Genomic DNA, 288358 nt, shown 5'->3' on the forward strand with positions numbered 1-288358 from the left:
AGAAATTTCATGAAAATTACATTCAAACGAATAAAATTCATGAAGTAAGACACTTCGATATTGTTTTTAAATACAGAAAATATTAAGCACCAAACAAGGTTTGAATTCAGAACCTTTCGCTTAGCAGCCATACACGTTAACCATTACACTAACGCAGCTTGTCATTTAATATGCTTCGCGGAAGACTTTAAAATATCATGCAAAACACCGACAAACACTGTTGGTATGACTATGAATTATTCACGTTTCGTTGAAATACAATAGGAAATAAACAATTACCACTGTTCTTTATTGCGAGAAAGCGGTTAGTGAAAATGATACAAACACCTTTCTTTGCTATCGCCTGAATTAGGAGGCTTGTTGCTTGTTTGGTTTAATTAATTAATAGAATATGAAGCAGTTGGTATAAAGAATGCTTTTTCCAAACTTTCTATAAAAGAACGTCTGCTATCAAGACACTGCTTTTATTCAATTACTTTATTTATGACTGAACGTTTCTAAAACTGAAGACACTCGTCCGTGCTCTGCACTGCAGTCGAGCTATGGCAACGTCGTTCTCTGTTCATTGGCTGACTGTGTTTTCTGACGTCAGAACCTAAACTCGGCCGCCGTCATAAATGACGCGCACTTTAGTGAAGAGCAACGAAGCGTAGTTCGTTATTTGTACACCAAAGGGCATAAAACTAATGAAATTCACAGAGACATGTGTGGCGTGTATGGGGCGACTAGATGGGCCTTATCAGTGTCTCCAGGTGGTGTGCACTCTTCCAAGACGGTCGTGTGAACGTTAGTGATTCGCCACGCTCCGGGCGGCGGGTAACAGCTGCAACCACGCAGAATGGCGGAGGGATTTTAAACGACCTGCGTATGCAACTGCGAACCTCATTGCAGCAGTTCGACATTTCCTATGGTGCAATGTACGATATTGTTCACAGCAAGTTAAATTTTCGTTAAGTTAGTGCTCGCTGGGTGCCTAAGAACCTAACAAACAACCTCAAGGGCCAGCGAATGGCGACAATCTTGGATCGCTTAACGGGTTTCGCCGCAGAAGGACATGACTGTCTACGAGGAATCGTCACTGCTGATTCGTCGGTGTACCGCTACATGCCCGAAACCAAGCAAGCCCCTATGGAGTCGAAACATGCTGTTTCCCCTGTACGAAAAAAATTGGGAAAGTGACTCAATCTGTTTAGGAAAGTGCCTGTGACAGTGTTCTGGTGGACTTCGCTGAACACGGGACTACTGTGAATGCTACTGCCTACATTAAAACTCTGGTTAAGTTGCGCCGTGCCCTTCGTGACAAGCGCCACAGCATTAATGCTGACAGTGTCAACCTTCTTCATGGCAATGCATGCCCCCATGTTGCTGCTCCTGTTCGTGTGAAAATTGCCAAATTTGGGTGAGAGGAGTTCCAGCTTCCACCATGCAGTCCCGACATTGCACCATCGGACTTTCTCCTGTTTGGTACCACGAAGAAATTCCTGGCTGGTCAACGCTTTGTGCCAAAATAGGAAGTGAAATCAGTATACTGCAGACGGCTATACTCCTATCAAACGGATTTCTATGAACAGAGCATGCTGGAACTGGTACCATGATGGGAGAAATGTATTGACAACGTTGGTGATCATGTAGAAATGGTTCAAATGGCTCTGAGCACTATGCGACTTAACATCTGAGGTCATCAGTCGCCTAGAACTTAGAACTAATTAAACCTAACTAACCTAAGGACATCACACACATCCATGCCCGAGGCAGGATTCGAACCTGCGACTGTAGCGGTCACGCGGTTTCAGACTGAAGCGCCTTTAACCGCACGGCCCCACCGGCCGGCGATTATGTAGAAAAGTAGGTAAAATATGTAAGTTCATTTGTGATTTTTTTGTTTTATTACCTATTAAACTTTTTGGTAAAAAAATTATAATGCGCTACTTTAAGATCTTCCCTCGTAAATAACTTTCCAGCCAATTTACCATCCATATGAACAATCAGCATAACTGTATACGAACGTGTTAAAACACTGATGTTGGCTGATCGTGATACAGTTCTCTTGGTACCTCTCATTTCCAGGATTCCTTTCATATGCATTTCCTCTTCAAATCCTGACTGGACGGAGTTGAAGACAAATTCCTTACTAAACGACTCGATAAGTTTGTTTGTCCCATCCTACAGGAGTAGGAACAGTTACGAAAGACCAAGGTTTGAATATGGTAGGAAGATCCAAGTGGATGCAGGCTGCAGTAATAGTGAAGCGATAAAGCAAATGTTTAGGGTACAAAACTGCATCAAACCACTTTGTGGTTTCTTTTTCTTTTTTGTTCTTTTTTCTTTCCATTCTTCTGAATGATTTAATGCAACTCGTCAAGAATTCCTCTCCATTTGCACTAAACGTCATAATGTGTGTATTTCAATATCTATCTTCACCTATAGCTTTTGGCATCTGCTGCTCTCTCTAGTATCATGGACGTTTTTTGCTACTGTCTTAACACTTGTTCTGTCACCCGGTATTAATTAATGTTTTCCACGTATTACTTTCGTCGTGGTTTGTGCACCGAATCTCCACATTTCTTATCTAATCATACACTTAATTTTCACCAGTCTTCTGTAAAACCACATCTCAAACGAATTGACTGCCTTCTTCTCCGGTTTGCAAATGAAAATACAGAGTGTTTGAAAAAGAACATATGTATTTCGAATTCATATGGTTACTGTACTGTAAGACATACAACTATGAAACTTGGGACACATATTTGCGAAACTCTCAGGTTTAGATTACAGATGGTCAACATGTCCTCCACCAGCGACACGAGCAATATTCTATCGATACTCGAATTCCTGCCATACTCGATTAAGTATGTCCATCGTCACTGATGTTATGGCAGTAGGGATCCAGTTCTTCAAATCTTCTAGGGTCTGCAGTAGTGTCGGTGCATAAACGTTGTCCTTATGAAACCCCACAGAAAGAAGTCACAGGATGTCAAGTCCGGTGACCGTGGAGTTCAGCTGAGAAGTGCTAAGGCCGGCTGTTTGACGACCAATCCTACAGTTTCACTTAGATATTCACGTACTTGACGACTACACGACGGGGTGCCCCGCCTCATTGAAAAATGAAGTTGTCCTTGTGAACCGTAAGAACGTTATTCATCATAGCCCGTTGGTCTTTCCGAATGTGGCGAGTAATTAACGTTTAACCAATTCTGCTTGAAATGAGGAAACAATTTTTTGGCGTGATTTCTGCTACACACTTGTCCCATACACGGCACAAATTTTTCCAGCTGCCTCCACTACCTGAAACCATCTGTTAAATCCAAATAGAACAAAATGTCACAAATATTAAACTTTTTTCCCCATCTCATCCTCCATTTTCTAACGCTTAAACTACAGTCCTCATAATATTTAAATATGCAACATTCCGTAAGTCACGGCAAGAACAATTTAGAACCTCAAGCAAATAACGACGCTTGATAAATGTAGTTGCCTTTGTGGTTTATATACATCAATATTCTTCATATAAGATGCTGCATGAGAAAATATTACTACCCACTTGCCTGAGCAATTACATGAGACGAAATGCAGTTTAAAAACCTAAGTGTGAATTTCAGAGTAACCATGTAGATGTAGAAGATGAGAGTGTGCTCGAGAACTGACCTTCGTGTTTACATTTTGCCATATTTGTGAGCCGACAACAAAGACATACATCAGGACAGAATAAACACTTCCTGCAGAAATCTCCGAATTCTGCCATGTAACTACACTCCTGGAAATGGAAAAAAGAACACATTGACACCGGTGTGTCAGACCCACCATACTTGCTCCGGACACTGCGAGAGGGCTGTACAAGCAATGATCACACGCACGGCACAGCGGACACACCAGGAACCGCGGTGTTGGCCGTCGAATGGCGCTAGCTGCGCAGCATTTGTGCACCGCCGCCGTCAGTGTCAGCCAGTTTGCCGTGGCATACGGAGCTCCATCGCAGTCTTTAACACTGGTAGCATGCCGCGACAGCGTGGACGTGAACCGTATGTGCAGTTGACGGACTTTGAGCGAGGGCGTATAGTGGGCATGCGGGAGGCCGGGTGGACGTACCGCCGAATTGCTCAACACGTGGGGCGTGAGGTCTCCACAGTACATCGATGTTGTCGCCAGTGGTCGGCGGAAGGTGCACGTGCCCGTCGACCTGGGACCGGACCGCAGCGACGCACGGATGCACGCCAAGACCGTAGGATCCTACGCAGTGCCGTAGGGGACCGCACCGCCACTTCCCAGCAAATTAGGGACACTGTTGCTCCTGGGGTATCGGCGAGGACCATTCGCAACCGTCTCCATGAAGCTGGGCTACGGTCCCGCACACCGTTAGGCCGTCTTCCGCTCACGCCCCAACATCGTGCAGCCCGCCTCCACTGGTGTCGCGACAGGCGTGAATGGAGGGACGAATGGAGACGTGTCGTCTTCAGCGATGGGAGTCACTTCTGCTTTGGTGCCAATGATGGTCGTATGCGTGTTTGGCGCCGTGCAGGTGAGCGCCACAATCAGGACTGCATACGACCGAGGCACACAGGGCCAACACCCGGCATCATGGTGTGGGGAGCGATCTCCTACACTGGCCGTACACCACTGGTGATCGTCGAGGGGACACTGAATAGTGCACGGTACATCCAAACCGTCATCGAACCCATCGTTCTACCATTCCTAGACCGGCAAGGGAACTTGCTGTTCCAATAGGACAATGCACGTCCGCATGTATCCCGTGCCACCCAACGTGCTCTAGAAGGTGTAAGTCAACTACCCTGGCCAGCAAGATCTCCGGATCTGTCCCCCATTGAGCATGTTTGGGACTGGATGAAGCGTCGTCTCACGCGGTCTGTACGTCCAGCACGAACGCTGATCCAACTGAGGCGCCAGGTGGAAATGGCATGGCAAACCGTTCCACAGGACTACATCCAGCATCTCTACGATCGTCTCCATGGGAGAATAGCAGCCTGCATTGCTGCGAAAGGTGGATATACACTGTACTAGTGCCGACATTGTGCATGCTCTGTTGCCTGTGTCTATGTGCCTGTGGTTCTGTCAGTGTGATCATGTGATGTATCTGACCCCAGGAATGTGTCAATAAAGTTTCCCCTTCCTGGGACAATGAATTCACGGTGTTCTTATTTCAATTTCCAGGAGTGTAGTTCGTGCAGCTGGCTGTTACGTGATTTTAATTCACTGTTTACAAAATCAGATCAAAAGCACACACTGGTTAGTCAAGGCAGCTAGGGAATATCAGTGTGGACGAACAAGAAATGAATGTTTCGAGCAGGTTGTAATCAACCTCTAGGGAACCAGAATTCTCTTTCGGTATGGAGCATCCTTCTTTAATACACGATACTGAACCAATGCTCTCAGTAAGTTGGTGGTTTGCTGGACTGATTTTAGTTATGTGTACTTCAGGTCTGGGTTCGATTAGCACATCAGGCAAGCATTTTCAATGAGTACAAATAGACCTACTTCACCTCTGGAGAGGAGTCGGTATAGGTTGGGCCATGGCAGAGGTGTTGAGCTTGTAATAAATTAATAAAGGATGTCTTCTACTTTCAAGTGGCTTCTGACTGAACCTGATACACCATCCTCCACCACTGCACACTCATACCCTCTACAAGAGGTGTCACAAATACTGCTGGAGACGGCAGTGGTCGTTCGATGTTTGTACGAGGCAGCCGCGGTGGTCTAGCGGTTCTGGCGCTGCAGTCCGGACCCGCGGGACTGCTACGGTCGCAGGTTCGAATCCTGCCTCGGGCATGGGTGTGTGTGATGTCCTTAGGTTAGTTAGGTTTAAGTAGTTCTAAGTTCTAGGGGACTTATGACCTAAGATGTTGAGTCCCATAGTGCTCAGAGCCATTTTTGATAGTCCCGAAAGTAAGGTCTCCTAATTTTTATAAGTACATAGACCTGTTTATTTCTACAATGGTTTACATCATTTTATAGCTTGAACATTTAGCTATTTTTCGACATAATCACCATTTCTATCGATTCACTTCTGTAGACGCTGTGGCAGTTTTTGTATGCCCATGTCATACCAGCTCGCCGCCATGCTGTTCAGAAAGTTATGAACCTCTTCTTTCACCTCGTCGTCGGAGCTGAATCGTTGGGACCACAATTAACGCTGACAGTTACTGTGAGACCCTGAAAAAACTGAACCGGAGAAGAGGAATGTTGAGCAAGGGCGTACACATTCTCCATGACAACGCTCGCTCACAAATCGCTCGGCAAACCGTTGCTCTCCTGTAACAGTTTCAGTGGAACATAATCACCCACCCACCCTATAGTCCTGACGTGGCTCCGAGTGACTATCACCTGTTCCTTAGCTTAAAAGAACATTTGGCCGGAAAGCGATTCATCTCCGACGATGAGGTGAAAGAAGAGGTTCATAACTTTCTGAACAGCGTGGCGGCGAGCTGGTATGACATGGGCATACAAAAACTGCCACAGCGTCTACAAAAATGCATCGACAGAAATGGTGATTATATCGAAAAAATAGCCAAATGTTCAAGCTGTAAACTGATGTAAACCATTGTAGAAATAAACAGGTCTATGTACTTATAATAAAATAGGAGACCTTACTTTTGGAATTACCCTCGTAGCAGCAAAGAGAAACGCAACTAAGTAGCAGCATATCCTTTTCATAACTGCTGTGAGATCCTTGTATCTGTTGTTACTGGGTTTGTCCTCCTCCTGATGCCCTATTTTTCATTAAGTCAGGTATAGATTCCGTTGTGATACCTGGGAAGGGGCCAGAAGGGATGAGACCCGTGACACCAATTGTGTGTACACAGCATAATCTACCAGGTCATGTGGACCCGTGTACTGAATCACATAATGTGGTGTGCTGGGTATGCAGGTAAAACGGAACGTTATGGAAGGCAGTGTAGGATGAGTGACTAGTTGGAACGAGGAAAGCCGTGGTTACCAGACAAGTTTAGGCCAATGTATATAGTAGGCAATTTTAGGAATAGTTTGTTGTAAACTGTGTTTGCATGTGAATTTCGAATTTAATAGCTGTCCAAGTATCTACGCTTATAGATGTGTGGTTTGACATCTACAGAGTACCTGAGCTGTGTGTGAAGCCTTTCGCTTCCTTTCTGGTTTTCTACCCCACTCATTCTGCTTGTTCTATTTTCTATTGAGCTAGTTGCAAACCGTGGTGTAGCACTGACAAAGTAAAACATAGGGCTCCAACAGTGTGTAATGATTTGGTTAATGTTGTGTACATAGATCCGCGTAGTCAGCGCGTACCCAACTTTCCCACTAGAGTGCGCCTCGCTAAGCACAACTGCGCAGGCGCAGTGCTCGTCCGTCTCAGCACTACGAGATGGCGCTGCCACAGAAACGGACCAAATTCTGCTTCCGCCGATCCGCGTGTTAATATGTAACGCAGCCAATGAGATTGCTGCTAACATAGAACCTTTTCTCCTCGCGGATCACACTCGCGCAGTGATACATGAACGCGCGAGGTATTATAACGAGTGTACATACCTCTGATTATCCAGTCTGCATTTGTCTGCACCAGTCTGTACCAGTCTGTATGAGTTCTACATTTGTCTTTACCAGTCTACAGTCAAGTTTCAGTCTGCGCCTAATAAGATTACCATATTCCTGTACATAGCCATGAAGATAAATGTATAGACACATTTGTCAAGTATTAGAGATATATGTGAGAATAAGATTAACGTACCAATACCAAAGGAACTTCAGATTTTCATTTGTAAGTAGCATCCAGAACCAAGTTAAGTAATTTTTATGCTTGTTAGTATTTTAATAAATGTGTGTGAAAATTAATCAAGTTCTGTTTAAAGTTGGTCACCGTCAATTTGCTACTCTAAGTGTGCAAGTGGCAATTCTATCGTCTGACCTAATGGCAGAAGATAAACACGCCACGATAAGACCACGAGACATATTGCTGACACTCGCCTACTTCGATAGAGCGACAAGTCAAATAATCTGTTGGTGTGTGTACTGAAGGTCTTACAGTACGCTCACCACAGTGTTTTTTTTTTTTTTCATCGTGGAATACTGAATCAAAGCAGTATAAGAAGGTTGTTAGATACCACGGATGCGAGATGGGTCATTGGTCATGACATCATCATTATACTGCTCCAGGTCTCTAAAATTCAATGGGCATGATAGCAGAAAATCTACCTAAGATAACTGTCGGAACTACTGTATAGCGTAATGGGAAAATGTGTCAGGTGTCATTGGGATTATGAGGAAGAGAGAATTGTGGAGTATTATAGCACTGAGGGTTTAAGTCATAGGTCTCCGATTATCATGATCATAAATGCAGCGCCGCACGGAGTGGACGCGTGGTTTAAGGCACCATGTCACGGATTGCGCGGCCCCTCTCGCCGGAGGTTCGAGTCCTCCCTCGAGCACGGGTGTGTGTGTGTTGTTCTTAGCAGAAGTCAGTTTAAGTAGTGCGTATGTCTAAGGACCGATGATCTCAGCAGTTTGGTCCCTTAGGAATTCACACACACACATAAATGCGGCTGCAGTGACTTTATCGCACATTTCTTTTTTGTAAATAGTTCATACTAAGCTCTTCTGTCCAAACTTGTGCAGTTACGTTCTATGATGTAGTGATATGATGTAATCGGCGATTTGGATAGTTGGTCACATAAAAGAAGGGATAACAAGGTCAAAGAAAATGTGTGGTACGTTGTTAAGATTAAGTATGGAGACAATGACGATAATACGTGGAAAAAGATTAGCACGAAAGTTCGTAATATTAGCAGGAGTACCGCTGTAGGATGCGCCCCAGATTCTCACACCGTTTTCCTACGAAACAGTTGACAAAGCTGGTGATGTATTCCGCCTGTCCAAAAGGTTCTGAGACTGATTTTATTCCTAGCTTAAAAGCTACATCAGCACAATATGGTGGCAACTTGAACTAACAACTGTAAACAACAACAGATATGCGTTCGACCAGTCAGTTGTGAACAGTTAGCGTTAAGTAGTGGATGTGGAGCCGTAGTGTATCAACGTTGTTGTATCACAGATTGCAATGAGGCAGCATCTCTTAATCAAGAATTCAAGGCATTATCCACAAAGTTTTGAAGAAGAGAAAAGTATGTGCAAAGTCTGTCCTGCACACTTAGAACCACGTAAAAAACAACGGTAAGTGGACACCTGCGCCGGCCGCTGTGGCCGAGCGGTTCTAAGCGCTTCCGTCCGGAACCGAGCTGCTGCTACGGTCGTAGGTTCGAATCCTGCCTCGCGCATGGATGTGTGTGCTGTACTTAGGTTAGTTAGGTTTAAGTAGTTCTAAGACTAGGGGACTGATGACCTCAGCTGTTAAGTCCCATCGTGCTTAGAGCCATTTCAACTATTTTGGACGCATGCCATAACTTGAAACTTCCTGACAGATTAAAACTGTGTGCAGGACCGAGACTCGAACTCGGGACCTTCGCCTTTCACGGGCAAGTGCTCTACCAACTGACAGGGCGTGAGTCGTGTTTGGGTAGCACAGTTGGTAGAGCACTTCTCGGCTAGAGGCAAATGTCCCGAGTTAGAGTTTCGGTCCGGCACACAGTTTGAATCTGCCAGCAAGTTTCATATCAGCGCACATTCCGCTGCAGAGTGAAAATCTCGTTCTGCCATAACCTGATTGAAATGCAAAACTTGGAAAATTGTTTTCTGGGAAAAATCATCGTGCTTGGTGTTATCAATACAAACATACCACATATCAACGATCAATGCTTTGACGACATAACCGATATTGAAGCCAGCGTGGTATGTGAGTTGAACAACATCGCACAGAACATCATTTTTGACAGTTTCATATTGTTGTATGGACGCTTTGTGCATTGTAATCAGGTGCGCGGGGGGGGGGGGATTATATAGAACACCTGAATCATTTAAACCACCATCTTAACTTTTATGCATTTTTAATTAATCCAGTTTCCAAACTTTTTGCAATGATGGGGTAGACTGAAAGATACTTATGGGCTCCTCGGTGAGACAGTTTCGAGAACACTGCAGGAAACAGTTACTGAACCACGAAAGGAAACCTTAGCATGTGTTTGTAAGTGTGAAAAAACATTTCTTGTATTTGTTCTCAGGCCTAGTGTTGGTCTTCAGGGGCAGAAAGTGACTGTAACTGTATAAACTGTGGCGAGATTTCAAATGTGTCTTGGTATCTGTCTTAGCTGTTGAAGTGACACAGACGATCTCATATAGATGTTGTGAGCCAAAGATTTACCAGATGTGTTCGCAACGAACTGTAAAGAATTAACTAGTTCCAGGTGCAACAACAGGGAGGATTTGGTGAGTTGAATTCTTCAAAGAAGGGAAGAGCGTAGGCAGATGGCCTCGATGCCGTTAAGCAGACTGCTTATGGCAAAATGTTGACCCATCCTTGCACCACAGCGCTCACTGGGCATCATCGTCTGCCATCCAGTCAATGCAGGGGTGATTACTATAACCAGAGGTAGTCTCGCACGTGGGATATATGCAGCCGCAGTACCAAAACATACCACTTTTGGCGCGAAGAAATACTTGCCACCTGGCCATGCTAGGCATGTGTTGAAGCAGTGAGTCATCTGTCAAGCGTCGTAGTGGCAACTTCTGTCATGTCACCACTGCTCGGCTGTTATCCTGACAGAGCCGGCTACCAATAGGGTCCAGCAACTATCTGGGGGGGGGGGGGGGGGGGCTAAGGATCACACTGAGCCCCCCCCCCCCCAGCCACTGAGCCACTGGGGCACTCCCCTACGCCAGCTGCCAGGCAGCCACCAATCCTAGGTTCACTCCCTGAACGTCTGCACCTGTTACCGTTCCTCGGTCGAGTGGGATTCAGCGTCCTGCACTCAGCGAGGAGTAGCAGCGTGCCACATCAGCCCTGGCACAGCACGGACACTGGCCGGGATTATCTACAATCTACATCTACATGTACACTGATACTCTGCAAATCACATTTAAGTGCCTGGCTGAGAGTTCATCGAACCACCTTCACAATTCTCTATTATTCAAATCTCGTATAGCGCGCGGGAAGAATGAACACCTGTATCTTTCCGTACGAGCTCTGATTTCCCGTATTTTATCTTTGTGATCGTTCCTCCCTATGTAAGTCGGTGTCAACAAAATATTTTCGCGTTCGGAGGAGAAAGTTGGCGATTGGAATTTCGTGAGAAGATTCCGTCGCAACGAAACACGCCTTTCTTTTAATGATGTCCATCCTAAATCCTGTATCATTTCTGTGACACTCTCTCCCATACTTCGCGATAATACAAAACGTGCTGCCTTTCTTTAAACTTTTTCGATGTACTCAGTCAGTCCTATCTGGTAAGGACCCCACACTGCGCAACAGTATTCTAAAAGAGGACGGACAAGCGTAGCGTAGGCAGTCTCCTTAGTAGGTCTGTTACATTTTCTAAGTGTCCTGCCAATGAAACGGCCGACCAGCGTGCAGCGTGGCCGAGCGATTCTAGGCGCTTCAGTCTGGATCCGCGCGACCGCTACGGTCGCAGGTTCGAATCATGCCTCGGGCATGGATGTGTATGATGTCCTTAGGTTAGTTAGGTTTAAGTAGTTCTAAGTTCTAGCGGACTGATGACCTCAGATGTTAAGTCCTATAGTGCTCAGAGCCATTTGAACCAATGAAACGCAGTCTTTGGTTAGCCTTCCCCAAAACATATTCTATGTGTTTCTTCCAATTTAAATTGTTCGTAATTTTAATTCCTAGGTACTTAGTTGAATTTACAGCTTTTAGATTAGAGTGATTTATCGTGTAACCGAAGTTTAACGCGTCCTTTGTAGCACACTTTTCGTTACTTAAGGTCAACTGCCAATTTTCGCACCATTTCGATATTTCTTCTAAATCGTTTTGCAGTTTGTTTTGATCTTATGATGACTTTATTAGTCGATAAACGACAGCGTCATCTGCAAACAACCGAAGAAGGCTGCTCAGATTGTCTCCCAAATCGCTTATATAGATAAGGAACAGCAAAGGGCCTATAACACTACCTTGGGGAACGCCTGAAATGACTTCTGTTTTACTCCATGACTTTCCATCAATTACAACGAACTGTGACCTCTCTGACAGGAAATCACAGATCCAGTCACATAACTGAGACGATATTCCATAAGCACGCAATTTCACTACGAGCCGCTTGTGTGGTACATAGTCAAAAGCCTTCCGGAAATCCAGCAATACGGAATCGATCTGAAATCCCTTGTCAATAGCACTCAGCACTTCATGTGAATAAAGAGCTAGTTTCGTTTTACAAGAACGATGTTTTCTAAACCCATGTTGACTGTGTGTCAATAGACCGTTTTCTTCGAGGTAATTCTTTACGTTCGAACACAATATATGTACTAAAATCCTGCTGCATATCGACGTTAACGATATGGGCCTGTAATTTAGTGGATTACTCCTACTACCTTTCTTGAATATTGATGTGACCTGTGCAACTTTCCAGTCTTTGGGCACGGATCTTTCGCCGAGCGAACGGTTGTATATGATTGCAAGGCCATTCAACATTTGGACCACAATGAGCACAACAGTGGCCAGTGTTCTACAACAACGTTTCACTGCCATGGGGTCCATGGGTCGAGACCCACCTTCTAGCCGTCTTCAGATGAGAGCTTGAGCTGGCAGTAAATTAATAAACGGATTCTGCTACCTTCGAACAGCTTCAGTATCACCCTGATCCACCGTCCTCCACCCATGCCGTCTACACCTTACTACACTCCTCAGAGATTCTGTTTGTTTGTACACAGTACGGGGGTGTATATGCCCCAGCAAACGTTATAGCATGTAGAAAACAATGGTAGGCGAAATAGCAAAGCCATAGTAAAATTTTATGTTGAAAATTTGTGTGCAACATTTCACGTTTTCAACTGTTGCCCGAATAATTGTGTTTTGGTACTGATTTGTAACACACATTTCCATGTTTCCCATTCTGATAAAATCACTCTACAAAAAAATTTAACTCTGAAAACCCAAGGTTGCAAGCAAAATAAGGACTAGTTGTGTTCGTGTGACACATGTGATCCATCTCACCTTTTTAAAAATTGGCCACCTTAAAACTTTTTGGTAGTGAAAGTGTATTACTGATCATAACATAAGATTGTTTTTGACCTTTTTATTTTTCGAATAAACAGACAGGAAAAAACCGCAGCACCAAAAAAATAATTAATGTAGAGTAATGAAATTTCACGAACACATTTGTCTAGGTAATGTACTAAAGAGATAAACATTGGAAGATCACAGGTTAATGTAAGTGGTAGATAAGTCTTTGCAAATGTGAAATGCTGGTACAGCCGCCAGAATGCTGAATGCAAGCATGCAAACGTGCATGCATTGTGTTGTACAGGTGCCGGATAGCAGTTTGTGGGATAGAGTTCCATGCCTGTTGCATTTGGTCAGTCAATACATGGCCAGTTAATGCTGTTCGTGAATGATGCTGGAATTGTCCGATGGCGGCTCATTTGTGCTCGATTGGAGACAGATTTGGTGATTGAGCACGACAAGGCAGCATGTCGACACTCTGTAGAGCATGTTGGGTTACAACGGCAGTATGTGAGTGAGCTCTGGTACCGAGGGCCGCGGGTTTCGAATCTGCGCCAGACGGCATGGACCTCGATTACCACTAGAAGTCTCTGGCAGCCGTCGCGCCGTAAGCCGTGGCTGCGCGCGTTTCCTGGCCTGCGTATAACGTGAGGGCGCCACGTGGTCCCAGCAACTAATAGTAACGTACCGTATCCTGTATACACTACTGGGCATTAAAAACTGCTACACCAAGAAGAAATGCAGATGATAAACGGATATTCATTGCACAAATATATTATACTAGAACTGATATGTGATTACATTTTCACGCAATTTGGGTGCATAGATCCTGAGAAATCAGTACCCAGAACAACCACCTTTGGCCGTAATAACGGCCTTGATACGCCTGGGCATTGAGTCAAACAAGAGCTTGGATAGCGTGTACAGGTACAGCTGCCCATGCAGCTTTTACACGATTCCACAGTTCATCAAGAATAGTGACTGGCGTATTGTGACGAGCTAGTTGCCCGGCCACCATTGATCAGACGTTTTCAGTTGGTGAGAGATCTGGAGAATGTGCTGGCCAGGGCAGCAGTCGAACATTTTCTGTATCCAGAAAGGCCCGTGCAGGACCTGCAACATGCGGTCGTGCATTATCCTGCTGAAATGTAGGGTTTCGCAGGGATCGAATGAAGGGTAGAGCCACGGGTCGTAACACATCTGAAATGTAGCGTCCACTGTTCAGAGTGCCGTCAATGCGAACAAGAAGTGACCGAGACGTGTAACCAATGGCACCCCATACCATCACGCCGGGTGATACGCCAGTATGGCGATGACGAATACACGCTTCCAATGTGCGTTTACCGCGATGTCGCCAAACACGGATGCGACCATCATGTTGCTGTAAACAGAACCTGGATTCATCCGAAAAAATGACGTTTTGCCATTCGTGCACCCAGGTTCGTCGTTGAGTACACCATCGCAGGCGCTCCTGTCTGTGATGCAGCGTCAAGGGTAACCGCAGCCATGGTCTCCGACCTGATAGTCCATGCTGCTGCAAACGTCGTCGAACTGTTGGTGCAGATGGTTATTGTCTTGCAAACGCCCCCATCTGTTGACTCAGGGATCGAGACGTGGCTGCACGATCCGTTACAGCCATGCGGATAAGATGCCTGTCACCGCGACTGCTAGTGATACGAGGCCGTTGGGATCCAGCACGGCGTTCCGTATTACCCTTCTGAACCCACCGATTCGATATCCTGCTAACAGTCATTGGATCGCGACCAACGCAAGCAGCAATGTCGCGATACGATAAACAGCAATCGCGATAGGCTACAATCCGACCTTTATCAAAGTCGGAAACGTGATGGTATGCAATTCTCTTCCTTACACGAGGCATCACAACAACGTTTCACCAGGCAACGCCGGTTAACTGCTGTTTGTGTATGAGAAATCGGTTGGAAACTTTCCTCATGTCAGCACGTTGTAGGTGTCGCCACCGGCGCCAGGCATGTATGAATGCTCTGAAAAGCTAATCATTTGCATATCACAGCATCTTCTTCCTGTCGGTTAAATTTCGCGTCTGTAGCACGTCATCTTCGTGGTGTAGCAATTTTAATGGTCAGTAGTGTATAAGCGCCTGCCTCTCGCTCAGCTAAGCAGTCTGATATTCATGTGAGTCTCTCGACATCTCGGCTACAAACAGCGCGTTTACCGTACTTTGTTTCCATTTAGGGGTGGACGTTGTGGATTCGTTTGATTGTCGCTTGTGACCCCGTTGCTTCTTACGTTTTGCCGTCGTAGGGTCTTGCTCGGTCGTCCGTCGTTGTTTGTGTCCACCCTTTCCCGTTCGTTTGTTTGGTCGTTGGCCGCTCCCGTTTGGTCCCGCCGCGCTTCATTCTCGGCAACCCCCACGACCGTTCCGGTCGCGGTTGCAATATGTGCTTTATCCTATTGGGAAACACCCCCTGAAATGCTGTTCATAAATGGTATCTCAACAGGTAGAATCACGAGATTTACGTATGAATTTGCAGTCAGGGTGCGTGGGATAAGCACGTGAGTGCTCCTGAGCATAACTCCAGGTGTACGTCCAATGTGTCTTGCAGGCCCTCAGCTCGCCTCCTTCCAACCAACACATGGCCATCACTGGCACCGAGTCAGAACCAGCTTTCATCAGTAAACGCAAAAGACCTTTACCCTTCCCTCGAATGAGCTTTCGCTTAACAACATGAAGTCGAAATTGGCAGTGGTTTGGGGTCGATGGAATGCACGCTACAGGGCGTCTGGCTCGGAACTGTCATTGAAGTATCCGATTTTTAACAGTTTGTTGCCTCACTCTGGTGCCAACAACCACTCAGATTGCTGCTGCAAATGCAGTACGATGCACCAGAGCCATCTGACGACCACAGTGGGCTTCCCTCTCTGTAGTGCCACGTGATCATCCAGAGCCCGGTCTTCTTGGGACAGTACATTCTCGTGACCACCGCTGCCAGCTGTCATGTACAGTGGCTAAATTCCTGCCACGTCTTTCTGCAGTATCGCAGAAGGAACAATTAGCTTCTCGTAGCCCTATTACATTTCTTCTTCTTAGTTCCTGTCGTTCCCTCTGGAACATAGGGCCGTGACGAAATTCCTCCACCTGATACGATTTCTAGCAAGTCTCTTCACTTCATTCCAGGTTTTCCCATCCTCTGCAGCTTCTCTCTCGATCGTCCTTTTCCACGTCTGTTTGGGACGACCACGTTTTCTAACTCCTTGAGGGTTCCAATCCAATACCATCCTTTCAACAGCTCCATCTGGTTTCCTCAATTTATGCCCGATTAGGTTCCATTTTCTTTCTTTGATTTGTATATTGATTGGTTGCTGATTTGTTTCCTTCCAAAGCTCTTCATTTGTCATTAAATCTGGCCATCTCACATTTAAAATATGCCAGAGACAGCGGCTGAAAAAAACTTGGAACTGGTTTTTGATGTGGTTAGTCACCTTCCAAGTTTCGCAACCATACAACAGAACAGCCTTCACATTGCTATTGAAAAGCCGGAGTTTGGTCTTCTTTGAGATGTTCCGATTCCTCCAGACAGGGTACCGTTGTACAAATGCACCTATTACATGGTCTCGTTCAAGCTCAGTGAGTTTTAGATAACAGCGTCTTTGTCGCCTTAAAGGAATTCTTGACTAATATCAACTCGCCACGTTCAATCTCAAAGGTAAACTAATACTCATTACCGTTATAGCATAAAGTTAAAGCAACCGTGATTTGTATCCTCATATTGGTGCTAATAGAGCCACTCTTACGCTACTAGCGCGAAACTTTAACAAACGTCATCTTTCAGATGTAGAAACGTGCCTACTAACTTTCTTCTATGTCGCACAACTCCTTCATAGTGCTGAGATTTTTTTCCGTCAGTGGATACCTAAAATAAAGTTTTAACCACGAAAGGGTTAAGACTGGAAGTTATAAGTGGTTTGTCGGCGCTTGGCTGACACTAAGTGAAATATGGTAGCAGAAATGTTTGATTAGCGTAGTGTCTGGAAAGTCTGAAAAGTTAAGATATCTACTGAAGTACATCACCATGCTCTTCAATCAGGTGTAATAGATAGGATTACAGCGCCGTGACATGGACACTTGTTCACTTGGGAAATGCAGTTCCTAAGGGATAAGACATCAATCATAACATGATGCAATGGTCAGCAATAATACATACAATGGTCAAAATAAATGTTGCATATTGATGGAACTATAATATTGAACGTTGTGATCCACAAATATGATATTAACACACTGGTTTGTTTGTAACGTAATCATAGCTGAAACAGTCCACATTTCTACCGTGAGGGGGCAGTAGGTGCAATGTATGGCAAACTTGTCGCCTACAAACATCGCAGTACGAAGTGCATTCAAGTTCTAAGGCCTCCGATTTTTTTTCTCCGGACTATAAAGAGAGAGAAACATGCGCATTGTTTTAAAATGAGGCCTCGTTCATTGTCAATACGTCCCAGAGATGGCAGCACCATACGTCAGATGGAATTTTACCACCAGCGGCGAGAATGAGAACTGTTTTAAATACTTAAAATGGCGACGTTTTCCTTACTTGAACAGCGTGCAATCATTCGTTTTCTGAATTTGCGTGTTGTGAAACCAACTGAAATTCATCGACAGTTGAAGGAGACATGTGGTGATGGAGTTATGGATGTGTCGAAATTGCGTTCGTGGGTGCGACAGTTTAATGAAGGCAGAACATTGTGTGACAACAAACCAAAACAACCTCGGGCTCGCACAAGCCGGTCTGACGACATGATGGAGAAAGTGGAGAGAATTGTTTTGAGGGATAGCCGAATGACTGTTGAACAAATCGCCTCCAGGGTGGGCATTTCTGTGGGTTCTGTGTACACAATCCTGCATGACGACCTGAAAATGCGAAAAGTGTCATCCAGGTGGGTGCCACGAATGCTGACGGACGACCACATGGCTGCCCGTGTGGCATGTTGCCAAGCAATGTTGACGCGCAATGACAGCATGAATGGGACTTTCTTTTCGTCGGTTGTGACAATGGATGAGACGTGGATGCCATTTTTCAATCCAGAAACAAAGCGCCAGTCAGCTCAATGGAAGCACACAGATTCACTGCCACCAAAAAAATTTCGGGTAACCGCCAGTGCTGAAAAAATGATGGTGTCCATGTTCTGGGACAGCGAGGGCGTAATCCTTACCCATTGCATTCCAAAGGGCACTACGGTAACAGGTGCATCCTACGAAAATGTTTTGAAGAACAAATTCCTTCCTGCACTGCAACAAAAACGTCCGGGAAAGGCTGCGCGTGTGCAGTTTCACCAAGACAACGCACCCGCACATCGAGCTAACGTTACGCAACAGTTTCTTCGTGATAACAACTTTGAAGTGATACCTCATGCTCCCTACTCACCTGAACTGGCTCCTAGTGACTTTTGGCTTTTTCCAACAATGAAAGACACTGTCCGTGGCCGCACATTCACCAGCCATGCTGCTATTGCCTCAGCGATTTTCCAGTGGTCAAAACAGACTCCTAAAAAAGCCTTCGCCGCTGCCATGGAATCATGGCGTCAGCGTTGTGAAAAATGTGTACGTCTGCAGGGCGATTACGTCGAGAAGTAACGCCACTTTCATCGATTTCGGGTGAGTAGTAAATTAGAAAAAAAATCGGAGGCCTTAGAACTTGAATGCACCTCGTACTTATACTGTGTGTCATTATGAGACTGGTGTTACTTCAGAATGGTTTGGACAACAATAATGTACGACCAGAGGCTCCATATTGTCACGGTAATGGAGCAGTGAGTGAGTGACAGGTGTACGTCACCGTGACTGTCATGTGACTGGAACTGCTGTCTCTAGCATCATAGCGAGTAGAAAAATAGTGTGCTGACGCTTTAGTTTGCTGGGTCTGCTGCAAGATGTCGTCAGCTGCTCCGCCTGTTACCCAACGAAGTACATGTTACCACGGCAATCGCAGATCTATGGAGGGGGGGAGTGCAAACCAAAGTATCTGCCCCGGGCGGCAATTTCAGGGGGCGCCAAATACATATCCTTGAAGAAAGAAAACCTTGTCTCACAAAGAGCCTAGTATCCAGCGCATGTAGTTCTGTTGATTATTCATATCATTTTGAAACGCATCCCTGTCGGTTTTTGAACATTTTTCAACAAATTTCAAGTTTATTTTTGAATACCTGCATGATGTACGTCAAGTCTCTGTCAGGGAAATCCCTGTCGCATCTATAAGTAAAAAAACTTTCCCGCAGACAAAAGGGGACGGGGCTGAGCCAAAGCTGAGCCAAATAAACCTGAACGAGTGAATGCCAATCGCTGTTTGTTTATGTGGTTGATTGGTTGTGCGAATGATAAGCGTTGGTATAATTGGTATAATTATTAGCGAATTCCGTAGCTTCAGACTACCAGAGTGGAAATAATCGACTAACAGGAGTAACAGGTAAGAAAGATTACACATTATCTTCTCGGTGTATCCAAGAAAATGATATCTTGACAGAAAATTTTTGCCAAATCGCTACACTACTAAGGGCCACCTCCCCCCATGAACCATGGACCTTGTCGTTGGTGGGAGGCTTGCGTGCCTCAATGATACAGATAGTACCGTAGGTGCAACCACAACGGAGGGGTATCTGTTGAGAGACCAGACAAACGTGTGGTTCCTGAAGATGGGCAGCAGCCTTTTCAGTAGTTGCAGGGGCAACAGTCTGGATTATTGACTGATCTGACCCTGTAACACTAACCAAAACGGCCTTGCTGTTGTGGTACTGCGAACGGCTGAAAGCAAGGGGAAACTACAGCCATAATTTTTCCCGAGGGCATGCAGCTTTACTGTATGATTAAATGATGATGGCGTCCTCTTGGGTAAAATATTCCGGAGGTAAAATAGTCCCCCATTCGGATCTCCAGGCGGGGACTACATAAGACGACGTCGTTATCAAGAGAAAGAAAACTGGCGTTCTACGGATCGGAGCGTGGAATGTCAGATCTCTTAATCGGGCAGGTAGGTTAGAAAATTTAAAAAGGGAAATGGATACGTTAAAGTTAGATATAGTGGGAATTAGTGAAGTTCGGTGGCAGGAGGAACAAGACTTTTGGTCAGGTGAATACAGGGTTATAAATACAAAATCAAATAGGGGTAATGCAGGTGTATGTTTAATAATGAATAAAAAATAGGAGTGTGGGTAAGCTACTACAAACAGTATAGTGAACGCATTATTGTGGCCAAGATAGACGCCTACTACAGTGGTACAAGTTTATATGCCAACTAGCTCTCCAGATGATGAAGAAATTGATGAAATGTATGATGAGATACAAAAAAATTATTCAGGTAGTGAAGGGAGGTGAAAATTTATTAGTGATGGGTGACTGGAATTCGACAGTAGGAAAAGGAAGAGAAGGAAACGTAGTAGGTAAATATGGATTGGGGCTAAGAAATGAAAGAGGAAGCCGCCTGGTAGAATTTTGACGGAGCATAACTTAATCATACATGGTTTAAGAATCATGAAAGAAGGTTGTATACATGGAAGAATCCTGGAGATACTAAAAGGTTTCAGATAGATTATACACTCCTGGAAATTGAAATAAGAACACCGTGAATTCATTGTCCCAGGAAGGGGAAACTTTATTGACACATTCCTGGGGTCAGATACATCACATGATCACACTGACAGAACCACAGGCACATAGACACAGGCAACAGAGCATGCACAATGTCGGCACTAGTACAGTGTATATCCACCTTTCGCAGCAATGCAGGCTGCTATTCTCCCATGGAGACGATCGTAGAGATGCTGGATGTAGTCCTGTGGAACGGCTTGCCATGCCATTTCCACCTGGCGCCTCAGTTGGACCAGCGTTTGTGCTGGACGTGCAGACCGCGTGAGACGACGCTTCATCCAGTCCCAAACATGCTCAATGGGGGACAGATCCGGAGATCTTGCTGGCCAGGGTAGTTGACTTACACCTTCTAGAGCACGTTGGGTGGCACGGGACACATGCGGACGTGCATTGTCCTGTTGGAACAGCAAGTTCCCTTGCCGGTCTAGGAATGGTAGAACGATGGGTTCGATGACGGTTTGGATGTACCGTGCACTATTCAGTGTCCCCTCGACGATCACCAGTGGTGTACGGCCAGTGTAGGAGATCGCTCCCCACACCATGATGCCGGGTGTTGGCCCTGTGTGCCTCGGTCGTATGCAGTCCTGATTGTGGCGCTCACCTGCACGGCGCCAAACACGCATACGACCATCATTGGCACCAAGGCAGAAGCGACTCTCATCGCTGAAGACGACACGTCTCCATTCGTCCCTCCATTCACGCCTGTCGCGACACCACTGGAGGCGGGCTGCACGATGTTGTGGCGTGAGCGCAAGACGGCCTAACGTTGTGAGGGACCATAGCCCAGCTTCATGGAGACGGTTGCGAATGGTCCTCGCCGATACCCCAGGAGCAACAGTGTCCCTAATTTGCTGGGAAGTGGCGGTGCGGTCCCCTACGGCACTGCGTAGGATCCTACGGTCTTGGCGTGCATCCGTGCGTCGCTGCGGTCCGGTCCCAGGTCGACGGGCACGTGCACCTTCCGCCGACCACTGGCGACAACATCGATGTACTGTGGAGACCTCACGCCCCACGTGTTGAGCAATTCGGCGGTACGTCCACCCGGCCTCCCGCATACCCACTATACGCCCTCGCTCCAAGTCCGTCAACTGCACATACGGTTCACGTCCACGCTGTCGCGGCATGCTACCAGTGTTAAAGACTGCGATGGAGCTCCGTATGCCACGGCAAACTGGCTGACACTGACGGCGGCGGTGCACAAATGCTGCGCAGCTAGCGCCATTCGACGGCCAACACCGCGGTTCCTGGTGTGTCCGCTGTGCCGTTCGTGTGATCATTGCTTGTACAGCCCTCTCGCAGTGTCCGGAGCAAGTATGGTGGGTCTGACACACCGGTGTCAATGTGTTCTTTTTTCCATTTCCAGGAGTGTATAATGGTAAGACAGAGATTTAGGAACCAGATTTTAAATTGTAAGACATTTCCAGGGGCAGATGTGGACTCTGACCACAATCTATTGGTTATGAACTGTAGATTAAAACTGAAGAAACTGCAAAAACGTGGGAATTTAAGAAGATGGGACCTGGATAAACTGAAAGAACCAGAGGTTGTACAGAGTTTCAGGGAGAGCATGAGGGAACAATTGACAGGAATGGGGGAAAGAAATACAGTAGAAGAAGAATGGGTAGCTTTGAGGAATGAAACAGTGAAGGCAGCAGAGGATCAAGTAGGTAGAAAGACGAGGGCTAGTAGAAATCCTTGGGTAACAGAAGGGATACTGAATTTAATTGATGAAAGGAGAAAATTCAAAAATGCAGTAAGTGAAGCAGGCAAAAAGGAATACAAACGTCTCAAAAATGAGATCCACAGGAAGTGCAAAATGGCTAAGCAGCGATGGCTAGAGGACAAATGGAAGGATGTAGAGGCTTCTCTCGCTAGGGGTAAGATAGTTACTGCCTAGGGGAAAATTAAAGAGACCTTTGGAGAAAAGAGAACCACTTCCATGAATATCAAGAGCTCAGATGGAAGCCCAGTTCTAAGCAAAGAAGGGAAATCAGAAAAGTGGAAGGAGTATATAGAGGGTCTATACAAGGGCGATGTACTTGAGGACAATATTATGGAAATGGAAGAGGAGGTAGATGCACTGAAAGACGTGAGTCAAAACGAGGCCCCGGAAGTAGACAACATTCCATTAGAACTACTGACGACCTTGTGAGAGCCAGTCCTGACAAAACTCTACTATCTGGTGAGCAAGATGTATGAGACAGGTGAAGTATCCTCAGACTTCAAGAAGAATATAGTAATTCCAATCCCAAAGAAAGCAGGTGTTGACAGATGTGAAATTTACGCACTATCAGTTTAATAAGTCACAGCTGCAAAATACTAACGCGAATTCTTTACAGACGAATGGAAAAACAGGTAGAAGCCGACCTCGGGGAAGATCAATTTGGATTCCGTAGAAATGTTGGAACACGTGAGGCAATACTGACCCTACGACTTATCTTAGACGAAACATTAAGGAAAGGCAAACCTACGTTTCTAGCATTTGTAGACTTAGAGAAAGCTTTTGACAATGTTGACTGGAATACTCTCTTTCAAATTCTCGAGGTGGAAGGGGTAAAATACAGGGAGCGAAAGCCTATTTACAATTTGTACAGAAACGAGATGGCAGTTATAAGAGTTGAGGGGCATGAAAAGGAAGCAGTGGTTGAGAAGGGAGTGAGACAGGGTTGTAGCCTCTCTCTGATGTAATTCAATCTGTATATTGAGCAAGCAGTAAAGGAAACAAAAGAAAAATTCGGAGTAGGTATTAAAATCCATGGAGAAGAAATAAAAACTTTGAGGTTCGTCGATGACATTGTAATGCTGTTAGAGACAGCAAAGGACTTGGAAGAGCAGTTGAACGGAATGGACAGTGTCTTGAAAGGAGGGTACAAGATGTACATCAACAAAAGAAAAACGAGGATAATGGAATGTAGTCGAATTAAGTCGGGTGATGCTGAGGGAATTAGATTAGGAAATGAGACACTTAAAGTAGTAAAGGAGTTTTGTTATTTGGGGAGCAAAATAACTGATGATGTTCGAAGTAGAGAGGATATAAAATGTAGACTGGCAATGACAAGGAAAGCGTTTCTGAAGAAGAGAAATTTGTTAACATCGAGTATAGATTTAAGTGTGAGGAAGTCGTTTCTGAAAGTATTTGTATGGAGTGTAGCCATGTATGTAAGTGAAACATGGACGATAAATAGTTTGGACAAGAAGAGAATAGAAGCTTTCGAAATGTGGTGCTACAGAAGAATGCTGAAGATTGGATGGGTAGATCACGTAACGAATGAGGAGGTATTGAATAGAATTGGGGAGAAGAGGAGTTGCACAGGACAGAGTAGCATGGAGAGCTGCATCAAACCAGTCTCAGGACTGAAGACCATAACAACAACAACAACAACAACAACAACTGAGGGCCAGTCACACAGTCTTCGGTTAGTAGCCGCTTAAGTTCTACTCACAGAATAGTGAGGAAAACGCGTTGTACGAACACGTAATGACGCCTAACCACTGAATGAAGGTAGGATAACTAAACTGGTGATTCTGGTAGGTTTAGTGAAGTTCACAGAAAATAAGTTTTGACAACGGCAGGAAGAGTTACAGAATTAGTAATATTAAGATTGTTTGTTAAAACGAGAAATCAGAAGAAACAGGGACATTACACAAATATGGAAGAATATAACGATTCCAAATTTATATAAAAATTTCGTGCTGTTATTACTACTACTACTACTACTAGTAGTACTACTACTACTACTACTTTTCGATTTCATGATAATGGTAGTTCGTGAATTATATTCTGCCGAGTTATTAATGTAAATGAGATGGATGAAAATGATCATTTGTACCAAAACAGTCTCGTATTTGCCGTGTGTTACAGTTGCTGCAATATTAGAAAAGCCTATTTCGTTTTGTCTAGCAGACAGGTACAAAATAGACGTAATGAAATCGAGAAACTACACCGGTCTTGGGTACTATTCGTATTAACAGCTTTTTCGATATTAGACAACAACCATTTTGATTTTTCATGTAGCAAAACATTTGACGAATTTTGATGAGGTAATAGATTCTTTCGCATAAAGAAAGGCACGCCGTGTAAAGCTGTAGCAAGATTAGAAAGAAAAAATGCTGGGACCTAAGATTGAAGAAATGTGTACTGTCTTGCTTGTGTCTTTGCAAGCTAGCCTATGGTGGCGGCAGTTCTCCGTCTGCCAAACGACTAAAAGGGCGTAACCACTACAGCCGGCCGGAGTGGCCGAGCGGTTCTAGGCGCTTCAGTCTGGAACCGCGCGACCGCTGCGGTCGCAGGTTCGAATCCTGCCTCGAGCATGGATGTGTGTGATGTCCTTAGGTTAGTTAGGTTTAAGCAGTTCTGAGTTCTAGGGGACTGATGACCTCAGATGTTAAGTCCCATTAGCGCTCAGAGCCATGTTTCTCGTAACCACTACAGCCAAGAAGTTCCACATTTATCGATAGCGCAAGGAAATCTGACAGTAAACAGTCACCCCTGTGTGTACACCCTGAGTTGGCTAATTAGACATAAAATTAATTTAATTACTTCAAACCCACAACAAAATAAATGACATCGTAGGGAATGAGAATGGGTGTCGTTGAAAAATTAATAACGAGTACCTACGCTATCACAAAGAGATTTATTAAATAATATCAAGGTCAAGAGGGAACAAACATATAAACAGAAACTTGAACTGTGTAACGGTTCATTAATACGAACACAGGTTGGTTGGCAATTGACCTGGGGAACCTAACTGGAATTTACATTTAAATGAGACTGGCTACTGTGAGTGGACGGATTGCCAATCTGGGCAACTACACGCAACTGTATCGTTCCACTGACTGGTCTCTCGCGTCAAGATATAATTAAGCATGCAATGGACACTGGGAGTGACTACAGCAAGTACAAGGCTGCTATGAAAAAAGATGGTCATGAAAACGATTGATAGGCTTCTGAATTTGTCGAAGCTGCGGACCGTTACGGATATAGCCGATGAAAGACGAGACATTGTCGGGGTGCGGACACTGCTAAAGTGTCGTACTGTGGGAGATGACCCCACGTCCGCCGGCGATTGAAAAAAAAAAAGCTTTCCTCCCCCTCCACCCCCCCCCCCGATGTTCTCGAATAAACCTATCATGGCGATCTTCCTCAACCAATCACTGCAGTGCAGTACACATTCTGTTCTCCGAAAAAACAGCACACAATGACTGGAGGTCCTGCAGCCAAATCCCCGGCGCATTTCACAAGATGAAGGAAGTTTCCTAGTGAAAACAAGCTCCGTCTCATCCATAAAACGATTTAGTGGGCGCCGTTTTGGCGGGGCGCGGCGGCAACTAAGAAACGCGACATCCGGAGAAATTCGTCGACCCGTCTCATCGGGTACGTCGTTTTTTTGTAATAAACACATCAGCCGGGCGCCAGAACGACGCCGCTTTACCTGGACCTGCACATGGAATAAGGAGACCAGACTCCCACGCCAATAAAGCTACACTACTGGCCATTAAAACTGCTACACCACGAAGATGACGTGCTACAGACGCGAAATTTAACCGACAGGAAGAAGATGCTGTGATATGCAATGATTAGCTTTTCAGAGCATTTACACAAGCTTGGCGCCGGTGGCGACACCTACAACGTGCTGACATGAGGAAAGTTTCCAACCAATTTCTCATACACAAACATCAGTTGACCGGCGTTGCCTGGTGAAACGATGTTGTGATGCCTCGTGTCAGGAGGTGAAATGCGTACCATCACGTTTCCGACTTTGATAAAGGTCGGATTGTAGCCTATCGCGATTGAGGTTTATCGTATCGCGACATTGCTGCTCGCGTTGGTCGAGATCCAATGACTGTTAGCAGGATATAGAATGGGTGGTTTCAGAAGGGTAATACGGAACGCCGTGCCGGAACCCAACGGCCTCGTATCACTAGCAGTCGAGATGACAGGCATCTTATCCGCATGGCTGTAACGGATCGTGCAGCCATTCTAGCGGTTCTGGCGCTGCAGTCCGGAACCGCGGGACTGCTACGGTCGCAGGTTCGAATCCTGCCTCGGGCATGAGTGTGTGTGATGTCCTTAGGTTAGTTAGGTTTAAGTAGTTCTAAGTTCTAGGGGACTTATGACCTAAGATGTTGAGTCCCATAGTGCTCAGAGCCGTGCAGCCACGTCTCGATCCCTGAGTCTACAAATGAGGACGTTTGCAAGACAACAACCATCTGCACGAACAGTTCGACGACGTTTGCAGCAGCATGGACTATCAGCTCGGAGACCATGGCTGCGGTTACCCTTGACGCTGCATCACAGACAGGAGCGCCTGCGATGGTGTACTCGACGACGAACCTGTGTGCAAGAGTGGCAAAACGTTCTGTTTACAGCATCATGATGGTCGCATCCGTGTTTGGCGACATCGCGGTGAACGCACATTGGAAGCGTGTATTCGTCATCACTATACTGGCAAATCACCTGGCGTGATGGTATGGGGTGCCATTAGTTACACGTCTCGGTCACCTCTTGTTCCCATTCACCCCACTTTGAACAGTGGACATTACATTTCAGATGTGTTACGACCCGTCTCTCTACCCTTCATTCGATCCCTGCGATACCCTACTTTTCAGCAGGATAATGCACGACTGCATGTTGCAGGTCCTGTACGGGCCTTTCTGGATACAGAAAATGTTCGACTGCTGCCCTGGCCAGCACATTCTCCAGATCTCTCACCAACTGAAAACGTCTGATCAATGGTGGCTGAGCACCTGGCTCGTAACAATACGCCAGTCACTACTCTTGATGAACTTTGGTATCGTGTTGAAGCTGCATGGGCGGCTGTACCTGTACACGCCATCCAAGCTCTGTTTGACTGAATGCCCAGGCGTATCAAGGCCGTTATTACGGCCAGAGGTGTTTGTTCTGGGTACTTATTTCTCAGGATCTATGCACCCAAATTGTGTGAAAATGTAATCACGTGCCAGTTCTAGTATAATATATTTGTCCAATGAATACCCATTTATCATCTGCATTTCTTCTTGGTGTAGCAATTTTTATGGCCAGGAGTGTATTAGGCCGGCGTCAGGATGCCCGGCGCTGCCAGTTTCTTAAGAAGTGTCATTTCGCATTCAGCCACGGGATTCCCATCCTCTTGCTTGTCCGCTAGCGGAACAAGGCCGACTGCCAGAATGGCGGCCCATATACCACTGCCCTGCCAGGCCCACGGCCCGTTTCGATGACTTCAAACAAATCCGCGAACTGGCTTGCTGCTCGGACAAAGTTCTAAGGCCGCCCCCAATACAATGGTCACTTCCAGCGTCCAATAATCTGTCTCTATAGCCGAGATTAATTCTACTACTGCTAATCAAGTCATGCTAGTACTGAGAGATCAATCAGTGGTTTACACTGACCCTAATAGTCCATCATATTAATATCAATCAGGGAAAATTTCGATACACGAAAGGCGAATGAAACTGTATGATGGTCACCAAAACAAAATGAAAGGGGAGGTGACTGACAGGTATTACCACGGCAGTGGCCTGCCCAGAAGGCACCGCCATCTTTCATCTTGTCTTTACCGGTTTTTTTGTTTCCTGTACTTCATTTATTGTCACACAAAAGTGGAAGTTATTAGGTAACCGGCAATAAAGAGTGTAAATTTTCTGAAGAGATCTTATACCCCCGGTCACAAATAATCACACTCAGTGTTAACTGAGAGTTTTTTAAAGGGAGATAGAATATCAAACCGGCCAACTGGGAGCAGGAGAGACACCAAAGGACAGTTTAATTTCCACTCTCCTGAATATAAGTTTAATGTCTTCCATTGCAAAATATACACGTTTGAATGCCACAGAGGGAAATTCCGTGACGTGCTATACAAGAATTCTGTGTGAAGAGGTGTGTCACTGCACTTTGGTACACTTAGAGTAGACAAATGACATGTCCGACATTTCCGCAAACATATATGTTTTATATATGAAACTGTTCAGAGAGATGTGCGCTGCAAAATGATCATATTTTTGAAAAATCTATTTTTTAAAATTTTTGTCGTCCTATCTCCAGTATGAAGATACTAAAAGGGTAATACAGTATGTAAAGGGAGAAGAAACTCTAATAGTCGTGGGAGACTGGAATGCAGTTGTAGGAGAAGCAGCAGAATAAATGGTTACAGGACAATATGGGCTTGGGACAAGGAATGAGAGAGGAGAAAGACTAATTGAATTCGGTAATAAATTTCAGCTAATAATAGCGAATACTCTGTTCAAGAACCACAAGAGGAGGTGGTATACTTGGAAAGGGCTGGGAGATATGGGAAGATTTCCATTAGATCACATCATGGTCAGACAGAGATTCCGAAATCACATACTGGATTGTAAGATGTACCCAGGGCCAGATATAGACTCAGTTCACAATGGAGTAGTGATGAAGAGTAGGCTGAAGTTTAAGAGGTTAGTCAGAAAGAATCAATACACAAAGATGTGGGTCATGGAAGTACTAAGGAATGACAAGACACGCTTGAAGTTCTCTAAGGCTATGGATACAGCAATAAAGAATAGCTCAGTACGCAACACAGTTGAGGAGGAATGGACATCCCTACCCCCATGAACCATGGACCTTGCCGTTGGTGGGGAGGCTTGCGTATCTCAGCGATACAGATGGCTGTACCGTAGGTGCAATCACAACGGAGGAGTATCTGTTGAGAGGCCAGACAAACGTGCGGTTCCTGAAGAGGGGCAGCAGCCTTTTCAGTAGTTGCAGGGGCAACAGTCTGGATGATTGACTGATCTGGTCTTGTAACATTAACCAAAATGGCCTTGCTGTGCTGGTACTGCGAACGGCTGAAAGCAAGGGAAACTACAGCCGTAATTTTTCCCGAGGGCATGCACCTTTACTGTATGGTTAAATGATGATGGCGTCCTCTTAGGTAAAATGTTCCGGAGGTAGAATAGTCCCCCATTCGCATCACCGGGCGGGGACTACTCAGGAGGTCGTCGTTATCAGGAGAAAGAAAACTGGCGTTCTACGGATCGGAGCGTGGAATGTCAGATCCCTTAATCGGGCAGGTAGGTTAGAAAATTTAAAAAGGGAAATGGATAGTTTAAAATTAGATATGGTGGGAATTATTGAAGTTCGGTACAGGAGGAACAAGACTTTTGGTCAGGTGAATACAGGTTTATAAATACAAAATCAAATAGGGGTAATGCAGGAGTAGGTTTAATAATGAATAAAAAAAATTGGAGTGCGGGTAAGCTACTACAAACAGCATAGTGAACGCATTATTGTGGCCAAGATAGACACGAAGTCCATGCCTACTACAGTAGTACAAGTTTATTTGCCAACTAGCTCTGCAGATGATGAAGAAATTGATGAAACGTATGATGAGATAAAAGAAATTATTCAGGTAGTGAAGGGAGACGAAAATTTAATAGTCATGAGTGACTGGAATACGAGAGTAGAAAAAGCGAGAGAAGGAAACATAGTAGGTGAATGTGGATTGGGGGGTAAGAAATGAAAGAGGAGGCCATCTGGTAGAATTTTGCACAGAACATAACTTAATCATAGCTAACACTTGGTTTAAGAATCATAAAAGAAGGTTGTATACATGGAAGAAGCCTGGAGATAACAGAAGGTGTCAGATAGATATATAATAGTAAGACAGAGATTTAGGAACCAGGTTTTAAATTGTAAGACATTTCCAGGGGCAGACGTGGACTCTGACCACAATCTATTGGTTATGAACTGTAGATTAAAAATGAAGAAACTGCAAAAACGTGGGAATTTAAGAAGATGGGACCTGGATAAACTGAAAGAACCAGAGGATGTACAGAGTTTCAGGGAGAGCATGAGGGAACAATTGACATGAATGGAGGAAAGAAATACTGTAGAAAAAGAATGGGTAGCTTTGAGGGATGAAGTAGTGAAGGCAGCAGAGGATCAAGTAGGTAGAAAGACGAGGGCTAGTAGAAATCCTTGGGTAACAGAAGAAATATTGAATTTAATTGATGAAAGGAGAAAATATAAAATTGCAGTGAATGAAGCAGGCAAAAAGGAATACAAACGTCTCAAAAATGCCATCGACAGGAAGTGCAAAATGGCTAAGCAGGGATGGCTAGAGGACAAATGGAAGAATGTAGAGCCTTATCTCGCTAGGGGTAAGATAGTTACTGCCTAGGGGAAAATTAAAGAGACCTTTGGAGAAAAGAGAACCACTTCCATGAATATCAAGAGCTCAGATGGAAGCCCAGTTCTAAGCAAAGAAGGGAAATCAGAAAAGTGGAAGGAGTATATAGAGGGTCTATACAAGGGCGATGTACTTGAGGACAATATTATGGAAATGGAAGAGGAGGTAGATGAAGATGAAATTGGAGATACAATACTGCGTGAAGAGTTTGACAGAGCACTGAAAGACGTGAGTCAAAACGAGGCCCCGGGAGTAGACAACATTCCATTAGAACTACTGACGGCCTTGGGAGAGCCAGTCCTGACAAAACTCTACCATCTAGTGAGCAAGATATATGAGACAGGCGAAGTATCCTCAGACTTCAAGAAGAATATAGTAATTCCAATCCCAAAGAAAGCAGGTGTTGGCAGATGTGAAAATTACCGAACTATCAGTTTAATAAGTCACAGCTGCAAAATACTAACGCGAATTCTTTACAGACGAATGGAAAAACTGGTAGAAGCCGACCTCAGGGAAGATCAATTTGGATTCCGTAGAAATGTTGGAACACGTGAGGCAATACTGATCTTACGACTTATCTTAGAAGAAAGAGTAAGGAAAGGCAAACCTACGTTTCTAGCATTTGTAGACTTAGAGAAAGTTTTGACAATGTTGACTGGAATACTCTCTTTCAAATTCTCAAGGTGGAAGGGGTAAAATACAGGGAGCGAAAGGCTATTTACAATTTGTACAGAAACCAGATGGCAGTTATAAGAGTTGAGGGACATGAAAAGGAAGCAGTGGTTGAGAAGGGAGTGAGACAGGGTTGTAGCCTCTCTCTGATGTAATTCAATCTGTATATTGAGCAAGCAGTAAAGGAAACAAAAGAAAAATTCGGAGTAGGTATTAAAATTCATGGAGACGAAATAAAAACTTTGAGGTTCGTCGATGACATTGTAATTCTGTCAGGTTCAGCAAAGGACTTGGAAGAGCAGTTGTACGGAATGGACAGTGTCTTGAAAGGAGGATACAAGATGTACATCAACAAAAGCAAAACGAGGATAATGGAATGTACTCGAATTAAGTCGGGTGATGCTGAGGGAATTAGATTAGGAAATGAGGCACCTAACGTAGTAAAGGAGTTTTGCTATTTGGGGAGCAAAATAACTGATGATATTCGAAGTAGAGAGGATATAAAATGTAGACTGGCAATGACAAGGAAAGCGTTTCTGAAGAAGAGAAATTTGTTTACATCGAATATAGATTTAAGTGTGAGGAAGTCGTTTCTGAAAGTGTTTGTATGGAGTGTAGCCATGTATGTAAGTGAAACATGGACGATAAATAGTTTGGACAAGAAGAGAACAGAAGCTTTCGAAATGTGTTGCTACAGAAGAATGCTGAAGATTAGATGGGTAGATCACATAACGAATGAGGAGGTATTGAATAGAATTGGGGAGAAGGGGAGTTTGTGGCACAACTTGACTAGAAGAAGGGATCGGTTGGTAGGACATGTTCTAAGACGTCAAGGGATCACCAATTTGGTACTGGAGAGCAGCGTGGAGGGTAAAAATAGTAGAGGTAGACCAAGAGATGAATACACTAAGCAGATTCAGAAGGATGTAGGTTGCAGTAAGTACTGGGAGATGAAGAAGCTTCCACAGGATAGAGTAGCATGGAGAGCTGCATCAAACCAGTCTCAGAACCGAAGACCAAAACAACGACAACAACAAGAAGGACAATCACAGAAGGTGGAAAGAAAAACAGCTACAAAGAAGGTAACTACGAAGAAACCGTGAGTAACAGAAGAAATACTTCAGTTGATCGATGAAAGGAGGAAGTTAAAAAACGTTTAGGGAAATGCAGGAATATGGAAATATAAGTCCCTGAGGAATGAAATAAATAGGAAGTGCAGGGAAGCTAAGACGGAATGGCTGCATGAAAAATGAGAGGACATCGAAAAAGAAGTGAGACTGTCGGAAGGACTGACTTAGCGTATAGGAAAGTGAAAACAATCTTCGGTGAATTTAAAATGCAAAGATAGGTGAAAAGAGTACATTGAAGGTCTCTATATGGAGGAAGATTTGTCTGATGTGATAGAAGAAGAAACAGGAGTCGATCTAGAAGACATGGGAGATTCAGTATTACAATCAGAATTTAATAGAGCCTTGGAGGACTTAAGATAAAATAAGACAGAAGGGATAGATGACATTCCATCAGAACGACTATTCACGTTGGTGTGTAGAATGTATGAGTCTGGTGACATACTATCTGACTTTCGGAAAAATATCATCCACACAATTTCGAAGCCTGCAACAGCTGACAAGTGCGAGAATTATTGCACAATCAACTTAACAACTCATGCATCCAGTTTGCTGACAAAAGTAATATACAGAAGAATGGAAAAGAAACGTGAGGATTCGTTAGATTACGATCAGCTTGGCTTTAGTAAAGGTGAATGCGCCAGAGAGGCAATTCTGACGTTGCGGTTGATAATGGAAGCAAAACTAAGGAAAAATGAAGATATGTTCACAGGATTTGTCGACCAAGAAAAAGCGTTCTACAATGTAAAATGGTGCAAGATGTTCGGAATTCTGAGAAAAAATAAGGGTAAGCTAGAGGAAGAGACGGATAATGTAAAACATGTACAAGATCCAAGAGGGAATAATGAGAGTGGCTGACCAAGAACGAAGTGCTCGGATTGATGGTCACGAAGTAGATGAAGTTAAAGAATTCTGCAGCCTAAGCAGCAAAATAGCCAATAACGGACGGAGCAAGGTTGACATCAAAAGCAAGCTAGCACTGGCAAGAAGGGCATTCCTGGCCAAGAGAAATCTACTAGTATCAAACATAGGCCTTAATTTGAGGAAGAAATTTCTGAGAATGTACCTTTGGAGCACAGCATTGCGTGAAGTGAAACATGGACTGTGGTGAAACTGGAACAGAAGAATTCGAGGCGAGACGAAACAATACGAATGTTGAAATTTAGGTGGACTGATAAGGTACGGAATGGGGAGGTTCTGCACAGAATCGGAGAGGAAAGGAATGTGTGGAAAACACTGTCAAGAAGGAGGGACAGGATGATAGGACATCAGGGAATGACTTCCATGGTACTAGAGGGAACTGTAGAGGGCAGAAACTGAGTGTGTATTGTGTGTATTGAACCGGGGGGCCTAGAAACGTCGGAGCGGCTTCGTCCCGCCGTAGCCCTCAGTGGTCCACTACCCCACAACAGGCCACAGCAGTCCACCCACCCTGCCGCCGTCCCACGCCGAACCAGGGTTATGCATCTCCAGCAAACCGAGAACACACTCCTTTGTCGCTCTATGGAGTACGTTTATACTATTCTCAGTGCCGATATTGGCTAAAAACAGCCATAACCCAGTCTTATTATATGTTTGCAAATGGTCCTTAAATCTCACATTAAAAGAGCAGCTGTTTTGGCCGATATAATGCCAAGTACAACCGATTCTTTATACCCTGGAGCCATCTAATTTATCAGATGAACTTCAACTAATGTTTTACCTGAAATTTTAGTGTATTGTTAACTTTCAGACCACATAAAACTTAAGATTTTCTAAAACATTTCTCGGTTTGCTGGCACATACACTCCTGGAAATTGAAATAAGAACACCGTGAATTCATTGTCCCAGGAAGGGGAAACTTTATTGACACATTCCTGGGGTCAGATACATCACATGATCACACTGACAGAACCACAGGCACATAGACACAGGCAACAGAGCATGCACAATGTCGGCACTAGTACAGTGTATATCCACCTTTCGCAGCAATGCAGGCTGCTATTCTCCCATGGAGACGATCGTAGAGATGCTGGATGTAGTCCTGTGGAACGGCTTGCCATGCCATTTCCACCTGGCGCCTCAGTTGGACCAGCGTTCGTGCTGGACGTGCAGACCGCGTGAGACGACGCTTCATCCAGTCCCAAACATGCTCAATGGGGGACAGATCCGGAGATCTTGCTGGCCAGGGTAGTTGACTTACACCTTCTAGAGCACGTTGGGTGGCACGGGATACATGCGGACGTGCATTGTCCTGTTGGAACAGCAAGTTCCCTTGCCGGTCTAGGAATGGTAGAACGATGGGTTCGATGACGATTTGGATGTACCGTGCACTAGTCAGTGTCCCCTCGACGATCACCAGTGGTGTACAGCCAGTGTAGGAGATCGCTCCCCACACCATGATGCCGGGTGTTGGCCCTGTGTGCCTCGGTCGTATGCAGTCCTGATTGTGGCGCTCACCTGCACGGCGCCAAACATGCATACGACCATCATTGGCACCAAGGCAGAAGCGACTCTCATCGCTGAAGACGACACGTCTCCATTCGTCCCTCCATTCACGCCTGTCGCGACACCACTGGAGGCGGGCTGCACGATGTTGGGGCGTGAGCGCAAGACGGCTTAACGGTGTGCGGGATCGTAGCCCAGCTTCATGGAGACGGTTGCGAATGGTCCTCGCCGATACCCCAGGAGCAACAGTGTCCCTAATTTGCTGGGAAGTGGCGGTGCGGTCCCCTACGGCACTGCGTAGGATCCTACGGTCTTGGCGTGCATCCGTGCGTCGCTGTGGTCCGGTCCCAGGTCGACGGGCACGTGCACCTTCCGCCGACCACTGGCGACAACATCGATGTACTGTGGAGACCTCACGCCCCACGTGTTGAGCAATTCGGCGGTACGTCCACCCGGCCTCCCGCATGCCCACTATACGCCCTCGATCAAAGTCCGTCAATTGCACATACGGTTCACGTCCACGCTGTCGCGGCATGCTACCAGTGTTAAAGACTGCGATGGAGCTCCGTATGCCACGGCAAACTGGCTGACACTGACGGCGGCGGTGCACAAATGCTGCGCAGCTAGCGCCATTCGACGGCCAACACCGCGGTTCCTGGTGTGTCCACTGTGCCGTGCGTGTGATCATTGCTTGTACAGCCCTCTCGCAGTGTCCGGAGCAAGTATGGTGGGTCTGACACACTGGTGTCAATGTGTTCTTTTTTCCATTTCCAGGAGTGTATTAGCACGAAATACTTTAGAAACAGTCTTCATTTGTTCCTCAAATACCTCTGTTTTCTGGGTGAGTGTGTGTTTGCCTAATATGTAAGATTTTATTTTCTTAGCCATTTGTATGGGCACATAATGTGATTTGCAGAAATACTGTTGGCTATTGCAAGTTACTTCACAATACTAAATATAGAATATTTCAATTTTGGCTTAGGATAAACAGTGGAGATAGTCAATCATTGGTTTAAAAAAAAGGGCTCTTTCATATCATGGGGGATGGCAGGAACTGGTATTGGAGATAAGGTCTGTACACGTAGGTTTTCTGAAAATGGTTAATAAGTCTGTTATTAACTTGCATAATGGTAACAATGTGTTGACCTCATTACTGTCACCCTCTTACAGCAATAAAATATCTTCAACATATCGTTTATAGTAAATAGCTCTCGCCCCCTCTCTCTCTCTCTCTCTTTCTATTTTTTTTAACCATGGAAGGCCATGCTGTCTGCAATTTGTTGGTAATTTGAACTTTCTTCGTTCTTTCCCTTTTTATGGATCACTTTGACTATACCTATTTTTAAGCACCTTGGATACATGTTCTCTCTAATGCTGCGATTGATGAGGTAGATGAGAGGTTACTATTTCTCATACACATTCCTAACTACAACACTTGATTTAACATCCCATCTCACGAAGAATTTCTTCGTTAAAAGGTTAACTATTTTGTATACTTGATCTTCATACACCTCTTCAGACACAAAGAACGCTGCTTGTTAACATAACTAAATATCTGCTCATGCAGATTTGTAGCCTGTGCTACATTGCTTCTTGAAAATATCGGTATTTTGTCTGTATCCCAGCTCTCTTCAGCTAATTTATTTTTAAAGATTTTCATATTAGAGCCATACATAGCTAGTTTTCTTTCTACAACTTTCGTGTATTTTTGAGGGGCAGAGTATAATTAACGTCACTTTCGACGAAAATGGTCGGCTTAGTAAAAGTGTAAACTACTATAATTAATTGTCTTTATCATTTTAGTTTCATAGTACATGGTTTATCCCAGTAGTACTGTGGTGAACTGTGGTATCAAAGAATACTTCACCACTTAAAATTTCAGCTAATATTCCATTGACTGTGTAGTAAAATACAGCAATATTTTACATAGTGGGACTTTTTAGCGATCTGTCTATCTTTCATTGTACAAACCACAAGATACATTTGAAGAAGTGCAAAGTTTAAGGATTTTGAAATAAAATGAGTAAGTGAATCACTTCATGTTAAACTGATATGATATAGTCATAAAGTCTCATGACAAATATTGTTTTGAGTGGGGACAATTTGCCATTGGCGTCCCATAGGGTTCAGTTCTAGAAGCACTTCCAGTCTTGCAATACACTCTGTCAGTCAAAACGTTTCGAGACTGTATTATTAAAAAACAAAGAAAAGTTAAGAGGTGGTTTTAACGCTCCACATGTTCTACACATACACATCAAAAAAAGTTTTGGATCACCTTGGTTCCGAGAGTTCCGGAACCCGCACAAAAATTTGGAATAGAGATCAACATAAACATCATTTCCGCCCTTTTTGTTGCTCATGAAAACCACACATTGCATGTTGTCGACATCTACATCTACGTGATTACTCTGTTATTAACAATAAAGTGCCTCGTAGAGGGTTCAATGAATCACCTTCAAGTTCTCTCTACCGTTCTACTCTCGATTGGTGTGCGGGAAAAACGAGCACTTAGATTTTTCTGTGCGAGCCCTGATTTCTCTTATTTTATCGTGATAATCATTTCTCCCTATGTAGGTGGGTGCCAACGGAATGTTTTCGCAATCGGAGGAGAAAACTGGTGATTGAAATTTCATGAGAAGATCCCGTCGCACCAAAAAACGCCTTTGTTTTAATGATTGCCACTCCAATTCACATATAATGTCTGTGGCACTACTCCTCTATTTCACGATAGTACAAAACGAGCAATCCTTTGAACTTTTTCGATGTCATCCGTCAGTCCCACCTGATGCGGATCCCACACTGCACAGTAGTACTCCAGAATAGGGTGGACAAGCGTGGTGTAAGCAGTCTCTTTAGTAGACCTGCTCCACCTTCTAAGTCTTCTGCCAATGAATCTTCAAGAAGGGTCGTCGAGCAGATGCGCAAAACTATAGACCTATATCTCTGACGTCGATCTGTTGTAGAATTTTAGAACATGTTTTTTGCTCGAATATCATGTCGTTTTTGGAAACTCAGAATCTACTATGTAGGAATCAACATGGATTCCGGAAACAGCGATCGTGTGAGACCCAACTCGCTTTATTTGTTCATGAGACCCAGAAAATATTAGATACAGGCTACCAGGTAGATGCTATTTTTCTTGACTTCCGGAAGGCGTTCGATACAGTTCTGCACTGTCGCCTGATAAACAAAGTAAGAGCCTACGGAATATCAGACCAGCTGTGTGGCTGGATTGAAGAGTTTTTAGCAAACAGAACACAGCATGTTGTTATCAACGGAGAGACGTCTACAGACGTTAAAGTAACCTCTGGTGTGCCACAGGGGAGTGTTATGGGACCATTGCTTTTCACAATATATATAAATGACCTAGTAGATAGTGTCGGAAGTTCCATGCGGCTTTTCGCGGATGATGCTGTAGTATACAGAGAAGTTGCAGCATTAGAAAATTGTAGCGAAATGCAGGAAGATCTGCAGCAGATAGGCACTTGGTGCAGGGAGTGGCAACTGACCCTTAACATAGACAAATGTAATGTATTGCGAATACATAGAAAGAAGGATCCTTTATTGTATGATTATATGATAGCGGAACAAACACTGGTAGCAGTTACTTCTGTAAAATATCTGGGAGTATGCGTGCGGAACGATTTGAAGTGGAATGATCATATAAAATTAATTGTTGGTAAGGCGGGTACCAGGTTGAGATTCATTGGGAGAGTCCTTAGAAAATGTAGTCCATCAACAAAGGAGGTGGCTTACAAAACACTCGTTCGACCTATATTTGAGTATTGCTCATCAGTGTGGGATCCGTACCAGATCGGGTTGACGGAGGAGATAGAGAAGATTCAAAGAAGAGCGGCGCGTTTCGTCACAGGGTTATTTGGTAACCGTGATAGCGTTACGGAGATGTTTAACAAACTCAAGTGGCGGACTCTGCAAGAGAGGCGCTCTGCATCGCGGTGCAGCTTGCTCGCCAGGTTTCGAGAGGGTGCGTTTCTGGATGAGGTATCGAATATATTGCTTCCCCCTACTTATACCTCCCGAGGAGATCACGAATGTAAAATTAGAGAGATTAGAGCGCGCACAGAGGCTTTCAGACAGTCGTTCTTCCCGCGAACCATACGCGACTGGAACAGGAAAGGGAGGTAATGACAGTGGCACGTAAAGTGCCCTCCGCCACACACCGTTGGGTGGCTTGCGGAGTATAAATCACAGTCTAACATAACAGTCGCGACACTTCGCCTCGATTTTGTTGCCTACAGCGCCAGCAGCGCCCCAAGCGGCTGGTAGGTTGAACTGTGAGTTCGGCGCGATCGTGAAAGCGAATAGTGATTGATTATTTTGATTTATACAATGGTTTATACCATCGGGAAGCGTTTGTAGCGCAATAAATTGTAGCAACAACAGGAAGAAGACACCACAGCTGTCTCTTTTTAGGTTTCCTAAGGATCGTGAGAGGTATATACCATCATGTTACTAAACTGAATCGCCAGGATTCACTTGCAAACTATATGTGTATAAATGATGAATGTATCGTTTTAGGAGCAGAAAATGGCTTGTTAATAGCAGACAAGACCTTATGAAGAAAGACCCAGTTTACCTGTATAATAATATTAGGTTTTGTCCGCTACATTTCGAAGAAAACCAGTTCATGAACGCAGACAATAACAAACTCGTGTGGAATGCAGTACCCACACTGTTTGACATCCTAAATAAGCCACCTCAACTGACGATGAAGAGGAAACTGCCACAAAGATTCGACAGCCAATCTAAAGCTGTAAAACAGTCGTATGACACAGAAGCAGCCAGTTCAGCTCTCCATGTATCAGTGCCAGATTCGTGCGAATCGTCACCACAGACGTGCTTTGACGATAAAGTGGTTAGATTAAGTGCAGCTGTTCATGTCTTACAAAAGCGTGTGAAGGGTCAGAATGTGCAGATCGAGCGAAACTATTACGGGACAAGGAAAGTGCCTACAGACAGATTGTTTGAAAATCATTCAAATATTTGGTTTTTCGTGAAATGTAATGTAATCAGCTCATTATAATGTTTTCAGCATATTTCTGCCACTATTTGGCAGTTGCTTTACCCACTTTGAATAATATAAAAATTAAGGTTGTACTTGTGGCAACATGCAACAATGACACACACAGTAGGCCTACAGAACGATAAACGAGCTGTCGATCGCTTTTGCATGTAGAGGTACATGTCTGTGCTTCTTACATGTGAATCTGTGTGTTTATATTCTTTTGATATCAACGTGGTAAGCTGCAATTCTGTCCAATGTCACAAGTGTTTCTTCACGAATGTGTTGTAGCTTGCCACTCTATTCATGGTTTTTGTCCATACTTGCGTTTATTTTAGAATCATTAATAGAAACATATATGCCGTCCGATACTAAACAAACTCTTGGAGGCAAGAAAATAACTCGAATAATTTGGAAATTACGTAGGAAATGGATGTAAACAAACACTATGCTTACAACGCGTCTGACGTTCACCTTACCTGCCGCCATGAGCGCTAGTGTCGCTCCATCTGTCAAACGGCAACAACTTTTACAGCAGTGAGTGTCGCGACTGTTATGTTAGACTGTGGTATAAATGTAGATGTAGATGTAGATGTAGTCTTTGGTTTGCTCTACCCACAACATTATCTTTGTGATCGTTCCAGGTTAGGTTATTTTTAGTTGTAATCCCTGATTATTTAGTTGAATTTACAGCCTTAAGATTTGTGTGATTTATTGCGTAATCGAAATTTAACGGATTTCTTTTAGTACTCATTTGAAAAAATTCGCACTTTTCTTTATTCAGGGTCAATTGCCACTTTTCGCACCATACAGATATCTTATCTAAATCATTTTGCAATTCGTTTTGGTCATCTGATGACTTTACAAGACGGTAAATGACAGCATTACCTGCAAACAATCTAAGATGTCGTTATCCTGAAGGATGTCATTCACAAGATGTGTATGATGGAGGCTCGAATTGTCGTCCATGAACACGAATGCCTCGCCAATATGCTGCCGATACGGTTGCACTATCGGTCTGAGTATGGCATTCATGTATCGTCCAGCCATTATGGCGCCTTCCATGACCACCAGCGGCGTACGTTGGCCCCACATAATGCCCCCCAAAACAGCAGGGAAACTGCTCCTTGCTGCACTCGCTGGACAATGTGCGTAAGACGTTCAACCTGACCGGGTTTTCTCCAAACACGTCTCTGACGACTGTCTGGTTCAAAAATGGTTCAGATGGTCCTGAGCACTATGGGACTTAACATCTGAGGTCATCAGTCCCCTAGAACTTAGAACTACTTAAACCTAACTAACCTAAGGACATCACGCACATCCATGCCCGAGGCAGGATTCGAGCCTGCGACCGAAGCGGTCGCGCGCTTCCAGACTGAAGCGCCAATCCTTAGTGATCCATTCGACATGTTGTTGGGCCCATCTGTACTGTGCTGCGAAGTGTTGTGGTTGCAAAGATGGACCTCGCCATGGACGTTGGTAGTGAAGTTGCGCATCATGCAGCCTATTGCGCACAGTTTGAGTCGTAACACGAAGTCCTGTGGCTGCATGAAAAGCATTATCCCACATGGTGGTGTTGCTGTCAGGGTTCCTTCGAGCTATAATCCGTAGGTAGCGGTCATCCACTGCAGTATTAGTAGTGGTAGCCCTTGGGCGGCCTGAGCGAGCCATGTCACAGACGGTTCCTGTCTGTGTACCTCCTTTCTGGTGGAATGACTGGAAATGATCGGCTGTCGTAAACTCTCTGTCTAATAGGCGCTACTCATGCATGGTTGTTTACATGTTTGCTCTGAACAGTCAAAGGGACTGTGTCTGTGATACAATATCCACAGTCAACATCTATCTTCATGAGTTCTGGGAATCAGGGTGATGCACAACTTTTTTTGATGTGTGAAACTCACCCAACCCAACCCTTCCCCCCCACCCCCCACACCACCTCAGTTGAGTTCAACGCACAGAACGTTCATGCAACCATATGAAACTGTCATAAAAATCCGTCTTGGGTATATTGTTCAGCTTGCACGTCACATTGGCTTGACTGTCGGTTATATCATCAAGGTGTCGTCCCTTCATGTGAATTTCTACACTTTGTAGTTTTGTGGCTGGTTCGTGTCAACAATGTGATGTCTCATCACCAGTGATGATTTTGTTTCCAGAAAAGGATTGTGGGCATTTTGCATTTCATCAAAGCAGTGGCAGGTACTGTTGTTTTCCTTTGAGAGTCAAAGTGTGCGGGACAAACTTTGCACACACTTTTCTCTTCTTTCAAACATTTTGGAAAACGCTTGAACACTTGAGATTTAGAGATATTGCTCCACTGCGATTGGTGACACAACAACAATGCCACACAACAGCTGCACGTCCACTATCTAACGCTGTCTGCTCACAACTAATTAGTCTAATGCAGTTCTGTTGTTTACATTTGATAGTGCAAGAGGGCACCATAATTATTAAGCTGGATTCGCTTATACCCCATGAATGAAAACACTCTCTGAACTTTTTGGAGGAACAGTATATAAAGGACATTCCGTCTTGAACAAATAAAGCAGAAATGACGTTCTTTTTTGATGATGCAACCTTCATAATCAAAGCCAACAGAGCTGCAACAACAGTAGGAGCAATATAGAAAATATTAGAATGTGTTATTAACTGGCTCTCGGTAAATTGTCTATCAGTTAATTTAGAAAACTCGCGGTTCATTACATCATGTATAAATCAATATATATCACAACAATACAGTGTGGAAGAAAGTAAATATATAAACGTAACTGTTCCATATTCCAAGGTGTGTATATTCATGATAACTTGAACTGGAAATCACATATTATATAATAAATAAGTTCAAGAACATTTGCTCTACACGTAATTGCTGCTTTTGGCGATGACAGCATTATATTGTTCTGTTTGTTGATATCATATGGAATAATTTTGTAGCGCAATTGCACACAGAGAGACAGAAAATTTATTGCCCAAAAGCGTGTTGTGTGGATAACATCTGGTGTACATCCTCTGACTTCATATACGCAGCTGTTTAAAAGAAGTAGGCATATTGAAAACTGACATTCGGCACATTTACGCCCTTATGAAGATTTTTAGTGAAAAATCAGGCACAGTTTGCAAATAATATAGCATTCATAAGTACATATAACACTAGGAACAAATATAGCCTCTATCATGCTAAATTTAATCTTTCTCTTGCACAAAACAGAGCAAAATGTGGAGCCTTAAAAGTATCTGATCACCTCCCTTCATAATTAAAGGTGCTGGGAGATAATGAAAGTTTTAAAACCCAATTAAAATAATTTCTAATTGACATCTTCTACTGCATAGATGATTTTTTTGAATAGATAGTACAAATGTTGTTGGGTTACATTTGTCAAATTTCATTTTAGATAACATTAAAACAGAAAATCTATTTGTATAAATGATCAGCCTGTAGCTATTTTTCCACAGACAAAAATGTATCTTGTTTGTAAAGTTAAACTAAACTATTGCTAATGTATTCGACATTTCGTATGATCTTCTTCTATCTATGAGATTAATGTTCACTCACTTCCAAGACAGGGTATCTGTATTAATGTATTCGAATACAGTAGTGTAAAGTGACCATATTTTTAGAAGCTGAAGTTGGGACTAACATGGATGCCCCTACAGGCGGGGGAGGACAAGGAAGGCCGTGCCCCCACCCCCCAGACTTCAGGGAAAAGAAAAAATGCAGCAGTCTGCAGTCACATGAACTTGGTTCAAGAAATTTATTAAAAAGTTGGTATATATATGACAAAGAAGCCCCCCCCCCCTGTGAACTATGATATGGGCGTCCTTGAGGAAGAGTTGTATACAGTAACTACTCACTAATCAGAATACAACAGTGCTCTATAACTGTTATACTTTATTAAAGTTTACACTGAAATAAGTAACAGGCATCAAATGACAATATAGCACATGTAATATAAAACATAAGGCACAATCACAGTTACTGTATAATAACAATGCACCAAAATATTAAAAGTTAATAAAACATTTGCTTAGATAACTATATACAACTTTTAAAAATTCAGCTGCTCATGCATTTTTGTGATGAATGAAATTAATTTAACAAATGTTTGCTTTCTTTTAAGTTTAGAAAATCATAGAATTCCGAACAACTGTATTTCAGATTAAGTTTAACTGTCAGAATTGATTTCAAAGTCTCTATTTTCATTTGGGTTTTCTCAGATGTCCATATTTTAGTCATCAAAGGAAAGACACACTCGACTGCTACATTTGTACGTGGAAGACACATCGCAAATTGCACAATCCTTGAAATATTCTCATAAGCAATTTTTTTCGATGTGAAGTGCTAAAACATCTGTACCTAACGCATATCAGTGTTAGTTTTTTCTACATTCCATTGGTCTATCTTCTGAGGGGTGACACACTGCTGCACATTAAGACCCTCTTGAAATAATTCATTGTCATTGATGTTACAGTTTGGCAATACGTTTATGAGAGATTCATGGCATTTTTGGACCTCAGCGCATGTAGGTACATGGTTTAAATGAACCCATTTGAAGTCTGAAAAGGCATGAAATGATCTGTCTACAACTCAATGTATTGTGTACTGCTATCATAGAATTCACAAATGGTTTCAGAGCACTTAATAAAGTTTATGCCCCCCCCCCCCTCCCCCTCAGATTCAAGTTTGCTTAAAGCAATTCTTATAATGTGTGCTAAGAATTTGGTTTTTCGTTTTTCTGTCATATTCACTTTTAAATCATGAAATGCTTCTACAACCTCTGCATATGTAACATACTGGCCTTCTATCTTGAATACTGCTGCATGAAAGGTTGACGCTTGATTATGTAAAAACACAAGGAGGACTTCGGAGCATGGGCTTTCAAAAAATGTCCTTAGTACTGTTGGGCATTTTTGTTCGCTAAAAAAAAACCATGGTTTTAGTTGTCCATAGAGCTGTAAAACTCTCTCAATGGCTGGCATCAAGGCCAACCATCTGGTACTAGTTTCTAAATGTCTATGTCTATGTCTAAAAATATACAAAATTCTTTTAGGCTTTCTACACGCACACAATATATGTTGAAGTAATAATAAATCTTCTGAATGACACACTCTAGATCGATTGGTAAACAATCTGCAGCTGTCTTTATAGCATTATGCATGATGTGCACTGCACATCCTACACCAATGATGTCACGACCAATTAATTTGTGGAAAATATTGTTTGTCCATCTTCAAGACCGTCCACTAAAGTTTATGTTGGTATTATCCCCACAGAATGCTACAACCTTAGCATTCAAATTATATTCTGTGATACATACTTTCCAACAATATCTGCAGTTTCACCAGGCTGCTCTTTAAACTGGAGAATTTTCACACATATGCATTCAAGACGCAAGAAATATTGGACAAGTACAGGGAAAAGCTTTGTGTTTCCATGATTAGATGCATCAGAAGTAATAATAATCCACTTCACCTTGCACATTTCTCGCTGCAGTTCATCACGTCTATGTGGAGCAAGCACATTAACAACAATGGCTTCGCATTTTGTATGGCCACAAGCGTACTTAGACTCCAAGCACTTCTGGATGAGTTTAGACATACAGTCACTTGAACGAAAGCTATGGTTCTCTTGTGGCAATTGGTGCCTGCTGGTGCAGTTCGTTTAAGTTCATGGTCACTTGGAACAACTTGCCAAAAGAAGTCAAATATGCGGCACTGGTATCTGATAACTTGTGTTTGGCCGTTTTCAAGTGACACTCTATGTAGTACTTCCCTCCACGAGAAACAGAAAACTCTCCTCCAAATTTCGTGCAATGGACACCGTGGTCTGTTCTCCCTCTTTTTATTATGAATGGATACCTGTGTTAAAAGTAAATAAATGACAGTTTTTGAAGGTTTGTTCGCTTAAATTCGATTTAACCCGTCTACTATCTATGGGTGTCTACAGGAACACAATTGCTACGTAGGCGTCTATCAGACCGCCTTTTTATTAATTTATTTTTTATGTAAAACAGTTGTTCTGGAGAATATACATGTTTATGATTTCCTTTTTTTTCTGCTTTGTAAGTGCAGAAACGAGCAACTTCAAAAGACAGAAATTATCATTGTTGGTCCGTCGTATAAGATAAACATACATTCTTGAAGACTTTAATTTAGATCTTTTTAACACGTTGACAGCCATGGCCAAAATCCATGAACTACTCCCAGAATCCAGTTTAAACGGTTCATACAGTTTGATTCATCTTTTCGGTTGTAGTCCATCTGTCTCCGAAATTTCTAAAAAAACAGTTACTGACGAGAAAATGAAGTGCGAATTACATCGTAATTGGCGTAAAGAGTGGAAAGTTCAGCTCAGATGCGCAATAATATCGTCTTACAACTTAAAGAAATGGAGCAGAAGGGGAAAGTACATTTTCCAGATCGAGTTGTGTATGTCTGTGTACTTATTAAATGACCCTACTGTTAATCGCCTTTCACCAGTTATCTCGTGGTCTTTTGTCCAATTTGTGAAGAATTGTTTAAGACAGCGTTCCCCAACTGAAGGGTCGCGACCCGGCACCAGGACACGAAAATAAAATACCGGGTCGCACAAATATCTCCTTGTCGTAATCAACAGTTTATAATTATGTACGTTATTTAATAATCACATTATAGTAATAGTAGGTTAGTTAAAAAACTTAGTTCCTAAAGGCAATCATATGACAGTTGTATGTTACATAGAAGTTGTACTCATTCTGGTAAACAATGAAATTGCGCGTCGTTACGATATTACTTTAGTGACGATCGTCCTGTGTTTGGCCTAACACTGAAGCTCACGAAGCAAAGAGAATTTCAAAGAGAGTACAACATAGGTTCATTCCGGCACAACACAGCAACTCTTATCAGGGAGCATTTGCTGGGACTGGACAGTGGACACTAATCTGAAATAATATTTTCCTTCAGTCAACAGCAACCGAACATGGATAAGGAACCTATTTTTAGTCAACTTAGAATTCTTTAATTTGTCAGATTCCAATGTTGGTTCGTTAACCGTGCTGTTATGTGACAGATTTTCGGATATCTTGCCGTGAAGAGATCCTGCTTTAGCAGCACAAGCGATGAAATTTCTAATGCCTTAAGATTGGATATATAAGTGTGAATCAGGGTTTTCAACACTGGTGTTCCTGAAGAAATAAATAGGCCTGTATAAGCCGATTGGAAGTTGAACCAGTTGTAAGGATAAAGATAACGTCTTTTGAACCAAATTTGGAGTTCATAGTTAAAAGTAAACAACTACATACTTCCCACTAATAGGGGACAGCTGAGGTAATATAACTGTGAAACTGTAATTATCATTTTATTGTTGAAAGTTGACGCTTGAAAGACATTGTATACTGTTTAGACTTTAGAAAGTGTTTTAATTTGCTTCACTATCAGCCATACGAAAATTTGAGCTTTTTGCCTTCCATAAATGCTGTTTGGGTCTTGGCGGCATCGTGCCAGCTGTGCTCATTTTCTCATTGTTGCCAACATGATTAATCTAACAATTTTTCCACTATAGTTGCACGGCGAAGAGATGTTAAAATAACAAGTTGTATTTAATTTCATATTCTTTGCTACTTACCAGTGATGTATATGAAACTAACAGTCCCTGCACTGCCAAATCACTTTTTAAAAGTTCACCTGCGCGGGCTGTGAGGGAGAAGGGGCAATGCAGTACGGTTTCAGTAATATATCTCCTTTGTGCCAAAGATTGTATCCTCGCAACTGTTGGCATCAATGTACAAAGCCAGGAGAAGAACTAGCCGTGGTGGCGGTAGCTCTTCCAAATGTTCTAGTGTATAGTAAAAAAAATTGTCAGTGGTTCAGGAAGGGAGGGGAAAAAAACAAAAAGACTGGGCTGGGACAAGAAATTTGGGAACCTCTGCTTTCAGGCAACTTAACAATTAAAAAACTTTGATTCCATAACCATTAGCGACGCACAGTGTACATTTTTCGCCTGACACTAAAATATTTGTATGAAATTTTGTGTGAACTTTTCTCTTACTTTGATCCAAGTGAGAAAATAAAAATGTTGTTTCACCACGTCCAGATGACTTACTATACCTGTTCCTGATGCCCAAAACCTGCAAATCACACGTATTTTCTACGAATATTTTCATATCTGACTTTATGCAGAAATTCGTTTCCTGAGAGTTAATTCGCATTTGGCGCCAGTGGCCAGATTGTTCGTACAAGATAAATCGTAGTTGGCAGGCACTTTAAGCTCTACAATCTGGCACTACGTAACGTGATGTTGCTCTTATGAATCGTATTATATAACATATTATCAGGGAAGCTACCGCATAACTTTTTTACTTAAAATTTAGCTTATGAAAACTGAATTGCTGTACAAACTTTCATGGAAGATAGTTAAGAACCATTCCGATTAAACCAACTATCAAACAAAAAAATCTGCATTAAAATCGGACCTTTCGTTTGGAACTTAATGATGCCACTGACACACACACAAACGCACTTTAAGCTTGTAACATCCCTCTGTTTGCGTCGTTCCGGTTAAAAAGAAAAAAAAGTGCAGTAATAGTCAAGAGTTCTGGCATCCACGCATCATGTCCAGTAGGAAGAGCCTACAACAGAAAATATTTGTTGCGCTCTGAGAGACGATCCATAGTAGTTGAGGGTTAATTAAAAACAGAGTTACCACACTGTTTATGACACTGAATTATGAATACGGTACGTTATTACCTCCCTTGAAGTTCGGAACTGAAAACGCCCTGACGTTTGTGCATTGCGAAGCTGGTTATACAATACTCACGCCAACAAAACAATCACGAACGGGCTACAGGTAGGGAAATCTACCTGGATACCAACTTCAGCGCAAATATTATTGAGGGTCTCGGACTTGAACGCGTCAGCAGACAAGTCGTGTAAACGCATTCTATAATGTGTGTTGTATATTAAGTTTGGGATATGATAAGGAAATAAAGTGTAAAACACCTTTACAATGCAAAAAAAGTGAGAAGTTACATGTTGAAACATCCCATGACCTAGAGTTGGATTTGATTTGTTAAAACCGGAACATTTAGGCATCCCGGCTAAACCCGGTCGGGACAGGGGGACAGGACTCCAAAAACCAGAACTGTCCCGGTCAAATCGGGACGTCTGGTCACTAAGTTCGTTGGGCCGCGTAGCTACGATAGTGAAACTATCCAGAAAGTTTAATGCCTCTTCATTTGGTACCAAATATATTCATATAACACTATGTATTTCTAAATTTAAAGACACATTTCCCTATATTGAAAATCTGAGACGAAATTGTGGTATGATTCTTGCATGTACCTAAACGTCAGTCTAAAACTAATACCTGCACCCGTGCAAAGTTTTAATACCGTGCTTCAGTGATCATTATATTTTGAATTACGTCCTGATACGATCAAACTATATTTATACGCTAACACAGTTCTCAAAACTGACAAAGTATCACAGAGTGATAATATTTGTTTGTTAAATAAGTTATGCTGTAGTTACAATGAGTATCTGGTACCACTAGTAACGCTTACTGTGACTTACTTCGAACGCAGTCGATTATCGTCCATTGAATATATCGATATGCAATTAAGAAATTATATCGATTGTTAGTCGATAGTATGTCATCACTGATAGTTGCCAGTTGTTTTGATCAAGATGTCTAATACACCATTAGAAAATAGAATATTAGATTTACAGGCTAGGTTGAAAGCAGAAAACGAAGCGAGAAATAGAGACAAAATGCCTGCTGACTTGGGGAACGTGACGGAGAGTCCGAGGCAAGGATCAGGACGTAGACCTCGAGCATGTAAGTCAGGCCTCCCGAAAGAAAATTTGCATTCTTATGCCAAAAATCATTGTTGTTTAGTGAATAAGAGTCAGGCGTCGTCACTATTTTCATGAAGGGTACCATTTGTTACAAAATCCTCACGTGTCGTTTTACGTTACATGAGTTACACCCAGTATTATTGTGAGATGGAATTACCACGGTGATCGGTGACCGCTGTTTATTTACTGTGTGCCAGTGCTACGTATGTGTGTGTTTTGTGTTTAATTCTGTCGTGTTTATATAGTGGGCGAGGTGACAGCACCTGCAAGACCAAGAGGAAAACTTGACCTCCCTGTTGGATATATGGCACAGCAGAGGAATCAGAATCAGGAAATAGACAATAAATTAAAGGAAATTATGAAAATGAACGGCATTCTAAACATCAACGGCAAGGTAAGTTTCTTCTGTGAATGACTGCTCTTAGCGAGTTTATAATGTTGTTTTATTCTATTTATGCTATTTACGTCGTGACAACAGATTATGAACTGTTTTTGTTTTCATGTTGTGCTTCATGAGTATTTGATTTGGTATTTATGGCACGTTTTAATGTACAGTTTTGTATACTGTCACATTTAAAAAAGGTTTGCAGCATTGTTACTCACTAAACTGAAGCTTTAACTAAAGGATTCTGTTGTGAACTCGTACAGTTTTGTGTGCACTGTACCGTTATTGATGAGTAGGTAAACCTCTGTTGTCATTGACAGGTACTCTGCAGCAACAGTCATTTGTGTGCTGTTGTGTTACACTACGGTAATTTGACAAATTACGTTCCCTGTTGTGTGTTTTGAGAATAAATATGACAGACCAATTCATGGGTGTGTAAAATTTTGTTTTCTGTTCAATTCAGACTCTGCATTGAGCAACACAAGTGTTGTCATGTAATTGTTTACGTTTAAATTATCTCGGTGGGAAAATATTAATACTTACGACCAAGCATTATGGTGAATGGAGATGTTGTCAATCTACAAAGAACAAGTTTTATTGGAACATATGAAATAGTCTTCTGAATTAGTATGGTCTGTTTGTTTCTACTGTGTTGTGTAGTCAAAGTCTAACAAAAGGAAAGTTGATAGTCAGGGCAATTTTAGAGGACTCATCACATTGTGGTGTTACATAGAAGTGAAACCAACTAGCCTATTGTGTCACTTATCGGTAAACAATGAACTGAAAGTGTTTGTGTTGTACTGTCATTAGTTTAGATTTTCACTGCAGATTGACCTTTATGTGTAAACCTTTTGGAACCAGGAAACATTTGTAATTTCCCCATCAGAGTTATTAAAATTGTTTTGAAAGAATATTTCACACTTATGGAAACAATCGTTTCTGCTACTTTGTGTGAAGATTCTACTGTGCTTCCATACTGCGTTTAAAATTCTTGCAAATTTATATGGTGAGTCATTGTTGTTAATTTCGTTTGTTTATTTATTTTGTGGTTTTAGAGTGCTCAATGACTGGGTTATTGACATACTTCCTCGGCTGTAGTTACTATTTCAAGAGGTTATGTCATAGCAAGAACAATGACAGTGTTCAACTGAGCCAGTATATATTAGCCGAGTAGCATTTTCTGTTGTTGGACCAAACAGCACAAGGGATAAAAAATGTTATTGAGATAATGAAACTATGGTTTTCAATTGATTGAAGTGCCTTTTTACTTGTATTGAGTACTGCCAGTTTCAAATGGTAAAAAGTAGTTTTAAAGTTTACTGACCAAGAATGTAGGTCTGTGGCATATTTTTGAAAGAGAAATTGACTCTTGAGAATAGCTCTATTACAACATTTTCTATTTTTTAGGTATAGCAGAGTATGTCTTCATTTGATTCCAGTTGTAAAAACTCTGCTGTCTTACTTGTCATAGAAACAGTGTTAGGGCCAGTAATGAACTGGAGGATGAAAATTGTAAATTTCTCTTCTACAGGGGTATGTAAATGCCTGCTGTACCCATTAGCACTGAAATTAACATTACTATCTCATAATTCTTATTGTACGTGACAAGACATTTCTCATTTGAGAGGAACCAAGTCTCTCACACAGTAAGCTGTTGATGTATCATTGATTCAAACTGCTGTGGCCACATTCCACATGTCATGTGACAAAGTGATGTGGTTGAGTGGTTATGCCACTGGACTCACATTCGGCCTGAGCCAGTTTCAAGTCCTTGTCCTGCCATCTGTATTATAGTTGCTGTGGTTTTCCTACATTGTTTAAAGTTAATTGCTAAATGGTTTCATTGAAAAGGGCCCGATCAGCTTCCTACCGCCCTCCACATTTTTGTTGTGTCTGCTTGTGCTATGTCTCTTTTGACCTTGTCATCAATGAAATATTATTCTGTTAAGATTCTTTCTCTGCACACTTGGACTATTTATTTTTGTGCGTACTCCACAAATTATTGCATGCCTTTTGTAGAAAGAAGTACAGGGTAGTAATTCTTGTTCTTGTTTACATTCTGTTAACGGATGCTACATTCAAAGAACATTTGCTTGTATGCTTCTTTAAATGTAATAATCAGTGGGAAAGTCAGATTATGTATTCTTTCCATAGGTCATTATGTACAGTGAAGTAGCAGTTGTTAAAAACCTCTGAACATAAGGCCCTCGAAATGTCTGAGGCAACCTTTATGTGTTACATTGCACATTTATTGTGCAATATTCCACTGTAGGTTGTAAGTAACTCCATAACCATCTTATACAAATCAAATATAAATTGTACTGGTATTCTTTGAATTTATTCCGTGAAGTACATGTGGTGATGGGTGTGTGAAGTAAGCAAGAGGCACACAGACTAGTGAATAATGCGAGCTGTTGGTGTAGTCTTTTAAATGTGGGTCTATATATTAAGGAGATGCCTCTGATAGTTTTGTTCGTATGTTTCAGTTGCAGTATTTGTCATTTGTGTGTGTTGTATATAATATGTTGTTTAGTTATTGTGGGTGGTGGCTTAGGCTGTGTGGTGTAGGGGAGAGAGGCAATGAACTGGATGATGCTGTTTACAAGATCTATATAGGTCTAACAAGAAAATCCCCACTCGTAACCTGTAATTCCAAGGAGGTCTCATTAATTTCTCAGTTTTTGTTTTGCTCTTGTTTGAGTGTTGATGACAACCATCATCTGTTGGTTGCTTCTCGAAGCTAGTATCTGTACCTTCTAGTAAGTGTTGACATCAGATCCCCCTACAGATAAATCTGTTACAGTGTTCTTTAACCCACTTTAAAATATGAGATGATTATAGAGAAGGGTGGGGGGATACTATCATACAATAACCTCCCCCCCCCCCCCCAAAAAAAAAAAAAAAAAAAAAAAAAAAAAAAGTAAAAAGATGTGTGTCTGAAATAGTAGTTCGGTGTACCCTGCTATATCTGTCTCCAAACAACTGGAAACTTACAGTGAAGCTGCAATGATGGAAATTTCAATTGTACCTCCATTGACAGGCAATTGGTTGTCATTCCTTAATGATAAAATTTTCTGTTTTATTGAGCAAATGTTCAATTGTATGTTACCTGAGAAATATCTGAGAGAAAACAAGCAACAACTATTGTTAAAATGTCTACGTTCCTGTGTTGATGAAAGACCTCGAAACATCCTTCAGCCCAAAGAGATGCCCGCTTTTAGGAAACAAACAGTTTATTTTGTTCAGCGGCCTGAATAAAATATAATAATGAAACATGCTTTCCATCATAGTTTTCTTCTGGGTGGCTGAAATGTTTTCTTCTATCGATGCAGGTTTTAGTTGCTTGAAGATATAACACATGTACATCGTGTAGATATATTTGTATAATATGTAGAGACTTTTAAACATCCATACATTCACTCACTGTAGCCTAATTCCATTATGTTAGTGTGATTTTCAAGTTCTTCGTACCACAGCTTGTTGTTACTACTAGTATGTTTAAGTTGAAAATTAACTACAAATAACACATGTTAGCAAACCAAGAGGCTGGACTAATTAAATTGAATTGAATTTTGCTTGATCCTGTAGGATTACATTGTGTATAGTGAATGTGCATGTAATATAGGACATGTCAAAAATACAAAAATCTTCATTATGACATATTCCTAACTATTCTAACATAATTGATTGTAATTAACAATCTTTACAAATTTAACGTGAGCAGCCTTCATCAACACTGTCAAATTCCTTTTCCACCATATAGTCTTTTAGGTTCTTTGAAAACTTAGTATCATGTACGTCGTCACCCAGTTTTTCATACAGTCTTCTTAGTAAATTGATATGTGAGTGCTGTGGGGTCATTTTTCATCATTGCCAGTTGGTGGGGTATGCTTTGTATGTCATTCTTTCTCCGTGTGTTGTAGGTGTGTACACTAGCATTTGCGGTCCACTCTGCACTATGTTTTTGTGACATATGGTATAGTTTTATGTATGTACAAGGAGGAAAAAGTTAACATGCCTAGTCTTTTGAAAGCATGATGGAGGAACAACAAAAACATACTGGTAGACTGAATTGTCAAACAGACTTTGAAGTTTACAAGGTGATGACAGGCTGTTGACAAATCATTTCTCATTAGCACCTCTGCAGAAAATTTTACTCAAAATGCCAACTATAAGGTAATATACATCTCTTATTATCCTGTCATTTATATCTTTTTAAAAAAAAAAAAAAAGCGCGCACACACACACACACACACACACACACACACACACACACACACACACACACACACTCTACAAATGAAATGAGTGTTGAAACTGTATAAAATCATTAATATGACCTATCTGGCAGACTTTATCTTTTTAATGTTTTTGACAATTAACTACTTTGACAACAGTAATGGATAGAATTCAGTGTTGCTGATAGATGAAATTCGACCACTGTAATACTACTGACAAAACACTGAGAAACAGTAGACCAGTTATATTGAGCGTAGACATCTGCTACTCATAATAGTAGTCTATGACATGTACCTTTGAAATTTATCCTCCAACTACTGTGGAAATATTGAATCTTTGTTGGGGGTTTCTTTTCTGTTCTACTGTGTCATGACAAAGTTAACTATTGAAATGAAAAAATAAACTTTTAATTACATTTTTGTTACAGTTGAAGTACAGCTATTTCATTTTTAAGTAATCATATTAGTACCTGTGAAGGGATTATCAGTATAAACTACTGAAAAAGTTTTTCATTAGCTTTACGACTTGCATAATTTGTGGTTTTTGATGAGAAACCTCTTTCTCAATATGACAGTGAGTTTCTGTGTACAGTCACCTTTCTAATGAAGATGAAAGTAAACCAGCAAGATTAGATTAGATTAATACTAGTTCCATGGATCATGAATACGATATTTCGTAATGATGTGGAACGAGTCAAATTTTCCAATACAAGACATAATTAAGTTAATTTAACAACATACTTAAGTTAATATAACAACTTTTTCATTTTTTGTTTTTTATTTTTATTTTTTATTTTTTTATTAATATTTTTTTTTTTTTTTTCTTAATTTATATTTAAAAATTCCTCTATGGAGTAGAAGGAGTTGTCATTCAGAAATTCTTTTAATTTCTTCTTAAATACTTGTTGGTTATCTGTCAGACTTTTGATACTATTTGGTAAGTGACCAAAGACTTTTGTGCCAGTATAATTCACCCCTTTCTGTGCCAAAGTTAGATTTAATCTTGAATAGTGAAGATCATCCTTTCTCCTAGTATTGTAGTCATGCACACTGCTATTACTTTTGAATTCTGTTTGGTTGTTAATAACAAATTTCATAAGAGAGTATATATACTGAGAAGCTACTGTGAATATCCCTAGATCCTTAAATAAATGTCTGCAGGATGATCTTGGGTGGACTCCAGCTATTATACTGATTATACACTTTTGTGCAATAAATACTTTATTCCTGAGTGATGAATTACCCCAAAATATGATGCCATATGAAAGCAACGAGTGAAAATAGGCGTAGTAAGCTAATTTACTAAGATGTTTATCACCAAAATTTGCAATGACCCTTATTGCATAAGTAGCTGAACTCAAACGTTTCAGCAGATCATCAATGTGTTTCTTCCAATTTAATCTCTCATCAATGGACACACCTAAAAATTTGGAATATTCTGCCTTAGCTATATGCTTCTGATTAAGGTCTATATTTATTAATGGTGTCATACCATTCACTGTACGGAACTGTATGTACTGTGTCTTATCAAAATTCAGTGAGAGTCCGTTTACAAGGAACCACTTAGTAATTTTCTGAAAGACAGTATTGACAATTTCATCAGTTAAGTCTTGTTTGTCAGTTGTGATTACTATACTTGTATCATCAGCAAAGAGAACTAACTTTGCCTCTTCATAGAATGGCAAGTCATTAATATATATTAAGAACAGCAAAGGACCCAAGACTGACGCTCGTGGAACCCCATTCTTGATAGTTCCCCAGTTTGAGGAATGTGCTGATCTTTGCATATTATGAGAACTACTTATTTCAACTTTCTGCACTCTTCCAGTTAGGTACGAATTAAACCATTTGTGCACTGTCCCACTCATGCCACAGTACTTGAGCTTGTCTAGCAGAATTTCATGATTTACACAATCAAAAGCCTTTGAGAGATCACAAAAAACCCCAATGGGTGGTGTTCGGTTATTCAGATCATTCAAAATTTGATTGGTGAAAGCATATATGGCATTTTCTGTTGAAAAACCTTTCTGGAAACCAAACTGACATTTTGTTAGTACTTGTTTGTTACAGATATGTGAAGCTACTCTTGAATACATTACTTTCTCAAAAATTTTGGATAAAGCTGTTAGAAGGGAGATTGGACGGTAATTGTTGACATCAGATCTATCCCCCTTTTTATGCAAAGGTATAACAATAGCATATTTCAGTCTATCAGGGAAAATGCCCTGTTCCAGAGAGCTATTACACAGGTGGCTGAGAATCTTACTTATCTGTTGAGAACAAGCTTTTAGTATTTTGCTGGAAATGCCGTCAATTCCATGTGAGTTTTTGCTTTTAAGCAAGTTTATTATTTTTCTAATTTCAGAGGGAGAAGTGGGTGAGATTTCAATTGTATCAAATTGCATAGGTATGGCCTCTTCCATTAACAGCCTAGCATCTTCTAATGAACACCTGGATCCTACTATATCCACAACATTTAGAAAATGATTATTAAAAATATTTTCAACTTCTGACTTTTTGTTCGTAAAGTTTTCATTCAATTTGATGGTAATACTGTCTTCCTGTGCTCTTGGTTGACCTGTTTCTCTTTTAATAATATTCCAAATTGTTTTAATTTTATTATCAGAGTTGCTGATTTCAGACATGATACACATACTTCTGGATTTTTTAATAACTTTTCTTAATATAACACAGTAGTTTTTATAATGTTTGATAGTTTCTGGGTCACTACTCTTTCTTGCTGACAGATACATTTCCCTTTTCCGGTTACAAGATATTTTATACTCTTAGTAAGCCATGGTTTGTTACAAGGTTTCTTACGAGTATATTTAACTATTTTCTTGGGGAAGCAGTTTTCAAATGCATTTACAAAAATGTCATGAAATATATTATATTTTAAATTGGCATCAGGTTCACGGTACACCTCATCCCAGTCTAACTGCTGTAGGCTTTCCCTGAAATTTTCAATTGTTAAATTGTTGACTGAACGTACTACTTTGGAGGACTGTTTAGTATTGCTGAATGGAGCTATGTCATATATTGTAACTAGCTGTGCACCATGATCAGAAAGACCATTCTCAACAGGCTGAGCATTTATCTGGTTAAACTTATCTTGGTCTATAAAGAAGTTATCTATCAGTGAGCTGCTATCCTTTACCACCCGGGTAGGAAAATCAATAACGGATGTCAAATTGAAAGAACCGAGTAATACTTCAAGGTCATTTTTTCTATTACCCTCTTTCAGAGAATCTACATTGAAGTCCCCACAAATAATAATTTGCTTCCCCCTGTGTGACAGATAGCACAACAAGGAGTCCAAATTTTTCAGAAATAGATGAAAATTTCCTGATGGGGACCTATATACAGTTACAGTGCAGTTCAGTAGAGCATGCTACTTCTCTAATCACAGATGGGACAGTGTAGCCTGTGTGCACTGTTGAGTCTGTCTTTATCTTGAAGGGTCATTTCAAGCTTAGACCACAGACCCACATTATTGCAAGAGGTGTTGTCAGTGTGTGAAGTTCCCTGTGAAATTGCTGTACATTATGACGGCACGATTTAAACATTCAGTTGCCATCATGAGACATCAAATATCTGGGATCTTTCTCATAGTGGTCACTCCAGGCAACTCCTCTGACGCAAGTTACCAACAGATTGTAGCTCATAGGTACCCTAAGGACTGTGTGTTGCTTTTTGGAGGCTACTGGGAGTGTTTTATTGACCTAGCCTTCTCCCCTCAAGCAGTATGGCATCTAGATGCTCATTATGAATGACCATTCGAACTCTCTATCACTTTGTGTGTGGTGATGGTGGTCAAAGCAACCTGTGGAATGTAACATGGATCAGTGGCACTGGGTTCCATTCATCAATCTGTGTGGGATCTGTATTGTGCCTGACAATCACCTTAGAAGAATGTATAGGTGACCAGGCATCAATGCACATCTTAGACATGCAGGCCCTTTAGTTTAGCAGGACTGTACACTATTAGGCCAGGATCCTCCAAACTATTCTCCCCCAGTCAGCATTTTGACAGTGATTTTGACTTTCAAGATGATAATGCACAAGCACTCCATGTGCACCTCACGAGTACCTTTCTCCAGGAAGCAGGAATCAACCAAATGGAATGGCCTATGCTATCTGCTAACATGAACCTGACTGAGCATATTGGGTACCAGTCAAAATTTGCAGTGCATGGTCACGGAAACCTGTCTTAGATGCTGGATGACCTCAAAAGGGTTGCCGACAAAGTGTAAGTCAGGCTCTAGCAGCAATGTCTTAGTTAACAATGTAGGAAAAGACAAGTTGCTACTTTACCGTAAAGAAAACATTTCAAGTTGCAGATAGGCACAATTAAAAGACACTCACATATAGCTTTTGGCCACAGACTTTGTCAGTAAAACACACACACACACACACACACACACACACACACACACACACACACACACACACACACACACACACAAGCAAGCAAGCACACTTCATGCACCTACGACTGCCAACTCCAGCATCTCGGGCCGGGATGCAGCATTATGTGAGATGCAACCAGCAATATGGACGGGGGTGGGGAAGGGATAGGAGTGTACGGCTGGGGGGAGAGATGATTGCTGTCTGTTGGAGTGTGCAGGCACTAGACTCCCAACAGGCACAGCGTCAAGAGGTTGTGGGGCAGGGAGGTGTGAAAAAGGAGCAAGAAAAGGAGAGGAGGGGGGAAAGATGGGCAGATGCATTGGCAGAGGGGCTGCAAATAAACAGGATGTTAGATGAGAATGGGGAGTAAATGACAGGACGGAGGGGGACGGTATGTTACCGTAGGTTGAGGCCAGGATAATTATGGAAGCAGAGAATGTGTTGTAAGGATAACTCCCATCTGCTTAGCTCAGAAAAGCTGGTGGTGGAGAGAAGGATCCAGATGGTACAGATGGTGAAGCAGCCATTGAAATCAAGTGTGTTATGCTCAGCTGCATGCTGTGCCACTAGGTGGTCTACTTTGCTCCCGGCCACAGTTGGCCGTGGCCGTTCATCTTAGTGGACAGCCGATTAGTAGTCATACCAATATAAAAAGCTGTGCAATGATTGCACCAGAGCTGGTAAATGACATGGCTGCTTTCGCAGGTGGCCGGGCCCCTGATGGGATAGGATAAACCTGTGACAGGACTGGAATAGGAATGCTATGTGGGTTGATTGGGCAGGTTGTGCACCTGGGTCTTCCAAGACAAAGGGTTGGGATTGGGAGTGTCATAGGGATGGACTAGTATGACGATTAGGTTAGGTGGGCGATGGAATACCACTTTAGGAGGGGTGGGAAGTGTCTCAGGTAGGATGTCCCTCGTTTCAGAGCACGTTGATAGGTAATCAAAGCCCTGGTGACGGATATGATTCAGTTTTTCCAGTTCAGGTTGGTACTTGGTGATGAAGGGGACACTTCTTTGTGGCTGGGTCTTTGGGGTTTTGGGGTGGTGGGAAGATTGGGGGTGTGACGGGAAATGGCACAGGAGATCTTTTTGCGGACTGGGTCTGGGTGATAGTGCATGTCTATGAAGGCCTTGGTGAGACTCTCAGCATACTGAGCAAGGGAGTTTTTATCACTGCAGATACACCATCCCTGGGTAGCCACACTATATGGGAGGGATTTTTTGGTGTGAAAAGGATGACAGCTGTCAAAATGCAGGTACTGTTGGTGGTTGGTGGGTTTAATGTGGGCAGAGATGTGGATGGAGCCATCAGAGAGGAAGAGGTCAACATCTAGGAAGGTGGCATGTTGGGTTGAGGAGGACCACATGAAGTGGATAGGAGATAAGGTGTTGAGGTTGTGAAGGTACAAAGATAGTGTGTCTTGGACCTGAGTCCAGATCATGGAGCTACCATCAATTGGCCAAAATCGCAGTGCAACATAAGGTGAAATGTATGTAACCTGTTGTTGTCTTCTGAGTAACAACTTGAACTGTTCAATTAATGCAGCGGAGTTGCTTGTCATATGTTCATTGGCTTTGCCAACTCTCAACCAGGCTATCAGCTTTCCACTTAACCTAGACCTTAGGCAGATCAGTTTGCCACCTTCATTCCAGTAAATAACTTTTTGTCAAATCCTATTCACTAGATTAGCTAACAACCAAACTATCACATTTCAACATAACCTAGACCTTATGTCTACACTACAAATCAGTCTGACACCCAAACCTTCATTCCAAACAAACAATAAGATATTCCTTAGGCCGGTATTACACTATCAAATTTCTTTGTCAAAAATCTTTGTCAAAGATATTTGATGGTGTAATAGGAACTTTGTCAAATGTTGTCCAATATTTGATCAAATCTAGGGCCTCGCTGTAGATTTGATCAAAGAAATCGCTTGTCTTCTGTTCGCTGCAATGTGCCATGTTACCACATGGGGCGCTAGCGTCGCTGCAGTGTTCTGTTGTCTGTAGTGTTTTTATAAACATTGCCGGTAAATACAATTGGTGTGTGCCGACAACTACAAAATTAATAGAGATGTATGAAGCTAATGAGGCGCTTTACAAAGTTAGGCACCCTGAATACAAAAATAGATTAAGAAGATTGGAGACCTGACCTGATCTAACCTAACATAACCCTCTCCTGTAGCAAGGAATCGGAGTGTTACAGTGAGCCTGTCTTCTGAAGATGTAGCAGTTCTTAAGTGAATATTGTGCTTTGTGATATGAGGATACGCTTCACTGAGCACATACAGAAATGTATGCTCATCCATTCTTAAGTAATTGATGTACGACTTGACGTCTTCCACTGTAAGCTCACATAACAAGTTTTGTTGAATGCTTTTATTGTGTCGTCGTAAAACCCACGGCTTCACCCAGATTAGATTAGTTTTTCGTTCCATAGATCCGTGCCGAGGAGATCCTCGTGGATGTGGAACGTGTCAATTTTTTTAAGCTGAAATAACAATACTAATAGTATGAATTAATACAATACATCATTTGTTTCTATTAAAAATTTTGTCAGTGGAGTAGGAGTTGGCCACTAGTAAGTCTTTCAGGCTCCTTTTAAACTGATCTTTATTTGTAACTAAATTTTTTATGTTTGCTGGCAAACTATTGAAGATGAGTGTTCCTGAGTAGTGGACCCCTTTTTGAACTGAAGTAAGTGCTTTTAAGTCCTTGTGCAGATCATTTTTGTTCCTGGTATTGTATGTATGAAATGAGTTGTTTGTTGGAAAAAGAGATATATTATTTAGGACAAATTTCATTAAGGAGTAAATATACTGAGAGGCAGTAGTTAGTATGCCCAGTTCTTTGAAGAGGTTTCTGCAGGACGTCTGTGTATTTACTCCACAAATAATAAGTATTACACACTTTTGGACTCTGAAAACTTTTGTTTGACTTGAAGAGTTGCCCCAAAATATTATACCACATGACATTATGGAACGAAAGTAGGCAAAGTATGCAAGTTTTTTCATTTTTATGTTGCCTATGTCTGCTAATACTCTAATTGCAAATACAGATTTGTTAAGGCATTTCTGCACTTCTGTGGTGTGCTCCTCCCAACTGAATTTATCATCAAGTTGTAATCCCAGGAATTTAAGACTGTCAAACTCGTATGTATGGTTCCTTTTTTTCCCCCACTTCTTTTCCGCATGTGCACACAATGCTTCTGCGGTACATGCAACTGCTGCGGTTAATAACATGTTGTTGTCAGCCATCTTGAACTTTGACGAAAAATTTGATGACAGTGTAATACCCCTTCTAGTGCCACGTCAAAGATCTTTGTCAAACATATTTGATGGAATATTTGATCACATCTTTTATCAAATCTTTGACAAAGAAATTTGATAGTGTAATACCGGCCTTAAGCAGTGGCAGTGGAAATTCAAGAAAACCATGAATAACCTGTGAAGAACATGTAATGTTTTCAGTTTTGTTACTTGAAATATGAGGTCCATCCAGAAAGTAAAGATCACTTGCATGCACACCTGTCTTGTGGCAGCCGCTTTTTGGTTTCTGGTGTTCAGTGTTACGTGGACAGTTATCACATGTAGTTTTAAGTCGGATCTCATCACGTGGTAAATGCAGAGATAGCTGTGACCATGTCTGTGCTGATTGTGAATCATGCCGAATGTGAGGTATAAGGTGTTATTGGTTTTCTGCAGGAAAAAATGTTAGAACTTGTGATGTTCACAACACTCTTGTTACCATTTATGGCAGAGGTGTAATGAATGCAGCCACTGTCCAAAAGTGATGCATAATTTTTAAGAACGGGAGGACATGTTTATGATGAACAGAGATCGGGGCGACCTTCCGTCAACACATGAAAAGTTGTCATTGAAGAGAATCGATGATTCACAAGTAGTACTATGCATGGACAATGTCAGGAAGTGTCTTGTTCAATTGTGCATGAAATTGTCCCTCAGCACATAAGATACCACAAAAGCTGTGCACGATGGGTCCCATGCGTACTCTCGGATGGCCAGAAGGGTGCGAGAATGAGTGCTGCATTAGCATTCTTGGAGTGTTACGAAAGAGGTGGAACACGTTCAATGACCAAAATGAAGTGACAGCCTATCAAGTGGTGTCATCCTCAGTTGCCACAGATGCCAAACAAGTTCAAAAAAACTGCATCAACCCAAAAACTGACAGCTTCTGTATTCTGGGACAGTGAAGGAGCTACTCGTCTATTTCATGCCCCGCAACACAATAGTCAATAATGATGCACACTGTGCTACTCCTGGACATCTTCATTGGGCTATCCATAACAGCTGAAGAGGCCAGCACTCAATAAGAATTGTTCTGTTGCATGACAATACACATCTGCATACTGCCCAGCAGACACAAGCCTTTCTGCGTGAGAAATTCTGGTGGGGTATCTTCGAATAAAGTCCTCCAATTTCCGGACCTGGCACTTTTGGACTTTTTCCTATTACCTATTATTATTATTAATCTTATAATAATAATAATAATAATAATATCATGGTATGGTGAAATGTTCTTTACATTCTGGATGGGACATGGCTTCTTTTTCCCATCTCTCATAAGGTACCTGAAACTATCTTCCCACTGGTCAAGCTTTTGTTCTATGTTTAAGAGAATAAAAAACCACCACCATATATAGCATCAGAGCTTCATTATTATAGTGTTACCATCCATTAAACAGATTAATTTACTATCATTAGTTTATTAGAGACCTGTTTTGGCACAAATTGTAAGGAAGTGTGAATTATAGGATATATGGATTGTAAACTGTAAGAAAATTGAAAGAGAAATATGTGTTTCAAGTTATTTGTGTTGTTGAGCTGAGTAACATAGCTTTAGAGAAAAGAAAGAAAGAGAGAGAGAGAGAGAGAGAGAGAGAGAGAGATATCACATCTCTGGTGGCTTGTTCATTAGGGAGCAAAGTCCAAGCAAGGGATTCAAAGGGAGGTGCAAGGGATTGTGGCCTCGTTGAAAGAATTCGCTTGGTCTCACATACATAACACACTGTGCGCATTTGGAATTACAGTAGCTTCATTAGGATTTGAAACTTGACTCTTCGTGCATGTTTTTCTCCTTTTGGATTTTCTGACCATATACCTTGTCATTTATAAGTAAATCCATGCAGTGCTCCACATGACAACAGTCACATAGCTCATGTCTACACGAAACCTGAGTGAGGGATGATTACTAAATTTTTTGATCTCTCACAGCAGTTGTTTTCTTGGGGGAGGGGGGCTGATAGATCTATTATTCCAACCCAGGTAAAGAATCATTGGTTTTAATGAACTGTGGGACCTCATACATTGGTTGTAGGTATTAGGCACACCCCATTACTTCTACACCCACACTTCATTAGCTCCGCATGAAGTTTGGCTTAATAGACAACATTAACCTTAAAAGTATTGTTTCCACTATTTTTTTATGGGCAGTAAATTGCAGAATAGGGTAGTGAGGTTGGAAGAGGAGTAAAATAAGATAAAATGGGATCTAGTAGGGTTATCAGTAGTAGGGTGGAAAAACAAATATCATACTGAATTAAAAGCAGTTCATGTGTTTAATTACAGAGGACTAGAGAGAGATGGAAATTCAGGTACAGGCTTTATTGTAAATATGAGAATTTAAGAGAGTATTACAGATATAGATGGTATCTCAGGCGGAATAGCTATACTTGTTTTAGAGATCAACAAAAGATATTCTATAATAGTCTTTGGAGTCCCTACACCATCATACTGTCTGATAAGAAGTGGAAGACCTCTATAAAGTGTTAGAGAACCTTATAAATGACAACAAATCCCACTACAAGGTGGTAATGGTAGTTGTCAATGTGAAAGTATCACAAAAACTAAAAAAAGGTTCTCCACTGCCAACTTTGGTATGATGTCAGAATGTAAAATATGTTGAATAGAATAATATATTTTCCTTACCACTTTCTTCCAGAAGAAAGTATATGAAAAAATGTCACAAGAACCAAATGAGTATAAAATTAAGTCTACTAAAATTTTCAAATAACGAAGAAATTGTACAAGATTGATGGTCTTAAACCACTTTTGAATTAAGAGTGATCATATAGACTCCTATGGTGCAGAGTAAAAATAAATAAAATGGAAGAGTAAACAGAATTATAGGATCTCATGACAGGGTAAGAAGACAGAAATCTAGATTATAAATGAAATGAATATCCAGCAACTATCAAACCTAATTTTACTGTACAGCGGGATACTGGATAGCAGGTCAGTATTCGGCAGATGCACACACACATGGGGGGAGAGAGAGAGAGAGAGAGAGAGAGAGAGAGAGAGAGAGAGAATATTTGTCTTGAAACTGGGGTATAGAAAGGTTGCAGTCAAGTAAATTGAACCTTAATTCAGGGTGCTGAAACAAATGTCTAATTCAACTTTCAACAAGGATGTCGTGTGGTGAGTCAGGGGCTCTTGGTGCTGTCATATCTAAAGTAGGTAGAAACCAAATCGTCCCCATGGGGTGCCAAAATATAGCAGGCCTGGTGTAGCTGTAGGAAAACTGGAATTTAACATGAGCAGTTCTAAGTTGTCCAGATGGCCATGGTATGGCGTATAGATGGTTCGGGAGGGGGGGGGGGGGGTGGCACACAGACTGGTGGTAGACATATACACAGTCCTTATCATAATTCAGCTTGACTCCTTAGTGAATTGATTATTACATCCAATTAGTACAGTGATTGTGGTGTGTTTCCTTCTTCATGTAATAGTCCGCCATTGTAGCTGCAGGCGATGATGTATGGCGAGCAGAGTGCACGCGTTGACTGGCAGAGCATTACGCTGACGTCTCCAGTATGGAGGTGAGCTGAGATGCAAGGTCATGGCCATACTGTGGTCATGGGTGGGCACCACGACTTCTCTGACATCGTGATGCCATTGCCCGGAGTCGAGGTCTGTACCAATGCTGAAGGGAGAGAATGGGCAGCTGCCATGATGTTGTGGTGTTGGCTGGACAGGGAGGCAGAGGTCATTGGTTCATGACCCAGTGGAGGCAGAGTTACAGTGACGCTCCAATTGACACAGACTAGGCATCACATACTGCCCAGCTAACCAAACAATGACAAGCTGGTTCGGCCGTGGTTAGATACTGCTTCTCCCTGCTGAGTTCTACTGTTTACATTGCTTAATGTGTCCTGCCGAATGATCTAGACTGTTTCTGTGAGCTCCAGCTGTCATAAATGCCTTCAATAGTGCTGCAGGCTGTGTCCAGCGTTGGCAGAAAGTATAGTCTGTCATCAGAGAAGTGTTGTGAAATCACTGATTGCACAATCCTCTTGCTAGCTGCAGCTGACTTGACAGTGGCTTGGTTTCGACTTGCTCTGTGCTGCTGGTTCCAAATCTCATTCATATCTTTATCCCTACACATTCCTCTCCTTCACGAATAAAATTTGGCCTTGAACTTTACTGATGTAAGAACAGTGGTTCATTTACATTTCACATTTCCACTCACACTACAACATTTTCCTTTGTGCTATTTATATTTGTCTCTCAACCACTGAGTCCGTATGACCTCATCTGCACATTTTTTTACTTCAGGTCACTTTTAGTTCTGGTAGCAGCTACATCATTTCATCTTGTGGTAGGATAATGGGGAATCAGGAAAGCATTGTAACCTATTTATTTTTTTGCATGCTAAATTTGTTTTTCCCACATTTGCCTATTACTTAAATCACATTCCTCTAACAACTCAAATATAAGTCTCAAATATAATGTTAAGTCATACCTCACACGTACACAAAGAATATGACATGCTATTCGGCACCTACATTTAAAATAAGCAGGCTCTTCTTGACCTGTACACTTTCCGTTTCATTAATCTACACTGTTACTTTATCACTATGACCTAGTTAGTACTGAAAGCTATCTACAAGTTTACGCTAATATCTTACAACATGTAATTATCAACTAACAAAGAGAATACATGTACTGTGAGCTACATTCTATCTTAACCTTGGAGGAACAGGAATAACCTATGCAAACAGACTGGAGCATGCTCAGGCCTATTGCTTAGCAATGCTGGCCTGCATGAACTCTGCAGTTTATGCATTATCCTTGTGCTCCATATTCTTATACCTTAGCAATTCAGAAAAGTACATGTACAACAGTAGGAGATGCATGATAATCTTGCTCTAGTTGCAGTTTCAAGATATCATGACTTGGGAATCTATCAGAACTTTCTTCCTCTCCACCCTGTACTAAAATCTTAATTAATTCCTCTCATTCCGAGAGATTTATGTAGTGAGCAGTTTCAGCCGTGCTGTCCTCAACTTTCCCTGACCAAGGGCTCTATAACAGCCCCACCTGTGTCATACAATTAAAAATCCCTTTTAATTTCTATATTTTCATATCCCTTCCTACATCTGATAAATTCTCCCACTGTGTCACTTCTTTCACTTGGTCGGCTATTGATGATGGATTTACTGCTATCATGACTATTGCTTCTCGAGGGACCTGAAGCTGTTTAAGTAATGACATCACAGCCAGTGACACATCTCGCATGTGTTATATCTCAGCACTTTGGCTGCTTTGAGACAATTACACTTGATATGAAGACAGTAAATCCTAACCAAACAATGCAACTGCAGCCCTATATTCTAGTTTTAAACCATTGGCACTGTACCAGGGCTTAAACCTGCCTTGACAAACTAAGTAGTTGTAATTTTTCCTCCTCTCTACGTAATTCTGTAGGTCTCAATTTGTTCGAGCAATCAATCATTCATGATAGGAAACACAGTCATAGCTCAGTCACTCCAAAATGATTCTGAAATTTTACTTGTTAGAATGAAATCAGGCGATGATTCTTCTTCTCTGCAGGCTCGTGCTTTGCGGCAGTCTGCTAATCTGTACAAATAAAATGCCTCGTAATTTTGGGAGCGTTGTATAATCAGTCGGGAAACCTCAGATCAAGCGGATATTTGGCTTTGATGAAGTTTAACCTTCCGAAGAAGTAATGGAGCTCTTGGATTATTAAATGCAGGTTCGTATCCAGTCTTTCGGAAGTCCCTTCTGATTAACAACTACGCAATATATCGATAAATATAATTAATTCCCAAATGTCACATACACACCTTTTTTTTGAAGGAGCAATATATATATATATATATATATATATATATATATATATATATATATATATATATATATTTCCTTTTTAATCGTACAGTTCGTATCAGTTATCTTCTGTGATAAATCTCAATAATCAAATTACAGTTCTTCCAAACCAAGCTCATGCTAATCGGCACGAAGACAATCTCGGAAGCTACCTTTCTTTTTTTTCTAACAACCACCAGAGAGAGTACTACAAAGAATACTTATGCACTCATGGCATAGCTATTGTATGAAACTATTTTGCGCATGGATTCTGCGAGTATGAAGATAGAAAATTCGTAAATGTCATTCAAGGGTAGAATTGTATCAGAATAATTCATCGAATATAAAGAGATATTACAATTGCCCCTCGCAGCGAGCAAAGTTAATGATAATACACTTTGTGAGCTAACAGGAAAAATTTGTTGGGTTGTTTATTCAAAAGAGGAATATTTTGAATTAATAGAATTTTACTATAGAGAGTATGGGTATTATGTTAGGAGAGTAAGTTCCGAGAATACCTAAGCTGTAGCTTTTACATGTATTGGGATATACCCGCATCCCAAGTACATAACCAGGGAAGATGTAGATTGGTGTAATTACGAAAAAGGTCTACCCATTTGGGAACTGGCCTTCACAGGGAAACCCTGGAAAACCCGGAAGAATAGACCCCAGCTCAGGTATTAAAGAAGATAGGAAAGCCTAAATCCAGTAATTTTGAAATATGTAGAAGCTCCATAGATTAGATTGAAGGAAAAGTGCCTCATAGCCAAAAAAAATTTTACAATATTGCTCAAAAAAATTTTTCAAAATTCTTCTTTCAACAATGTAGCCGGCGATCTCGTTGTGAAGTCGATGGAACAGGAACACTGGGTACGGACACCGGGTAGGCGACGTACAGCGTTTGGTGGAGGCGGCACGGAGGACAGGCGATGGCTTATGGTACAGGATAGAAGCTGGTAATGTGCTGTAGAAACAAGAAGATGATCTCAGGAACAGATGGTCAGGGACGTGAACATGAAACAGGTTTAAAGTGAAATAAGAAAAGGTTCTGACTGAATAAATCCCTGGAAGAGAGTGGATTAAGGCAACAAAGTCCATATTTCATCGTTGAACTCAAAATCGGAGTGGATTCTTATATTCTTCCATCTGTACTAGAGTGGAACATCCATCAGTCCTGACAATCGCAAATTTTTTTGTAGTCCTCAATACCAAAGTTGTTTTGCATTACAACTGCTGATTGTCCAAAACATTGCCAAATAGACTGTGGGCATTTAAATTTTGTTGTAGCTCATATCGAATGTATTCCTCTCAAAAAAATTTTTAAATCTAATCTTCGTTTTGTTGTAGTGCAGGTGGAAGTAGAGCATTGAATCTGTCCGAGGTTTGCTTTCAATTACGAAATTATGGATAAAATTTAAGTTTACACCTGATGAAAAATTTTAAACATAGGCATATGACACTGACTCCACAAAAGGAATAATTTGAAAAATTTTCATTATTCTTATAATTAATTGATTTATAGATCCACTTGCAAATAAATATTATTAATGATGACGTATGTTCATTTAACAAATCTTCCACTCGCAGAATCTTCTTCATCCTCTCATGAACATTTATGGAAATATATTTCAACAATTATGTCCATAATATGAAACACACAAACTGCTATTCTTAAAATGTTAATTAAAATTTATAAATTAATTCTCCTGGTAAAGAAGGCATAATGAAAAAATCTAAAAATTATAATAATTTTCTCTCGCACAACCAGAGAGTTTCTTCCAGTGACATTATCGACTGTTGCTTCATTTCACAGTTCATTTGGTATCTTGCGCGAACAGTGCACATCATACACACAGCGTATTTACCTACATATCCCACACTGTTCAAGTTACACACGCAATTCTCACGTAAGTGCCGTGTCTTGAGGAAATGTAGATGCACTTTCATTGTATATCACTGTGGCTTCTGCTCATAGTCCACACTTACTAACACTAGTAATTAACAAATTCTTCTACCTATCTTAAAAATTTTGTGCTAAACTATCACAGGAGTAATCTCACTGTCTCTTAACCTATCACAGGAGCAATCTCACTGTCTCTTAACCTCTAGACAACATAAACTTCTTGATATTTATATACACATTCGACTCATAGTCAAATTCCACTCTAAATTCTTCTCCATATTTGGTATCACAGATCTACGATCCTTCAAAAAATTTCTTAATATCATTATGCGGGAATAATACCTTTATTCTTTCCGATTTGGGATATGCCAACAAGTATGATCCAGGATTTGGTATATTTACAATAACATATGGTCCGGTATAAATAAGATTCCATTTCTTTATGTTCTTCATCAGTTTCGAGGAATGGATGTGTCGCCTCAATAAAACCTTTTCTCCAAGATGAAACGTCTGAATCCGTTGAATCCGTTTATCATATGTCAATTTCCGTTGTATTGCCTTTTTAGTTAAATTGACAAGTGCGAGTCGAATCTTTTCCTCCCATTTTAAATTCTGGTCTTCATACTTTTCTTCCGTTGCCTCCAGGTTTTGGAACAACTAAGAGCAGAGAACAATATGGACTAGTTGATGGCTCAATCAAGTTCCATTCTAACATTCTATTTATCTCCCTTTGAACGGATTGTTTTAAACGCCAGGGGATTTGGTAGTGCGTGTAACAGTAAGTCTGATGTGGCTTCACTTGTAGGTGACAAATATACCCTTTAATAATTCCTGGTTTCTCATCAAAAATCTCTTCATATGCTTCTAACAAATAATGAAGCTGCTGCCTTTGTTCTCCGGTAAGCTGATTTGATTCACTAACTTTCATCATTGTTGTTTGGTTAAAGTCCTCCTGTTGTATCAAATCCTTTGAAAGCTCCTTCCAACAACCGTTTGTAGTGTAAATTAATTGAATTATGGCACCGCGAGAATATTTCTCATGCACCGTTTCCTTTCTATTTAAATCCAGTGCTATCTCTTCTCCATTTAATCTAAGTTTAACTATTCCTTCCAAAAAATCAATCTGACAATCGTACTCCTACATACTCCCAATACCAAGAATACAGTCCACTAATAACTTCTCCACTACAAGGAACGTGCATTTTATTGCTACATTTCCCATTTTCATCTCTAATTGTGTTTGTATTTTGACATTGGGAGAGCATGCTCCAACAGCTCCGATGATTTTGCAGTTCTGTACTGGCAAAATTGGTACCTTCTTCTTCCTAATAATTCTCCTAAAAAGAGCGCCTGAGATGACATTGGCGGAAGCGGCGGTGTCTAATATCACATTCGGTGGAACTTCCTCTATTTCAACAAATACTTCCGATACCGGAACACTCGATCTGTCATTATGACACGTTATTAAATCCTTTGTTAACTCTTCAGCCAACAGCTCACCATCATTATATCTTAACAATTGTAATTTTACTGTTTCGCCCCTAACAGATCCCCTGACCGCTCCTCCGGGGCACGATGCGGTCATGTTTAGTTTGACTGACTGTTGGTCCGATTGGTATTTGTCTCTTCAGCTACTTCAGTGATTGTCGGTTGTTGTGGTGAATTCTGTCTATGTTGTCTTGCTTGATTCGTGTAATTATTGTTGTTGTTCTGCTGGTGTTGGTAGAACTGTCCTGTGTTGCCATACATTGGATTATATCGATTAAAATTCCTACTGTTCCTAAAATAGCCCCTCGCTGCACCATTACTAAAGTTTCCATTATGGTAATAATTATTGTTTGCATTTTGTCCATTGCTAAGTCTCCTCGGAGAGTGTAGTTGTTTATGATTATTGTTACTGCTACCATTACTGCCACTCCCATTCGAGTTGCAGCTCAGATTCGCTTCTATTGCTCTTCTTTGATATGACATTTCTCTTGCCCTTTTATTGTCCTCCTCAATTATATCAATATGATCAAGCGTAGTCATAAATGAGTCTATATCCTTATCATTTATATATAACAGTTGATTCCTTATACTGGTGGGTAGTCTGGACTTGAGTATCCTAAGTATATCCGGCAAAGGAATCGGTACATCCCAATACAAAGATTTATTAATGTATTTCTCAAAATATCTCTTTAGAGATCCTCTAGAAAATGAGAAAGGTTCAGGATATAATACATCCTGCCTAAGTCTTTCTTGTATTCCAGCAGACAAATATTTTGCTAGAAAACCCTGTTCAAATTCTTTGTAACATTTACAAGAAGATGTTTGTTCGGATGCCCACAATGCTCCTGATCCTTGTATATATCCAGATACAAAACTAATCTTTTGCCATTCTGTCCAAGATCATGGAAATAGACCTCTGAAACTTCGAATAAAGACTACAGGATGAACATTCTTTTTGTCAGGGTTAAAGATTTGAAATTGTCTCTGTTTAATCATCTTTTCCTCAACGGTACTACGATTCCAAAAATCATCCTGTTCGTACTTTTCCCTGTGGCTCTTCGTTATATCGAATCTAACTTGTGACGTTCCAGTTGTGTCTACATCGGATCTTGACGTGGACGGAATGTCACGCGCAGATTGAGAGTTTTGTTTCCTACTTCTCGCTGTTTCTAAATCCTCCTGCGTGACATTTAGTGATCTTTCGATATTTTCTTTCCAACGCGAGAATTCTTCGCCAAGTTGTTCTCAAACTTCCTTTAACCCTTTGTTGAAAAAATGCTCCTCGGAACTCTCTGAAATTGACTGTAAAGCTACTTTCACAGTTTCTTCTGTGGTTTCCGAAGGAAAATTTTGCCGCTCTAATGTCATTTCTGAAAACTTTCCCGCAAGTACATTCATTCTATGTTCCACTGTCTCCTGTTTTTCCTTCACTTCGTCAAATTGCTTCTTTAGATTATCTTGGGGTTCTATAATTTCTGGTATCATAGCTACGGAACACTGTATGTCCTCTTGAGCTTGTATTACTTGAGGAAACAGTTCTACTTGTTTTTGTATCGTGTCAATTTTGACGGATACATATTCGGTTAGTTCCGCTTTTAATTTACTATTGTTTTCTTGGCATTGTTGGCGGACTTGCTCAATTTGAGCAATCAGATTCTGTTCGGTCTTTTCTGCCTGTTCTTTTATTTCCTGTGTCTGGGTATTTAATCTCTGATCTAATTCGGTAAAGGTTGCTCTTAATTGATTTTGTAATTCTGTTTGATTTACGGCTAATTGAATTTGGAGTTCATTTTGTATAACGGATAAGTCTCGTTTTACCTCCGCTTGGCTTTCGGCTAATAAAGACAACTGTTGCATAACAACAACTAATGTGTCAACAACACTTTGATCAGCTGTTGTACGAATGTTTTCTGAACCAGCGGGATTATTTATATTGCTACCGCTAGCCACAACAGTCTCAGAATTGCTATCCGTGGCCTCTGCTTCTGCGCAAACAGCTGAAGGCTGTTGCACGTCTCGTTGCTGATTCAATGACATTTTAAATGCCGCTCTAGTCAATACCATTAAATAACTGTCAATATCAGGTTCTAATCACTAAATACAGTTTCAAATTTACTGTCGTAGACACATTTAACTTTCAAATTACTTCACAGATGGTATAAAGTTCAATGTCCAGATACGAAAATCGCACAATATACAGTTCTACAATCTAACTACTATCTGGAAAAAAGTCCTTTCTAAATTGATTTCAAACTATTTTAACTACAGGATAAAAAAAATTAGATTTCTCTGGCCTTGTTCTGTAGTCTCGGTGTTGTCCAATAGTTGAAATTGTTTCTTGGTATCAGCAATCTTTTACTATGGGCACCGAATCTCTCTTCAGATTAGTTACCTCTCTTTCTCGTTGGATTTCATGAAACAAAAAAATACATATATTATATAACAATCCAAGAGAGTCCTGTCACACTGGCGCCACTGTAATTTTTCCTCCTCTCTACGTAATTCTGTAGGTCTCAATTCGTTCGAGCAATCAATCATTCATGATAGGAAACACAGTCATAGCTCAGTCACTCCAAAATGATTCTGAAATTTTAATTGTTAGAATGAAATCAGGCGATGATTCTTCTTCTCTGCAGGCTCGTGCTTTGCGGCAGTCTGCTAATCTGTACAAATAAAATGCCTCGTAATTTTGGGAGCGTTGTATAATCAGTCGGGAAACCTCAGATCAAGCGGATATTTGGCTTTGATGAAGTTTAACCTTCCGAAGAAGTAATGGAGCTCTTGGATTATTAAATGCAGGTTCGTATCCAGTCTTTCGGAAGTCCCTTCTGATTAACAACTACGCAATATATCGATAAATATAATTAATTCCCAAATGTCACATACACACCTTTTTTTTGAAGGAGCTATATATATATATATATATATATTCAAGGGTAGAATTGTATCAGAATAATTCATCGAATATAAAGAGATATTACATAGTACACGTTAACTATTTTCCCTGGACTTCACATTATCCAGATTACATCTCCTAATATTCCTGGTATAGCCATGACCTAAATCCTATATTATCTATAATTATTGATATCCGTGTTACTCTTGTCATCCTTTACCTTCCTAAAACATTTACTCTATACAATTCCTTATTTACAGCAAAACCCCCATCTTATGGTTTATCTTTATGAAATTACTGAAGTTCTCAGGGTATCCAAGTTTTTCCACATCTCGGTCAGGCACGCTTACTGCACAGGCTGGCATAATGTCATCTGTTATGGCAAACCTGACATACTATGGGGTGTGTCTCAGCGCATGGGGTCGAGTGCCCTGGTGAATTGCAATGGGTACATATTACTGGAATTAGCAGTTCAGTCCATAGTTCCTTATCGAGTACTGCAATGGTATCAAGCCCCGATGTCATCATAAAAAGTAGGAACAGGCCCAACTAAGGATGTAGGAAAACCTAAGAGTGAACATAAAAAGGTTTGTGCTGCTACTTACATAACTTGCCGTCCCTGTTGTATCACTGCTAGCAGTCTACTGCCATCAGCATGCCATGTATCTTCTTAGTCATCAATGATCTATCAGCCTCCCACCACCTCAATTATGACACCAAATATAGCAGGTGAACGTAGAATCATCTCCATTTGACACCAAAATGTAGCAGATCTGGTGTAGCTGTGGGAAAACCAGATTAAACATGAGTAGTCCTAGTTTGTTAGGATGGGTTCAAGTCTTCTTGTGGCCGTGGTATGGTCTGCAGGTGATTTGCAGGACAAGAGATACATTTGAGGAAGTGGTAGACAGACCAGTGGTGGACATGTAGTCAGTCCTTTATCCAATAATTCAACTGGATTCCTCCCCAAACATGAGCAAGTGTTTGATGATTCTATCCAGCTAGTACAGTGATAGCGGTGATTTCCTTGTTCGCGTAATACTCTGGCATTGTAGCAGCAGGTGATGACGTACAATGAGCAGAGTGCACGCACTGACTGGGAGACAGAGTGCTGCGCTTGTGTTTCCAGCATGAGATGAGCTGAGGTGGCAGGATGCAGACACATTGTAGCCATGGGTGACCACCATATCTTGTCTGACATAGTGATGGTGTTTTCCAGAGTCGAAGTCTGGATGATTGCTGAAGAGCAGGGGTGGGTGGCCAGTGCAGTGTTGGCTGCTTGGGCTAGGCATACAGGCTGAGGTTACTACTTCATGATCCAGTGATGGCAAAGTTGTAGTAGTGACATTCCGATTGACACAGACTGTGCGTCACATACTGCCCAGCTGGCCAAACGGTGACAAGCTGTTTACATTGGTTTAGTGTGTTGTGTTGAATTGTCTGCAATATGCCTGCGACCCTCAGCTGTTGTAATTGAGCTACAATACTGCTGCAGGATGTGTCACATGTTGGTGGCTAGTATGGTCTGTCATCACAGAAGCATTGCGAAGCCACTGACCTTGCAATTCCCTCACTGGCTGTGACCAACTTGGCAGTGACCTGGTTTCAACATTGCTCTCCTCTGCTGGTTCCAAGTCTCATTCATAACTTCATCCTTTTACGCATTCTTATGTCCACACTTATTTAATGCTGCAACATGTTGTATTACTTCAAATATGCAAGAGATATCAGAACTTATTTTTGTTATTTCTTTGTGGATCACTTCGGATGCTTAACCCACTGCTCCATCAAACTCCATTGATGAGATGTCAAATTAGTAAGTGTGACATGATCAGTCATTTACAGCAAAATAGCTTGTTTTCATTTCAATAGACACTTTACAATATAAAAGGTGGAATTCCAACTCCTGCTGATGCTCAGGTGATGCTCAGGTAAATTCAGCTCCATTTCAATTACCAATAGTTTTTCTTGAGCTGAGCTCAATGATTGAAGTGCATTACAAGATGTCTACCAGTGGCTATCATTCCTGCCACTTAAAGCTATACCTTCAAGCTCCTTTTCCATATTTTCTCCAGTGTGAAAACCAAGAAGAGGCATCATATCAAGGTCGCTGTGTTCCAGCTAGAATTCATGAGACAACCTGTGAAACTTTGGAAGTTGGCATTGTTGTGCAAACATGTTAATACATAATAAGTTACAGAAATTGTGAAAGCATCTGATATATTTTATTTGATTTTTTCACAATTTCTGTCATGGGTGTCAGGAACAACTGGTTGGTAAACCTTTGTAATGCTTAGTATTTTAAACTGGAGTAAAGCTTGCTCTAGGAGTCTCATGAATGTGGTCCATTTCTGCTATTAAATAATGATATTTTTTGGCTTTTACATTGTTTGCATCCCAAAGCAATTGTTTTTCAAACTGCCCCGACATAATCAATTGCTTTTCTCTAGATTTTGAAGATGAACGTACAGCAATGGCTATAGCTTTGTTAATAACTTGGAATTTTATTAATAACTTGGAAGTTATCTGGATGTTTAATTTTCAAGTGATTTTTCACAGCTGAGATACCCATTAGACAAAAAAATTATATTATTTCATTGGGTATAAGGTAGTTTAGGAATTTTCTAGTAGTTTAAATGCTTTTTATAACTATGTTTCACAAAAACTAAAAATCAAATAAAGCCTGTCTCGATCGTGTTTTTTAGCATTTTGTACCAATCACTGATTTGCTCCAATTACAGAATGCTTTCTAAAATTTCACAAAAACATCTGTGCATCCCAAAGAAGTTTAATTGAACAGAGTATGCAGTAAACAGGCGCCTGTTTAACAATATTAATCATCTATCGTCAAACACCTTGTTGATCAGTGTAATAAAGCAGTTCACATACCTGCTTTTTCCTCTTCTCCACAGCACAACAAACAAACATAAAACTTGCTATTGTCACTGTTTATACCAAAATATTCCCAAAGAGGCCTTTTTTCTTTACCAATGGCACTTCTCATAGTTTATCTTGCAATTTACAAATTATTTTTGGCAGTGATGTCAAATGACAACAGGTAAAAGTGGTTGCAATGTGCAGCAAGTCAAAGAGCCAGTCATTCACTCAGTTCACTTATAAATGACAATACTCAATTGTCGGCATCTGAGCTCTGTGTGGTTGCTAAGACCGACACGTTACAACATGCTCCGTGGCAATCTTCGGACGAATATCCGCGTTATACGATGGCCAGACATCTGGCCCAACAGCTCTAATCTAGATTATGAGAATTTATTTAAGAATTATGTGGTATACCAGTAAAAAAACTAGTTTAGATTCTTAGAAAAAAGAAACAGATGAAAGGAGCATTTTTAAAAAATGTACTTATGCAAGCAGCAGGTTGCAAGTGTAGAGAAAGCAAAAGAACAGGTAATCTTGAATGGAACAGCTGTTACCAATAAGGAAAGAGATTCTAGCAGACAATAATTAAAGCTTGGCAGAAGTTGTTTTCAGTATTCATCACTGGTTGCCATACATTGTTGCATCTGCAGTGTCATCTAAACCTGTTCTTTGTAAATCACAGCAAGGGCATATCAGAAGACTGTTTTTGTTGCCTCATTTGTTAAAGTTTATTTCCGTTCTGGTCACAGATGGACCATGAGAAGAATGACTTCTTATGTGCCTCTGTACAAGCCAAGTTTAATGTATCATCGTCTCTGTTATCCCTCGGGGAGTAGTATGCATTTCTGTTACACATTCTTACTAGTCTCATGAATTTTTAACAATTCATGCGGCATTTCTGTGTGTACATAGCGAGCAATGTGGCTCAGTAGCTAATGAGCAGGTCTCATATTTGAGACGAGGAGGGCTCAAATTTTTATCTGGACAGGCAGATTTAGGTTCAAAGTGTTTTGATTTTAATGCAGTGTTGATTTATTAAACATGGTCATGGCCCACTCATGTCTCTGTCCTTGGCTTATCCTAGTTAGTGCTTTAGCTCTAATGATCATCATTTCAGTTATGAACAAATCACAGTTTCCGGTGTCCCATCAATGAATCAATGACTGCTGTTTTCTTTACCCACTACTAAATGTGTGTCATTACTGAGATTTGTCTGTACACACATGGTTACTCTCAGATACCAGTATAACAGATTTAGTGCAGTTGTAAGTCATTAGTCCTGGTCAAACTGTGGTTTTAACTTTTAACAACTAAATCTCTGTATTTTGTGAAATTAATTACTCTAAATTGCTCTGTATAATCGTATCGTCTGTAAAAAGATTGGAACTAATGTTATCAAGAAATTCGTTAATATGGATTGTTAACAAGAGTGATCCCATCATATTTCCATGAGCCACCCCCTAGGAAACATACTTTATTTTGCATGTCATGTAGGCCTCAGTTCTGTCACAAATCTGGTCAGAAATTTATTACAAATGTATTTCCTGTAGCAGGCATTCATGCAGTATTGAGTCGAAAGCATTTTGAAATTCAAATAACAACAATGATCAACCAGATTACCTCTATATACAATTTTTAGGAAAATATTTCATTTGGGAGTAATGCAAATTGGGTCTTGCGTGATCATTGTTTCTGGTTTACGTGATGTGTTCAGGGGAAGAGGCAATCATCAAGCTCGATCATTATATTAGAACTACGTATTCAAGATTTCTTTTACAGGTGCGTGTAAATTATGTAGGGTAGTTAGCTCTGTGTATCATTTCTGTTGTCCATCTTGTATTGTATTTGATTTGTTTTCTTGTTGTAATGACAACAGTTCCTTGCATGAAGGATTTTGGTATTTATGTTCACACAAGCCACCTTACAGTGTTTAGCAGAGGGTACTTAAGAATACCATTGTCATCGTCTTACATTTCCTGTTCCATTTCCATTCGCAAATGGTGCATGGGAAGAACAAATGCCAGAATGCCTCCATACGAGATCAAATATCTATTTTAGCATCATATTCATACTCCTAGAATTTTTTTATTATTGTGAATGTTTCAGGAGGTTGATTATCAATCATGTGACTAAACAGTAATGATTCTTTCATTATGCAATGAGATATCTGTGTTAATGTTGCGGTCGGTTAGCAATGTCTGCATCAGAGTCTGAACTGTGAAGGTCTTCTAACAGTCACTGTAATTTCCTAACATTATGACTTTCCTATGTACAATAGCATCATTGAACATGCTCTTGGACCTTCTGATATAATCAGTTTTTATCTGCACCTACAAATGTACTCTGCAAGTCATTGTATGCTGCGTGGTGGAGGGTACCTTGTACCACTACTAATTATTTCCTTTCCTATTCGACTTGCAAAGAGAATGATGGAAAAATGACTGTCTGTAACCCTCTGTTTGAGTCCCAATTTCTCTTATCTTTGTGCTCCTTATGCAAAATGTGCATTAATGGCAATAGAACTGCTGTGTTTTCAGATTCTTTCTGAATTTTCTTAGCAGTGTTTCATGAAAAGAATGCTGTCTTCCCTCCAGGAATTTCCATTTGAGTTCATGAAGCATCTTTGTAATATTCGCATGTTGAAGGAACCTGCCAGGAACAAACCAGCGGTTTGCTTCTGAATTGCTTCAGTGTCTTTGTTTAATCTGACCTGGTGGCAATCCCAAACACTTGAGCAGTACTCAAGTATGTGTAGCACTATTGTTCTATATGTGGTCTCCTTTATAAATGAGCTACACTTTCCCAAAATTTTCCCAGTAAACCAGAGTCGACTAATTGCTTTCCCTGCTACTGCCCTTACATGATCGTTCCATCATTTCATAACACTATGCAACATTAAGCCTAGACATTTTATGGACATGACTGAGTCAAACAGCTCATTTACCAATGCTGTATTTGAAAATTCTAGTATTGTTTTTTCTACCCCACTACATTAACTAACATTTTTCTAAATTTAGAGGAAGCTGTCATTCATCACACCAACTAGAAATTTTGTATAAGTCATCTTGCATCCTCCTACAGTCACTCAATGATGACACCTTCCCATACATCATCAGCAAACAGTCACAGATTGCTGTTCACCCTGCCTGTTAGATCATTTATCTATAGAGAGAATAAGAGCAGTCCTATCACAGATCCCTGGGACACTCTTGACGATACCCTTGTCTATGATGAACAATTGCCATTGAGGACACTGGAGTGGATTCTATTACATAAAGTCTTCAAGCCACTCACATATCTCTGAACCTAATCTGTATTCTTAGACCTTTGTTTACATTCTGCTATGGGGTCACTGTGTCAAATGCTTTCTGAAAATCCAGCAATATTGAATCTACCTGTTGCACTTCACCCATGCTGATTATTGGGCAGAAGCTTTTCTGACTTAAGGAAATTTATTGTATTCAAATTCAGAATATGTTCAAGGATTCTGCAACAAACCAATATTAAGGATATTGGTCTGTAATTTTGTGGGTCCATTCTTTCACCCTTCTTGCATTTTTTTTACAGTTGCTTAAGACTTTTCACTGGGCAAGAGATTCACAATAAATGCTAGCTATGCAAGGGGCCAGGGGCCAATACCATAGAGTACTCTCTGTTACTTGCAGACTTCTTCTTGGTTTTTCTCTATTTCTTCATCTACATCAATACTCTGCAAACTGCTGTGAAGTGCATGACAAAGGGTACGTCCCATTGTACCAGTTATTAGGACTTTCTCCCATCCCATTCATGTATTGAGTGCCAGAAGAATGATTGCTTAAATGCCTCTGTGCATGCTGTAATTAACCTAATCTTATCTTTGCATTCCCTGTGAGAGCGATATGTAGCGGGTTGTAATATATTCATAGATGCATCACTTAAAGTTGGTTCTAGAATCTTTCTAAGTAGGCTTCCACAGGATAGTTTGCGTCTATCTTGAAACATCTGCTAGCTCTGTTTCTGCAGGATCTCTGTGACACTCTCTTAAGAGTGAAACAAACCGATGATCATTTTATTGCCCTTCTCTATGTATATTCAATATCTCCTGTTAGCCCTATTTGGTATGGGTCCCACACACATGAGTAACATTGTAGGATGAGTGGCATAAGTGTCTTGCATGCAGTCGTCATTGTAGACTGACTGCATTTCCCTAATATTCTTCCAACGAACTGCAATGTGCCACATACTTTACCTACAACTGAAACTATGTGATCATTCCATTTCATGTCCTTACAAACTGTTATACCCAGGTATGTGTCTGTGTATTCCAACTGTGACATATTAATATTATAGTCATTGGACACTATGTTTTCATTTTGTGAAGTGCTCAGTTTTAAATTCCTGGTCGTTTAAAGCAAGTTGTCAGTCTTTGCACCACTCTGAAATCTTATCAAGGTCTGACTGAATATTTTTGCAGCTTCCTTCAGACAGTGCTTCTTTGTAGGTAACTGTATTGTCTGCGAAAAGCTGGGTGTTAATATTGTCCACAAGATCATAAATATACAGAATGAACAGTAAAGGTCCCAACACATTTCCCTTGGGACAATTAAAATTACTTGTACATCTGTTGATGACTGTCCATCTGAGGTAACTTGCTGCACCCTCCCTACTAAAAAGTCTTCATTCCAGTCACAAATTTCACTTGATATAACCTAAAATATAACATGCCCAGTTAATAGTAGGGATCTAGGACCACAGTAATAATTAACAATTAAAAAATGTACAACCACAAAAAACCAAGATCTATCTTTCCATAGTTTTCCATAGTGTATGGGTATACATGTGGGTTTGTGGGTTTCTTCTGTCTGTTGTTTGTGTAGTTCTTGCACCTACTATTATTCTTTGCATGTTGTATTGTAGATTGTGTCCATTGAGTGCCACATATATGTGTGCATATCACACAGTTTTTGTTGAAAAGGAGTACATGGCTGCTCAATAAAGTAATCATTTAAATTGACAGCTTGGTGGAAATGATGTTTTTCTGTGAATTTTTTAAGAGTGTGGTCTACACCCAGAAAAAAATCCAGAGTAATAATTTTATTTATATGTTGTTGTTGTTGTCTTCAGTCCTGAGACTGGTTTGATGCAGCTCTCCATGCTAATCTATCCTGTGCAAGCTCCTTCATCTCCCAGTACCTACTGCAACCTACATCCTTCTAAATCTGCTACGTGTATTCATCTCTTGGTCTCCCTCTATGATTTTTACCCTCCACGCTGCCCTCCAATGCTAAATTTGTGATCCCTTGATGAGTCGGGACGTGTCCTACCAACCGATCCCTTCTTCTAGTCAAGTTGTGCCACAAACTTCTCTTCTCCCCAATCCTAGTCAATACCTTCTCATTAGTTACGTGATCTACCCACCTAATCTTCAACATTCTTCTGTAGCACCACATTTCGAAAGCTTCTATTCTCTTCTTGTCCAAACTATTTATTGTCCATGTTTTACTTCCATACATGGCTACACTCCATACAAATACTTTCAGAAACGACTTCCTGACACTTAAATCTATACTCGATGTTAACAAATTTCTCTTCTTCAGAAACGCTTTCCTTGCCATTGCCAGTCTACATTTTGTATCCTCTCTACTTCGACCATCATCAGTTATTTTGCTCCCCAAATAACAAAACTCCTTTACTACTTTAAGTGTCTCATTTCCTAATCTAATTCCCTCAGCATCACCCGTCTTAATTCGATTACATTCCATTATCCTTGTTTTGCTTTTGTTGGTGTTCATATTATATCCTCCTTTCAAGACACTGGTTACATAAAATACTGATATATTTAACATGTTTTACTGCAAAACTACTATGCATTACACACTTTTTGTGAGTGTGTAATTCTGGTGGAAGGCCAAGGTTTATTTGGTCCTGGTTTCCTTAGCAGTCATCTGCAAGACAATAAAAATCTCACAATGAGTTTTCGCTGCAGAGATCACTTCTGCTGTGCTCTCCTTGAACTGTGGTACATTGTTTGGGAATGGTACTGTACACACCACTTCTTGTGTGTGTGTGTGTGTGTGTGTGTGTGTGTGTGTGTGTGTGTGTGTGTTTGCGCCTTTCCTGGGCAAATGTTCTACTGGCAGAGTTTTCAAAGCATCACACCTGAACACTTCTCTTGGCTGTGAAACTAATGTGAAGTTACAAAGTTTATTGTGTCCTTGTTTTCTGTCACCAGTTTTAGTAATATTACACTTGTATCAAGGTTTTCAGACAATTGTCTAATCAAAATTCAGTTTTCATAGGTATCAAAAACTTGTATTTACTGTCTTATGCTGAAAAATAAATAAATAAATAAATTCCTCTCTCTCAATTTCTTTTGATTTGTTCAGTTATGTTAGGGCTGCATCTTCACGTTTGGCACAACATTAAATGTGGTGGACTGATTAGTATTTCATGTTATATTTTCTAGTGTCACCTACTAATACTAATTCACTGTAAAGCTCATACACTGCTGGTATTGAAGTGAACCTGTTATTGTAGGTAGAATGCAGTGCTGATGTTAATGTGTTTCTTCATTGCTCACGTTGTCATTATTTGAAGTACATTGAACACAATTATAACACTATAGCTGTGCTTGTGAGCCCGTGCTAGGTGATAAATTTGTTTAAGCCAATTTCCTGCTGGGACTGTGATGGAATTTTGAATTTTTCAGTTTCCAGTTATGAGGCAGACCATAGCATGGCAGATCACAGTTGTGATGAAAATGTAGTGTTCACTTTAAAGAGCAATTTCTGACATCTTATTTAAGAGTTGCACATCTTCTAAACTTGTATTTATTAACTTCTAGTAAACCTGGCAATGTTCGCAGTTGCTAAATATGTGTGAGAGTTGAATATATGTCGTAATCGCCTTCTCCCCCTCTCTGTCCATCTCTTTCTGTCCCCCCCCCCCCCTCTCTCTCTCTCTCTCTCTCTCTCTCTCTCTCTCTCTCTCTCTCTGTCCATTCCCCCTACCACCCTTCCTCTTTGTCTATATCTTCTTCCCCCTCTCTCTGACCTTGTGCTTTGTTTTCTTTGTTATTATTATAGCAAATGAAAATTTGATTGGGAATTGAAGTCCCTTAAAATGAATTGGTAATCTGGTTGGGATATTTGGTGTACCAAGTATGAGAGAGACCTCTACATCTACTGGATCTGTGAGGAAAGTAGCTTCAATGATAGTATTTCACATAGTTTTAATTTGTGAACTGATGTGCTTACAAAGTTTTTGATGAGATTCCATAGTAGTATTCCAACCACAAGCCAATGAACCATAAGTACAACTTTTCAGATTTCTGTTATAACCAAATGTGAGAAAGAAAACAAAATAGCACATTGTGTGTGTACAATTAGTTATTTATAAGGAAAAAGAATATGGGACACAGCCCGCATCTCGTGGTCTTGCGGTAGCGTTCTCGCTTCCCACGCCCTGGTTCCCGGGTTCGATTCCCGGCGGGGTCAGGGATTTTCTCTGCCTCGTGATGGCTGGGTGTTGTGTGCTGTCCTTAGGTTAGTTCGGTTTAAGTAGTTCTAAGTTCTAGGGGACTTATGACCTAAGATGTTGAGTCCCATAGTGCTCAGAGCCAATATGGGACACACAATTTGTCTAATGGTTTAAATGCCCTGCTATCGTAGTTAAAACTTAACTGCAAAAAAGAAAATGAAACCGCACATTTTCACAACACAACATTTCCTTTCTCACAGTCAGATTTGACAGAAAACCTATACTTTGTTGTTTTAAAAAATGTATATAGCCTATGCCATCCTGACTGCTTATTAGAGCAGTGTGTAAAAATTTGAAGTAAATTGATCAAGAACTTTTCGAGATTTTCGAAAACAACATTAAACAATTTCTTCTCTTTATACAGTAGTATAGAGTCACAGTATTTTTCTTCTGTATTGTGAGGATGTATATGTTCCACTGTGTGTTTCCAATTCTTTCCAGCACTTGGGTTTTCGAACATTTCTAGGTGTTTTCTGGCACTTTTAGACTGTTTAGCTATTTTCATGTATATGCATCCTCAGACATGCCATACTTGTCACTCTACAGTTTGGTGCACAGTGGGAAGGGTACTTCGTATCAATATGATCCATCATCATTATGCCATTGGATAAAATGTATTAGGTTTCCAGTTAAACTTTTTGACTGACTTCTTATAATTTGTCAGATACAGATAGGCTACTCAGTCTTTCACTATATATACATTATGTCTTCCAGGTTTTTTAATTTAAGATCATTGAGCATCTGCAGCCCCTACATGTTGGATGAACAGGCTGGTTATGAATGGAGCAGCTTGATTTTTTTCTGTCAGTCTAATTAGAAAGAGATACCACTCATTTGAACATTACTCACAAGTGGTTCACTCTAGTTCTGTAAGTTGCCTCATTTGCTGGTAAGCTACCAATTTCCAAATATTTCCCATCTTACTGTACTCTTGTTGTTCATTTTTCGTGCAGTTGGAGGTATGTGGTAATTTAAGTTTTTGTGTTCCTATTTGCAGTCCCAGAGTGTTGTATACAACAGATTCTACAACAGTTACGTTGAAGGTATCATAGTTTCATATAAGATTTTCACTCTTGTTTCCACATTTAATATATACTGACACCCCTCTCCCTTTTTCTTTAAACTCACTTTGGGCCACCTAAGGACGACGCAAATGACTACCTCTGATTGAACTTTCAGTTTCCCTAATAATTTTCCATTCGATTGAGTGCTGCTGTTACAAAACTTCTGACCATTTTGCTCCAGTTGTCTTGGTTGGTTTTCTCTGGAGATGGGAATACAAAACCATTTTTTGAAATGTACAGGGTTATTACAAATGATTGAAGCGATTTCACAGCTCTACAATAACTTTATTATTTGAGATATTTTCACAATGCTTTGCACACACATACAAAAACTCAAAAAGTTTTTTTAGGCATTCACAAATGTTCGATATGTGCCCCTTTAGTGATTCGGCAGACATCAAGCCGACAATCAAGTTCCTCCCACACTCGGCGCAGCATGTCCCCATCAATGAGTTCGAAAGCATCGTTGATGCGAGCTCGCAGTTCTGGCACGTTTCTTGGTAGAGGAGGTTTAAACACTGAATCTTTCACATAACCACACAGAAAGAAATCGCATGGGGTTAAGTCGGGAGAGTGTGGAGGCCATGACATGAATTGCTGATCATGATCTCCACCACGACCGATCCATCGGTTTTCCAATCTCCTGTTTAAGAAATGCCGAAGATCATGATGCAAGTGCGGTGGAGCACCATCCTGTTGAAAGATGAAATTGGCGCTGTCGGTCTCCAGTTGTGGCATGAGCCAATTTTCCAGCATGTCCAGATACACGTGTCCTGTAACGTTTTTTTCGCAGAAGAAAAAGCGGCCGTAAACTTTAAACCGTGAGATTGCACAAAACACGTTAACTTTTGGTGAATTACGAATTTGCTGCATGAATGCGTGAGGATTCTCTGCCACCCAGATTCGCACATTGTGTCTGTTCACTTCACCATTAAGAAAAAATGTTGCTTCATCACTGAAAACAAGTTTCGCACTGAACGCATCCTCTTCCATGAGCTGTTGCAACCGCGCCGAAAATTCAAACGGTTTGACTTTGTCATCGGGTGTCAGGGCTTGTAGCAATTGTAATCGGTAAGGCTTCTGCTTTAGCCTTTTCCGTAAGATTTTCCAAACCGTCGGCTGTGGTACGTTTAGCTCCCTGCTTGCTTTATTCATCGACTTCCGCGGGCTACGCGTGAAACTTGCCCGCACGCGTTCAACCGTTTCTTCGCTCACTGCAGGCCGACCCGTTCATTTCCCCTTACAGAGGCATCCAGAAGCTTTAAACTGCGCATACCATCGCCGAATGGAGTTAGCAGTTGGTGGATCTTTGTTGAACTTCGTCCTGAAGTGTCGTTGCACTGTTATGACTGACTGATGTGAGTGCATTTCAAGCACGACATACGCTTTCTCGGCTCCTGTCGCCATTTTGTCTCACTGCGCCCTCGAGCGCTCTGGCGGCAGAAACCTGAAGTGCGGCTTCAGCTGAACAAAACTTTATGAGTTTTTCTACGTATCTGTAGTGTGTTGTGACCATATGTCAATGAATGGAGCTACAGTGAATTTATGAAATCGCTTCAATCATTTGTAATAGCCCTGTATCTTTGCTCAGAATTTCATGTTTTTCAAGCTTAATCTCTTTCATGTCACTTCTGATTTCTTAGAGCCACTTGCACCAGGGATATTTTTTCCAGTTGATATGTTAAAAAATTCACTTTTATATCCTTTTTTCATTCATCTGAACGAGATGGCCTTAAAATGTCAATCTAATTTAGTTGATCAGTTTTCTTTGACAGATTTTCCTTGTTTTTTTTCTGTATGTATTATTATGGTTTATTGGCACCAATGTTTTTATTAAGATTTTCCCCTCATTATTTTTCCAGGTTTTTCGATTTTCTCTGTCTGAGTCAAATCTGGGCCTTTGGCTATGCATAAATATTCTGGTTTTAATGCTGACTTTTCTCGCGAAGAGATCTTTTTCCTTTATTGACTACATCTTTAGTCAGGTGAAAGGCCATTTCCATCTTCCATGCCCTGAGTCTATTAGCCTCCCCATCACAGCCATTCTATATTACATGATGAAGACATTTGAATTTATTGGCTCCTTTAATTTTGAAATTGGGAGTGTCCTTTACATTTGTCCTATATTCTGTTTTTGCTTTTGATATATGAAGGCCTTTTTTTCTCCAATTCTTTTCAAGATGTTAATTTTTCCTGTAGCCATTGCTATGTCTCCAGACAGTACTGCAAGATAATTGGCAAAAGCTAAACACTGAATTACAAGATTCTTGTGTTTATAGCCCAATATGCACCTGGTCATTTACTGCACACTTTAAAATTACTTCAATAAATAGTTCTCACTGTGTCATGGTTACTAACCCCTGCTTTTGTATTCCAGATTTGTAATAAGTTGTGCGTCCTTAATTAGCAACATAGATTTATTTGGTTTTTCTGTGGTTTTTAAAAACCGTTCCATGCAAATTGCAGGATGGTTCTCACAACAATATCTGTTGATTCTTTTCCACATCAGAATGAATTTGTTTTTCGATCAGAGCGAGAGTGTGCACTGTTTTGAAAGTAGGAGAGATGTACCAGTAGAACTGGTGGGGTAAAACCATTACCCATGAAAGGCAAGGATCCAGATCCGAGTCCAGATCTGTTACACAGTTGTAATCGTCCCCGCATGTCCTGACTTTGCCCCGCACCCTTTGAGGCTGTTGCCCTTTCTGTACTTACCCGAGGCCATCTAACCTAAAAAACCACCCAGTCCACGCCACACAACCCCTGCTACCTGTGTAGCCGCGTGCTAAGGGGAGTAGAATTTAATTCCCTGTCCAGAATTAGAACAGTCAGTCCATCTAGGAGAGGGCATGTGATGAAACTTCCACAAAGGCCGTACCAAAGCTCTGGGCTAGACAGCTCGCAGCCAGCCAGGGGTAATGGGAGGGCAGTGAAGCCAGGGCACCACAGGGTAGGAACCTAAAGAAGGCACACTGTACACAGAATGTGAGGTGCAGCATGAAAACCAGGGAACGCATGGTAAATAGTGAAAACCCCAGTGGCTCGTGCTCAGGAAGATATGACAGAATGCATGGAGTTGCAGGCCAGTGCGCAGGAGCGCACTTTGGTGCGTGATGGGGCGTGAATACTGACCACAGGGCCAGCTTCTGTGGCAGCGGAAACTGCAGTGGCATGAATGAGCGGGTCAGTTGCAACTGGGCTGGCGGTGAGAGGTGCTGCATCAGTGTTTACTGGGCAGGTGTTGGCACTGACAGTGGCAGTGCTGGCTGGACCAATGGCAACAGCAGTGCTGTCTGCAGCAGGGGCAGTCCCAGTGAGCCAGCAGTGGCGGGTGTGGTGGTGGAGGCAGGTGCAGTTTGCGAAGGCAGGTGCAGTTCGCGAAATGTGTGAAGGAGCACGGAAGAGCAGAGATGAGAGCTGGAAGAGAAACAGGTCAGCAGGCAGCGAGGGAAGGGGTGTGGAACAGTGGGTGCTTGTAAGAGCACTACAATCAGGTCATAAGGAAGGCATCACAGAAAGGTGTGGAAGGCTGTTGGCAAATTTGGACACAACGGAGCCCAGTGACCTGTCGAGGCATGTGGAAGCACACTTGGGGGTGCAGACACACTCGGAACCAAAGGGCTCAGAGGGGAGAAAGAAGTGAGAAGCTGCAAACAAGGACAGAAGGAGAACTGGAAGCCAGAATAAGATAAACAGGCACGGAAGGGCTGGCATTGTTAGGGATGGAGGCCACACAGGTGTCGATTTTAGAGAGGACCTTGCCAGCAGTGCCGAACTCATTGAAACATGCCGGGGGCAGAGGAGAGAACAGTATATCTGCAGGAGCCCCACATGACACCGGGTGTCAGTAGATCCAGCCACAAAAGAGCCTGTGACAGCAGGCAATGGAACCTGTAACAAAGGCATTTGGTAGTCTTGAGACAACAGAGATGATGTCCCCAGAAGAGGAAAGGGATCCCGAAGCCCAAGAGATGGTGGGGGGCTGCGTTATGAGCAGTGAGCTGGTCCTGCTAGTGGATGTAAGAGAGGGGAGAAAGTTCTACTCCAGGATAAAGGGACAGAAGAAGGCGGTAGGCCGAAGTACCAGACCAGACAATGAGAAGAGCATGTCGCTGTCGATCTTTGTCGATGATAAATGCCACAAGAGATCCTATATTCTGACTTGATTGTCATAAGAAGTGTGACTGAAATATAATTTAAAAGTTTATTTGATACTACAATAGTGAAGCCATAGTCACAGTATAAAATTTTTTCTTTAAAAAGAGTGGGTTACATTACCGGTTTCAACAAACTACGTCATCATTTTTGAAAATGATGATGTGGTTTGTTGAAACTGGTAATGTAACCCTTTATTTTTAAAGAAAAAATTTATGTGCTGTGACTATGGCTTCACCACTGTAGTGTCAAATAAACTTTTAGACCACAAGAGATCATTTGGTTTGATCGAGAAAGGCAGACCATAGTACACATAAAGCTCAAAGTGCCTGAAGTGGTCCACATGGAAGCTGGGTCTGCAGTTACCAATTGTGAGGGACACTGTCTGAAATTGGAGAAAGAGGGGTGACCTCAAAAAGCACTAATTCAGCATTGTAGAAAACACGTAAAAACAAAAATCCTCATCAGCAACTGAATTGTAGCACACAATACAAAAGAATACCGAACCATTACTTGTTTATGGAGCCACAAATAAGTCTGCATAGATTACGATAACTGGGAAGCAACAGCTGAAGCCGATACCAACTCTGTAGCTGTGTTCTGATGTATCATAGCCTATCCATAGTGTAAAAAAGAGTGATGTTCAGTGTAGCATATCCAGATTTCAAGTGCGACCTGGTAGGATGACAGTGGACAGCAAGATGAAGAATGAAGAGTCCACATATAGTCTTACAAAGCGCATTTATTGTAGCATCGCTGAAGATAGTAAAGTCTCTCAGGAGACAGTAATAACAGAAATGATTGTCCATAATGAAAGTTACGTACAGAGCAAAATCCAAGTAAACATTGGTTCGATAACCTGCCATAACACCATATACAGTTGCACTGAGTTGTCCTTATGATTTATGGCAGCTGCTGGGTGGTGTATTGGAATGATGCTGTGTGATGCAGACTTGATAGGAGCTCCAGCAGATGAGATGCCATAGGCAGCCGGCGTAAGTGGCCTGGAATGGAGCTGCAGTTGCAACTGTCTGCTGGAGGTTGCACCATGACTTAAGTACACTGCAGTGGAGGGATACCTTTGGGCTCTCAGTGACCGTGAGACCTGCAGACATGAGCTAATTCGTGATAACAGTGCTGTCGTCATTGCTGTAGAAGCAGGATTCTCTGGTGTGCACTGGGCTCCCTATAGGGAACCTTCTTCTCTGGAATACGGGCAGTGGTAATGGTCCCTGGTGGCACCTGATAGCATTAGGCCTGTAAACATAATATTTGTGATAGGCACAGAATCCACATACATGCTATACTGGCGAGGCATACAAACGGACTGAGAAAGGCCTGCGGACGAAGCAAAGTAAAGTGAGCTGCAGAAACTACCAGGGTCGAGAAAAACTTGGGTATTTTCTTAAAAAGCAATCCAGAGGGTTGAATTGGCTTTTTATGTTTTTATTGGTTTTTTCTTATTAACAATTATGATTAATTTATTCAAAATGCTAACCTATTCTTAAACTCATTTATTCCAAATATGTAGAAATTGTAACAGAGCACTCTGAAGAAGTTCCTGGTAACATTAGCAAAATCTTGGATAATGTTATAATTCGTAAAAATGCCACTCGTCTTTTCCCGTAACTGTCAGAGATTTGTAGAGTTGTGAATCGTCTTCAAGCAGATAGCACAAGTATTGCACGAGCTGTGAAACTATGGAGCCCAATAAGAACATATGACCAAACAAAAGGAGTGTCAATATGTTAGAACCAATATTTTAGGGAGAAGATGAACTGCTGAACAAGAAGAAAGTACAGAAAACCGATTCATACAGATGTATTCAGAGTGGAGTGCAAGTGTTACGTCTTGTAGGATTACTGATTCTGAATATTTTTCCAACAATATGTTTTCTGGTGCAGTTGTAATACAGTTCCATCCAAACAAATAGCAGAAGATAATGGAGCTGAAAACAGCAGAATAAAGAAACTTACCAACAGGACTTATTACTTTTGTGAAAAGCCTCATTTATTGCCATGCCAGTACTGTATCCATTGAGAGAATCTTCTCCACATATGGGCTTGTTGGAATTTGGGAAAGAAACGAGCTGAGAAATTAGTGAACATTCATACATTTCTGTATGTTTGCAAAAAGTACTAAATTATTCTTTAAGGTTTTTTTTTATGGAAATGCGAACGTTGTCTAATATGTTTCTTAAACTGAGAGAAAAGTTAAAACTCAATGTTAATAACTTCGTGTTGTACGGTTCTGACATGGGCGCATATGACCCTCGTTGGTTTTGCACCCTAAAACAAAACAAAACAAACAATGTTAATAAATTAAGTTTTTGTGACAGTAAACAGTTGCCCTGAATAAATATGATGGCTCTTTTTAATTTGTGTAAGGCTAACGATGTAACTTTAGCATGTTAGTGGGTGAGGAGTTACACGGAAAATTATAGAAGTGAGTGTTTCATTTCATACATCATTTACTGACAAAAGAGCATTCATCCTTGCTTTTGAAGGCAATTCACTTCCTGAAATAATTAAAATAATGGTCTACGATTGTGTTGTAAAGCTGTAGTTCTCATTCACCATGTGGTGCTGTAAATGTCATTGTTTCGGTCATATGTCTCCATGTTCTGTGAACAACTCAGTTTGTGGAGACTGTGATGGGCCACTTCAGGAAAACTCGCTATATGAGCAACCACTGCTCTGTGTTAATTGCAGAGACAGCCATCCTCCCTGATCCTCGAAGTGTGCTATCCTAATTATAGAACATAAAATCCAGGAAATTAAGGTCTCATATCACCTCTCAAGTTTTGAAGTTTAGAAAAAGTACAATTGCTTGTATCTCATCCCAGTTATGTTGAATTTTGCCATTTCTATGGCCAGGTCATTGGCAATACCTCGAGTATTTTACCCCCTCCATTACCTCAACACTGAACACTAGTAATCACGCAAGTAAATTAGCCTCTGTGGGAGGTAGGTTGTCCCCTCTTGTAGTTCCTGCAGCACCATTTTTGGGAACCTCAACTCCCTGCATCTGGCTGTAGAAGCAGGATACTCTGGTATGCACTGGTGACTGGGTTCCCTTTAGGGAACCTTCTTCTCTGGAAATCTACATACCAACGACCTGACACCAGCCACTTGCTGAAGAAACTGTGGACTACAGATCCCACATTTGTCCTGCTCCTCTACAAGTCCTAACCCTACATTGGATAAGCCCACACAAGAGTCCTGATGCTCTAAAATAGGTAAGGAGAAAGAGAAGACATCTTGAGAGAAAGCAATTCCAGGGGCGTCAGATCATCCCATGCATCTTGGAATTTGTGTTCATCAATGTTGTTCTGCCGCCACAAGTGATCCTGGCGTATGTGGCCCCTCACACCTAATCAGGATGCCCTTGAAGTGATAGTGATAATTCAGTCGAACTGCAATGGATTTCAGTTTCACCTGCCAGAACTACAAAAACTAATGTCCTCTCCTCCTGTGATCTGTGTTGCTCTCCAAGAAACCCATTTCACTAATGACTATTCTCCAACCACTCCAGGTTACTGTGCCTTCTGTTGGGTCTGTACTAGCTTCTGGAGGGGTGTGTATGTGGGTTCCTAGAGGTGTTACCCGTGAGTGGATTCCACTCCATTGGAAGCAATAGCAGTGCGAATGTGTGTGGTCCCAGCGATCACCATTTCAGCATTTATTTATTGCCTGGCAGGGCACTTACATAACTTGAGATGGCCACCCAAATCTGACAACTCCTCAGCACCCAGCTGCCCCCCCCCCCCCTCCCCCTCCGTTTCCTTCCTTGGGATTTCAGTAGGTGCCTTCTGATTGACTAGCTCCTTTGTGATCTTGATCCTCAATGATGGTACCATTACTTACTTTAGTGCTACCCATGGCACCTTTTCTGCTACTAACTTTATGACCTTATCTCTCAGTCTCATAGCTTTGCTGCAGTTGTACTAAATGATGATCTTTGTGACAGTGATTGCTTTCCTTATTACTGCCAAACAGACCAGTTGCCATGCTGGCCTCTCTGAGGGTCCAACTGCCAGTGGTATACCTGTGTTGTTACCTTCATACCCTCTCCGCCATATTGTGTTGATGAGGTTATCAGAGATGTCTCGGACATGTTCACTCATGTCACTGGAATTGCTAACACCCCTTTCCACAGGCCCCCTCCACCAGCTGTTGATACCATGGCAGACCAAAGACATTGCAACAGCTGTTTAGGACTGTCAGATCGCTTGCGACCTGCTTCACAGCCCATCATCATCACTTTTAAGCAGCCCTATACAATGCCTCACTACCCAGTTAAATGCATTAAGAATGGATGCTGGGATCCTGACATCTCTCCTTGGGAATGTATGTCTCTTCGGCCCAGGTATGGGCCAAGCTCTGTAGCCTACTGGGCCTCAGAGGATTAGCAACTGTTCCTGATCTCCTCCTTCATGGTGGTATTCCTACTGATGTGTCAGGTCTTGTTGATCACATTTTGAGACCTTTCCAGTGTTCTCTTCTTAAACACACATTTTTGGAACACATAAAAGACAAGCCGAAGATATCACCTTATATTTTACTCCCCCCCCCCCCCCCCCCCCCCCAAAATAACCCTGCTTTATATTATGAAACTTTCACTGACTGGAAACTCCTTCAGGCTCTTGATTCGTCTCATGATATGGCCCCAGGCCATGATTTGAATCATAATCATATAATCCAACATCTGAATGTGATTCACAGACTCTGTCTACTAAAAGACTTCAAACTTATTTGGCTAGAATGTGTTTTCACTGTGTGACGGAGGGATAATGTCGTCATCCCACTCCTTAAACCGGGCAAAGAGCCAATATCCAGTGGAAGCTACTGACCCATTAGCCTCACCCAGTGCACTTTGCAAACTGCTTGAAAGGATAGTAGCTGGATGATTATGCTGGTGTCTCAAATCACTGTCTTTTGTTCCCCTGTCAGTGTGGTTTCCTGGAAGGACAACCACAATGGACTCTCTGGTTGTGTAGCAAATTGCAGTTGGTACACTTTTTGTAGGTGACACCATTTCATTGATATCTTTTTTACCTGCATAATGGATATTACACCACTTGAACCCATCACATTTTACTTACCCTCCATGACAGGGGCTTTTGAAGCTCCTTGCCAATTCTTTTTCATCAATTTTTATCCAGAGATTGCTTTGGGTAAGAGCCGGTATGTTGTTCAGGTCCCCATGGCCCAAGAGAATGGCATTTCTCAGAACTTCATACTGAGTGTTGAACTCTTCCTTATCACCCTCAACAGGCTAGTGACAACTGTTTTACCTGTGGTTAACCCCATGCTGTATTTCAATGACTTTTGCGTTCAGTATAGTTCCCAATGTTTAGCACCAACTTCAAGGACCAATCTGAAGGGCTAATTTTCTCCTGAAAAATTGCAAGTCATACATTTCTTTCATCATACCACAGTTTGTCTTGAGACAGAACACTACGTGGATATCCAGCATTTGGACATTGTTGCACAGCCACAATTTTTGGGCTTCCTGTTTGATAAAAAGCTGAAATGGCTACCCCATATTCATTAACTGGAGATTTGTGGAATATGAAAGCTTGAGACCCTCTGCTTCCTTCCTGCTTAGACTGTGGATTGTGTGACTCAACTTTGTATTTACTTGGCCACGGTCTTGTCTCAATTGTACAATAGTTAATGGTTTATGGCACAGCAGCATCTTTGGCTTTGGAATTATTGTACCCAGTACATCATCACGGAGTAAGACTGACCACTGGCACATTCTGGATTATTACCATGAGTCTCCTCACTGAAGTGGGCATCTTACCACTCCAGTTGCAATGGTACCTACTGTTCTCACTTTTTCTATCACCATAAGACATTTTCCTAATCACTTGATTTATCAAATTCTATTTTCCTCTGTGGGTGAGGGGGAGGAGAGGCGTGACCCTTCTTACTTGCACTGTGGGTGCGTTTTTGTAATTGCTGGGACCTCTGTCTACTGCAACCCCTTAGAATGTGCTATCTGCGTAATCCCGTGCACCCTGCTTTGTTAATACCAAAACCATAAATTAGGACCAATCTTTTTCAAGGGCCTAAAGTTTCAGTCATCCTCATGATCTGTTGACATCTGTCTCTCTCACTTCTTCAGGAGTGTCGGGGTGCTACCATCATTTACACTGTTGGCTCTGAAACCACACATATCACGGTATATATTTTTACATCTCTCGCAAACCGGGAACATCATTTGTTGCTTGAAACATAGTATTTTTATGGTGGAGGTGATATCCATTAATAGAGCCCATATTGTATTAAACAGATGTCCCTGAACTGGGTGTTGATCTGTAGTGACTCATTAAGCTGCCTTCAGGCTGTCTTGTACCAGTGGTTAACCCCTTGCTCTATACTAATGACTTATGCATTTGATATAGCTTCCAATTTGTAGCTTTAATGGAATGCCGGTGCCAAGGAACCATCCGTATATGGTATGTCTACCTGTTCCTGAGAAAAGAGGTTGTACAGACGTACAGACAGACAGACAGACGAGCAACAAAGTGATGCTATAAATGGTAACAGAGAATATCACGAATTGCAAGTTGAAATTTATGTCACGTACTAAGGTCTATGGTCCCTTTGGAGTGTAAAAAACAAGCTTCTAAGTAAATGCAATCAAAACATATGGTCAGGGCACTTCCCACTGAAATCATGAAATTTAGCGAGAAGCAAGGTTTTACAGTACAAGTAAAAGAATAATCTGAAAATTGTTAATTTGTAATTATATCACATGGAATTTTTTGTCATTTGTTATCTGTCTGCTTGTCAGTCTGTTAAGACTCCATTTTCTCAGGAATTACAATAGCCAATGTGCAGTTACACAAAGAATTTAAACCTAAAATTAAAATGTTCTTGAAATTCGTGGAATTCCCAGGTCCAATATCCTGCCAGTATCAATAGCAGTAACAGGCAAAATTTGTCAAGGTTCTCAACTTCTGATATAGATGAACTATCTGTAGATAAAATTAACCCTCAAAGCAAAAGTTCTAGTAGAACTTGGCCAATTTTTGAAATTGTGACTGATAGCTTAATATTGATAGTAGTAATACGGGCTTGGAACGAAGGTGGCTGTAAATGTCCCCTATGCTCAGCTCCTGTCCTGTGTTCCTTATTTGAGAACAGTTTGTCTATTTCTTTCTCTTCTTGCATGCAGCGTCATCTCAGTTACAATTGGTGAATATGAAATGGAGGAGTGGACAGAGGAAACTAATTTTAAGCTGTTGACTGATAAATTTGTGTGTGTTCTTTTTAACTGATCACATTTTGTTTTCCACTCTCTGGCACTTTGAGATGTGATATTGTTATGATTTTTAAGTTTCTGTGAGGTTTCTGAACCTGATTTTTTATTTCAAACTTCTTACTTTTCATATCTGAGGTACTGGAAGGTATGGTTCCTTAAAGCACTCAACATTTTAAAATTCATAAACCATAAAATATATACAGCAGATTCCAGTTGTATATACACAGTGTGTGATCATATCTGAAAGTATGGATGTTAGGTTATCTACTGAGGTATCTTGACACATTCAGTCATACTTGGAGATATCTGCAGTTCACCATGAGTGAATTAGGCTCATCATTAGTACCTTTAGAACTGACTTTCCTTCCAGTCTCTATTATCACTTAAAACTAGGTAGCAACTGTAACAAGCACACAAAATGTGCCGGCCAGGGTGACCGAGTGGTTCTAGGCGCCACAGTCTGGAACCACGCGACCGCTACGGTCGCAGGTTCAAATCCTGCCTCGGGCATGGATGCGTGTGATGTCCTTAGGTTAGTTAGGTTTAAGTAGTTCTAAGTTCTAGGGGCCTGATGACCTCAGAAGTTAAGTCCCATAGTGCTCAGAGCCATTTGAAAAAAAAAAAAAAAAAAAAAAAAAAGTGCTCTGTGCCCCCAGATACTTGCATATTATAGCACTGCTATTCCTCCTATGCAAAGAATTTTCAGTGATCAACTCCAAACAGTGTCATTCTTTTGGATTCATGTAGAAAGCTGCATTTCATAAATAAATGGCAATTATTAATGTTTTACACTAGGGTAGGAGAAAACACCATTTTATCGTCTTAGGCAGCACACAATAGTTTTAGCTACAACAAATTTTAGAAATGAAAATACTCCAGTTTTGATACTTGAGCAGCTTGACAGTTTCAACATTGCTTACACTGATCAGTAAAAGCAGGGAGCTCCCCACCAGGTGATTAACTTTACCTCAGTCTATACACAGTATATACAGCCAAAATTCAATTAAAATCTATAGAAATTAGCTCTACGAAGTATTTATGGCTGTGAGACATAGCTAATGATCAGCATGGCTATTTAAGTTCTCTGAGCACGTTCCACCCAGTTACAAACAAGTGGGGAGGACATGCATTGGCTACCAAGACGAATCAGAATTTTGTGAAACAAGTAAAGTGAGGTAGTAAATTAGGAAACCTATAATGGATACAATTGAATAAGGAAGTACACTGGTCACCAAAAGCAAGAATGTCATCAAGACAGAAAGGGAAGGTTGTGTGTGTTTGGTCGAACTGATAGACAATCATTATGAACTGAGAATATTTAGTTCAGATCTGATAAACACAGAACAGATGTGCTTGAAGCTGAAGGATGTTATAAACTACAGAAACTACTACATTCTTGCTACAAAATATACTGCATTGAAAGTGACAGAGAAAAAATGATAGCAACTCTACATCTGGAAAAAGGACCATGTGGGGAAGCCTATAATAATTTTTAGTCAGATCCTACAAAAAAATTTGTGATAAAATTCTAAGATTTTCTCATCATCAATAAAGTAATATGGATTATCCTTGCAAATGTGTGTTGAATCAATGAATATTTAATTAATAGAATCTAGTATGTTATACAGGATGACAAATATTCTACAGAAGCGAAAGTAACATCAGATGTTCTACATAGAAGTGTAGTGAGACCTCTAATGTTCTCAATATACTAAGAAGCATGGACGACATGCATAAGCAAAAATGTTTCAGTAACAAGATGAGGAAGAGGAACACAAAGATGAAGAAGAAGAAGAAGAAGAAGAAGAAGAAGAAGAATTGACACGGGATGGGAGATCATATAAACTTGGTATTATGGAAGACAAATGGAAGTTTTAGATTTGTTGGAAGGATTGAGGAAAATCATATAAGATGCTAGTGCAGCCAGTTTGAGTATTGTTCCTGCGTTTAGAGTCCCTCTCAAGCAAGTATGTCAATATAAAGTTGGGGGGGGGGGGGGGGGAGGGGGGAGATCAGAGTTGCTAAATTTGTAGCAGGCTGGTGTAGCCCATGCGAATGTGGAACAGATATGCTCAGTAAACAGAAATGGGAATCCTTGGAAGAAAGATGAAACACTTCTCATGAAACCTTGCTGGGTGGATTTAGAGAACCTGTGGCAATTGTTTTTTTGCCATTGTATTTAATTGAATTTAATTTTATTTGATCCTGTAAGATTACTTTGTGTACAGTAAATGTACGTGTAATATAGGACATGTCAAAGTATTAACATTCTTTATCACTTATTTTTCTACACCTTTAGCTTACATTTTTACATCACTGATAATGAGTAACAATATATACAAATTTAATGGCATAAGTATTCTGCAACACTGTAAAACTCTTTTTCAATGAGATAGTCTTTAAGTTTCTTTGGAAAGTCATTGTGAAGTACACTATCTTGCAGGTTTTTGGGCAGACTTCTTAGTAGTCTGATACCAGAGTACTGGGGTTCTTTTTCTAGCATTGCCAGTCGATGGGGTATGCTTCGTACTTCATTCTTCTTTCTTGTATTGTGTGTGTATACACTAGCATTTGTAATCCAGTCCTCACTATCTTTTGTGATGTACATTATTGTTTTGTATATATACAATGATGAAAAAGTTAAGATACCTAAATTCTTGAAACAGTTTCTGCATGTTTCAGAGGTCTTTATTCTTAAAATGGATCCTAATTGCTTTTGTTTTGTTTGTAATGTGAACACTCGTTTTGTCTTTTGTTTGTTTGAGTTTCCCCACACAGTCACTCCATACTGTAAGTATGGTTCGAAAAGTCCATGATACACTGTACACAGAAGGTTCTTGTCTGAATACTGTGATAGCTGCATCATTAAGAATATGACAGAGCTCAGTTTTTTACAGACATTATTAATATGTTTTTTCCATTTCAGTTCATTATCCACAAGAATACCTAAGAATCTAGCAGATTCTACTTCTTCCAGCCTTGTTCCATCAACCTCTAAATCCATGTCTACAGCCTTTTCCTTGTTTTTAAACACTGCATACATAGTCTTTTTTAGATTTATAACCAGTTCATTTTCCAACAGCCATTGAGCTGTGACATTTGTAGATATGTATGCTCTTCTCTCGAGCTGTTCCATATTTTGGTCACTATTTAGTACTGTCATGTCATCAGCATACAATATTTTCGTTTCTTCCTCCTCAACACCCATATCATTAACAAATACATTAAATAACAATGGCCCCATTACCGAACCCTGCGGCACTCCATATTTGATGGATTTGGTTTCTGATTGGTACGAGTTTCCTAATGATACATACTGCTTGCGGTTGCACAAGTATGATTTTATCCATTCACCTGGTTGCCCCCGAATGCCATAGTTGCTTAATTTTTGTATCAGCATTTCATGGTATGGTGTCAAATGCCTTTGAAAGATCCAGAAACATTGCAGAGACAACCTTTTTCTCATCTAAGGACTGTAAAATGTATTCTGTTAGACTGACAATTGCTGATTCGGTAGATTTACCCTTTCTGAAACCATGTTGTGAGGGCATGAGAATGTTAAGTTTGTCCAAATAGTTAACTAATCTGGTATACATAAGCATTTCTAGGATTTTTGAGAAACCTGATATCAGTGAAACTGGTCTGTAGTTGTTGGGATCATCCTTACACCCTTTCTTGTACACTGGCACTACCTTCGTTATCTTCAGTTTTTCTGGAAAAGTTGCATCTCTGAAAGAACAGTTTGCTATGTTCAGCAGTGGTGTTATTATCTCCTCACATACCAGCTTTATTACATGATTTGATATTTCATCACCACCAGCTGATTTCTTGGACTTCAGTTTCTGTATAGTTTTTCGCAATTCATCTTCCGTGACTGGTCTTAAGAACATAGTACCGCATGATCTTTTTGGTACCTTAATACCTTTCTGTTTTTGACTATTTCTTTCCAATTTTAGGTTTTCTACTACACTGATATAGTTATTATTCAGTATGTTTGCTATTTCCATACCATCTGTGACCACTGTGTTGTCTATTTTAATTGACCTAATACCTTCTTCTTTGTTTGACCCATCTTTTTCCTTTCTTTCAGCATTGATTGCATTCCAAGCTGCCTTTGCCTTGTTATTTGAGTTCGCTATAGTGGTGTCAATTGCTCTTGCTTTCGCTTCTCTTATTGTTTTTCTATACTTCTTTTTTAACATTTTATATTTTTCAGCTTCGCCCATCCGTCTCACATCCTGAAGCTTCCTTCGCTGTTCTAGTATTTCACTGGTAATCCACTGTGTTTGATCTTGCTGCCTTTCTTGTCTCTTTACTTTGTTGAAATAAATGCATCATATTTTTCATTTACACTCTGGGCCTGTAGGGTTTCATTCCAGGTTTCCTTACTTAACATTGTTCTAAAGATGTTGATATTTTGTTCACTGATGATCCTAATTTCTTTAGTTGTTTGTTTTGGTTCTGATACTGTGTCATTACTTCTGCAAAAGCTGATTAGTTGTCCATGATGATCAGATATTTCTGCCTGAACTACATGTGACTCATAGTTACACATATTAGTAATTATGTTGTCAATAATTGTCTCACTTTGTGAAGTTACTCTTGTTGGTGCAGTTATTGTCACTTTCATGTTATGCTGTATTAACAATTCTTCAAAATCCTGTCTTATTTTTGTGTCTTTTCCCATGTCAATGTTGAAGTCTCCACATATAATAAAATTTCTCTTCATATTCATTCTCAATAAGCTAGCAATTTTTTTTAGAAAGATGCTAATATTGCCACATGGTGACCTGTACACACAAAACACTCTAAAATCCTCTGCCACTATACCAGTAACTTCAAAGTCTTTTTCTCTAGCTATGGGAAATGTAGCAGCTTCACTGTTTACATTCTTTGATAGAGTACCTGTTTTAATATATATGCAAACGCCACCACCCTTATATTTAGATCTGCAGAAGTAACTAGCTAGTTTGTAGTCCTTTATTGCCACATTATGTATTTTACTTTCAGTGAGTCCATGTTCACTTATGCATAATATGTCTGGTCTTACTTCACTCAGGAGTACTTCTGCTTCTAATTTTTTGTTACCAAAGTATTGAATATTTTGATGAAGTACTTTTATGTAATTTTTCTTTTGTTGGTTTACATGTTGTGAGCTGTATTCTGGGGCAAATTCTTTAGTATCGTCTTTTTTTTGTATGGTGCTTATATTTTTCTTTTCCAGCTGGAGTGTATGATTTTTCACCCCCTTCAGGCCATATTAGTTTCCCTTGCATCTAATGATTTTGCAGACATCTGCAAACATTCTGCTGAACGTTACAGACCCCAGTCTATTTAAATACAAGCCATCCTTCGCTAGTGAGTTTTCACATAGGAATTTGTTTGGGTCTATAAAAATTGCCCCAAGACGATCACATTGTTCTTTAAGAGCACAGTTTATTTTGCCGATATATTTTTCACTCACCAACCTTCTGTTTATGATTCCGCTAAGTATCAGACGAGATCCTGCATACATATTTCTTGCAGAACGAATCATGTTTCTTGTTTCGCTTGCCATTTCTTCCTCACTACTGCTCCTTAACGAATTCGTTCCAACATGTATAAACACCCCATTATAGTTATGTCTGATTTCAGAATCTGGTTCTGTAGTATCTAGTCTTGCATTTACCATATTTTTAAAATGTTTACCAAGTTGATGCGTTCTAATACCAGGTCGTACATCGATCTTGCAATTGGGGACAGCGATATTCTTCAGCAGCGAATCGCCAATTATTAAAAAGTCATTTTCCTTTTGTTGCATATCTGTCACCTTGTTTTTCCTTTTGCTGTATGTCACCACCTTCCATTTATATTTATCTTCCGGTTTTTGGGTTACTGAGTTTACCGAGAAATCAACGGGAACACTTGAAATGTTGTTTTTAAAGTACGATCGGTCACTCAGATTTTTGCGATCTTCTTGCTTTTCCATTTGATGGCTTTTACACACACAGGACTTCTTTTCTTGTATTAATGTATCGTTTTCTTTCTTGATGGTCGAAAGTTCGGTTTTTAATGCCTCAATGTCACTTCGTAGTAATTTTATAATTTCGTTTTTTGTATCAACTGCACTTACAAGATCGGCCGTTTCGTCACGTAAACAACCGTGACATGTCCACGGAAAATCATCGCTGACGAACTTTAGATTTACTTTCGCGCACTTTTCGTGTAACCAGAAGTTTTTTTTTGTGTATCTTGCCTAGAGAGATCATAAGAATAAGATAAAAAATTAAGGTTTGGATACAGGCATGTAGACATTCATTTTTTCCTTGCTCACAGTGTGACTGGAATGAGAGAGAAGATGGATAATATTGGTACAGAGTACCTTCTGCCATTCACTATACACTGACTTGCAGAACATATATGTAAATGTAAATGTAGGTGTGAATAATAATGTCAAGGAAAGGAAGATTAAGGTTTGACAACCCATCAATGATATAATTAGAAATGAAGCACAAGCTTGGATTGTGGAAGGATATAGTCCATGTCCTTTCAAAGGAACAATCCAACCATTCACAAAAAGCGATTTAGAGAGATTGTGGTAAACCTAAATCTGGATGACTGTGCAGGGACTTTAACTTCCATCCACCCAAATATAAGTCCATAATATTACTGCTGAATCAACTTACTCTGTAATAATTAAGTAACTATTGCTGGCTGTCATGTCACAGTTAATTCAGGAGATCATGTGTAAAAGGTAGGAAGAGTTTGCAGTGGTTACCAGGATGGAGTTTGTGAAATCCTTTGGTCTTCGCAGTCCCCTTTCTGGTTGGTACCCATGATCTATCTGAGCATTTCCTATAATGAAAAGTGTTTTACTTTGGTGCTCTCATTTGTTTTTGATGCTCTGGTGATCATATGTCAGTAATCCATTTTTAGGGAGTGTTTTTATTTTAATGTTCCAACAACAATGTAAAATGAGGATAGTGTCCTGTTTAAACTGGTGATGAAAAGGCTGGTGCACATTCAGAATTTTTTTAATGTAGTGTCTAATAAAATAACAGGTGCATCCATTTCGTTTGTTGTTGTTGTTGTTATTATTATTATTATTATTATTATTATTATTATTGTTGTTATTGTTATTATTATTATTATTAGTAGTAGTAGTAATAATAATAATAATAATAATAATAATAATAATAATAATAATAATAATAATGTAAAAGGCTGCAGTGGTCTGTCATAAATTGGGAACAGCTCATGATTTAAATGAACTGTTTGATTATTTTTACTTACTTATGTTACATAAAACACAATACTGTAATAATGACAGTTTGTTGATTTCATTTGTGTTTTCACAGAGGTATGAAACTGATCTGAAAGACCTTGAACACCTGGGTGAACTTGGTAATGGAACATATGGACATGTTGTGAAAATGCTTCATAAACCAAGCCAAACAGTCATAGCAGTAAAGGTATGTTTACAAGCGATCTGTTTAACATCGCTATACCTAAGAATATATTTGTGTTTATTTAACTGGTTAGTCAAGATGTCTTGGTGGTCAATAGGTATAAGCGAGGCTACTTTGAGGAATATTGTTGTTTAAGATTATATACAGTGGATACCATGATTTTTATTTGCTGAGGAGCTGCTTTTGGAAATTAAGTTAATCTATAAAATAGCTGTGCCTGTCTCTGTAGCTATCAGATCTGCGTCACTGATTTCTATACAGAGGACCCAAGTTCGATTCTTACTGCCAGGGATTTTTCCTTAGTAGGGCGACTGAAATGGGGTGCACTCAGCCTCATGATGTCACTTGATGAGCTACTTGAATGAGAAGTAGCAGCTCCAAGGTGCAGAAAGCCAACAACAACTAGGAGAGTGGTGTGCTAACTCTATCCCCCCTCCCTTCATACTGCAATCAAATGATGCCATTGGTATTGGATGACATGGTTCTCTGTCACTTCCAGTTGGCCTGTCTGGGCCACATGTGGAGCTTTGCTTTTTTGTGTGTGTTCAATCCAAAGTCACATACCCTGTAACACACGGATAGAGGAAATGAAACTAAAGTTAAATGTGGATAGGCCAGTAGTGCCTCTAAATATAATGTTATTGTTGCATTTAAGAGATTTTTCACAGTAACAACAAAGGGAGGAAAAATTAGAAACTTTCATTTCTTGGCCCATAGTGAATTAATTTGAATGTAAGTGCTCATAGCAACATGGTTTGGTAAAATGTCAAGGTTGAAACACAGCAAGACTGCAAGGTTATAGTAAGGTATTTGAGAAGGAGTTATATTTCATTTGATTTTTCCTGTTTACCATAGCACGTACCGTATTTACTCGAATCTAAGCCACACTTTTTTTCCGGTTTTTGTAATCCAAAAAACCGCCTGCAGCTTAGAATCGAGTGCAAAGTAAGTGGAAGTCCTGAAAAATGTTGGTAGGTGTCGCTACAACTAACTTCTGCCGTCGAATGTATGTAGTGCTACACAGGAATGCTTTGCAGACACAAAGATAAATACTGGCACCAAAACCTCTGCGTGAGTAAAAAAAAAAAGGGTGGAAGACGAGCTTTTTTCTCTGCCCCGAGTTTCGACCACTTCACTTTCATACATTATCCAACGAAGTAAATACAAATTCCGTATTGTTCATCTTCGAATGTAGCAGCATTTCAATGTACTACGAAAATCCGACTGGCAAGACTGGAATGTTTGTCAATATGGCCAACTCTACGTTCTGAATTTTTTCCTACCTGTGAGAAGAGATGGTTACTAATAGGAACTTTTATGAATTGTGAATCACACGCAGTATTCTCTTCACCATAAGAATAATACGAATATAAACATTTTGCCGTGTATTCTTTCGTGTTTGCTGCTATCTCATTTAAATCCTGTGTGCCCAATAAATTACGAAACTAGAGTGAGACAACAGCAATCACGGAAGAATATACATATCATGTCATGTTTATATTCATATTATTATTATGCCTAATAGTGATACAGTCAGAATTGAAGCACGGCAATTGACTAGATTTTTAAATCTAAGATGACTCTAATTTCTGTGCAGAATATAAGGTACTAAAGAGGCGTCTGCAAAGATTTTCAAACGGAGAAAAGTTTTCGTTAAACTCTCGTTCAGAACATCTTCCATCATACGGAGCCTATTATTTGGTTCTTGTTGATCATTATCAAAGAAAGCAGCAGTGTAAGTAACAACAAATAGCAGTCTCTTGCCATTGTTTCGCTAATGAGACGATTCCTCTCTCTTCTTTTTTTAAAATTGTAAGCGGCAGTAGCGCACACAAAAGCAACCCATGCCGCGAGGGGCGACAGGCCGTAAACACTCATTATCAGAATGCGACGAACAATGTGTGACACAGTACAGTAATGCATTTTCAGCTTAGAGTGACGTAAACACCTATAACAAAGAGAACGGCACTTATCAGATCAAAGAAAAATAAGCAATCAATTCAAACCAGATGAAGCACATGAAAAAGGAAGGGTACCCGTATAAATACGGACGGAGCGCCTGATGCATAGCAATGACTACATGGTAAAGCTTAACTGCTCAGCTTACGACTCAAACCAAACTACTGTAGCTGTATCGTCATTTATTTGACCTAAATTGTGTCTCATATTACAATGGACCAACTTTGTTTCGATTTGGAGGTGTGGCCTAAAACTTTTCTCTCTGCTTGAATTTTGAGTCTCAAACTTCAGGTGCGGCTTAGATTCGGAAATTTTTTTTTCCTCGATTTCGAGTCTCATTTTTCAGGTGCGGCTTAGGTTCGAGTAAATACGGTATATACTGTGAAATACAAGTAAGATAATGCAGTAGCAACTCAGTCTCTTTCATATATTCTCGTAAAGTGGCATTTGCATTCCAGAAGTAAGGCATCAGTATCTGTATTCATGTAGCTGTTGGTAGCTTCTACAGCAAATTGAAGGATGAAATATAGGGTCAGTTAGTAGTATGCTTCAGTTAAATGTTATGCAGTCAACAATCCTCCAGTAAAACTGATTGCTACGATACTTCTTTCTAAAGGTATAGCCCCAGTTTCATGTTTAATTTATTGAAACACACTTGAATGAATTACTGATTTCCTGGTGGTATTCTGTCATCATTCAAGTCTCTTTTGTAATGGAGAGCTATGATGCCTAGGTAGTGTGGTTTGAATTATGATTTAAGTACACAATTGAAAATGATATTATTTGCTGTATGTGACAAGCAAACTCTTGTGCCAGCCTAGCACTTGAAACGAGTCACCTGCATTGCAAAACAGATTTTAACTTAGCAAGTACAACATGCATTGGCTTTTTTTTTTTTCCTCCCTTCATCATTTCAAGAAAATAACATTATACTGTATGAACTGATCAGTCCATTTATATTTTCTAAACAAAAACACCATCTAAAACTCTGTTGATGTGACTTGACTGCAGTGGTGGGAAAAACCCTTTTGTTCAGAGAAGTTTTGCCATAGATCCGTAAAATTCACTGCATTGACAGAGTAATTTTGAATCATTTCTAAGTTATTCTTCAAGTATGGATGAGATGCACTGTAAAGTGTAACAAGCCCCATTTTAAACATTTTTCTCCAATATCTTACTTTCATTTGTGTATCAAGTATTAGTTCATTGTTTTTATATCCTACTATTTCTTCTGTTTGTAAGTCAGTATGTAAGTGACTTTCGTTGGTACACTGTTTACTTGAGTTGATCATCATTGTCTCTTGGCTTTAGATATATACTACAAATTTTCAAAGTATTTTTATTTTAATATGGTTACAAATACATGCTTATGAAACCTGTAAGTTAATTTGGAAGGCTGACAATATCCCAGAATCATGAAGTTACTTCTTGTTGCTAATTCAAAAAATTGATTTTCAGTAACTTTTGCAGTGTAATTATGATTAATCCATGACAAAATATTTCATTGTGCAGAAATCAGTTATTTTCTCTATTCTGTTTAGTAGTTCCTCTTATACTGCCAAATGAGTGAGAAGATATTATTGCATGTTATACTTTTCTTTGTCTGGCACCAAGCAAGGTGGTGCAGTGGTTAATGCATGGATTGGAATTCAGGTGAAGTGTTGCTTGAATCCTCGTCTGTCCATCCAGATTTTGGGTTTCTATGACTTCCCTAAGTCACTTAAAGTGAATGTGTAGATGGTTTGTTTGAAGAAGATACCACCAGTTACCTTCCCTATCCTTCAATATGAACTTGTGTACACTCTTAAATGACTTAGTTGTCAAAGGGACATCAAACATTAGTCTTCCTTTCTTCCCTCTTTAACTGGCCGTTGTTCACATTGCACACACAGACAACATATGCTTTTTTTTGTTGGTATCTTTGTAGTCAGCAGTTTGCTTGTATCAGCAAAGAAACTCGTGCAAAGTTCAGACGTCAGGTCCTTTATAAAATGGAGATGATTCAAAGAACTGAATTTCCTCTATAGTGCTTGAAATAGTAGTCTGTGTATGTATTACTAAAGTCATGTTGACATTTTCTTTTCCATGCGTGAAAACAATAAAATCAGAAATATTCTTTTTTTGAAAGACAGGAATGGGCATGTAAATAAGGTTAAAATTTACACTTTGTGTTGTGTGTTAGTACTTCTTATCACATATACACTGATCAGCCAGAACATTATGACATTATGACTATCTGCCTAAAAGTCGGTATGTCCCTTTGGCACAACTGCGATGTGTCGTGGCATGGAAGCAATGAGGCCTTGGTAGGTCACTATTGGGAGTTGGCACCACATCTGCATACACAAGTCATCGAATTCTCATAAATTCTTCGGAGGGGGCCGACGAGCTCTGACACCACATTCAATCTTATCCTAGGTGTATTGGACTGGATTAAGATCTTGTGAGTTGGGGGGACCAGCAAATCAATTGGAACTCACAACTGTGTTCCTGGAACAACTCCATCACACCCAAGGCCTTGTGACATTGTGCGTTATTGTTGAAAAAAATGCCACTGCCATCAGGAAACAAGATGTGTATATGGCCTGCAACCAGTGTATGATACTCCTTGATCGTCATGGTGCCTTGCTGTATGAGCTCCGCTAGACCCATGGATGCCCCCATGAATGTTCCCCAGAACATAAAAGAGCTGCTGCCAGCTTGTCTCCATCCCAAACTACAGGTTTGAAGAAGCTGTTCCTGTGGAAGATGACAGATTCTTGCCCTCCCATTGGCATGATGAAAAAGGTATCAGGATGCATCAGATTGTGCACTGCTCTGCCACTGTCCCAATGTCCAGTACCAGTGGTCACGTGCCCATTTCAGTCGTCATTGCCAATGTTGTGGTGTTAACATTGGCACATGCATGGATCATCTGCTGTGGAGGCCCATCATTAGGAGTGTTCGGTGCACTGTGTGCTCACACACACTTCTACTCTGCCCAGCATTAAAGTCTGATGTTAGTTCCACCACAGTTTGCTGCCTGTGCTGTTATACCAGTCTACCCAGCCTACAACATCCGACATCTGTGATGAGGAGTGGCCGCCCAACCCCACGACATCGATGTGGTTTCACCTTGGTTTTACCACGTGTTGGAGACACTCACTGCAGCATTCCTTGAACACCCAAAAAAAATCATGCAGTTTCCAAAATGCTCACACCAAGCCTCCAGGCCATCACAATCTGCCTTCTGTCAAACTCAGATAGATCGCTTGCCTTCCTCATTCTACACACTTACTTATACTGCATGCACCGTGCATATGTCTGACTAGCAGTCATTCTGTGCCAGGTGATGCTGTAATTGCCTGGACAGGTTTATATTGACAGTGTGATCAATGTAAATGGCTACAGACAAATAACTCAAACATAGATGGGTATAAATGCACAAGAGGTGCATACATTAGTGTACACCATCTTCTCATCCCGTATATGTCAAATTAGTTGCTGGTTGTTGTTGTGGTGGTGGTGGTGGTGGTGGTGGTCTTCAGTCCTGAGACTGGTTTGATGCAGCTCTCCATTCTACTCTATCCTGTGCAAGCTTCTTCATCTCCCAGTAACTACTGCAACCTACATCCTTCTGAATCTGCTACGTGTATTCATCTCTTGGTCTCCCTCTATGATTTTTACCCTCCTTGCTGCCCTCCAATACTAAATTGGTGATCCCTTGATGCCTCAGAACATGTCCTACCAACCGATCCCTTCTTCTAGTCAAGTTGTGCCACAAATTTCTCTTCTCCCCAATCCTATTCAATACCTCCTCATTAGTTATGTGATCTACCCATCTAATCTTTTATAAATACAAAACTGATAGATAAAATGGGCATTTTTCAAATATCCAAGCTTCAGGAGTCATTAGTGTTCACTTCAGTAAGAGAAAAGGTGAGGCAATATCTCAGCAGTGTGATTTTAAAATCTGTGTTGTGGTAAACCATTGCTAGGACAGAATCTGATCAGACATAATATGAGATAAAAAAAGTCGGCATACTGTTCCAGATTGTACTTGATGACTGGATTTGCTTTCAACCAATGGAAGATATTCAGAATCGCAGGGATAGAACATCAAAGAGTAACTGCAGCCATAAACAATTGTTACCTTTCACGCATTGTGTGTTAGCCAACAGGATGTAGCTCAGGTATCAATAGATGTAGCACAGAGATTAAGGCACTGGACTCACATTTGGGAGGAACTGGGGTCAAACCATTGCCTGTCCATCAGATTTAATTTTTCCTAGGCTTCCTTAAACCAGTTAAGATAAATTCTGGGATTATTCCTTTGAAAATAATGCTGTTGGTTTCCCTTCAGATCCTTGCTCAGTTTGAGCTTTTCCTTCGTCAGTCCTCCTAGATCTTTTCAACTGCATGTGATCACAGGGATTGTTCTCAGGCTTATGGTGAGAATCCATACTAATACCCCTCCAGAACAAAGGAAGTCAGACAGTATGTCCACAAGCAGTTACTGTAGTGTTGCCATCACCAATTGCATAGGAAAGACCCTTGAGTGGATGATAAACTGCTGTCTAGTTTGGGTTTTAGAGAGGAAGAAACTTGGTAACTACTACCATTGTGAATTCAAAAAGTATCATTCTACCCTAGACAACCTGACCCTCCTGGAGCAGCTCTACAGGAATGTTTCCTGTGCAGACAGCTGTATAGAGATATTGTTTGATAGAAAAAGCTTACGACGCTATGTGGAGGTATAACATACTTAGCTAGCTTCACAACTGGGCTTCCGTGGAAGGTTGCTACTTTTATTAAAGCACTCCCTTGCAGAGTGGTCAGTCCATTACTTTGTAGGAGACTTGCAGTCAGAGAGTTTTATACAATACAATGATGTCCCCCAAGGAAGCATTTTAAGTGTCACCCTCTTTGCTATTGCTATAAACAACGTAACTGACATAGTGAAGACTCCAGTGAAGATTTCTTTATTTGTTGATGATTTTGTTATTGACCGACGCTTCTCTCTTGCAACAATAGCTTTTCAATTGGTCACAAAAGCAGGTGTTTTAAAATTTCAACAGATGAAACACTGTGTGAAATTTTAAACTTTTCTGACATACAGATTGTTGTATAAAATTTCGGGTGAGCTGCCGGACATTTGTAACATGCTAGTAAAACATTTCGGCACAGAGTGTTGTGCCCATCTTCAGGAGAATACTGATGAGCAGTACACTGAGCTCCCCTATTTAAGATCCCCCAGCACACATGTGGTGTCCTAGTTGGCATTATGCACGTGTTGCTTGAGCGCATGCGTTTCCACTGTATGTATGTGTGTAGTTCTGCGTGCCCACTTTCATGAAACCTCACTTCTTTGATATCAAAACAATTGTCATCACATGGTAAGACCGCAGGACAATACTGATTATATACAGAACGAAGTTTTTCTATAGTCCTATCTTGGAATTTAATGGAAAACTGCTGTCTTGATTCATAAAGGACCCAGACAGTCTTGTTTCCACTGATGATTGAACTCCAAAAGTGTGAAGCGTGGGCCACAATTTCTGTTTCATTATATTTCATCAAATGACCAGTGGAAATAGAGTGTTCAGCAATAGTGGACTTATTTGCTTGGAGGAGGTGAGTATGCCACTATAATGAAATCTTGCACAATGTGCATCGCTTGTCCTACATAAGATTTGCCACATTCACACGAAATCCTGCAAACACCTGCTTTGCGCAACTCGTAAGTCATCTTGAGTGGATCCTAGAAGCACTAATATTTTGAAAGGAGGTCGAAAGATTACTTTAACTGTATCTCTTGTTAATATTCTGCCCATTTTAGATGAAACATTCCCAATACATGGTAGACAGGCAGTCGATTTGAAGGCCTCATCCTCTTCCTTGTTCTGTTGTTTGTACGTCTGTAGTATTCTTTGTACTGGACGAGATTAATATCTGTTGTTCAAGAACACAATTTATATGTGTTCCAGTTCTGTTTACAGGCTATCAGTTTCTGAGATGGTATGGGCTTGGTGGATCAAGATCTTTAAAATCGAAACACTGAATGCCGAATTGCGCCATCACTCTTATGTCGCACCAAGATGTCAAAAAACAGCAAGCAACCATCTTTCTCCATCACCATAGTAAATTTTATTTTTTCATGTATGGTTTTGTTAGACTGTGGCTGTACTATTTACATTTGGGCTTGCTGTTCCTACTTAAAGACGTTGGATGCAGTACACTGTGTGGGTATCAGACTGGCAACTGGGGCTTGTATCCGTATCCTCTGTGCCACTACCAGTGAACCACCATGTACTATTTGATGGCAGCTTCTGATTGTACAACATGTCTTTAGAACTAAGTCAGTCAGTCTCCAGCATCCATCATCGTTCTTAATTCCCCAGCCATGACCTGCAAAGCCATTAGGATCCGGATGAAATAGCTTATAATAGATTTTCCCACAGTGTTGGAGCAAATAGCCATCTTGTCTGATGGTGAGATTCAAGGTAAGTTTTAATTTACTTGTGTGCAACAAGTTCAATACAACAAACTTTGTTTATCAGCATGCATTCCTTCGTATTTTAATCGAGCACCGTAATAACAGTGGTTTACACAGACAGTTCTGAGCAATGGGACTTAGCTGTTCCATTGTTTCCCCAGACAATGTCCTAAGGATTTGCTTGCCAACAGAATTCAGTATCGTCATTGTCAAGTTACATGTAATCCAGATGATTCTCAAGCAGGTAAGATCTGCTTGCTCAAAGGCTTTCCTCATTTGTTCTGAATCCTAACATGCTCGGCAGAGCATCCAGAAAAAGTATCCAGCAGAGAAGCTAGTTCAGAACATCTAGGATTACTCACTGTATGTTCCCTTCAGATTCAAGATAAAAGGCTGTCATTCTGTTGGGAACTGGGGCACATCAGAATTTGTGATAACAAGACTGCACACACAGCATCTTAGCAGACTTGAAATGAGAATTCAGTGATGTCTTGCAGGGTCACCCTGGAATCAGTTATGTCAGTAGTTAGGCCATAGTCATAGTCATGTGGGAAAGTGAGTGTCTGGACCCAAGTGTCTTTTTGTCATGGTGAGACTCCAACAGGTGATGTATATTTTAGTTGAATGTTGGTGGTGCAATTTTTGAAATCGATCTGTTCCATGATTCTCTCTCTCTCTCTCTCTCTCTCTCTCTCTCTCTCTCTCCCCCCTCCCCCCTCCCCCTCCCCCTCTCTCCCCCTCCCTCTCCCCCTCCCTCCCTCCTTCTCCCCCTCTCTTCCTCCTTCTCCCCCTCTCTTCCTCCTTCTCCCCCTCCCTCCCTCCTCCTCCCCCTCCCTCCCTCCCTCCCTCCATCTCCCTGTCTGTCTGTTTCATTGTTCTTGAGTAGGTTATTTCTTAACAGATATTGTTTCATCAGCCGATACTCCACCCACCCTCCCCTACTCAGCATCATTGTTGCATGAACCATATAAAAAACTTTGTTTAAATACCTGTACTATTTTTACACGGAATTTTTGTGCCAGTTACCTCATCGTCAATAAAGTTTAGAAAATCTCGTTGGAGGTTCTAGGCATTATTAAGTTCATTGTTTGAGCCCTCAGTTCCATTATCTCCCTGATTGTTGTTGCTAATTTCATCATGCCTATGTCCACACTTACACAGCACATTGTGAGTTCATATGTTTCTGCACTGTGTTTTAATAGAGTGGAGCATTAGAGCATCATCTGGTACTGCTCTCTCTTCAACAAAGATTAGGATGACTGCTGATTTATGAAACACTAGTCACCTAGTTACCTGAACAACCAAATCAGTAACCACCCCTGATTTAGATTTTCCAATTTTGCATCTCAAAAGATAGAAATGGGAAAATGATAAACCACACGCATAAGCACATCATGTATTATGAATGAACCTGGATGGGTTCAGAACACCCATGGAAAAGCAGAGTGTTGTCCACAGAGAAGATTCCCATACTTGTGTCTGCGGGAGATACACATCATCAACTGAAAGAATGACCTACATGGAAATGAGGCCACAGCCATGACTGGATCATGCACTCTATGATTGCACCTCTAATGACTGATATTGAAGCATTTGCTGTAAAATTGCACATTCTATGTGGTGTAACGCTACATGACCTTCATTTGTCACACGAAGATGCCCTTGACAGAGAGGCCCTCTCCAAAGAGCCTCGTGTGAGAGGATCTATTTCTTCTCAATATGGGTGTAACATACACTGAAGTACTGCAACAGACCCATCCTCTGCCACTGATCTCTCTTTCTGCATCTCTGCCACCATGCTCAGTAAGAAGAGCGGATGGTGCCTTTTAGTGTGTTGACCATATTCATATTTGGATCCATCCTTTCATAGAACATTCACTCCAAAAATTGTGCCTAGAAGGATACTGAACATAACAAACTGGATGTTGTTCAATCAACAGACTGTTTCTTAACTCTAAGATGATGGTGAGAACTGTGTGAATCACTTGATAAGAATGACTCTCAATGCTATGGAAGCAGCAGTTTAAAAGTCATTGAACTAGAATAATAGGTGACCTGTCCCTTAGTACAATGATAAGTGTCATTCTGTAATTAGGCTCAGGCATGTGGAACTGCACCACACATACTGTCCACCTGCAGAGAATCTTGCAGCCTATGGGGCCACAAGGGCAAAAGACCAAAGTAAAATCCAAGGGAGTAAGAGATCATGACATCAGGCATACATGGTAGATCGTCTGAAACTATTGTACTCATATACACTGATGGGGAAAAACACAAAAAAAACACCATTAATGTAGAGTAATGAAATTTTGTGAATACATTTGTCTAGGTAACATTTTTAAGAGATTATCATTGCAAGATCACAAGTTAATGTAAGCATGAGATAAGCCATTGCAAATGTGAAATGCTGGTACATTAATAACCTGTGTAAGAGCCAGACTGTCGAATGCAACATGCACACATTGTGTTGTACAGGTGCTGGATGTCAGTTTGTGGGATAGAGTTTCATGCCTATTGCACTTGGCTGGTCAATACAGGGATGGTAAATGCTGTTTGTGAACAACATTGGAGTTGTCGTCTGATATTTGGTGGATGGAGACAGATCTGGTGATTGAGCAGGCTAAAGCAACACATTGACAATCTGTGGAGCACGTTGGGTTACAACATCAGTATGTGAGCGAACATTAGCCAGTTTAAAGACACTTCCTGGAATGCTGTTAATGAATGGCAGTGTAACAGGTAGAATCAACAGATTGACCCACAAATTTGCAGTCTGGATGCGTGGGGGTAACAGTGAGAGTGCTCCTGCTGTCACGCGAAATTGTATCCCAGACCATAACTCCAGGTGTAGGTGACACCAGTGAAGTCGCAAATGGCAGTGGTTTGAGGTCGGTGGAATGCACGCTACAGGGCATCTGGCACAGAGCTGTCCTTGAAGTAACCAATTTGTGACAATTTGTTGTGTCGCTGTGGTGCCAACTGCTGCTTAGATTCCTACTGCAGATGCAGTATGATGCACCAGAGGCATTTTGTTCTGTGGCTACATTCCCACCAAGTTTTTCTGCAGCTTCTCATAGACCTATTACACGATTGCCTCCAAATTAAGTGAGGTGTCGATAATGGCGTATTTGTCACCTAAAAGGAATTCTTGACTAACATCAACTCAGTGCATCCAGTCTCAAAGATAACTAATGATCAAGATGGTTACAGCATGTATTTAAAGCAAACCTGATTTGCATCCTCATAGTGGCGCTACTAGTGCCACTCTGATACGACTGGCGTGAAATTTGAATAGACATCTCCTTTCAGATAAACAAACATGCCTACCAACTTTTGTTTATGTGTCACAACTCCTTGTTGGTACATGTTGACTGAAGGTACTTGTATGGACTGCTGTTTCAACCGTGCTGAGGAGTGCATTTGCCTTTTCTTTATTTTCTAACAGAATACAATTTTCCTTTCTGTATGTGGAGCTGTGTTACATACTACCTTATGCTTGAGACACTGCACCTGGACATTAGCAAATCTTATACTGCATGCTGCAGTACATGGAATGTACAATGAAATAATTTATGTCTGTTTTTAATTAAATCTGGCTCATGAGAACTTAAGTCCACCTCCGTAGATGAGTGAGCAGCGTGGATGACTGCCATGCGGAGGACCCAGTTTCAATTCCTGGAGCTGCCAAGGATTTTTTCCTTGGTGGAAAGACTGGTACAGCGTGCACTCAGCCTTGTGATGCCAATTAAGGAGCTACGTGATAGAGTAGTACCAGCTTCACAGTCCGGAAAGTCAGCAAAACGGCTGGATGAGTGGTGTGCTTACTACATGTCCCACTCTCATCCTCATCATACAGCAAGGCAGAGGATGGCACAATGGCTGGTCAGTGTCGCTTGAGCCTTCACGGAGCTTGTGAGTGGGTTGTTTTGGTTGGTTGTTTTTTTTTAAAAAGGGTTTCCCTCTCAAGGAGGGGGCAGTGTTGCCCTTCCTCCCTCTCGAAACAGAGAAGGACCATAAATTTCACAGCAATAACAGTAATATTTCTATTACTAGCTGCATAGGAAAGATCTTGTAGTGCATGATTGCATTCGAGAGGAATGTGGTTCAAATCCCCATCTGGGTATTCAAATTTAGATTTTCTGTGGTTCCCTTCAAATGTTTCAGGTGTCATTTTAAGTTATTAGTATTTCTGACTCATCTTTTATTTTGACAAAAAGTTGCTCGTGTAATTAATCGACGATTCCTTACCAAATCTGAAAGATGCACAAATACCAGGAAACATAAAAGTACTCACAATTAATCCAATTTGTCAGGAAGAAAAACAAGGTGCAGACGTAGGGCCTTTTCCAAAAAGCAGCATCTACCACATGCACGACACAGTTGACACTGAAAGTGAGAAAAGTACTGGCTACTGCTCATTGTTGCCTCATCACAGAACGCTGTCCGATTTAGCCAGGGGACTTCACGACGTGTGCAGTCACATTGCATTTTGCCCACGAGTCTCTGACCAATTCGTGGAATGGCTGGACAAAGTTGGGTATATGAGATTCTTTCAAGTAGTTGGACTTTGGTCAATCCTTTCGGTCAAAGTGTGATATGATTGGCCAATTCCCGATCTGGCTGGTTTTTGGGCTTTGGCCATAACGTATGCGCCAATTGGATCAGCTAAGAAATTTGTTGCTAGAGTTGCAGGGAAATTCTTCTAAGGGAATCCTTCAGGCTGCTCTTTGTTACTGAAGCTTTCAAATTCCAATGAAAAGTGCCCATAATGACAGAATGAATACTTGGTTCCACATTGTTTTCAACATATGTTGGACATTTCAGTTCTTTTTGTGCAAATGCTCGAGAGTGTAATGTGATTTGTTGTGTACTTAATTTGTCAAAGATAAAGGTATAATTTGATAACGTAACTCAGTTATTGCTAAGTGGAATATGGCAGACATCCAAAGTCATGTTCCCCTAATTCTTTTGAGCAGTATGTTTTATCTTGATCTACAACTTGTACTTTTGATTTATGTGAACCATTTCTTCACCGGTTAGATTGAAGTATTTTCTATGCCTCTGTTCAGCTACAAAAAACTGCTTTAGGTAATTGTGCAGGAACTGGGGATACAATGCCCAAACAAGTGAAGAACTGAAATTCTTCATCTTTGTTTCCTATCAGTGGATCGAAACCATTTCCATTATTTTCTTGGATTTGGATGCAGGAAGGAAGATTAGTTTTTAATGTTCTGTTGATGACGAAGTCACTAGAGATGGCTCACAAGCTTGGGTTGAGGAAGGATGGCTAAGGAAATTGGGAGTATCCTTTTCAAGGATACTTTGCCCTAAGGGATTTTGGGAAACCACAGAAAAACCTAAATGTGTTGGCTGCACAGGAATTTGAACTGCCTTCTTCCAAAGTATTTTTGTAAATATGTAACACATATGACAGCTATCTGTTTAATGATAGAATTCACGCTTTTTTTCAGATCTCTCATCATCTGATTAAACCTATTGTCTTAAAAAGGAATTTTTTCCCATTTTGCTCTGTTGGTGGAATTAATTTTGGAAGCTTTTATTCAAATGCAACACTTTCTGCACTGTAAAAGTAACTTCCAAAGGGAAAGTTTTGATGTCGAGCATTGGTATTTTAGAGAAACTGTATGTTAGCTGAACAGGATCAGCAGATAATTTTGGGTTTGATAATTATGTGCTTATATCAATTACATGTTGTTAGGTCAGTTACATATTTTTCGTAGATCAAACAGCGAAGAAAACTGTAAGAATTCCTCAGTTTCTAATTGCTTTAGAGCAATTTCCTTTTCTGTCACTTACATAATCTGAAGTGAGTGGAGTATTTGAATCTCATAAACCCAGCCATTTGATTGTTGATGGTGTAACTTGTTTTATATAATTAAACATGTGTGAAAACGAGGATTTTGGTATTTCTGAATGTGTGCTATGCTCTTTTCTTTCGAATTGCAGCAAATGAGAAGATCAGGCAATAGCGAAGAAAATAAACGAATAATAATGGATTTGGATGTTGTATTAAAATCTCATGATTGTCCATTTATTGTCCAATGCTTGGGATGCTACATTACTGAATCTGATGTGTGGATATATATGGAACTTATGGCAACATGTTTTGATAAACTTTTGAAAAGGCTTCACGAAGCTATACCAGAAGACATTTTGGGAAAAGTTACATGTGCAGTGAGTATAATTTTAAACTTTACTTCTTATTTGTCATTATCTCTAAGTAAATTTTCTGTTTGGGCATTTTGCAGTTTTGGATACTTGCTGTAATTTGCTTTTAGTTGCCTTTATTTATATTAGTGCACACTTAACATAGTGATTTACATGAAAATAATGGAGGGGAGGCAGCCAGTTACTTCAATTTCTCAGAACTTCCTCTGATATCACTGCCAAGCCTACTATATGGGTTCTGTTTCCTTGCCAATATCTGGAAGGAATGAGAACATAAACTTTGTGTAGTTGAAAATGTTTGAAAATTACTTGCCTGTGTTGAAAATAGAAACTATTGGCAGTTTACCTGTTTTTATTTATTATTATTATTTCAAAATGTGATATTGTGCAGCATTTATGATCTCCAAATGAAAAGGCACTTTCTTGCAGTGGTAGTCCAAGCCTGTTGGAAGCCTATTAATTAATAAATGTCAGTTGTGATTTTGGAGGAGTGAGTGATCAGTAATTTACACTACCCAAGCACATTGTTGTACAGTGATTTAATTTTGTTTTGAAAGGATTTTGTAATGTGATATTACATGCCAGAAAAGATTCTAGCATCTCTAATAGGTAACTACACCTTCACAACAAAGTTTGTTGCTCTTGCTGCTAACTGTTTTTGGTCATATTTTCAGGGGAACTTATAATCATGTTGTAGCAGATGTTCCTTTATTTCTTAAATTAATAGAAGACTGTGTCCGAGTGTAGTATCAGTGACTGGCCAAACATAATGTCTTAGCTGTTCTCAGTTTTATTACAGTGAAATGAAGTATTGAATATGAATTAACGTCTAGCCTGTGGTTCATAGAGATTGTTAAAGCTATTATCTCGATTTCAGCAAAATGTGTACCACCAGCCTTTTAGAAACGTAGAATTGCTTCTGCTTACATCAGTGCTTTGTATATGTGAATTGTGCAGATCCCATTAGACTCATCAAAATAGCAAGAAATTCATAATTGAAAAGGGAGATGGAAAAGAAAATATCATACACAGAAGTTATTCTCAGCAGTTCTGGAGGAAGTTTTTGTTTCCTCTAGAAGGAAAACTTAGAGAGAATACATAGTAATGGAACAAATCACAATTTCCATTGTTTTGCTGATGAAATTGTTCTGTTTACTTGTAGTATGATTATTAGAACAAATTAATACAGCTTGTTTATGGCTTGTGGAGTCTAAATATAAATGTAATACTCAGATAATGTACAGTTAAAAGCTGAAAAGGAAACTGTACAAAAATGACAGTGAAGTCATAGAAACTGTTTATGAGAATTTGTATTTAGGGCAGCTGAAGACATCTTATTGGGTTGACAGGAAATGAAGTAAACAGGAAGGTAAAAGTGGCTTGGTTTTGTTTTGGTAAAGTAAACTGGTGTTGAAAAACTAAAATTCTTATGATTCATGTGTGAAGTTAGAATTTTGTCTCCAACTGGGATTCAAACCTTGCCTTTCTCAGCCAAGTGCACTGTGAATTACTCCAGCCCAGCATGTTTCATGGACAGATTAAAGGCTTTAGGTTGTTATTGGCTCATACCTGTACTCCTCCAGGTTCATATTTTGGTGCGACACACACTTTCAACTTGGTGCATACAACTATCGTAACAAAGGCTGTATTCTGCATAAAAGAATGAATTCAAAACTTCCAATTTTTCTGAAATAAAAAGTTTACAGTCAGTATATATTACCGGTTTTGACATATGGGAGTGAAATATAGACTTTTAATTAAGAAATGAGGGTTGTACAGTGTGCATTGGAGACAAGCATATTTGGAATTACAAGGAGATAGGAAAACAAACAAACAGATCAAGAAGCAGACTGATCTGGCAGACATAATTATGACAAGTGAAAATTAAATGGAGGTGAACAGGAAATGTAGCCATGTGACTGGATGGTAGGCAGACCACAGAAGTTCACTGCTGGATTCAAAGAGATAAGAAAACTGCTGGTTTCAGAAACATAAGAAAGGACAGGGCAACAGCTTAATGGAAATTGTGTAGTTAACATTAGAAACATGGAGGAACAACACAGAGATCTGTAACTGAAGACTTCTGTGCAGAGAAAAGTAAAGAGAAGGCCATTATCCATAGGTGAATGTCAGTTTGCTGCTGCTGCTGCTGATACTCAGTTTAGTTGAATAAACATTAGAAAATTGTGGTTATGGAATGTTCAAGCAGCAGCAAAGTTTCAAAGCTCCCTGTCGGTTATAATTCATTAAACATTGACAAGTCTAAAATTGTTGCAATTCAGCATTGAAAGACTTGCTGTGTCATAGGTTTGCAGTCTTTTGTTGCCAAGTACGGTATCATTTTATCTAACAGAATGAGGTCTTTTTGACCAACCCTCATGGCTTCACCTGTTAACTTGTGAAAAGTGACTGGGTTTATTACGAGCAGATGACCAGAGGAAATGAGTATGGAGAGGTCCTGAGTAGTTTTAGAAACACTGCCAGAACAGCTAGTCCCATGACTGGGGTTACCATTGTGCATGGTTTCTTATCCATTGATCACACAGAAATATGTGCGAGAAGTTCTGTAACTGTGTACTCTTCCTGCATTAGTGCAGCTCCAGAACCTCACATTCTAACACAGTATCATCAACCCTGACATAACATAAATGTGTCTTGTACTCCTTTGAGATTTTAAAACTTTATCTGTAGTCACTTTCAAAATTCCAGACCCTACACCAAACAAACGTGTCTGGAATCGGATATAAAAGCAGCTCCACCTTTTCTGCAGCACTAATGTTAGCAGCTGGCACAGTCTTCCTCTGTAACAATGCAGATCTACATCTACATCTACATCTACATTTATACTCCGCAAGCCACCCAACGGTGTGTGGCGGAGGGCACTTTACGTGCCACTGTCATTATCTCCCTTTCCTGTTCCAGTCGCGTATGGTTCGCGGGAAGAACGACTGTCTGAAAGCCTCTGTGCGCGCTCTAATCTCTCTAATTTTACATTCGTGATCTCCTCGGGAGGTATAAGTAGGGGGAAGCAATATATTCGATACCTCATCCAGAAACGCACCCTCTCGAAACCTGGCGAGCAAGCTACACCGCGATGCAGAGCGCCTCTCTTGCAGAGTCTGCCACTTGAGTTTGTTAAACATCTCCGTAACGCTATCACGGTTACCAAATAACCCTGTGACGAAACGCGCCGCTCTCCTTTGGATCTTCTCTATCTCCTCCGTCAACCCGATCTGGTACGGATCCCACACTGATGAGCAATACTCAAGTATAGGTCGAACGAGTGTTTTGTAAGCCACCTCCTTTGTTGATGGACTACATTTTCTAAGGACTCTCCCAATGAATCTCAACCTGGTACCCGCCTTACCAACAATTAATTTTATATGATCATTCCACTTCAAATCGTTCCGCACGCATACTCCCAGATATTTTACAGAAGTAACTGCTACCAGTGTTTGTTCCGCTATCATATAATCATACAATAAAGGATCCTTCTTTCTATGTATTCGCAATACATTACATTTGTCTATGTTAAGGGTCAGTTGCCACTCCCTGCACCAAGTGCCTATCCGCTGCAGATCTTCCTGCATTTCGCTACAATTTTCTAATGCTGCAACTTCTCTGTATACTACAGCATCATCCGCAAAAAGCCGCATGGAACTTCCGACACTATATACTAGGTCATTTATATATATTGTGAAAAGCAATGGTCCCATAACACTCCCCTGTGGCACGCCAGAGGTTACTTTAATGTCTGTAGACGTCTCTCCGTTGATAACAACATGCTGTGTTCTGTTTGCTAAAAACTCTTCAATCCAGCCACACAGCTGGTCTGATATTCCGTAGGCTCTTACTTTGTTTATCAGGCGACAGTGCGGAACTGTATCGAACGCCTTCCGGGAGTCAAGAAAAATAGCATCTACCTGGGAGCCTGTATCTAATATTTTCTGAGTCTCATGAACAAATAAAGCAAGTTGGGTTTCACACGATCGCTGTTTCCGGAATCCATGTTGATTCCTACATAGTAGATTCTGAGTTTCCAAAAACGACATGATACTCGAGCAAAACACATGTTCTAAAATTCTACAACAGATCGACGTCAGAGATATAGGTCTATAGTTTTGCGCATCTGCTCGACGACCCTTCTTGAAGACCGGGACTACCTGTGCTCTTTTCCAATCATTTGGAACCTTCTGTTCCTCTAGATACTTGCGGTACACGGCTGTTAGAAGGGGGGCAAGTTCTTTCGCGTACTCTGTGTAGACTCGAATTGGTATCCCATCAGGTCCAGTGGACTTTCCTCTGTTGAGTGATTCCAGTTGCTTTTCTATTCCTTGGACACTTATTTCGATGTCAGTGCTCATTCACTGTAATTTACCTGCTTTGCCACATATTTACCTACTATTACATGGTTTCTTTATTTAGCCCATGGCTGTTTGTAATAGTGAAGCTAAAACTGTATTCTAAGTAGTGTCGGTCATTGAGATTGTGTGATGATTACAGTTCAAGAATGTGAATGTTCCACCGCATTTTGGATGTACATCTGGGATAGTATTCTGTTGTTGTTGTTATCGTCGTCAGCCTGAAGACTCATTTGATTGAGCTCTCCATGCTACTCTATCCTGTGCAAGCCTCTTCATACCCAAGTATCTACTACAACCTACATCCTTTTGAACCTGCTGATTGTATTCATCTTTTGGTCTCACTCTACAATTTTTACCACCCCCGCCCCCACTTCCCTTCAGTACTAAATTGAAGACTCCTTGATGTCTCAGACTGTGTCCTATCAACCAATCCCTTCTTTTAGTGAAGTTATGCCATAAATTTCTTTTCTTCCCAATTCTGTTCAGTACTTCTTCAATAGTTACACAGTGTACCAAAATAATCTTCAGCATTCTTCAGTAGCATCACACTTCAGAAGCTTCTATCATCCTCATGTGTGAACTGCTGATAGTCCACATTTCACTTCCATACAAGGCTACACTCAAGACAAATGTCTTCAGAAAAGATTTCTGTATATTTAAATTATTCAGTTCAACTGCTCTTTCAAGTCACTTGCTGTTTCTGGCATAATTACAATGTCATCAGCAAACCTCAGAATTTTTATTTCTTCCCTCTGAACTTTAATTCCTTCCCTCTGAACTTTAATTCCTTCTCCAAATTTTTATTTCGATTGTTTTACTGCTTGCTCAATGTACAGAATTAATAACATTGGGGATAGGCTACACCCCTGTCTCACTCCCTTTTCAACCACTGCTTCCCTATCATACCCTTTGACTCTTAAAACTGCCATCTTGTTTCTGTACAAGTTAGTAACTGGGGGTAAAAGTACACATTTTTTATTGTACTAAATATATTTTTTTTAAACTTGCAGTAATATTATATCAGTTACACATCCAACACCAAGTTCGACATCTTGGTAACATTTTGTAGAAGTTTCATTGTCGTCTGATTATTGTTAAAGGATTAACTCTGATTATTGTTAAAGGAGTAATAAAATTTTTCCTAAAAAATAGTTATGTGTAATTTACCCCGTACTGTGTGGTGCAGAAGATGCAGGCCTGGGCCAAAAGTAAGAATTGCTTATTTGTATCCCCTACTGAAAAAAAAGATTGCAAATAAATACATGGAAAAACAAATTAGGAACACAGTGTTTTTTGACGAATTCAAAAACTAAATCTCGTATTGATCTGACACTAAGTCTGAAAAAAATGTTTATTGACTGTTGCACTATTGCTTGTCTTTCCTCCAATAAAAATAAAAAAATAAAAAAAGGTGAATCAGCTGAAATGCTCACTACCTTTTCTAGTTTTAAGATGTGTGTATAAGGCAATCTCTGAAAACCTGGTAGCTTTGAATGCTTGCCATCCTGAGCTCTTGTTTTCAATAAGGCCAGAAGGTTGGTGGTAGAGCAAGACTGTTAATGACTGTCGAGTTGATGTTCATGTTTGGTTTCTAGCAAACAAATGCTACTGTGGAAGACATGATTATATTCAAATGGTGTTTTAGAAGAAGGTATGTTTGAAAAAACCACTATGCAATGAAAGAAAAGCTACAGAAAAGAACAATTAATTTAAGTTCTCTAAGGTGAATAATGAGGTATCTAAGGTAATAAACACCAACAAAAATTGTTTGAATACACTATATAAGTCAAAGCACAGATTATGCGGTAAAAGTATGCCCTGTGAACTTCTGCCCCATTAGACCTACATATGTTTACCCCATTTTGCTATTTTCTTTTTCAGCAATCTACAGGTTACATACACATCTAAAGTCGTGGTGTTGTAAGAGAGGATATTGAAAGCTTATAGCTGCCAGTAAGGGTACAGAGTTTAGAGTTTATCTAATTTTTAAATACATTTAGATTCACATAACATTCAGTCAAACCTATATAAATTTTACATCAAAAACATACAAAAGTGACTTACTGAATTTTCTCCAGCTGTAAGCATCCAGAATAGAACTGAGGACATGATGATATATACGCTGCCTCGTGGACGAATGGTGAACTTCTGCTTTAGGGACCTGAAGGCATGATGCATACTTTTGATCCATGCATAATTTTACCCCCCTCCCAAATACCCTATAACCTTTCGCCTGCTATATTTTACACCTACTAGCTTCAGAATTTTGAAAGGTGTATTCCAGTCAACATTGTGAAAAGATTTCTCTATGTGTACAAAAGCTATAAATGTAGGTTTAAAATTGATAAATATAGGTTTGTCTTTCTTTAACCTATCTTCTAAGGTAAGTCGTAGGTTTTCCAACATTTCTCTGGAACCCAAACTGATCTTACCGAAGGCTAGCTTCTATCAGTTTTTGCAGTCTTCTGTAAATAATTTGTTCCAGTATTTTGCAACCATGACTTATTAAAATTATAGTTTGGTAATATTCACATTTTTCAGTACCTGATTTTTTTTTTTGGGACTGGAATTATTACTTTCTCCTTGAAGTCTGGGGGTTTTTTTCCTGTCTCATGTATCTTGTGCACTAGGTGGAATAGTATTGTCTTGACTGGCTTTCCCAAGTGTATCAGTAGTTTTGAGGGAACATTAGCTACTCCATGGGCCTTGTTTCTGCTTAGGCTTTCCAGTGCTCTGGCATATTCTTCCATTAATGTCATATCTCCTGTTTCATCTACTTCCTCTTCCTTGTCTGTAATATTTCCTTCAGTTTCATTTCCCATTTCTCTATACATTCCTTCGACCTCTCAGCTTTCCATTCTTTGCTTAGTACTAGTTTTACACGTAGGCTCTTGATGTTCATATAGCTGCTTCTTTTTTCTCAAAAGGCCTCTTTAATTTTCCTGTCATTGGTATCTATCTTTTTCTTTGTTATACATGCTTCTATTGACTTACATTTGTCCTCTAGCCATTCCTGCATAGCCATTTTGTACTTCCTATCAGTCTCATTTTGTAGATGTTTGTATTCCTTTTCGCCTGCTTCATTTGATGCATTTTAATATTTTCTCCTTTCATAAATTACATTTAGTATCTCCTATGATACTCAAGGATTTCTACTAGGCCTTGTCTTTGTATCTATTTGATCCTCTGCTGCCTTCACTATTTCATCTCCCAAAGCTACCCATTTGTATTTGCTGTATTCCTTTCCCATGTTTCAGTCAATCGCTGCCCAATGCTCTCTTTGGAACTCTCAACAATCCCTGGTTCTTTCAGCTTATCCAGGCCCTTAATGTCCTACCATTTTCAAAATTCTTCAGTTTTAGTCTACAGTTCATTAATCAATAAATTGTGGTCAGAGTCCACATCTGCTCTTGGAAATGTCTTACAGTTTAAAAACTGGTTCGGAATTCTCTGATTTACCATTATATGATTGATCTGAAAGTGTCCAGTGTCTTCAGGTCTTTTCCATGTATACAACCTACTTTCATGATTTTTAAATCAAGTGTTGTGGTCATTAAATTATGCTCTGTGCAAAACTCTATCAGGTGGCTTCCTCTTTCATTCATTTCCCCCCAGTCCATATTCTCCTATTATTTTTCCTTCTCTTCCTTTTTCTAGTATTAAACTGCAGTCCCCCATTACAGTTTAATTTTCCTTTCCCTTAACAACTGGAACAATTTCTTTTATCTCATCATACTATATTTCAATCTTTTCATCATCTGCTGAGCTAGGTGGAATGTAAAAATGTACTGCTGTGGTGGATGTTGTCTTCGCTACAATAATATGTTCACTATGCCGCTCATAGTAGATAACCTGCATTCCTATTTTTTTTAATCATTATTAGACCTACTCCTGCATTACGTCTATTTGATTTTGTATATATCACCCTGTACTCACCTTACCAGAAGTCTTGTTCAACCTGCCACCAAACTTCACTAATTCCCACTATATCAGACCTTCAACCTATCTGTTTCCTTTTTTGAATTTTGTAACCTACCTTCCCAAATAAGGGATCTAACATTCCACACTCCAATCTGTAGACTGTTTTGTTTTTCATGATAACGTCCTCCTGAGTAATCCAAATCGAGGACTGTTTTCTTCTGGAATATGTTACCCAGGAGGATGCATCATCATGTAACTGATCCTCCTGAGTAATCCCTGCCTGGAAATCCAAATGGAGGACTGTTTTCTTCTGGAATATTTTACCGAAGAGGATACCATCATTATTTAACTGTACAGTACATCTGTATGCCCTCAGAAAGAGTAATGACTCTTGCTTTCGATTTTTCGTAGTACAAGCACAGCAAGGTCACGTTGGCAATACTTCAAGAAACAACTGTGAATGCTCATCAGTTTATGATGTGGTCTTAATGGTCCCACACATGAATGCGGTGGTGAATTTTGGTACTGGAAAGCCGTGGGTGGAATACAAATCATGGAAGGAGTAAAGGAATTGCTTATCATATAGTTGAGGAGTCAACACCCACATAAACATGATTGAAATAATTAAACATTTGGACAATGCCCATTTTCAGAATCAACTTATAAAAACACAAAGATATATGTACACATGCTTGGTCACATTATGTCATCTACCAAATCTGCTTTAAATTCTGCACAGCCTTCTATGGCGGTATGACTACCAAACAGTTGTCCAGCTGAATGAATGGTCACTTGCAAACTGTGGCCAAGAGCAAAATTGACCATCCAGTAGCAGAACATGTTGTTGAGCTCATTGTGCAAGGAACTTAGAATAGGATGTTAGAGTATGCCAGGCTTTTGCACCACCGTTGGTCAGTGATATGTTTACGTCACCAGACAACCAGAATTGTCCAAGCCATTCTGGCACCGAGCACTAACAGAAAGTATAGTTTTCCATGTGTTTTTCTCTTATGTGGTTTAGAGTTCACACTGTCAAATCTAGCATTATTTTAAAGAACTAATGTGTGACATAGCTGAAAGTAAAACATTAAGTAATTACAGCAATGACGACAATGTATGCACTGTGCAAACGAAGCTGTTTGTCATTCGTGTTTATGGTACAAGCACATGTTTTACAATTTGCATGTTTCTTTGTCTAGGCCAAGTAGGGACTATGTCAATTCAACTGTATCTTTTTCTGACTTTTCACTGCTGCCCAATGCTGCTGCATTTATTTTGGTTGTTGTTCTTTTCTCTCTTGGGTCCACACCTTCCCTCTCTTCGGATTCAGTGTTTTGTGGAAACTTTTGTGTGTTCATAGTTTTTCCTTAAGCAAATCACACTCCTGGATATCTTTCGGAGAAATTGACAGTTGTAGATCTTTTCCAACTTACGTGAACCATGCCCCTTTGGTTTTCTTGCCTTAAAAGTATGTTAATATCCTTGGGCTCATTAATGTCACATGGCCATAAAAGACAATCCTTTTCCAAATGGTGTAACTTATCATCTCCATGTGGTTATATAGTTTGGGGTTCTTTTTCCTTGTTAGGACACAGTATTTTTTCCAGAATCTTTCTTTCTTTGGCCTTTGATTTCTCCATTAGAACTTTCATGTGCATTGTAAGAGCCACTGGACAAATAACATTGCAGTAGTGTCTGATTTTGGCACTTAAGGATATCAATCCCTTATTATAGGTTCCTTTAGTTAACTGGTAGCCTATTTCCACTTTCTTAATGTGTGACATGAACCTTACTTTCTCTGATAGTTTAGTTACTATCCATTCACCTATGTATTTAAACTTTCCTGATTGCTTAATGTTCCCTTGTCTGATCTCCAATTCTCTTGGTGCTGATTTTATGTTTGCCATGTAGTGCGTCTTCTCAAAGGAGATTTGAAGCTGCCTGTTTCTTCAGTTGGTTGTTTTGTTGCCATATCTATGGAGTCTAAAAAAAAATCACTAGATCATCAGCATAGACTAGACTGTTGATTGTAAAATTCATATACCTGTAGCCTAGGCTCACCCCAATTTCTACTCCTGAATTGCTCATATCTGTCAACCAGTATTGGATGCCTCTTTCTAAAACACAGTTGAAGAGTGTAGGTGACAATCCATCTCCATACCTCATTCCTGTCCTGATTTCAAAGACATTAGAAATTTCTTCATGTAGCTACACTTTGGAAGTGTTGTTGGTCAAGGTTTGCTGTAGATAGGCTTTTGTTGTGTTATCTAAGTTAAACTCTTCGAGGATTTGAATAGGGTGGTTCAATCAATTGAGGCATACATCACCACAAATTCAGTGTTCCTAAGATATGAAAGGATGGACGTTACATTCATAATCTGCTCAGCGTGAGTGCCCCTTCCTGAAACCCCCATTGTATTCCACAAATTGTGGATCAATTTGTTGTACCACCATATTCTGTAGAGCTTTTGAGAGGATCGTGTAAGTACTTAGTAGGAGATAGATGCCTCAGTTGTTGTTCACATATGTTCTGTCTACTTTCTTACTGATTACAGTAGAGGTCCAGCCACTTAGAAGCTTATCACTTTCCCAAATCTCTTGAATAGTTGCTACAAGTTTATTGATTGCCTTATCCCCTGCAGGCCACTGCAGTTCAGCAGTTATCAGATCATCACCCAGTGCCCTGTTGTCCTTCAGTGCATGGATGATCTTCCTCATTTCTTTCTTTATTGGTGGAGGAATCTGGATGGATGTTTAGATTGTTTTCATAAATGAATGCAATCTATGGAGCCTTTCAGTTGAGCAGACATACAAAATAACTTCCTAGAATCTGGCAATTATTTTTGTCACTGTGTGCTAGTTTTCCTTTGGATTCTTTGAAATGTGATTTGGAGTGTTTTGTTTGTTCAGATTGTGTTTAGGTTTTATAGATGTTACAAGGTGTGATTGGAAAGTTTTAAGAATGGATCCAGTACTGCTTACTGGTTTGGTGGGCAGGTACATGGAGGGTGGGAAGTGAGTCATTGCCTTGTCCTTGAACACCCTTTGACAGGAAACTGCATTTCTTTTATCCAGTTCGTTGTGGCAGCTGGTTGAGTGTGGGTCTGTTAGGGCTTGTTGCTGGATTCTGTCTGCATGAAAATTGACGTAAAAATGGAGCAACAAGTTTGTCTGAAATTTTGTTTTAAAACTGGGAAATCAGCTTCTAAGACTTACGAACTATTAAAAACAGCTTTTGGAGATAATTGTATGAGCCAGTCAAATGTTTTTGTCTGGTTCAACAGATTTAAAAGTGGGCGCAAATCATTTGAAGATGAACCACAGTCCGGCCGTCCTTCCACCTCAAAAACAAATGAAAATGTGAAAGCTTATGACTTAGTGTGCTCTGATCATAGAATTACAATTAGGGAGATGGCTGGTGAACTTAATTTAAGTTTCTATGCAGTTCAGTCAATTTTAACTGAAGATCTGAACATGCGTTGAGTGTCCGCAAAATTCATTCCAAAAGTGTTGTCAAGTGACCAGAGACAATACCGACTTGAAGTGTGCCAAGAACTGATGAATCAGACTAAAAATGACCCAGATTTGTTAAATAGGGTAATTACAGGTGACGAATAATGGGTATATCCTGAAACCAAAATGCAGTCTTTGCAGCGGAAGACTCCAGCTTCCCCATGACCAAAAAAAGCATGGCAAAGTCAGTCGAAGGTGAAGACAATGTTGATGATTTTTTTCGATTCTACCGGTATTGTGCATCATGAATTTACCCCTGGAGGACAGACAATTAACCAGGAATACTACAAATGTGTCCTTGAGCATTTGTGCGAAAAGATGCAGAAGAAAGTGTCTGCATTGCGGAAAGGCAAATTCAAAATTCCTGTGCTTCCACAACCACCATATTCCCCTGATTTGGCCTCTGCAGACTTCTACCTGTTTTGTAAACTGAAATTTTCACTGAAAGGGAAGCGATTTGACTCGATTGAAGAGATCCAGGAAAATACGGGAGTGTCCTTAACACACTTCAGGGAAAAAATTTCCAGGAATGTTTCCAAAAGTGGAAACACCGTTGGAGTTGGTGTGTTCAGTCAGAAGGGGACTATTTTGACGGAGATGCACCACAGTAGCATGTAAGTACCACCATTGTACAATTTCAAGCCCATTCTTAAAACTTTCCAGTCACACCTCGTACGTGTGTTATTTTTCTGGAGGTCTTGCTCAGCCTGTACCTGATGTATGCTTCACAAGCCAGATGGTTTTAGGAAATTAGCTCTGTTACCTTAATTTTTCTGTCAATTCCATTTCTGACAAATAGTCTGTGTTAGTGTATTACTGTATCACATTCATTATCCCACCAATCAAACTTTCTTGATTTCATGAGTGAGACAGTCTCCGTTGCATTAGGCATATACAGTGAATAAAATGAGTATGATCTCCAAACTTCTATATAAAGGTGATGCAGAAATTTTAACTCAACATTGTTAAAATTAACATAAGAGGAAATTTCTTTTTGGGAAAGCTCTCTTCATTGTATCTCTCTTAGTTCATTTATCTAAATACATTATGTTGATAAAAGTTCTTTTTCTGAAATATAGCTCAATGATTTTCTTGTCCAGAAAATTTTAAATGTGTAAGAGCTGCTAAGATTTCCATTACAATAGGAAGTATTTGACGAAACAAAAAAATGGAAATAATATGTAGCTCTGATATTGTAGAAAAAAACTAAATGATGAATCAGTGTAATTTATTCACCTTTGAAACTTGAGAAAAGTACTTTATATTTACCTGCTGTTTGCCAAACAAATGTCAAAGATTCTGAACTTGAATGAGAGGTTTTTTTAAGTCCCTGTTTGCTGAAGCACATCAGAGGTATGTTGTCTGTATCTAAAAGCAATTCTTCTTCACCTACAGTATCACAGAATGATTTACCAGTCACTATGCTTCATAACTAAGTTTCTCCTGGAAGTGTTATGTAGTTTTCAGCTGCAAAATATCACTTGCTGTTTTAACTGAAAAACACAGAAATAAAAATACATATTTTTCTCACATTCCTAGTGAACATTAGTTGGTGATTTATGATATACAGTAAGTGAATGTATGTGATGAAAAAATTTTCTGGCATTGAAGATGATCTTCTGTTATATTCTTTGTGACCAGGGTACGTTAAGCGAGGTCAAGAAGAAAATTATTCCCTGACAATTTAAGCAAATGTGAAAAAATAATACAAGAGTTTTGTGCTGTTTTTCACAGGTTTTGAAAAATATGTTAGTGTTACGGATACCCTGTCTCATTTCTCCGCTTCCAAAGCTTTTCTTCCATGTCACATGTAATACTTGTAACATGAAGCCAGCTTCTTCAATTTATGTTATGTTTTTCTGCAACAAATTGCTTGTCATTATGTCTTCAGGATGGTAGTACACTGGTGACTCAACTTCAGAAATCACTGTGAACCATGACTATGTGCTCATTGTTTTCTACTCTCAGTATATTACATAGCTGGATGAATCTTAGCTTATAATGTTCATTCTATCCAAACATATGACCGCCATTGCCTCAAACTGGAAAAAAAATATGACTTGGCTTTCATTTAATACAGTACTCAAAGTTCCTGATTGCCTAATCTTCATTTCTAGAACATTAAACAGCAGATAAAAACTAAAAATATTCTCCTGACCAGCATATGCTTTGAGAGACACCAGTCTTAGAGTAAAAGTATTTGCTATGACCTTTGAGTTACACTGTACACTTTATTTTTTATCAGAGATTAAAGTAGGGTTTGATTCTCGGAGACAGTGTAGCCTTCACAGCTGTACTTACATGAGGGCTGGAACTTAAATAGTGGCAACTATTTATTCACAACTGATACAAAAGAGTTACATGTTTGCACCTGTTACTGTCCTGCAAAGTAGTCACCAGCACTGTAGAACACGTTGCTAGTGATGTGGAAGGCGTAGTATACCATTAGCAGAGCCTGTTCTGTTGATGGTGCAAATGGAGCGGTCTACTACCTGTCAAATCTCTGGAACAGTTCTGAAGCGAATGGTTCCTTCATCTTCAGAATCAAATCAAAGTCACAAGGACTTAAGTCGTATTACTGTTTGTTTTTGGAGCATCACCTGCGACCAGCTTTGCGAAAGAAGCGGTGACACTTCCTGCGTAACCCACCCATCATTTTGCATGACAATGCACAGGCGCATACAGCACAAGCTGTGGCTGCTCTGTTCTCTCGATGGGACTGGGAAGTACTGTACCACCCACTATACTCCCCGGACTTAAAGTCCTTGTGACTTTGATTTGATTCCGAAGATGAAGGAACGACATTTGCTTCAGAACTGTTTCAGAGATTCGACAGGTAGTAGACCACTCCATTCACACCATCAACAGAACAGGCTCTGCTAATGGTATACTACACCTTCCACATCACTGGCAATGGATTGTACACAACACTGGTGACTACTTTGAAGGACAGTAACAGGTGCAAACATGTAACTCTTTTGTATCAGTTGTGAATAAATAGTTGCCACTATTGAAGTTCCAACCCTTGTACATTATTTTTTCTTGACAAAAGTTATTGACTTTTTGAAAGCTAACATGTATGTTTCGACTTTTATCATAGAAGCAATTATGTCTTCCACTAAAGTATTTATAGTCTTCCCAGACCACTTCTTCAGATTCTTAATTTCATGAGCTTTGGTTGAAAGGGTAGGCTCACAAGACTATCTTGTGTGCAACTAGAGCCTGCAGCTTCAGATCTATTTCCATTCCAGTGTTTTGTCACGTGGCCATACCATTTTACTAGTCAAGCAGATCCAACAATTCGGTTTTAAGTCCCATTTGCAGTAAGTGTACATATGTTCAAAACCGATTCTTGCATTATTGATATTGATTTTGTTTCCTTGTTTACAACAAGATAGTTACTTACAGTGAACCTTTGTCTTTCCGAAAGTTCTACATCCATTGTTACTGTAAAAGCGTAATATTATGTTTTTATTCATTTCCTTACTGATTCTACACCTATACTCCACAAATTATAGAACATACAATGTAATCAAAAAATTATTTACTATTGGAATACACAGTACGTTATGAGTTACAGATAAAAAAACAAATGAAAAATATCACTATCGAGGGTGTCCCTTTTATATCAGTATTTCTGTAGTTGCTTAGTGATTTCACACTTCACAAGTCTTGGTAACGTACAGAAGCACGGGAAGCAGAGATACATCCTTCTGCATGACATGCCAGACTACAATGGCTGCTTTATCTGGACACAACACCGCTCCCTCCTCAAATATCAGCATCTGTGAATTACATAGATGGGAACTGTCCTTGTCCTTACAACATATCAGCTGATCCTGCAATCCTCTTTGCTTCAATCTTAGTTAGCCCCTGTCCCACATCATCCCTAGTAATATTGTTTGTTAATGGTTATGTTAAAATTTAATCTTCCTTCCTTCCTTCCTAGTTCCACACCCTCCTCCATCCCTCTCCCCATGTTTCCCACTTCAATCCATTACTCTACACTCACATTTTTCTCTCTGTGCCCTCCTCCTTACTCCCCACCCCTCTGTCCCCTCTCATCACCTCCCTACCCCTTCAACTCAAACTAACTTCCCTTGCCTGCATCATGGCTAGCTCACTGGTACCACATTCCTATCCCATTCTCTTGCTACTTCTCACTGCCATCAGCCTCCCTTCCCTCTGTACCTCCCTTCACCTTGCCCCTTCACCCACTCCACTGACTCAGCTCTTCATCCTAGTCAGTCTGCTATGTCAGGACAATGTAGCCAGCTAGGAAAATGTAACTATGCATGTATGTGTGTGTGTTTTGTTCAGTCTGAAGACAGACATTGCCCAAAAGCTTAGTTACAATTTCAGTGTCATTTATGTTCTTGTCAACTGCTCCAAGCCTTAACTATACAGTGAGTGGATACTTTATTCCTCCTCTTCTGAATTGTCTATATTTTGTAACCATTTTCCATAGAATTTTTAGTTTTAAAAATAAAGCAATTTGTAATATTGAAAGTAGGTTCACATTAATAGGTGTTAGTTAAGGAAAAATATATCCTGTTACATTAAAGATCTTGCTTTATTAAATAAGAAATTCTTTTGTTATGTTAATGTAATAATTTCTTTTTTTACAGACAGTCAAGGCACTACACTACCTGAAAGAGACACATGGTGTTATTCACCGTGATGTCAAACCTTCCAACATATTGCTGGATGAGAAAGGAAATGTTAAACTCTGTGATTTTGGAATATCTGGACGCTTAGTTGACTCTAAGGCTAAAACAAGAAGTGCGGGCTGTGCTGCATATATGGCAGTATGTGTCTTGCTTATTTTGTATAGTATGGCAGTATATTTCATTTATTACTGACTCTTTTTGTTGAGGATGGTATAAGAACTATTAACAAATATATTATTGTGTAATACTTCACTTGTTTATTAATAAGTGACTAAATGACATTATTAATGACTTGCCTCTGTTCTATCATCAGATTTTTGAACAATGATACCCTCTTAATTCATAACATTGAGGTTTTTTGTCATATTATAGAAAAGATCCTTTTATCTTAAATAGTGTTACTTACTACTATATTATTTAATCTGCTTAGTGGAGTTGTTTTATGTTACTCCCATGATATAATTTCAAACCATACCTTACAGAAATAAACATTGTATCAAGTTGCATGGGTACTAAGTAGATGTGTTTTAATCACTTGTAACGTCCTTTCAGCCTGAACGGATAGATCCACCAGATCCCACAAAGCCAGATTATGATATTCGAGCAGATGTGTGGAGTTTAGGAATAACACTCGTGGAATTAGCGACTGGAACATTTCCTTACAGAGACTGTAAAAATGATTTTGAAGTACTTTCAAAAGTATTACAGGATGAACCACCATCTCTTCCTGTAGACAAAGCCTTCAGTGAAGAATTTCGTGAGTTTGTTAAAAGCTGGTAAGTCTATTATCAACTTTTATTTACTTTTCTGTCAAAAACTAGAGAATTTATGATAAGTGGCTTGTTTTCTATAATGTCAGACAAAAAATTGATGCTTCTTGGAAAGTCATTAGAGAGTGTGTTGTAATGTAAACAAATTTTGCAGGACATTGGTGTACTCACAGCACATTTCAATTTTTTCAGCTTAACGAAAAATTATAAAAACAGACCGAAGTATAAGAAATTGTTGGAACATCCTTTCCTGAAAAAATACGAGGTTGCTCAAGTAAATGTAGCTGCTTGGTTTGCATTAGCAATGCAACAGTGCAGTTCTAATTCTCCAGTTAGAAGGTAATTTTTCTTAGAATATTATCTTTGTATAGTAACTTAAAATATTCAGAGTGAGCACAAAGTCTTGCCCTGATTATAACAATTTATTACAGAATAACCGTTTGACATAATAATTTACATTTGATGCCATTACATAGGTTAGTGTTACAATGTTTTTTTAAGACCACTTACATTAGTAAACCTCAACGTGTGCTCCCTTGGTAGCTCGGAGAATGTCGAGGCGGTATTCCAGTTCCTGCCAGGTGTTTCATAACGTGTTCTGTCACAGTATCCACAGCAGCTTGTATCCTAGCCTTCAGTTCGTCGACGTCAGAAACTGGTGTGATGAAGACTCTGTCCTTGATATAGCCCCAGGAAAAAAAGTCAAGGGGCATAATGCCTGGAGAGGGGAGTAATGTCCGGATTGGTGGATTGGAAGGAATGGTCCAACACCCTGGCCACCCCGCTCTCCAGACATTACGCCATTTGACTTTTTTTTCTGGGGCTATATCAAGGACAGAGTCTTCATCACACCAGTTGCTGATGACATCTGGCGGAAACTGGACTACCGCCTCGACATTCTCTGAGCTACCAAGGGAGCACACATTGAGGTTTATTAATGTAAGTGGTCTTTAAAAAAAAACTAGTAACACTAACTTATGTAACGGCATCAAATGTAACTTATTATGTCAAATGGTTATTCTGTTATAAATTGTTATAATCAGGGCAAGACTTTGTGCTCATCCTGTAGTTTTCAGCTCTTTTTCATGTTAAAGTTAGTTTTTTATACTAGCTGTTTATCACTAAATATAGCAGTAATGATCTTGTAGGCTGTGAAGAAGTACCCATTATCCGATAATAAAATCTTTAGACATATAAGTTGAACTATCACAAAAAAATGAAGAGTTGCATGTTCTTATATTCATGTATAGTTTCTTGTCACAATTGATTCACACCATCTGTTGATATACAGCTAGAATAGGCTGTAATGTGATTCATAATAAATGAAATTTTCATTGTGAATTTAACACATTTATTGAACATTGTGCCAATGACTTCCCAAGTATACAGCCTGGTAGCATTTTCTTTATGACACAATATTTTGATTACAAATCTTCTCATCATCGGGTACTTTCTGTCATGTTTGGAAAGCAACTGGTGAAGACATGACATGGTGTTGACATATTATGACATAAAAACACTTCCACAGCACTCTATATCTGCAAATTCATCATTGAACTGCAGCAATGTTGAGTGACATGGAAAATTCCTTTCATTCACGAAGGTCTATCTGTTAAATAAAATAAAAATAATTTTCACAGACAGTAGAGCTAAATTTAACACCAATAAATACTTCAAATATCCAAGGATTTTGGAATATTTTCACAGTACCTTGTAGAGGGTAAGTTAAACCAATCAAGTGACCAATACACAAGGAAAAAAAATTTGAAACACATTCCCAAACTACACTGGTGCCCAAAATAAAAGCAACAAACTGCTATCTCCCTGTCCTGTGTCTAATACACAATGTAATCATACAAACTGTCAACCAGGTGTCTATACGATTGTGTTCTGCACGGAAGACGGCATTCCAGTCAACAGAGAATCATGCCAGTGACTACAACAGGGCACCTCTGAAATGAGGCAGTGTTTGCCGGTTAGCCCCACATCCTCAACTTCTGTGTACACAGTCACAGACGGTGCAGTATGGCACAGAGAAGGTGCCTACCGGACTCTTTGCAGTAGAGGGCCAGAGAAAGAAAGAAAACAGGACAGTCACAAACTGACGTGGCCTGATGGTTTAGTGTGAATTGTTCTGTTGTTTCTCAGATGTCGTGACAGTGTATAGATAGACCAAAACTGTATCCTGAAGACCAGGGCAGGGCCGACTGCACGTGACTTCAGTAGAGAGGACCGTTATTTGGCTGTAAGGGCAAGAAAGTATTGCTTTAGTACTGCACGGCAATTGTCATGTGAGCCTGCAGCATCCACTGGACGTGCTGTATCTAGGCAAACAGTGTGCAAAAGGCTTTGGCAGAGTGACCTTTATCGTCAGAGGCCTGCTTGCTGTATGTCTACCTCTGACGCGTCTTCACAGAAGGGAACATCTAGAGTGGGGTCATCAACATGCCACTTGGACAGTCAAACAGTGGGCCAATCTTGTTTTCACATACGAGTCCTGATTTAGTCTGGATTGTGATACTTGGTGGATTCACATCCAGAGGGAATGTGGAACATGATTTCAGGTCCCAAACATTGTGGAAAGAGACTGATATCGAGGAGGATCCATAATGGTGTGGTCAGAGATTACATTTACCACTTGAACTGCTCTTCATGCAATTATATGGGTGTATAGGCAAGGTGTAACTGCTGCCAGGTATTGTGATGAGATCTTGGGACCTCATTTGCAGTTTTTGTGAGGTGCTGTGGGCCCAGACTTTGTATTGATGGATGATAATGCTCAACCTCGTAGAGCACGGGTGGTTGATGTTCTCTTGGAAACGGAAGATATTGCACGCATGCTGTGGCCTGCTGGCTCTCCTGATTTGAATCCCATAGAGCATGTCTGGGATGCACTAGGGAGATCACTTGCACCATATCAGCATCAACCAACCACTCTCCAAGACTGCGAGCAGCTCTCCAGGAAGAAAGGGTGTTATAGCATGGATGACATCATTCACTGCATACCCCATCATTATCAGGCCTGTATTACTGCCAGAGGTGGTCACACCCCATACTGAGCACATTAACTAGTTCTTGGAATGTGTGTGCAAATCCATGAAGTTGGAAAAAAACGAAGAACTTTTTGTCTACCATTATGAATGTTGCAGCTGCTTACATTGTGTATTAGTTACAATGTTTCTACTTTACCATCACCTGTTTATACTGTTTTTTACCAAAATAAATACAACCTTGCAAAATTTCCTCTGTCTCCTACTGAGACAAATAAGAAACTGTTTCATAAACTGAAGCTTGCATGACATTGAATATATTACCAGAATTAAAGAAAATGTTTTGACAATTTCTGTAGAGCAGGAAATGGTAGTTACTGTTGCTAAACTTTCCTTGACCTCTTCTGGAAGGGGATGCAGGAAGCAAAGAGAGAACTTGTGTGGTGTGAGCAACTCCAACACCTGCACACAGTGCAGGCACCTTATCTTTACTTTGTGCTTCACACTGAGCATGTATCCTCAATGTGGACTGAGTACTTTCTTTTCTGAGGGGAGTCAAAGATAGTGTCCATGATAGACTGGGGACTGCTTTGTCACTCAGTATAGCATAGAGCCCAATCACACACGAGCCACATAAAACATTGAATTCAATTATGGCAACTACAGTGGTATTTCAGACATTATTGTTTGACTGCTAAGGTATCTATGGATATGCATAAAATACCAGTGATCCAAAGTCTTCTAACTTCTACAGATTTACCACTAGGGAGCTTCAGCACTCAAGAACAAGTTGGCATATGTGAATAATAACTGTTGCTCAATGCCTAGAGTAAGAAGTTTTGAAAAGGTATTAGACATAAAGGTTGCTATTTATCTTATTAGAATAATACATGAAGGAACTCAAAAAAGGAGTTACACCTGAATTTATTACAGGATAAACAATTACGAGTTTCACTCTCACAGAATAATCTTCAGTTAAAAATTCCATTGCAAGTTCCATCTATTCCAAAGCTTATTACTAAACACTTAGTGAAATTAATTAAACACACTGAAATGAAGTGAATGGATTGATGGAAATGAAGTCAGTGACATGAAACAATGTGAGTGCAAACCATTCAGATATGTACTACACTTGATAAATGAATGTGTAATTACAGCTGAAAATTTGCACCAGAATGGGAGTCAATCTCAGATTCCTATTTAGTTTGAGTGTTCACCTTAACCAATAGGCTGCCTGAACACACATAATCATACCCATACTTTCATTGTCACAGATGTTTCCCTTTATGATTTCCATATAACCAATGAGAAATCCACAGGTAGTAGTTGTGTTTGGAAATCATAGGTGGAAACATTAGTGACAATTTAAGGTTGAATAGGGCCTGGAGATGTGCTCAGACAGCCTAATGGGTAGGGCAGTTGCTCATGATAAGTGAGAAATCCAGGTTTGAATCTCAGTCCAACACAAATATTCATTTGTCACTGCAGTTGTCAGTACTTAGTCATATAGTCCTAAGCTTTGAGCCCAACTGTTTTTTTGCAATGATCTTTTTGATCAGGTTAACAGATGATCACTCAAATTATTTTGTGTTGTGCAGTTATCTTGTAATAATTTCTGGTACACTCACAGTTTCCCAGTAGTATTATGCCATATTAAAAAAAATTTAAAAAACTTTGAGACAATAAACTTTTTCTGGTCAAAGTTGATACAGTTTGCTTGCACTAGTCTTTCTGCAGAAATTTCCTCAGAGATGAAATATGTTAAAACTTCAGGTCTCAAGTCACACCAAAATGAAAACACTTCAAGGTTTCACTGAAACAAGTACAATTTATTTTGTTTACTTATATCTCACCAAGTGCATCTCTTCCATCAGTATCACCTACAGTTAGCTGATAGCACCATAATCTAATACTAGGCCTCCACCAGTCATGGGTGCACGCACCACACATCAGCAGTTGTGTACAGAAACCAAAGCCGAGTAAAAAAGGGGTAGAAATTCAAGTGAGAACATCTGCAAGTTGTTATAAGGTTTTCATACTGGAAGAATAACGTTGTTGTTCACTGTCTTGTGACTTCAGAACATGTAGCTCTTTGGAACCTCACTTCCATCCCTGAGGACCCCTGAGGACTCTAAGCAGCTCTCAAAATTATTTAAGAATGAGGCATTTTAACTTTTTCCTTAAACGTGAACATTTCCACAGGCTGTTTCCTTTATCTTGGAAAGAGTAATACATTGCCTCCTGGCAGCAATTCTCTCATTATTATTTCCCACTTAGAGTTTCTGTAAGAGTATTTCTCTTATGAAAGTGTAGCAGAGTGTAACTACAACATTCATCAAGAATTGTGAATCCCTGACATCCTACTTCATGTGGATTAGGACGGAGAACCCCATGAGCTGGCTGTTGCTAAAAGCGACAGCCCTTCTACCAGGGGCTCAGGTCCTCTGTCACGTCAGACTGAGATGACTGTTAAATCCCTGCCCCAATCAAAATCCAAGGTGGATGGACATAAAAATTGTGTGTTACAAGGTATTAAAAGTTGAATCAAGGGATATCAAATTGTTTTTAATGACTGAAGGTGTTTGTACAGTAATTAAGATATAGGATTCATTTTCCAGATCTGGCTATCTTACATTTTATGTGGTTTTAGTTAGTTACTTCATGTGAATGTCTGGATGGATACTGATTGGTTCCCCCATATTTCCCCAGGTGATCTATTTCTGTATTTGTAACAACATCAGTGTTGAAGTCTCTTTAAACTCTAATCTTTGTCTCATATTTTGATATAATTATATTGGAATAAACAATTGTGTGAGGATTCTGTAGTTTTTAGTTGACCAGTGATAGCAATTATTTCTGGTTTAAGATTACTTTTTGTACAAGTTTATCATTGGTAAATCATCATCCAAGACTTCTTTTACTTTACTACCCACACCATAATTACAAAGATACTGTTATGTCAGATGTTGTGCAGGAGAGTGTTAACTATTCTGTGTTCCATCAGCAGCTTGACACAGTGTTATGATTGGATGAACATTCTCTAAATAAAGGTTTTTCATTCCAGTATCAAGAAATATCTATATTGATTTTAAATATTTTTTGTATGATTTAGGAAGTAAATACATAACTGAAGGTCACCAGCCTTGATACTAATATTTTGAGGCGTTTGTGGGTCTTGTATATCCAAAGTATTTTAACAAAATCATCAAAATGCTACACATAAACATTTTCAACAGCCATAGTTACTAAATAAGGGGTCATACTGAATGATTTTCTATGGGTTACGAAAATGAATAAAGTCTGCATATAGGAATACCTTGAATTCAGTCCATAAAGAGTGCACAAATTTTCCGTGGACCAGTAAAACCGCTGTAGATGCAAAGTTATCCCTGTTATCAAATCATCTTCATTCAGCACTATCAGATTACTTCTTGTGTTTGTCAGCATTTGTTGACCATGAAGGTTGTGTGCCACCCTGATTGCCTAACTCCAGTTACTCTGTTTTTGATCTTCCTCCTTACAATTAACTTCAGTCCTCAGCAGTTGTAGATACTTTATTTCACTTTATCCATACATTACTTCGTGGGTAGCAAATGGAGTGTGTTCCCTCGGGACTTCCCATTTTTTAAGTTTTTGCTGTAAATTGACCAGCCATGCACTCCACATGTACTGCCCACCCCAGTGTTCTTACTGCTTATAAAGCTATATTCACACATTTAGCCTGTGCTGGTGAGGGTACGTGGGGTTTATGTAAAGTGAAGATTGTGTTTCTTGTCACAGAACTTCGTTAGCCTGTTCCAAATTTTATGTCCTTCACAGTAATGGTCTTCCTCAGATTGGTCATGGAAGAAAATACTCATTATTTATTATCAACAGTATTCCTTAGTTGATGTGTCAGTTTGCATTACTGGAGGCTAGTATGTCCGAGAATTATCACTGTAGTCCATTTAAAATTACTTCACAGTTCATGTCTGTCACTTGCTGCTAGAGTGTTGCCACCGGCTATCGCTCAATTATAGGTAACACATAACCACAGCAAGTAACTTCACAAATGGTTTAATGCATAGTGTGGAGCAGTGTTGGAAGTAGTCGCCTCGAGGTATGTCGGGAATGCAAGATGCTGACAGTTAATTTTATGTGACCAATGACTGAACTGCGCAGGAGATGCGTTTGTAGCCCTGAATGTAAACTCGTGTCCTAAGCTGGCCACAACCTCATGATGTGCAATGTATCTGAGAAAGCAGTGATCAACAGTCTACAGCAGAACTAAAATCGTGATCACTTTGTTCACGGCAACTAAAGCTAACCTCTACGAACAAGCTGAAGACAGTAGTAGTTCAGTTTCAGCACTAAAGGCAAACTGTAATTTCTAACTATCATTGGTTACCTGAAACTATCCTCACTCTGGCTACACAAGCTGCTGCATTAATACAATGAAAATAAATAACTGAAATATACATAAGTAGAATATATAAGTATATTGTTATGAGGGTGGGACAGGCGATCTTCCATGGCCTTGCAGAAAGAACCATCACTGTATTCGCCTGAAATGATTTAGTAACACCACAGGAAACTTAAATTGAGATGTCCAGACGAGGCAGAACTCATTCTCCTGAATATGAGGTCACTGTCTTAACAGTTGCATTGCCTCATCCGCTTGGTCCCTATTTGTGATCCTGATCAGAGGCTGAGTGCTGTTACTTTCAGAATAGTTTTGACTGGATACTTCTTACTTCAAGGAAACAGAGGGATCATATTGACAAATGTTACCACAGATGTAAAACTAAATTTATGTGTAGGTGGAGCTTACGCAAGATAATGTGCTTCTTGTGCAGAAATGCGTTTTTGTCTTGAGCAGTGGGCAAGTCACCCCCATTGTTATGACTTGGGCACTTTAAGCATTCTAGTTGCGGTCTCTTTACTAAATAGCATGGCATCACAATATTCAAGCACAATAGGTGCATGGAATATTCTCAATAATCAGGCACATCTGATTATATGCAGTGCCCTTCATTTTTTTATCAGAAAAGATGAACAAGGAAGCAAAAAATCTCATTAAAAATTGTACTTGAGAGGGTTAAAGGAACTACCAGCTATTCTAGCCTCACAGTAAACAGAATAAAGGAGGAGGGAAAACATCTCTGCAAGTACTCCCAAGGTTTCACTACTTCAGAAAGATGCAGGAGGAGAAGAAAATTTAATTTTTAAATAATAATGTCACGTAGAAGAGGGTGTAAGTAGATGAATGACGAACACTGACTTCACTTAACGAACATTTATTCAGCACTCGCACATACAAGAACACGGAGCAAACTGCATCCAGCCAGAACACACACGCTATATATACAGTTACAGAACATTCCAGTACAATGATTCTTGATGTTTGTGGATACTTCTAGAATGTACTCAAACCGAATACCGAAATTAAAATTTTACAGTTACGTTGAGTTTTGAACTCATAACCCTCCATGCAACAGTCTAGTATCATAACCACTACACCACGGTGACTGTGCTACTCAGCTTCTTCTGCGACATTGCTCCCTCCTTAAGAGAACAGTATCTCGGTGCTACGTCCTCCCAGTCCGGGAACGAGTCATCAGTCCTGCATACTCAGACTTCCGATGACTGGTGTTCGCCCTGGTTCTGATCTTAGAACTTCCTTTGCCGCTACACTCTTCGTCACCTTTCCGCTTGTTGCCTGTCGCTGGAGCTTCGAATTTACCCTGGGTTGCAGGACCCTTATAGGGCTTCATTCTAAGGAAGTGGACCATATCTCTGATCTTTCAGCGTCTTGTGTCAGGGTCAAAATCTTCAACTTCATAGGTAACATCAGACAACTGTTTTACAACCTTGTAAGGTCCAAAGTAGTGCCTGAGGAGCTTCTCAGAGAGACCAACCTTCCGAGCAGGAGTGAAGATCCAGACGAGGTCACTAGGCTGGTGGACAACAGGGTGGTGGCTCGTGTCATACCTTCGGCAATCGTTTTCTTGAGTCTGCAGTGTGTGCAGTTGAGTTAACTGCCGAGTTTCCTCAGCTCTGGTTAACACTTTGCTGATGTAATCATCGTCCATGTCGTCAGGATGTAACGGAAACACAGTGTCCGTCGTAGTCACCTCACGCCCATGCACCAGGAAAAACTGCATAAATTGTGTGGTGTCTTGTTTGGTTGTGTTGTAGGCAAACCTCACGAAAAGTACACCTCATCCCAGGTGCTCTGCTCAACATTGATGAACATTGATAGCATGTCAGCCAAGGTCTTATTAAGGCATTCAGTAAGCCCGTTAGTTTGCGGATGGTAGTCAGTCGTCATGTGATGAGGAATGTTGCACCGACGGTTTATCTCTGTCACAAGATTCCCTCGTCCGTCATTAACGATGTTGGGGCACCGTGTTGTAATACAATGTCTTCCACGATGTATTTGGCTACCTAGAATGCTTCGGCTTTTTTTACAGCTTTTGTAATGGCATAGTGTGTCAGATAATCAGTGCAAACAATAATCCATCTATTGCCACTAGCAGACATTGGAAATCGTCCAAGGAGGTCAGTCCCAACACGCTGGAAAGGCGTTTCGTGTGGTGGAATTGGTATGAGTTGGCCAGGTGGTTTCTGAGGAACTGCCTTTCTCCTCTGGCACTCTCGACAGTGCGACACATAGTGACGGACACTCCTAAATAAACCTGGCCAGAAAAATCTCTTGCTGATTCTATCGTACGTCTTAATAATTCCTAAACATCCGACTTCAGGTGTGTCATAGAATTTCTGTGTTTAGGAATCGCTGGTAGCCACCTCTTTCCAAACGGATCAAAGTTTTTCTTGCAAAGTAATCCGTTAACTACCTTAAATTGCCCTTTCTTATCCTCTGACCAATTTTAGGCAAGCATAATTTGAGATATCTTGGTGTCCTTCTTCTGCTCAGCAGAGAGATCCTGGAGTACAGCGAGACAGTCACTGTATTCATTAAAGTCTTGATGGTTTTGCACAGGGCTTCTTGAGAGACAGTGAGCATCTTGGTGTTTTCTTCCACTTTTGTACACTATAGTAATGTCATTTTCTTGAAGATGTACTGCTCACCTGGTGAGTCGTCCTGTTGGAACGTTAAGACCTGTCAACAAAAAAGTGAATGATGGTTTGTAACAACTGTGAATGGCCTTCCATAGAGATACTGTCAGAATTTGCACATGGCTCAGATCACAACAAGACATTCTCTTTCTGTACTTGAGTAGTTTCTGTCGGCTTTTGTAAGTGTCCTAGAAGCATAGGCTATAACCTTCTCTTTTCCATCTGAAATTTGCACCAGAACAGCACTGATCCCATACCCATTGGCATCTGTGTGTAGTTCTGTAGGTGCTCTCTCATCATACAGACCAAGTACAGGGTCAGTCGTCAGAGCTTTTTGCAGCATATCAAAGAATCTTGTTGAACACCACTCCATATAAATTTAGCATTGGCTTTTAACAACTCTTGAAGTGGTCTGGCTTTGATACAAAAGTCTTTCATAAAACGATGGTAATAACAACATAATCCGAGGAAGCTTGTCACATCTCTAATACTTTTAGGAATAGGAAATTATGTTATAGATCTCACCTTCTCTGGGTCTGGCCGCACACCTTCGTTTGACGCAAGGCATCCAATTATGTTGATTTCTGTTGCTCCAAAGAGACACTTTCTTGGATTCAGTTCCAGTCCGCCTTGTTGGAGATACTTAAGAACGGCCCTCAGTCTTTTTACGTGTTCATCAAATGTCTCTGAGAATACTATAATGTCATCTAAATAACAAGGACCCATTGTCGACTTCAGGTGACTCAGAAGATTATCCATCATCTGTTGAAAAGGTGCTGCTGCATTACACAAACCAAACGGCATTACCTTAAACTCATACAGGCCCTCAGGAGTGATGAATGCGATTTTCTCATGATCAGCCTCATCTACTTCGATTTGCCAGTATCCCGAGTACATGTCCATGATTGAGAAAAACTTAGCCCCCTTCAGACAATCTAGTGTATCGTCAATTCGTGGAAGGGGGTAAACATCCTTTTTAGTTATCTTATTAAGCTTCCTGTAATCCACACAAAAGAGCCAACTGCCATCCTTCTTCCTGGCAAGAACCACTGGTGATGACAATGGGCTCTGCAAAGACTGAATGATGTCATTCTTCATCATTTTCTCTACCTTGTCGCGAATTATTCAACATTCCATTGCTGACACATGGTAAGCTCTCTGGCTTATTCGTTGATGGTCTCCAGTGATAATCTGGTGCTTCACAGTCGATTTGTCTAATTTGCTCTTCACCTGTGGATTGAAGCATTTAGAGAATTCTTGAAGAATGGCAAGTAGCTTCTTCTGTTGTTTCTTAGTAAGATCTGGTGATAGTCGAGCTAGAAGATCTTGTCTCGTAGTGGTAGGGCCAATTTTTCCCACAGACGCGGTATGGGAGATTTCTATGATGCTCAGCTGTTTTGCAATTAACAGCTCAGCATTTGCTACACACATGCATCTTGGAAGGATCTGCGGTTCTCGGCGACAGTTAACTATCCACAGTTCGCCGAATTCGTTCTTAAATGAGACAACAGAGGCTGGGATGACCAAGTTATTCTTCAGTGGTATGCTTCTCTTACATTCCACTACAAGATCCATGGGTTGATGCATGGCATGACACGTGGCAGTCACCTTTCTAGCGCTGACTGCAGGAATGATCACTTCATCCAGCACACACAGTCTCCACACACTCAGATGCGCATCTTCCTGTCCACAGTATCTCATCTCACCTAGCATAATCTTTGAACGACCACAATCTATAATTGCCTGAGAAGCTTTCAAAAAGTCTCATCCAAGAATGACGTCATGACTACACTCTTGTAAGACGATGAATTCTAAGGGCTGTGGATGGCCACTTATACTGACATGAATGACACATCTTCCAGTAGGTTTTACATATTTCCCATTAGCAACCTTCAGCAGAGATGTTTTGTTGTTGATAAATACGGTTTTCTGCAACCGGTCACAGTACTTCTCCGAAATGACTGAATATGATGCTCCAAAGTCCACAAGACCTTGGGCTGGTCAGCCATCCATGAGGATATCGCCGTAGTTTCCTATCAATTTTGTAGTGATTGCTGACGGAGGATTTTTCTCTTTGGCAGCCTCACCTCCAAGGAAGGTTGCACCCTTTGCGGCGATGGTGACCTACATCGTCCTGCACCCAAATCTTCTTGTTCATCTTCATCATCCCGGAGTTGGTGTTGGCTAAGATTGGTCTGCTGTCTTCTGTCGCGGGCGTCATCAAATATCCGCCACCTTTCACGACAATAGCACACCACATGTCCCAGTTGTCCCCAGTGGAAACATACTGGTTGGTTATCCTGGGTCCTCCAGTTGGTGCCCAAACAGGTTCCTCATGCAGCATTGTAGGAACGTAACTTCACCTGTGTCTCAACTTTCTCACCGTTTTAAAGAGAAATGAAGGACAAGAGATTGGGTTCAATGTCGGTTCCACTTCCTTCCTTATGACCTCTTGAAGCGTCTCGGTTTTCTGCTCGCCGTGCAATCCAAGTGCCTTCTGAACTCCCTCTCGCACTATCTGATGAAGAACACTTGTGAAATCAGTTGCTTCCTCCATCACAGACATCGATACGACATTTGAAGCCGTTCAAACTTCTTGCGTGTAATTCTTTTTGATGCATTGTCTCGATATACTGGCACCATTTCATGAAGTCGTCTGCTGTCGAAACCTCCTTCAGGTGTGGGGCTTGATACACATCCTCAGCAACATTCTTCATGAGATGTGCAACCTTGTCTTCCTCCTTCGTTCTAGGATCCACTGTTGTGCACAGCTCCAAGACGTCTTGAATGTAGGATGCTGTAGTTTCTCCTGGACGCTGTGCCCTGCACTTTAATTTATCTTCAGCCTTGCACTTCTGTCATTGTGTGTCACCGAAATACTTGCGCAGTTCTGCCTGGAATACTTCCCAGCTTGTGAACTTCTCCTCGTTGTTCTCATACCATTGCTTGGCAGTGTGCTCCAAGTTGAAAAATACGCTAGCCAAACACACGGTGTCATCCCATTTGTTAAATTTGGCTATACACTCATATACCTTCAGCCACTTGGTTGGATCTTGGCCATAGACACCAGAGAACCCGGAAGGATATCTCATATGGTGGCACACAGTTGCTGTCATCGCAACGTCCTCTTTTTCTTCTGTCTCCGATAGATTGCAATCTGTTGAATATGACTCAAACTCGGGTTTCTCGCCACATAAACGGCGGCTGTGTCATGGCCTGATGGGAGCCACTGTGTTGTCGATAATGTGCGCTATCACAAGTTCCAGTGCCTAGCATCTCAACCAGAACAATGTCATGTAGAAGAAGGTGTAGTTAAATGAATGACAAACACTAACTTCACTTAACGAAGGTTTATTCAGCACTTGCACATACAAGAGCACAGAGCCAACTGCCTCCGGCCAGAACACATATGGTAGATATACATTTACAGAACATTCCAGTGCAGTAATTCTTGATGTTTGTGAATACTTCTAGAATGTACTCGAACCTAATGTAGAAATTAAAATTTTACAGTTCAGGTGAGTTTTGAACTCATGACCCTCCATGCAACAGTCTAGTATCATAACCACTACACCATGGTGACTGTGCTACTCAGCTTTTTCTGTGACAATATTGCTGAACAGGTCATCATAGGACTGACATAATTTCAACATGACCCCTTTCCTTTATTTTACATATTCAGTATTTAAGTAAGTGACATTTATTGCTGCAACACATTTTTTACCCCTTTTTTCTCTTATGAGATTTCCATCAGCCAGCATGTTGTTACTTTGGTTGATGCTTTGTTTATATGACTCCTTTTCTTTTTTCTTTTTTTTTTTCTTTTCTTTTTCCGATACTCTAATGAAAAAATATTGACTTAGAACACCTATATTTGTCGAATTATTGGTGTTACATACATAACCTGTTAATGCAATTGTTTGCAGATTTATTAGCTGTATCTTTCAAGTTACACGACATACATGTTTGTCAGCACACATGAGATGCCAAACTGCATCACCGCGGCCATGTGCTAGTCTTTCACAATGGAGCACAGACGATTACTGTTGTCCCCTCCTGTAACTCGCCCCATGTGCAGGAACAGACCAACTTTTAACCTTGTTCATATTATGCAATTCCAAACAAATAACAAATTACTTATTTGAAGAAGTTTTGGACTTGCAGCAGGTCGTAGTCAACGACATTCATGATATTTCAGCTGGGCTCGTGCCATCAAAGGCTGGCAAAGTTGTCCTGTGTTCTGCAGTATATAGCATGCTGTGAATATTCCACACATGAATCAACATAATGTTGACAGACTGACCATACTACCCGGCGGCAAAGACCTCACTGGTGGAACTGCAGAGCTCAGCTGTCCTCTGTGTTGCCACTTACTGCTGCCACCAGTGCCCTCTGTCATCTTCAGTTTGAGCAAAATATGCAGATGATAGGGTTCCAAGCAATATACAGCTGGTAGTCACTATCACAGTTCATCAGATTTTTCACTGTGCAAACTTCCAAGGATTCTTTAACATTGAAATCCAAAATAGATGTTGCTGTGACCATAAGTATTGTTTTATGATACTCCGTTGTATTCCCGGTGCAGATGCAATGTCGGCAAAAGTAGACTTGATTGGTTGCAGCAGGTGAGTGCAGTGTTGGTTGCAACAGGTGAGTGCAGTGTTGATGTTTGGTGCAACTTTGTTTCACAGTGTGCATGGTCTGGCCTATATAAGCCGCACAATACTGGCAGGGTATTTCATAAATTTGAGCCTTCGAGAGTAAAAAAACTGTCCTTCACTGATCCCAGGAGCTCGGATATCTTTGGTGGGTGGAAAAACACTTGCACTTGGAAATTTCGAAGGATTCTTGCTATTTTAAATGAAATATTGCCAGCAAAGAGAGGGAAAGCTAGAGATTGTGTTGGTGTGCTCTCCTCTTGATCCACTTCCTGGTTCTTGGTTGTAGTTAATAGCACCCTGTTAATCTGCCAGATAGAATATACATTTTCCCTGAACGCTGTCTTTAGCTGGACAAGCTCTTTAGGCAAACTATCTGTGCAGAGACTGTGTGAGCCCTGTGTACAAGTGTTTTAAGCAAATCGTCGTTTGCAATGTATGGTGATAACTCAGTGATTGTAAATATAAGTTGGTATGAGTGGGCTTAAGATAAACTGAATGCCCCAGAGAGCCATCAGTATTCTGTTTAAGTAAAACATGCAGGAAAGGCAGCAACCATCTTTCTATAATTCCATAGTGAACCAGACATTCTTATGAATGCTGTTGAGGTGATGTAAAAACTCTATCAATTTATCCTCACCATGAGGGCACCGTACGAAAGTATCATCCACATACCTCCAAAATGCAGTTGGTTTAAGGGCTGCTGATATAAGTGCTCACCGCTCAAAGCGCTTCATAAAAAAAAGGTGGCCGCCAGAGGCGGCAGAGGACTACCCATGATGACATCGTCAGTTCATTATTAAAGAAACTATGAAAATATGGATGGCAAAAAATCTGATGAACCACAACAGCAGCTATCAGCTGGATAACATGTGGAATTCTATCATCTCTATGATTTACTCAAGTCGGAGACAACAGTGGGTACTGATGACAGCTGCCGGGTAGTATCGTCTGCCTGTCAACATGATATTCACGCATGCACAGATTACTCGCAGCACACTATATGTTGCAGTTTGATGAACACCTCCGTCATTGTTCAATGGCTCACCTGAGGATGACTGACAAGTGCCTAGTTGAAATATTGAGTATAGTTGTAAATGACCAGCTGAAAGCCCAAGATTTCTTCAAAACCCAGTTCATCGCAAAAATTTTAAAATTCACAGGGAGTTCCTAACAAGTACCATAAGTAAAGATCAACAGGTAGATATTAAATGAAACTCTACATGTGAAATTCCTGGGTGTCCAAATAGATGACAAATTGAGGTAGCACAAATAAGTCAATAAGTTGTCCAAAAAGCTCAGTTCTGCCTGTATGTGAAAATACAGTGTAACCCCACTTTTACATTGCCAGAATTAATGTTTTCCCACTGTTTACAACATTTTTATTGCTTCCTTCAAATTTCCAATGTCTACAATGTCAATTCGCACCCAATTTTGTGTCAATATATTTATCGTTATTTCACAGTGTACGCTTTATGAAAAAAATGTTCATGCAGAAAAACCTGATGTAAAATGATGCTGGCATGGTGTTGGTTGTCAAGTAGTGTCTACAAACGTTACATGGTTAAGTTTCTTGACACTAGGGTGCTCTACTCAGTGGATCTGAACCAGTAAATGGGTAAAATTTGGAACCATTCATGCCTTGCCTCCTGCTGCTGCCAGGCTCTACTCGGTGTGGTGGCTGATGGGAGTAACTAGGTTCATTCGAATAAAGATATCGTGACCGATCACAACCATTACCAAACTGTCTCTACAACATATGCACAATTTTATGATTGCTGTGATCGTCATGACACCTTTGTAGAAGCATATTTAGTGTGCTTCATCATTTGGCCACTTGTAGTGCTACTTGACGCCTTCACTCACTTTACATTGCTCAAATATTTTTGTTTTAGATACAACACTGGTTACACATTTTTTCATGTTGAGCAAAGTGTGTTTCAAGAATTTATTCTCGCTGTCAAGTACACTATTTATGTATGGATTTTTTGTGATGGTACACAAACAAACAGTGTGAGTGATAGTTTACGTGTGTATGGTTTTCTACATAACTGAGGAGACACACTGCCTGATAACCTCAAAAAGATGACAACAGTCCAAGAGACGTAGAACAACACATGTGCAAACACCACAAAAAATGCTTAGGTAAATGTTTGCACTTGACAACGAGAAAAAATTCTTGAAACGCATCATGCTAAGCATGAAAAAATACGTAACTGGTCCAGTATTCCATTATTTAAGTAATGAATTACAGCTGCGGGCTTTTGAAAAGCATTGATTATGATGTATGAAATTGAGTCAAATGTTTCTACTTCCCAAACAGTTACCAGTTCCAGTTACATCAGCACTTCTTATTAGAAAATAGAGATTTGTCAGATAATAAAAAAGTTCCTGACGAATGTTTTGATACATTTTATGTACATCATCATTTAAGACTGATTATGCCTTTCAGCGTTCAGTCTGGAGCATAGCCCCCCTTATACAGTTCCTCCATGATCCCCTATTCAGTGCTAACATTGGTGCCTCTTCTGATGTTAAACCTATTACTTCAAAATCATTCTTAACCGAATCCAGGTACCTTCTCCTCGGTCTGCCCCGACTCCTCCTACCCTCTATTGCTGAATCCATGAGTCTCTTGGTTAACCTTGCTTCTCCCATGCGTGTAACAGGACCCCACCATCTAAGCCTGTTCGCCCTGACTGCTACATCTATAGAGTTCATTCCCAGTTTTTCTTTGATTTCCTCATTGTGGACACCCTCCTGCCATTGTTCCCATCTACTAGTACCTGCAATCATCCTAGCTACTTTCATATCCGTAACCTGAAAGTAACTAGGATGATTGCAGGTACTAGTAGATGGGAACAATGGCAGGAGGGTGTCCACAATGAGGAAATCAAAGAAAAACTGGGAATGAACTCTATAGATGTAGCAGTCAGGGCGAACAGGTACATATAGTACAAAAATGAAAGGGGTATCCTATATGTAACTTTTACAGATTAAAACATTATTTCCCACATTTTACATTTTCCCACATTTTAAGCCATTTTTCTGAAGTCCCTTGGGAAGTGTAAAAGTGGGGCTTCACTGTGTCTCTTATTATGTTACCCTGCAGACAGGATTTCTGCCATACCTTGTGTTCATTCACCCAGTACTGTCATATGGCATAATCTTCTTATGAGGTGCAGCTAATCTCAAAAAAGTATTTATTCTGCTGAAGTGTACAGTATGGATATTATGTAAAGCTGATAACTGAACATCTTGGACAAGGGCGTTAGTAGACCATAGAATTATTACAATCATACTGTATGTTATTTACTCTGTAACTGTATTTTGAGCAATAATAAGCCTTAATTTTTGATGAACTGTGAAATTCACCACCATAATACTGCAGCTGTTAAACTTAGTGCAAAAGTCTTTAATAGCACATTGATTGCATAAATTAAGCAAGAATCTGGAAATCCCGAAATATTCAGAACTATAGTAAGAGAGTACCTTATTAGGTACTCCTATAACTTATCTGGATATTTTGACTTGAACGTGTAGATTCCGGTTAACACTATTGTTTATATTAAAGATTTTAACTTTATCAGTATATAGACAGCTGCTGATAGCTGCATTACATGTACTCTAGAAATAATTCCTATGATTAGATATCGGTAGGCTAGCACTAGAATTAATTGGTTGTTAGTATACTATACAGAAAAGTTGTCTGCAGTGGCTGCTTCCCTTGAGTTAATGTATCATCTGGCTCATTTTACTTTCCTGAAGATTCTCCTTCTTGTTGAGATTTATGGTACACAGTATGTGACTAAATCAGTGACCATATGCTGAACTATTACATAAAAATGTATTTGCTTTTTTTTTATTTTCATTCTCTAATGCCTATGGTTTACATTGCTATGAGGTACCAAAATCCACTAAAACGAAGTTCTTGTTATTCCAAAGCTGTCCGCACATCGACAATGCATTTGAAAGTCAACACTGAGCGTGCCGAATTTCTGACGTTGTACAATGGAAAAGCACATAGGGTAGTCTTTCCAAATGTGTAGAGCAGGGCTTCACAACAAACATGCTCGTGGACCAAGCTGTGAGCTGCAGGGCACGAGCATATAGCATGGTACCCCCACTACCGGCACATGACAGAGAGGGGGGAGCCGAGTGGGGGACAGAACAGCTGCCATCACATGTTCATCAGTCACTTTATATTATTAACACAAATGGAACAAATAAACAAAAATGTACACATGTTACATAATTTTATTAATGTATACTTCTCTACTTTTCTTAATGTAATTTGTGAGGTATTATACAAAAATTAAGCTGTTAATGTGTAGGATTCTTGGATCTCTTGCACTTTTCCCTCTTAACAATTGCTTCTGTATTTGGAGTAATTGTTCTTGTGCATTGCAGATGCAGCATGCAGTTTAGATTACAATCATACAGCGAGTTTCTCAGAGGCATCTTATTGCTTTTCTTTACAGAGAGCAGTTGTTCACAAATATACATGGAACTAATAATTGATATTATTGTAGCTGTCAGTTTTTGGAAACAAGGCAATCTATCCTGAGGGAATGTTCCAAAATGTTTTTCTTGTTCTGGAATTTGTATTTGTGTTCTCTGTCACACTGCAGGTAAATAATTTCTAGTTGTAGTTCAGGATTAATTTCTTCAATACTCGCTGAAAATGCTGAGGAGAACAGATGAAAATCACTTTCTAATGCCAGCAGATTTTGAAAATGTTGCTCAAATTCTTCCTTAAGAGAAACTAAAATATGTGAATAGTGTTGAAAGTCTTTGTTACCAAGAGCATCTTGCATATACAATAATTTTGGAAAATGATCTAGATTTCCGTATTTCCATTTTAAAAGCTTCTATTCAGTCTTTGAAATGAGTAATCACCAAATCCTTACACTGTAGTGAAATGTTCAAAGCATTAGACAGCTAGTTCTATTTGCTAAGAAGATGAGATCACTTTTCCATAATGGCTCTTTCAGTTCAGGAACGCACATGTTATTTATTTCCACAAAAATATTTATCTCATCTAATAGATACAAAAAAACTGATTTAATAATTTGCCATGACTAAGCCAGTGGACTTCACTGCAATAAGGCAGGCTACCATACTAGCTCTTAAAATCCTCAAGACAGTTTCTAAATTGCCTTTGTTGTAGTCCATGCCTCCTTATATAACTGGTTTTATGAACAACAACACTCATCCCATTTTTTTTAGAGTAATACTCTTTGCACATAAGTTCTCTTGGCATGTTATACAGTGAAAACCTGTGATTTCATTTGAAACAGAAAGCTTTTGCATTTTCTCCTTCATCAGCATAACAAACCTTGATTTCTTTCCTGTCATTGCTGGCACATCATGTGTTGACACAGAAACCAAAGAATTTTACAGCAATCCTATATTTTCTATAATACAGCTTAAAATGTCACTTCCAATTGTGACTACCACATCAAGGAGCTCCTCTCACACCTCAGGGTCCCTATTAACAATTTTAATAAAAATGGCAAGCTGGGGTGTGCCCGTGATATCAACACTTTCGTCCAGAGCTGCAGAATAAGGTGCAAAATCCTTACAAAATATGTGCAAGCTGGCTCTGGGTGTCATCTGCCATGTCATGTATGTGACACATGATGGTCATGTTAGATAATGGCACCATCTGAAATTGATCTACTTGAGATAGACATTCTGAAGTAACTGCCACACATTCTCTTATTAAATTGCCATCCATGAAGGGGCACGGGGGTTTTACTAAAAGCAAAGCAACTTTGTAACTTACTCGAGAAGCAGACTCAGTTGATTTTTCTTCATCACCAGATCTTCTACAGAGAACCATAATTTTCAATAAACAGATACATTTCCTTCCATTGAGAGTTAAACTGCGAAGGCACGGTTGGAGTTACGCAATGATGACTTGACTGTTAACCAGATGAGAGCACTGTTACAATTTACTGTATTATTTTATAAGGTAAACAGTTGATGCAGATTGAATGCTGAAAGTGTGCTTGTATTTCACCTCCATACCCACTAATGCGACCTTGAATCTGATTGCAAGACAGTGCATGAGGAAGTGTGGGTACTCACACTCAAAATATGCGAGTTTTTAAGTCATGGTGTAGAGCAATATGAAGCATGAGAGATGTTCTGAATGTGCGTTTGAACATAGTCCAGTGAGGTGGAAGAATGCCACATATGTCACAAGCATGCCATCTTGTTTTAGTAAAGAGTCTGGAGATGCCATATGGGCTCTCAGTTGAAGCCCATATTGGGTGTATTTTATATTATAACTTTTGTCCTATGAATATATGTTGATTCAAAGCACCAGAAAACTGATCTGCCGAAAACCCATTATTTATTGGTGGAATTTGTTGTGATAAGATGATGGGAAACACAATATTGATAGTTAAATAATTTTTGAATTGTGACTTGTGTTTTGTGGAAGTATACTGTTTCAGTGGCAAAGGTGCACTTAAAATCCATCAAAAACTCATTTTTTGTGGTACGATTTGTTGTAATTAAGTGTCAGTTAGTAACATACATGCGATTAAAGCCTTCAGAAGTTATCAACATACAAGACAAGGTCACACGTTATGGACGTTCAATGTAGTGTAGTGAATAGAGATACAGAGTTACAAAGTGATGTGTGATGGGTAGCAGGTTCACATCTCATTACATCAATTTTTTTTACGTGCCTTCATGTTTGCAAATAGGTTCTGAGACTTTCTTTTTAATCTAATACAAGTATATTCTATAACATTCTACGTAAATATAAGGGTGCTCTCTCTCAGTAGTGTGTGTTTGATTGACTGTATCTAGAAGGGAGCTTGTACTACTTGCAGAAAGAGATTTCGCACTTTCTTATTTAATCTTGTATTTCAATTTTTCTTAAGGTTCTGCTACTGGATGGAAACCGTGATCATATAAGAATGGTCTTAGGGTTTTACCAAAAAGTGCAAATGATGAATTAATTTTCATCGTATGTGGAACACTGTTGTAAATTTGTATTACCCTATCTGTAATGGAATTTTTGCCCTTATTGGCTGTATATGAATCTTTCCTTTTTGCCTTGTAACATGTTCATGGATATTTAAGTTTTTATTTGTGTACAATATAGACAGAACAACATGACCAGCATATGGACAAAGTAGGAAATGTGCATTTTAGTAGAGCTGATGTAGGACTTTTACACTTGTCCATTTTCTTAAAAAAAACTGTTTGTTTTGCGATCCAGAACAGCCGACACCTGCTGCTTGAGTATGCTGTGTGGCATATACCATTTTGAGACACACATACCGTATACACAAGCCACATCGTTTCTGAGCATTCAGCAGCATGTTGAACTCGGCATGCTCAACGTTAATTTTCAAATGCACAGTCTGTGTGCCAATGGCTTTACAGCTGTCAAAGCAGTGCACAGTGTTAATTTGTGAACCTCATGTAAATAACTGTTCAAGAATCCAAAAATTCTGTCACAGTGGTTAAATGAGACCTGGAAATTGTGATTTTCAATGTACCATAGATTCTGATGATGACTGAACACACTGGAATGCATAAAGTGGTGTCAAAGCAACTGATTTTGCTGTAAAAAATTTACCATAATTATTTAAGTGTTCAACTGAATGTTTGCTTACCTCTGTTGAGATTTTATGCCATGCCGTTAACCTCATTTTGCTTCTAGAGTAAGAGCCTTGATTTTTGCAGATTCACGCCACCACCACCGTCACCATCGGCCCGCCGCCACCCTCCATTGCATCATGCACATCATAGGTCATTATCAGAGACTGTAAAGCAACCCAATGGTAGTACTGTACACAGGCTATCAGATGCAAATTCAAGACTGGGCTGTGATACAACGGATAATGGTGCACAGGGATTCTGGAAGACACCAAGTGATACAGAGTGGGATGAGAACAGAGTTGTCGGGTAGGGACTTACGCTGTTAGTTGTAGTCATTTGTGCTTCAGTGGCACTATTTGTTGTTCTGCTTCACTCCCTACTTGAGTTATTTGTATTCACTCCTAAATGTTTTGCCATATATATAAGTATATAGGTCTTTACAGTATTTGTATGCACATTTTCTAATTTGACCATGTGTTTTATTGGGAATGGGGGTGGAGTGAGACACACACTCCCAAGCATGTATGCATGTATTTATATACACAGTTACTAAAATGCATGTGAAGCACAGCAGCTGCAAAATGGAAGACATCTTATAGAATGGATGCAGGTTTTTCATAGTTCAAATATGGACAAAGTGTGCTGTAAAAGAAACTTCTTTTTTAAGTGTCTGTTTACAATTTTGTGTTTGGTATTTATTTTTTAGTATTTAGTGAGAGATCATGTTAATGTGCAACACTGTAGATATTTTTACAAGCATGGAGTTAAGATATTCAAACTTATAGCTCATGATTATTTTTCAAGCAGCTTTAAGTTAGACTGGTAATAAATAAATTACCTGTGTTGGAAAAAGTCAATGTTGGATTATGAGTGGAAACCATTTGGCATGTAATAAGACTTTAATATTTTACATTTGAATAGTAGTGAGTACTAAACAGACCCTGGTAACGTCTGTGTTGTTTAACATTTTACGTTTGACTAGTAATGAGTACTAAACAGATACTGGTAATGTCTTGTGTTCTTAATGTTACAAATCATAAGTTTAGATTTTGACATAAATGCAAAACTGAATTTTGTTTCATTGTATCCATTACAAAGTCAGTACGATGATGATAGCGGATTTTAAAAACCTGAAGAACTGTCAAGTAGGAATAATCTTTTTCTCTTACTTGTTTCACTTTCATTTCCTATGCTTGTCTTTTGATGTTATTTTCCTCTTGCCACTGTTTTGCCCCCAAGTTTGTTCCATCTGTCTTTGTTGTGAATACCAGTTACATTTAAGGTATTGTAATGCCATGACAGTCTGATTTTTGAGAAGACTGAAAAAATGCCCAGACAGTTAACTGGTCAGGTGATACAGGCAATTGTCTGTTGCAGAGATGGCATTATCGACTTGTCATATTATCTCCATAGGACAACAATTTTATCATATTGTGTCTTCTTGTTTGTATCAAAAGCAAAATTCTCTTGGGAAAATTATAAAATTTCTAGGAGACAGAATGGTTGGCAGGCATGGTGTCTTAATGACCTGCTCCTCCTTTCAAATTTTACCTAACTTATCCCTGTTTTCTCCTTCAGAAAAGAACTAAAAGTTCTTATTCTTTTTTCTAAGGCTTTATAGAATGAACACAGTATGATTTTCAGTTAATTTCTGATAACTGTCTTGTTCAATAAGATTTCTTACAGTATAATTCTAATACCAACTTATTTAAATGGAGTAAACTTGAAGCGTATTCTTACTTGGTTAGTGTATGCACAGTTGTCATTATGACTGTTGTAACTGACTGATTTTTGTAAACTTGCTATGGTTATTAGTTCTCTTAGAATGGTGATCCAACCACAATAAGGCCTGCTGCACACAGTTGTTTAGCAGCACTAAAGTCTGCTGTGCATAATGGTTTCTTAATATCCTTTCAGAAAGGAGCAAAATATGGAACTTCTTATATGCCGCAAACTATAATGGTGTTATGTGCTTTGCAGACAGGTACAGTTGCTGAGAGGATGCAAGCTCACATACTTTCATTCACAAATAATATAAATATTTAATTAGTGATGAAGGTTACAGACCATAGCAGATTGCTGATGAATACTTCAGCAAGCATTGTATATTGATGCCACTAATGATAACTTTAAAACGATGCTCAGAAAAAAAATATATTTTTGTTTTGAAAATGCACAAATAAACATTGTGGTTTCATGGAAGAAGACAAACTAAAGTTCACTGCAAATGAGTGTCCAGAGTAGAATTTTGGGAAATACGTGGAGTGTGCATAAAAGAAAGGGGAAACAAAAGTATCAGTTACAGAGGTCTGGATCAAAAGGGAAATTCTGTCTGATATGTAGTTCTCTCTTGTCTGTTTGGATATTGTACAAGTGCATTGTTTATGTAAATTGCTAATTTGCAGTTGTATTGGGAGCTTTCTAAACTGCAAGACATATAACATTCTCCCACAGAGAGTATTTGTCACTTTCTGTACCCAATTAATAAATTGATTGAGCTGTATGTTCCAAGGCTATTGCTTTCAAAAACAATGTTAATTCTGAGAGTGCCGCTCTTGAAAATTGGAGTTACTGGCCATTATCCAATTGTGCAAAACACACCACTGCTAAAGTAATTTGCAATAAATAGCAACTAGAAGTCTGGTGACAATCTCTGCCACATATTCAGCAGAGAATCTGACCAGCTATCTATTGGGTACAGGTGCTCTGTGTTCGTGCATATACTTTTTTGTACAGTGTTACAGTTTTTAACACTCTAATGTTATGGAAGTAATGCTCTTTCTAGTGTCAGGGAAGAAGGAAGAGTAGGGGCAATTGAATTTAAGGAATATGTAGCACTGCAGAGTAATTGGTGTGGATGAAGAGAGCTTCAGTACAAAAGTGATTGTAATTCTGCACTGGCTGGTAACACTGTTCTACAAAAAAAAAAAAAACTTTTTTTCTATTTCTGATAAAAAATTTTGTGATCCTAGGTGTATTTTGAGTGCTGAATTGAAAACTGTTTTTGGTTTTTTTCTGTCAGGGATAGTTTATGAGTAATCGCAATTTTATTTCTCTTTTCAATTTCTGATATAGTGCAGCAAACATGAGGTGAAATTCGACAAACAAATGCACATCTTTATGATGTTATAAGTTCATCACATTAATGGAGGGTGGGATCTAACATATAACACAGTAACCTTTGTGTATACACTTTGAAGCATTTATTTGACATGAGAAATTACAGAAAATTGACAAACAATGAGCCACTGCCTTGTAATGCACATCACTTTTTTCTCTTGTATAGTGAATCTTTCTTCTCTCGAATGATATTCCAGCAATAATCTGCTAACATAGAAGGTACCCACTTCCCTTCATAGCGCCTTTCTATGGTAGAAATGTCTTTATGGAATCTTTCCCCATGTTCATCCGATACGTCACTACAACGCTCTATGAAGCAGTCCAGATGAGAGTCCATCATATGTACCTTCAAAGACATATTGCACCCCAAATCTTGATATGCTTTGATCATATCCTTCACCATTGCTTTGTAGTTAGTAGCTCTTCTTCTTCAGGAAGTTTTCCGACACCATCTTGAAAGAGTCCCATACGGTTTTTCTTCATCACTTAAACGTGCTTCAAAATTTGCATCTTTTTGCAGTTCCCTGATTTGTGGGCCCACAAATACACCTTCCTTTATTTTTGCAGCTGAAAGACGGGGGAATTTGGTAGCTAGATATGCAAACCCACAGCCTGTTGGATCCATGGCCTTCACTAATTGTTTCATCAGGCCAAGTTTGAGGTGAAGCGGTGGAAGTAGTATATATTCAGGAGCTACCAGACTTTCACGTTGTACATTCTTTTCGCCAACTTTTTATCTTCGCCTAGGCCATTTCTTTTTCAGGTAGTGAGAATTTCGGTCTTGACTATCCCACTCGCGAAGAAAACAGGCATACTTTGTGTAGCCTTGTAGCATTCCCAGTACCATAGCAATTACCTTGAAATCTGCACATATTTTCCATTTGTGTTCATTGTATTTTAATGAATTTAGCATCCTTTGTACGAATTCGTAATTCTCTTTTGTCAAACTAGCGTAAGCTACTGGAACAGAGGGTATTTTATTTCCGTTATGGAGCAAAACACCCTTAAGACATGTTTTCGACGCATCTATGAAAAGTCTCGACTCCTGTGAAATATAAGTGAAATTCAACCGTGCTCGGAAATATGACAGATAGTTACTTGTCAGCCAAAACAGCCACTCTTTAAGACTGACACAAATTGCGGCTAACACCACTGTTGTAAATTCGATGCCATGAATTGTGAATATACATATATATACATATTACAAAGAGAATGTAGCATGGAGAGCTGAATCAAACCAGTCTCAGGACTGAAGACCACAACAACAACACATATTACATAAAAAGTATCCCTGACAACGATATTTTGTTTACATATTTGAATTTCCCACGGTAAAATGGTCTAGAAGCACATACATTAATATCAGAAATAGAACCCATGTCGAACAGTGTAATCAGAAGCTATCTGTGGACTTGATGAAGAGAGTAAAGATTATCAATCAATTTGTCAATTGAATTTGGTAATTGTATTTTCTAAAGATTCCCTACGAACATGAAAAAAGGTTAGTAATGAAAAGTTGCCTCTGTGCCCTTGCCTTCCACAACTACCTGGTTTTCATTTCTTTTACATAGAACTTGAGTATCATGGTTTCCATTGGGCCCCTGTATGATTGTGCATATGTTTTCCCAAAAAAAACCGCCCCCTTTATAACTATACTATGATTTGTCGAAAGCTGCTTGAAAAGCACTTCCTAATCTATTGTTACTTTGGATATTTTGTAATACAACCAAATGCAGGAACTTATTAATAGGATTTATCTTTTTATGTTGATCATTTCAAAAACTATGATTTATAAGTTAGTAGTTCTTTACACCTTTTGCGTTTTATCCTATGTTATTCTACTCTGATTACTGAATGCTACAAGGGACATGGAAAAATGTATGGCAACTAAACTAAACACAGTGCTTTCCAAGAGAATGATCATATATTTGCTAAAAACACATATTGCATATTTCATTTTTGAATGGCAATTATTCTAAAGTCTTGCAGTTGCGTTTATGATATATTACAGTTCCTCCATGTTCTCTCTTCTTTTAATCACATGATAAAGTAATTTCAGAATTGTGATCAATTAGGTCATTAAAATGAAATGTCTTACAGTCTAAATTGAGAATTGTCATTAAATACCGCATATCATGATAACAGCTATTGTAGTTAGGAGACCCTACTTATATCATTATATTGACTGACTGGTCTTTTTTGTTTCTGCATGTCCTGTTGCACATTGTCACAGTATAAGGTAAATGTATTGTCACTATACTGAATTGTCCAGACTGGCTCTTTAATTTAGTAGGTGGTGAAAATACATGTGTAAGAAAAAGAGTATTCATGTATTATTTTCACTCTTCATGGGTCTGATAACTTTGTTTCAGAGCTCTTGTGGTGCAGTGAATAGTTTTAATTTTAATGAATTAATATTTCCACAAAACTCACTACTGGTACCAACAATGATTATTTGTTGTTGTGTGTAGAAGTAAAAGTTGGTTGTAAACTATATGGTATATTATTAAGCTCACTGATGAAAAATATATTGTTTTGAGCTAGGTGACACATTGAATAAACCACAGGGCTCCTTTATTTGGGAGGAACACTGGTCAAATTGCCTTTTGGCTATTCTGATATAGCTTTTCTGTGGTTTCACTAAATCAGTTCAGGTGAATGCCTACACAAATCCTTCTCTCATCCTTGCCTTATTGGACTAGTACTACATCTGCAATGAGCACGTTGCCAATAAGACATTAGAATTAACTTATATTTATTTGTAATAACAGTATACTAGTGTTACTGTTGTTGTTGTTGTTGGTATAACCTTCTCTAAACAAAGCTCCATATTCTCGTATCTGCTTTTCATTCGCATCAAGTCACTCATTCGTTTTATATTAGAACCATATGAAAAGTCCCATTTTTGTTTACTAGCTTTACTTAATGGGACATGTTACTATAAGGGGCTGTCAAATTAAAACAACACGGATGGAACAACAGTAAGTAGACTGTTTATTATTTCAAAATGTCGCCAAGGTTGTTCTGAGTACACTGCAGCAGTTTTGCTGGGAAGTCCTTACACATCCTCCATACAGTCCTGATCCCTCCCCAAGTAATTTCTTTATTTTTGGAACCCCGGGGAAAGATGTTTGTGGCCAATGATTTGCTTTGGATGAAGAGGTGCACACCTGGTTACAACCATGATTCCTCCTCTAGACAACCACAAACATTTTCCATGAAGGCATTGACCTTCATGTCTCACGGTGGAATAATTATTAACGGTTCTGGTGATCACTTGTGAAATAAGATACAGTTTACTTACTTTTTTCCAACATGGCTCATTTTCATTTGACTACTACTTATAGTGTGCAAAATTTCTTCAGCAATAAAGCTAATTGATTATAGCCATAGGCAATATTGTATGTATGATAAAACCATTTTGTATGAATTATCTGACAATTTTGCTGATAGATAATTATCATTCACAGTGCTTTGAGAACAGTAAACATGAAAGAACTGCATATCATGAGTAAATGCAACAGTAAAATCTGGATTTTATGTGGAACCTGCTAGTTATAAATGGTAGAATGCAATTTCAATCTTTGAATGGTTATCCTTATTGTTGTAGTCGCACTTTTGTAATTTAAATTTATGATTTGTTCACTAATGGTGGCATTAAAATGTTGATCACTATTAAAATTGAGCCATGATCTAATCCCAGTTCAAGCCAGTCTAAAGCAGGTATGCCATTGTTTTCCTAACTGATTTAAGGCAAGTGTTGCTTAGGTTGCTGCAAGTAAGGCAATGCCAGTACCTTGCCTTATTGTGGTAAAATACTGAGCTTATGTTCAGATTTTAACAAACCTGCCCGACTGAGATGGTACTGCGGTTAAGTCAGTGTACTCATACTTGGGTGTAGCAGATTCCAATCTCCATCTGTCATCTAAATTTTGGTTTTCATAGTTCCCCTAAATTACTTAATGTGAATGCTAGAGTGGTGTCTTACAACTAAGACATAGAGGTCATGATCTGTTTCCTTCACCCCCTTGTCCAGATCAGTCTCATGCTTCATCTTTAATGACCACATCACCCTTAATTTTCCCTCCATTTTTTTCCTTATTGGTTTATTGTCAACAGGATATTACATTTGGGTAGAAAAGTTTATTTTACTTCCTTCCTTGCAGTTTTCCTCTTGCTCTTGTACACTGCAATTATATTATTGGTTGCTCTACTTCTTACATATTCTCTTGAATTTCTTCCACACACCTGCCCCCATACTACAACTTACCATATGTCAGAATTGCCTGGTTAGTCTTAAAATGAATGTATCCTGGAAGATCAATTATTTGAACTGTTTGCTATATGGTTGTTTTCACTGGTGATTTTGTGTGGTTGTTTAACATACTTCTACCATGAATTTGTGTATGGATCAAGAGAGTATGCATATATATGTTTCTTTTTCCTTTAAGGGATGTGTTTTAACATAATGCCATCTATTCATTTGTGGTGGAGAAGGTCATAGGATGACTGGCTGGCTAATTAATTCTTTTCTAAACCTGATTATGAGCCATATACAGGTCAAATTTGTACAACTAAAGATCTGAGCTTCTAGATGCTAATGATGTGTAGTAGCACAACAGTTTATTTTTAATAAATAAGTATATGAGATACAGGGAGGTAACTAACAGTGGAATAGATAACACACACAAAGTCTGGCAAGACATTTGTCTGGGGAAAGTAGTAGGGTGGGGCAGATGCAGTTGGAGGTTAATCTATTCAGTCAAAATGTAGTCCATGTGTAAGCCCAAGGAATAGCATTACGGAGGGAATGTGAAATATTTTATCACAGTTATCACTGGTTACACAGAAGGTAGGTTACACTTTTGAGCTAGTCATGGCCAGCTGATAACATCAAGGTGCGCGCATCCCATGTCTTTAAAACTCTATAAAAATTGAGAGTGGAAAAGTATATAATTGATTGTATCTTCATAATTCAAGCATTGTTGCTTGAATCTAGGTGTTGAAATAAGTGTAACTCAGTACCTACATAAATCTAATTATTGTAATTGTAATATCTTATTGACATGTATTATGCTCTAAGTGGCTTACTTTCAATTGAACTAGACAAAGTACTGGACAGTGTTAAAATACTGACTAGTTCTCAAAAAATCCTATTATGCAGTGACTGCATTCTGCACTTCTTTATTTGTGTCCAAAATAGAGTCTTCCATGGCCTTTTATTCAGTTTTTCATATAATATTTCTGATTTGACTTAATAGTTGCAGTTCGTATGATATGAACAGGTGACCTCCAACAGAGTTTAGTGAGGTTTATATTAATGACTCTGAATGTGATTGCTAGTGACTATTAGTCACCAGTTTTAACATCATTATGATATTTCAGCCAAAGATTGTTCAGCTTTCTTATCAACTCTGTTGTTAATATGAAATCACTTTATGAAACTATTGCAGTATATTTCTATGTATTGTAATGTATCCTTAGTTTTATTACTCCCATAGAATCACATTTATTTGTAATAATTTGTTGCCTGTGTTAACATTTCAGAATTGAGGAGGAACTCGTTCGCAGTGAGTGTGACCATCATAAGACACTCTAAAATATTTGTCTCGATAGTAGCTGTACTTGTTAGCCTGTTTTTATATTTTTGTAATGTACTATTACTGGGAAGTATGTGGGCACCATAAACTTTCTTACACTGCAATGAGTTAAGCTTTCTTACAGTAAGCAAATGTTAGAATACAGAGGGAAATGAACGTGAATTGGATATATCAGCACTGTAGTATTTTATGTCTGACATGGTACTGATGTGTATAGGTGATATTTCTTATTTTTTGGGAACTACCTAACTTACGACAAAAATTTTAAAATTGAACAGACTTGCATAGAAAGAAATTATATTATATGTGTATGTTTTCCTTGTGCTGAATTTTCCCATCAGTGTTTCACATTGACTGTGATGACTGATACTTTGAAACTCGGTTTTGTATTTAAAATGATGAATACTGTTTTTAGGTGCCTGTGAGCTACACCTAATCAAAGACTGTAATAAACTATCATACATATTTAAAGATCTTTATAATTGTGTTTCTAATGTAGAAAATGTGCGGTTCCACATTTAGTGATATTGCCAGTGCCATTTTATGTTGATCTTTTCCAACAGATAGAAATGATTTCCATATGTCAATATTGATTGTGCATGAGTAGTCATGCATTCATAGCCACTGTGAGCGATCTAAATAGAAAACTTCTTTCTGATCTGTCACAAACAACAACTTGTATTTTGTGCAGTTTTTTGTCACATTTTTTGTTAGAAACTTACACGAAGAAGATGGTACTATGTACAAATAGGGATTCAGATTTTCTCACTAAATAATTATTTTGTGGAATGTATTGCAACATTTGTAAGATATGACTTGTTTTAGAACGTGGATCTTGCATGCCAAAAATTATCAGCTATATTTATTTTTTTTATTTTTGTTTAATTTCTAAATTATTGTTACATAACATTGATTTTGTTTTGTATTTGTATGTTTGAAAGCCATGTTTATTGACTTTTAGTTACTGACTCATCATAACTCAACATAAAATCATAATCCTACGCCCTTTCCCTCAGTTCCTTCTCAAGTCACTAAAAGTGGAAGAGAGAGAAAGGAATGAATTCGTAGATAAGTTCAGAATGCATGATAAAAGTATTTATGAGAACATCAAAGCTGTATAACATAAATTGCATCAGATGCTTTAGTACCGTGGTTTATAAATTTTACATTTTGTTAATAGTTCCCACATACTGCCCATTAGAAGCGGTGCTGTTGTTCCTCTGTTAATGAATGATTGTTTCTGTTTATTTCATTCTTTAAAAAGACTACTGTGTGTTGCTAAAATATTTTTAGTGGCCAAGCTTGTTTATTTTTGTAAATTTAAAACTTGAATTGTGATTCAATTATTCTGTGAAACATAACAATTAACTCTTTGATTGAAATGGCTTTCACTTAGCAGCAGATTGTCTTTTATATTTTGTCTTTCATGATAGACTAAACTTATATGCTGGTCTTAGGATCAAAAGAGTGGATTTCTGGCTTTGGTTTATGAGCTTTTAGATATGCACCATGCTACTGTTAAATATGTTAGTCTCTCATAACTTTTCTTTGCATGTTTTGCAAGAGAACTGTTCTGAAACCAGTAGTGAAATGTTGTGATAGTTTACTAATGTACTGTGCTGTGAGTTGTATGTAGGAAGCTTAGGGTTGTTAGAGAACAGGCAACCAAAGCTAAGAATCTGTTTTTTTGACTCCTGGTTTGGCATATAGCTGTGACAGTAAAGGTTAAATTAATACGCTCATAATTTTTGCTTTTCACATCTCTTCTTTTTCTCACATCAGTAACCTGTTTGGCACACCTTTAACTAATTAAAAAAAAAAAAAAATATTTCTGTTTCTCACTGTATAGTTGTGATTTTAATACTACCCACTTTTTAAAATTGGCCTCTCTGCTTGTGTTCTGAATTATCACTGTACTGTGACACCTCTTGTGACTGCATTAATTTAACCTCAGAATGTTTCTTATTATTGTACTAATCTTCAAGACTTACAGATATGAAAGACATATACTTTCCATATTTGTGCAGTACGTAATTCACCCTAAATATATTGCTGCCTTTCACAATATCAACAATGTGAAATGTATGTGAATATAAACTTGAAATTTTTTGTTGTGTTGTATTTATGTTGTATAATTTTGTTGTAATTAAATTTTTTATAAATTTCTTTCTTTGTATTTTTTCTTTTTTTCTGCTTTGCTCTGTTATAAACTATCCTGGTAGAAATTTTTCATTTCTGACCAAAAAGCAGACATTATAATGTTTTAATGGTATTAAAGTTCTCCTAACACACTTATGAATTCCTGAATGTGGAATGATTTGGGTGTAAAGTTAACTGTATTACCTAGTTCTGCTTTTTGGTTATACATTCACATACAGTTTGATATTTGGACACTTATCCACGTAATTATATTGGAGGCTGTATAAAATGCATGATTTGCATGGATTTTAATATTACTATCATTATTGATGACCAAGTTAAGGTTAGGATTGTTTGTAACCTGGCAGGTATGCTGGTTGGCCAGTTTGTACTTGCAGACAGATGCTTTCTCGTAGTTCATGCATGTAGTGACAGTTGTTTGTGACATTAACCTTTGAGTCAGTATACATTTGATTCTACAGTAGAGTACACCTTGTTGGTACACATCATATACTTCAACAAAAATGATAAACATTATAAAATATAATGTAATCGGATAGACAAAAAATTTACTCACTGTGCAATGGCAGTAGAACACACATATAAAAATATTAAAGTTTGCAAGCTTTCGGAGCCAGTGGATATTTCTTCTGGCAGAAGGGCTGAAGGGGAAGGAAGAGTGGTGAGGAAAAGGACTGGTGATGTTTAGGAAAAGAGGTACAGTTTGAAAAAGTTGCCTGGAAGTCAGGTCAGGGGAGACTTACCAGATGAGATGAGAGGGAAAGACTGATAATTGAGGACTGCGCTGGATGAAATTTGAAAGCTCTCAGGTTTTCAGATCTCATCTGGTACAGTCCCCAACAATTGGTCTTTCCTTCTCATCCCATCAGGTAAGTCATCCTGAACTGGGGTTCTAGGCGACATTCCCAAACTCTGCCCCTTTTCATAAATCTCACCAGTCCTTTTCCATCAGCCCTTTTCCTTCCCTTAAACCCTTCTGCCCGTAGAAGGAGCCACTGTCTCTGAAAGCTTGCAGACTTTAATACCTTTATATGTGTGTTCTCCTGCTCCTGCTTAGCAAGTAGATCTTTTTCTCTATCCAATTACTTCATATATTTTATATGCCACAGGGTGTTTTCAGCATAGCTTTACACATATAAACTTTTATCATTTAAAGAAAATGTATAATTTCTGAAATAACATTTTAAATATTACAATAACGTATCATTATGATTAAAAGCAATGAGCATCCAAAGTACCACATTACATATTCATAATGACTGGACAGTTTGCTTCTCTTTCTATAACCATTTTTTAAAATTATTATTCTTCTGTCATAAGTACACATTTCCACTTGGAAGAGCTAGTACTTTTTTTGTTAAATCATTTCAACATTTTGACAGGAAGAACATGTTTTTGTGTATGTTTTTCTGCCACACAATAAGGCACACTGATCTCAGAGTCTTTTTTGGCATATCAAACTAATATAAAAGTCTTGTTTCCGGCCTAGTGATGTTATTGAAAAGGTGTAACATTTCAGTGAGATACACTTCTGTCATCTTTTCCTACCGTATTTTACATTTATGTTCTATGTGGTGGAGATAGAACAAGAATATTTTTCTAAAATATAAATTTGAAGTTACTGATATACACCGACTTACAAGCAAAAGTTAAACCTGTGCGAGGCATAGGGAAAGTAAAATAAAACTTATACTGTGGGAAAACGTATAACTTCACTAATATTATTGCAGTATCATGGAAAATAAACAATATGGTTGACAGCATATCTATAAATCATGTTCTGTCTTTACGTAATCAAACTTTATGAACCCAAGTCTGCACTGAGTACCTACACATGAGACTGCAGAACCAGTTGAAAAACAATGGAAGAGTGGTAGATGATGCACATTTTCTGAACATACATGTCTCATGCAGGGTGCAGTAGGCAGAAATCTGTGTGCATTTTAGCTCCAAATGTGTCCATATATCACTTGAGAGCTCCAAGAGCCTATCATTGAAGTTATGAATCGTGACTTGTCCATCCACTGTCACAATCTGAGCTAACCTATGCAAATCTGTTAATTGTGTAGGTGGCAGTATAAGAGGGAGGGAGAGAGAGAGAGAGAGAGAGAGAGAGAGAGAGAGAGAGCATTTAGAGTACACTATTGACACAATGAAGCTGCAAGCTTCCACAATTTTGGAAACTAAATGACTTACTTAATGCCAAAATCTACGTTGTCACACGTAGCCAAATTTCATTAATTGCAATTGTGGTGCATTGGATTTAAATTGCCATTTATCTACACACTATCCGTTAGCAGTGTTTCCTGCGTGTCGTCTTAAATTTCTTCTGATTCTGAAGAGGTATATTTAGAACGACTTGCAGATATCAAACAGTGAATGTTGATCTTCTGGTCATGAAGGAGAACAGGATATTTCTCATTTAGATATTCTTTGTTTTGACAAGAAAACAACATTTAGGCAAAGATGAACATTCATTATGTTGTCCAGGATTGAGGAATTTTCACTTGCCCATGTAGTAATCTTCAAACTAATTAATTTAATTTTCTCTTTCCTCATTTTTTAGCCTTTGTAAATTGTAAAAAAGAGGCATAGTGGAAGACTGCCTACTGGATACAAAAATGTAACCTGATACCTGATCCACTGAGCATAATAAGATGCTGACTGCAGCCACTTCAGTGATCATGTGTATGTGACAGTAGTACCAGTCTGATTGTACTAACAAAAATAGTTATCTGAAGAACTTAAATTCTAATTTTACATATCCATTCACGTGCAGTGGGTTGTTTGTACGGAAAGCAAAACTGCATATTCATATGATAACTAGAGGAAGTATCTCAGAGACCAGTAATCATGCAATTTGAGCTTATTTACTGTATTACAATATTAATTTTTTTCTGGCATACCAAATTTATCATTTGCAATCTGTTGATACCATATACGTTTTAAACATTTTATTCACTATTCAATAAGTGAGCATCAAGCATTCAGTTTTTTTTTTTTCTCCCCTAAAGGAATCAATTTTTTTTCCCTTAGAAAATTAATGAATAGCCTCATTTCCTACTAATACTTATGAGAAACATGGAGGAATTCAGTTTGCAAGAAAGGGTAATGAATGTTCAATGATAAAATAAAAGTAGCTTGTATGTAAATCACATGTTGTTGTTGTCTTCAGTCTAGTGACTGGTTTGATGCTGCTCTCCATGCTACTCTATCCTGTGCAAGCATCTCCTCCCAGTACCTACTGCAACCTCCATCCTTCTGAATCTGCTTAGTGTATTCATCTCTTGGTCCCCCTCTACGATTTTTACTCTCCACACTGCCCTCCAATATTGAGTTGGTGATACCTTGATGCCTCAGAACATGTCCTACCAACCGATCTCTTCTTCTAGTCAAGTTGTGTTGCAAATTTCTCTTCTCCCCAATTCTATTCAGTACCTCCTCATTAGTTACGTGATCTACCCATCTGATCTTCAGCATCTTCTGTAGCACCACATTTCGAAAGCTTCTATTCTCTTCTTGTCTAAACTATTTATCATCCATGTTTCACTTCCATACTTGGATACACTCCACACAAATACTTTCAAAAACGACTTCCTGACTGTTAAATCTATACTCGATGTTAACAAATTTCTCTTCTTCAGAAACGCTTTCCTTGCCATTGCCAGTCTACATTTTATATCCTCTCTACTTCGACCATCATCAGTTATTTTGCTCCCCAAGTAGCAAAACTCCTTGACTACTTTAAGCGTCTCATTTCCTAATCTAATTACCTCAGCATCACCCGACTTAATTTGACTACATTCGATTATCCTCGTTTTGCTGTTGTTGGTGTTCATCTTATATCCTCCTTTCAAGACACTGTCCATTCCGTTCAACTGCTCTTCCAGGTCCTTTGCTGTCTCTGACAGAATTACAATGTCATTGGCAAACCTCAAAATTTTTATTTCTTCTCCATGAATTTTAATTCCTACTCCAAATTTTTCTCCTTTTTCCTTTACTGAATAACATCGGGGATAGGCTACAACCCTGTCTCACTCCCTTCGCTACCCCTGCTTCCCTTTCATGCCCCTCAAGTCATAATTTCCATCTGGTTCCTGTACAAATTGTAAATATCCTTGCGCTCTCTGTATTTGACTCCTGCCACCCTCAGAATTTGAAAGAGAGTATTCCAGTCAACGTTGTCAAAAGCTTTCACTAAGTCTACAAATGCTAGAAATGTAGGTCTGCCTTTCCTTAATCTGTTTTCTAAGATAAGTCGTAGGGTCAGTATTGCCTCACGTGTTCCAACATTTCTATGGAATCCAAACGGATCTTCCCCGAGGACGTCTTCTACCAGTTTTTCCATTCGTCTGTAAAGAATTTGCGTTAGTATTTTGCAGCTGTGACTTATTACACTGATAGTTCAGTAATTTTCACACCCATCAACACCTGCTCTCTTTTGGATTGGAATTGTTATATTCTTCTTGAAGTCTGAGGGTATTTCACCTGTTTCATATATCTTGCTCACCAGATGATAGAGTTTTGTCGGGGCTGGCTCTCCCAAGGCTATCAGTAGTTCTAATGGAATGTTGCCTACTCCTGGGGCCTTGTTTCGACTTAGGTCTTTCAGTGCTCTGTCAAACTCTTCACGCAGTATCGTATCTCCCATTTCATCTTCATCTACATCCTCTTCCATTTCCATTATATTGTCCTCAAGTACATCGCCCTTGTATAGACCCTCTATATACTCCTTCCACCTTTCTGCTTTCCCTTCTTTGCTTGGAACTGGTTTTCCATCTGTGCTCTTGATTTTCATACAAGTGGTTCTCTTTTCTCCAAAGGTCTCTTTAATTTTTCTGCAGGTAATATCTATCGTACTCCAGAGATATATATATGCCTCTACATCCTTACATTTGTTCTCTAGCCATCCCTGCCTAGTCATTTTGCACTTCCTGTTGATCTCATTTTTGAAATGTTCGTATTCCATTTTACGTGCTTCATTTACTGCATTTTTATATTTTCTCCTTTCATCAATTAAATTCAATATTTCTTCTGTTACCCAAGGATGTCTACCAGCCCTCATCTTTTTACCTACTTGATCCTCTGCTGCGTTCACTATTTCATCTCTCAAAGCTACCCATTCTTCTTCTACTGTATTTTTTGCCCCGTTCTTGTCAATCGTTCCCTAATGCTCTCTCTGAAACTCTCTGCAACCTCTGGTTCTTTCAGTTTATCCAGGTCCCATCACCTAAAATTCCCACCTTTTTGCAGTTTCTTCAGTTTTATTCTACTTAAAAACATACCCATACAAATACATTTACTATCAGTCAAACTTGACTTCCAACATAACACTAGGCTGAAAGTTTATTGAAGTTAGTATTGAGTTTGAAGTGAGAGCATTGCCACATGTATAGCAGGTTCATTGTCAATGAGTAGGTGATAAGCTGTCATTGAGTAAATAGCTTGTCCAGTAAAGATAAATGAAAGCACATGAGCATAGCTGAAAACAGAGATAAAGAGGAAGGGTGAAAAGTTGCTGGCTCGTAAATGCTCAAATACTTTTTGTAGATAAAATTGAAAACTCTCTCTCTTTATTTCTTTTTCAACAGTTTGGTTTTCAGGTCAGTGGTCCGTCCAGGAAAACATGCAAGAGATGGAATTCTGTGGGTTTATTGTAATTTTACCTCACAGAGAAAATTCTGACATATACAAATTTGTATAATATTTTCTTGGTGTTCCTGCAGTATCACATTTAAAGTAAAAACTTGAGATATCAAAGATCAATAACATCTTTATCAGGAGATGGCAGACTGCTGGGATCATTGGCAGTCTACCTTAATATACACTACTGGCCATTAAAATTGCTACACCACGAAGATGACGTGCAACAGACACGAAATTTAACTGACAGGAAGAAGATGCTGTGATATGTAAATGATTAGCTTTTCAGAGCATTCACACAAGGTTGGCACCGGTGGCAACACCTACAATGTGCTGAAATGAGGAAAGTTTCCAACCAATTTCTCATACACAAATAGCAGTTGACCGGCGTTGCCTGGTGAAACGTTGTTGTGATGCCTCGTGTAAGGAGGAGAAATGTGTACCACCACGTTTCCAACTTTGATAAAGGTCAGATTGTAGCCTATCGTGATTGCGGTTTATCGCATCACGACATTGCTGCTCGTGTTGGTCGAGATCCAATGACTGTTAGCAGAATATGGAATCGGTGGATTCAGGAGGGTAATGCGGAACGCCGTGCTGGATCCCAACGGCCTCGTATCACTAGCAGTTGAGATGACAGGCATCTTATCCTGATGGCTGCAACGGATTGTGCAGCCACATCTCGATCCCTGAGTCAACAGATGGGGACGTTTGCAAGACAACAACCATCTGCACGAACAGTTCGATGACGTTTGCAGGAGCATGGACTATCAGCTCGGAGACCATGGCTGTGGTTACCCTTGACGCTGCATCACAGACAGGAGGGCCTGCGAAGGTGTACTCAATGATGAACCTGGGTGTACGAGTTGCAAAATGTCATTTTTTCGGATGAATCCAGGTTCTGTTTACAGCATCATGATGGCCGCATCCATTTTTGGCGACATCGCGGTGAACACACATTGGAAGCATGTATTCGTCATCGTCATACTGGCGTATCACCTGGCGTGATGGTATGGGGTGCCATTGGTTACACATCTCGGTCACCTCTTGTTCGCATTGACGGCACTTTGAACAGTGGACGTTACATTTCAGATTTGTTACGACCCGTGGCTCTACCCTCCATTCGATCCCTGCAAAACCCTACATTTCAGCAGGATAATGCACGACCACATGTTGCAGGTCCTGTACGGGCCTTTCTGGATACAGAAAATGATCAGCTGCTGCCCTGGGCAGCACATTCTCCAGATCTCTCACCAATTGAAAATGTGTGGTCAATGGTGACCGAGCAACTGGCTCGTCACAATACGCTAGTCACTACTCTTGCTGAACTGTGGTATCATGTTGATGCTGCCATGGGCAGCTGTACCTGTACACGCCATCCAAGCTCTGTTTGACTCAATGCCCAGGCTATCAAGGCCATTATTACAGCCAGAGGTGGTTGTTCTGGGTACTGATTTCTCAGGATCTATGCATCCAAATTGCATGAAAATGTAATCACATGTCAGTTCTAGTTTAATATATTTGTCCAATGAATACCCGTTTATCATCTGCATTTCTTCTTGGTGTAGCAATTTTAATGGCCAGTAGTGTAGATGGAAGTCATCATCTGGGCAGCATTGGCCAGGATCTGACAACTGCTGGAAACTAAAGAAATTGTGCATGAAATGAAATACTACTTTGGTTTGAGAGTAGCTCATGTATACAGTGTGCTGTGTGAAAGCTACAAAAATTGCGTAGGTTGTACAATCTGCACAGTGTCCAAGTGGCACACTGAAAATAAATGGAAAATCACGTTCAGAATCTTTGAGAAGTCAACGATAGTGCGTATAAGATCAACTCTGAATATGTCTAAATCCTATTCCTTGAATCATCTTGGTTTAATTCCACAGTGAAAGAAGCAGCAAAAATTTTTATGTTCACCTGAATATTTAATAGACACAGAATCTATATTTTAGTGGAACCTGGGGAAGGGCACCAGACACAGGACATCCCCAAAGGGCAAAAATTAAACACTTTAAATTAATGGGGAGATGTGGTGTTGTGTGCTGTATTCATTCTCCTTCCACTCCTAAATCCCATTGGGAAAGGGTACTTCACCCATTGTCAGTTTCCTGCATTTGTGCCCATAAACCATCCCCCCCTCCCCTCCCCCAAGGTGATGTAGCATGAATGGTAGAAAGCCAGACCATTATATGACAAGCACTCATCAATCCAGACATCTCCCGATAGTAGAGATGATGATGATCATATTCAAAAGCTTGACTTTCTCCAATGTGTTGTGGCTTGAAAAGTGAGAAAATTTTAGATGGATGCTTTTTCATATATTCAAGGTGTTTAACATCCTGTCAACAAGTAGGTCATTGGAGTTCATACATTCAAAGCATGACAGTTATGATGTGTAATGTGACAACATGTTATAACATGAAAAACATATTTCCAGAGCTTATGTTGCTACTTACTGACCATTATGTAGTTGTATTTAGGCTTATCTAACCAATAAAATTATATCTGTATGTGTGTGTCTGTGTCACATGTTAAGAAATGCTTTATAGGGTTATAGTTATTGTCAGGAAGAAATATTTAGCAGTTTCATGTCAACAGCCAAGTGATCAAATATTTCTGTGACTATTTCCTTTGTCGTAATAATTTGGGAGATTGGTAACGGCATGAAGCATAGGATTACCTATAGAGACGGAATACAGATTGATGAAAAGATAATTTTAGAGAAAATAAGGATTGAGATAGAACCACAATTAAGAGAAGAACAAGGATTTTAAATAAGAAGTTCAACCATAGCTGCCATATCTACAGCCAGACTGGTTGTAGAAAAAAAAATGAAATTTGGGAAAGGCATCATAGTTACATTCATGGATATAAAAAATGGTTATGACACACTTAGAAGGGAAGAGATATGGCTAGATCTGAAAAGACTAGGATTGTCAAAAGGAATACAACTAAGAATCAAAAATGTGTACAAAAATGCCTGAATTGTGTTACAGTAGATGGCAGCAAATCAGAATGGCTTATGGCAGTCCGAGGGGTTTGGCAAGGATGTACGCTCTCACCAGTGTGTCTAAATACAGTCATGGACAACATATTAAGGAAAGTTTGCCAAGTACCAACAACAAAAAAAATGGTTCAAATGGCTCTGAGCACTATGGGACTTAACATCTGAGGTCATCAGTCCCTAGAACTTAGAACTACTTAAACCTAACTAACCTAAGGACATCACACACATTCATGCCCGAGGCAGGATTCGAACCTGCGACGGTAGCAGTCGCACGGCTCCAGACTGTAGCGCCTAGAACTGCTCGGCCACTTCGGCCGGCACCAACAACAAATGATATGAAAATCATAGCATATGTAGACGATGTGAAGATTTGGGAAGAAATTGGAAGTACAACTAAATACCGAGCTGAGTAATGAGGAGGAATAGAAAAAACTTAACAAAAAGTGCAGTAATGAAAATCAACAGGGAAAATAAAAAAAAATGAAGGATGTAAGTTGCAATTGAAAAATTATTAAAGAACTAGAAGCTTTCAAATACCTATGGAAGTAAATTAATCAAGAAAGGAAACATCAAGGATGAAATTTCAGAGAGAACACAAAACTGGTCAAAATTTTATTATTGTGTATTGGACATAATTAGATATAGGAAAATACCTACCAAAGCAAAGATCATTATATACTGGTCATATTATCTGCCAGTTTTGGCCTGTGGTTCAGAATGCTGGACTTGGACAAAGAAAGATCTGAGCAGAATACAAGCAGCAGGCATGTGCTCTCTATCAGGGATCCTGGGTCAGATGACAAGGGACAGGATAAGGAATGATACAATATGAAACACCCTCTAGATCAAGCCCCTAAAACACACTATGGAGAGTAATAGGCTTAAATGGCTTGACCATATTAGAAGAATGGGACCAGAAAGCCCTAGAATGAACAGAATCTAGACGAAGACAAATTGGAAGACTACGAACAAGATTTAGGTCAGGTGGAGGATGATGTGAACTGAAGAGAAGTGCAATGGGAGGTGATGCTAAATGATAGACTCTGGGAGAAAAGAGAAGGTTGGGAGAAAAGAGTAGGTTGGAAGAGGCTCTGTGAACTACCTGCATAACCAGAAACATTTCAGGAAGAAGAAGAAGAAGATATAATGTAAGTCATTTTCCATTCCATTGTTATATTATGAGTGTTGCTAACTGTTCCAAAGAGAGACTGATTGCCCATAACAAAATTAATAAAGGAATAATGTGAGACTTTAACCTACATGCTGAGTCTGCCTACAAGAGGCTCTGAAGTGGACGTCACATTCATTCCATTGCACCGTATGCAGCCAGTGCTGGATCGGGGCTTGTATGGTCCATCTACAGTTACACAGCTGACCAACTATACCTGTATATTGGGTATTATACAATGGGATTGCCACTCCCAAAGGCATTTTAAAGCCACTACTGGCTGTTCACCCTGGGGAGTAGGGACTCTGTGTACCGCTTCTGTCTACCTCTAATGAACACCGTGTGACCAAATGTGCTAACATTTTTCAAAGTGTTTACAAATCGTGTAACCAAAGCTGGACATGAGAATCATCTAAGTATTTGCCTTGATGGATGTGGAAAACTGCCCGGAAACCACATCCAGGCCAGCCAGCACACCAGCTCTTGTTGTTAATCTGCAGGGCAGAAGCAGGTGCTTTAATGTGCTTGGCAATCCAGGCAGAAGGACATCACATATTCTTATTATATGTTTCTTTTCAGTATGCTTCCTTCATCATTGTAGAGTCCTTCCTGAGTGCTCTACTATAACTCATTAATGTTTAGACAGGGCCATGTTTTTTATTTATTTTATTTTACTTATTTTGTGCTTCATACCAGTGGTCACTCCCACACCCGCCACAGAAATGTTATGCTCACTTTCATATACTGGTTTACCTCCAAACAGGTTTGTTAGCAAGGATGCAAAGTTCTGTACAGTACAGTGTTGAATGTGTTCTCTTTCATTAAAGTTTAGTAACACTGCAATTGTAGTGACTCGTCCATCAGTCTCGAAGAATATTTCATGTACCATTTTCAAATTTTGAAATATATACACAAGTAAGATTGCCAGTAAAGAAATTATTTCAGTTCCTTGAATATATGATGAGAGGCCATTTATATAAATTGCTGAAAGTGACTATGACACAGGAAACTGTCAGTTAAAAGTTCCAAAAGTAGTTGATCATTTGCCTGCTGTCATGAAAACATTAAAATATAATAAAACAGTAATGCGGTCACCATTTCATCACTTTTTGAAACTTGATAATGGATGCTTGTCATCTGAAACTGGTCATTAATAAATTTTTATGTGCAAATGACTCTGAATTGTGTTTTATACTCACTTTTCAATAATTGATTCAGTTTTTGTGTTTTTTGTTTTCTATTCTATTTACACAATTGCCTTTGGAAAGCTTTATATATGTGGGAGGGGAGGGGGGGGGGGGGCGCACGCGCGCGCGTATGCGTGTGAATGTCCATGTTAGAAATGTTTGTGCTTAACTTGGCTACCACTGACTATGTGAATCTTGCACAATTTACATACATATCATCAACATACTCAACTTACAGTGTAATGAATAAAGACTACCATTCACCATACATAGAAGACTTTGTGCATAGAACTAAAATATTTCTGCAGTGTAAACATGTCAGCATATTTGGCACGAATGGCCACTTCTGTCAAAGAGTATATTTCTTAAAGAATGGGCACCTGTTAGTGCATGCAGTCCTAAAAGATAACTAGCTTTTCCAATAGTTACTACAAATATTTGATGATTAATGACCCCAGATTCATCTTCTACGCTGACCTAAACTGTGCTGATTATCTGTATCTGTCCAACCCTGTTTATGTCTATGTCGTTCCAAGTAAATCTTTTATGTTATCGTCAGGATGACATATTAATTTCCTTAGTGCTAGAATAGCTCAACTAACTGTTCACTGTATGTGGTATAAATTTGAGATACTACCTTGTTCGGGCCACCATTTAGAAAACACATTGTGTCTTTATATAAACAATTCTTGGCTTCTCCAAGTATCAAACATCTTCCACTACATAAAATTTATTCACAACTCCTGTTAATTTCGCACCTTTTACTGTTTTACCCCACTGTGAGACTGCATATGTACGGAAGTACAGTATTTAATTTTTATATCATTTAGATTTTATGACGCAAACTTTAAAAATAATGCTACATGAAGAAAGAGAGTATGCTGCCCATAAAAACTAGAAGGTAGAAATTACTTCTGATGTGTATCTACTGGGTGACTAATTGGTTTTTCAGTTCCTGCAGCATGTAACCAATAACCTACAAATTCAGCAATGGCACAATTAAAGGAACTATTTTTGTACTATTAAACTATGCTGTTCACATTGCTTAATCAGAAGAGAAAATTGTAGGTTTTGTCATTCTCAAAACAAAAAATGGATGCATTATTTGAATTGATGGAGGACATCCTTTCACAAATATGGAAAGACTGAAAACATTTTGTATAGTTTTGAAATGCAACAAATACTTTTTGGCAGTTCTTATAGTTTATTTCTTAATAAGTCCAAATCATAAACATATTATTAAAATTGTGTACAGGTATTTAGAAATTTTTTATTCTTTGCAGCATTTATAGTATAGAGGTTCATTTCCCTTTTGAAGAATTATCATTATTTTCCCTTTTATATCCACATATTTAGTCTTGCATGTGTTGAACACCTCCCATGAAACCCTTGTTTGAGTCCAAATTTATCTAATTTGATCATCATTGTCATTATGTGATAAATATGTGGAGGTACAGTATTTTCCTTTACTGCTATTGAAATGTATGTTCTCAGAATTCTAAATGCAATCTTGCTTTATGCACAACACATTTGTTCCAGGGTGCTAAGGCATTGAACTTGCATTCAGGAGGAGTAGGTCTCAAAACACCCTCCAGCCTTCCAGATTCAGGTCTTTTATCATTTTTATAAACAAGTTAAAGTGATTGCAAGGATAATTCTTTTGAGAGAACATGGCTCCTATATTCTATGTTATCCTAGTCCAATAATACATTTTTTCCATGGTCTGCCACCACAGTCTGTTGAACAAAAATATGACAGTCTTATTTTGATTAAATAAACATGTGGCTGCTGCTGGGGTGTGTTTATATGTGTTCATGAAAGCGTCTCTGTCACATCTAACACACTTCAAATGTCAAATCACACAGCTTTCAGTCATCTTATTTCCAAACTGTTGTTTCATTGGGCTACCAGTTTCGACGATATATTATACCACTTCAGGCTCCCTGACCTTGGTCCTGGACTAGCATTCAAAGGTTGGTATCTATAGATTTCTGCTTGATACAGTTATCACTTGAAACATCATCTGCCCAACAGTCAGCAGATGATGTTTGAAGTGATCGCTGTGTTGGCAATTTGCAAGTCCCACATTTTGAAATAGTTTTTTACTAATGCCAACATGACCTATTAGGCCATTTATATACACTGAGATGATGAAAGTCATGAGGTACCTCCTAATACAGTGTCGGACCTCCTGTCTCCCAGCGTAGTGCAGCAACACGACATAGAATGGACTCGACAAGTCGTTGGAAGCTCCTGCAGAAATATTGAGCCATACTGCCTCTGTAGCCGTCCATAATTGTGGAAGTGTTGCTGGTGCAGGATTTTATGCTTGAACTGACATCTCAATAATGTCCCTTAAATGTTGAGTGAGATTCCTGTCAGGTGATCTGGGTGACCAAATCATTCGCTCAAATTGTCCGGAATGTCCTTCAAACCAATTGTGAGCAACTGCCATGGCATATTTCCATCTATAAAAACTCCATTGTTGTTTCAGAACCTGAAGTCCATAAATGGCTGCAAATGGTCTCCAAGTAACCAAACATAAGCGTTTCCAGTCAGTGATTGGTTCAGTTGGACCAGAGAACCCAGTCTGTTCTATTTAAACACAGCCCACACCATTATGGAGCCACCACCATCTTGCACAGTGCCTTGTTGACAACTTGGATCCACGGCTACTTGGAGTCTGCACTACACTTGAACCCTACCATCATCTCTTACCAACTGAAATTGGGACTTATCTGACCAAGCCACAGTTTTCTAGTCATCTAGAGTCCAAATAATAGGTCATGAACCCAGAAGTGATGATGCAGGCGATGTCATGCTGTTAGCGAAGGCACTCACGTCAGTTGTCTGCTGCGATAGCCCATTAACACTGATTTAGACACGCAGTCCTAATGGATACATTTGTCATACATTCCACACTGATTTCTGTGGTTATTTCATACAGTGTAGCTTGCCTGTTAGCACTGATGCAAACTCCGCTGCTCTCGGCCGTAAGTGAAGGCCATTGGTCACTATGTTGTCCTTGGTGAGATGTAATGCCTGAAATTTGATATTCTCAGCACACTTCTGACAGTGGGTCTCACAATATTGAATTCTCTAATGATTTTCAAAATGGAATGTCCCACTCGTTTAGCTCCAACTACCATTCCACATTCAAACTTGGTTAATTCCCTTCATGTGACCATCATCATATCGGATACCATTTCACATGAATCACCTGATTACCAATGACAACCCTGCTAGTGCACTGCCCATTTATATCTTGTGTACGTGATACAACTGCCATCTGTGTATGTGAATATCGCTATCCCATGATTTTTGTCACCTTAGTGTGTTTAATGTGTCACAGACCTGCAACACTTCCATGTGGTGTGCTCGATTTTACTATTTCCGCTGACAGCCACACCATTGAGGTTCTGTCACTCACGACACATATTGTTCACTAAATTGCAGCACATGTTGTATGTAAGGCTTTCTGAAAATTAAAAGCATTGCATCAACCAAGAACCATGATAGAACAGCAATCTAAATCATGTGAATAAATTTTGTGCTATTTACACAAAGGGTTACTCTATGGAAGTCAAGATCTATTGGCTAGTTTGTCATTTGAATTTCTAAAATTTTTGAGAAGTTAATGTACTCAAGAGTTGTTAGCTGCCTGTACAATAATGGAGTTGGATCAGCCAGTTGAAGTTTGAATTTAAAAATAGCCACTAGACTCACACAGCTAGTTATGTATGCACTGGGCATGTAAGAAAATTTATAAATGATCAAATATCACCGTTTATGACCTGTGGCTTACCAGAGACATTTCATTGTATGTCCTAAAATTCTTGTAAAGGATCTATGTTTTTTGTCATAAATGTGGTACAGAATGTGCTTAGTTTATTCTCAATTTAAAAACAGTGTACAGAAAGTAACAATAACCTAGTCAAATAATTTACAGAGGAACAGTACATCATCTGTAAGGGGAGAGATTACAAAGAGCCTTCTGCTGGTTTAATCATGAGCTCACACCTGTTCTTGATCTGTATTAATGATATACAATTTTATTTAATCAGGAAGTAGGATTGGTCCATTTTGTATATGATACAAGTACTGCTGTCAAGATGAGTGTAAAAGCAGCAACAGAGAAAACAGTATGATTGTGTGAAAATTATTAACTGCTTTTCACGGATAGACTAGCCTTAAACTTTTTAAGGAAACACAGATCTTCCATTTTATTACTGTCAAAAATGCTGCATCTCCAGCCAATGAACAGTGCCAACAATAAATAAAAAAGCAAAATTGAGAGTTCTCTTTCTTCGGGTCAGTATTGATGAAAGTTTAATCTATTGAAACTATGTAGTAGATCTTCTGAAATGTTTAGATTCAGCTACTTCTGCCATAAACTTGCAAACTCTAGGGGTAGAATACAGTAAGTTAACAAATTTTATTAAAAAAGTAATTAGAATTATGTACAGGCATCTATTTAACTAGTTGGGAATATGAACTACGCTTTTTTCCAGTCATATGGGACAATCTGTTCTATCCACTGTCACTGAGCAGTTACAAGAAAATTGATCATTTCTGTTCTGCAATTAATGTAGAGTGTAATAGATAATCTATCAGAACCAGTGATCTTTCTTTTATCCAATTACATTTAGCCTATGGCCAATGTGCCATTTTCTGCCCTCTCTGTCTGACACGGTGGTTCTCTCTCTCTGTCCTGTCTCTTGTTTGTATCTATTCATTTCTGCTCCCCTTGCAATAGGTTCGTTGTTTGACATTTCACCGCCTAATATCTCAGTTTATTTTCCTTGCTTGTGCTGTTTTTGTACAATTGTTTTTCTTTTAGGAACATGTTTAATTAACTATTTAGTGTATTGATTGGCTATTAACTGATATTCTACTATATCTCTAATGAATGTGTGAACCTTAAAAGAAATAAATAAATTTATTGAAATCAACCTTCTATCACAAGCATTTCACACCCATTAATTTGCTTCTTGTTTTTTATGTGAAACAGACATTTCTTGTCCTGATTTTTGTGTTGTTTGATTTTACAAATACTGCACACTTCCTTCGTACTCTGATAACTAAAAAAATATTATAGTATATTATATTATAATAGTAAATTAATATTAATAATTATAATTATATATATATATATATATATATATATATATATATATATATATATATATATATATATTATAATATTAGATTATAATATTATAATATTTTGCTTCCATGACCAAAAAGATGCATGTAACAATGTGTTGGGCTTATGGTGATGTGCCTAGCCTCATCTTCTGTATACAGCTGAGTCACTTTTGTATGGCAAAGCTAATTTGCTACTTTAAAAAAATTATACCCTCAGTTCCAGCTCTATCAATTAAATCATACTTTTAAGAAATACTATACTGAAATCTTAAGCTTGAGAATTATTGATAAGAAAGAAGCAATAATTTTCTTAAGTTGCACAGCAAAAAGCAATAATTCTGTGCATGTGTGAAACAATAGCCTTACCATATATTTACTTCCTTGTGAAGTTTGTGATTAACAACTTCAAAACGTGTGCAGAATTCACAAATATAATATAAGTAATTAAAATGACGTCAAGAGCTTTACAGAAAGTTGAGGACTATGCAACTGAAAAAACAATGGCAGGCATACTCACTGAATTACATGTGTTAAGAGGCAGTAAAAATGATGTAAAACCAGTAGAAATTACAACTGCTTGACAAATTGTGTGCATAATGTAAATATACATACAAAATACTTGTATAAATATCCTTCATTTTCTATACAGAGCATTTCAGAAGGGAACAGTCCTACATTAAGACATGATTAACAAATCATTCTGATTGGAGAACATCAAATGGACATATGCTTCCTTCTGAATGATTTCTGAGATACAATTATTAGAAACTTAACAGAGCATGGTATCAGCAATTTCTGTAGACTCAGTGGTCAGAATACTTCAGGAATATTCTTACAGCAACAAGGCTGTGAATGTGCTAGCAACAGGATGACATTCCACGCAACAAATGACATAGCACCTGAACGGAACTAGTCCGAGCAAGTTAGTGCAGCAGTTAAGACACTGGATTCATATTCAGAAGCACTGAAGGTTAATGCACTCATAGGCTATTTGGATTTAGATTTTCATTGGTTTTCCTAAATTGATTGAGGAAATTGCAGAAATGGTTCCATTGAAAAAGACACTGCTGATTTCCTTCCCCAAAATGAGTGTGTGCTCTGTTTCTAATTACATCACCATAGATGGGATGTTAAACCCTTACTGTTTTCCTTCTTCTCAAGAAAATTTTTTTGAGTTATCATGATGCTGTTCTTGCATTTTGGAAATGATGCTTGCTGATAGAGTCACTATTCATGAATATTAGTTTTGGTATGTACATGTTGTTTCGAAAGTTTTTGATGGAAAATGATATTTGATCACAATCCTTTTGCCTTTTATTTTATGACCAGTTTCTATCTATATGATCATTATCTTGATATGTATGTCATTCTAATAGTCTATACAAACAGCATCAAACATGATTGTGTTGGATTATCATAGTTTTATTATGTTTTTGCACCTTTTGACAGTGCCTATCATAGCTAAAAAAAGTTTGTTTCATATAATGGTTTATAATGGCAGACATGCATGATGATTTTCATGTAGTTTGAAACCAGTCATAAAATAAAAGGAAGAAAAAATGTATGAAAGACTGTTTTATATTCTACAAGTTTTATTCTATGGGCCACTGTGTCCTACATCATGATTATGTTACATTTCATCAACTTGCTGTTTCATCTGCTAAGTAGCTGACTCAACTAAACATTATGGTGTCATCTAGTCTTAACATCCACCTTTCAGTTCTTCTCTTCTGCTGTTATGTTCCTTTGACTTAAGTTTACCTTACAATTTTCCTCTTTAATGTTCTCTGCAAATAACACTTCACTTACTGCTAAACACATTCCATTCTTTTTTTATTATTGTGAATCACTGTTTACCAGTGCTATTATTTATTTTAAGCATTCTTGCTTAGTGTAATAAAGACCTCTGCTATCCCAAGTGGCATGTCCTTCCCAGCACATTATATCTTACAAAATCAATATATATATATATTTCCCTTATGAAGTGCCCATAAGCATTTCAAGTCACACAAGAGGAGTAGCGCTTCTTGCTCTGTGTGAGAGCAATGTGCTGTGAAGTACTTCCAGAGCAACAACACTCAGATTCAGAGTACTAGCTTTGTTACCCTATTCAGTTTCATTTATTTGTAATCTCACTACAGTCATAATATTAATAATAGGTTCCCAAAATATGCAACATTCAGAGTTGAGTTACTAAGAAATAGACAGTAGTAGCAGATATTAGTTGAACTTTGAGGTTGGATGTATGTTAGGTATCAAGCACATGCTGCACAACAAATAATTCTGGCCTCCATAGTTCTGAGATATTGGTGCCCACTGAAAGAACCTTAATGTTTACCAATAGGGTGAGGTAGAAACAAGAATTCCTGCTACTGAGGTGTTCATTAATTATTACTGACAGCTTAATGATCGTCATGCTAATATAAAAATCTGAGATTAATTGCACTTCAACATTGGTTTTCTCCATTTGTCTCTCCCTTTAACAATATGATGTTGACTAGTGTATGTAAGCAGGATGTGCTAGAAGGATACAGAAGATAAGCGATTCAGTGGTGAATATCAATCAAAAGAATATGTACAATTTGGGTAGGATATGAGTTGGAAAAGAATGTTTGGTACGGGAGTGAGGTGAGGCATGAGGACAAGATTGGGTAGGGTGGGGATCAATTCTGGGCATGACAAGAAATCAGTCATTCTAATAGCGAACTTGTTTTGGAATTCCAGACCAGGATAATACTTTTTGATAAATGCATTGCTTTTGTTTTCTGAAATAATATATCAGCTTTGTAGAGGGATAAAATGACACATAACTGCTTGTGAGGATGGGTGGTGGAGTGATTGTAAGAAATGAGTCTAGTTATGTAGTTCAGCAAAGAATATACACCAGAGACACATTAAATGAGTGTCGAGGCTGTGGGGAATGGAGTGTACCTTATGAAAAGGACTTTACTTATGAAAATGGGGGTATTGTTACTTTTTAGCTGGTGTAATAGGTAATGGAATATTGAGCTGACAATATGTAGATGGCTGTATAGAGGTTGATAACAATGAAAGTAGTGTGATTTTCAGAAAAAAATAATTGATAAATTTTTCCTATCACCGCAACCAGCCCAAAACTGATACAAACAATTTTGAAATTGACAACTCCTCTGTCCTTTTTGTACTTCTCCAAAATCTGTTAATTTTTTTCCTTTCTTTGGTTTCTGTCTGATATCCCATCTGTACGACTGTTTCTAGTTTGCCTATCCTTTATATGTGATTTGTTGACTACACTGTTAGTTGCTTCTATCTCATTCTGCCCTGTTGTATTATCCTTTATCTGTGATTTGTTACTGCACTGTTAGTTGCTTCCATCTCATTCTAACCTGTTGTACCAGGTCAGTTCAAAAAATTCCAGAACTTCGTCCACAAAATTTTTCTACACTTACCTTTTACTTATTGTGCATGGTCTCCTCCAAAATACTCTTCGCCACAATTTATATATCTCTCCCAACATCTTTTCCAATTCTGGAAGCAGTCTTGGTATGCTTCTTGCTGGATCATTTGAAGTGCTGTCTGCAAATTTTCTCTTATCTCGTCTATCGTAGCAAATCTTCATCCTTTCAATGGAATTTTCAAGTTTGGAAATTAAAAAAAGTCTGCAGGGACCTGGCCTAGAGAATACAGAGGATGAGGCACGGCAGTGATTTCATTTTTTGTGCAATAGTCACGCATCATCTTGGAAGAATGTGCAGATACGTTATCGTGATGCAAGAGCCATGAATTGTCTTGCCACATTTCAGGCCATTTCCTTCTCACATTTTTTTGCAACACGTCCTGATAATACCGTCAATTAACAGTTTGTTACTGTGGCACAAATTCATGAAGAACTAATCCTTCAAAGTCAAAGAAAACTGTCAGCATGGCTTTGACATTTGAACAGACCTGATGAGCTTTTTTTGTTCTTGAAGAACCTATCCTAGCCCATTGTGAAGATTGAACCTGTGTCTCAACATCATAACCATAGAAACACATCTCACGACCATTTATGATCCTCTTAAGGTACATCTCGTTCTCATTTGCGTGATCCAGAAGGTCTTCGCAGCTTGCGAGGCAAAGGTCTTTCTGGTCTTGACACATGAGCTATGGGATGAACTTGGTGGCAACATGATGCATTCGAAGATGCTGTGTTAGGGTTTCATGACATGACCCAACTGAAATGTTACATTCTTCTGCAATCTCCCAGAAAGTTAGTCTTTGAGTTGCATGAACAATTTCGTTGGTGTTCATGACATGAGCATTGTCGATAGACATCAAAGGGCTTCTTGAATGAGGGTTATCTTTAACTTCCATCCAGCCATTTTTAAATCATGTGAACCGTTTGTAACACCAAGTACGGCTTAAGCACTCATCACTGTAGGCTTCCTGCATCATTTGGTGTGCCTATGTAAAGGTTGAGTTTCACACAAATTTAATGGAGACACATTGCTCTGCTAACTCTGCCATCTCAAAATTCACAAAGTGTGTGACACAATGTTTTGCTCAATACAGCACTGAAAAAGAACTAACAGACATACAACAATAAAAATTCCGGCAGTTACATAACAAACACAGGCATGTGCAAGGATGCCAATCACATTTTGCTCCAACACACCATTGGAGCTAAATAATGAATGTTTCAGAATTTTTTGAACAGACCTCATATTATCCCTCTTCATTTGAAGTCCTGATTGGCTTCTCTGTCATATCCTTCAAAAGTTATGTTTTTGCAATGAGAAACTAATGAATCTTTCAGCTTCTGTTATATATATCAATGTGTTGGCACATTTAAATAGATACTTTATCTTTTTTGTTTCATTTTAGATTGTTCATTCTTATAATTTGTATTAATCCTGCTTGACTGTTGAGTTAAGGACATTATTTGTTGTACAGTAATGTTATTTTAGTGTTTTATTGGAAGTATTGTTGGTTCCATATGAACTTATATCATTAAGTGTTTTTATTTTTTCATGTATTGTAGGATAAATTTTGATTTGTCATAAAATATTCATTGTAGCTTCTTTAATGTGTTATCTGTTTTCCCTCTCTTTGCTATCACACCCATATTTGAAGAGTAATTGTTGAAGATACTACACTTTTACATTCTGTTATAATGTTCTCACCCATCTCTCCCTTGCTGTTAGTCTATATTGCTTTTACTGTATTTTTTGATGTCAAAACTAATAAGCAACAGTTACTCTTTCTTACTGATGCTTATGTGCACATAATGCTGCTTCACATTTTCATTCCCCTGTATCTTATATAGTCTTACACACTTCTCCCAAATGAATGGATACTTAGAATTTCAAATTAGCATGACAGTTTATTTTCATTGGAAGTCATGTGTTGTTTCTCCCAACCATAGCATAGAAATTTTTCTTGCAGCCACTCAATGAAATAATGTTCCACACAATATGGGAGTTTTTTTAATGTCGCATATCAACAGATAATAAAATTATTTTGAAAACAACTAATAAAATCAAAAGAGACAAATGATCAAACCGAAAAGAAACTAGTCACCCCCAGGAGACATGTGTTCAGTACCATGCAACACAATCTCTAGCCTTGAAAATGGCCTCAATTTGATCAGGAAGAGTGTCCACAAGTTTCTTCACATATGGCTGAAACCACACAGTGATGATCAGATCCCAGAAAGCTACCAAATTGTGACAATGTTGATAACTGTTTTTCATTTGCTATTCCAAATAGTCTCAAACACTTTCTTGGGATAGAAATAGGATGGTTTAAAAGGCCAGCTGAGGTGCAGTACCTAAGTCATCTTCAAACCAGAAACGTATTTGTGCAGCCATGTCAACATCGCTGTTGTCATCTTGGAAGATGGGAGTATTCACAGCAGACTCATCATGAATATACACTGAGGTGACAAAAGTCATGTGACAGCGATATGAACATCTACAGATGGTATCAGTATCCCTCGCATAAGATATAAAAGGGCAGTGCATTGGCAGTGTTGTCATTTGTACTCAGGTGATTCATGTGAAAAGGTTTCTGACGTGATTATGGCCGCATGACGGGAATTGATCAACTTTGAACATGGAATGGTAGTTGGAGCTAGACACATGGGACATTCCATTTCAGAAATTGGTAGAAAATTCAATATTCTGAGATCTGCAGTGTCAAGAGTGTGCCAAGAATACCAAATTTCAGACATTACCTCTCACCACAGACAACACAGTGGCTGATAGCCTTTACTTAAACGACTGAGAGCAGCGGCGTTTGCATATGAGTTTTCAGTGCTAACAGACAAGCAATATTGCAATCAAGAACCACAGAAATCAGTGTGGGATGTACAATGATCCTACCCAATGGGATAGTGCAGCGAAATTTGGTGTTAAATGTCTATGGCAGCAGACAACCAACATCAGTGCCTTGGCTGTCAGCACATCGCCTGCAGCTTCTCTCCTGCACTCATGACCATATCAGTTGAACCCTAGAGGACTGGAAAACCATGGCAACATCAGATGAGTCTAGATTACAGTTGGTAAGAGCTAATGGGAGGGTTCAGGTGCGGTGCAGATTGCACAAAGCCATGGACTCATGTTGTCAACAAGGCACTGTACAGGCTGTTAGTGGCTCAATAATGGTATGGGCTGTGTTAATGTGGAATGGACTGGGTCGTCTTGTGCAACTGAACCGATCGTTGACTGGAAATGGTTATGTTTGGCTACTCAGAGACCATTTGCAGCCATTCATGGACTTCATGTTCCCAAACAACAATGGAATTTTTATGGATAACAATGCACCATGTCACTGGGCCACAACTGTTTGCAATTGATTTGAAGGACAGTCTGGACAATTTGAGGGAATGATTTGGCTACCCAGATTGCCTGAGATGAATCCCATCAAACATATATAGGACATAATCGAGAAGTCGGTTTGTGCACAAAATCCTGCACTGCCAACACTTTCACAATTATGTACGGCTCTACAGGCAGCATGGCTTGATATTTCTGTAGGCAACTTCTCACAACTTGTTGAGTCCATGCCACACTGAGTTGCTGCACTACGCCAGACAGAAAGTGGTCTGATATGACTTTTGTCACCTCAGTGTGTAGAAGAAGGTGCAACAAGTGGTCACTGAGACTATTAAAATAAACATTCTGGTTCATATTCATAGTAACCTGAATGACAGGATCCACTTCATGATATGAAAAACACACATAATGAACTCTGGCTGGAACTTCGCTCTCCACATACTGCAGATTTAATGCCTGATTGGGCAGTTGGTGCATTTGGCTCCTCACATCATTTGAAAAGAGGCAAAATCATAACTCATTGGAACACATTTCTAACCTCCAGTCAGCTACTCTCTAGTATCCATATTCTTTGGCCCACTGAAGATGTTTGGTGATTCTATGTGCTGCTGTCAGAAACAATCTTTTATGAGATATCCGACTCCAAATGTCCATTGCACACAGTTCTGTCCCGTGTTAGCTCAGAAACTGATATAGAGGGATCTGAATTTACTGACAGTAGCAGTGCCTCTTGGTTTGAAAATGACTGTCATCGATAAGGCGTGACACCTTCTCCCATCATTGTTCATTAGTATGTGTTTATGGCCACTGTTCTTAAGCTGTGTTACAGCACTGTGAATGGTGCACCATTCCGCCTAGGCACAATGGACAGTCCACACCTATAAACCAACAAATAGGGTAACTTCATTCATGATGTGGTCTTTGGTACATCCAAACACAATAGTTCCTTTATGCCATTTTGCACATCTACATGTTGAACCAGTTTTGAGTAAACTTGACATTCTCATGGTATCCTTGCTTTAGTGTCAGGGCACAGTGTGATTTGAATGAATGAGATTTGTTAAGTAGTTACTACTACTTTAAATGTTTTTTGAAGAAGGAAATAATTTCTCAGTGCTAGCATCTCATTCTAATGTTGTTTGTTGAGACTTGTGTTTGCAAGGAGTTCAAAAAATTTCAGGCACTCTTTGTGTATAATAAATATTTTATCATGCTGAGTGAACAAAAATGTTTGTTAGTTTCACATAACTTAAATTCTATTTTATGGTCACATTGCTTGTTGTCTTATTGTGATTATTTTACTTTTAAATAAGTATGGAATATGATTAAGTTTTATTAGAAGACAACAAAGAGTGCTACTTTTTGTAGAATATTGACAGGTATCCACAAGTTATTTAACTGAAAAAATCTTTATCGTAGTGTAATTATTTTATATAAAAACTATCACTGATCATAATTATTTTTCTCTTGGAACAAGTGGACATAAAAACTCTAAAAATGACAGTTATAAAATCACAAACTGCATTGACACATCTATTTACTTGCATATGAGGAAGTGGTGTAGTCTATACGAAACTTTTTAGGTGCCTCCAACTTGTAAAACACATATATATTGAAGTCTAGCTCTTTGGTGTGTCATAAGTAGAGACTTTCTCTTCCATCCTTGTTTAAGGGAAGATTTTTGCCAAAATACATTAAAGAATGCTGCAGCTTCATCATGCGTCAGCCATGTAGTTTTGTGTACTGCCAGTGGCACCAGCTCAAACTCAAGATGCAACATGGATCCGTTACAGCATTGTGGAAAAACACTTGGTCCAAGAAGATGATCACCAATATTACCTTGCCAAACACTGATGGTGGCAAATCATCATAAAGAAAGCACTGACGCTAAACCACTACCAATACAATTGGTAATGCACCCAATTTTGTTGTAGTCTATAAATAAAAGTTGTGGAAGTTAGCAAGCCCATTCTTGTGAAAGATCAATTCTTAGGATTGATGATAAAAATGCACAGAATGATTTTTGCTTTTTTCTCATGAACCAGGGAGCAAAAATTCCATATAATAAAAATCCATTCGCAGTAATTCATACGTGTATTGCAGATGATCAAGAAAGTACTGGTAGTGACTTTCATGCAAGCTACGCTTATGTATAGGATACACAATGCAATCTCTTTGCCTACACAGTACTGGTACAGTTTCTATTGTGGATGTGCTCAATGTCATATACTATCTCTATGTCTAGTTTCAGTGTAAAAATTTTTAGCACTCCCCCTCTGTTTCCACCTTTCCCACGAAGAAACCCAACTTCAGACAATCATCCAAAAGTTATAGCAAAATTTTATGAGTCGGATATTAATTTCCATGAGGTTAACATTTGGCCTTCCAAACATTTTCATTTCCTTGACAGTAACTTGTTACTGATGGGGTATATGACACTATTGTAAAAACTACATTTGACTACATTAACTCCATTCAATTTAAACAAAGACCAATGTAAGTGAGAGAATTATAGTATTGTCATCTACATGGAATATTTGCACTTCTAAATGTGCATTTTTATGAACTTTTATTCTTCTCCTATCAGAAGTAGTGACATGAAATTTTTCCCTATAGTTTATATTCACTATGTGTAATAATCTTTGAGTACTACTCCAAATGGAATACAGATATAAAGAAATTTTTGCCAGTAGCAAATTTAAAAAAATGTGGTGATAGTGCAATTTTGTTTCCAAAACCATATAAAAATTTTGTTGCTGACAAAAATAATTTAAAGGGTAACAGTAACAACTCACCAAACAGAAAAATTGTGCACCCCATAAATTATTTACACTCCACCAGGTTTCTCCATTAACATGTTAATAATATAAAGAAAAGTGGTCTCCACATGAATCAGGTTTTTAGGCACTTCCTGGCAGATGAAAACTGTATTCCAGGCTGGTACAAGAACACAGGCATTTGCCTTTCAGGCACCACCCTCTTATTGAATGAACTGGTCAGGCATGTCTCACAACCTATGTTCAGTCATGACTGTAGCTATCTCCAACTTATGAACTCCTGTTGAAGCTCTCTTGCATACACTGTAGACTAGCACTCCAAAGGGAAAGGATACTGAGCAGAATGACTTAGCGTATGGTTTGGTTTCAGAATTTTCTTTCGACCTGCTCTGGCATGTATAGTGTTATGTAACTTCCTAAAACTATATATCCGAAATAAGACTTGAACTCTGACACTTACCTTTTGTAATCAATGTTCTCACTGATCGAGGTATTCAGCCAGTGCTCACAGCATGCCTTCAGAGCTTCAGTTTTACCAGTACCTCACTCCAAAGTTTCAAGCTAATGGAACTGGCCATACAGAAGCTGTGAGTCTAGTTGTAAATCATGTATGGAAATCTCAGTTGGATAGAACATTGATGGCAAATGACGAGAGAGTGGCAGTCTGTGTGACAAATGGGTCAGTGAGTTTCACACCAGCACACAACCAACTACATAACAAAATATTCATTCTAGAGATTTTAAGGATTAGAGACAATCCATTAATTAACTGATAGTAGAAATTGGTATTAAATAAAGAAATGATGATTACTGTTCATAAAGAATTTGTTTAATTTATTAGTTGTCGAGACTGAAGTGTGTGATGTGCCTGGGAGTATAGGGAATGAATTTTTGCAACATGCATTAGGGAATTTAACGTATTTGTGAAACATAAGCATGCAGACTAATTGTTGTTTTATATACAGTTACCAATAATTTATTTGAGTATTTTATAGATTAATTTTCTGATGGCTGTAAGATCATTAGAAAAACTTAACACCTCAGTATCACAATAAGGGCAGCAGGAATTAATAAAGGGTTTACTGAAGGAACTAACTGTTACTTACATGAAATATTTAGTCAAAGGGAAAACATGATTCTCCAGCTGCTCTCACTCTTCATGACAAAATATTTCATGAATTAATCGTTGGATGTCAGTGTCCAATGGGCACAATATTTTGGCAAATGACAATGTTCCTATCATCAAGTTTCCTGATGAACTGACTGCTTGGGGGCCAGTCCAGCAATTTTATTTCTTCTGGAAAGGTGAAGGGGAGGGGAGGGGGGGGGGGGGAAACAAATGCCATGCCAGCCCCTAAGCAGTTGTAGTTAGTTCATCAGTCCACATAATGATAGTGATGTTGTCACTTATTGAAATACTGTGGCCTTTGGACAGTGACATCCGGCTGTTCACCTATAAAGTATCTGGTAAGGAAAATATAATTTTTAATTAAAAAACTAGTAGCATAAATAGTGTAGAACACAAAGATGATTGCTTTTAAGCATTTGCAAATAACTTACAGGAATACAACTAGGAAATGCCCTCAACGACTGCTGTTCTCAAGGATGCTCTCCAGCTGCATTTCCATAAGACATTTCAACATTTGATGCACTGGAGAAGCTCAAGTTTAATAAATTTAAGCTATACACATAAACAAATTATATCTTGTACAATACTTAATTCTAATCACTCTGATAGGAATCATGTGGATGGTCTATGGGACATGGAGTTAATAAACTAAAGAATTTACAACTATGAGTACATTGTTTTGGTGCCATATGAGAAGTTTTGATAGTAAACGATGTTAATTTGGTGATATAAATGTGCATCAGTCAAAATCATAGCAGTTGTATGTGTAAATATATCACATTATCCAATTTATTTTCAAAGACATAACCATGACTTTCACAAGTAAAGTGTAAAGCAGTCCACAAAATATGTGTATTACTTAATTGTCATATACACTGCCTGACAAAAAAATGAAGTACCCAGAGGGGAAGGAGGAAACAAAATGAAACTTTGAGGGGTTGAAAAGTTATATGATGTTATTTTGATGGTTACAAAATTAAGTTTACAAAGAACCGGGCAGTACCAGCCCGCTTATTATTATGATGTTGCACCCTCTCTGGCCTCGATACTTGCACGGACTCTATTGGAACGGTCACAAAGCTGTTGTATCTTCTCCTGAGACAAGCTGACCTGCAACTGTTGTAATTGGTCCTTGATATCCTGGGATGGAGTTGACATCCAGCTGATCCCACACACTGTCTACTGGAGACAGATCTTGGGATCTTGCTAGCAATGAGAGTACTTCAGCATTATGCAGATAGTTCTTAGACACAGATGCCACATGTGGATGAGCACTGTCCTGTATAAAAATGGCACCCCAATGCCGTCGAATGAGAAGTAACACGTGAGGGCGTGGGATATCCGTGACGTAATGTTGTACCGTCAGAGTTCGGGGAGTTACTGCCGGCCCTGACCTGAAGTCGTACACCACGGCTTCCCACGCCATGATGCCAGGAGTAACACTACTGTGTCTCTCCAAAACATTGGAATAATGGATCCACTCTCCAGGTTGCCACTATACACACAGACTGCGGTCATCTGGGATAGAACCGCGATTCATCGCTGAGCACAGTACAGTGCCAATCAGCAGTCTGCACGTACTGGTCATGGCACTGGTCCAAATGCAGATGTTTGTGCTGCGGTTTTAACAGCAGCCGTGCCTAGTCCGGCTGCTGCTAGTCTCCTGCTAATAGTGCAAGATGACATCGAGTGTTGCAGGGAGTCCATAACTTGTCCTCAGTTGGCATGCACAGATGTGAAAGGACTACGGAGTGCTCGGTGCACGACACAGCAATCCAGCCTTGTGGTGATCAGATGTGCTCGACTGGAACTTTGATAATGAGATGGGTACTCTTGTGTTACCATGCAGTCCAACACTGGGCCACTGTCACATCCGAATGCTCCACGTATCTGGATACTGCATGATTTGACCAGCCACCCAAATGGAGACCCACTATGAGGCCCCTTTCAAACTCTATGATAACACCATCTCACATAAGAACAGAGCATATCCATGTCCTTCTCAGTGATCACTCAACATCTGACACTGTTCGTGCCCCTTATATACTCTATCAAGCCTGATAGGTAACAACACTAAGCATGAACTACACTAATGCAGTCTGGTGGCTATTATACCTGTCACAGAGAATTGCAACCCAAATCATTTACATACCAGCTAATGGTGCATATGTGTGTGAAGCTACACTCACAACTGATGAAGTCTTCTGGGTGCTTCACTTTTTGTCAGGTAGCGTAGTTATAAGATATGCCATTAGGAAAGATTTATACAAAATATAAATGAAAAGAGACCTAATACACAACAGTTAATTCACCTAGGACATCTTATAATAACATATTTGCAGAAGAAATAATATATGCATGAAATGTGGGTTGACTGAGAAAAATCGGTTCTGTGGATTGATGACATTCCAGTAACTTCTGTATTTTCATTTGAGTGAGTGCGTAGCAAGGAGAAGAATCTTCAATTTGATGCCATTAGTGAGGAGGCTTCACACAATTCAAACATTTTCATCGCAATGAAAGTCTCTCAATACTTAGTTGAAGTCCTCATAATAAAGCTACAGTTTTAAGTTTACACTACCAAGTGATAAAATATGTAAGGTCTTAAGAATTTTTGAAAATTGACATATAGATTTTTATTTGTTTTGATGTCTTAGGTCCAAAAGGGAAAGACATACTGTCACTGCAGTATAGACATATATTAATGTTTATGATCTTTCACTCTGCCCTTCATTCATATCAGTTATTATAAAACCACATGTAGTATTAATATGAAGAATTTGAGGTCCATAATTAATATCAGTCTGTTCCTTGTGTTCCAAGCATCCAGTCTGCTAATAATGTTATAGCCAAAATCCACTATTTTGTGGACCCATTACAAGTGACTTAGGGTGAAAATGATGTTCAAAGTCATATTATTCTCATGTCTTTCTAACAAAGTCTTCATTGAAGGTAATGTGCAATTCCAGATATATTTTAGAGAGTTGCTGAAGCATATAATCTTTACACTATATAACCTCTGTACTTCCCATTTTCAGCACTGTTGCTGCATATGTGGTATTATAAGCATGAAATTAAATTTGAGTCAAACAGATTATTTTCTAAATAACTCAAATTGATCTTACTTATTTTGATGCCTTTATCAAAATTTGTGGTACAGTTTCTGCAACATTAGGTATGGAAAATTGTTGAATCCCAACATCATTAAAATACAGCAAGTAAACAACTAATATTTTAATGTAATGACCTGAGGTAATATTTTCCATGCTGGTATGGAGCAATGGCAAGTGGTCAGAATGCTAATAACTTGTTCTTTGAGCTGAAAATTTGATTCCATAAATACCAGAAGTAGTGCACTGTATATTATTTCTCTGAAAATATTCAATACTTTTGGTGAATGGAAGAAACATCAGTATAATAAATCCTGATCCATCAATTACAGCCTTCACTCTTGTTGCACACGAGACTCAGGATTATGTTAACTAAACTTTGACTGATAAAGAGCTGGATTCCTAATTTGTAGTCATGCCATTGTCATATCTGCCATGACCTGATGCATACACTTATGTAAAATGTGTTGCCCATTGAGGCTGCTCTAGAGAATGAAGATGACCTTTTATGATAAACCACAAATACTTCTGCCTTTGTTAAAAAAACTGTAGGAATATTTTGTTTGTAATAATTTTTAATTGAGGCATGATTAGATAAAATATTTTAGATTTTTATTAGTTTTTGTTTTCAGTTGAAACAACTTCATAAAATGTATCAAGGTAATAATCCATATCATGCTGTGACACACAATAAACTATCTAAAAGAATCTCACTAATTTAGCTGCATCACTGGTGAATTAAAACACAATGTTTCTAGGATTATCTACATCCTATTTGCTGACTCATGACAACAGACACATTATTCGCTCAACAAGGCATAAACAGGTGTGGCAGTATTCAATTTTGCTCCTTGCGAGGAAGATGAAGGTAATTCTAGAAATCTTGAATTTTAAATTATTGATGCAGATATATATAGTCGAACTGCAATTAAAGACTTCATAGGCATTTCACTTTGGACCAAACATGTGCATAGTAAATGATGAAAGAGGAATAACTTGAGCATGGCTGTGAGTGAAAAAGGACAGAAAACAGGCACTGAATCTCTAGCTCTTGAAAGTTGTCTTTTTTTTCCCCCCCAAGAGTGAAGATATAAGCAGGAGATAGGGAAAATTAAGAGAAAGATGTATAATTTTGAGTAGAAAGAAATTCACTCAAATACTTCGTTTCATTTCTGATTTGAGACTCAGAGAAACCTTTATTTCTCTCAAACTACTTGGCATCTTTTCCTTGAGTTTCCTCTGTTTCCTTTTCTTATGGTAGAAACAACTGTAAAAAATCTGAAAGTTAAAGATTCAATGTCTCTTTTATGTGTGTGTTAGTTCTTGTTTAGTTGTCCCTTTCCAGCTACTAAAAATTGGGTGTTCCATTCTCTGGTGCGTAGTTTGTTGTTACTCATTTAAGACTTTATGTTTTGAATGAGCAGTGTTCGACATTAAGACACATTAATGTATTTTCCTTAAAATTTTCTTGGTGGTCAGGGGGAAATGTTGTTCTTCATCCATCCGTTAAAGTTGAAGTGTTCATCATGCAGTTTATACATTCAGCACCAGCAATGATTTTTCCCATAAACTTATTATGTTGTGCACTTCTGAGGGTGGCCAACAACCTGTTTCTGAATATAGTGAGTTTTGACATTATTCTTTTCTTGTATATAAACACACATCTTCTTTTTAATTTTATCAAACATGGAATTTCTTAGCATTGTGCCTCTTTTAATCACTAATTTCGCATCTTGCAGTAAATGTATGGTGCTATGTATTCGTAACTGTTACAGACAGTACTTGAAAGATGCCCAGAATGTATGTGTAGACACCAATTATGTAACAACTGTTGCTGTTGTCTGAAAAAGACTGAAATTAGTTTTTATTTTTGATAGCCAGTGGGGTTTCAGTTCAAAAACAGAGTAGAAGATAGTGCTTTACAGACAATAAATTAGTCTAAATAAGTGTAAATAATCGTTTTACTAATGTGTAATTTAAGTTCATAACTGTGAATATGGCACTAACAGACTGCCCAGATGTTACAAGCTATAATTATCCTGTATTGTGTGAAGGTAACAAAAACAGACATTAAAAATATCCTATTACAAACAAATATTAGTCAGACTACTTATTTACTGACAGTTGACAGATTTATGGCTTATAGCAGAGCAGTGGCTTTCTTCATTGTGGCAGAGACTATCTGGCTTGCTTTTTAAGTTTGTATATAAATTCAGTTTTACATGATTATATTAATAATAATGTTATTGAAATTTGTAGAATATGCTTGCCTCATGTAAATTAGAATGGTTACATTCATCCCTAAAGTTGTCAATTGTGCCTCTTATCATTTAATATCCTCTGTCTCTCATTGCACTTTCTTCACACCCTGCCCTTCCCCCTCTTCTCTTCTCCATCAATCAGAAAAATTTAACTCTTACTGATTAAGTCTTGTGATTACCACTTAACATAATGATATTTTTCTAGATCAAGTTATTTGTGCACTTTTAAATCCATTTTTCTACTGAGAGTTTTCTTTCATGAATGGTGACTAATTTCAACAACAATTCTTTCCAAGGCAATATTACATAATAATTCTCAGTTAGGAACCAGTATGTCAGCTTAGCCTTATCAATTGCTCACACCCATTAAACCTGATAAGCATTGTTTGGTCCAGTTTGGTGTTGATATGTATTTATTTTCCTTTTAATAACCATATTGTCCATTTTACACCATTTTTATAACCTTTGTTTGGAAAAGTGAGCTAAAGCATGAGCTCTAGGCAAGCAATTAATGTCACTATAAATTAGAGTAACTGTCTTTCCTGCATTTACAACAATACACAAAGTGCCATTTGTGTGGTATATTTCATGTAGCTGTTTCGTTATGTGGCAAGCTATATTTATAGTTTTCTAATTCTTTCTGTTAACAGGAGCGGTTTTCTTGGATCACCTGTTCCTGGTCGGAAACGTTTCCCTTCTGAACCACCTCAGCAGCAGTACTGTTCACCAAGCCCTTTGGCATTGCAAAGGTTTTACCAACAACATATGCCTCTTCAAAATCACCATCATCAGGTGAATAGCTATCCCACTATGCAGCCAGCCTTAGCACCTCATCAACTTAATATGGAAGCCGCAGATGACAGTTCGAAATTGGACGATTCCAATGGCTCAAGTGGGGTTGTGAAGAAACGTTTTGCGTCATATTTGAAGTTTCACTTAGGAGGTAGTGAATCACGAAGAAATTTGCCCCCACCAAGACTTTCTCGGAACATTTCACCAAGTCCAGGTGCAGCTTCTGTTCGACAGTATTCTCCCGCCAGACAGTCCCCGGAGCCACCACCACGGTTGAGTAGGATATCAGCAAACAGTTTAGACGGAGGTGCAGCGGGATCATCGCCACTTACAGTAAGACGTGGCTTATTGGATGTGTCCCCAGTAAGAAGAAGCTTTGCCGAAGGCTCACCTTCTCTTTGTAGAAGGTAAGGCACTCACAAAATACCATTGATTTGTAAAGTAAAATGGTTTTTAAAGACATTGTAGTACTGATATTCTTTGTTTGATTACAAAACTGGCCATTAAAATTGCCACACCAAGAAGAAATGCAGATGATAAACGGGTATTCATTGGACAATATATTATACTAGAACTGACATGTGATTACATTTTCACGCAATTTGGGTGCATAGATCTTGAGAAATCAGTACCCAGAACAACCACCTCTGGCTGTAATAACGGCCTTGATACACCTGGGCATTGAGTCAAACAGAGCTTGGATGGGGTGTACAGGCACAGCTGCCCATGCAGCTTCAACACGATACCACAGTTCATCAAGAGTAGTGACTGGCATATTGTGACGAGCCAGTTGCTCGGTCACCATTGACCAGACGTTTTCAATTGGTGAGAGATCTGGAGCATGTGTTGGCCAGGGCAGCAGTCGAACATTTTCTATATCCAGAAAGGCCCGTACAGGACCTGCAACATGCGGTCGTGCATTATCCTGCTGAAATGTAGGGTTTCGCAGGGATCGAATGAAGGGTAGAGCCACGGGTCATAACGTATCTGAAATGTAACATCCACTGTTCAAAGTGCTATCAATGCGAACAAGAGGTGACGGAGATGTGTAACCAATGGCACCCCATACCATTACGCCACGTGATATGCCAGCACGGTGATGACGAATACATGCTTCCAATGTGTGTTCACCGCGATGTCACCGAACACAGATGCAACCATCATGATGCTGTAAACAGAACCTGAATTCATCCGAAAAAAATGACATTTTGCCATTTGTGCACCCAGGTTCATCGTGAGTACACCATCGCAGGCGCTCCTGTCTGTGATGCAGAGTCAAGGGTAACCACAGCCATGGTCTCCGAACTGACAGTCCATGCTGCTGCAAACGTCATCGAACTGTTCATGCAGATGGTTGTTGTCTTGCAAACGTCCCCATCTGTTGACTCAGGGATCGAGACGTGGCTGCACGATCCGTTACAGCCATCAGGATAAGATGCCTGTCATCTCGACTGCTAGTGATACGAGGCCATTGGGATCCAACACGGCATTCCGCATTACCCTCCTGAACCCACCGATTCCATATTCTGCTAACAGTCATTGGATCTCAACCAACGCGAGCAGCAATGTCGTGATACGATAAACCGTAATCGCGATAGGCTACAATCTGACCTTTATCAAAATTGGAAACTTGATGGTATGCATTTCTCCTCCTTACACAAGGCATCACAACAACGTTTCACCAGGCAATGCTGGTCAACTGCTGTTTGTGTATGAGAAATTGGTTGGGAACTTTCCTCATGTCAGCACGTTGTAGGTGTCGCCACCGGCACCAATCTTATGTGAATGCTCTGAAAACCTAATCATTTGCATATCACAGCATCTTCTTCCTGTCGGTTAAATTTTGTGTCTGTAGCACGTCATCTTCATGGTGTAGCAATTTTAATGGCCAGTAGTGTATATTGTTTTATTGTGTATATCTCTACTGTCTTTAGAAGACAATTATTTGAATTATTCCTGAAAAATATGTCATAGTCGAAGTGTCCATTTGCTTTCATTAGCTGCATTTACATTTCACGGATGTCACTCTTGGCGGGTAGAAGAGTCACTGCAGTTCTTCATGAAGTTATTCCCTGTAATGATAATTAAACTTTAGTCATTAATACTGAATGCTGGCATTTTATGTTCAAAGCAGTAAATGGATCTGCAAGCAGAAAATCAGACAACAGCTAACTTGAGAATATTACCTGCTATTAAATTAGCCTACCACATTTATGTGTCAGTGACCAACAGTGACAAAGATGTAATGTAAATGTAGTACATGAAATTTCTATGGTATAATGCACCAAACTCTCAACAGTGATCCATAGTTTACATATTTGAAAAGAACATAAAGCTGTAATTTCATTCAGTAATACTTTTGTTAGTGCTGATACATCACAAGTAGTGCCCTTAGAAATGAATCCTTGTGCCTAAGTGTTTTTAATTTAAAATAGCAATGTAGCTCTTCAGATGTGGCACGTGCCACAGTGTTGGGTTTACAGTACTGCTATTGCATTTTGAGACTACCTTTGTTATATTCTATACTATGCCAATGGCCTTACCGCAGTGGTAACACTGGTTCCCGTCAGATCCCCGAAGTTAAGTGCTGTCGAGTAGACTAGCACTCGGATGGATGACCATCTGGTCTGCCAAGCATTTTGGCAAGCGGGTTGCACTCAGCCCTTGTGAGGCAAACTGAGGAGCTACTTGTTTGAGAAGTAGTGGCTCTGGTCTCGTAAACTGACATATGGCTAGGGGAGTGGTGTGCTGACCACATGCCCCTCCATATCCGCATCCAGTGATGCCTGTGGGCTGAGGGTGACACAGCAGCCGGTCGGTGCCAATGGGCCTTCCAAGGCGTGTTCACACGGAGTTTAGAGCAGTTTAGTTTTGTTATATTCTATGGCTTGAGGACTTACATAAAATAAATTTGCAACAAAACTCACAAATTTCTCACACAAATGTGATAATCAAAGAATAGCATTTGTCCATCACATTATTTCTTGCAGACTCAGAATGCTGAATCATTTGTGTTTAATGTAACTAATCACTATACTCTGAGCCAGTTTTGTAAACCTGTCTCCTGAAACTATGAGCTGCTGTCATTATCTGTAAAGAAACATAAATCACTGATTTCCGTCATCAGTTGTGACAGTTATCTTAGTCGGAAATTAATCCAAAAGATGTCAACTAAAGCATAGGAGTCATTTATCATTATTTTCATAGGTATTACAAACTCCCAGAACATTGTCCACTCATTGTGACTCAAGTGAGCAGTCCTTCCTGAGTGTATATATCCCACTGCAGTAGATTTCTCACATTATCAGCGTGTAATGTGAAAAGAGAGAAGAAAAGCGGGGTGAAGCTTTGTGTGGTACTGAGAGACAGGCATGATGGCTCAATTGGTGGTGTGTTACTTGTAAAACACAGGGTTCTAAGTTCAAGTCCTTGTTGTGCACATGCTTTTATTTTTAACAAAAGGAAATAGACACATTTATGATACGAGAAAGACCTAAAATATAGCAAAATACCAATTAAAATACAAAAGTACAGCATTAATATGTAATTATTTTAATGCATATGGTCCAATGTCAATAGAATTATAGTGACATAGAATTTCGCTTTTACATTGAATTGATTTACAACACTTATGGTTTCTGCTAGGTAAATTCAAGTAACCAAAACAAACAAACAAAAACTGAAAAAAGAAAACAACAAACTGAGGACATGCAATGAAAAAATTGCAATACATAGGTGAACAGATTGGCTTAACTTTCTTTTACTAATAGTAAATGTTTGTTGGTTCACTTAGTAAATCAATTTTTTGCTACAAGGCAAATAACCCTCCTCATCTGACACTGAATTTTTCATATTTAGACAGATTTGATCAAATATGTCACAGGTGCACTCTTTGTGTTACTCTGTAAATCTTTGAAAATTTATACGTATATAACGTAATTGGACAGGTAAAAACCTTACTCACCAGGTGGCGGCAGAAGAACACGCATATAAAAAAAGATTTTACTTATGCAAGACTTCAGAGCTTGTGGCTCCGTCTTCCGGCAAGAGGATTGAAGAGGAAGGAAGAGGGATGTAGGAAAAGGAACTGGAGAGCTTTAAGAAAAGGGATGGAGCTTGGAAAAGTCACCCAGAACCATGTGTCTGGGGAGATTTACTGGACAGGATGAGAAGGAAAGACTGACTGATGGGGACTGCACCACACAAGATTTGGAAAGCTGAGTGATTAAAATTGGAAAATAGGGTAATATTCCAGATAGAGAGTACTCATAGAACATTGTGCACAAGTAGGAGGGGACAGTGAAAAATTGACAGGTCAGAAGATGAAAGATGTAGAAAACTAAAACAGAGTGAAGGAAGAAGTAGTTACTGTGAAAAAATACTGAGATGGAAGAAATTAACATAGATTAAGCCCATGTGTGTGGTGAGCACAAAGGACATGTTGTTGCAATAGTTCCGACCTGCAGAGTTCTGGGAAACTGGTCTCTGGGGGAAGAATCCAGATGGCACATGTGGACATGTGGTGAAAAAGGCACTGAGGTCACGACTGTCATATTGTAGAGTATGTTCTGCAACAGGATGTTGTGTGTTGCCAGTGTACACCTTCTGCTTATGCCCATTCATGCTAACTGACAACTTGGTGGTAGTCATGCCAATGTAAACGGCCAAACAGTGTTTACATTACAGCTGGTATATGATGTGTCATTTCAAAGGTGGCTCCCCCTTTGATTGTATATGTTTTGCTGGTTACAGGACTGGTATAGGTGGTGGCAGGAGGGTGCATAGATCAAGTCTTGCAGCGGGGATGGTCACAGAGGTAGGAGATATATGGTAGGGGTGCAGAAGGAGCATAGGACCTGACAAGGATATTGCGGAGATTGGGAGGGCGATGAAAAGCCATTCTAGGTGTGGTGGGCAAAACCTCAGACAGAATGGATCTCATTTCAAGGTATAATTTTAGGAAGCCATGGCCTTGTCAAAGTATCTGATTAATAAATTCCAGACCAGAATAATACTGAGTGACAAGTGGTGTGCTCCGAAGTTGTTCTTTGATCAGCAGTACCAAAATTGGATGTGGTGGCCTGGGATATCTGCTTTTGAATTAGGCTGGTGGGGTAATTACATCCAGTGAAGGCTGAGGTGAGAATGATGGTGTATTGCTGTAAAGAGTCTGCATCCGAACAAATACGTTTGCTTTGAATGCCAAGGCTGTATAGGAGGGACGTTTGATGTGGAAAGGATAGCAACTGTCAAAATGTAAGTACTGTTGTTTGTTAGCAGGTTTAATGAGGACAGAAGTGTGTAGCTGGCCTACGGTGAAGATGAGATCAACATCAAGGAAAGTGGCATGGGATTCAGATTAGGTCCATGTGAAATTTAATTAGGAAAAGGTATTTAGGGATTCCAGGAAATTTAACAGCCCAGCCTCACCATGAGTCCATATGGCAAAGATGTCATCAATGTATCTAAACCAAACCAGGAGCTGAAGGTGTATGGATCCCAGGAAAGCCCCCCCCCCCCCCCCCCCCGCCAGGCGATCCAAGGTTCGCATAGGAAGGGCCATTCTACTCCTCAAGGCTGTACCCCTGATCTGTTTGTATGTATGCCCCTCAAAGGTGAATTAGTTGTTGTAAGTATTAAGTTGATTAAGGTGAGAAGGAAGTATGTCATAGGTTTGAAATCAGGTAGGCACTGACTGAGGAAATGTTCAGCAGCAGACAGACCATGTACATGGGGGATGTTGGTATAGAGGGAAGTGGCATGAATGGTGACCTGCAAGCTGTGTGGTGAGAGTGGGATGGGCATGGATGTCAGACAATCTAGGAAATGGTTGGTATCTTTAATATTCAGTATTTCCCTGGTCTTGAATGTGTTAATCATCTACTTCAACAAGGCCATGACTTCCTAAATTCATGTCCTAAAAAGAGATCCATTCTGTCTGAGATTTTGCCCATCCCGCCTAGACTATTTTTTCATCGCCCTGCCAAACTCTGTAATATCCTTGTCAGACCCTATGCTCCTTCTGCATCCATCTCCTTACAATATGGATCCTAGCCCTGTTACCATACCTGCTGCAAGACTTGCTCTATGCACCCTCCGACCACCACCTATACTAGCCCTGTAACTGGCAAAACACGTAATATCAAAGGGGAGCCACCTTTGAAACAACACATCATATACCAGCTGTTATGTAAACACTGTTTGGCCTTCTGCATTGGCATGACTACCACCAAGTTGTCAGTTAGGATGAATGGGTATAGGCAGAGGGTGTATACCAACAACACACAATATCCTGTGACAGTCATGACCTCGGTACCTGTTTCACCACATGCGCCATCTGGATTCTTCCCCGAGACACCAGTTTCTCAGAACTTCACAGGTGGGAACTAGTACTATATTACATCCTTGGCCCTCACCTCCCAGGTGGTCTTAATTTACGTTAATTACTTCCGTCTCAGCATTTCTTCACAGGAACTGCTCCTTTCTTCACTCCATTTTAGATACTTTTCTGATCTCTACCCATTTTCCTAAAGCTCTCCAGTTCCTTTCCCTTCATCCCTCTTCCTTCCCCTTCAACACTTCTGCTGGAAAAATGAGCCACTGGCTCCAAAAGCTTGCATAAGTAGAACCTTTTTTTTTATATGTGTGTTCTCCTGCTGCTGTCTGGTGAGTAGATTTTTTTAATCTATCCAATTACATTTTACATATTTAGTTTTTACAAAACCTTTAATAATTTATGGAACTTATAATTTTCCAAAGTCATATGACAATATGTCTAATAAGGCGACCAGCATCAGTCTATTTCCCCCATCCTCCTCACTGCTCCTCTACCTTTCTCCTCATTGTTTTCCTGCTAATACTGCTTTTATTTTGTTGCTAGTATATTAACATTGTCAATGTTCAGTGCTCCAAGGTAAGACTCACACAATGTGCACTTCATCGTCCAACATTTTATTCATATTTAATATTGCTTTAATTCACTTAGTTCTACATTGTTGAGAAGTAATGTGTGGGAATTTCTGTAGGTATATATCACCATCACCTCCTCAGCCTCCTCCTAGAAGATTGTCAGAGAGTACATCAGTTCCTGGATCTCCACAACACAGGCGGGTGGAGCATTTTCGAGCACGTTTCCAGTACACCCCTGAACCTCAACGACGAGTACTGGAGGACCTGTAGAAAAAGTAATAATTTCAGTCTGTTATTAGTACCGAGCCTGGAGCCTGAAGCTATATTGGGCTTATAAATAATGAAATACCTGTTTTTGGGCATATGCTTACAGGATATTATATAAACATCTGTAAGGAAATATATCACTAACCCCGAACTATCAAGTATACAACCTTGGCATAAAAGAAAAGACCGCTTGCTTAAAAAGAATCTATATGTAATGCTGTATTGATGCATGACCCTTTTTTGATCTTTAATTGTATCTTTACATTGTGACAGGTTTCATCATCATTGATCAACTCAGTGGTAATAGATTAACAGGCTACTACATATGTTTTCTTGCACTCCAACATAATTGTTGTGTATATTGTTTAACAATAAGAAATTAAACTAATGTTGCAAACATGTGAACTTATGAAATATTTGGAGGTAGTGTGCTTTTCTTTAAACAGAGCCTATTTGAGTTCACATGCATCTGCATTTGTTCCTTCCACTGCTCAAAATCTTTCAGCAGTTATTTTCCATTAGATGTATAGGAATCTGTCAGTTTGCTTTCCACTGATGCATAGAATATGTTTTAAATTGCTCATCTTATGTTACTGAGCTGATTGGTTTTGATGAAACTCGTGACAGCAAGTTATTACTGAAAAGTGGATGTTCACTAATATGCCATGCCAAATAGCTCCAACTAATCAGCAGTTATATTTATTTTGTGAACAAATTTCTATTTCCAAAGCAACAATGGACATCAGATCCTGAGTCAAGGGAAAGCCAGCAGATCAGGAGGAAAGAGAAAACCATTAAGCAAAGCTAAGAATAGATATGATTTAAAAACATGATAAGCTAGACATTACTGAGACAGCAGTTGATAAACCACTGAAACGGGATGAAATTATTGACAATAAAAGCAGAGATGAGACATAAATGGGGACAAACAGTGCAAATAGTGGAGGAGAAGTGATCAAAGGAAGAAAAGGCACAAAAGCCACAAATCATAAAAAATAAAGGATCTCAAACAAATAAATGCATGAGTAAATGGGAAATGATAAAGAGAAAAGGAGATAGAAAGACAGTATGAAAGAAGGCAGGAAGATTACGATTGAGAATCCTATCAGTGACAAGGTCATAAAGACAGACTGGACAAGAATGGGACATAAAATTGGCCATATGCTCTTTAACTTCTCTGGATGTGTTAACGCGCACACCTTTGTACCTGTCCCTGTGTGCTCTGAATGTGTTCAGTGCGCCACCAGTCCTTCTACCTGGTACTATGAAAGTGTCTACGTTTAGACATGATCAGATTACCATGTTCAGAGCAGACAGGGACAGGTACAAAGACGCACGCGTTAACACAGCCAGAGCAGTTAAAGGAACTGTCTTTTCATTTGCCATGAAAAACCTAAATCTGAATTTGGTGGATAGGGATTTGAACACTGCTTCTCCTGAATGAGGTCAAGAGTCTCAACCAATGTTACTTCTCGCTGAATTAAAGAGTTGGGCAAAGATAGGTACAGTTAACATAATTTGACATCAGTGTGTTATAAGAACTAGGTAGGTTCTGCAAAGTTAGTTTCCATCCATGCAGTTTTGAGTTACTGACGAATGCAGAAAAAAATCCATATTAGTTGGACAATGAAGCAGTTCCCAAGGCCCTGTTCACTATGTTGCAGGTATTGTATCTTACTGGTATGGACTATCTATTATTAATTTTCAGTGATGGCATAGTAATTGTGCTACCACCATTAAAATCTGAACAACACTTGCTTGTCAAATGATATATTACATGGCTTTTCTCACTGGTCCCTTTGAGGAAGCAGGTCTTATTAGTGATGGGACTGAACTATCTACAGGTAGTAGGGTATATAGGACAAGTGTTGCATGGGGGAGGGGAGAAGAGGGGAATCAAAAGAATATTTAGCACATGGTCAGGTGATAAGCAAATGGGTTGGAAAGGAACTTAAAAGACATTTCAGGATGTTGTAACAGTAAGAAAATGCTTTACTGGATGGTCTGGAGTGAATAGAGGACTCATCATCATTTTAGGGACTTACAACAATAATAGCTCTGGCAAAGAAGTTCACTGATGCATTCCATATCATGAAAGCATTGTGTGATAAAAGATAAAGTTATTTGTTAGTGTGGATAAGTATGGATAACTGTGACATTGGGTGACATGTACAAGATACCTGCGCAGAACTGACTAAAGAAGTAATTGCATGAATTTAGGCAGTGTTGAGAATGGCTGTGTGTTCAATTTAAAAAAATCAGTATCTGAACAGAAATATTTTCCACAAACCTTCAGGGGAGGGAGAATTTTACATGTCAACTGTCAGAGTGTAAATACTGTTGTTTGTTGGTGGAGTCAGCATATACTGAAATATGGAAGTGACAATCAGTGACATGCAACTCATAATTGAAAATGCTGGTATGAGATTCAGCAAATCTTGCCTGTGATAATTCATTCATGTATTGTAGAAAGTCTGAGCAATTCAGTTCCAGTTTGAATTCAGTAAGTGAGAAATGTTGCAATCGTTTCAGAACTGTATGAGAGACAGGTCTGTAATGTCAGTTTCTATGTTTACTCTTAGAAGGTGACAACAGCAGAGGATTAGGAGAAGGCATCCGATTGATCAGAGGATAATGTATGACTCTTTGTGAGTTTTTGTGACTCTTTAATGCTTTGATTATCCAGTCGCATGGATATGGTTCTCCGCCATTCCTCAGGTGCATTGAGGATAGGCTAAATCCTACAATCCTTTGTTACCATATCAAATTTCTTCACAATTATCCCAGTGTGCTCTTTGTCAAACTACTCAATAGTTACTTATTCAGTGCTGAAAAATCCCACACCATTCTTCTTACAAATGACTTTCTATCAGAGGGACATTTGACTATGAATTTCACTGGAGTTTTCTAAGACTTTTTCGTTCCTCATATTCCTCTAGCCAACTGACTCATTCCATGTCATAGTGAGAGGTCACTGTTATGATCCACGTAACCTGCAAATAGGTAACTGAACTAGCAATCTTACTATTGATGCTATTTACCTTCATAATAAAATTCTTTATGTATGTGTATTCTCTGCATCTGAAAATTTGAACACTCTGCCAATACTGGACTAGACAGGATAGAGTTAATTCAAACCAACAATATTTTAAACATTTGAGTCCAGCCTTGAGTTTGTCTGTGCTTGTAATACTAATATTTGTCTGGCACGTACAAACACATCAGACACCAGATAGAAGTGCATATTGCCTGGAGGTGGCTTGCTAGATTCATGAGCTGCAGTGTGATCTTCCACTCAAATCTCAAATACAGCTGCAGAGATACTTTTGCTGTACTGTACTTTCATATTATGGAGATCATGTTGTTAATATCTGTATGGCACATGTTAATTTTCCATATACGATTTGAATGACCTTAGGCTGAAACTAGTTTTGGGAAATTAAGCTGTGGTGGAATCATTGTATTATAATTTTCACAGTATCAGCATTAGTGGAACCCAGCATGACCATAACATTTGCCTGAAATAATTTTGAATGATAGAGTATATCACCTAAATTTCTAGACTTTTATGAGTGACATTTATTGCCATTCCTGTCATGGATCATTGCTTTGTTGATTTAGCAATACCAATCCAGTTGAATAGCATTCATTTATAGCACTGACTGAAATTGTTAGTATTTTCACTTTTTTCTCCCCACATTTGACTGACATTGTTGACCTTATCTTCAAATTCTAGGTAGCTCCTAGGATTTATCAGAATAGTGCTACTGCTTTCCCCTATATATCCAAAAGAATCATTCACCCCTATATATCCAAAAGAATCATTCACCCCTATATATCCAAAAGAATCATTCAGCACATTTTATGTATCAGGATTTCCATTCTCGCTTGCAGTCAGCACTGATGTAGAATGTCTAATACACAAGCCAAGTAAGAAGTCAGACTATATGTTTTTATTCACAGTCTTGATACAGCATGTTTGATTATTGCAACAGTGATGAGCACTGTTCATGTCAGAATTGATCCAAGTTATTGATTTACTCTTTTGTTTCAAATAGTAATCCACTTTTAAAATGTTAATGCTATATCATGTAAGTTCATCCTATACTTTAAAGTGAGATTTAAAATTTGACTGGCAATCGTCCATTAAAACTTTAGCTATATTGTGACTTGAATCGTTACACCTAAATTTCACAGACATTACTTTTCAAATGGAATACTTCAGTCATGCCCCACAGACTATCTCCCAGCTTCAACCTGCAACTACTTTTCTCCACACATTCCAAACTTCATGAATAGAAGAAATATCAAAGACACTTACTTTTCCAGAGCCTCAGGTTGTTAATGGTGTGAAAGTTTTTGTATTTGGTTAAATATTAATTGTGTTGAACATTTGACTAAGTAGGATAAGTACTGTCTGTGAAATGGATTTGAGCCTTAGTCTGAAAACACAGATTTGAAACTTAAAAAAAAAAAAAAAAAAAGCTCCATGAAGACATTATCTGAATGCGATGGAAATTGATAGATGTGATGTACATGTTCAGACAAACAAATGATTACAATTTCAGAAAAAATGGATGATTTATTCAAGAGGAAGAGCTTCACAAACGGAGCAAGTCAATAACATGGTGGTCCACCTCTGGCCCTTATGCAAGCAGGTATTTGGCTTGGCATTGATTGAAAGAGTTGTTGGATGTCCTCATGAGGGATATCATGCCAAATTCTGTCCAATTGACATGTTAGAGCATCAAAATCATGAGCTAGTTGGAGGGTCCTGCCTGTAATGTGGTTTTGGCAGGCACGAAGACAAGAAGTAGACATTCTCACTGTGTGCAGCCAGGCATTATCTTGCTGTAATGTAAGTCCAGGATGGCTTGCTATGAAGGACAACAAAACAAGGCATAGAAAATTGTTGACATACCACTGTACTTAACGGTGCCATGGATGACAGCCAAAGGGATCCTGCTATGAAATGAAATGGCACCCCAGACAACCGCTCCATGCTATTGTGCCATGGTGGGCGACAGTTAGGTTGGTATCTCACCACTATCTGGGGCATCTCCAGACATGTCTTTGGTCTGGCATCTCATTGATTGAAGTCTACTTGTTTTCAGTGATGAATCCCACTTTGGACTGAGCCCTGATGACCAGGAGTGATCGTCTGGGGTGCCATTTCATTTCATACTGGAGTCCCTTTAGTTGTCATCTGCAACACCCTTAGAGCACAGTGGTACAATGACAATATTCTAAACTCCATTTTTTTGTCCTTCATAGTCATCCTGAGCTCACATTTCAGTGAGATAATGCCCACCTGCACATGGCAAGAGTCTCTACTCCCTGTCTTCATGCTTGCCAATCCCTACCTAGGCCAGCAGGATCGCTGGATCTCTTCCCAATTGAGAACTTTTAGAGCAATATGGGCAGGGCCTTCCAGTTGGCTCTGGATTTTGTGGTTCAAACATGCCAGTTGGGCAGAATTTGACATGATATCCCTCAGGAGGAGATCCAACAACTCTATTAATCAATGCCAAACCAAATAACTGCTTCCATAAGAGCCAGAGGTGGACCAATGCATTATTGACATGCTTAGTTTGTGAATTTCTGTCCCATGAATAAATCATTCAATTTTTCTGAAATTGCAATCATTAATTTGTTTATATATGCACATTACATCTACCACTTTTTGTCCCATTCAGATAGTTCCTTCATGATACAGCCCTTTATTTTTAAAAGGAGTATATTTGGAGAAATGCTTAACAACGTGCTGTCTTGTAATTCTTATTTATTATGCCCAGTTTCAGTCTGAGACCATCCTTTAGGTAATAAGGAACACAATCACAGCATCACATGTCATATGTGTCTTCACATACAAAGAACTCAGTCTGAGGCAATCGTTTGCCACAAGACAGCATTGTGTTATGCATTTCCCCAAACACAGATTTGATAGATTAGCAAAAGAGAAATAAATAGAGCAATTAAGAACTAGGTAAAAAAACTGAAAGGAGGAATGATGAAAAAGTAATATTAATAATGAAAAAATATAACACATTTCCCCATTTTTTCATTACACACACACACACACACACACACACACACACACACACACACATACCTTTGACCTCCTACTGTCTCCAACACCTTCCTCTCCATCTCCGTCACCGACATGTCCTCAACAGGACTTGTTAGTAAACCTGAAAGCCTGTTAAGTGACATCAAAAGACATGTCCCACCATGTGACCACAAAACTTAACAGCAGTTGACAAGTGAAGAACTTTGGTGACACCGTCTTGGATTTCATTGTGTTTACTTGTTTTTGTATTTGTGTTATGAAGATATGCAATGGCGCATTGAAGATTTATTGCAGATACATCACTGTTGGTACAATTTGTTACAATTAAATGTCAATTAGTGATACATAGGCAGTAAAAGACTTCAGGAGATCCTAGATGAAAGACAATTTTGGCAAAAGTTATGTATGTTCACTGTGGTGTTGTGGTTAGAAACGTGGAGTTACAGAGTCAAAAGAAGTATATATCTTCAAGTTTTTGTGACTTTCTTATTAGTGCAATAGAATTCTGTTCTGCAATATTTGATGTTATTTACATTTAAGAGAACTCTCTCTCTCAGGAGTAAGTTTGTTCTATTTTGTGACTTTAGTCTAATTAAATGGAAGATGAAATTGCTGCTAGTGAAATAGATGGCAGTGATATTTATATTCTTGTTTGTCACAAATATCTGGCTGTTTATTTCTTAATATGTCACGATTTATGAGCTGTGGTTATGAAGGAACCTAAGAGCACATTTTAAATTGCTGTGAGTGAAATGAGCAACAGTGACAATTATATTCTTTCTTAATTTGGTTCATCATAATTGGTGCTTTAGGAAATCCTGCAGATATGTCATTCATGATTTAAACAATGAAAAATATTTATGTAAACAAATGCACTTGAAAATGGAAATAAATTCTCAAAACACATTGTGCTAAGCATGAAAAAATAGTAACTTGTGGAGTTATTAATTATTTAAATCATGAATTATATTCTTGCTTGTCACAAATATTTAGCTCTGTCACTCATGACTTATTGGATCAACTGCTATTGACTTTCATGATTGCATCGAGTGACACATCATTTTCACCTCACTTTCCAGTAAGCTTCATGTGAAATTAACTTCTCCCTCCTCACAACAAATAGTTCCCTCTCACCCTAGGGTCTGAGTGACCTCCACTTCCTTTTTAAATAGCCCAACCCCCCCCCCCTCTCTCTCTCTCTCTCTCACTCTCCCTCTCCCCCCCCCCCTCTCTCCTTCCTTCAAAAAGATAGTAGATCGTACATTAATTTGTGGACTACTTATGTACCTGTAGATGTATTAGTTTGCTTTTATATTTATCTGTCAGCAGTGCTACAAATTTTGCCTGGTAAGTGTAAACACTTGCCAGCAATTCTGTCTCGTAATTTTATAGTCTTCTCAAGTGAATTTTCCCTTATTGCTAGATGCTTTGATTATACAATCTCAAGTAAATATGGAAATAAAAAACTTGGCATGTATTAACAAGATGGACCTTAAAATTATTTGAAAATGCATTAGCAAATAAGAATAACTTTGTGTCAAGTGTCATTTAAAAGAGAAAACTGATATTTACACTGAGCTGACAAAAGTCATGGGATAGTGACATGCACATATACAGATGATGGTAGTATCCTGTACACAAGGTATAGAAAGACACTGAATTTGTGCAGCTGTGATTTGTACTCAGCTGATTTATGTGAAAATGCATCCTATATGATTGTGGCTGCATGATGGGAATTGACAGACTTGAATGCAGAATGGTAGTTGGAGCTAGACTCATGGGACATTTCATTTCAGAAAACATTTGCAAATTCAATATTCTGAGATCCACAGTGTCAAGTGTGTAATGAGAAAATCAAATTTCAGGCATTACCTCTCTCCACAGACAACACAGTGGCTGACGGTCTTCACTTAATGACTGAGACAGTGGCGTGTGTGTAGAGTTGTCAGTGCTATCAAACAAGCAATACTGTGTGTAATAACTGCACAAATCAATGTGGGACATATGACGAACATACCTGGTAGGATAGTGCAGAAAATTTGGCGTTAATGGACTATGACAGCAAATGATCAACATAGGAGCCTTGCTAACAGCATGATGTCACCTGCAGCACCTCTCCTGGACTCACGACCATATCAGTTGAACCTAGATGACTGGAAAATTATGGCCTGGTCAGATGAGTCCCAATTTCAGCTGGTAAGAGCTGATGATAGGGTTCAACTGTGCTGCAGATTCCATGAAGCCATGGACCCATGTTGTCAACAAGGCACCATGCAAGCTGGTGGTGGCTCCATAATGGTGTGGGCTGTGTTTACATGGAATGGACTGGGTGCTCTGGTCCAACGGAACTCATCATTGACTGAATGGTTATGTTTGGTTACTTCAAGACCATCTGCAGCCATGTTCCCAATTTTTATGTTACCAGGCCACAATTGTCCACAACTGATTTGAAGAACCAACAATTTCACCACCCAGATCATCTGACATGATCCCGTTGAACATTTATGGGACATAATTGAGATGTAAGTTTGTGTATAAAATCCTGCACTGGCAACACTTTCCCAATTATGGATGGCTATAGAGGCACCATTGCCCAGTATTTCTGCAGGGGCTTCCAATGATTTGTTGTGTCCCTGCCATGTTGAGGTACTGCCCTACACAAGGCAAAAGTAGGTATGACATGAGCTTAGGAGGTATCCCACAACTTTTGTCAACTCTGTGTACAACTTCCCTACAATAAAAAAATTCTTTTTAGAAATGCAGTAATGAATATTGAAAGAAGTACAAACACATTACCTCATATTAGTGTAAACTCCTACTTTTATTACAGTCAGCTCATCATTGAGCAAATTTTGTGATATATTGCATGTTAATTAAAGTAAATAGTTCAGTAAAATTTTACCCATAGTTAATTTATGACTTATGTTTATGTTTCAGATTCATTTCTTGAAGACAGTACAATCAAGCAGTTGGATTAGAGTTCCAATTGCCATGGGATAGTGCACTTGGCTAATGTGTTTGCTTAGCCCAGTAATTTCCCTTTCTGTAAACTGCGTAAAGAACATTTGTTGGAGTGTACCATGGAATGACTTTTATATGTGTTTATATTGATTATTGCAAGTTGTTATAATGATTATTGAAAGTTGTTATAACTCTTCAGTGAAAGCAGTTGTTCATGTAACAATTTTAAATGATAGTTAGAGAAACATTAAGGCGAGACTGTCTATTGTGTTTGGCTGTGCATAAAGCTCCAGTGATTATTTAGGAGAGTATGCCAGAGCTGCTCCTGCTAAATGTTATAAAACTATTTTTGATGAGAGGCTTCAGCAGATTCTGCATACTGATTCATTATTTGTGTACCAAAGAAAATATGTTATTGCTGTTTAATGCACATGACTAGTATGCTTGAACAGTTCTGACATAAAACATGTAGCAATGGAAGATGATATGGCAATCCTTTTATTTTATTTCATACAGTACACTGTTACAATAGATTTTGGATTTTTTAAAATAATTTGGCCAACTTTAAATTCGGTACAATTAATATGTTACAGAACAAAGAATGTTTTTGCAAGTCATAAATAAGAGAAGGCACATTTAGATGTCCAAAAGTAAAGCTTAATTGGTATATTGTGTTTTGAAGTATCGTCAAAATGTTTTAATAACTCTTTTGAAGTAATTGTTTTCTTTTGTGGTGTTTGAGTTTCTTACATTTTGTATTGAAATTCGAAATTGAGTTTTTGCAGTTGATAATATAACGAAATGTGTGTTTAACACTATCTGTGCTTAAATTTTTGCATTTTTATATTCAACACATGAAATATGCTGACAGAACTTGAGGAGATGGAAGAAAATGAATTGCAAAATTGTCGCAAGAATTAAGTCCTAAGATGTTAATTATGTGTTATTTTATTAGAGCTACAGGTATTACAACTTACGAAAGCATGCATACTAAGAAACATTACTCCAAGAAACTAAATACCAAAATTGTATCATTAACTTTGTGCTACATTATGATGTCATGTTATAAGCTCAGGGAGACCGAGTGGCATTAATGCATTTTGTTTTACATTTTATGATTTTTTTTAAAATTTCAATTTGAAATACATAACAATACAAAATAATAAAATAGGGTATATTTAAATAAATGTCATTGGCATTTACAGTTTCCCTCTTACATGTTTTATTCTTGTTGTGATGTATTCTTTATTATTAAGAGATCAGTGGAACCAATGTGATATTTGTGGTAGAACAACCAGTAAAATCTTACATTTGGAATTGTATACATGCACTATAAAATGACATTCAACATTCTTCTTCACAAACATTCTTTTGTTCTGGTTGTTACATCCAAATTAATTCATGAATCAACTATTGCTTCATTAAATTCCTCTTTTACATCATTGTGTTCCACATTGCCTTCTCTTAGTGAGAAACAGCAATTTTCTTTTCATCATCACTAAATTTTGCTGCTCAGGGTGGCAAAGAATAACTGAGACTCAGAACAGAGTATAGAAAAAGGCCGTAAACTTGATCAAATTCTGTGCATACCAGTCAGCAACACTGCCTGCATTGAAGACACACATTCAACATTGTTATCACAAGTTATATGTCTGTGGTAATGATTCAGCCACTGTATAAGGAAACATGTTTGTTTGTTTGTTTATTTATTTGCATATTCTTTGCGTGGTGCCATCACAGTGATAGCTTTTGCAAATGTCATGACTACATAGAAAAATGTGATACTTATGACAACCATTTTTAATTTCGGGAATACACATGTGTGTTTATGATTAAAACCATGTAAAACAGATATTTGGTAAAAAATATTGACAATAACATTCAAACTTGTGAATCTGGATATAGCATTTTTATAGCCACAAAATTACAGTAAAAAGTTTAGAGGTTATCAACACTGCATGGTTTTTCTGTTTTATTATACACTCATATATTTGAGTAGCATTATTAACAGTAATATTAATCTTCTTTGATCTTAATGGAGATTATGGACACATGGCAAATTATTTTAAAGTCAGTAAGTTGCCCATTAAAATACTTTGACTGTGCTGAAAAATATCTGGTAATCATTTCATGCAACATTGTCATGCAGGACAGAATGTTGGGGAGAGGGGAATTAAGATACCAAAATTCACTGGATTAAGCTGATTAAAGGCAGAATTAATTAAAGGTAGCTAGTTGTACAAGATATTCTCTGTGAAGTCACTGTACTTTTAAAACAAGAATTTTGGTAAATATTTCTCAGTTGGTTTCACTAGATCAGTCTTCTTGATAATATGACATTATGGCATATTATTTATTTTTATCCATTATTGACTTGCTTGAGGACTGCTCCCATGTAGATGAAATTTTAAAACATTGTTTTTTCAAACTGCTTAATAAACCTAAAACACTCAATTTCAGATACTGCAATATTTACACAAATCTTGGTACATTCTTGAAGTTATAATTTGAACATAAATTTAAAAAATGACCTTTTTCTATTTAAAGTAAAAAATTACTTGGTTGTTATTTTTTTAGTTCTTAACAGTAAAAAAAAAAAAAAAGAGTGTACATGGTCCGTGGAACAATAGCATACGGTAGCTAAGAAAATTTCTTTGACAATGAGAGCTTTAGGCTGTATTGTTGAATTATATTTATAGATTGAAAATGTAATTTAACTCTAATAATACTCATGAGAGAAGTATCTGATAATCTGTGTTCAATGAAGGCTAAGACTTGCTTGATACAATTAATTATTCAAAATCTGGTTGGTAACGTGTCCAGATTTGTTCAAAGAAAACTTGTGAGATGGTTCCTGTGAAGACATTATAATGTTTTGAATCAATTAAGGAGGTTAAACTCCAGTAATACAGTGTGACTAAAAGAAATTTTCTGACTGCGTAACTTTTGAATTCTCTGGGAGCTGCAGTAAAAACCATAATTACTTATCCTTCTGTAATGAATGAAGTCTCTGTTTCTCTGTGCATATTAGGTTATGCAGTATGCTTTAAGCAATATTCCTTTCTTTAATAGAACTGGCATTAGTGGGGAACTGACTTCACTTATTGAGGAAAAAGTAAGTCAGAGAGAGATTATGAGCCTAACATTTAATGTTAGTTTTTGTCATTTCTTTTTCTGGGAAAGAATGAGATGAAACCTTGTATGATTATACCAACTGAGAGCCTTTAAATCATTGTATATACGCTTGATTGTTATGTGACAAATAGTACAATGAATAACCAAATATTATTTTTTGCTCAGTCATTTTAAACAACTGAAATAATTTTCAATAGACTTGTAAGTATATGCTTGTCAGAAAAGAAATACTGTAGTGCAGTTTTCATGTTTTTTTGCAATAACAAGCCAGTAACCAGTATATACTCTACAGTTCAATTTAATTCAAGTCTTTGTGCACCATTGACCACTTACAGCAGAATAGGTTTAGATATTAATATAAATTACAACAGGTTTTACAGATAAGTTCTTACAATTTAATTCCACATCTTTTAGAAACACTCTGAAACCTGTTTTTGATGTTTATTTCAAATAGCTCTGCTGTCTTGTAAAATTGGTATTTCAGTAATGTGTCATAAATCATAACATTGAAAATATTACAGAGCAAGGACCAAGTCAATGCTATAAGTTTACTGAAAAATTTTAAGCATGTTATTTAGCGTGAGTCTGCAGACTTTGTCAGTCTCTGTAGTGTTGTGAAGGTGTATATTCTCTCTGATGTTGAACTAATTTAAGTCGCTTTTGACATAAAGCAGTGGTATAGATTTGTAGGTTTAAAAAAGTCAGTATCTTGAGTTTGATAAAGAGATGTCAGGCAGGAAATGTGTGATTGAAACAGACCAAAATATTCCATCTTCAGATAATCATTAGTGACTGCATATGTCAGTTTCTACATGAAATAGCACACTTTCACTATTCTCTTGCATACATGGCTAATATGTTCCTCCTAGCTTAATTTGGAATCAGTGTGAAAGCCTAACAATTTTACTGACTTACTTTCTACAGCTTTAGTTAACTGCACAATTAGTTCATGTGTTTCATCAGGATTACAAAGGAGCTCATTAGAAGAAAACCAATTCGTTGATAGTTCTAGTTTTTCTTGTCTTGGCTGATGCAATTCTATTGTGTTGTGGTACATGTTAAACAGTGTTGTGTCATCTACATAATACACCACTGAATTAGCTCCTCCTTGGTAATGTAAATATTAATTGGAATGATGAACAAAAATGGACAAATGACGGAGCCCCATGGCACTTGAGTCCAAACTTCCTTCAGTGAAGAGCATTCTTAACTGAGACTAACTATCTCCTGTTGCTTAAATAGGAAATGTTGACAAACATCTTAGGATTACAAGTGAAATACAGTCACTGTTATAACCAGTTTCTGGACGTTTATTGTGACCAGGAAGGTACTGACATCTCTATCCCCAACTAGATGCATCAATAAAATCTATAATTAATGATTATTTGGCATGTTTTCTGTTTCATCGCACAACACTGAAGCTCACACACACTTCTCAGTGAATAACTTTAATATTATAGCATGCTGACATACTAACATTATTCATTTTTCTTAAGTGGTGTTTTTGAGATTTCCTGATGTATTTGTTCATGTTGATCATTGCACTATCAGTAAAGCAATGGTCTCGGTAAAATATACTGTCCAAAGCAGGAATATCATTGGCTAAACATAATCATCAAATGCGAAACGTATCCATGGAATCGTCATACTAAGAAGAAACTGCTAAAGAGTAAATCCAGCGAATAATAGTATGTGGGAAAGCTACAGTTTGTTAGTCAACAGTGGTTTCTACATGCGGTGTCCATTTCAGTGTAATAAGTGGATGTCTTTATATGAATCTATGAATCTCAGGGCATTTTTCTCTTTATACAGGCTTCTAGTGAGGCTACAGTAAAGCACTGATCACAATAAGACCTAAGCTGTACCAGAACACAGCCCACATGACATTTCGTATGTACAGCCATAATTTTGTTGCCATGGGTCTATGAGAGCAGAACAGCAATCGTGTATGCTGCTTCTCGTGTAGATGACATGACTGGAGAGGAAAGAAAGTAAATGTGAAGGAAATGGTGTTAGAGAGTGTATGGCTTCTTTTCTACTATCTCTGACACCATTCCAACATTTTTATTTTGCTGTTTCAATAGGACATTAAACTCAAAGGTTCCTTGCTTTTTATTTTGCCTCCCTTCCTCTTCAGACAAAGTGGGCCCCTTTAATATAGCCCCCGAATGACCTGGTCACCTCTCCAACTTTAACTATTTCCTTTTGTGTTCTGAATAAACAATCTGGGCTTCTGAGAGCTATAAACACTGTCTTTATTGATTGTATGTATATCTGTGGGCTGTACTGAGATTTGTGCCTCCTGAGGGTGTGTATGGACCATCCTACCTTTCTTGCCATGAACATAGTACTTTTTTTATGGATTTTTGTTATATAGTTGGTTAACTATCACCTTTGCCTGTTATCTCAATACGTGAGATAGCACACTGGGTAAAACACCACATTTGCATTTTCAAGGAGCAGAGATGAAATCCTTGGTTGGCCACAAAAATTGATGTATTCTGTGGTTTCCCTAAATCATTTGAGGAATGTGGGGATGATCCATTCCATGGTTTGGTTAATTTGTCTTCTTATTTTCATGCATTCAAGTTTGATTTCCATCTTTAAGGACCTTCTCTGTGGTGAGGCATCAAACCATACCCTTCCTTCCTTCATCTTTATCTGTTCTATTTTGTCTCTTGGTGTCCCTCACTTTGTGTCCTCAGCTGTGCCTAGCAATTGACATATTGTTCATCAAAGCAGTCTCCATTGGGTCATGATTTTTCTTACTTCACCAACATTTTCTTAATATCATCCATTGTGGCAAAACCTTTTATTGTTCATCCTTTATTCAGCCAGCTGTTTGTTTGTTCATATAGACCTCTTGCCTTGTTTGATACCTCTATGTCTTCTAAATAGTATTTTTTCAGTGTTCGTGACTCCTCATTTTTATCATCAATTCTCTCTTTTATTTTCAGCCCCATCATGTGCACTTCCATTTTATCTTCCAATGCCTACACTGTCACTGTCACTACATATATGCATTCACCATAACTAAGCTACAGGTTCACATACTCTTTCTCTATGTCTACATACGTACTTAGAAAAAAAAGGGGGGCGAAAAGCATGTAGCAAGAGAGTAGAATAGTTAATCCTGAGAAAAAAATTAAAACTTTATGGTCAGTTGTGAAGGAAGTGTCTGGCCAACAGCAAAAGGTGGAAGATATAAAGTCAGTACATAGAAAAAACGTTTTTGTTACTGATAAGTCAGATATATGTACAGTATATTACACTCACTTTCTGAATATAGTAGGTGAACTAAATAAAAACTTAGTTTCTGCAGGGACTTATATAATTCTCTTAGAAAATGGTTTTGCAAGTCTGCTGCCTGAAATACACCTCCATGATACTGACAAGGGGGAGATTAAGTCAATAACTAAATCACTGATGGATATGATGGGGTGTCTAGCAGAAAGGGTGGAAGGAAGATTAGGGTTTATTGTCCTTTCGACAGAGAGGTCACTAGAGGCAGAGCATGAGCTGCGATTGTTGCAAGGATGGTGCCCAGTGCAGAGTCCCAAGTGACTGGAAAAAAGTACAGGTAACTCCTGTACATAAGAAGGGTGAAAGAATGGACCCACAGAATTACAGACCAATATCCTTGACATCAGTTTGTTACAAAATACTTGAATATATTCTGAGTTCGAATATAATAAACTTCCTAGAGACCAGGGATGGCTTCTGAGGTAGTGCCACTGTTCTGTGGCACCACTTGTATAAAAAAAAGAAAGAAGAGAAATCTATGTGAACTGTGCATAAAACATTGTTTCAGAGTATGTATTTTCGGATTTGAAGAGGCGTGTTTCGCCGCGCGTGCTCTCGCGGTTTTCCTGAAGCTTGTAGCTCGGCCATTGTTTTTTTTTTTTTTTCTCTTTATTGTGATTTCATTCCCCTGCCCCACATGGGTAGGGGAGGGCTGTCAGCAGCACAATCCGCCGCTCTTCAGCTGAGTGACATGACAGCTAATACAATAATAAAATGTTATATACAAGGGGATAAAAAAGGGGGACATAAAACAGAGTAAGGGGAGATAATGAAGGTAAAAATACACTGACATGGAGATGTTCAATGGGAAAGTTAAAAAACACAGTTGGTGATTCTTAAAACACAAAGAAGACACTGAAGGCACACGCATAGGTTAACAGTCGGCCACAGTATTAAAAACACTCCAGAACAACACACTTTAAAGCCACCTGGAGCACACATGATGAGCAACAAAACTGCCAGGTGGGACCTGCCAAGGGAGAGGCCAGAGAGGATGGAAAGGAGGGGAGAGCAAGGTGCACCAGGGGAGGCGGCGGGATGAAAAGAGTGAGGGCATCAGCAGGTACACCAAGAGGCAGGAGACTGGTAGGGCAGGAGATGAAGAGGGAAGATGAGGCAGGAGGGAGTGCAGAGGCACTGAAGGGGAGCACAAGAGAGGGAGGGGGAGTAGGAGGGGTAAGCCGCTCAGGAGAAGGGAAGAGGAGAGGGAGCCCTGAGGAGGAGGCAGGAGGAAGATGGGGGTTAGAGTTGGTAGGAAGGGTAGATGTCAAGGCGAAACTCATCATCTGGGAGGGGTAGATGGTGGAAGTTGCGTTGGTGGAGGGTGTGGAGATGGAAAGAGGGTGGGGCACAATGGTAAAGGCGCAGCAATGGGGGGGGGTGGAGAGGAAGGGAGACACCAGAGGGTGAGGGGGATCAATGCGGCGGACAATATACAGTGTGCGGATGTGTTCAAGGAAAACGAGAAGGTGGGGGAAGGGGATGGGGTCGTAGAGGATGCACGTGGGGGACTGAAGGCAGGTGCGGAAGGCGAGGCGGAGCGCATGGCGTTCGAGGATTTGGAGGGATTTATAGAACCTGGGAGGGGCGGAAATCCAAGCCATGCTGACATAACAGAGGATGGGGCGGATCAAGGATTTGTAGGTGTGAAGGATGGTGGATGGATGCCAACCCATGTCCGGCCAGACAGGAGTTTCAGGAAGCAGAGTCCGTTGTGAGCTTCGCGTTGGATGGTAAGGAGATGGTGAGTCCAGGTGAGGTGGACCTCAAGGGTGAGGCCAAGGTATTTGAGGGTAGGAGTGAGGTGGATGGGACAGCCATAAATGGTGAGGTAGAAATCATGGAGATGGAAGGAGCGGGTGGTGTGGCCTATGATGATCGCCTGGGTCTTCGAGGGGTTGATATGGAGGAACCACCAACTGGTGAATTGGTCAAGGTGGGTTTAGAGGGTACGTTGGGACCATTGAAGGGTAGAATAAGGGGCTAGGAAGGCGGTGTCATCAGCAAACTGGAGGAGATGCACAGGCGGGGGAGGTTTGGACATATCAGCAGTGTACAGGAGATAGAGGAGAGGGGAAAGGACGGAGCCTTGGGGCACGCCGGCAGATGGATAGAAAGTATGGGAGTTGGAATTGTGGATAGTCACATAGGAGGGACGATGGGAGAGGAAGGAAGCAACGAGACGGACGAAGTTGATGGGGAGTGCATAGGTCTGGAGTTTGAAGAGGAGCCTGGGATGCCAGACACAGTCATAGGCGTTCTGGAGGTCAAGGGAAACAAAGATAGCAGAGTGACGGGAGTTAAGTTGGAGGGAAAGAAGATTGGTAAGGTTAAGGAGCTGATCGGCGGCAGAGAAGGAAGGCCAGAAGCCACATTGGGTAAGGGGAAGGAGGTGGTGCTAGTTAAGGTGGCGGTGAATACAGTGAGAGAGGGTGGTCTCAAAGACCTTACTGAACACGGAAGTGAGGCAGATGGGACAATAGGAAGAGGTATCAGAGGGGGGTTTGTTGGGTTTAGGGAACAGCAGGACACAGGAAGTCTTCCACAGGTCGGGGTGAAATCCAGTGGAGAGGAGGACATTGTACAGGGTAGCAAGGACAGCCAGGAAGGATTTGGGGGATTCCTTGAGATGGTGGTAGGTGACACCATCATGACCAGGGGCGGTGTTGCGTTTGGAGCAGAGGACAAGTGTGATGTCATGTGCAGTGATGGGAGTGTTGATGTCTGAGGGGGGTAACCGATCCAAGTACTGGAAGCTAGGGGCAAGTGGTGGGGCAGAGGTATCAGTGCAGTCAAGGACAGTGGGGAAAGGGAGTAATCAAAATGGGGATTGTCAGGAAAGGATCGATCATTATGGAGGATAGGGTAATGCGGGGTGGGATGGCTACCAATAAGGTGATGGAAGGCTGACCAGTACTTGGAAGAGTTGACAGGGAGGGTGGAGTTGAGGCGTGTGCATGTCTGGTGCCAGTCCCGGCGTTTCTTTGCTGTACGGAGGTTCCGGATGTGTTGCTGTAATTGCTGGTGATGGAGGAGTGTATCCTGGTTACGCGTGCGGAGGAAGGAGCGGTAGAGCCTGCAGGACTCACGCAGAAGGACGGCCTGTAGAGGAAGCGTAGGGTGGTGAGGGTGGATGAGTTTGGTAGGGACATGAACATCCACAGCGTCAGTGATTGTCTTCTGAAGGAAGGAAGAGGCATGGGTGATGTCAGCAGGATGATGAAAGGTGAGGGGGTGGTTTTCGACCTGTAAGGCAATGGATTCCCAGTAGGCATCCCAGTCGGCACGGCGGTAGTCATAGACAGACTTTGGAGGGGCAGCTGGGCGTGTGGCTACAGGGGCGCAATGGGCAGAGATGGTGAGAAGGACAGGGAGATGGTCACTACCAATGGGATTGAGGACGTCTACAGCGATGCGACCAAGGAGGTAGGGGGAAGCGAGGATAACATCGGGGGTTTAGTTACTTTCAGGACAGGTGTGCTGTGGGAGAGGAGCAAGGTCACCATGGAGGGTGGCAAGGAACTGCTGCCACCACTGAAGGGTGGCAGGGTCACGGCTGTGGATGTTGAGAAATTTTGGGAAATGAAGTCAAAGGGGAGAGGAGCTGCGGGGCGGATACAGATAGTGGCACAGGTGATGGTGAGGGAGGGAAAAAATATGCTGAGGAGAAGGTGTTCAGTTGGGTCATTGAGGAGGGGTTGTGGCCGGACAGGGAGATGCTTGAGGTGGCCTATAGCGACCCCACCTCAGGCAAGGGGAAGGGGATTGTCAGTGCAGTGAAGGAGATAGGGGAGGTGTGGACAACATGGTGGGGTTGGAGGAAAGTTTCATTAAGGATGGAGGAGTCAACCTGGTGCTGGGATAGGGTATGCATGAAGAGGTATTTCTTGGCTGGAAGGGAGCGAATGTTGAGGTAGAGGAGACGATACTGGTGATGCGCCAGGAGGTAAGAGGTGGAAAGGAAGTGGGATAAGGAGAGAGGGGCTTAAACGAGGGTGTCGAGGTGGGTGAAGGTAAAGTGGGCCTGGTTGTGGGAAAAGGTGGCGTAGGTGTTTAAGTGGAAAACAGAGTGGGTGGCGAGGGAAATCTGCTGGAGTGTGTGGGGGCGTTGGAAGGGGTGGATGTTCTGCAGGATGATGGTGAGGAACCAGATGATGTCTTCTGCTGTAGGGGTACGGCGGAGGGAATTGTTGGGTTGGATGGGTGGGTTGATGGGGCAAACAGGGACAGTGAGCTCAGGGTTGGTGGGAGGGGGGTTTGGTTTTGCTTTTGGAGGAATAGGTGGGGGTGAGGTTCGTTGCAGGTGTTGCAGGAAGGGGGAGAAGTGAGGTTGGGACACTGTTTAAAGAAGTGGGAGGCTTTACAATGGGGGCAGGTGGGGGGGTTCTTGCAGTTTTGGGTGAGTTGGTCATTGTACAGGAGACAGTGCTGGCAGCGATAGGATTGAGGAGGGGAATGGGACGGGTCAACAGGTAGGTGGCGGTTGAAAATCACGGCTCCCTGTGTGAGGAGGTGGTCGATGGAGGAGGTGGACTCTGTAAATATACGGATGAGGAAGGTAGGGCCAGAGGAGCTGTAAATACGGCAGGCCGAGCAGATTTCCAGGGAGGGTTGGGCGTTCAGATCCGCCAACACCTCAGCCTCTGTGACCACAGGGCTGAGTTTTGTGATCACGGTGGTGAGGGTTGGTGGATGACGAGGGGCTTGGGGCTGATGAGGAGAGGAGGATGTAAGGAAACGGGTGAGGGATGCATTGGGGCCAAAAGTGATGTGAGGAAGGCATCGGAGGAGATCAGTATGGAAAGAGTGACAGGGTGGAATAGATGAGAACAGATGGGTGATAGGTGCACTGGGGATGTGTGGTGTGGACATCGAGGAATTTTGGATCAGGGTTGGCTAGGACGAAGGTATACATGGAGAGGGCTGGGGAGGAGGGAGGTGGGGTGGTATCCATGGCAGGGTCAGAGGGAAGTGGGGCACGCAGTGGTTTTTTGGAGGAGAGGTCCCCATTGGGGCGTTTGGAAGATTTTTTGGCAGGTGTGGCCTGGGAGGTGGGATGAGGGACTGGATGGATGGAGAGGTGGTGGGAGGCAGGGCCCTTCTGTGAGGCAGTGGCACCAGGTAAAAGGGTACGGTGGTCTGTGGTGGCGACTGTGGCGCGGTGGGCAATTACTCGGGTGGGGGAAGCAGGGGTAGTTACAGGGGGGAGTGTGGGGAGGGGGGAAAGTCATCTCGGTGGGTGACAGGAGTGGGAGGGAGGGCAGGAGCAGGGGTGACATACAGGTGGGGATAAATTGATGAGGAGGAGATAGAAGGGGAGGAGACCGTGAGTAGGGGAGGTGGATGAGATGGTTTAATCCCAGAGAAAGCACTCCATAATGTTACAGTGTAGGCAGGTGAAGGGGAGGTGTAGATGATGGTGGTAGTGGTGGTGTCCATGATTGCAGGGAGTGCCCATGGGTGACAGGAGTCGCTGAAGTACATAAGGAACTAAAACGGGGGGCAGCGACGAGCACTGGGCGGCGGTGAGCACCGGGAGATGGCGGCAGCAGCAACAGCAGCAGCAGCGAGCACCAAGAGACGGCGACCAGGCGACGGAGCAGCAGCGGCGAGCACCAGGTGGCAGCGACCAATCGGCTGTGAGCTCCAGGCGGCAGCTTCGGCGAGGACCGGACGGCGGGCGAAAATACGACAGGAATGGTTGGGGCTCTTCCAAGTCGATGATACACCCTGAGTGTAGCCCAGGTAGTGTGAGACCTCAATTAGGAACTGAGGGGATCCAACCCTCGAATGGCCGTTGGTTCCTATACGCTTCTTATGGCTTAGGTGGAGCGACAGCTAGTCTGACTCAGAGCTTTAAGTTCCTTCCACCAGAGAGCAATGAAGTGCAGGACCTATAGTAGAGAGCCTATATAGAGAGAGAGTGGCCAATCAGCCCATGGCCGCCATGTTTTTACCATATTGCGTGCGGAACGTGCAATTGAAAGGTATTCACTTCACGAGTAAAATAAGGCATGTGTTTGACGCATGAGACCAAGGCAGATCTAGCATAATGCTCAGTACATGATTAAAACAAATGCCATTCGTCTTTGTTTATATAGGCCTAATAAATTTGTGAGCAAATGGAAGTATCGTGAAGCAGTGTGTATGTCTGCCGAATTTCAACAGCTATATTTTATGCCGCTATATAAACACTGAAAACATTGACAACTGATTAATAAGAAGTTTCACTGAATGTATCTCAAATTACATGGTGCTATTTCTGATTTCTCCGTGCAGATATTCATCACTGAAATTAGTAAACTCTTGTCTCTTTCTGTCCCCACATAATGTATTTTAAGTGTGTGTCGATCTTATAACATTTTCTTATGCTGGCAGAACACATCAATCTGTATACACTTTTAGAGGAACTCTGTGCCACAGAAAATCGGAAAAATATCAATTCTTAGGTACTCTACTGAAACAGCAGAAAGTAATTCAAAATAGGTAACTGAATATCCACATGATAATTATAATTTACGGGAATGTAAATAGCCAAGACTACAGAGCCAAGTGCGAGTCGCCAGTTGGAAGTATGTAGACTTAGTGTTCCGTATACATGTTAAAACACATCGTCTAGCATGAATTGTCACTCAAGAACCATTAAAAGTCTAGAAAATGACGTTAAAAAAACCTAGCTGGCGCAGGATTCGAACTCACGATTTTTTTTTCCATTGTTGATCGTTGGGTTTGGTCATTGCGGACGTCACATGATCTCCGTTAAAGGTCATTTGTTAATCCTTCTACTCAGTTTTTTTTATTACAGAGGCCAAACAGCTCTCTGACCGAACACGATGAGCTACCTTCCTGGCAAGTTTAGAAGTCGAGACAGTTACCACTAGAGCACGGGCTCACCCGTTCTACAAGGCCACATTAGTGATACTGCGGTGTTCATTTAGTTTGTCTTTCATTGACAGAATGTATCAGTAAAAAGGTTGTTCTGTAATTTTTTTTAAGTTTTGTTTTGTAGGCATTATAAGCATATAGAAAGAAATTGATTGTCCGATGCACAAAGAAACCAAACGAGCTTTCTCACAGTGACAACTAGTGAGCAAAACACATGTAACATAGGGGCATCTCATGACTGCAAGAGTTCCTTGTACTTACAACAGAACAAAATGTTAATGCTTTGGCCTTACTAACGGCACATCACAGGAGAAAATTACTTACTTCACACAGAAAGGAATAATTTGTTGGTTTTCATAAGTCGCCTTTACGATTCCCATCTTCTTGGTTGACTTTCACTGCCCACTGTTTACGTCTTTCTGCATTTCTTGGAAAAACGAGCATCATATATCCATCTTCACTTCGGTTTTTGCACCCAACAGCGGGGCAACCAGGCATTCCTCTTGACAGTCCTTGATGATTTTGTAATTAATATTATCAGTGACACTCAGTAAATCACTTTAAATAAGAATTTTGCCTCTAAAATTGCTGTGAAGTTCTAAAAGTATCGTCATGGATCCGACCAACAGAGACTGTAAGGTAATTTACGTAAATAGAACCGACAGAGAACATGCAAAAGTCCTTCAATACCTACCGTAATACAACAATGGAATTTGCGTTCGAAGCGTTGAAGAGAACCAGTAATACAGAATCACACACAGTATCTATTTATACTCGTACCAAGTCATCGTCAGTTTGGTAAAAACATGGCGTCCTCGGCTCTCAGGCAATCAGCGACACTCTCACAATTGGCCACTCTCTCCCTCTAGGACCTATAGAAGCACGATCTGCCATCTAGCGATCATGTTAGAATACATTGGGGCGCAGATTTCTTGTAATCCAGTTTTACAATCTTTCTGCAAGTTAATGCTAATGCATTCCTAATCGCCAAGTACTGCTTAAGTAAATCGAATGCAGAAATAATACACTTAAATATCGGTATAAATATCTGTATGTGATTTGAATATAATTTTGCCCTTAAATTTTGAAACTAAGAGGCATTATTTCAGTATTGCTATATTTCACAATAGCAGGGCCATTGCTACAGAACAAAAAAACTAACGTATTCGCCTCCTGTTGGGCATCTGTTTTTCAAACAAGGTGTAGTATTTCTGTTTATACGTGTTACGTTCGTGTGAGACAGTTCTGTACAAACACGTTGTTGTTATTGCGAGGTCAGGTAATTGACCATATATATCTCTCTGCAAAGTGTTATCCGCAAGGTAAAATTCAATTGACTGTGAAAATAGCAAACATGAACAAAGTAAATGAGTTATTAAAAAACACCATTTAGTGACAGAACTCACGAATCTTAATCCGCAGCAGCAAACAAAAAATCGGTGCCGTAAGTTCAATCCAGAAATTTACCAAAACAAGTAATGGATTTGTGGTTGTGAAGAAAGCAACACGGTTTTTTGTTTTCCTTGTGTGTTATTTGGGAGAGATGTTCATCGGTGTAAGACCGGAATAATTGATATTGGGCATATGTGGTCTAAAATAAAACTACATGAAATGTCAAAGCGACACATGAATGATGTGCTTAGTCTTTCATTTCTAGGCAAAACCAACATTTAGCAGAAATTAGAAAACGCAATATAGACAAGCAACTGACAGCCACAACAAATGTGTAGAAAAGAATAGGTATATACTGAATTTAATTGTAAACTCTATTCGGTTCTGTGGTGCTTTGGAACTGACTCTCAGGGGCCACGATGAATCTGAGCCCCTCAGAATAAGGGAGTTTTTCGCGAGCTAATTCAGTTCAGCGCGGAACTGTATGAAGATCTTCATATTCATCTCATTCAAGCGTTAGTGTTCAAAGACATTTCTAGGACAGTTCAGAACTAACTACTGCAATGTACGTTGGAAGTGTACCATGATGAAGTTCGTAGAGAAATAAAACGTGCCGATTATGTTGCCAGTAATCGAGAATGAAAGCACAGATGTGTCTTGCGAATTTCAATTGTTTATTGTTTTGCGTTATGTTGTTGAGGGAAAACCTGTTAAAAGATTTTGGAACTTTGTTAATCCAGAAAGTCAGAATACTCATGCTATCGCTAAGAGTATTCTCAAAGAAACTGAACCATTAATCGGCGATGATGGTGCAAACGTTATCAGAGGCAATTCGAATGGGGTTCAGAAATTAATTGAAGCATAAAATTATCTTCTACTAATGAAAAAGCTGGTTCATACAAACAAAGACTGCAAGATAACGAATTAATTTTCTGGCCATCATTTTTCTATAAGTGCCTCATACTGACATACTTTTTAATCAGCTGCAGAAGAAGATAACCGAATCGACAACAGCAACGCAAGACAACCAGAACAGAAGCGGTAATGCAAAACATCAGCGATGAGATTGACTCCACTCCTAACGAGATTAATTTCGAAAATGACGAAACTATGCTTGCCAAGAAGCCACGGATTCTTGATGGGAATAAAAAAAGAGTTACTTTAGAAGCGTGCGATGACGTCCTCTCTGAAATAAAATTACGTTTTCAGTTCTCTGGACACCTCATTGCAGCCAATTTATTTGACGTAAATCAGCTTGACAGATCACAGATTTTCCAAACAAATATCTTGAAATTAAAGACAAATATACATTTTTTTGAAAAAAGAAAGTTAAAGGGGGAGCTTCAAGTCTTCTATGCTAGGCCTGAGTTGAGAGCAGTTGCTGACGCAGTCCCGTTTCTTACGCTGATTCTGGAGAATGAACTTCGTGATTCGACGAAACTGTTAAACTTTTGAAACTGCTAATCGCGACGCCTATCTGACACCAGACGCTGAGCGGTGCGTTTCAATACCCAAGATAATTAAAACGTCCCTACGAAACACCTTGAAAGAAGAATGACTGAGTGCCTTAGGGATGCTATCCTGTGAAAAGCCATTCGTGTGTAAAATTGACATTTCAATTTGAGATGACAGATTTATTTGCCAACAAGAAGGAGGGAATGATTGATTTACAATATCGTTCCCACTAATTGTTTTGAAGCTGTCTTTCCAAAGCCACGGAGTTGCTGCTTTTGGTGAGTACGATGCTTTTAGTTTTAAATGTTGGTAATTTGATTAAATTTGCTTCGCAAAATCCAGATGACAGGTCCGAACAATTTATACATGCTCTATTATTTCTTGTACTGGTACTCATGTTGTAGCGGACACTTTTCTGGCAGTCCGCCGCGAACGAAAAACAAACGAGGAGTTTTGACTCTGGAGTGGTGAAGAGTGGGGTGGGGGGGGGGGGGGAGGACAAGTCACGCCTCCCTCTCACAGGACTGGCAGCCTACGTCCGTGTTGTTTGCTCCTGGGATGGCAGAACCGATGTAATAATAGACATGTGGATCGCTGATTACATCTGGTGTTGTGAAGGTTACATTCGAAACCTGTGACAGAACAAGATTGTTCTCAGCACTCATTTCAAAATCAGGAAAGGAAACAACCAGCAAACACAACTCAAAGTAAAGCGGAGCACATAAATCATTTGGTAACGGCGAGAGCGCAATTGTTAGCTGAGGTTGGTCGTGTCGTTATGTGGTAGTTCAGGCCGGATCTCCATCGGTATCTTAAGCAACCATACACCAAAACACACCCTGCTTACGACTGCCACGTAAAAGTGACCGAATATACGCAGTGAAGAGTGAAGAATTTTACAGTTGATATGTGTGCACGCTTGTGCATTTGTGTGTGCGAGAGAGATTTTCAGAGTTCGTGTTACGGTTTATATCTCATGCAGACATGTGAAAAAGATAGCTAAAGCAACCTCTCTCTCTCTCTCTCTCTCTCTCTCTCACACACACACACACACACACACAAACACTTGCTATCACGTTGTCCAAACTCTTAGTGTTATAATAAGGGCGCTGCTGTAATAAGTGTTTATTTCTGTTTCTCTATACGATTTGTTTGATGGAATATCTTATGAAATATATAGAAGTAATGTCGACAAAATTCCGTAATAAATTAGAGGTTTCAAGTTTTTTTTTTTGAGACCACCAATGGAATGCCTCAGCGCCTGCCACTGCTAGAGACTGAAAAGCATAAATTCATGAATCAACACGGTTTTAGAGAGCATCACTTGTTCAAAACTTAGCTTGTCCTTTTCTCACATGATATACTGAAAACTATGGACGAAGGGCAACAGGCAGATATCAGAGTTTTAGATTTCTGAAAAGCATTTGACACAGTGCCTCAGTGCAGACTGCCGGTACAAGCATATGGAACTGGTTCCTAGATATGTGTGTGGCTTGAAGACTTCTTAAGTAAAAGAACCCAATTATGTTGCCCTCGATGGCTGGGGTTCATCATAGACTAGATAGGACCACTATTATTTTCTATATATATATATATATAAATGATTTGGCAGACTGGGTGGGCAGCAATCTGCAGTGTTTGCTGATGATGGTGAGGTGTTGCGGAAGGTGTTGTCGTTAACTGGCTGTAGGAGGGTACAAGATGACATAGACAAAACTTCACTTCTAGTTGGTGCGATGAATGGCATCTAGTTCTAAATGTAGAAAAATGTAAGTTAATGCAGAGGACTTGGAAAAACACACCCGTAATGTTTGAGTACATTTTTAGTAGTGTCCTGCTTGACACAGTCACATCGTTTAAATATATGGGCATGAAGTTGCAAAGTTATATGAAATTGATTGAGCATATGAGGTTTGTAATAAGGAACTTCAGTTTACTGGGAGAATTTTGGGGAAGTGTGGTCCATCTGTGAAGGAGACTGCAAGTAGGAAACTTGTTTGACCGATTCTTGAGTACCGCTAGACTGTTTGGCATCTGCATCAAATCAGATTAAAAGGAAGACACCGAAGCAATTCAAATATGGGCCACTATGTTTCTTACCTGTAGGTTCAAGCAACACACTAGTATTATGGAAGTGCTTCGTGAACTCAAATAGGGATCCCTGGAGGGAAGGCACTGTTCTTTTCGAGGAACATTACTGAGAAAATTTAGAGAACCTGCATTTGAAGCTGAAAGCAGAATTATCCTACTGCCACCATCATACATTTTGGTCGTCCGGGGTGGCCGAGCGGCTCTAGGCGCTACAGTCTGGAACCGCGCGACCGCTACGGTTGCAGGTTCGAATCCTGCCTCAGGCATGGATGTGTGTGATGTCCTTAGGTTAGTTAGGTTTAAGTAGTTCTAAATTCTAGGGGTCTGATGACCTCAGAAGTTAAGTCCCATAGTGCTCAGAGCTTTTTGAACCACACATTTTGTGTAAGGACCACAAAGATAAAATATGAGAAATTAGGATCTTACAGAGGCATACAGACAGTCGTTTTCCTCCTCTCTGCTTGCCAGTGGAATATAAGTGGAAGCCAGCCGGTGTGGCCGTGCGGTTCTAGGCGCTTCAGTCTGGAACTGCATGACTACTATGGTCGCAGGTTTGTATCCTGCCTCGGGCATGGATGTGTGTGATGTCCTTGGTTAGTTAAGTTTAAGTAGTTCTAAGTTCTAGGGGGCTGATGACCACAGATGTTAAGTCCCATAGTGCTCAGAGCCATTTATGAGTGAAAACGACTAGTAGTTGTAACACACTGTACAGTGGCTTGCGAAGTTTGTAGATAGGTTTAGATGTAGAAGAAAATTGGCCATGCCCTTTCGAAGGAACCATCCTGGCATTTCCCTGGAGCAGTTTAGGGAAATCATGTAAAACCTAAATCAGGATGACCAGATGGGGTATTTGGCAGCATACTAAAGCACTGTGCTGCATATGGTAGCTTAATACTTAGCCAGATTTGTAATGTTTCCTGTAGGAATAGTGTTTCCCAAACTATTTAAATACTCAATAGTGAAACCATGTCATAAAAAAGGAGGCAAGGATAGCTTAGTCAGTTATAGACCTATTTCTATGCCATTGGTGTCTGTGAAAGTTACTGAAATGGCTGTATTTATAAGGGTAATTGATCATTTCAGTTCATATTATTTGCTGTTAAATGTACAGTTTGATTGCAGAAGAGGCTGAACAACTGAAAATGCTATAGTCTCTTTTCTCTGTAAGACACTGGATGGATTAAACAAAAGTTGTGAACACTATGTATCCTCTTTGAATTAATTAAGGTATTTGATTGTGTTGATAACAAAATATTACTGCAGAAGTTGGACCATTATGCAATAAGTTGCATAGCTTGCAACTCATTCATTGTATACATTATGAAGAGATAATAAAAGGTCATTCTCCACAGTAATGAGAATGGCTACGAGGTGGCATCTAATCGAGGTGTGGTTAAGTGGGGGGGGGGGGGGGGGGGGAGAGGAGGGAAGGGCCTTAGGGGTCAGTGCTGTGACCACAACTGTTTCTTATATATACGTAAATGATATGCCTTCTGATATGACAGATGACTCTAAAATATTTCTGTTTGCTGATTACACTAGCTTGGTAATTATAGATGTCGAGTGCAACATAGGCAGTGCATTAAATAGTGCAATTCATGATATAACTTCATGGCTTGTAGAAAATAAATTGATGCTAAATCATAATAAGACTCAGTTTTTACAGTTAATAACACACATTTCAACTAAAACTGAGATTGTGATAACAAAGAATTGGCATATGACTAGCGAGTCTGAACAATTCCAGTTGCTAGGTGTTCAGATAGATACACTACTGCCCATTAAAATACACCAAGAAGAAACGCAGATGATAAACGGGTATTCATTGGACAAATGTATTATACTATAACTGACATGTGATTACAGTTTGGTGTGATGACTGGCGTAGAATTTCAAAGGAAAATGCTACACCAAATAACACAGTAGTGTATTACTCTGTCAAAGTGGACTGTGTATCTTACTGCCACAGAGAGGACCTCAGTTTCACCAACAGTATTGGCAATGATATTTTGTTGGTGGGAGGGGAGGAACAGAGTCCTTTTCAGCCCCACGAATGCAATTGGGAGCTACTCACAAGAGAAACAGCAGCTCTGATTTTGAAACCTGACACAAATGGTCAGGAGAGAAGTTCATTGATAATGTGTCTCATCTGTATTGCCATCTGATGACACCATAAACAGAAGGTGAAGCATAGATGCAGTAGCAGCCCAGTGTTCTTAGAACTTGTCAGTACAGATCTCTTTTCTTGTTTGTCATCTCTGTCTGTCTATGGTATTGCTTTTTGCTAGTGTTAGCCATCTCTCATTTTTAACAGAAATTTAGAGTTTGATAATGTATAAAATTTACTCTTAAATGTCTGAAATTTTCTTTAATTGCCTCGTTTTGCAGCGTAACACAGTGTAACATTACCAGACTATAGGTGTGTATAAAATGGGAATTGCACACAACAATTTACTGAGCCTCAGTAATGCAGTAGGCAGCATGTAAATTTCATAAACTCCACAAAGAAATACATGGTCTGGCCATAACTTACTTTCAGAAGGTCCAGCTGCCACAAACTGAGTTGTTACTTTCACTCCATAAAATATTTATATTCCACCAAGAACTTTCCTGTTACCATATTTTAAGACAGTACTCATAGCTTTGGGACAGAAACAGAATGAGTTGAGAGAGGTTGCTGAGAGGAAAGAGCAGGTCACTCAAAACGTACAGAAATAGGGATAAATAATGTCTGAGGAGAAACATAACCAAATATGATGGCAATTAAATCAGAAAAGAGTTTCAAAATGAGGTTAGGACTGTTAGGGATTTACACATGAGTATAATTGCAATTGGACCAAGGTGCAAAATGTGCTGGATGTGGGAGATGAAGTACAGAGACCAGATCACGTTTGTTTGCTAGGAGCAGGAGATGCAGAAGTGTTGTGGATGGCAGTTGTGGGAGGGGAAAGTTGGTGAACGATGTCACTTCTGAGATGTCCATGATACAAAGTTTCCTCGGGTGATGTAATGCTGTTCATCCTAGTTTACAGCTGACTTCCAAGAAAAATGTGCAGAGCTGGGGGCTAATAAGTGGTTCAGTTTCAAGAGAAGCAGGAGCTGCTAGGAGTGGTGATTGGATAAGGTAATGTGTTGGTCAAGGGTACTGTTGGTGAGGGTTGACATTGATTAGCTTGCAATGTGTGAATGAAAGTTGTAGAAACGTGGATTAGATGCCCTGATAGCCACTTCTTGGATGGGCAAATGTGCCAGCCCCAGATCAAATCCACCTGGCTGATTAATAATAACAGTCAGTGTGTTGGCCAGTCTGGATGTGATTTTTAGCCAGTTTCCCACATCTCAATATGTGAATACTGTGAATACTGAGATGGTGCCAAAGTTTCACCTCAGTTACAGGATTCACAAACATTTCGAAAACTTTTTCTCACTTTCATATGAATAACACTGCCCACAGACAGTTGGGGTACATGTATTCCATCTTCAGTGAGGGGAAGGGGTGTGGAGGGTGTGCAACAGGAAGAGCCTTCAGCCCCTGTTAAATTAAGTGTGCCAAATCTGTTAATAACCAAGCCAACCTTCCAATAATTCAGGATAAAGGCACAAGAAAAAGAAGAATTTTGACATGGACTGCAGACTGAGATGGGAACTTTTAAGGTGAAACCTACATGGGTAATAACAAATATTAGGCAGGGAGGGAGAGTTCAGAGGAGTCAGTTCGATCAACATGTGAGGATTACATAGATGATTTTACGAACTCAAATGGAAATTCCTGGAGGGGAGATTACTTCCTTTTCACTAAAAACCATTGAGAAAATTTAAAGAACCAGTATTTATGACTGACTGCAGAATTATTCTACTGCCACCAACATACTTTTCATAGAAGGATTGTGAAGACAAGATAAGAGAAATCATGCTGTCAGCATTCTCAAAAATAACAGAAGCAATTATGAAAGACAGATTAATGAAGTACCTGAATAAATACAATCTTTTAAGCAAATCACAGTTTGGTTTCCAAAGTGGCAAAAATACGGCGTCAGCCATAGTAGAATTAAAAAGTTGTATTTGATGCTCTTGATAAAGATGAGTGTGTCACAGGCATATTTTTGGGTCTCTCTAAGGCGTTTGATACAGTCGACCACAAGATTCTATTAAATAAATTAGAAGCATTAGGAATAAGAGGGGTAGCTAATGACTGGTTACGATCATACCTGATAGATAGGGTACAAAGAGTAGAGGTAACACATACTTCAAACAGATCTAAACATTTCGAAAACACTTATCAGAACTAAAATACATTAATACAGGGGTTCCACAAGGTAGCATATTAGGACCAATACTGTCCCTGATATATGTTAATGACTTTCCCAGTAGTGTTACTCATGGTGAAAAAATCCTCTTCGCTGATGACAGCAATATTATAGTCACTGAGAAAACAGGAGAGCTGCTTGTTGAGAAAGCAAATGAAACTCTCAAGGAAGTTTATGATTGGTCAATAAGTAGTAAAGTGACATTTAACATAAAGAAAACTAATGCCATAAATTTCAGTTTGAAGGGGAAAAATGACAATGTTAAATTAAATGTAGATGGCACCTCTATAGACTGTGTAACAAATGCAACATTTCTATGAATAAATACTGATTCTCAGTTGAAGTGGTGTGAACACACAAAGGTAATTTCAAACAGAATGTCACCAGCATGTTATGCCCTTAGAATCCTATCATCAGTATGTATCATGCAATGTCTTTTGGTTACATATTATTCACATGTACACTCAATTCTTAGCTATGGCATTCTTTTTTGGGGAGCAAATGCACAAAATATAACACAATTTTCAAACTCCAGAAAAGAACCATAAGAATAATAACCAAAAATACTAGCAAGCTCATTGTAAAGATGTGTTCAGAACACTGGGAATTTCAACTACTCCATGTGAGTACATTTACAAGTCAGTTGTACACATCAAAAATAACATTGGTAATTACTGCATAAAAAACAGCTCTGTTCATGACCATGCAACAAGAGAGAGACAAACTTACATTTACCAAGAAAAAATAAACATAAAACTCAAAACAGCATTTTCTACCAAGGAATAAAACTGCACAATAAATTGCCAAAAGAGATCAAAGAAATTTGAAAAATACACTTATTTAAAAAGGCAGCTTAAAAGTACCTGTTATGCAATACATTTTATACATCGAAGGATTACTTAGCTAAAACAGAGTAGGGATTTGACAAAAATGTTACACAAATAAATAATAATAATAATGATCATAAAATATCCGACATTCCACATAATACTTTCATTTGTTTTTTCCTTCTTTTTTCCTTTCTAGAACTACTTACCCTCAAGCTATACATGGCACAATACTAACATCTATTCCTCTTTCTGAGCTCAACATCTCACTCATTATGGAGGGATGCTGGCTCAGTTTTTCAGGATAGCAAATGGGAAGTTGCGGTACAGAAAATGGCCCAGAGATCACCAGTGTGTATGCATGTATGTGTGTGTGTGTGTGTGTGTGTGTAGAGTGAAGTGTTATAAAACAATGTGTGTATTGTGTTTGCAGTGACTGATAGAGAGATGAGTGAACAATATGTCATTACATTATTTAATAAGTTGTTTGTAAAAAAGTACTGCATACCAGGAGTGTATCTAATGATTGTCTCTAACTAGAAGTCTGTAAATATATGTGTATACGAATTACCATATTTTAAATTGATCTAAATTTGTAAATACTTTGACATGTCCTATATACTTGTAAAAAGAGATCTACAGATGAATAAAGCTAGTACTACTACTACTACTACTACTACATAGAGCCATGTATGTGGTATTTGTGAATATGGCAACTACCTGTCTTTTTCATGTAAGATAAGTTTTTATACATTGTGCGTCTTCTTATGATTTTTTAATTCTATGATAAGGATAAATTTGTTACCATATGAAACTGTTTTGTTGCTGGACATTGATTTCTACTAGGGAAGCAAAAAGTTGTAGCAATGTTGAATGAATTATTATGATATATACGAGGTATGTTCAAAAAGAAAGGTAACTTTATATTTTTATGAAAAAGTATTTAATTATTCATCAATATTCACGCTGTCCCCTTCAATGTAATCCCCCTGAGATACAATAAAATTGTGCCAACGCTTCTTCTAATCCTCGAATAACTTCTCACAAGCACTTTTTGGTACAGCCTTGAGTACCTCCAGCGATGCAGTTTTTATTTCCTCCATTGTTGAAATCTTCGTCTTTTCAGAGATCTCTTCAGTTTTGCGAACAGGAAAAAGTCGCAGGTGCCCAAACTCGGTGAATATGGTAGCTGAGACATGATTGTCGTGTTGGTTTTTTGCCAAAAAATCTCACAAGCATCGATGAATGCGAAGGTACATTGTCATAAAGCAAAAGCTATGAATTGTTTTTCCACAATTCTGGACGTTTGTTGCTTACTTCTTCTCGTAAACGGCGCGTAATGTCAATGTAATACTCCTTATTGACCGTACGACCTTGAGACAAAAAATTAATGATGCACTACGCCACGGCGATTGAAAAAAAACATAGTGAGAAAAACATTGACATTTGATCGAACTTGGCGTGCTTTTTTCGGTCTTGACTCTCTATGATGCTTCCATTCGGACGACTGAGCTTCGGTTTCGACGTCATAACTGTAAACCCATGTTTCGTCGTCAGTTATGAACCTTTTGAGCAAATCAGGATCATCACTAACGACATTCAAGAGCTCCTGAGTGATGCCCATGCGACGGTTCTTCTGATCAGAACTGAGAAGTTCTGGAACGAACTTCGCTGACACATGTCTCATGCAAAAAGACATCCGAAAAAAGTGCACGACACGAGCCGACCCTTATGCCAACAGCCTCAGCAACTTCTCTTACGGTAATTCGACGATTTTCCAAAACAATTTTCTTCACAGCTTCGACATTATCATCTGTTGCTGATGTGCTGGGGCGTCCAGAGCGAGGTTCGTCAATGTCATCTTCTCGGCCATCTTGGAAGAGCTTGAACCGTACCACTCGTTTATTTTTTTTTTCCCTACAGCAGACTCACCGTATGCCACTGTCAACATTTCAAGTGTTTTAGAGCACTTGATTCCATTTTTCACGGAAAATTTGATGCAAATTCTTTGCTCCACTTTTTATAATAATCAAAACATGTCTAACCTTTCAACACTCCTGGAAATTGAAATAAGAACACCGTGAATTCATTGTCCCAGGAAGGGGAAACTTTATTGACACATTCCTGGGGTCAGATACATCACATGATCACACTGACAGAACCACAGGCACATAGACACAGGCAACAGAGCATGCACAATGTCGGCACTAGTACAGTGTATATCCACCTTTCGCAGCAATGCAGGCTGCTATTCTCCCATGGAGACGATCGTAGAGATGCTGGATGTAGTTCTGTGGAACGGCTTGCCATGCCATTTCCACCTGGCGCCTCAGTTGGACCAGCGTTCGTGCTGGACGTGCAGACCGCGTGAGACGACGCTTCATCCAGTCCCAAACATGCTCAATGGGGGACAGATCCGGAGATCTTGCTGGCCAGGGTAGTTGACTTACACCTTCTAGAGCACGTTGGGTGGCACGGGATACATGCGGACGTGCATTGTCCTGTTGGAACAGCAAGTTCCCTTGCCGGTCTAGGAATGGTAGAACGATGGGTTCGATGACGGTTTGGATGTACCGTGCACTATTCAGTGTCCCCTCGACGATCACCAGTGGTGTACGGCCAGTGTAGGAGATCGCTCCCCACACCATGATGCCGGGTGTTGGCCCCGTGTGCCTCGGTCGTATGCAGTCCTGATTGTGGCGCTCACATGCACGGCGCCAAACACGCATACGACCATCATTGGCACCAAGGCAGAAGCGACTCTCATCGCTGAAGACGACACGTCTCCATTCGTCCCTCCATTCACGCCTGTCGCGACACCACTGGAGGCGGGCTGCACGATGTTGGGGCGTGAGCAGGAGACGGCCTAACGGTGTGCGGGACCGTAGCCCAGCTTCATGGAGACGGTTGCGAATGGTCCTCGCCGATACCCCAGGAGCAACAGTGTCCCTAATTTGCTGGGAAGTGGCGGTGCGGTCCCCTACGGCACTGCGTAGGATCCTACAGTCTTGGCGTGCATCCGTGCGTCGCTGCGGTCCGGTCCCAGGTCGACGGGCACGTGCACCTTCCGCCGACCACTGGCGACAACATCGATGTACTGTGGAGACCTCACGCCCCACGTGTTGAGCAATTCGGCGGTACGTCCACCCGGCCTCCCGCATGCCCACTATACGCCCTCGCTCAAAGTCCGTCAACTGCACATACGGTTCACGTCCACGCTGTCGCGGCATGCTACCAGTGTTAAAGACTGCGATGGAGCTCCGTATGCCACGGCAAACTGGCTGACACTGACGGCGGCGGTGCACAAATGCTGCGCAGCTAGCGCCATTCGACGGCCAACACCGCGGTTCCTGGTGTGTCCGCCGTGCCGTGCGTGTGATCATTGCTTGTACAGCCCTCTCGCAGTGTCCGGAGCAAGTATGGTGGGTCTGACACACCGGTGTCAATGTGTTCTTTTTTCCATTTCCAGGAGTGTATATGTCAAAAACAAAAGAAGTATGCTGCACACTTGAAACTGTGAACATATGTTCGGTACGTGTGTACCAACATAACAAAAAAACATTGATAATCGCATGTACATTGCCCGCACAATTTGAAAAGCCACCTTACCTTTTGAACAGCCTCGTACATGAAGGGATGTAGGAAAGCCATGGAAAAACTGAGTATAAAAGCACTCCATCTATTCCCAATTACAAATCCAGTATTTTACACGTGTCCCGTACTGTCCAGTTTGAAAATCAGACTTTTGTACAGAATCACATATGACATGAAACTTCCTGGCAGATTAAAACTGTGTGCTGGACCGAGACTCGAGCTCGGGACCTTTGCCTTTTGCGGGCAAGTGCTCTACCAACTGAGCTATCCAAGCACGACTCAGGACCCGTCCTCACAGCTTTACTTCCGCCAGTACCTCGTCTACTACTTTCCAAACTTTACAGAAGCTCTCCTGCTAACCTTGCAGGACTAACACTCCTGAAACAAAGGATATTGCGGAGACATGGCTTAGCCACAGCCTGGGGGATGTTTCCAGAATGAGATTTTCACTCTGCAGGGGAGTGTGTGCTGATATGAAACTTCCTGGCAGATTAAAACTGTGTGCCAGACCGAGACTCGAACTTGGGACCTTTGAGTTTTGTGGGCAGCTGTGAGGACAGGGCGTGAGTCGTGCTTGGGTAGCTCTGTTGGTAGAGCACTTGCCCATGAAAGGCAAGGGTCCCGAGTTCGAGTCTCAGTCTGGCACACAGTTTTAATCTGCCAGGAAGTTTCATATCAGCGCACACTCCGCTGCAGAGTGAAAATCTCATTCTGGCACATATCACATTCTGTGAGTATGTGTCTCACTTTGCCACCTCCAAAGTCTTTCACACTGTTGAATCTTAATATCAGTTATGGAATGCTATAGGCTGCAAATGAACTACAAAAAATAACTTATTTTGCATGCACAATAAAGAGCAAGCAAGAATGTATTAAAGTTGCTATAAATAATTGCACCAAACCAAATCAGAACTGAAAGTGTTGCATTTCTAATTTGCTACTTCACGATTGAACAACTAGTCAGTCGTACTAGGTTTGGCACATTTTAAGCATTTTATATTGTAGTTCCAGAAGTTGTTATAGTGTGTTCTGCTGTCTCTGGCCATCCAGATTTAGGTTTTTTGTGATTTCCCTAAAACAAACCAAGCAAATTCCATATGGCCCCTTGGATGGGCACAGCCAGTTTTCTTCCACATACTCGAAATATTCCACACTTATGCTCCACCTGTAATGACCTCGATGTCGACTGGAAATTAAACTTGGATCTTCTTTTCATAGTGTGTTGTGGATTTTATTAATTTAGATTTTATTAATCTATGAAAAGTGATTTGTACAGCACAGTCTGATACAAGATAACTAGTAAATTATAGCATTTTATTGCTCCAAGCAAATATATATATATATATATATATATATATATATATATATATATATATATATATATATATATATATAGAGAGAGAGAGAGAGAGAGAGAGAGAGAGAGAGAGAGAGATAGAGAGAGAAAGAGAAAGAGAGAGAGAGAGAGAGAGAGAGAGAGACACTCACACTATGTGATCAAAAGTATCCGGACACCCCCAAAAACATACGTTTTTCATATTAGCTGCGTTGTGCTGCCATCTACTGCCAGGTACTCCACTTCAGCGACCTCAGTAGTCATTAAGACATCGTGAGAGAGCAGAATGGGGCACTCAGCGGAACTGATGGACTTTGAACGTGGTCAGCTGATTGGGTGTCACTTGTGTCATACGTTTGTATGCGAGTTTTCTACACTCTTAAACATCCCCAGGTCCACTGTTTCCGATGTGATAGTGAAGTGGAAACGTGAACGGATACATTCAGCACAAAAGCGTAGAGGCCGACCTCATCTGTTGTCTGACTGAGACTGCCGACAGTTGAAGAGGGTCGTAATGTGTAATATGCAGACATCTATCCAGACCATCACACAGAAATTCCAAACTAAATCAGGATCCACTGCAAGTACTATGACAGTTAGGTGGGAGGTGAGAAAACTTGGATTTCATGGTCGAGCGGCTGCGCATAACCCACATATCACGCTGGTAAATGCCAAACGACGCCTCGCTTGGTGTAAGGAGCGTAAATATTGGACGACTGGACAGTGGAAAAACGTTTATGCAGTGTCGAAACGTGGTACACAATGTGGCGATCCGATGGGACGGTGTGGGTATGGGGAATGCCCGCTGAACATCATCTGCCAGCGTGTGTAGTGCCAAAAGTAAAATTCGGAGCCGGCCGTGGTGGCCGTGCGGTTCTGGCGCTGCAGTTCGGAACCGCGGGACTGCTACGGTCGCAGGTTCGAATCATGCCTCGGGCATGGGTGTGTGTGATGTCCTTAGGTTAGTTAGGTTTACGTAGTTCTAAGTTCTAGGGGACTTATGACCTAAGATGTTGAGTCCCATAGTGCTTAGAGCCATTTTTTGAAAATTCGGAGGCGGTGGTGTTATGGGGGGTAGTGTTTTTCATGGAGGGGACTTGCACCTCTTGTTGTTCTGCCTGGCACTATCACAGCACAGGCCTTTATTGATGTTTAAAGCACCTTCTTGCTTCCCACTGTTGAAGAGAAATTCGTGGAGGGCGATTGCATTTTACAACAAGATTGAGCACCTGTTCATAATGCATGGTCTATGGTGGAGTGGTTACACGACAATAACATCCCTTTAATGGACTGGCCTGCCAAGTGTCCTGACCTGAATCCTATAGAACACCTTTGAGTGTTTCGAACACCGACTTCATGCCAGGCCTCACCGACTGACATCGATAACTCTCCTCAGTGCAGCACTCTGGGAAGAATAGGCTGCCATTCCCCACGAAACCTTTCAGCATCTGATTGAACGTATGCCTGCGAGTGTGGAAGCTGTCATCAAGGCAAAGGGTGGGACAACACCATACTGAATTCCAACATTACCGATAGGGGGCGCTACGAACTTGTAAATCATTTTCAGCCAGGTGTCGATGTGTTAGTTACAAAATTTGGAGATGAAGGTAAGTATTTCAGGTTGCCTCCTCCTAACTCTGTTACATCAGTGCCATATTTAGGAAACACTTCATTGTGATGTTGTTGTAAAGTTGGGCAAGATTGAACAGTACCCATGCAATACATGATATTGATACAGTAAGCAATGCTATTCAAGCAATTGACACTCAAGGAAACTGTCACTTATTGTACATTGCATTCCTATAATTTTCAGATTTTGGTGACCATATGACCGAATATTGTGACAGGACCGATTTTGTTAGCTCCTGTAGTTTTTCATAAGTGTTTGCATGATCAGTGTTTGTCTAAAATGCATGTGATTTTTCATTAATATGTATGTGGTTTTTGTTGTCAAATAGTCGAGTTTCATACTTCATATGTTCGTCAGAGTTCTACCAGTTGTTCATGTTGAGGTGTCTACGCTGGGGTCTGCTATAGCTTTCTGTAATTGACTGCTCTCTTTCTTTTATGTATAACTGGTACTGAGTACCTATATGCATAGCAGTAGCTCATTAATGTTTATTAATCTCAATTTAACGAATTTGACAATTTTTGTTCATATTAAATGTGGTGACTTGTTTCTCTCCCCAGTCTGCAAATATTTGAAGTAAATGGAATTACATTACCAATAATTGTACGATCATGACTACTCATACTATGAGTGCAGATTGTTGCCTTATGTCGATTTTGGTTCCTTGAAAAAAAGTTTATTAGTGTAATCTCACACAATTCCTAGGTTTTCTGCTTAGCAAACCATATCCTACCTCGATTCATTCAGATGTTATGAGTGTATAAAGTACTTGGTCTAAATTTATACAGGAAATATTTTAGTTCTTCATTTTCTCTCGGCTTATTTGTTGATTAAACAGACCAAGGATGTACTGCCAGTTGATAGTGTCCAATGGACACAATATTTTGGCGATATAACATTTTGCCATCCTCAGGTGCACTGCTGAACTGACCATCTGCAGCCACACCACCAATGTATATCCCCTCCCACCATGAGCCATTCTCTACAAAGTCCGCTCCTGAGGGCATGTGTCTACGGCTGCAGAGGTGATTGCGTCAGCATATGTGACAGGCACTGCCGTGGAGGCCACCCCAGTTGTAGAAGCGTGGGTGAAGTTAGTCATTCCACTCTGTCCACCAGTACATAGTGTTTCCTGACTGTCTTCTTAATTAGACGTAGTGCTGATTCCCAAGTCCAGCTGAGATTATCGCCATAGTCTCAGCTGATGAGATTTCCCTAGTACATATTTCAAAGGCTTCTCTGTGACACTGTCCCAGAATTTCCATGCCAAAATCCTGGTACTTTCATATTCCATAACACAAGTCTCAGACAACTAGTGCTCTGTAACCATCAATTGTTAGGATACATTAGATGAGTGTGCTACTGGTGTTGTCTGCTTTGATCTTTGATGGTGTGCACTGTTTGTCCAATGTATGTCTTGCCATTTAGGCATGGAATCTGAAATACCCCAGCCTTCTGTAAACCTAGGCCTTCTTTGACGCACCCCAATAATGCCCATGTTGTATTGGGTAGGCAAAATACAATTCCTACTCGGTGCCTTTCCAGTACATGCCTGTTTTTTCCCAACAGTGTGCTGATGTACAGTTAAAAGGCAGTGGTTACCCCTTTCTTTATGACTTCTGCCATCTCCACAGGTTATACAGCAGTGCAGGGTGGCAGAGTGCTTGTAATCTTCCATTCCCAAGTCCAGCTGAGATCATTGCCATAGTCCCCGTTGATGAGATTTCCCTGTTTCTGTACTCAAGAGAGTCTCACACTTACATGGAAACAATTTACTTAGCATACCACAGTCTGGATACCTGAAGGGTTGCTAGACTGAAAATGCTACTTATACATTCACTCAGCAAATAATACAAGTCTTAAATAATAAAATATCGCCATTTGCTATTTTTTTTGTAATCTTTCCAAGGCGTTTGATTGTGTACATCATGTTACTCCCTTAGAAAAACTCAAGTTTTAAAGAATTGATGGCTTTCTGCACAGCTCGTTTGAATCATACTTATAAAAAGAATGCAAAGGCCTGTGCTGAAGAATTCAGAGAATGTTAAAAGGTTAGAAAATTTTAGTGACTGGGCAGAAATCACAAAGAGACTCCCACAGGGTTCAATTTTGAGTCCACTCTTATTCTTTATATGTGTGTGAATGACCTTTCACTTAACATTCAGCAAGCAGAATTGACAGTTTTTGCAGATGATGCTAGTGTTATAATATACCCCATTAGAGAAAAATCGACAGAAGATATGACAAATGATATTTTCCAAAGGATTATAAACTGGTTCTCAGAAAACGATCCCTCCCTAAATTTTGAAGAAAAAACACTATATTTAGTTCTGTACAGCAAATACGAGTTGTAAAAACAATTGATGTAGCACATGAGCAGTCAGTCAATAGGGTCCAATGCTCCAAAATTATGGGTGAACATATTGATGAAAACTTGAACTTGAAGAAACATATTATTGAGCTCCTCAAACAAGAGACAACCTCCTGACATATTTTGCATATTTCCACTCAATAATGTATTACAGAATAATTTCCGAGTGTAACTCATCACTTATAAGGAAAGTAGTGATTGCCAAAAAGCCAGCAGTAAGAACAATGTGGTGTTCAGTCACAGACATCATGTAGGTACCTCTTCAAGGAGCTGTGATAATACATACATTTGTTAATGAAATTTATCACAAATAGTCCATCACAATTTGAGAAGAACAGTGATGTCAGAAAAATCATCTTTATTATCCATCACTAAACATGTCAGTGAGAAACGAGTTTAATATGCTACTACATAAATTTTAGATCATTTTCCCATAGCATAAAATGCCTGATTGGTAGCAAAGAGCAGCTTTCAGATCTAACTTAAAATCATTTCTCCTGCACAACTCCTTCTCTACCATTGATGAATTTCTATTTAAAAGCTAGTAGCCAGAAGAAACTTGTTTTTAAGCGTAGTTGCATGAGTAGTAGTAAAAAATGTGTTCATTGATGTTAACATGAATCATGTATGTCTGTAAACTACCTCATTTCACGTCATTTCGATAACATAATCATTCAAATCTTCTATAGATTATGTAACTAACGAACTAATTACTTAACTAATCGAGGTGTTCCAGTTCCCAGGTAAGAATCTATGCATTTGAGATTGTGTGCGTCCTGTATGCTATCATTTTTAATACCCCATTCCTCTGCACAATGTGCAATGTGATGGCAGTTGTCTGTGAGCTAGTACAGGTCCTGAAACGCAATATGGCCAAGGGTGTCATCAGCTTTTCTCTTGACCATAACATCAAGGAATGGTAGTCTTCCTCCTGCTTCGATCTCTATAGTCAATTTGACGCTGGGATGAATGGAGTTTAAATGTCATTATTAAAAATATGGAATAGAATACGAAAAGTACCTGTTCCTTTTGGGTGAGACCAGAGAACAAACTTGTAGTCATGTGTAACAGAAGAAACAACTCGATTTCCAAATAGATGTGCATCTCTAGGCGAGAGTGGGCTGCCCTCTGTTTGTTAATAGTATTCTCCAATAAACAGAAAGTAACACTAGACGACAAATTTTAACTTTATTTTTTTTACAAAGGTCAAAATGTTGATTCATATTGATTTGAGTGTGCTGAAGTTGAAAAATAGCAATTAAAAATCTGTATTAGACAAGCATAGCAGCGCCCAACACACATTTGCTTACCACACATTTGACACTGTTTTGGAGTTAATTTGGTACTCTGATCACAAAGATGGCTCTAGGTTTTTAGACGCAAGGAGTTGAAGTTTTTACTTTACTGAAATACTGATACACATATTTTTTCATATTTTATTCACTATTTTTAATATTGACAAAAATATCTAATTTATTTGTACAATTTAAGGGGAGCCAAAGCAATATATCACATCATTTTTGTCAGATAGGCTCCAGTCTTTTTAAATGTTTGGTAGGTTATGTCACTGAAATATACGTCTGAGCTATTCACAAATCACGTGAAAAAAAATAAATCAAAGTACTTTAGACTAAGTACATGAATAGCTACAATCAATTTAATTCATTCAAAGACACACTATTAACAGTTACCTTCTTTATATCAAACGTTTTCTCTTTGCATGCCCCTTATGGGGAAGATGCAAGTCTTACTGCACAGTCCAGCAGAAAAATGCCAACGTTAAAGCAGTGAATCTTTCTTTGTATCGATGTTCCATTCCAGAGATTTGTTGGTGAAACCTATTACCATGTTCATCCCTAAATGCCACACAGTTTTCAGGGAAAACATCGATATGAGAGTGAATTAAATGTATTGTGAAATGTTGCATTTCAGTTTTCATAGGCACATACATGGTCATTTACAAGTTAAATTTAATTTAAAGCCCTAATACTGCCCAAGAACAATGACATAGCTTTATGAAAGCATTGCCACACATTTAGCTCATCAGGACTGGGAATACACCCAAATTTCTGATCTCCATGTACCCTACATACTTGTGGACCAATGATATGAATACTCCCTGCATGACAGTCTTAGCACTCAGTCCAGGGAATTTTCCCCATGCAAGTATTCAAATGCTTATTCTTTGATCTTATTAACTACTTTTGCAAATGACATATCAAGCTTCACCTGTAGTGGTGATAACAGAACTCAACTGGGATTTACAAATGCCTCCCATGAGACATTTTTCTTGCCAGGCAGTACAGTTTTTCATTGTGGCCAGTCCTTCTGGTTGTAATGAACATAAACCCACAAGATGAGGATTCACAGACCTTGAACATGGAAGACTAGTTAGAGCATGGGACATTCCATTTTGGAAATCATTAGGGAACTTAATATTCCAAGATCCACAGGTCAAGAGTGTGCTGAGAATACCAAATTTCGGGCATTACCTCCCACCACAGACAAAGCAGTGGCCGACTGCCTTCACTTAACGATAGAGAGCAACTTCATTTGCGTAGAGTTGTCAGTGATAAAAGACAAGCAACACTGCATGAAATAATAGCAATAATCAACGTGGGGCATATGACGAATGCATCCCGTAGGACACTGCAGCAAAATGTGATGTTAATGGGCTATGGCAGCAGATGGTTCACACGAGTGCCTTTGCTAACAGCACGGCATTGCCTGCAGTGCCTCTCCTGTGCTGGTGACATATCGGTTGGACCATAGATGACTGAAAAACCATAGCTTGGTCAGATGAGTCACAATTTCAGTTGGTAAGAGCTTATGGTAGGGTTCGAGTGTAGCACAGAATCCACAGAGCCATGGATCCAAGTTCTCGACAAGGCACTGGTAGTGGTGGCTCCACAATGGTATGAGCTGTGTTTGAATGGAATGGACAGGGTCCTCTGGTCCAGCTGATCCCATCATAGACTGGAAATGGTTATTATTGGTTACTTGGAGACCATTTGCAGCCATTCATGGACTTCAGGTTCCAAAACAACAATAGAGTTTTTATGGATGGCAACATGCCATGACATTTGGCCACAGTTGTTCACAATTAGTTTCAAGTACATTATGGAAAATTTGAGCAAATGATATGGTCACTCAGATCGCCCAACATGAACCCCATAGAACATTTACGGGACATTACTGAGGGGTCAGTTCAGGCACGAAATCCTACACCAGCAGCAGTTCCGCAATTATGGATGGCTGTAGAGCCAGCATGGCTCAATATTTCTGCAGGAGACTTCCAACGACTTGTTGAGTCCATGCTACATCGAGCAAAAGAGTTCCAACACGATATTAGGACATATCCCATGACTTTTGTCACCTCATTATATGAGCCATTGATGCTTATTATTGTCGATACTGTGTAAAATATCTGTCATCATGATTTAACTTTCCGTTTTAGGGCTGAATATACCACTAGTATGGGAAGAAGTATGTTGCCATTATGTAACAGCACAGCTATCAAACCAATTTTGGAACCATCTATGAAAAGCCTCCAATCGTCCTGTTTATATAAGTCATACTGAGTTCTTGCATCAAACTCTCAAAATCTGTTCAGAATGTTATTACATTTGTTTTGCTGAAAAATCTTTCGAGTGGCTTTTGACACTGGTGAAAAGAACATTCTCGAGCTGTATTTTCCAGAAGATTCCACTCCATTACACGAGGAGATAACAACAGTTCAGCCTTATGTTTCGGAAGGTCCAACTGTCTAACAAGATCTCTGAGTTCACTTTGCATGATTTTGTTTATTTCACTAGATGATGTTGGTGTAAACATGGGTCGTTAGATGTGGAAGGATGGTATGTATCTGACTGGTCTTCATCTTCACTGTCACTGTAGAAATTTATTGTTGTAACTACTGGAGGATTTGGAACACCCACTCCACCCACTGGTCGCATCACACTTGGTACATTAAGGTACTGTATGACGCTCTTCTTTTTCTTGTTAATTCCTTTATGAAGCGGAGGCACCAAACAGAAGCAGCAATCCTTTATATGGTACGTAGATTCGCGCCAAATGGCCTGCACTGCAAAACACATGGAATTTTTTTTCCTTTCATTCATGCTCGTATAGTTAATGAAAATGTTGTACACCAATCAGGAGGAGCCCATGTCTTCATTCGTCCCCTATACGTCATCCGAAATATGCTGCTTGGGACAATGTTTGTTTTCTTTGTCCAAAAACTGCATCTCCTCATGCGTAACAAAAATTGATGGTGTTGTTAACACATCTGTGGGGCATAGCGGCAGTTTTGATTCTACACAGTAGCACACAGAAAAGTCGCTATTCACAATGGAGCACTCTGGAAGGCAAGGAACCTCAGACTACGTTAACTAGAAACAGAACACTGCTGTAATATCGCATAGAGAACCTGTTCGTTCACCAGTTGATAGGCTTAACTCTCCTCAGAGCATGGCAGGTTTCTCGACGAACTTCTTCATCTGTTTCCAACAGTAGTTGCACCAGCATCAATTCAACTGCGCTGCCAATGTCCACGAAGGATGAGAACACAGGGGTGGAAGCAATGTTAAGTCTCCTCTCCAGAACTAAAATCGCATCGCCACTCATCGAATTTGTATATGGAGCACTTCACCAAAGAAGCCCTGAAGTCATTCAAATCAAATCCACTTTCTTTTCCCATTATGAAGACGGCATATTCATCATTTGTCTTCATGGAAGGAACAAACTCCATGACTTCCTTGGGGATCGGAAATCCATTCATACCAACATCAAATTGAGTATGGAGACCGAAGCAGAAGGCAATAAAGGCATATAGGCAATGAGTGAGAAAGGGCTCTTCATGCAACACTGTCTCTGTAAAGATACTTCTAAAACAAATAGTGACTGCTACACTGTTGGTCTAAAGCAAAGCATAGGACTACAAATGAAACACATTTGAGTGTCAAATCCTTCAAAGAGTACCGCTGCAGAATCAAAACAAAAGAATCCGCACAAAACCTGAAGAAAATCTGGTCATATGTAAAAGCTGTAAGTGCTACCAAAATTCTTACAGACACTCACAGGTGACACAGAAACCGAAATTGAGGACACAAAACAATAGAAGAAATGTTCCTCTGCAAAGGAAGAACCACAAGTGCTGACCCAACTTAATTCTCACATCACTGCAAACATGAATGATATACATAAAAGTTTCAGTGGCATTAGTTAATTAGTTTTTTATTTCAATGTTTCATTTATATGATTATTTGTAATGATGTGGAACTAGTCGTTTTACATTCATATTACATATTCACATGTAAATATGGCTACATGCTGAGCATTTACAAGACACAGTCAATAGCAATGTGATACAAACGGTAATATTACTGATGACATTGCCACTAAAACAGAGTTACTAAACACAGTTTTCCGAAATTCCTTCAACAAAGAAGACAAAGTAGATGTTACAACATGAATTTAGAAGTAGATATCCTCAGTGTAACGAAGCAACTCAAATGACTTAATAAAGGCAAGTCCCCCAGTACAGAATGTATACCAGTTAAGTTCCTTTCAGAGTGTGCTGATGTAACAGCTAAATACTCAGGAAACATACACAGTTGGTCACTCGATGAAAGATCCTTACCTAAAGATAGGAAAGTTGCGCAGGCCACATTAATAGCATAAAAAAAGGAAACAGGAATAATTTGATGAATTACAGACCCTTATCACTGATGCTGGTGTGCAGTAGAATTACGGAACATATACTGCCTTCAAACATTATGAATTACCTAAAGAAACACATTGTCAGCACGGATTCAGAAAATATTGTCTTGTGAAATACAACTAGCTCTTTATTCACGTGAGGTAATGACTGCTATCGACAGGGGATTTCAGTATGATTATATATTTCTAGATTTCCAGACGGCTTATGACACCGTTCCTCACAAAGAGACTTCCCATCAAACTGCGTGCCTATGAAGTATCATCTCAGTTGTGTGACAGGACTAGTGACTTCCTGACACAACGCTCACAGTTCATAGTAATCGACAGAAAGTTATCACACAAAACACAAATCATATCTGGTGTTCCTCAAGGAAGTTTTATAGGCCCTCTGCTGTTCGTAATCCATATAAACGACTTAGGAGACACTCTGAGCAGCCCTCTTTGATCGTTTGCACATGGTGCTGTCATTAACCAACAAGTAAAGCCATCAGAACATCAAAACCAGTTGCAAAATGACTTAGACACAATATCTGTGTGGCACAAATAGAGGCAGTTGACTCTAAATAGGGAAAAGAGTGAGGTCATGCACATGTGTACTAACAGAAATCCGTTAAATTTCGGTTACACAATAAATCACACAAATCTAAAGGCTGTCAATTCAACTAAATGCCTAGGAATTACGATTACAAACAACTAAAACTAGAAGCTGAAACAGGTCTACTAAAAGAGACTGCCTACACTAAGCATGTCCATCCTGAGCTACAGTATTGCTGTGTGTTATGGGTTCCTTACAAGATAGGATTGTTGGAGGACATTGGAAACGTCCAAAGAAGGGGCAGCTCGTTTTGTATTATCGCGATATAGGGGAGAGAGTATCACACATATTATAAGTGAGTTCGGGTGACAATCATTAAAACAGAGGCGTTTTTCACAGCGACGAGGTCTTTTCACGAAATTTCCATCATCAACTTTCTCCCATGAATGCGAAAATATTTTATTGACGCCAAGCTACATAGGAAGCAATGATCATCATAATAAAATAAGAGTAATCAGAGCTCGTAGAGAACGATTAGCATTCAATTTTCCCAAGAGCTATTGGAGAGTGAAGCGCTAGAGAAATAGTCTGAAGTTGGTTCGATGACCCCTCTGCCAGGAAGGTAAGTGGGAATTGTAGAATAGTCATGTAGATGTAGATGTAGATATATTTTGTTAATGCAGTTGTGAATTAGTAATTCATACACATCACCTTTACCAACCTATATAAATAGAAATTATTCTATGAAATAGGAGTTGTCTAGGAGAAACTTTTTCAGTCTGTTTTTAAAGTTGATTTTTCTGTGTGTCTGACGTTTTATATCAGGGGGTAAGTAACAAAAAATTTGTTAGAAGTGCTGAGCACCCTTTTCAGCTAAAGACAACCATAATTGAAATAATGAATGTGCCTCGTCTCCTACCTTCCAAACTTCACAGAAGCATACCAGCCCACACTCCGCTGCAGAGTGAAAATTTGATTCTAGAAACATCCCCCAGGCTGTGGCAAAGCCATGTCTCTGCAATATCCTTTCTTCCAGAAGTGCTAGTTCTGCAAGTTTCGTAGGAGAGCTTCTATGAAGTTTGGAAGGTAGGAGAAGAGATACTGGTGGAAGTAAAACTGTGAAGATGGGTCGTGAGTCGTGCTTGGATAGCTCAGTTGGTAGAGCATGTGCCCGCAAAAGGCAACAATCCCGAGTTCGAGTCTCGGGCCGGCACACAGTTTTAATCTGCCAGGGCGTTTCATATCAGCACACACTCAGCTGCAGAGTGAAAATTTCATTCTGAAAATAATGAATGCCACTTTTTCTTCTTAAATCGTAATTATGTATATCACTGTCTCTGTTGCACTGTAGTGATTTATTTATGACAAACTTAATGTAACTGTAAATGTCGTGTGACTAGGGCCTCCCGTCGGGTAGACCATTCGCCCAGTGCAAATTTTTCGATTTGACGCCACTTCGGCGACTTGCACGTCGATGGGGATGAAATGAAGATGATTAGGACAACACAACACCCAGTCCCTGAGCGGAGAAAATCTCCAACCCAGCCCGGAATCGAACCCAGGCAATTAAGATTGACATTCTGTCACGCTGACCACTCAGTTACGGGGGGCGGATGACAAACTTAAAAAGGGAGTAGATGTGTTGTCAAGTAGAAATTAAAATACCTAAAAATTTTAAACAGATGTCTACAAGATGATCACGAGTGACCACAACATATTACTCTTGCAGGACATTTTTTAACAATAAATATTTTCTTTCTTCATAATGCTTTTAACTGAAAATTATTAATTCTATATTTCATTTCTGACAGAAAAATATGCAAAATATGTTAACTGATTTGTGTCTCCTCAAGATTTACAATGCTTTGACGTGCAAATATGGCTGAACTGACTTATTTGAGGTATCTATATATGTGTTTTCCAGTTCAATTCTCATCATTATGGACACGTAAAATTTTTGAATTTTTCACTCTAGTTATGATTTACATGCCATGTATTACATTCACCACTGCTGTAGTATTTCTAGATGTGCAGAACTGAATATGTTGTACTTTTTTTAAATTAAGAGTAAGACCATTTCCAGAAAATCACTCAACAGTACTTATAAGAATATTATTTATCATTTCTTCTATTGCTGCATATGTGTCTGGATTGATTTAAATACTAATGTTACCTGCAAAAAGAAATAATTGCTCTTTTGTATATTAGGCAGAAGGTCATTTACATTAATAGGAAACATTAGTGGGCCTAAGATTGAACCTTGTGGAAACCCAGTGATTTCTACACTGTCAGAAAAATAACCTCTGCTTGTATTGGTTGAATTATTAAGTAAAAGTAGGTGCATTCTTTTGGTTAAGTATGGCAGTATCCAATGATTAACTATACCATCAAGTCCACAAAAGCTGAATTTATCTTTGAGTGTAGTGTATTGTGATTCAGAGTCAAATACCTTATGTTCAACAATGTTCCTGGGCACCAAACGGTTACTGTTAGGGTAGTTGCTCTAACAGCATCAAATACAAGTAAACCTGCTCCATCTCTACCCGTGGTTACTCATATTTTAGTTACTTGGGCTATGCACACCTCTGTTTACAAAGAATAGTTCGAGTTAGTCATAGTGCCAAGCTGTGCTTGTCTGTCTTCATGCCCCACAGCTAATTCGCTGCAGATAATGATCTGTAGCTGTGATCATGCAGTCAAATATTCTATGTATTTGCTAGAATTGTGAGTTAATAAAATACACTTAATATACAATAAAAGTTAAATGAATAATTTAATAACAAGAGTTCTATTGTAACTATAATTGATGTAGATAACAGAAAATTATGTTGAATAATGTTTATACAAGAAGGGACATGTCAAATAAACAGGAAGACGTCCTACGATATTCATTTAAAATAGAGACAGTAAATACCCTTATGAAATGTGATAGAGTTATTTAGAGAGCATCACAAGAAGGGTAGCAAAATCCCCAAACCAAATTGTAGTCAAACTAAGTCCATTTCTTAATCTCAGTACACGAAATATTCACCAGCTTAAAATAGTTCAGAGTTTAATATGATGATTTACAGAGTAACACACATGATACAAAGAAATTTAACTCATACTCTGTCTATCTTCAATTCTGTAATACAGGCAGAAGAAGTTAGAGTCCTGCTCTGGAGCACATTCAGGCCTCTCGAAATATAAAATCCCTTCAGAAGTTAAAGTATGGTAGTGTTGTACTAATTTTCTATTCCTAGTAAATATCAACAGTACTTTACTTCCCTAATTCCCCTTTTGGGATGGAAAACAAAAAATTACTCCATGGGGAAAAAACTCAAAACATGTGTACTGTACCGCAAAACACTTTTACATTCCAGTATCTGCTAGAGATTTTAATTAACTCTTAGGTTATATTCGCATAATGCTGTCTAATGTGACATAAGAATCAAATTTCTGATGACAGTAAGAATGAACAGAAATGTTAAACAGTTCCTCACAAGCCTAAAAAGTTTAAGTACACTGAAAGGAGCATTTCTTTTAAGCCCTATAATAATTATTCACGTTTCTATCAGCATTCTTTGGAAATAGAAAAAGTAAAATTTTTGACAACTGCTGCAATTTATAGTGCCAAAAGGAGTTAAAAATATTACTGCATTTTTATTTAGAATTTGCTTCTGCTCTTCATTTACACAGTGCACAATCGTTTCACATGTCATACGCTAGGTGGCACTACAGTAGAGAACCTGCAAAGAAACTGTGGGAGCTTCATGGCTCAACAATGAGTGAGAACACAAATAATGTATTGGAACTGGACTGTTTGGATTGTCATCTACATTTTCGCTATATCGATGTGTTGCAGTGACATTAGTTCTAATAGTTGTATACATTAGAATGTTTGAAAAGTTATATTCATTTTAGCTGTGTCATTGTGTTGCAGTGTAATTAGTTCTTACAGTTGTTTACAAATTATCTGTTTTGATTGTGTAACGATAGTTATTGTGTGGATTTAATGTAGTTATAAAAATCATGGAAGTGCCACCTAAAACAAAGATCTACAGACAGAGTAATAGAAAAGAGTGGGAAAACTATGTGGACTTCAAGCATAGGTTGAAGCCTATGGCAGATAACTCAACAAAAGCCTATTGTAGCTATTGTCAGTCCGAAATGTATCCAAAACTTAACATTTGAAGAAGCATTTGGAAATGAAAAAACATAGAGCAAAATATGAACTAACTTCTCAAAACAACATTTTCTCTAGTACCAGTAACAACATGTAATTCTTGTGCGACACCTGAGAGTAAATTAGCTTTGTACATTGCTGAAATGGATCAATTTCCAATATCAATCACTTGAATGATGTGTGTAAAAAATACTTTAACGATTCGAAATCGACAAATGACAAGCAATTACACAGAAGAAAATTCACAGCGCTGATAAATTATATTCTAGAAGCTCATTTCAGAAAGGCACTCCCAAGTGACACAGGTGATCAGAAATATAGTTTATTATTAGATGAGTCAACAGATGTAAGCATCAGGAAATATCTCGGGATCGTCATGAGATAATTTAGTTTAAAAGAAAAAAGGAGTGTCTGCGTTTATACCTTTACAGTCGCCGGAGAATTCTGATGCTGTTAGGGTGGTATCAGCACTGATACAGTGTTTAAAAGTTCATGACCTTAAATCACAAAATTTAATTGCACAGGAACCAACCACGCAGCTATCATGATTGGTACAAAGGAGAGGCACACAGTAGTCAGTCACAATCACATTAGTTTTTATTTTACTTGCAAATCTAGCTTCTGGCTATAAATAGCCATCTTCAGTGCATTTTCGTTAGGACTCAACAGACTGTGCTGTGAATCTATTGAGTTGTAACGAAAATGCACTGAAGATGGCTATTTATAGCCAATATCTATGTTTGCAAGTATAACAAAAACTAATGGCATTGGGACTCACTGCTGTGTGTTTCTCCTCCCTTACATTTTATGGTCGCTGTGCACAACAGTTCCTGAAGGAATCAAAGTTGATCATGATTGGTTCCAGGTGTATACAATTCTGTAACCGCAACATAATCTTCCACACCTAATGTTGATATCTTGTGTCTGTCACTCATTACAGGTGGCAGTAACACATGTATAAGAAATTACTTTGCCACGAAAATAGAGTTTCTTGCCAGGGAAACCCACAATTGGTTCTAATACTCGTCAGAGTGCCAAATTGAGCACAAAAATATTTTTGGCCTAATAAATTGCAGAGATGTACCATTAAAAATACTGAAGGCATGTGACATATGGTAACTCTCTACCGACCTGGCTATGGCAAGAATTTTATCAAAGTGGGATGAACTAAAATTGCATTGTATGACTACCAATGATCGATGTTACACAGCAGAGATGCTTTGTGATACGTACTCACATGAACAGAATCGAATCTATATTTACTTTCTGAAAACTATTCTCGGTAAGGTACAGCAGACAATCAAAATCTTCGAGAGTGAAAAAGCAAACCCTATAAAACTGTTAAGTTCTTTAATGGCTTTTTTATGTTCATTCTGCCAAATAATTCTGTTGTCGATGGCAGCAGCAACTGATCAAGACTACACAGATCTCAAAATTAGAGACCACCTCAATCTTTTCCTCTACTGCAGATATCTTTTTGAGTCATATGTGCAGAAACTTCTCGTAAATCATAATTTCTATATTGAAGGAAAAAACTGTGTTTATTTTTATGTGAAGTTAGGAGAAGAAATCCAAAAACAACATCCAGTCAGTGACAAAGTTTTAGAAAAAATGATGTATATGAGTGAGGAATAAACTTTGAAGCAATCAAAAGACACTTCATTAATTGATCTTGTAAAGGAAATGGGATACTCTGAAGAAAAAGTTGTCATAATCTTGCAGCAGTGGCAAACTATTCACTTCATTCATTGAAAACCGCTAAATGGGGACACTATTTTCTTTTGGGCTAAAGGAGACAAATATACTAATACCATTAGAATAAACATCTTCCAGGATTTAAGTAATTTAGTTATTGCCGTTCTATTCTTATCATATTCTAAAGCTAAAGAAAGAAGGATGTTTTGCTCAATGAATATTATGAGAAATTTTGGAACAGACTCTGAAAAAACTGCATATTCTCTTCTTCTCATCTGAGCTCAACTGTATATTAAAAACGTATGTTGCTCGACTTATGATCTCCCAGAAGAAGTAATTAATCAAGTCGCTAAAGGAAGACCAGCAGAAACTGTAGAGGCTTCAACTTCTTCTTTAGTTAATGCAGTTGATAATCTTGGAAATTTCTTATATGATTTTGAAATTTAGGTAAATATATTTTCTGCTATGAAAGCATAGTATAATATATACACCATAACATGTAACATCAAAAGTTCAAACAGTGTACTCATATTTGTAAATAACTTTTACTAAGCGACCAGCAGTGAAATCGCCAAATGTTGGCTGTTCCTTACATAGTTTGAGTGGGACTGACGTTTATATACAGAACAGGCGATTCTTTTGGAAGTTTCAGGATTGGTCTTATAATAAAAATCGGAGTTAAAAGCGTGCGTTATCTGGGCTTTGAATGTAACATGTTTAAAAGGTCACAATGTACATATTTTATTTTAGTAATGATCTCATTTGTATAGTAACAACTAGAAAATTTTAATAGCCAAAAAGATACTTTTTATGTTCTTTCTTTCAAATCGAGAGCCGAAGGCCCAAAAATTGCAGTTTTAGTTAAAGGTATGGTTCACAAATGTAATTTTTTTCAGGTTTTTGTAACTCTGCATATGTTAAAACCAATTTTGTTGTTAAAATAATAACATGCTTTTAGTACCATATATCAGTAAATTAATATAATTTGTAATCTTTCATACAAAGTTTGTTAAATATCATTAGAATAAAAGCTAAACAGTATAATTAAAAATCTCTTGTAGTAGCCTACATTATCGTCTGGAAATGCCCAAGAGCCGAAAATAATTTCTAACCCCCAAAATATATTTGCTCTAAATAAAGTTTAGCGGCATCTAACGAGTTTTTAGTGAACCGTATTTTACTTACCTAGTAGATTTTTAACACTGGCTAGCGACTTAAAATGTTATGCAACGGCAACATTGCGTGGCATAATTGCTCTTTTCGAGAAAAACGCAACTGTGATAACAGTACATTAAGACGTAGCTTTTTTAGTATTCTCACAATTGAACTCAATCCTCGTCCATATATATAGAGTATGCTAAATTTTTTCTTTTACTGTTCTGTTCTGCAGTAAAACGCACTTTCAGATTTCCTCTCATAACTGTTATTCACGGTTATTAAAAGGAGCTGTTATTCTGAAAATTCGTTTGCGTTATTCCTAATTCATCTAAAATGTTGTTGCCGTTTCTGTTTCTTACACTTCTATAGAAATATGTAGCGAGTAATTTTTTTGGCTCCATTACTTCTTCCGAAGGGGACTTTCCATAGAATAAACATAAATTTGAATAGTCAGTTACGTTTATATGTGGCTAGAGCAAGGAGGTGTGCAATTACCAAAACGAAGCTGATGTTTTAGTAGTTTCGTACCATAGAGAATTATTGGACAGTCAGTGCTAACGGACACTGGTTTCCTAACTGAGTTTAGTCGAGTTCAGACGTCGCCCTGGCCATCTGGATTTTGTCAAATTTCTCCAGACAAATATCAACATGGTTCCTTTAACAAGGCCAAGACAAATTAATCAAATTTGACTTACCGGCACGCTTCGTCTTACTGGTCTCGCACCGACAGGAGAAGTAAACTTTAAGAAGCCCTAAAAAATTAGTTCCTACATAAAGAGCTGGAGTAAATTTTAGATAGGCCCACAAACGTACACATATTTTTTAATGTGTTGGGAGGGTGTCTGCACTTACCCAAATTTAGCCACTCGCAAAGTGCAGCCAACGATTCTCGATATCATTTTTGCGTAACATTTAGTGAAAGATCGACTTTTTGACAGAGACAGTAGGGAATGAAAGAGAACCATGGGAAAACAGACGGGTTCGCAATATTTGTTACAAGTGTAGTAGTAACGTAAGAGGGCGTTGTGTGCTGTTACCCACCGAATCATAGTTGTTGGAAACAGCTGTCTACTGTTTCACGTTTCAGTTCTCTATACAAGCGAACATAATTAGGTTCGTGACCGTGTAAGCTTGGGCTTCTTTTTCTTACGTTCTAATGTTACAATTACTTTAGGCGTAAATCATTGCGGAATGGATTATGATAGTAAATTACCCGGTGTTTTTAAATAATAAATGGACCATGATTTCATTTCTGTGGGAAAGTTTCAAATGAAGTGTCAGAGAATTCCTAGTAATGAATACCTTGTTGGCCAGTTTTTATAGCTTTTGCGATGATCGGTGGTGTAAATCAAATGTAATGTAACCCCACCTCTCATTCTTTTTTTACTATGACTGCGAAATGTGTTAGGGCGGCGGCAGCGGATACGATATATGGATTACGGAAATGCCACGTTAAGGATAGTATTATAAGGCGTTCTCGAAAAATCCCTGTCGAAGAAGACTGTAGCTACTACTTACAACTTCTGATCCTTTTCGTGCAATGTCGAAAGCTCGCGACAAGAAATCAGTGAGAAAAACGAGCTGTTTCATACAGTGATGTCATTTTTGACAACGGAACAGAATAAGCGAAAGGGAGAAACTGACGTCGCACGAGAGATTTTATATTGTAGAACCCGATTCATCCGATAGATGGAAGACCAGTGTGACGTCAGTAGCGTCTAGCAGCACGCACAGGAGTATTGTTGTTTTTCTGTCGCAGGACTGTTTAGCTCCGTTTCAGTCAAATAAAGTGTTTAAGTGGTTGTGTCTGTAATGACAACAATGTTTACACCTACATGAATTGCGATGGAACTGCCTTAATGAAAGTGTAACACAAATTAGTGCTAATATGCCATTAGGAAACGTTGACTGTGAAGGAAACATCTAAACTTGTAAGATGCGAATCAGTGTAAGTTGTTGTGTATATTATAGCCTTTTTCCCGCAGTCCATTCACACATGTAGTCCAGGTTGGATGAGTATACATCCATGAGATCATTAAGGCCGATCATCCCAAAAGCCTCTGTGTAAATGGCAAGCAAGGGGCTAGAGAATATCCCAAATGTCTCTGAAAACCAATTCTTAAAGCAATATATTTTTCACAAGCTTAAGGGCAACTAGAAACTGAAAGAAACAAATGGTGGGAAATGAACTCTACTCAAATATGCAGTGAATGTTAGAATTTTAGAGTGATGAACATTTAAGTGGTCACACAGAATGGAATAGTTATCTTCCTCATGGGTACTATATCTGAGCATTATTGTGCAAAGAATTAATGTTCACTCACTTGAATACATGGCCATTGATAATTTTTATAAATGAGGTATTTCAGTAATTTTTCAATGTAAATGATATGTAACCTAATGAATTGGTTCAGAAGTATGAAATTCCTAGTCCTAAAACCGTATAATCTTGTTTAATACACTAAGGTGCAGCATTGTATTGGCTGCATTCCAGTTTATAAAATACTATTTGAGACACGCGTACAAATATTAATACTTGGTTGAGAGTTCCATCAATAACATTCTCTGGTACACTAATAAACTTCAGATGCTAAAAGTTTGGTTTCCAGCACTATTTTTGTGAAATGCATAAAATATTAATAGCAAATCTTATATTGACGTTCCATTACTCTGAGTAATCAGAATTTTTTTGAGATGAAGATGATGAATATGTATAAGAGGCCCCGCCCTCCTGCCCCTTCCCATGCCTCTCTTTTCACGTAATGTTTTTAGGTTTACAATTGTATTTGCAATTTTTTACTATAATAGTAAAGCCTTGAAGCTTTATGGCAGATTAAAACTGTATCAGATGGGCTTGACTCTGAAACTTTGCCTTCTGTTAATGTTAACTTGGTGTTTTTCATGTAGTCTGACTGGAGTTTTCTTCTGCATTGTTAGTATGTACTTGGTCTTTTATGCTATTTACATTATTTTAGATACCAAGCTTTTTAGAAGTAAATAGTTATGTGATCACAAAATAAATGAGGAAAAAGAACTTTTTTAAGTACGTTTTGTGCTGAATGAGACTACCAGAAAATAATTGGTGCAGAAAGTATGTGTAGTTGTTCCCTACAGTAGACTTTCTGGATGGTTTTGAATACATGGATGTATTTGATTTTGGGTGCATACGCAATAAATGTGACATTTCATCTTAAGCTCATTTTAAGAAAAGAATGCCAAACACTGCTCAAGAATTTCTGCCAAGTTATTTGCAGTAAGTTACCTAGTTTTAAAAATGTTTTAGAACATAGTGTTCACTGCCAGTGATTAAGTGATAAACAACCAGTCAAATCTTCATACCAAAATAACACCCATTACTGGCACAAAATTAGTATTTTGAACCAAAGGCAAGTGTGTGTGTGTTGTGTGTGTGTGTGTGTGTGTGTGTGTGTGTGTGTGTGTGTGTGTGTGTGTGTGTGTGTGTGTGTGTTTTCCATTCAGGCCAGCCATCCAACACCTTAAGTACTGGGTTATATAGTACAGTCACTCTTGTACTCCAATTCTACATGCACGTAAATTTTGTCACCACTCTTGCATTAAACTCTGGAATTCATGACCACACTGCACAAAGTGCTTAGAGTAGTTGCAGGTGGTGCATGGTAACTTTGCAAATCATATTGTTTCTGGCATGATACTATTAGCCCAAGTTTGCCGTAAGCTCAATGTGGTAGTTGCTTTTTTGCTTGTTTTCATTAGTGTTTGTGGGGATGTTCTGTGATGTGGGATGCATGTACTGAGAATTGCTTAAGTTTGGCAGTGTTAAAATTTTTACAGACTGAAGCCTGTATCTCAGAAATTGCAGTAGCTGAAGTTCATTTGTTTCACTTACTCATGTTACAATATTTGGCTTCTGATACTCCTGACCAAAATGTACAAATCTTTGTTGGAGCAAGACTGTAACATTTTCTGATTTGGGTGCTTGCCACTGATGTTAGATTAAACTCCCACGTAAGTCATTATTGTCCAGGAAGTATTGAACACAGCACAAATTGGTGTGACTGACAACTAAAGTGTCTTGATACTGTACACACAATATGGAGGCTCTTACTACTGCCTGTGACCAACAAAGTACTGATTTCATGCCAGTAATGTGGTTATGTTAGTTATTACACTAATTGATAATGTGAGATAAATATTGTCATACCATGCTTGAGCCCCTTGTGATATTTTGAGTCACAAGGTCAGAGGGTGCTTGTAAAACAGTGACTGAATCTTTCCTTTAGATTTCATTTTTATCTGAAAACCATTTTGTAGGAACAATTAGCTTGTAAACAATCTTTTTGCTTAATTTATGTATAGTAATTTCTATTCTGGATGCAGGCCTAATAACCATATCTGTGCTGATCTGTTGTGTACACATTTTAACCAAATATCATGATGCCAATAGAACACTAATTCGATGCATCCCCTGAAAAATGTTTTATTGTTTTGATAGGATGTACATGTTGCACTTTTACTGTTAATGTATTTTCTTTTGATTTAGATCATTGTGCTTATCTTGATAATGTGTTTTCAGGGAAGTAGTTTATGAACTGTGGTTACCACAAATTGGTTGTTATGAAATGAAGTGTTTGAAATCAAACATCAATGTAAAACAGTGTGACTGTGATAAGTGAGTGTAGCAATAAACAAGATCTCTGGTCATGGAAGAATCTGAATCCTTAGTGGTTGATGTGGATCCTCGTATAATTAATTTTTCAGAAGATATATCATCCTGCGGCATTGGTGATGAGGCTAAAAATATTTTTCCATGTAAGCGATGTGACAGATCATTTCCTCTAGAGCAGTTACTCATTATTCATGAAAGCAATCATGACAGAGAAAGGAATTTCCGTTGTGATATTTGTAACAGCAGTTTTTACTGTAAAGGTGACTTAAGTAAACATCATGCTGTACACATTAAAGACAAGCCATTTTCATGCATTATATGCAAAAAGTGTTTTTCTCGGAAAAATCTGCTTAGAAGACATGAAAATATTCATAAGGAAGAGAAAAAATTTTCTTGCAAGAAATGTACCAAACAATTTTTCTTGAAAGAGCAACTCAAATTGCATCAAAAGGTGCACAGGATATCTAAAAAATTTTCCTGTAAGATTTGTAGAAAAGCATTATCATCAAAGCGTTCTCTAGTGCGGCATGAGGCTCAGCATGCAGGAAACGCTCAATTTGCATGTGATTACTGTAAAAAAACTCTCTCTTCGAGTGCAGAACTTGCAAGGCATCTTGTCTCCCATGCAGGAAGCAAACCGTACCCATGCAAAATTTGTGGAAAATCATTTTCACTGAGTCACCATCTAACAAGGCACTTTCGAAGTCATGCAAGGGATGAAATTTTCACTTGCAATGAATGTCAAAAGACTTATGCACGCAAGGAGTCTTTAGAAATCCATTTGCGAGGCCATACTGGTGAACGACCTTATGTTTGCCGCCTTTGCCAGAAAGGATATTATTCCAGCACACAACTTAGTCGCCATATGAAGATACATGCTGGTGTAAAAAATTTTACATGTGACCACTGTGGAAGTTCGTTCATTAGAAAGGACCAGATGAAAAAACACATAAAGAGTCATATGTACTGAATTTCCTGTAAGGGGACATGATGTCGTAAAATAAAATGTAAATTATGTGCAAGCAAAAATAACTTAAGTAGCCCAATTGTGAGCTTCTGCTGTTATAGTTAATTAGTATATTACGCTTTTCCATGTTGCTGTTTACACATTTTATATCTGTTACATGATTATGTATTTTCATGTTATTTATTATGGGTGTCTGTTGTTAATAAAGATGGGCATCCATCTGTAAGCAGTGTTTCTGATGTGCTTAACTGGAAATCATGTGGTGGAATTCAAAATATACACCATCACACAAAAAATGTAACACTTTACTCTGTATGTGCCGGCACACTTGCATCAATGCAAGTGACAAGTCAAATGTCTGTTAGATGTTTTTCTACGGTGAATATTTGTGAATCCAAAACTTCATGTTAGTTGTGTGACATACTTTATCTTTACCTGATACTGCGTTTATTAGGAAGCAGTAAATCTATATATTGTGAAACCCTCCAGTGACATTGTGATATGTGAATGTTTTGTTTTCCAGCTGCATGTGTGAGGAATTGTTTTGCAGCCACAGTGCCAGGGAAGCCTAAGGATTTATACTTTACTTTCTTGTTGCCATCAGATAGTTTTATCTGCTGTTTTCCAATGTCTCAGGCTGTTTTCTCATAACATACAGTACAATTTGGTGGTTTTGTTGGCATTTGTATATTATATAGGTGGTGGCTGAAAAGTGATAATGGTGTCCCAAATTCACAAGCTGTAATAGTATTTCGAATTCATAACATTGAGTTCCCTGTTTAATATTATTTCTTAATGCTTGTAGTTACTTGTGCAGCACAAAATTCAGTCATTTCCAGCAACTGACAACAAAATGTTCACAAGATTAACATGATCTTCCTTTGCATGTGCACACATCACCATTTTCATCTAATTTACCCCCTTTATTTTCCTCTCCTTTCCTTACCCTTTCAGCCCTTGCACTGTGTTAGTGATAGTACTTTGTGTGTGTGTTTTGTTTCACTAAGATTTGAACTTAATCACTTGTACAAAATCTTATCTGAAAGAAAGAAGGAAAGCAAGCAAAAGCTTAAAAGGATAATGAATTTCTGAGTGAGGCTGATGTAATATTGAATGAATTTTTGTTCCTGACTATTAATGTTGAAATTTTTGTAACAATGTGAAAAACCAGACATTTTTGCTGCACACAAAAGGGGAAATACATCTGTTGTAAAAAGTTAATCTGCTTCTATTACTCTGTATACAAAATTACTTTGAAAAATCATGCAAGTGGTTTTATGTTTTATTTCTTCAAGCATTTGTTACTTGTTGTATTCAATGTTAGTAGTTGGTCAGTGGCTTAAAGGACATCTGTATTATTTGGCACTGAAAACAGTAATGGCATTTGGAAAGATTGAAATGTGATGTAGTAAGTTTGTATCCTGTTTCATCAATCGGCATATAACTGAGTAACTCCGGACTATCCAGAGAGCTTTGCTTAGTGGTATGTCGACAGGTAAGGCAAAAAGTAATCTCAAGCCTTGCTTCAGTGTAAAAATTGCTAGACATTGCCACATTGTAATTTCAAATATCCTCTGTAAATGAGAAGCTTCCTGTAAAACCAAATTGGTCATTTTTTTTCCAATTTCAACATTTTGTTGACACAGGAGCAGCAACATTTTAAATATTTCATGAAGTGTTTAACAATTTGTCAAAGTTGGAGCACGTAAGTTCGGCAACTAGATTTGAACTAGCTGGTTCATTCTCAAGCCTGGCTTACTGAGGCTGCTCTGAAAGTGCCTGATGTTTCATCCACCCTCAACAACAGTAGTTCTATATAATGAAATAAGAAGTAACTAGCTGCACAAAAGAAATTAAGTTTCTTTACTGGTTTTGGGCGCTTGGAGCCCTTCTGCAGGAGGCTGTACCTATTACATTGAGTGTCAACAATAATATGCATAAAATGCCATGGTCATGTCCTTCATTTTGTACAAGCACTATGAGCCACATGACCATGGTATTTTGCTGTATGCCTCTTATTGTTGACACAAATAATGCAATATGTATAAACTTCTGAAGAAGGGCACTAAGCGCCTGAAGTCAGTAAAGAAATTAAATTTCTTTTATGACACTGGTTGATTATGATTTCGTTTTGGCTCATGTTAATAACAACCATCAAAATGGCAATACATACTTTATTAAATGTTCACATATGATGGTTGCAATAAACATGTGCCATCTTATCAAGTCAGAATCAAACTTGTGCAGTGTAGCCTCAAAAAAGAGCCAGCTAATTTGAAACTAGTTGCCAAACACATGTACTGCATCTGTGACAGGTTATTAATAAATGTTTAACGAAATGGTCATTTGTATTTGTGGTAAGTAGCATTTTTAATCGTACTTCACTATTTACATGTGAGCTGTGATATAGTGTTTACCTCTATTATTGCTCACTTTGCTTGCTCTTCAGACACGATCTGATCTTATATTTGCAAGAAAGTGGAACTATACAGTTCGCAGATTTTTCTTTCTTTGAGGTAAGCTGAAGCGTTAATAGTGATGTGGCAATCATGGTGTGTTTCTTGTTATGTGTAGTTAAATACCAAAAGTACATCAATACATCTTGTCAGGGAATGCATGGATTGTAAAATACTTACCTCTTGTTGTATTAGTGTGAAATGAAAACCATTCTTGGAAATTTTTGATTGGTTATGAAAAATATGTGGAGTGTCTTGGGTGAATCATGCACACTATAAAGACATTACTGTGTATAGGAATTAATAATTATTCATTTGACATCAGGTTAATCCTTGGATTTCATTTGTATCTGAAGTTCTCAAAGACAACTTAACATAGTGTTGCTACTACAGAAAGATGTGTCCAGTATTCCTTAATTTCCTGGATTTTACTTGAAAGGCACACTCATCTTTTATGCACTGTTTATCAGGTATTCATAATTTATTTAGCCTGACCACATAAGAGCTTTAGGGTCCTCTCTTACATCAGACTAGGAACAACACACAATTTTTAAAAAAAATACTAATTTTTATGCATATTTCCAGTTAAGTCATGTACCTCTGATAGATTTTGTGAGAACAATCACTGACACACATAATGTGTGCTATAATAATTATTGGCAATGATGGAGATTAAGTATATCAATAATATTGCTTAGTTTAACACATTTGAGGCCATGTTATGAGAAATACAATAGATAGTGAAAGATAAGACTGAAATTGTATTTGTTTATTTGTCCTTGCACCACTAAGTATAATACCAGACATGTAATAAATACAGAAATAATAAATGCATATATAAAACATAAACAAAAGTATGATAGGGCAGGAAGTAGTGTGTGACCTAACTAATGGAACCATTGCAGCATTTGCCTTGGCAAGCTGGGAAAACCCATGTCGGGGTGACTGACCTGGGTGCAAATCCCACTCCTCCCGAATGCTAGTCCAATACATTCACTGGCTTAGCCACCTTTGTATATTACGAGGAAAGATAACCACATATACCTGTTCTACAGAGATATGTTCCAGGTAAAATAAATGCATAAATAAAAAATATTAGAGTGTGCGAAAGATGGATAAACAATATAGCTGGAACATGGTACTTCATTGTATTACAGTTATGAAAAATACACTTGAGTACATTATATTATACTGCTGAAGAGAATAACATGCAAGCACCTGAACATCTGCTGAAACTATACCCATCACAACTGATCTTGCAGGAGATGCCCTCTATGAAGCAGGGAAAACAGAAAACTAACAGCAGAAACATTCTTTTCCAAAGACAAATGCAGCATAAATGATATATCAATTAAGATTAAAAAGTACTCAGGATAAGTGAGGGCATAGTATTAGTGCAAGCTAACATATTCACTTATCTTGGAGAAACACTTCTCAACAAAAAATGATTATTAGTTGCTATGAAAGTTGCTTCTTTCTTCTCCAACATCTTAATATGTGTTGGCAGAGCATTAGGAAGAATGACACCAAAGTTGCTCACATGTCGTGGAGTAGATGTTTTTCTTCGTAGAAGAACCCACAGCTATGGGTGTTATAATTGTGGTAATCACTATTGGACTGTAGGTTTCCAAATTTAGCTCTACCATATCAACACACATTTGCATATATTCAGGGAGGGTCCAGTAAGTTCACGCAACTTATTTGAGTAGCTCTTTTCTGTACTGTAAAAATTTCTTTTAGTTGACTATGAGTTTTACCTCCCAAAAAACTAATCCATAATCTACAAGAGACTGGAAGTAACCAAATTAATCCATTCTAACACCTTCTGAGGAGCAAACTTTATAAATAATTCTCAGAGAAAACTTGTAGAACTGAGTCTCTGGGAGAGTATAGTTACATGGTCTTCCAATTTGTGTTGATCGACATACACTCCTCAAAATTTTGTGCTAAGTTTAATGCCCAGTACCAGTTGGAGACCTTGGTTTTGATTCACTTTTGCGTATTGAATATACTTTGTTTTCATCACATTAAGGGTCTGCTTATTGGCATTGAACGAAGAATGTAAGAAGTTGAGGACTTGATCAGTCACTTTGGGAAGGGATTTCTTATGTGCTCAATATTACACTATCAACTGCAAATAATGTGATCTTAGCTGCAGTATGAGGTGTAAGTACTTTATCTGAATAAGTAAGAAGGGGGCCTGACATATTAACCTGTGATAAGACTTTTTTTTATCAGATACTAATCTGATTGTATGATTAGAGTGTACTGATGAGAGTTCCACAACCTCTGATCTATTTTGCAGATGTAAATCGAACCTTTTATCCCCAATGATTCCATCTTGTCAAAAAAAATGTGACTAACCGTGCCAGAAGTTTTAGGAGGATCTAAATTAACTCCTACAGCACTGTTGTTATCCATGTTTCTAATTTTTATCTGTGTAATCCATTATTCCCCTTTCTGTATTCATGAATGTTCAAGAGCTATACTGGTTACTATTCAGTAGATTGTGGTTGGTTTAAGTACTTGGTGATTTGTTGTTTTATTAATCTGTTACTTTAGAGAATGATGAGAGGAGTGAAAAGAGGTGATAATTTTCTACTATATGCCTATTACCACCATTGGATTAAAGGTATCGCTTGAGATTTTTAATATGTGGAGGAGCACTTCATTGGTGAATGATAAATTACACACTTTGCAATGTGTGAAGCAATATGGGTTATAAGTGACACAGATACTTCAGCCAAACCTGCTGACATGTTGGACTTTAGCCTTTGCATCACCTTCACTACTTCATGTTCACTAGTTGGAGCTAATCTCTTGCTGTATGCAGGTGTAAGATAGTTAAGTTTATCCTGATTAGTGAAACTTAAGTGTTTGTGAAGCATTTATAAGGTATTCGTTTATGTAGTTTGGTGGGTCTTTTTTACCAATATTAATGTTGTCATCCTTCGTAAGTGTAATTTCTTGCTTTCCCTAAATCTTCCCTGTTTGACTTTCTAGAATATGCCGTACAGATTTTAATTTATTGCCCAACAGTCTTATTATGCTATCATTTCCAAGGAGTTTGGCCTCTGCAATTACCTGCTCATATATTTCTGATTAGTCTTTACATATTCTGTGAACTGTGAAGCCCTTCATTTTAGAAATGAGCCTTTTTATAATCCTACAGGAGGTCTTAATGCCTGATGTAATCCAGGCAATAGATTTAGTGATTAGCCAAGGATGGACTCTGCTCACTTTCGTCAGAAAACACATTTCAAAATTTGTCATGAATACAGAAAAGAAAGCATTGTTAGTACCTGATAGTGAAAGATCTTCAAACCAGGCTTAATTACTTAGACTATCAACAAACCTAGCACAGTTTTCCACAGAAAAGAGTGATAAGAACTGTTTGACTTTCAATAGAGGACTCTTGGGCGAAGGAAAAAGTGGTAGGGAAGTGTGATGAGTGAGCAGTCCACAAATATATCAAAGAAATAGCTGTTGTGGTGAATGTACCATTAACAGTATCTTGAGTTTTGAAAAGAACTTAATTGTTCTGATTTTTTGAGAAAGATTGTTCTGAAGTCGTGTTATTGATACAGAAATTGGCTGTGTTATGTAGTAGTATAGAGATGATTTTACTTTATTGACAATGAACATTTCTCCTGTTATGTTAAGATCGTACAGATATGATTTAGTAAAAATAACAAATGTCAGAAATGTATCGCACACAGGCATTCATCACCAGTTCCAGCTAGTGAGAGTTCTAATATGAAAGTCTTTGAAGGCTAAAATTACCATAAGCAAGTTTGGGGAGGATTAGTGATTCTAACAGAGTTTGTTAAAGCTCAAGAGGAAATATTATTTTATGTTGCTGTAGTGAATGAAGTGACTCTGGCACGTTAAACATTGCTGTTGTGTGTTCAGTCTAAACGATGGTTCAGAATTACCTGCAAAGTCTTTGTAGACAAAGAAAATGAAGAGGAAGTTATCTCTATAGCATTTAGGATTAAGGGTAGGGTAGATTATATGAATAAGGCTTTTGTTTCAAGTTTGTATTCTGTGCCCAATCTAATCAGGCAAATATGTTAATATTTACATACTGGATGGCTGTGTATAGGCTTGTTGGACTTACTCTTATGTATAACTGAAGGTCATCTTCACATAAGTGATATTTTCAGTGGGAGAGAGTAGCACACATGTCATTTCTTATATGATGAGAAAAGTAATGGACTTGATATTGATCCCCGACTGACCGATGATACTGCATCCCTCCATTTTGAAATTTTTGTTCTGATTATTACACACATTTGGTGGGACATAAGGTATGAATGCAATCATTGTACAGTGCTTGAAGAAAAATTGACCCGTAAATTTTGTTAGTAGAATGTCAGTCGAGTGTTGAAAGCTTTGCTGAAATCCAAGCAGCACATAAGTTGCCTCTTGTCTGTCCATAGCTTATGTCAGTTCATCAGTCACTTTAATTAGAGTGGATGTTGTGCTGAGCTTTTTCTGGAAGCCTGACTGGTATTCATGCAAAAGGTTAGTTGAGGTTAAGTAACTACTAAGCTGATTTACTACATATTCTAAAGGTTTAGGTAATTCTGGTAGAATGCAAATGGGTCTGTAATCTGAAGATCCTTTGGTAGAATCCTCTTTGGGTAATGAAAGGAGTCCCTGCTTCCAGGATGTTGGAGATCAGAAGATGGTGAAAAATGTTCATTATGGGCAATGTAGGTGCTCAGTGAAACACTCCCTAATTTTCCATCATTTCACTTGTGTATAGTTGTTTGATATTGTGAATGAGACCTGAAAAGTTTTTAGACGAGTTGAAATGTCATAGGTCTTTTTAGAAGAAAATCACAACATTAAAATACAAAAGTGAAAATTTTTGTATTTGACAGTTTAGTAATGTGGAAGAAGTGTGGAAGTTTTTGCTATGGCTTGTCACAAAGAACCAACCATTTATTTGGAATTGAGAAAACCATTGTGAAGAAAAATGGGGATAGCTGACTGCTGAATTGTTGCTGTATCCAGTGAACAACCAATACACATGCTGTCTGTACGAAAGGAACCAGTAGTCAATGGAAAGAGAGATCTTGGTGTTCATTGTTTAGTGACTATTTTTAGACATCCAGTTTGATTAAGCATGTGCAAAGTGTCAGTGGAACTTGGATTGGGTCTGTCAGTTCTGTTGCAGTACTATTTATGGTATTCATCACTTAACAAACACAGTCTGGTGTCCAGACAGTCTTGTTATGTGTAATGGAAATGTAGTAGCTTAACACCTGTGTTTTATTTGCTAGTCAGTCATGTGTACTCTGTATTTCCTGGAGTTACTAAGACTAAAAACTGTAGATACTGTCCGTCAGTTAGGTGTCCTTAGCAAAGATGGTAAAACTGTCACCATATTGGTCCATGTGAAGTCATTGATGTTGCAAATAACTCATGAAAATTGACTTGTATGCTATAAATTGGTTTACATTGTTGGAAATATGGAGTATAAAACTGATGTCTGTAGAAGTGCCCCAACTCAAATTGTAAAATAATATCGTTTTTACGTAGTTATGTGGGGCTCAGGGGTTAAGTGCCAGGCCACAAAATCCAAAGGTCTGAGGATCCCCAACCAGTCCTAGGACTTTTGTCATTTATCATTTCTTTCATGTGGGACAATGTCTGTTGATGTGGAAAAATTCCTAGTTGCAGCTTGATTTGAAGTCCATGTTGAACTGTAGGTCCCTTTATAAATGGTCTGACCAATACAGTTTAAAGGTTTGAGGAAGGCAAGGGCACAGCTTTCTTGGATAGAACCATGCCTGATAAATCACTATGGTGTTCAAACAATGCTTCAATCTGATGACAGCTTTATCTTTTTGCCTTAGTCTTTCTGTGTTGCTTAATTTGGTGTGTGTTCTTTTGTTTACTTCAGGTTTTAACACAATCAAGTAATGATGCAGCTATTGTATAGTTTTCTGCCAGCTTTATAAGGCTTGTCCGTGTCCATGTCACAACTATATACAATGACCAACGTTCCCTCACAGCTAGCTAAGGTGCGAGATGACGACTATCAGTGTGGAAGACTAGAGCACAGTGTGACATGTTGAAGTGCAATGCGAACTGAGTCCTGATGCCACGTAGTGGCATACTGCAATTGAGAGATGGCCTATATGCACGCTGCCCAGATAACTCCGCAACGAACTGCAATTCTTACCCCCAGTTTTGGTTGATAGGCTTTGAAGAAAGTTTAAACAGTTTTTAAACATAATCCTTGTCAGACAGTACTGCAAACTAATAGTTGATTTATTTTATAAACTGTTGTTTTTGTAAAGTGGAATATAGAAGGTTTTGTTTGACTCATTAATTAAGATGATAAAAAAAGCAACTTACTTTCTGAGTACAATGAGATATTTGTGTAATTATTCACACTGGGTTTTTGTGGCTGTGCCCTTCTGTAATTTTTAGTGTTTCCTGGCTGGATGAGGAGAGGGTGGGTGGCCGGTTTCCTCTCACAACAACACAAAATGCACAGGTGTTTAAAATACACTTAATTAAAGGAACTAATTGAGTTCTTAACTTCAATGATGTCCAATCTGAAGTTCTGTGGTTAACAGCAATCAAATAACATATACCAATTCTTGAATCATGTCCGTGTCCATGTCACAACTATATACAATGACCAACGTTCCCTCACAGCTAGCTAAGGTGCGAGGTGACGACTATCAGTGTGGAAGACTAGAGCACAGTGTGACATGTTGAGGTGCAATGCGAACTGAGTCCTGATGCCACGTAGTGGCGTACTGCAATTGAGAGATGGCCTATATGCACGCTGCCCAGAGGGTGTTATTGCCGCGTAGCCTGGGGTATGTCTTGATCTTATCTTGTCAAAGGCATGCCTAGTTCAGCACCTGCTATAAAATGTTTCATAGTGCTGACCAGTGTGATGGTGAAGGCGTATGCCAGTACAGGGTTTCTTTTGTTCCTACTGCTTTTACACATTATGGAAGTCTGTGTAAAAGGCAAGAGAATCAAACCACAGCGCAGAGATTGGAGTGCCTGCTATGGCTATAGATTGGGGCAGACAATGCACAAAACTTTTTAGGTTGTATGTAAACACTTGCAGAATCAATTATAACCATGTCTACACTCAAGGACGTCATTGCTCTTGCCATATGGTCTATATAAAGAAATTGGACTCTGCAACAACAAGGAACTATGTTCCTGTGCTGTATAAAGTATCTTTAAAATTATTCAACTCTGTGGCAGTGAACAAGAAGTGTATTTTTGCAACCTGCTGAAAGTGTCATTTAAAAGATCTGATATCAAAAGAATGATACTGGTTCTACTCACTTACGTACTTACCAAATGTGTGGAGTTAGTGGTGGTTGCCTTTGAAGCAAGGCTCATTTTCAGTCCACTCATTGTGCAGTTGTGCCTTCTGATGCTCAAAATGTAGTTGTATGTTTTCTTTGAGACTGTACATGAAATCTGACACTTCAGCTTCCAATGGTGTCTGTATTAAACTGCTCGTTCACTGCCACGGAGGTGATTCATTTTAGTGAAACTTGTCACAATATAAGGCCACTATTAAGGTAAAAATGTTCACTAATACGCCATAACAAATAGTTCCTTCACTGTGCAAGTAGTAGTGATTCTTTTGTGTTGTGGTGCTGTCAGTATCTGTGGCAGTTATTGGAAACAGGATCCCATCAGTTTTGTGCAGTGATAGGCCACTGCACTTCTAAATGCTTGCTCCTTGTTCAAAGAAACTGCTGATTAAAATTATATCATACTGTCATATGATTGCTTTTTATTTGCCTAAATTGGTTATCACATGATGAGCTACTTGAGGACAATATTAGAGGTATTTTATCCCATGTCATTGCAGGTATTTGATTGGGGGTAGGTAAGAGTTTACATACTTTTTTCAACAGGTTTTACCAGTAACTTAATGCCTACAGCTTTGGGATGTGAATAACAAAGTGAGTTTTGAAGTCTCCCCCCCCCCCCCCCTTCCCACTCTCCCACCCTTTTACCATATTCCTGACATTTGTGCTGCATTGTTAGCAGCTCAATGCAGAGCAACTCATTTTAGACATTAAAGAACCCTGTTGGCATGTTCAGTTATTTCCTAACCAAAATTCAATGTAAAATGTATATGGACATAGCTAATACCAGTACGATGTGCAAACTGTGGAGTCAATGTTCCTGGATAGGTTAGTTTCTGCCAAACCCATGGTGTCAAAGATTTCCAGTGCCCATTGGCATGTTCTCTACACAGTCTTAAGATACAGTAGTTAAAAACATAAGCAATGATAACATTGGTTTATCCCAGAAGAAAGAGTGGTGATGAACCACTATTTTGCAAGTGGTAGATGCAGCCCACTTTTGCAGAATGAACAATGAGTGACATGCTCATTCAAATGCTTACCATATTAATGGGGTTTAAATAGGTTCAGGACATGTGAAAGAATGAAAATTTCTGAGAGAGTGTAACAATATATTCACGGTCCAGTCTCATTACTGTGACCAAAAGCCTAAGTAACTGCCTTTTGCTCTGTGGACTGCTGTGAGATGTGCTGGAAGAGTGTCAGTGAGGTTATGGAAGGTAGTGACAGTGATGTGGAGCTATGGCAATTCCAGCGTCATGACTAGCTGTGCTAGGTTTCTCACTTGAGGATTCATGGCATAAACAGTCCAACTGACATGTTCCACAGATTCTAGATTAGGTTTAAATCCAGGGAGTTTGATGACCAGGGGACTATGATTAACTCATCAAGCTGCTCTTTGAACCATGTGCATACACTGCAAGCTGTGTGAATCGATGCATTGTCCTGCTGGTAAATTCCATTGCACTTTGGAAAAACAAACTGTATGTAAGGGTGCAACTAGTCTCCAAGGATTGTATTGATCCATTGTGCCTTCCAGAATGATGAGGTCATCCATGGAATGCCACAAAAACATTCCCTGGACCATAGAGGAGAGGTGCCTATTATGCGATAGTGCCCTAATATGAGATACCCCAACTGTGCTCATGTTATGGGTTGCACTCTGGTGGAGAGCTCCTTAAACACATCTATTGCGTGCCAGACGACGACACAGCGAGCAGGACGCCATAGCTGAGCTGGACACAGTACGTAGAGGTTGATACAAAATTTCTTGTGTTTGGAGTTTTTGCGACATAGGTGTTGAGACAGTATTTCAGCTTAAAGGTGATTGGACATTACTGCACTCTTTTATTGTTGTTATTTGTAATGGTATTACCTATAATTATTGACAATTAGGTTCATCCTATCGCATATTGGGAGAACTCGTTCTCTCACGAATTTTTATATGTAATTCACGCAATACTGTCATGAGATAGCAATATTTCATCATTTATTGTAGTAAAATTTTGGCAACTGCGTTTATTTTAATTCGATTAAATTATCATAAACAGGGATTATTTTGACTAGTCTTATGATCAGAAATTGGAATGTTTTCTGCAGCTTGATGGACGGTACACCTGCAGGATCAATGGCAGCTTGTCATCCAAGTGGCTGGATACAAACTTACATTTTTACTCAGTGGTTTGATCATTTTGTGAGTGATGTAAAGCCATCTTCAAATGACCCTGTCATTTTGATTCTTGATGGGCATTATTCCCACACAAAGAATCTCGATGTGTTAGATAAAGCACATGAAAATAATGTTCATATTGTATGTTTGCCACCTCACTCGACGCATAAAATGCAGCCACTTGACGTCCAATTTATGGGGTCTTTGAAAACCTACTATGCCCAATAGGTAGAAACGTGGTTGGCAAGTAACCCAGGTCGTGTTATCACCCCATTATTAATAGCCAAGTTATTTGGGGCAGCTTACAACTGAACAGCAAAAATGGAAGCATCTGTGAATGCCTTCAGAAAAACAGGTCTCATCCCATGCAACAGAAACATCTTTAGGGAACATGAATTTTCAATTCATCACCATGCTAACGCTCTTCAAGAAAGAGATGCCAAAAACGAAAATGAAACTACTGATGGTGATGGTCAGGCTGTCAGCCCAGCAGACATCAGACCTCTCCCACACATCGCAAAACCACCTGGAGTTAGTCAAATAGGTCAAACATTGCATTCGTGCTCTGCTGCATTACTAACTTCAACTCCTTATGTGAGGCAATTGTAAGAATCTAAACAGAAGAAATCAGAGGCTGAAGCTAAGAAAACAGCGAGAAAGTTATTTGGGGAGAAGAGTGGAAAATCTTCCAATCGTAGACCTAAAGCAGAAGAATCGTGTAGTAACTCGGCATCTGATGTCCATCTTGATGACAGTGGGGATTCAGACAGCAGTGATGGCGATGACGCAGAGTGTCTGTTCTGTACTGGGCGCTTTTCTGAATGCAAACACGGGGAGAAATGGGCACAGTGCACGAAATGTTATCGCTGGGCTCATGAAGATTGCAGTGTCACAGAAGACAATTTTGTTTGCCCCGGATGTCATAAATATAAACCTAAGTAGTGTGAAATGAGCGAAGGATAACAGAAATGAATGAACATGTAAAAATTGTGTATTCATAAGTCATTATTATGTAATAAAATAATTAAAGTAAAATATTATTACTGTCTCATATTAGGAAACCTTGATCTCATTTCTGTGAAATGCCTTATTTGTGAAGATTTAATAACTACTCTGAAAGATTGTTTATTATTGCAAATACGATAATTGTATGATAAAATTAAATAATGTAAGATCTTATTACCATGATGAAACATACAATTGCACTTACTTTTAGGTCTTTCAAATGGGTTTACAAAAGTGTGTGTCATATTAGGCACCTTTCCTCTAACGCTCCCTGCTCTGCCATGGATACTTACGACAATTGTTGCAAGGAGTTTGCTTTCAGTGTGCCAAAGGCTCTATGTCTGATGGAGCATAAAACATCTTTCATTTGAAAAGGCTACCTGTCGCCACTTGATGGACGTCCAGTTGCGTTATTGGGGATGAACAGCAGCTGGCACCGGTGTATGAACACGCCAGCTGCGGAGGCCCGTATGTAGCAACGTTAGCACAATGGTCGTTGAGAAGACTCCATTGGTAGTCCCTTGGTTCATTTTGTCAGTCAGTTGCACATCTGTTCACCTGTACACACCTCCGCACCCATCGTTCACCTGTTGTCTGTGGCCTGTGGTGCACCACAGTTGCCTCGGCCCCAGTGTTTGACAACTCCACTTTGCCATGCACGGTATACTATAACCACAGTGGCACACGAACAGTTTACCAATTTAGTTGTTTCGGAAATGCTTCCACATTTGGCCATAAAGTCAATGATCATGCCCTTTTGGCGTCAGGTAGATCGCTATTTTCCCTATGTTATAACGACTGCAATGTTTACTGCATCCCTCAGACATGTGTCTATACCCTCCACTGCTAGTGCTGCCACATGCCGTCTGTGAGTGGTTATTGCACATTGACGTCAAGCATAGATGGTGGTCACATTGTGATTGGACCATGTAGTTTAAATGTAATGCGAAGGAAATTTCTTATTTTCTTTGTATTAGTATAATCTCCCTGAATTTGTGATTCTAACGAATATCCTGATGTGATTTTGTTTATTGTATATGAGATGTGTCTCCAAAGAATCGCCAGACGCATTGTATCTGGTGTTTCAGTATATCTGAAATTTCGTTTCTTGCATTGTGTAATTGGAGTTGGCCCAAACAAATAGCGACACAGTACTTCTACATGCTTGGTGGTAGCAGTCAGCGTGGGCCAGGACATTTCTGTTGCTGCTGGAGTACTGGTTGTTCTTAGTGTTCCACAGTCCCTGTTAATACACATTCACAAAAAATATCGTACTAGACAAATCTGAGATCGCTCTGTCGAATAGGCATGTAAAGTTCAGCTTTAAAAATAATTTTGTTTGTAAGGGAAACAAACTGACGCCTTCCGTCGCACTGTCGCATGAAAGACATGATGAACACTATTTTTTTAGGTTGATGATGATGATGATGATGAAGTCCCATACTCCGTGACGGAGCGTAGGGGAACGATGCGGGAGACCCGCACCGCCGTACTAGGCAAGGTCCTAGTGAAGGTGGTTTGCCATTGCCTTCCTCCGACCGTAATGGAGATGAATGATGATGATGATGAAGACAACACAACAACACCCAGTCATCTCGAGGCAGGAAAATTCCCTGACCCGCCGGGAATCGAACCCGGGACCCCGTGCTCGGGAAGCGAGAACACTACCGCGAGCAGCGGATTGTTTCCAGCTATACAGTGCAAAACCGAAGTTTCAAATATCTGCTGAAACACCAGAGAAAATGAGCCTGACGATTTTTAACAGACACCCTGTATAATGCAGTATTATACTCGAAGGTTAATCTTCGGTTAGAAATACTAGTGGCATTGGAAGATGAGATACCTGTGGTAAGTAATTTGTTAGTGGATGGGGGCATCATCACTAAGAAAGTAAACACATTTTTGTTGGCGTTACAACTTATACAACAGGAGTAGCTGGTGTAAGAACTGAAAAGAAAATTGCTATTCACACCTAGTTGGTGGAAACATGGTAAGTGGTACTGGAAATTTGCAGAAAAGATGGATGGGAAGGAGCAGATTAGAGATAGAGAAAAGGCGGTTGATCGCAATACTGCTGGTATTATACAGGATGCCCAAAACAAAACTTGGTCTTAAAATATTTCATGTGCCTTAAGCAACCCCGCCCTCAGATGTGTATAATGTAAGTTGGATTGCCTGTTTTAAGGTGCACGAAATATTTCAGAGCAAGTTTTGTTTTGCCCATTCTGCATTATGGAGGAGCAGAGGTGCAAGTCACTTTCCAACCGCCCTGATAAGCGTGTTCGCTTGTTTGAAACAGTCTTCCTCTATATGTATGAAGTAAATGGACAGCCACAAGTGCCTGTCTTCAGGGCTCCAAAAATGTGCAAATTGGTGGGGAGAGATTGGGACTATAAGGAAGATGTGTAACGACTTCACAGCGAAATGTCTACAGATTACTCTTAAACAACCTTGGCAACATGTGGGCAGGCATTATACTCTAACTAAAAGATACTGTCCATCAACATCCCTGGTCATTTGAACTTGATGGCGTGCTTCAAGTTTTCCAAAGTGTCTATGTACTAGAAGAAAAAATTACCACATGTTAGAATGACGAGCAACTACCAAATAAGAAGTGGAGCGCTTTACATCTACATACATTGAAGAGACAAGAGAAATGGGATACCTCCTAATATCGTGTTGTATCTCATTTTGCCCAGTATAGTGTAGCAGCTTAACGGAGGAGAGGAACGCATGCCAGAGACGCTAGAAAGAGAGTTCTTCCACAGATGGCTCACAGTAAGGAAACAATTTAGAGGGGTCAGACCCCAACGATAATGAGAATAATCCGAAAAATATGGCAGAGTGGAAACATGAGAGAAGTCTGTAAAGTAATAGTGGAACAGAGGGAATAGCTGGGTCATTGTAAAGGGGAACACTGAGGGAGAAACAGGGAGGAAAAAGGAGGAGCAACTAGAATAATTGGATAGGGGGAAGGAAATGTAGCCTGGGAGATAAGAGAGGCTGCAATAGCCTGGGGCCCCATGTGTACAACACAAACACTCACAAAAGAGCTGTGGGGTCCCTGGGGGCTATAAATCTGTGGTTACAGTCCTCTTTCATTTTCTTTGGTTTCTTTTTCTTTTACTAACTCCACTATGACTAATACTTATTTGGTGCCTGCATCAAGGTGAGATGTGATGCATGGTTCAACCTATTCTCGCTTTAGACTTCTTACTCAACTCGTATAGCGCCATTTTAAACCGCTGTTTGCAGCAGTGTATGAAACATTAAAGAAGAAAAAACTATATGTATATCATCTTTGGTTTCAGGTATATAAGAACCATACCGAGAGCGCCACAGGCCCCCACCATCTGGAGGAGCGTCGCACGTGGCGCAGCGCCTTCATCCGCAGCAAAACGACCGTGGCGCTAAAGTGTGACACGTCTCTACACTGACGACAGACGGTGGCAGACCGGCACCTAAAACCTCTACAACCTACAATAACAACGGTGACACGCGGGGTGTAGCAAAATCGTCGTATCATAAAAAAGCAATGTCGTGTTCACACCCAGGGTGCAGCCTCATGACTGGTCTCGCTCTGTCGTAACTCAACGACGAGCCGCCACCGCTGAGTCACTCACTCGACATCTAAACCACTGAGCTCTGTCTCAGCCGCAGCACTGTGTCACACCTCTCCTTACAACAACTAGGGCAATTACCGTGCCAGGGCCCGGTGGCTTGCCCCCTCGAACTAAACAGATCCGAGGCGGCCAGCACCCGTCTCCCGCGCACGCGGAACAAGTGTAGGAGACCCTCTCTCCCGTGGAGATCCTCGATCCCCCACGGATCACAGGAGGTGCTAACAAAGCGGGAGAAGGTCCAACCCACTCTAGTGCGACCACTACCCCAGTCTGTTCTTCCCGCTCCCACCCCTGAGATGGCGAAATACCAATCTCGTCAACTCAAGGACAAAGGCGACCCCCCAGACACTAACATGGACCCTTCAAGCAGCGCAACACCAGCAACCCCAACCGACCCTACTCCTACCACATCCTCAAAATCCCAAAGACTATCCCTCACCCTACATCTTGACCCTGCACTCCAGTTTGACTCCACCCAAGAAAGCCAACAACCAGAAGAAGAAGGTTGGCAAACAGTTCAACGCAGGAAAAAGTTCACCAGAAGGCATACCTCACTGGAAGACATATCCCTCACTCCCTCCTCCCCCCCCCCCCCATCAACGACTCCATGGAGGGAGATCCCAGACTCTGACGTAACAGCCTCCCCATTCCCCCCATCCCCTCTCCTATAGCTCTCCGGCCCTACCACCTCCTCAACACAACATCATCCCCCACCCACTCCCCAATCCAGGAACCCGTAAAACCCTCTGCTCCCTCCATATACTTCCTGAAGAACCTCCCAGACAATTCCACAAACAAAACCCTATACCTCACCCTCAGAGAACACCTCCCCTCATTCCATAATTTCAATGGCTCCCTCAATGTCTTCAGAGATGGCAAGACGGCCAAGTTAACATCATACAAAGATATGGACCCTAACCAATTACAACAGGAGCTCAGGAAACTCCTGAACTCTAGGGTGACAGTGGAGAGGAAAACCTTTAGGGAAACCGCGGCCCCCTCTCACCAACCGAAACCCCCTGCAGTCAGCGTTGTGATCAAGGATGTCGGCTTCGACATTCTTCCTGAAGATGTCAAAGCCGAACTCCAACGCCAGGGAATCCCAGTACTAAACGCATGGAGAATTGAGTCCAGAAAGACAGGCAACTATGGCCCCATGATTTGAGTAATCTCGAACAATCAGAGGGACATTGACTTCAGGCTTGAACATGGAGTCCACATCTTCTTGTCCCACCACAGAGTAGAACCCTCCAACCCACCCAGCCCCCTACCCATTCAGTGCCAAAGATGCCAACAGTTTAACCACAGAACCGAACAATGCACCTCACCACAGAAATGTAGCCGCTGTGGCAAGGATCACCCCCTCTCATCCTGTGAACTAGACCCTTCCGTCACCCCCACCTGCGTCAACTGCGGTGGCCCACACTCCTCCCGCTCCTTCCGATGCAAAAACTGCCCCCAACAAGCAGTAAACGACCACCTCCAAGCCCCCCTCCACCTCGTTGACACCCCCG

At 39.5% G+C, this 288358-nt stretch overlaps 2 protein-coding genes across 5 annotated transcripts; both read left to right on the forward strand.

The window, feature by feature from the left end:
• The first annotated feature begins 49706 nt into the window (after positions 1–49706).
• Positions 49707–222310, forward strand: LOC126183291 (dual specificity mitogen-activated protein kinase kinase 7-like). The gene is made up of 11 exons (XM_049925128.1): positions 49707–49886; positions 50152–50300; positions 104595–104708; positions 119107–119334; positions 135755–135934; positions 136349–136572; positions 136759–136905; positions 158984–159205; positions 202657–203205; positions 209824–209982; positions 218982–222310. The coding sequence occupies exons 1-10, from the start codon at positions 49736–49738 to the stop codon at positions 209975–209977; spliced, it is 2118 nt and encodes a 705-aa protein (XP_049781085.1). The 5' UTR covers positions 49707–49735; the 3' UTR covers positions 209978–209982; positions 218982–222310.
• Positions 222311–265546: 43236 nt separating this feature from the next.
• On the forward strand, positions 265547–273449 carry LOC126183511 (gastrula zinc finger protein XlCGF52.1-like). Of its 4 annotated transcripts, none has more exons than XM_049925560.1 (2): positions 265547–267858; positions 269161–273449. In XM_049925560.1, the coding sequence occupies exon 2, from the start codon at positions 269288–269290 to the stop codon at positions 270221–270223; it is 936 nt and encodes a 311-aa protein (XP_049781517.1). In that variant the 5' UTR covers positions 265547–267858; positions 269161–269287; the 3' UTR covers positions 270224–273449. The 4 variants fall into 4 exon arrangements, with proteins under 4 accessions (XP_049781517.1, XP_049781518.1, XP_049781519.1 ...); XM_049925561.1 differs by having other exon boundaries at positions 265547–266553; XM_049925562.1 differs by having other exon boundaries at positions 265547–265730.
• The last annotated feature ends 14909 nt before the right edge of the window (positions 273450–288358 follow it).

This window comes from Schistocerca cancellata, chromosome 4 (assembly GCF_023864275.1).
Source record: "Schistocerca cancellata isolate TAMUIC-IGC-003103 chromosome 4, iqSchCanc2.1, whole genome shotgun sequence".
In the NCBI taxonomy this organism is placed as follows: Eukaryota; Metazoa; Arthropoda; class Insecta; order Orthoptera; family Acrididae; genus Schistocerca; species Schistocerca cancellata.

Bases quoted from the DNA above. Each gene is read 5' to 3' on its own strand.
- LOC126183511 (XM_049925560.1), top strand. From the start codon at position 269,288: ATGGAAGAATCTGAATCCTTAGTGGTTGATGTGGATCCTCGTATAATT.
- LOC126183291 (XM_049925128.1), top strand. From the start codon at position 49,736: ATGTCTAATACACCATTAGAAAATAGAATATTAGATTTACAGGCTAGG. The intron at 135,935-136,348 runs GTATGTGTCTTG...ACGTCCTTTCAG, and splicing joins GCTGTGCTGCATATATGGCA to CCTGAACGGATAGATCCACC. The intron at 159,206-202,656 runs GTAGGGACTTAC...TTCTGTTAACAG, and splicing joins GATGAGAACAGAGTTGTCGG to GAGCGGTTTTCTTGGATCAC.